The sequence below is a fragment of the Canis aureus genome, chromosome 6 (assembly GCF_053574225.1).
Source record: "Canis aureus isolate CA01 chromosome 6, VMU_Caureus_v.1.0, whole genome shotgun sequence".
Classification (NCBI taxonomy): domain Eukaryota; kingdom Metazoa; phylum Chordata; class Mammalia; order Carnivora; family Canidae; genus Canis; species Canis aureus.
The window spans coordinates 26,600,477-26,867,110 of NC_135616.1; the positions used below are offsets into that span (position 1 = coordinate 26,600,477).

At 41.5% G+C, this 266,634-nt stretch overlaps 1 protein-coding gene, 2 long non-coding RNA genes and 1 pseudogene across 5 annotated transcripts; 1 reads left to right on the plus strand and 3 right to left on the minus strand.

Annotated features, from left to right (window-relative positions):
* Positions 1-4,678: 4,678 nt before the first annotated feature.
* LOC144315638 (uncharacterized) lies at positions 4,679-13,162 on the minus strand. The gene is made up of 2 exons (XR_013381368.1): positions 13,025-13,162; positions 4,679-5,142 (listed from the first exon to the last, which is right to left on the minus strand). It is a non-coding gene; the product is annotated as an uncharacterized LOC144315638 (long non-coding RNA).
* On the plus strand, positions 10,862-88,892 carry GALNT1 (polypeptide N-acetylgalactosaminyltransferase 1). 2 transcript variants are annotated; one of them, XM_077900490.1, is made up of 12 exons: positions 10,862-10,922; positions 25,291-25,535; positions 32,703-32,877; positions 57,012-57,178; positions 63,164-63,371; positions 68,320-68,490; positions 70,679-70,796; positions 72,409-72,589; positions 73,461-73,600; positions 81,786-81,884; positions 82,357-82,491; positions 86,939-88,892. In XM_077900490.1, exons 2-12 carry the CDS (start codon positions 25,397-25,399, stop codon positions 87,083-87,085), a joined length of 1,680 nt encoding a protein of 559 aa, XP_077756616.1. In that variant the 5' UTR covers positions 10,862-10,922; positions 25,291-25,396; the 3' UTR covers positions 87,086-88,892. The 2 variants fall into 2 exon arrangements, with proteins under 2 accessions (XP_077756616.1, XP_077756617.1); XM_077900491.1 differs by lacking the exons at positions 10,862-10,922; positions 25,291-25,535; positions 32,703-32,877 and adding an exon at positions 38,913-39,036.
* LOC144315639 (uncharacterized) lies at positions 50,163-127,038 on the minus strand. Of its 2 annotated transcripts, XR_013381370.1 has the most exons (3): positions 126,580-127,010; positions 85,185-85,330; positions 50,163-56,580 (listed from the first exon to the last, which is right to left on the minus strand). It is a non-coding gene; the product is annotated as an uncharacterized LOC144315639 (long non-coding RNA). The 2 variants fall into 2 exon arrangements; XR_013381369.1 differs by lacking the exon at positions 50,163-56,580 and having other exon boundaries at positions 85,139-85,330; positions 126,580-127,038.
* Positions 127,039-140,630: 13,592 nt separating this feature from the next.
* LOC144315151 (small ribosomal subunit protein eS24 pseudogene) lies at positions 140,631-141,088 on the minus strand (annotated as a pseudogene).
* Positions 141,089-266,634: the final 125,546 nt, after the last annotated feature.

Below are 266,634 nucleotides of genomic sequence, written 5' to 3' on the forward strand. Positions count from 1 at the left end.
CATGATTACTGGGATTTGACTGATTTTGAATTCTGGTCTTGACGAAGTCTTTGTGACTTTGGCCAAATTACCCAACCGTTTAAAGTGTCAGTTTTCTTAATCTGTGAGGTGATGAGTTTATTTATTTATTTATTTATTTATAATTTTTATTTATTTATGATAATCACAGAGAGAGAGGCAGAGACATAGGCAGAGGGAGAAGCAGGCTCCATGCTCCCGGAGCCCGACGTGGGACTCGATCCCGGGTCTCCAGGATTGCGCCCTGGGTCAAAGGCAGGCGCTAAACCACTGCGCCACCCAGGGATCCCCAGGTGATGAGTTTAATAGTACCTAGCTCACTGGTTGTTGGGAGGATTATGTTACAGAGTCCTCTGAATGAGCTGAGCACTCAGTAAGTTGTGTTTTCCTTCTTTAACTTTTATCCCCATTAAAGAAAAAAATAGCCTTTATAGCTTTAGGAACTCTAGTTTGTTTTGTTTGTTTTTTTTTTTTTTTATCCAGCTTTCCATGGCACATGGCTAATGGGACTAGTAGTAAGGCTTGAAATGTCTTGAAGTCTTGATGAGTAATGTTTCATTTCTTTATTTAGCACAGTTTATGAGACACTGTTTTTTTTTTTTTTTTTTTTTAAGGTTTTTATATTTATTTTAGAGAGAGCATGAGTGGAGGGAGGGGCAGAGGAGAGAATCTTCAAACAAACTTCTCCCTGAGCAGGAGCACCAGCCCAAGATCATGACCTGAGCCCAGTCAGCTGCTTAATGGAGTGAGCCACCCAGGCGCCCCCTCTGATATTTTTAATTAATTATTTATTTAAAATAAATATTTATTTGAGAGAGTGCATGAGCAGGGGGGAGGGGCAGACTGAGAGGGAGAAGCAGACTCCTCACTGAGCAGGGGCATCCCAGGATCATGACCGGAGCCCAAGGTAGATGAGCCACCCAGGCACCCCTCTGCTTTGGTTTTTTTTTTTTTTTTTTTTTTTGTTTGTTTTAATTTATGATAGTCACAGAGAGAGAGAGAAAGGCAGAAACATAGGCAGAGGGAGAAGCAGGCTCCATGCACCGGGAGCCCGACGTGGGATTCGATCCCGGGTCTCCAGGATCGTGCCCTGGGCCAAAGGCAGGCGCCAAACCGCTGCGCCACCCAGGGATCCCCCTCTGCTTTGTTTTAATGTCATGTTTAAATCACCCAAATTCATTTTTTAAAAAATATTTTATTTATTCATGAGAGACACAGAGAGAGAGAGAGAGGCAGAGACACAGGCAGGGGGAGAAGCAGGCTCCATGCAGGCAGCCCGACGCGGGACTCGATCCTGGGTCTCCAGGACCAGGCCCCAGGCTGAAGGCAGTGCTAAACCACTGAGCCACCTGGGCTGCCCCAAATCACCCAACTCATTGAAGCTTGCTATTGACAGAAACAGCATCCGTTGTCACTTAACGTTCCTCTGTAGCATTTAGCATTATGGAAAACTCCTTTCTGAGAACTTAGTTCTAGGTTGGTTTTATGTGTCCCTCTAGATTCTGCTCTGACCTCTTAGACCTTTTGGTTCGTCAAATGTGCATGTTCTGCTTACTCCTAAAACTTATGACTTCTCAGCTTCCTCAGCTGAAACATGAAGATAAAACCCACTTGAAAGGTTTGTTATTAGGCTAACATTTTCCTATACACTATTACCTGTAGAGGAACCCTATACCCACAGATTCAGATTCATTTATGCTTGGGGTAGAGTCTTGTATGAAGACAAACAACTTTGTGAGTGGTTCTTCTTCCATTTGGGCAGCAGTCATACCTGGATGTAATGTGTATGGAACACTGCAGGCAGTCTGACATTTTCCCCTTGATCTCTGTGCCCTCAGCCAGACCACCTGGAAGCCTTTATCACAGGTATTCATGGTGACTGAGGCCTTCCTAAGAATGGGACATTGTCTAACTCTTCTTTGCTCTCCCTGATCTGGTGAAATGGTTGGCATAGAGTAAGTGGTGTTATTAAATTGAAGTTAAATGAATCAATGTATTCATGCCTTGATTTTGTTCACAAAACACTAATGTTTGCAATATTTGGCCTGCCAGAGTAGGATGTTAAATCCATTCATAATCCTAACTTAGCTTTTAGCCATCTGGAACAAAGTTAAAAGTTATTTCTTTGTATTTCAGAAGATTCTAACATATATAAAAGTAAAAGAAATAGTAAAATGAGTCCCCTTAAACCTGTATCCATCTCCCATACTCAGTGAAGGTAAGATTTGCCATAGGTGCTTCACCTTTTTTTTTTTTTTTTTTTAAAGATTTTATTTATTTATTCATGAGATACAGAGAGAGGCAGAGACATAGGCAGAGGGAGAAGCAGGAAGCAGGCTCTCTTTGGAGAGCTTGATGCTGGACTCAATCTCAGGACCCCAGAACCCTGACCTGAGCTGAAGGCAGATGCTCAACCATTGAGCCACCTAGGTGTCCTGATGCTTCACCTCTTAATTCCCTCCACCCCTGTCTCCCAAGCACAGGTATTTGAAAGTAATACAAGACATCATGTCATTTTATCTCTAACATTCTTCAGTGTGGCTCTTTCAAAAATGAAAACATTTTTTCAAATGTAGCCATAATGCTGTTATTCCTGATAAAACTAACAATAATAATTCCTTAGTATCATCTAATACCAGTGGGTAGTCAGATTTCCCCAATGGGCCCCAAAATGTCTCAATTGGTTTATACATTCAGGAGTCAAATCCACACATTACATTTGATTTTTATGGGGGGGAACCCCACAACTCTTTTATGGAGAAATAGAAAAATACCTAAGTTTTTAATATTTCTCTTCCTTTCTCCTTTGCTCTTTTTAAAATAACTCTCCCTCCAGATTAAGGTTCTTTATCATAAAACCATGAACTTTGGTATATCAGGTAAAGCTTTTATCTTCCCCTTTAAGACTGCTTTGCTGTTCTTTTTTTGGTAATCAAACACTTCATGTATATAGGGCAGTACTACAGTTAACAGCACAGCAAAATGCAAAACTGAAAGTTATAGTTAAATTTAACTGTTCTCTGCAGTGCTGTTAGTACTTGTCATTAAAGCGGTAAAATTATTTTACATTAATTAAAAAGTATATGCTCTTCGATAATGTTTAAATGTATCTTAACTATTTTAGTTATTCCTCTTGAATTTATAGTTCTAAGAAGGAAGCTACATCGAGGCTGTAACATAGTATGTGTGTTTGAAAAAAATCTGTGAACGTAGTAAGTTCTCTAAATCTGAAATGGAGAAAGGTCATCTGCAGAAAAAATTCTTAGTTTTTATTACTAATAAAGTAAAACATGTGTAGCTGTTTAGTGTAAGTAGGAAGGAGAGAGAACCCAAGTATTTAGAGGTTTTTGCAGAATACAATTTTGAGAATTCAGTGGAATTGAAAAAAATGCAGAAGAAATATTTTGAGTTATTGATATGAATATAGCAGGATTCTTTCAGGGATTTAAAAAAATTTTTTCCTGTTAACTTTCTATTACCTCCTCCTCCTCCTCCTCCTTCCTCCTTCTCCTTCCCCTTCCTCCTCCTTCCTCCTCCTTTCTTCTTTTTTTTAGATTTATTTATTCAAGAGAGAGACAGAGAAAGGCAGAGCCATAGGCAGAAGGAGAAGCAGGCTCCCTGAGGAGAGCCGGATGTGGGACTCGATCCCAGGACCCTGGGACCACGACCCCAGCCAAAGGCAGGCATAACCAACTGAGCCACTTAGGCACGCCCTTTTCTATTACATTCCTTTTTTTTTTTTTTTTTAGAAGTTTGGTTATCTTTTTTTTTTTTTTAATTTTTTAATTTATTTATGGTAGTCAGAGAGAGAGAGAGAGAGAGAGAGAGAGAGGCAGAGACATAGGCAGAGGGAGAAGCAGGCTCCATGCACCGGGAGCCCGACGTGGGATTCGATCCCGGGTCTCCAGGATCGCGCCCTGGGCCAAAGGCAGGCGCTAAACCGCTGCGCCACCCAGGGATCCCCCTTTTCTATTACATTCTTAAATGTAAACATCCTAATTGCAGTGGATTTTTGTTTTTGGTTCTGAGATCAGGAAGCAAATCCTATTATCTGCCCCCAAAGGGCTAAAAAAAATTCCAGGAAAGGCTCTTGGGATGATATGGCCTAGTAAGCATCTCAGCTAGTATCCTTGCAGAAGCCATCTGATTCTGCCAGATTGAGGGAGTGAGGCAGAGAAGAGTTATTCACAGAAACCAAAAACAAGGGTCCAGAGAGTCGAGTAAGATCAGCAGGAGAGAATGCAGAGCAACCACTAACCTTATAAGCTAAGAAACAAAATTAAGTGGCATTAGGGAGAAACCAAATAAGTGAGAAATCAAATTAGGAAAAAAAAATCCACAAAAATGAATGTACCACATTGCTGACTAGCTAAGGAAAGAAGATGAAGAGTATGTTTTGCACTGCGTGGTATCTTTGAGAAGTCATGACTTACTAGATCATTATCTTTCTGTAACAGACCAATAAGTGAACAAGAGTTTTTGTTTTTGTTTCTTTTGTTCTTTTTTACCGGATAACTATTTCAAACCATTATCTTGGGCCAAAATCTAGAATCTGCCTTCATTCCAAACTTGTGTTTTCATCTGGTCTGTTGAGCAAATTTTAAAACCTTTTAGGTCCCAAAGGTCATTTGAGTTAATATACAAGTAACATCAGACAGTGTTGTAGGTGAAGTAGTAGAGAACTTTCCTGTTTGCAATTGTACAAGGCAAGTTTCATCTGAAGGTACTATTGTCCTGTGATATTTTTGCTGCTTATATGATTCAGTTGTGGAGACAGAAAACTATGGCAGTGAGCTCTGGGGAATGCATGGAGAAGGAAAAATAGGGAAAAGGGAATGACAACAGAGATTTCCATTTAGTCTGCAAATTGTTTTTGTTTTTTCTCATCCCTAGTCTAGAGCCAAGAGACTGTGGGATTGTTTGTTATCCAAACCGGCGGTAGCAGTGCTGGTGGCAATAGTATAGTAGCTGTCTGCTCTCTCCAAGTGTGGTTGGCCTGTTTCTAGTGAATTCTTTATCCACTTTGGTTGGCCACCTCATAAAGTGTATGTGTTGCCTTTGTATTTTTTCTTGATCTGTGGGCCAGCGACATCTGTGGTTAACATTTGGGAATCTGTTTCAAATCTGGGAAGTGAAAGAAAGATTTTTTTCTTAATAAAAAATTGAAAATATATAGGAAAGTACAGTAGCAGGATCTGCCTTTCCCTTATGTCTTTTTTCCCCCAATTTTCTTCTTTATCAATTAAAAATCCTCTCTAAAGCACCTTTTTTGGGGAGGATCTACACCCCTCCTTCCCCCCTCCCCCCCGAAAGATGCTTTTAAAGAGGACTTTTTTCCTCTTTAAAAGAGAAAGTTGTGTGGCAACTGTGTAGTCCTCAAGGGCTAGACGTCTGTCTTTCTGCTTTGCAGTCCTTAGCTTGAGGCTCTCTTTCTCAAGGTCATCTCATGGTTGCTGAGAAGGCCCTTGCATCCCTCCTGTACTTATCCTAGGCAGGAAGATAAGAAAGGAGTAAGGGCAAAGGGCCCATGTCCCCGTGAAGTCCTTTCCCATAGCCCCACCCAGTGATTTCTGATATTATCTTATTGGCTACCTTAACCTGCTGGGCAGGCCAAGATGTGTAAATTGCCACTCTTAGTAATAGAGCAGTTTGATTTGTAAGACAACAGGAAAACAGGAATTTGGTGAAGAACTAGCGGTCTGCCACAATTTAGAACTTTTATATTAAAAAAGTTCCTGTATTATGGATGTCCTTCCCTTCCTCCTTAGAACTATCCATAATGTGAATTTGGTATATTATATTCCTGCATATTATTCTGGCTTTACAGTATATGTTTGTGTCTATGAATAATGTCTTATTTTAATATGCTTTAAAACTGTGGAACATACTATACATATCCTGCACATACTGCTTTTTTTCATTCAACAACGTTTATCCATATTGATGTGCATAGTTCTAGTTTAATTTTAACTACCATGTATTTTTCTGTTACACAGTCTCCATTTTCTTCTTGCTATACATTTAGCTTTTTACCTTTTTCTACTGTAAACAACGCTGTAGTCTTTGTATAAGTCATCTTATATGTGTGAGAGTCTCTCCAGGGTAGGTTCCTAAAGTGGAATTACTGAATAATGGGGTAGTGCTTATTTCAGCTGTTGTAGGTATTGCTGGATTGCTCTCCAAAGTAGCTGTGCCAGATTATTACACTTGGAGCAATATTGTATGAGTGTCCCATTTCTTTATTCCTTACTAACAACACTTGTGTTTTGCCAGTTTGATGAGGTCAAATTCATTTTCCTGTATACTACTGAAGTTCAGCATTTTTTCATATGTTCATTGGCTATATACATTTCTTTGCCTCTGATTTACCCATTCTTTTTTAAAGATTTTATTTATTTATTCATAAAAGACACAGAGAGAGGGGGGCAGAGACACAGGCAGAGGGAGAAGCAGGCTCCATGCAGGGAGCCCGATGTAGGACTTGATCCTGGGACTCCAGGATCATGCCCTGGACCGGAGGCAGGTGCTAAACCGCTGAGCTACCCAGGGATCCCTGATTTACCCATTCTGTGCCATTTTTCACTTGTGTGTTGAGTTGGAAAAGTTTGTTTTTAAATTTTATTTGACAGTGTGCATAAGCTGGCAGGAGGAGTGCCCTGACTTGGAAAAGTTTTTCAATACATTCTGATATTGTTTCTTGATTATTTCCCCTAGTCTTCGATTTCTCATTTGACTATCCACGATGTCATCTGGTTATATTTAAAAAATTAATTTTCGGAGCACCTGGATGGCTCAGTTGGTTACGCATCTGCCTTCAGCTCATGTCATGATCCTGGGGTCTTGGGATAGAGTTCCGGTAATAGGGCTCCCTGCTCAGTGGGAGCCTGGCTTCTTCTCCCTCCCCCTCTGCTGCTACCTCTGGTTGTGCTCTCTCACTCTGTCAAATAAATAAATAAAATCTTTAAAAAAAAATTTCATGTAGTAGAAATTACTTTTTCCTTTATGGTTTGTATTTTGAGTATTAAATTCTTACCTGAAGATATGAAGATATTTGCCTATATTTTAAAGTTTTAGAACTGTATATCCTTAAATCTTTAATTCTCTTGAACTTGTTCTTTTGTATGGTGTGAGGTAGGAATCTTATCTTATTTTTACATGTGGATGAACATTTATTAAACGGCTCATCTTTTTCACCCTGATTTGTAGTGCCACCTCTGTCATATATCAAGTGCATATTCACGTGGATCTGATTCTGCACTCTCCATTCTGTTTTATTGGTTCTTTAGTCTGTCTCTGCCAGTGTATCACACTGACTTAATTACTGTAGCTTGATATATGGTAGACAGTTTTTTCACCCTGTTCAAAATTTTACTGGCTACCATGGCTATGCTCTTCCATGTGATTTTAGCCTACTTTTAAAGTCCTGTAAAAAAATTACATTGAGTTTTTTGAGTGGAACTATATTAAGTATATAGATTAACAGAATTTATTTCTTTAACAGACCATATTTGAGAATGCTGCTCTTTTTATTTTTTTAAAGATATTTCTAAGCAATTTTCTAGTTATTGGCAAAAAGAATTTATCGAATTTTGCATGTTGAACTTGTGTCCAGCAATCTTACTAAAAGTTCCCATTGTCCTTATTGTCTTGGGTTTTTCTATCATTTTCTTTTTTGTTGTTTTTCTTCTTTCAATTCTTAAATCTTTTGTTTCATTTCTTTGTTTTATTCTTTTGGGTAGGATTTCTAGTACATTGTTGGCAGTAAGAAGTGATAGAAGACATTTTTATCCTTTTACTATATTTATTTATTTTTAAAGATTTTATTTATTTATTCATGAGAGACACAGGGAGAGAGAGGCAGAGACACAGGCAGAGGGAGAAGCAGGCTCCACGCAGGGGCCTGACGTGGGACTCAATCCTGGGTCTCCAGGATCAGGCCCTGGGCTGAAGGCGGCACTAAACCGCTGAGCCACCCGGGCTGCCCCTTTTTACTAACTTTAAAGAGAATGCTTCTAACACCTTCCCAGGAACTGTTTTGTTTACTGTAGATGTGGGGCAGATATCCTTTATCAGGTTAACAAAGTTTATTATTAATTTTAATCTCCTGGGATTTTTCTTTTATTTTTTATTTTTTAAAGATTTTATTTATTTATTCATGAGAGACAGAGACTGAGAGAGAGAGAGAGAGAGAGAGAGAGAGAGAGAGAAGCAGAGATATAGGCTGAAGGAGAAGCAGGGTCCATGCAGGAAGCCCGATCTGGGACGGGATCCCACGACTCTGGGATCACGCCCTGAGCTGGAAGGCAGAAGGCAGCCACTCAACTGATGAGCCACCCACGTGTCTCGAGATTAATGTTTTTGTGTGGGCTGACACAATATCCATTCTTCATCTCATGGATAAAGGAGTATTTTTTACTTTTAAGTCTTATTATTTAAGAAATACATTTTGTAAGGCAATAAGTACTGTAGGTAATGATTCCTCTGATGGATCTGGGGAAAGTCAGTTGAATACCTTCTGGGAAGGATTCTAGATGCTATGAAGAACATTCGTGATTCATAGGAAGAGGTCAAATTATCAACATTAACAGGAAGAAGTTAGTTCTAGCCCAGAAATTTATTTGATTCATTTTATTACAATATTCACTTGATCATGGTAGTCTGGTTACTGAACCCACAGTATCTTCAAGATATGCCTGTATTCTCTTTTCTCTAATGTGTTAAACCTGTCAAGTGAATTTTGCATTTCAGACTTCTTATTTTTGTGTTCTGCATCATCCTGTATGGTTGCTTTTTATACTTTGTATTTATCTGATGAGTTACCTCTCTTCATTTATTATTAAATTCTTGAAGACATCTGTGGTAGCTGCTTTATAGTCCTTATCTAATTCCAATATCTGGGTAAACTGTGTCCAATATATATTGACTTTTTGATCATAGTCATGTTTTCTTTTTTTTTTTTTAAGATTTTATTTATTCATGAATACACACACACACACACACACACAGAGGCAGAGACACAGGCAGAAGGAGAAGCAGGCTCCATGCAGGTAGCCTGACGTGGGACTTGATCCCAGGACTCCAGGATCATGCCCTGGGCCGAAGACAGGAGCTAAACTGCTGAGCCACCCAGGGATTCCATAGTCATGTTTTCTTATTTTCATGTCTAGTAATTTTTTATTGTATACCAAATGTTGTAAATATGTTTTTGTGACCCATTAAATGTATTTTCTCCTTAAGAGTGTTGATTCTTTGTTGTTCTAGCAGATAGTTAACTGGCTGGACTTAAATTCTCTGCTTCTACTGCATTGGGCAACGCCTGATAACTTACTCAGTTCTTTCAGCCATTTAGCTGTTGCTTTTCTTTGGGGGCCTCTGGAGTCTCCTGTGTTGTTGTATTCAGGGCTCAGCTAAAGGGTTGTGGTAGAGTTTACATATATAAATATATCTAGGATTTTCTTCCTTACTTTCCACTTGCTCTACTAGTCTTACTCTTCATCTCCTGATGCCACAAGCCAATATTAGTATGACTTCCTTCTTGAGTTTCACCTGTGCTACACAATGCAGAGTGGTCTCTGCCCCCAGGCAAGCAGCTATAAAAAGGCAAGTCTCACCTAGTATAGTTATCCTGTTTCAAGGGTTGCCTTCTCTTTTCTGTCTTTTGGTTGCTATCCAGTGCTTTTCTAATTTTTTTAAATTTATTTTTTTGAAGTTTTTATATGAATTCCAGTTAGTTGGCAGTATAATAATTAGTTTCAGGTGTATAATATAGTGACTACACCCGGTGCTCATCACAAGGGCCTTCCGTAATCCCCATTACCTATTTCACCTATCCAGTGCTCTTTATTTATTTTTTAAAGATTTTTAAAATTTATTCATGAGAGACACACGGAGAGAGAGAGGCAGAGACACAGGCAGAGGGAGAAGCAGGCTCCATGCAGGGAGCCCAACGTGGGACTCAATCCCGGGTCTCCAGGATCACACCTCAGGCTGAAGACGGCACTAAATTCCTGAGCCACCGGGGTTGCCCTATCCAGTGCTCTTTAATAGTAGTTTTTACATTTTGGCCACAATTTATAATTGTTGTTAGTGGGAGGATTAGTCCAGTATAAGTTGTTTCTCTTTTATGTGTGTCTTTCATGATTTCATTTTTTTAAAGGCTTTTTTTTTTTAAGAGCAGTTTTAGGTTTACATTAAGATTGAGAGGAAGGTAGAGTTCCCATATGCCTCCTGCCCCCACACATACATACCTCCCCCATTATAAGTATAGTTTCTCCTTTAGCACCTCTGAGAGAGCCTGACTTTTCCTAAATGTGCTCAACAGTTTTCCCCTTGTGTCCTATTGGTTGAGGTTTGGTCACTTGGGCCAGCAAGAGGAATAGAACTGTCATGGGTAGTTTGAATGAATAATGAAGAGGTAGTCTAGCAGAGAATGATTAGTTGAATTCATTTGGGGTCTAATGGAGCTAAACTTGGGTGGAAGTGGGATAAGGAATAAGCAGTACCTGCTGCAGATGCTATCTCTGTGTCTGGCTTTCTCGCCTGGAAAGTTAATATACAGGTAGATTTCTAAGAGGAGGAATGATACTTTATAGTATTTTCACTGATCTTGATGTTGGATCTCAGTAATATTTACTTGACATTAACTGAACACCTATTGTATGCAAGATTTGGGGGAAATACCTATTATGTGCCAGTGCTCAGCATTGGAGAAATAGCTAAATAAGACATAGGTTTTGCCTCAGGTATGGTTGACCTAAAGTCCAGTGGAATAGGGTGGCTGAAGTGATAAGGGCGGGAAGATAGAGTTATTCTGTAATAATCTGATTTTAGGAAATTTATTTTTCAACAGGAAATGTGGGACATGTGGATTTGGGATATGAATTCATTTGAAAAACCACTTTGGGGTAAGTTGATAGCTGGGAGCGAATGGCTTCAGGGTTGCACTTCTCTTGACCTTGGGGTTTGCATTTACAGCTATGTAGGTTTCATGCTATTGTTGATTGTACTTTATGCCTCATATATACGTAAGTGATTGATTTATACTAAAATCCCAATTTAGTTATTTGAGAAATGTAACCATCAAGCATAGTCCCAGTACTAATTAATCAATGCATTCATAGCTCATTAGGGATGTCAATTTGAAGACTAGATAAATATCAGATTTAGAAATAAAAAGTTTCTTATTTCATAGGGTTTAACCTGCTTGAGCTCACCCAATAATCCTGTCATGTGGGCTTGAAATCAGCTATCCATCAGTGTTGAAGATTCAGGGTTAAAGTTTACCTCTGGAGGCACCTGAGTGGCTCAGTCGGTTAAGTGTCTGACTTTGGCACAGGGTGTGATCCAGAAGTCCTGGGATAGAGCCCACATGGGGCTCCCTGCTGATCAGGGAAGCTGCTTCTCCCTCTGCCCCTCACCCTGCTAATGTGCTTGCGTGCGTGCGCGCTGTCTCTCAAATAAATAAATAAATAAATAAATACATACATACATACATACATCTTTTTTTAAAAAAAGTTTGCCTCTGAACTTTTTTTTTTTTTAAACAATACTCTGGCAGTTTGAATAATTGTTGCATCAGTGCATAAAAGTTCCTGATTTTCATCTAAGAAAAGTTCCTAAGTTTCATCTAGAACTGCTATTCAGTATTTACTGTGTGCTGTGATGTATAAGTGATGTGCATTACCTCATTTAATTTAGTGAAATGGGACTGTAATTTGGGCATATTTTTTCAAAGGAATAAAGAGCCCCAGGTTATGCAAATTAAGAGTAACATTGCTAGGATTGCTTGGCCTAGTCAGTGTTGGAATTGAAATTGGAATCCAAATTTAAATTTCAGCAGTTGGCCTAACTGGAATACTACTCTCTTTCTCTCTCTCTTTTTTTTTTAAAGATTTTATTTATTCTTGAGAGACACAGAGAGAGAGGCAGAGACACAGGCTGAGGGAGCAGCAGGCCCCACCACAGGGAGCCGGATGGGATTGGATGGTGGGATGGGAATCAGACAGTCAACCACTGAGCCTCCCAGGCATCCCTTATTTCTCTTTTAATATGCTGATTGTGTTGGGCGTTCCCAAGGCGACCCCAGGTTTAGTGATTGGCTAGGACTCCCAGGATTCAGCATAAGTCATAATAACAGCTAAGACTTACTACAGTAAAAGGTTACAAAACCGAATTGGCAAAGGGAAAAAGTACATGGGGTGAAGTCTGGAGGAAACCAGGCACACACTTCTAAGAACCTCTCCCAGTGGAGTCACACATGATATGCTCTAGCAGTGAATTCTGATAATATATGTGAAGTGTTATCAGCTGGGGAAATTCTTTAGACTCCGTGCCATTGTCTTTATTGGGGCTATTCATGGTGGCACACTCTGCCTAGGATGCACCAAAATTTCAGTCTCCCAGAAGGAAAAATAGGTGTTTTGCACAAACCATATTGTTTGTACAAATAGTTTAGGCACAGTTAGGTACATTTATCATTTAAGTAAGTTTTATATCAGTGTAGGGAATTGTTTATTATTCAAGTTTCCAGATGCCAGTCAGGGCCAACCTTGCAACCAAGCCTTTCTAGGGATAGTAATATTGAGCCTGGTGTGTTAACTTTTATCCTGTACATTGATTTATTTAAGCAGATTGTGATTATGATCATTTAGCTTCTGAGAAATAATAAGAGAAGTACATAATATGGCAAACCAAGTGCTTGAATGGTGTTCATGGCCGGGGGTTCCCATGACTGTATTAATATATGGTTTTAGATTTTTCTTGGAAGGACTCCTCCAACTTAACATAATGTTCTACTCCTGGCTAAGGTTTATTAACAGCAAAGGATGCAGTACAGGAATAGCAGGAAAAAGCTATATACAGGTGACTGCTAGGAAGATCAGATACAAATGTTCATCTTTCCTCTATGAGGGATCACATGGACATGATTTTCTGTGGCCAGTACTGGTGACTAAAACGTAGGACCCCAACCAGATACCAGGTGCACATCATAAATCTTGATACTTACTTTAAACAATGCTGACAGCCTGATAGATCCTGATCCACTGCCTCTAACATCCTTACCCAGTGACTGAACATTCCAGGAGTTTAGTTCTCAGAGTTTGGCCAGGGGTCATTGCCATGGCTCCAGGCATTCCCTGCCCCCATCCCCCAACCCCCAGAGTAGCAAGGACTCAGTAAAACAGACTTGCTGTGTTAACTCTTTCTTCACAGTATCCTACATGAAATAATGTTGCCTTTGTTAAATATAGCATTTAATGCTGATACATTCTTTAGAATATGATATTCTAAACTTAGAAAAAATAATTGACAGTAAATATAGTTCCTAAATTTCACTTCTCTTAGAATTCTTTAATTCTTTTTACTTCTTTTAGATTCTTTTAGGGATTTGTATAATGGTGACTTCTCGATTTACCATTTATGTCCACAACTATTTGTGTTATATATGTTAAAGAAGAGTATAGGAATATGATTTTAAACAGTTAAATTAAGATATTACAAAATTAACTTTCACTCAGTGAAGGTCTTCCCTGTGAACATGATAAGAATGTCTTTTTTATGGAATTTGCAGATGCACAGAAATACCAGTTTTGCAGAAAAAAAATAACCTGTAGCTTAAAAATTGGCTGATTTTGCGATTTGAAACCAGTCTTTATTACTTTATCTGTTGCCATTTGAAACCTGTATTGTGTTGTGCAAAAAAGACAAAGTAGATAGGGAAAGTTCCATGCTTAAAAATGAGAAGTTCTGAGTTAATGAAGTTATTAGGTTTCTTTGTTGCAGAACTTCACAGCACCTTTAGAGCAGTAATATATAATATTATCTCAGGGCATATAGAGTATATACATTTCCCTAACATACTTGACCATGGAATTTATTTAGTAAGAACTGGCAAGTATGGGTCTTGCAATTAGGGTTCTTGAGAACAAAATAGAAGAACAGCAAGCAGGAAGCCATTAAAGAGTTAGGTAAAGGAAAGACAGAAATAAAACTGCTATAGAAAAAAAATTAAGACCTTGTTGCAGAAAAATTTAGTAAAAAGTTTCATATAAGATACTGCCTTATGGTAAAACCTATTTAGAAACTTCCCTATCTGTATGTCTTTTTCCTGCCAGGTTTCCTGAGTTGATGTTTCTCTTTTGTAATGTGAATGGTGCATCTCTTAGATTGTTTAACAGTGTGGTAAAGGGCTCCAATGGTGTGGATCATTGCCTTCAGTCTTGCACCTTCTAGGTACCTGACATGGTATCAAGAACATTAGTTGGCCAAGACTCAGTAAATACCAGATAGCCTGGAATGAACTGTGACTCTAAAATACTGAAACTTTTTTTTTTAAAGGAACAACAGTATAGTAGACATAAAGGGTGCTGTACATTTAATGATGATGTCATTTTGTAAGATATTTTTGGAATTTTTCTTTTCTCTTTTTAAACACTTTTTAAGAATTTATTTATTTTAGAGAGAGATGGACACAGAGAAAGTGTGTGCGCCAGTGGGGGGAGGGAAAGGGACAAGCAGACTCCCTGCTGAGCGCAGAGCCCCACGGGGGGAGGGGGTTGGGGGGTGGCCTCAATCTCCTGACCTTGAGGTCCTGACCTGAGCTGAAACCAAGGAGGCTTAACTGACTGAGCCACTCAGGTACCCCTGGAATTTTTCTCTTAAATGGCTCTTGAGTTGAACTCCTCATCTCCAGCTTTTTTATGATTTATATCACTTTTTTAAAAGATTTCTATCATTTTTAAATTTATTTTCTCAGAACAGTAGAATTGTTCCACCATATACATGTAAACTTTTAACTACTAGATTTCTTTTTTCAGTAGGTGGAATATCATTCTCAGTAGTTAGGCTTGTTATAGCAAAGGAAGGCTAGTTGGTCAAAAGTAGCCAAGGCCTTCCTCAAGAAGGAATGCAAGGTGAGAAGACTTCTTTAGCATGTATCAAGAATTATTAGAAAGTTGTAAGAAAGACAGCAGTGTGGTGTAAGGGTAGATGGACCAGTGGAAGAGAGCACAGAACCCTGGAAACCTGGTATATGGCAAAGTTTGCATTGCACACCTTCCATACATTGTACCAGGACAGTTGGTTATCCACATGGAAGAAAGTGACATTGAATCTCTTCTTAAACTTGAAAAGGTAAAACTTAAAAAATTTTAGACATTATTTTTAATGATTTCTAGATAAGAATTTCTTATGACATAGAAAATGTAAGCCACAAAAGACACCTGTTATTAAGAAGACAAGCTGTAAACTGGGAAAAGATTCTTGCAGTACATGTAACTAACACAAGATTAGAATCCGGACTGCACAAAAATATTCACAAACTAGTAGGAAAAAGGCAGAACAACCCACTGAAACAGTAGTGGACTAGACTTCATAGGCACGTTAGAGAAGAGGAAATGGAGTAACCGATAATGTCCAAGACAGTGGGGAAATACAAATCAAAACTATATTAAGATACTAACTACACACTCACCGGATTGTTAAAAAATAAGGAAGTATGACATCAATAAGTATTGCCAGGGATATAACACATCCAGAGTGCTCATTTTGCTTACTGTTTTGCTTCAACCACCTTGGAAAACAAATTTGTCATATTTAGTCATATTTGAAATAGTCATATTTGCATACCATATGACCTAATACCCTTATATGTGTACTCTAGATCAGGGGTTGGTGTGACAACTCATGAGTTAAAAAAGGTTTTTAACATTTTGAAATGGTGAGATAAAAAATTGTGTAATTTGTAACATGCAAATTATACGAAATGCAAATTTCAGTGTCCATAAAAAAAGTTCTGTTGCAATACTGTCATACCTGTTTCTGTATCATTTATATAAAGCTACTTTTGTGGCATAGTACCAGAGATGAATGGTTACACCACAGATCTTCTGTCTTGCAAAGCCTAAAATATTTACCATCTTGCCCTTTGCTGAACCACTCTTGCCTTGCACCCCTTACTTCTGCATGTGTGTGCCAGGAAACATATTTAGGAATGTTCATAATAGTACTGTTGATAATGATAGAAGCCTAGAAAGAACCACATATCCATTAAGCATAAAATGGATAAATTGTGGTATGCTATGCCAGTGGAATACTATTGAGTAGTAAAAACAAATTGACTGTAACTGCATGCAACGTATGGATGGGTCTCAGGAATTCAGATTTTTCCATTTATAAGTAGTTCAGAAACAGAAAAATGTAAAGAAGGCATTGCTAAGGATACTAGCGAAGTAAAACTGTCAGGAGAAGAGAGAATGGTAAGTTTGGAATAAAAATTGCCTTTGAGGAGCTGAGGAAGAGATTTTTTTTTTTTTTTTTTTAAGATTTTATTTAAGAGACACAGAGAGAGAGAGGGAGTCAGAGACATAGGCAAAGGGAGAAGCAGGCTCCATGCAGGGAGCCTGACGTGGGACTCGATCCCAGGTCTCCAGGATCAGGCCCTGGGCTGAAGGCAGCGCTAAACCGCTGAGCCACCCAGGGTGCCCAGGAAGAGATGGTATTGGAAAGGGAACTTTAAAGATTATATTCTTTTTTTTTTTTTTTTCTTTCGGTTTAAGGATTATATTCTTAAACTGGGTGATGGATATATAATACATGTGCGTTGTGTTGTGATTCTTTGTTTCAGTGATGTGTCTTCTATATACTTTTGATATTTGATGTATTTTTGTAATTTGGAGCACTAAAAGGTATCTTTTCAAGTAGTATAGTTTGCCTCATAATGTGCAGTTGTTTATAACTAGTGGATATATCTAGTTCCTCTAGAAAGGGAACCTCAGCAGTAGACCAGAACCTGCTTGATTTCACCTATAGGTCTCCTCCTCTTTCCTCCCCTCTCCCAACACCCCAAGTGTTCTGGTTGTGTTAGGAACTCTCCTAAGCAGAAAAGGGGATTAATAGAAGGATTGCTGCTGTTTGCAGAAGCTAAGGAAGAGTCAGGGACTTGGTCACCCTCAGGACCCTTTGCCTCTTGTTCTGTATGCTTCTATTTGGGTTCATTCTCTTGGACTGCAGGTGGGCTTTCTCCATGTGTTGGGCAGTGTAGCTGACTGCACAGCCACATGCATAGCCTCCAGCTCTGTGACTTGAGAAGCCAAGGGGTGAGGTTCTGTGGTTGGCCTGACCAGGTCACTTGATTGCCTTCTGGCCAGGTGGCTGGTCCTGTTTACCAGGAAAAACCTTTAGGGGGGGGCAAGGAGAGCAAGGGTCAGGATCATGAACCAGGAAGCCCTCTCGGTTTGTGTCTATTTTATGCCTGTTCTTTACATGTAAATCAATATATGGAATTTGATACAGCTTTGTAAATATCAAGGCTAGTTTGAAATGACCCTTGAGACATTTTATGTTGCTAGGACATGAAATTTATTAGTAGTTGGGGGTGGAAGAGGGGTTAGAAATGTCTGTTGAGGGCAGCCCTGATGGCCCAGTGGTTTGGTGCCGCCTTCAGCCCAGGGTATGATCCTGGAGACCTGGGATCGAGTCCCACGTCAGGCTCCCTGCATGGAACCTGCTTCTCCCTCTGCCTCTCTCTCTCTCTCTCTTTCTCTCTCTTTCTCTGTCATGAATAAATAAATAAAATCTCAAAAAAAAAAAAAAGAAGAAATGTCTGTTGAACATATCACTTAAAAGAAAAATCAAAATACAGCATCACCACAAAAATCTCTTTTACTACCCCTTTATAGTCACAGTCATTTCTTTTCTTCCCGACAAGGACATTTAAGACATTAAAATATTTGAGTCAAAATAGACATTATCTAAACTTTAAGACATATCTGCTGTATTCCAAATGACTGGAGGACACTTAAACAATTGGCAATAGTGTTTAACTGGGATGAGGGTTTATAGGTGGTTTTGTATCTTTTCTTTTACTTTTTTGTGTTTGCCAAGTTCTTTGAGCATATATTACTTTATAATTAGGAAAAATACTAACTTTTAAAGAAATTGCTAGAAGTTAAGTCAGTTTATCACCTTGTAGATTGACATTCTATTCAGGATACTGGTAAATTTTATAGGAGCCTGTACTCTGAGTACATATGATAAACATGTTTCCCCAACGTCTGAACTTGGAGAACTTGCAATAACACCTGGGAAACAATTAGAGAAAGAGAATATCCAAATTTATATGGAATGTACACATCATTTTGTATATAATTTTTAGACTAGTTCTTAACTAATTTTTGTTAAATATTCAGAGTATGCTGATATCTAAAACTTGGTTCATGTTTTGGCTGGTGAATGAGTCTTCTCAGTGCCAAATTTTAGTAAGTAATCACTTGACAACTCATAGACAGTGGGAGAAATGTTGGCCTAAACACTTCACTGTAAATGGAAACTATAGAATTAAAAATTAAAGGACTAGAGCCATACTTACCTTAGCCAGTAGGTAATAGGCCAGAATAGTTGCGACTTTGTTTTGACAACTTTGGCTTCAGTTATTATCTGTTCATAGATTTACTTTTGTTACTGGTATAAGGTAGGATCTAAATTTATTTTTTACTGTATGGAAAGCCATTTGTCCACATATCAGTTTTCTGCTCTGATTTGTAGTAGCACCTGTCCAGTTTTCTGTACATGTATGGGTTTGTTTTAGAGAACCACATGATTTTAGATTCTTCTGTTTTATTATAAATCCAGTCCTAATAAGCTTCCTTTGTGTTTTAATTAGAATTGTATTAAATTTATATATTAATTTTGGAAAGAGGCTATTAATTTTTTTCTGAACATAATATATCTAGCCATTAGTCAGTTCTCTAAAATTATATCCTTCAATAAAGCTCCACAACTTTTTCTGTGTCTTGCACATATTTTGTTAAAGTTTTTTTTTTTTTTTAAGATTTTATTTATTTATATGAGAGAGAGACAGCAAGAGAGCACACAAGTGGGGGGAGTTGGGGGAGTTGGGGGAGCAGCGGAGGAGGAGAAGTAGGCTCTGTGCAACGGGGAGCCCAGTGTGGGGCTGGATCACAGGGATCATGACCCAAGTTAAAGGCGACACTTGGGGCAACCCCTGGTGGCTCAGTGGTTTAGCGCCGCCTTCAGCCCAGGGCCTGATTCTGGAGACCCGGATCGAGTCCCACGTGGGGCTCCCTGCATGGAGCCTGCTTCTCCCTCTGCCTGTGTCTCTGCCTCTCTCTCTCTCTCTCTCTCTTTCTCTCTGCTTCTCATGAATAAGTAAATAAAATATTAAAAAGAAAAAAGTATGTTTATTGTAGGTTAAAGAATTTTCTTTCTAGACCTTTTTTGTTACTGAAGTCCTATATTGATGAATAATGAATTACTTCCAAAGTTAATGGCCTTAAACAATAGACATTTATTATCTTGTATTTTCTTTGGGTCAGGAATGCAGGAGCAGCTTAGCAGGGTGGTATTGATTCAGGATCTTTCTGGATGTTGCAGTCAGAATGTCAGCAGAAGCTGTAGCCCTCTGAAGGGTTGATTGGGATTGCTTCCAAAGGAGTTCACTTACATGCCTGGCATACGGTTTGTTGGCAGGCTTCAGTTTCTTACCGTGTGGACCTCTTTATAGGGATGCTTGAGTATCCTTCTGAATTGGTGCTGGTTTTCCCCAGAGTGTGATCTGAGAGAGAGCTAGGAGGAAGAGTGTTTTTTTTTTCTTTTTTTGTTTAAAAATTATTTACAAAAAAAAAAAATTATTTATTTATTTGAGAGAGAGAGCATGCGTGTGCGTGCACAAGCGGCGGGGGGCGGGAGGGGCAGAAGGGAGAAGAGGCAGAGGGAGAGGAAGAAGCAGACTCTCCTCTGAGCAGGGAGCCTGATGCAAGACTTGATCCTGAGGACCCTAGGATCAGGACCTGAGCTGAAGGTAGCTGCTTCACCTTCTGAGCCATCCAGGTACCCTGGAGGAAGTGCCTTGAAATCACACATTCTTACTTCCACTATATTGATTAGGAGCAAGTCACCAAGTCCAGCGCCATGCTAGGAGGGAGATTACACTCCACAAAAATTATTTTGCATATTGAGTTTTTAAAGTCTGTCTGCCCCGACAATGTTGCATAGGAGCAAGGGCTTCTGTCTGTATATCTTTACCTTAGACTTCTCCTTTGGGCCCCAAACTTTTGTATCCTTGGCTGTGGCTAATCTCTCTTCTTTTGTTTTCTTCCCCCCCAATCTCTCTTCTTGAAGGTGTCAGAGTTACTTCCTACCTAACATACCCAAAGTGAAACTTAAGTTTCTTCCCATCTTGCTTCTTCCTTCCTTCCAAAAATCTGTCCTTTTTTATTGGTCCCTGTTTCTGTGACTGGAACCATTCTGCAACCAGTGGTATAAGCCAAGATTTCCTCCTCTTTCCCCTTATCTGTTTTGTCCTTAAATCCTGTTGAGTTTGTCCCTGAAAACCTCTTGAATTTGCCCACTCTTAACCAGCTCCAGCTTTATCTCATGTCACAACTTCCTCTTCTTTTGTCTTTGATTCCCTGACCTTTCAGTGTTGGGCTCCTTCCTACTACAGAGCCCTTACTTCTCACTGCCCCCAATGCTTATTTTCCCCTCAAATCATGTCTTCCTCAGGGAAGCCTTTCTGACAAAGTCTGATCTTTGTAATATTTATATTGCTTTGTACTTCCCTTCAAAGCAGGTATCACTAGTGAAGTTTTATATATGTGTGACTGACTAATGCTTGCTTTCCTGGAGCCAACTATAAATTTCATAAGGGCAGGGGGTGTGCGTTCTATTCATTTTTTAAAAAATATTTTATTTATTTATTCATGAGAGACAGGCAGAGGGAGAATCAGGCTCCATGCAAGGAGTCCAATGTGGGACTCGATCCTGGGACCCCAGGATCGCACCCTGAGCCGAAGGCAGACCCTCAACCACTGAGCCACCCAGGCGTTCCCTGTTTATTTTTTTATTCTGTACATTTGACACATTCCCTGTATTTACTGAGTTTGTGTGAATGAATATGTTGATTATAGGTCTGATTGAGAAATAAACAGAATATATAACTAGTAAATAAAATAATTTAGCCTATCCTTACGAAGTCTTTTAGTTTTTCTGGCAGAAGTTCCAGCTACAAATTAAGTGAATAGATCTATTGCAAAGTCCTGTCTCTCCTACCTCTGTTGGGTCAGTATGATGCAGAGTTAGTGATCCTAGGTGCTGAGGGTACTGTGTTCTTGTGAGAGAGAAGGTAAACACTGTATGTACCCAGAAGTGTAAATCTTTAGGTCCAAGAGAATGAAGCTTCCATTTTCTCCTAAAGGTACCTATTGTCAAGTTGTCTTCTTAGGCTTGAAATTTCCAGAGAGCCTTGGTTAGGAGTTTGAGGGCTAGGAGAAGATTATTCTTTAGCCCTAGAAAATGCTGATTGATCTTTGGAGGAACTTGGCAGTATGACATGGGGATAGAATCAGAAGTTTACTGATATAAGTGATCATTATACTGTGACATAAATTCTGATATAACTTTATTTTTAAAGATTTTATTTATTTATTCATGAGAGACACAGGGAGAGAGAGGCAGAGACACAGAGGGAGAAGCAGGCTCCTTGCAGGGAGCCCAATGTGGGACTCAATCCCAGGACTCTAGGATCATACCCTGGGCCAAAGGCAAGTGCCAAACCACTGAGTCACTCAGGGATCCCCTGATTTTATAACTCTTTTTTTTTTTCTTTAAGATTTATTTATTTATTTATGATAGAGAGAGAGAGAAAGAGGCAGAGACACAGGAGGAGGGAGAAGCAGGCTCCATGCTGGGAGCCCGATGTGTGGGACTCGATCCCGGGACTCCAGGATCACGCCCTGGGCCAAAGGCAGGCGCTAAACCGCTGAGCCACCTAGGGATCCATGATTTTATAACTCTTAAAATAAAAGTTAACTTTTAAAATAAAGTAGGCAGTCAAATGCATTTCAAATGGAAGGTTTTTGTTTTTTAAAGATGTAATCCATTTATTTGACAGAGCTAGAGAGCACAAGTTGGGGGGAATGGCAGAGGGAGAGGGAGAAGCAGGCTTCTGGTTGAGCAGGGAGTCTGATGTGTGACTCGATTCCAGGACCTGGGGATCATGACCTTTGCCAATGGACTGAGCCACCCAGTCACCCCCTCAAATGGAAGATTTTAATCTATTATTTTTAGGACAAAATTCTGAGCTTTATGTGACTTCTGACATAAATTCTCGTGTGTGTCATTTAAGGAAATGTACACCATTTGTCTCCTAAAATCAGCATTGTTTCTTTGCAATATTCCCTCATATTTATTTATTTATAAGGGGATTGAGGTTGAATTTATTGAAACTTACCCTTTTAGATGTAGTTTTATAAGTCTGGACAAATGGACAGAATTGTCTGACCACCAGCACAGGCAAGGATATGGAATGTTTTCATTATCACCAGTTCTTTCACACCCTCTTCTGGGCAGTTCTCAGTTTCCTCCACAGTTCCTGGCAACCACTGATTGATTTCTGTCCCCATAGTTTTGCTTTTGCCAGATTGTTCTATAAAGGGAATCATGCAAGTATACTGTATATATAGCGCTTTGTGACTACTTTCAGTTAGCATAATGCTTTTGAGATTCATCCATATTATTACATATATATCAAGAGTTTGTTCTTTTTTTTGTTGCTGGGTTAGTATCTCAGTGTTCAGTGTACTATCCTTTGTTTATCCATTCACCAGGTTTGGACATTTGGATTGTTTCCAGATTTTGATGATTACGATTAAGCTGCTATAAAGATTTGCATACAGGTCTTTATGTAGACATATATTTTCCTTTCTCTTAAGTAAATAGCTAGGAATGAAATTGCAGATTATTGTGGGGAGAAACTACCAAATTTGTTTTCCAAAGAGGCTGTCCCATTTTGCACTTCCACTGGCAACATGTTACAGTTACAATTACGGCAAATCCTAGTTCACACTTGGTATTTTTCTTTTTCCCTAAAGCCATATAGATTGACACGTAGTGGTGTTTCATTGTGGTCTCAAATAGCAGTTCCCAAAAAGGTAATGATGTTGAACATCTTTCCATGTGCTCATTTGCCATCTGTATTACTTTTTTGATGACAAGACTATTCAAACCTCTTGCTTCTTTTATTGGATTGGGTTTTTTAAATTGTATTTTGAGAGTTCTTTATATATTCTGGATACAAGTCATTTATCACATATGTAATTTGTATTTTCACCCAGTCTGTGACCTGTTTTTTATTTTCTTAATAGTTGTCTTTTGAAGAAGATTTTTTTTTAAAAGATTTTATTTATTTATTTATGAGAGAGAGAGAGAGAGAGAGAGAGGGGCAGAGACACAGGCAGAGGGAGAAGCAGGCTACACACAGGGAGCCCAGTACGGGACCCAGTCCTGGACCCCGGGATCACAACATGAGCCAAAGGCAGACGCTCAACTGCTGAGCCACCGAGGCGTCCCTGAAGAAGGTTTAATTGTGGAGTCCAGTTAATCAATCTTATGATTTGTGGTTTTTGTTTTGTTATGTTCTCAGAAACTTTGCCTAACCCAAGGTCTCAAAGACTTTTTGCCTCTCCTTTATCTATCCTCCTTTCTGCCTACACCTCCTACTTCCTCCATACTCCTTTTCTCCCAAACATGTAGATACCCACTGCATTTGATCTAAAATTTTTGAATCTAATTGTTCTGCCTTGGAAAAATTAAATAGGAATGAATACAAAGTAATAGACACTTGCATTGAAGTAATGCATTAAAAATAATCAGCAGATTTTTGAGAACATAAAATTTGAATTTCAGATGCTGTACTAGCAGTCCCATTGTTTACTTTGCCAGTGTCCAGAAGAGGTAGCTTTTCATGTAAAGTAGCTCAAAATTTATATTTATCTAGCTTTTCTGGAGAGAACTATTGTTTCATGATACTGTGCACTATAATGTTTCTGATTTTCCCCTCACCCTAGTTGCCATAGGCATCAGTAGTTGCTCACCACACGTGACGTGGTATCAGATATTTAGTAAGTACAATTTTGAGGCAAGAAAATGACAGTAACATATATCCTTGTTCACTGTGCAGTCAGGGAATGTTGGTTTGATGAAAGGAGGAGTATAGGCAAGAGAGCAAGGTCCCAGAAAGAGCAGAGCACAGATAATACTTTGTAAGTATCGCTTAGGGTTTTTTGGGGTGCTTTTCAGGTTGCTGTCTAGCAACCTTGTGAAGAAGGCAAGAAATACTTTCTTTTTCATAGATAAGCTCTCTGGCCTATCCTGAATTGTTTAGGTGAATACCTCTGATGCCCACTGTGGAATGTAAAGGTGTCCTTCTAGAAGCTGCTGTGTTGCCCATCAGGCCAGTCCTTCAGAGCATCTGTTCATTTGGCTTTTGTTGTGAGGCACATGTGCGAAGTATGTGTTTCCTCCATCCACTTCATCTGAATGCACTTGGCTTGTCTCCTTCCTGATTGGCAGGGACCTAGGCCTTTGAATTTCAGTGTCTGCTGTTCATCAGAATGACTCCCGACCTCTCTGAGGCCCCTCAGTGTGTTCTAGAGCTCCCCCCAAGATGAGCTCCTTCTGTCGCAGAAATGTTACTAGTCAGACTATCCCAAGTGACTTTGCAAATATGGTGACAGTTCCTCCAGTCATTTTCTTATGGTATTTTCAGAGATTGAGGGACAAGGGTGGGGGAATAGAAATTAAAGATCAGGGAAGTCTGAAATTACTGTCCGAGCCAGGATTAGGTCTCAGATCTTATCATACTCTTTTTCTTCCCCGTTATACTTTCTCGGAGTGTTTGTGAATGGCTGGTGACTGCAGTGTTTTTAGAATGGGATTCAGTGGAAGAGAGATAAGAATTAGCCCAATAAACTGCTGTAGCACAATACCAGGAGAACTCCTATTGCTCCTTGGGACCTGGAAACCGAATGAGTGGTCAAAATGGACTGAGAATCTCTGGTTTCTTAAACTCTTGTGACAATTAGTGGCTTAGCATTTAATAGAGCAGTTGAATAGAAGTTAAGCCGTGTGTGTTTGATGGATATGAGATAGTAGCTCACTATTGTTTTCATTTGCATTTTCCTAATTATACTTGAGTGTTTTTCCACATTTATTGGCTATTCAGGTTTCTTTTCTGCACAGTGCTTGTTTATATCCTTTACCCATTTTTCTGTTGGATTGTTGTATGTTGATTTGTAGGAGTTATTTGTACATTCTTGATACTATTTATTTTTATGTATTTTACAAGTATTTTTAAAAGTCTGATTTTTAAACTTATTCTGAATAGTAAAATTTCATGTGCATGTTAAATTAATCATAGTTAATTTTTAAGGTTCTGATATTTTAAGTTAATCTTTTTTCTTTTTGTCTCTATAGGTTATGAACGTGATTTCTGATGAAACTGGATTCCAGGAATAATTTTCATGATCTTTGTATATTTATATATATATATTTTAAAATTTTGCATTTGACTTAAAGTGCCATGAGAAAATTTGCATATTGCAAGGTGGTCTTAGCCACCTCCTTGATTTGGGTACTATTCGATATGTTCCTGCTGCTTTACTTCAGTGAATGCAACAAATGTGATGAAAAAAAGGAGCGAGGACTTCCTGCTGGGGATGGTGAGTAATATTTTATAATAATACATCTGTTTTAGGGCAGCCTGGGTGGCTCAGTGGTTTAGCGCCACCTTCAGCCCAAGGCGTGATCCTGGAGTCCTGGGATCAAGTCCCACATCAGGCTCCCTGCATGGAGCCTGTTTCTCCCTCTGCCTGTGTCTCTGCCTCTCTCTGTGTCTTTCATGAATAAATAAAAAAAAATCTTAAAAAAAGAAAAAAAACAGCATCTGTTTTAGTATGTTACTTGTTTGTTCACTAATTTGGATACTATAAAATTTTATTTATTTTTAGATTAGTAGTAATCCTGACTTCCTAAATATGATCATATTACTAACAGTTTTCCAGTGGGTTCTCCCAACAGTTAAAATATCAAAGTATCCTCATGTATAGAATTGCAAAATTCAATATTTATGTTCAGTGTTACATGTAGTTATTTTCTGGAGGTTGTGTTACTAGGTAATGTGGGGAAACTAATATTAACTATTGTTAAACTAATAAAAATAGTTGGAACCAACAAAATTGTATGGCATTAATGCAATAAATGTTAAGTGTTAAAATTGCAATATCAGGTATCAAAAAGAGGTTTTTTTTTTCCTGCCCTCCCATCTCAGTTATGAGGGAAATCATTCTAGATGGATGTAATCTGGAGAGTTCTTTTGGTTAATGCTATAGATCGCTCCAGTTAGCATTTTAGGGAGGGCTTTTGCAAAGATGTGGCCATATAATAGAGGCCACAGTGAGATTGCAGTTTTGGTATGAAAAAGAAAGGAAACACAAATATGAAGGAACTGGGTTGGAAGTACTAACATTTTTGGCAGTGGATACCTGGAAAATTCAATTTTGAACATTTTGTGTTCAAACCAACAAACAAGTGTTGCTTTCTATTTTTAAAGTATTTTTATTTATTATTATTTTTTAAGGTTTTATTTATTTATTTGAGGGGGTGAGCATGAGCAGAGAGGACAGGTGAAGGGAGAGGGAGAAACAGACTCCCCACTGAGCAGGGACCCTGATGTGGGTCTCGATCCCAGGACCTTGGGATTATGACCTGAGCTGAAGGCAGATGTTTAACCACTGAGCCACTCAGGTGCCTTCCCTTTAAGTTTTAATAAAATATACTTTAATTCAAAGTGAGCCTCTTAATTTGCTGATTTTCCTGCTTTACTCTGTGACTCTGCTGCTTAGTAACTTTTCTAGATGACAAAATACTGCCTCCTTAACTATTGTTAGAACACAACTCTGTCTACATTTAACTCAAAGAACAGGTATTACTGTCTACCAGTGACTCAGATACTCTTTTCCCAAATAGAACAGATTAGCTTATCTGCCCCCCCACCCCACTTTAATTCATTGCCATTTATAGTGGGAGCTCATGGTGTTCTGTTTGAAATGCAAAGACATGAAAGAAAGAAGATCCACTTGGTGAATGTTTTGGTTTTTTTTCCCTAAAGACTTATTTATTTTAGAGAGAGAGTGTGAGCAGGAAGGGGACAGAGGGAGGGAGGGAGGGAAGTCGACTCACTGCTGAGCGCAGAGCCTGACATGGGGCTCAATCCCACTACCCCAAGATCTCGACCCAAGCTGAAATCAGGAGTTGGACGCTCAACCAACTGAGCAGCCCAGGTGCCCCATTGGTGAAGGTTTTTAAAGCTCTCATAATGCTGGGCAGTGTATTAAGTGCTACACAGCTCAACAAGAAAAGAAATAAGATACACAGCTCAACAAGAAAAAAAAATAAGACAAAATGCCTCCTTTTGGGGAATTCACAGTCCAATAGGAGAGAAAAAATAATAATAAAAACCTGATAGAATAAATAGCATTCTAGAGATGTGCATACGAGCAGAAAGGAAGGAACACGTGTGTGAGAGGGTGCAATAAGTAAAGAATACTCATGTTGAGGAGTATCGAGGTGAACAGGTGTTTGTTAGGTTTGATGAATAAGCAAGAGAAAGAAGCATGTGCGAGATGAACAAGTGAGAGAATAGAGTCGATGGAGAGAGAATGTGAGGCAAGAGCATGGATGAAACTTGGGAGGTTAGCAGAGGCCACGTCAGGAAGGCCTTTTACGGCATGCTAAGAGTTTTGGATTTCTTTATAGGCAGTGGCATGCCATTGAAGGCTTGTAAACAAGGGAGAAGGTAACCTGTTGAGAACCGGACTGGGAGAAGGTAACCTGATGAGAACCAGACTGGGAAAAGGTAACCTGATGAGAACCAGACTTTCAGAGGAAAGCTTTTGGTGGTCCTGTGGTTGAAGTACTGGAAGAGAAGGAGCAGCAGAGACTAGCTGTGAGGCTGTTGTGAGAGTTTAGAGAAATTCTTGGGGCCTACAGTAGAATGATACTGAAGTATGTAAACAGTGGAATTTACATAACATGAAGAGCCACTAAATGTAGGTGATAATAGAAGAAGAGTTTAAGATACCTCTCAGGTTTCCCTGTTTGATGAGTTGAGATAGAAAGAAGTCCCCCAGAGGTGGAGCAGCTTTGACAGATGGTGAAAAGATGAGCTTGGCTGGGAGTATTTGACTTGGAAGTGCTGGTAGAGATGTTCTGCAGAAAACAGTGGTCATGGTGCAGAATGTAGGTGGTAGTGTAAGCCGTGTCTGTGCTGAAGGCTGTACCAGGAGCACGCATAGATTTAGACAGATCCAATGTTGGAGAGCATCTTGGAGGTCAGTAAGGAAGAGAGGCTTCTCAGGAAGTCAGGTGGGAGGAGACGCCAGAGAGAGGGCAGTCACAAAAATTCAGGAGTATTGTTTGTCAGAGATTTTACCTCAGATAAAGATAAGGTGTTTCTGTATGTTTGGAAACGGGGTTTCTTCTGACCGTGGCAGGTGCCATTTCAGTGCCAGTGGATTTGATGTACTCATGAAGGAGTTGCGATATGTAGCTTATTCTTTTAGGAAGCTTCAACACAGGGGAAAAGAGATGGTGGTGCATGGGGCACCTGGCTGGCTCAAGTCAGTGGAGCATGTAACTCTTGATCTCATGGTTGTGAGTTTGAGGCCCACGTTGGGTAGAGATTACTTAAAAATAAAATCTTAACGAAAAGAAACAACAACAAAATAAGAAAAGGGGTAGTGCACCAGTTAAAGGAATGGAGGCAAAGTTGTACGTGTGCATGTGTTTTTATGTACCTCGAGGCGGAGGTTTAAAATATAAAGGACAAATGTAATAACCCGAAAGAGCAAATTCTTAGCAGGTAAGACAGTGTCGTATCAAAGCCATAAGAAAAGGATTGTACTTGAAGAAATTGCCAAGGTTAATACAGTTCTGAAAGCCACTGTGGCATGAACATCAAAGACAAGAAGTAGCCTTTATACAAAGTACGGAAGTACTATGTAAAGGAGCAGTGGTCCGAGAGTAGCAGTACAGAGCTGTGAGCCCTTATCAGGACGTCTTGAGAAAGAATGACCCATTCTCCCAGAAGAGGTTTGTGATGTTAGCAGGCTCCCAGGAGGGCAGGTTTGAGTTAAGTCTGGTGGAAGGGGCCTGTGTGTTGTGGAAAAAGACCATGAAAAGGCTTTTATAGTGGGGTGGGGATCTGGGTGTTCGGTGGGACGACTGAGAAGGAGGGAGGTGCGAGAGAAGGACTGAGCAGAGCAGTAAGCCCAAAGGTGAGATGGCAGTATGAAGGGAGAGGGAGTAGGGGGCTGGCAGTTCCAGATGGGGCTTTGAAACAGCGGGGTTAAGGAGTTGATGGGAAAGAAGGGGAAAATGGTGAGGAAGGGGGCAGCTAATGCTCACAAAGAACACCTTGAAAAATCTGCTCCCTGTGAGGTTTTGGTGCAATAGGAGCTGGGAGCTGTCTGTCCAGAGTGGCACAGCTCTGAAGTCTCAGAGCCCTGAAGTAAGCACCTTCTCAGCTCAGGTCTGGTGAGGGCTTGCAGCGGTGCCCCTGAGGAATGCACCCTGAAGCGACTGGGAGAGGACAGATGGCTGAGGACACCAGGGACATGGATATTCTTAGTGGATAAGCTGGGACACACAGGGACCAGAAGAGTGTAGGTTTCTTGATAGTACACATGAAGTCTCCGGGCTCTTCGGTTTTTATGGTATTTGGAAAACCAAAACAAAAGCAAAAGGCAAAAAAGCAAACAAACAAACAAACAAACAGATAAGACTCCAAAATACTGTTTCAGTATTATAAAGATATCCTTTCTGAACATTCTTTTAACTGTTTTCCAGTACCTGCTTGGTGAAATTTATCAAATTCTTATCTTTATACTGTGAATAAAGGGGTCCTATTTTTAAGCAGAATGGATTGATTATCCTTACCATAATGCTGAATCTCTTACAAGATTATCATTGATAATCCATTTTCTAGGATTTGCTTGTTACTTGCCTACTTCAGGTAATAGTGGGCCAGGCCAGTCTATGTGGTTACAGAGGTGTTGGTGGTTTTAGTTTGTTATGTTTTTCTGAGCAGTTCTGTCTCATAGTTTTATACTTGCATTTTATACCTGAGGCTATCTAAGAATAGCAATATTCTTCTCTTGCTATTAGATGGGGCTCCCCTTGAAAAACTGGGATAGTGGGGGTTGTGTCATGGGAATATTTTTGTTGCCCTTCTGCCTTCCAAATAACTTCATTCCTTCAATTTGTGGGTTTGGATTTTGTATAGAATATTCCGTATTTTTACAGATGCAGTTCAAATAAGAATTGATCTTTTATGCCAGAACTATACTCAATTTTCAGATCCTTAAAATGATGATTCAAATTTTCATATGTGTATGCTAGAATTATTTCAGTTGTTAAACTTCAGGAAGCCTTTTGATGATTAAAAACTTAAAAATAGTAAAGGCTTTTGGAAAATATTATAATTTTTTGCATGTTTATAGAGTTGTTTGTTGTTTTTTAAATAAATTTTATTTATTTATTCATGAGAGACACAGAGAGGCAGAGATATAGGCAGAGGGAGAAGCAGGCTCCCCAAGGGGAGCCCGGATGGGGGACTCCATCCCAGAACCCAGGATCATGACCTGAGCTGAAGGCAGATGCTCAACTACTGAGCCACCCACGTGCCCCTTTATAGAGTTTTATATACTAAACACATTACAAATAAATTGAACATAAAATTGCAGCAAGGATTGAAACTGAGAAGGATTTGAGGTAGCTTAGGGTTATCAGTGAGTTTTGTTACATAATTTTGGTGTGTTTTTCTTTCTTTTTTGGGGGGGGTTGAAAGAGGGAGAGAGCACATGTGTGCATGATGGAAGAGTAGGCAGAGGGAGAAAGAATTTTAAGCAGGCTCCATGTTCAGTAGGGAGTCTGCTTCTTCCCCTCCCTTTGCTCCTCCCCTGTACCCCACCTCAAATAAACAAATAAAAGCTCTAAAAAAAAAAAAAAACTTAATTGGCAAACATTAGGCAGGATTTATTTCTAAAAATGGTTTTACGTGAGTGTTCAATAATTTTAAAGTTATTTCCTAATATTTTAATGCCCTCCTAAAATCACAGTTCATTCTGAGAACCAGCACAAAATTATTTTAAACCATTTTCTTAATGGTTGTCTAAGATAGGTTTTTATAGTCTAGATATAGTTGTTGAAGACACAATAATTTCATATTCTATAGCCTTGGAGTTTGTAGGTTGTTTTGTACCACCATCTGAAACAACCATTTTATAAGTTAGCTTTACCCACTAGTGCTATTCTTGGGCAGATGAAGCCTGGCTGAAGAGTGATGGTTTGTCTACTGACTTGTTGTTTTTGTGCAGAGACTCTTTGGAGGTGCCTAAAAAAATAAACAATGGGAGAATAAAAATTTCAGCTTTAAGAATAAGTAATGTACAAAACAGGTGTTTTTATCTCATTATTGCCCTCACCTCATTCTCTACCCATGCCTTTTAGATGAGAAGTTTAACATGCTTTTTGCAAGTTTAATCTACCTGAGAACTTCTTTTTCTTGGAACACTTTTTAACATCTCAAAAGTGTAAAACAAGAAACAATATTTGGAAATTGCTGAATATTACTCTTTTTAAGTTAAAAATTTTTTTAAAGATTTTTGTTTATTTGTGTGAGAGAGTGCACACGTGCATGAGAGGTTTAAGGGCAAAGGGAAATGGAGAAGCAGACTCCCCGCTGAATAGGGAGTCCAGCGTGGGGCTCAGTACCAGGACCCTAAGATCATAACCTGAGCTGAAAGGAGATGCTTAACTGACTGAGCAACCCACGTGTCCCTGAAGATTACTTACTTTATTTATATATACATCAATAGATGACATTACTTTGGATTAGAATTAACTTTCATGATGCTCCACCTTGTTTAAAGTTTATTATAATGTTTATTATCAATTCTAGGATTTCATTTTGACTTATTTTGAATAGTATTTTTGCTGACACATTAATTCAGTACATAATTATAAAACTCCTTTAAGACATTTTGCTGGACTCCACAAAAGGTACACAAATGAATCAAACCTGAACTAAAAAGAGATCATAATCTAGTGGGGGACCCACAAGGCAGGTTAGCAGTCATTATAGGAGATAGCGATTGATTAGGATTGTAAGAGCCCTAGATAAAGTGAAGTGGCAGTCAAGAGTAGTAGATGATCACCACAGAGGGATTTGGAAAAGCTGCAGTCAAGAGAAGCTGTTTTAGCTGGCCTTAAAAGACACGTAGGTGTTTGGTGGTATTGCAGAAATAGGACTGAGGAGGTCCATGGGAGAGGACTTCTGTGAGCAAAAGTTTTCCTGCACCAATGCAGGAAAACATGAGACACGTATAAAGGAAAGTAGTGAGTTGCTATTTGATTGAAGGATTAAACACTAGAGTGGGGGTAGGGAGGGGCATATCTGTGAGGGCTGAGCAGGTAGTATGTTTGGAAAGTTAGGTTAAATTTCATATTAAAGAGTTAGACTCTAGGAGATCACAGGAATACCACAATTAAAATCATGCTTTAAAGAGGTCAATGTGGTAATGATATTTGAGATGGAAATGCCAAGGTTGTGCATGATTCAGGTAAGTAGTGTAGGGTGAGGAGGTCTTGAGTGAGGACACTGGTGTGAAAAAGGACAGGGTAGCCGCTAGGAGGTTTTTACAGACTAGGAGACAATGGGGTCAGAAATGGCTCTGGTTGTCAAGGCACAATTTAAACTCAAATGTTATTAAACAGAAAGAGTTATCAATTGCTATAAAATTAATGTTGAGTTTCCTCCGTATTCTTAGTTCTAGAGCCAGTACAAAAGCCTCATGAAGGTCCTGGAGAAATGGGGAAACCAGTTGTCATTCCTAAAGAGGATCAAGAAAAGATGAAAGAGATGTTTAAAATCAATCAGTTCAATTTAATGGCAAGTGAGATGATTGCACTCAACAGATCTTTACCAGATGTCAGGTTAGAAGGGTAAGTACCTAGTGTGGTCCTGATAGCATTGAATTTGAATGAAAAGTGTGTTCTGAATTCCCAATAAATTATACTTCAGTGTTAATTGTTCTTAAAGTGAATGGTATATCACTGAGTTACTACTTACCCCACTTAATTAAATACTGATAAAAAATACTATTGATCATTAGGCTATAAATTTTAGGCTTTGGAAAATAATGATTTATCTTAATAGATTAGTAGGGGATTTCAAACTTACCAAACAGTTCTAGAATTAGCTTTTTAAAAAAAGATCCTTTTAAGATGTTTGTAACTTAAAATAGTAATGTGTACAGTCATAGGTGTACAGATTACTGAATTTTTACATATACATATATAGCTAATTATCCAAATCAAGATATATGTGTTATATGAATGAATATTCCATAATATATTTACACATTGATAGACATTTGGGTTGTTTCCTCATTTTAACTATTACGAATAAAGGAGTTGTGACATTCTTGTGCATGTCTTCTGGAGGACTTTGGCTCTTGTTTCTATTTGGTATATATAGGGGAAAGGAATAGATTATACATTTATACAGTATTAGTAAGTGCTGCCAAACAGTTTTCAGGATGATTGTACCAATCATCATCATTGTACACTCCACTACCATTGTTAGAGGCCCAGTTGCTCCATGAGAAGAAGGTAACAAGGTATTGGCTAGAGAACAGCAGACCCTGTTAAAAGCAAAGGTGCTACACACAAAGCTCATGGAACAAGTGAACATACACATTTGGCTCCTGAGACCCTAGCCACCTTGACTTCTGTGGTTCCCATTCATGCCAGCAACCAGGCCATCCTTTTCCAGGCAAGAGATTAGAGTATCATTCTTGACAGAGTAGGACTAGATATAGAGGGGGGAAAAAACCTCACAGTAATCATCACTCTGAGCTAATAGCTTTTTGGTTCCCTTTCTTTTTATAACAAATGTGTAACTGAGGAGTACTAGACAATGACAAGAAACCTTCAAACATGGAAAATACAGTTCCTAAAAGAGAAAAATGCAACCTGGAGGACACAAAATTATTCAGGGAGAAGAAAACTTTAAAAAGAAATAATTAATAATCTCAGTGAAATAAAATCTATTACAACCATAAAACAAGAATAGGTAGGTACTATTCGAAGGATACACTAGGAGAACGAAAGAGTGTTGGGAGTTTAAAAAGCAAGCAAGAAAGAAAAGGACAAAACCCAGTGCAACTCAGCCACAACCTTGGAAGCAAAGGAGCAAAAAAATTCCAGAGGAAAACATTTTTCCAACCTAGAATTCTGTATCTGTCCAAATTTGTATTCGAAAGCATAGGTTAAAAACACATTTTTGGAAATGCAAAGTCTCATAACACTGAATTGCCACACATTCTTTCTTGGGGAATTACTGGGGATTATGCTCCACCAAATGAGGACCCAGACTCAGGAAAAGATGGATGCAGGATATGGAAGACAGGAGATTTGCCATAAAATGAATGTGGTGGGAATCCCTTGAGGATGGTGAAGGGAGGGCGCTGGATCAGAGTTGTTAGGCTGAGAGGCAACCATCCAGACAGAAGCAGGTCAGGACACGCACACCAGGAGAGACTTCAACAAGGTGGATGATGGTATAGCTGAATGCCTCTGGAGGAGGTTTAGATGATGGGGAGTTTGGAATGCAATTAATAAGTGCACAGAAAATCATAGCAAGGAAAACGTAATTCCAGGGAAAACTTGGCAAAGTTCAGAGAAAACAAAAGCAATTATAGTTTACTACACGGCACAGCTGTGAATGAGTCCTAAAAGGTAACCATTTAATATTGTGCATATAACAGTTAAACTGGGGGTGGGGGATAGAGAGTATCAGTGTTCATACAGCAGGTTGTTTGAGTGGTGGTCAGTCAAAAGAAGCTTCGTTGTAATCTTGGGTTTTCCCAAGCGGTTAACTCTACTGAACAATGTAAGAATTACTAAAGAAAGCTACACTCTTCAGAGAAGCCTGCAGTTGAAATTTTAATGGTGTCTTTGCTAAAAAGCCTTGATTGTTACTGTTCCTGGTAGAGTGTTTTTGTAACTGCAATAATTCCCCTGTGTACATTACTGTTCTTAATGCATCTTATTAAGCATTTATGTTTGGAACAGTGTTCAAATGATGTGATACACATGCTTGTACGCTGAATTTCGGGCTTGATGAGGACCACCTAGATTTAAAAGTCTCACTTTACACAACCTGCTAACACACATTCCTTGCCAACCATTTGGTCTCTGTGGGAATGGGCCACTTAAGAAGGTGTCACAAAGTCACTACTGTCACTGAGTAGCCTTTTTATACCGTCTTACTCCATCTCTGTGCCAGTAACTTTTAAAGTTTTTTGTTAGTTTAACTTTTATTATGGGGAATTTCAGATGTATACAAAAGGAGACAATAGTATAAGGAAACTGTATGTTCATCACCTTGCTTTAACAATGCCTGATAGTCTTTTTCTTATTTATACCCTTTTAATGTCCCCCCAACAATCTCTGTCTCCTGATATTTATACCTGTATGGGTCTGCTTCCTACATTGTACTAGGGTTGGTCTGTATGACCAGTAGAACACAGTATAGGTGATGGAATATTGCTTTCAGAATTAGGTTATAAAAAGTACACTGTGGTTTTGTTTTGTTTTTAAGATTTTATTTATTTGTTCATGAGAGACACAGAGACACAGGCAGAGGGAGAAGCAGGCTCCATGCAAGGAGCCCGTCACAGGCAGGACTCAATCCCGGGTCTCCAGGATCAGGCCCTGGGCGGAAGGTGGTGCTAAACCACTGAGCCACCTGGGCTGCCCTACACTGTGGTTTCTAATTTGGTTTTTAACTCTCACTTGAGTCATTAGCTCCAGAATTAGCCAGCTGACTTGATAGTGGCAGCCCTGTGGGAACACACATGGTTTGTGGCCCTTTGTGAATAACCAGCTAAATGCGATTAGAAGCACGTTGTCCAGTTCCAGGCAAAGGTGTACCATTTGTAAATAATTTCAATATGTATCTCTGAAAGATAAAGACTCATGTAGGAAAGAGGTCATGATACCACTTTATACTTGTTATTACCATAATATTTTCAAAGCTTATCTGTGGTGTACTGTATTCCCTTCTCTGGTTGAACAGTATTCCATTGAGCAGATTTACCATACTTTGTGTGTTTATCAGTTGATGGACATGTAGGTGGTTTGCACATCTTAGCTATTATGAAATACTTGTATGAATATGCACATGTTTTTGCATAGACTTTTTAAAAATTATCTTGGGTATATACTTAGGAGTTGATTTATTGAGTCATATGATAATTCCAGGTTTAACATTTTGAGGAAACACCAACTCCCCCCACCCCTCCCAAGACCAGACAGAGTGTCTTATCTTATATCTTTCCTCAGCCTGCATTTTGCAGACTGCATCACTCTGATGTCATTGACTATTCCTGTGTCCCTCCCTTTGCTGCAGATTGGTAGGTTAAAGGCATGTTGTACCAGTATCCTTCAAGTCAGCTAAATTGTGTGATTGTGGTACTAAAGGTGCACAATCTAGTTAGTCATGTGCTGTATCACTGTTGGAAAGGTCTCTTGTATGTCTTATCTGCCTGTTTTTCCTTTTTGGAATGCCCATTAGCCAGGCTTTGGGCATTGAATTGATTCTCTTAGTTTCTTATATTTTTGTCTTTTTTTGTCTTTTTTCTCTTCCAGGGAAAAATTCTAGACTGTCTTTGAGCTATTCTCCCTCTGCCCCCTCCCCATTCGCACATGCGTGCTCTCTTGCTCTCTCTCTCATAAATAAATAAAATCCTTAAAAAAAATTAAAAGTGAAAACATGTTTAAAATATTTGTCGTTAGGGATGCCCGGGTGGCTCAGCGGTTGGGCACCTGCCTTTGGCTCAGGGTGTGATCCTGGAGACCTGGGATCAAGTACCATGTCGGGCTCCCTGCATGGAGCCTGCTTCTCTCTGCCTATGTCTCTGCCTCTCTCTCTCTCTCTCTCTCTCTCTGTGTCTCTCATGAATAAATAAATAAAATAAAATAAACTTTAAAATACTTTAAGTATTTTTCATTGTCTATTTCCATCTTTTATTAGGATCTCTCAGAAATTTTATTTTTTTGGAAAAACTAACCTTCTCTTTTCTGAACTATTATTTTTAAAAATAAAATGATGTAAACGTTCAGTAAGCTATAGGAAATAACAGACTTTTTGTACCAACCACCAGCCTTATTGACTCTTAAGCTGCTATATTTCCTTCCTTCCTTCCTTCCTTCCTTCCTTCCTTCCTTCCTTCCTTCCTTCCTTCCTTCCACAATAGAACTTTATGGCTACAGTAGAATCCCTTTGTATACTCCTCCCAGTTTCATTCTACTTCTATCTAACCATCGTGGTTTTTCCATTTACCATTACTGTTTATATTTTAAAAGTACTTCTTCATGTCTATGTACATAAGTATTTTATAGTTTCATATTTTTAACTTAACAAATAGTATAGTATATGAACATTTCCTTTTGCAACTTTTTAAAAAATACTTATTTATTTCATGAGACACACAAAGAGAAAGAGAGGCAGAGACACAGGCAGAGGGAGAAGCAGGCTCCATGCAGAGGGAGACTGACATGGGACTCGATCCAAGGTCTCCAGGATCAGGCCCTGGGCTGAAGGTGGTGCTAAACTGCTGAGCCACCCGGGCTGCCCCTCCTTCTGCAACTTTTTAAGGGTTGTTTTTGCTCAAGCATTGATTTTGAGATTTATCCGTGTCAGTACATATAGTTCTGGATTATTCATTTTAACTGCTTTGTAGAAGTCTATTGTATGCATATGCCATAATTTATCTATTCTTTTACTTTATATATATTTTACATTTACAGTGTCTCTGTAAACATCCTTTTACATGTATTCTCTCCTATAGATGTTAACAGTTTTCTCTAGAACAGTGCTTTTCAAATTACAGTTCATGACCCTTTACTCACTAATGGATCATAAAATCAGTTTAGTGAATACCTGTTATTTTAATTAGTGAAATAGAAGATATCAGAGTGTGTTTCATGTAGTAAAAGTATTTTTTTTTCATTAATCATTGTTTCAGGATGTATGTACTCGATTAACATAAAATGTACTTGTTACTGTAGGTTATGGTCAAAAGTGTTTGACAGTAAGAAGTGAAATTATTGTGCTGAGAGTTACGCACTTTTTTATTAAACTCGATTTAAAAAAAAATTATTCCCATGCTAGTTTTACCAATTTACATTTTCCAGCTACAGAGAATTCATGCAGAGGCTAATCCTGGCATGGACTAGGCTAGTATAGGTGAAGAAGTCTTAAAATTCTGATTCCATTTTCAAGATAGAACCTATCAGAATACTAATGGATTGGATATGGAGTAAGAGAAAAGGAGGAATAAGGATTTAGACCTGAGCAGCCTTCTATACTTGCCAAGATAGAAAAAAAGAGAACAATAGAAATATGAGGATAGAAAACAATTAGCATATATTTATAAAAGGCTGGAGTTCAGGTGAGATGTTGAAACTGGAGCTATGAATTTGAACAAGTGAATTTAAAGGCATGGGTTGGTTGAAATAGCCTTCTTCTGAGTGGATGAGATGAAAAAGAGGTTAGGTTAGGTGATTAACATTTCAGCTTTTGAAGAGTGAGAAGAAAAGGAAGATAGAGCAAAAGTGTTAGAAAATATGAGGTATGAGGGGAAAAGTACATGGAAGTCAAGCAAATGTTTTAAGGAGCAAGTGGGCCACTCTGTTACATGCTGCTGAGACAAAAAACGAAGTCTGTAAATTGACCAGTGGGTTTCGATGTATACAGGCTGTTGGAACTTACATAAAATTGTTTCTGTGGAGTGATAGGAATAAATCCTGATTTAAAAGATTGAGGAAGTCTTCTAGTTTCAGTAATGGTGGCCTCAGTGATTTAGGTCAGCTCTTCAGTTGAGGACAATTAGAAAGATTATCTATCTATCTATCTATCTATCTATCTATCTATCTATCTATCTAGTTTGCTTGAAAACATCCAGAGGGTAGAAGGCAGTGAAGAATTATGAAACCTAAATATGAAGAATTATGAAGCCTAAATATGGGAGAAGATGAAAACTCAGAGAAATTAGCCTGGAACTTTTACCTTGATGCTTCTGCTGAATCCAGAAGGTGTGTGCCTAAATAGTACTTTTGATACAGCCTTTTGGTGCTGGGGCATGAAACTTGGAGTCCAGAGCCTCTCAAATGTGTATGTGTATGTGGTGGGGGAGAGTGAGATAGCCCTTTCTGCATGCTTTAGTTTTAGGTTCCTAGACATAAGATGAAATTGAAGTAGATTAGCCCTGGTGGTGACTGAAGCCCAAGTTTAAACCATCTTAACCCAGAAAATTGAATTAACTGGTGCCACTGGATCCCCATACATTCAAATGTAAATCCTCTCTGAAGAAAGCTATCAGGCCAGTAAATTTTTAGATGATATTTCATAAACAATGTCTGGCTTATGACACCTGAGGAAACAAGGCAACATGAAAGAAAACAAAACAATAGACAATGGAAATAAACCCAGAAGGACTCCAGGTAATGGACTTATCAGACACAAACTTTAAAATGATTGTACATAATATTCATATGTTCAAGGAGATTTAAAAACAGAATTGGGAATTGCAGCATGAGAACAAGAAACCATTATAAAATAACCAAGTGAAAATTCTGGAACTGGAAAAGTAAAATAATAAAAAATAAAGACCTGACAGGTTTGGCAGTAGATTGATGTAGTGAAAATTAATTGTATTTTTATATCAGTTTTCTAACAAAAGGTGGACAGTAATTTTTTTTTAAAATACCACTTAAAATGTAATCAAAATATCAAGTACCAGAAATTCTCTTCAGAGAAAATTCTGGAATGTTACTGAGAGAAATTAAAGATCTAAATAATCAAGAATGCCCATCTTTATGGATGGACAACTCAGTATTATAATATTTTGGGTTTCTCCAAATTGATCTATAGATTCATTGTTTCATAAGATCAGCATGATCTTGAAATGAAAATCTGACAAGGACAAGAAAGGAATATTACAGACCAATCTCATTGATAAGCATAGATCTAGAATTCTAAATAAAATGTCAGCTGAATCCAGCAATATGTAATGTTAATAACATATAAAAAACCAAATTGATTTATGTCAGCACACTAGGTTGATTTAATATTTTAAAATCATTTAAAGTCTCCACATTAACAGGAGTAAAGGAGATAAGCTCTGTTATTTCAGTCGATATAGAAAAAGGATTTGATAAAAATTTGTCTTTGGTTAGGACAAAAATTCTAGGGAACTGGGAATGAAAGGGAACCTCCTTAATCTGATAAAATTTATCTGCCAAAACCAAAATGAAACAAAGCCTCTCAGGTTTAATAGTTATTTTGAAAATGTTCCTTTGAGATCTGGAACATGACACAGATGCCCATTATCACTTCTATTCACTGTGGTGCTGTTGGTTTTAGTCAGAGTAAGAAGGGCAAGCAAGAGAAATAATAGTTATATGTGCTGGGAAGGAAGAATTAAAATTTAATATTTGCAATTGATGTTGCAAATAATTGCATAATTTTTGTGTGTATTACAGATACTAATATGAAGGCAAAGCAATAAAGTTCCTAGCATATCACATAGAATTTATTATGATCTTGAGAGAGGGGAGGATTTTTTTTTTTTAAAGATTTATTTATTTATTTATGAGAGAGAGAGAGAGAGAGGCAGAGACACAGAGGGAAGAAGCAGGCTTCATGCCGGGAGCCCGACGCGGGACTCTACCCTAGGACTCTAGGATCGTGCCCTGGGCCAAAGGCAGGTGCTAAACCACTGAGCCACCCAGGGATCTCCGAGAGGAGGATTTCTTAAACAGGGCAGGGAACAATTTGATTATTGGGACTGTATTAAATCCTTCCTATTCATTTTTTTAAAAATGGAAAAAATACATGGAAATGGCAAGTCATGGGCAGCCTGGGTGTCTCAGTGGTTTAGCGTCGCCTTCAGCCCAGGGCCTGATCCTGGAGACCCGGGATTGAGTCCCACATTGGGCTCCCTACATGGAGCCTGCTTCTCCCTTCGCCTGTCTCTGCCTCTCTGTCTCTCTCTCTCTCTGTGTCTCATAAATAAATAAAACCTTAAAAAAAAAAAAAAGGCAAGTCACAGAAGAAATTTATGATACTTATGACCAGCAGAATGCTCAGATCTGGAATATATAAATAACTTCTACATCAAAAAGAAAAAGTGGAAGAGACTTGAAGAAATCGTTCATATGACCAATAAACCTATGAAGATGATCAACTTCATTAATAATCGAAAATCACAAAACTAATGAAATACCACTTCATACTCCTAGAGTGTTGGTGGCAGTGTAAATTCTTACAGCCACATTGAAAAACATGTCAGTATCTAGTAAAATTAACATTAACATGCTTCGTGACCCAGCAGATCCATACCTAAATATATCTAACAGATGCATGCACATATGCATCAGGAGACAAGGACAAAATTGTTAATAGTATTGGCTCCAAAACTGAAAATAGTCGAAGTGTGTATCAGCAGTGGCATATGGCAGACCCATACAATGGAATACTTTACAGCAGTTGGAAATGAACAAAGGGCACGATGTGAATCTCACCATTATACCAAGGTAGTGTCTCACAGGAATATATATGAAATTATGCTGTCTCTAGGAACCTCAAAAGCAAGCAACGCAAAACAAGTTCAGTGTTAGAGGACAGTAATTCATCACCTTTGGGGAGGAAGGAAAAGGTAATGGGAGCAACGGGGACTTGCGAGGTACTGGCTATGTTCTCTCCCTCTTTTTTTTTTTTTAATGTTCTCTTTTTTTCCCGAGTCATGGTTACAAGGGCATTTGCTTTGTGATAACTCATTCAGCCCTAAATTTATGTTTTGTGCAATCTGCTATACTATAGGTAAAATCAACTTGACGGAAAAGTGGGGGAAACAATGTGGGAGGGTAAGTGGTGGAGGCAGCAGGTGTAGCAGTGCTTTTGAGGTGTTGGAGAAAGGAGAGAAGTAGAGGTGTTAGCTGGGGAGATAGTGCAATTAGGGGGACATTGTCTCTTTTTTTTCAAAGGTGATCTATAATGCAGTATGTTTGTGTGTTGATGGGAATGATCCCACTGGGGGTAAATTTGAGAGGGATGAGTATTACAGCAAGAGCATTTATTAAGTCAGTTGAGAAGGAATGCAGTTGCCTTTAAACAGGAATAGGGATAATTCAGGCCTTGTGTAGTGGGAAAAAAGCACAATGTTCACGACCACACATGCCTACAGGATGGTAAATGTGTTCATGGGAGTATGGAAATTCTCTGACAGCTTCTGTGTTTTCGGTGAAATTGCCACCTGTGAGTGAGGAGGGTGGGAAAGGTATTGGAAGTCTGTGGACATGTGAAACAAGCATATTGAAGGAGGTGAGTAGGAAATGCAAGTAGAATGCTGCACTGCGCTGAGAGCTTGCTTGAGGTTTGTGGTTATAAATTGAAAATGAGGCCATTTAGCATGCTCGTTTATTTTCTTTAGCCATATTCAGCAGTTCAAGTGAGATGCAAAATCAGCAAAAAATTGGATTTAGCCAGGATTGGGATATTCCAGCAAATGATAGGGAGCTAAAGCATGGTGATAGTAATAAAGAGCTATGGATCTAAGCAGAGTATAGGACCTGTAAAACATGAAGAAGGCAACAGAAAGCTAGAAGAGGGAGGGTCTGCAGTGGAGACGCCAGTGAAGGAAGCTAAAGATCTGGGATTATTGGAGTCATTGAGTTGGAAGAACAAGGATTTGGGGTGGGGGTAGTGGTGACCAGAGATTGTGATGCTTAGAATGGAGGTGGTCTGTAATGGGATGGTCTAGAGGGTATAGCATGAAAGTGTGTGAGTTGTGGTGAAGGACAGTTTCACTGGAGAAGAGCAGAGCAAAGATCTGAGAAGCCAGGGTATTGAAAAATGGACCACATTGATGCTAAAATGACTGAGAATGTGATGACAAGACTAGCGTTGGAACTAAGGGAAGTGATGGACGACAGTGACAGAGATGGAGTGGCACCTTCTTTAAGGGACATGAGGCTTCTTAGGGAAGAGGGAAAAGCAACAATCTTGAATCAGCAGTAAGGAAAAAGGAAAGTATCTACCCCTCATCTCCAGACTCCGTGGTACATGTGGTAGGGAAGGAAAGCCTCTTGAAAGACTACTCAGGAGGTGCCTGGCTGGCTCAGTCGATTAAGTGTCTGACTCTTGATTTTGATTATAACCTTGTGACCTCATAGCTTGTAAGATTGAGCCTCGAGTGGGGCTCCCCACTCAGTGAGGAGTCTGCTTGAAATTCTTTCCCTGTCCCTCTGCCCCTCCCCCTCACTTGCTCTCTCAAATATAAAATAATCTTTAAAAAAAATTATTCAGGAAGTGGTCTTCTTGGTGACTTTTTAATTAATGCTAGAACATGAATATTCAGAAAAGGGATTATGAATATAGCTGATTTTATTGGTGACAGAACCATGAATTCCCGGGAGCATAGTGGAAAGATTTGCAGGTGTTAATCTAAAAAAATAAAGCAGCCAGTTATTCTGCCTGCAAAATGGGTTTATTTGGGAATAGCAGAGAATTGCACTTCAGGACAAACTACACAAAACCATAGGCAAATCCAGTGATAAAAGGGGAGACTTCTTCTATGGAGGAGGAAATTGGGAAGAGGGTCTTTTTTGTTTGAGAGAGTGTGCGCGTGGAGAAGCAGAGAGGGAGAGAGCATCTTTTTTTTTTTTTTTTTTTTTTTAAGATTTTATTTTCTTGAGAAACACAGGAGAGAGAGAGAGGCAGAGACATAGGCAGAGGGAGAAGCAGGCTCCATGCAGGGAGCCAGATGTGGGACTCGATCCTGGGTCTCCAGGATCAGGCCCTGGGCAGAAGGCAGGCGCCAAACCGCTGAGCCACCTGGGCTGCCGCTGAGCCACCCAGGCTGCCCGGGAGAGAATCTTAAGCAGACTCCCTGCAGAGAGACTGAGCCGCCATCCAGGCACCCCGGGAGAAGCTGTTTTGAATGAAAGCTCATTAGAGAAAAGAGTTCAGGATGATGATGGTTTCTCATTTGCTGGGGTGCAGGAAGGTAGTTGATTTCTTGTAGAAGATGCAGGGTACATCTTTTCCTGTTGGGACCTGTAGCTGGTAATTCTTTCCTGTTGTTGACCCTTCTTCTGTTGGGGTCTGTAATTGACATTCTTTTTGTAATTGAAGTTGGGTGGTATGGCTCCCCCTTCCTCACTTCCCCTCCTAGCCTCCTGACTCTGTTTTCGTGAGGTTTCTCTTCATTAATTTCCACACAGGTCAGGAACTTTAGTTAGCCCAATAGCAATTAGGATTTGGGTAATGTACGATAACTAGAAGGCCTGGGTTTTTTGTTATTTGTTCATATCATTATCTTACAGTTTTTAGTACATTTTCACTAGGTATATAATTATGTATTCTTATTTCTAATATTTTTTGTGACTCCCCCCCCTTTATTCCCCCTCCCTTTTAAAAAAAGACTTTATTTATTCATGAGAGACACAGAAAGACAGAGGCAGAGACACAGGCAGAGGGAGAAGCAGGCTCCCTGCAGGGAGCCCGATGCAGGACTTGATCCCAGGACCCCAGGATCATGCCCTGAGCCGAAGACAGACGCTTAACCACTGAGCTACCCAGGTGTCTCCCTTTCCCCCTTTTTCATTAATTTTTTTAAAAAAGGATTTCTTTCTTTATTTGACAGACTGAGCACAAGCAGGGGGAATGGTAGGCAGAGGGAGAGGAAGAAGCAGATTCCCTGCTGAGCAGGGATCCTGATGCTGGGCTTGATCTCAGAACCCTGAGATAATGACCTGAGCTGAAAGCAGATGCTTAGCTGTCTGAGCCACCCAGGCACCCCTTCTTTAAATAATCTTGCTAATGAGTTGCAATTTTTGATTTTCAAAAAAGAAGTAACTTTTCCTTTGTTTTATCTACTTGTTTTTTTTTTTTTATTTGTTTTCTGTGTAATTATCTCTTTTGTGTTTAATCTGTCCTTTCTTAAGTGCTTAACCTATTATTTAAAAATATTTTTGGGGATCCCTGGGTGGCGCCTGCCTTTGGCCCAGGGCACGATCCTGGAGACCCGGGATCGAATCCCATGTCGGGCTCCCGGTACATGGAGCCTGCTTCTCCCTCTGCCTGTGTCTCTGCCTCTCTCTCTTTCTGCGTGACTATCATAAATAAATAAAAATTTAAAAAAATAAAAAATAAAAAAATAAAAATAAAAATATTTTTGTTTTCTAGTAATCATTAAAAACTATATCTGTGAATCACTTCAGTGCAGCTTGTTTTACATATAGTATTTCATCCTTATTTATTCCTTTTTTTTTTAAAAAAGATTTTATTTACTTATTAGCACTCGTGCAGAGAACCAGAGCAGAACAGGGAGGGGCAGAGGGAGTGGGAGGAGTAGACCCCCCCACTGAGCAGAGAGGCTGACATGGGGCTCCATCCTAGGATTCTGGGATCATGACCTGAGCTGAAGGCAGAAGCTTGACATACTGAGCCGCCCAGGTGCCCCATCCTTATTTCTTCCTACGTAGTTGGTAATTTCCATTTGATTTCCACTTAACTCAGGATGACCTAGAAATACATTTAATATTTCTAGGTATATTTCTCTTTGCCTTTTGATTTTTTTGATTTTTTATTAATGATTTCTAGATTCATTCATCATGTTCAGAAAACATGACCTATATATGAACATGATCTATTTCAAATATATTGAAACCTCCTTCGTGACCTAAAAGGTGTTGAGTTTTTTTTTTTTTTTTTTTTTTTTTTTAGGTGTTGAGTTTTTAAAAAACAATTCCTCTGCAGTTGAAAATAACTGGTTGTTTCGTTGCCTTTTACTTCTGGATTTTTTCTGTTTCATGGTGCATGCTGTATTAGATTCCGATTAATTTGTATTTTTTTAATTTGTATTTATTTTTATTTTTATTTTTTAAAGATTTTATTTATTCATGAGAGACACAGAGAGAGAGAGACACAGGCAGAGGGAGAAGCAGGCTCCCTGCAGGGAGCCTGACTTTGGACTCAATCCCGGGTCTACCAGGATCATGCCCTGGACCAAAGGCATGCACCAAACCACTGAGCCACCCAGGCGTCCCTAATTTGTATTTTTAAAAAACCTCCCACTATGATTATGTGCTTGACAATTTCTCAGTTCATTCTTTTATTTTTCAAGGCTGCATCATTGGATACATTTATAGTAATTGATAGTATATTGTTTTTAAACCTGTTGTTTACTGTATGTGTATTAATTTTTTTACCCTGATTTTGACATTGCTGTACTGCTTTTAGTCTAACATTTTCCTGATGTGTCTGTTTTTTTATTTCTTTCAGCCATCTGTAAGATTTTATTTTAGATGTATCTTTACTAAATGGCTGGATTTATATTTTCAATTCACTCTAATCATTTTTTAGTAGGTGAGTTTGATACATCTACATTTATTGTGACTGTTGTTAAATTTGGACTTACTTTAGATTGAACAACATAGTGAAATTGATATTCGACCATTTTTGACTTATGAAAATGAGTTTCATAAAGCTCAACCTAACCTTGTTTTGTTTACTGTTCTTTTCATTTTTTCCTCCTTTCCCTTCACTACTTGATACAGTTTCATCTGATAAAAATTTTAGTACTTATGTTTTCCTGTCTCTTGGTTTAGAAGCTGCACATTTTTTCTTCCTTTAGTGTAAGACCTGAGTATATTGTAATTGTCAACATATGGATTTATCTTCATCTACATGCTCAGTGCACATAGTGTATTTTGATCTGAGTATTCAAATTCTTCAATTCAGGACATGGCTGGCTGTAATCTCAAATATTGCTGTGGTACCATTCCTTCAACCCATTCTGGAATTACTCATATGCATAGACTAGAGCTTCTCAATCTGTACTTTTATTTTTTTCTCTCCTTTGTCCCTCTTTGAATTATATCTCAGTGAATTTCTCACTAATCTCGATAGTGGCAAAGTCCAGGTCTCACTTGCCATTTACTGGCTTTGTGACTTTGGAAGAGGTAATTACCTTTCTGTACTACAGGATCCTTATCTGTACAGTAAGAAAAATAACAAGGATTGTTGTGAGGATTTATAGTGCTTGAGATACTTCATGGCACCTAGGATACAGAAAAGGCCTCTGTTTAGGGAGTAAGCTCTAGGTCCCAGTACGAGTCTGATGAAAAGCCAATTACAAGCATGCTTTTCCATCCCCACTCTTTTTTTTTTTTTTTTTTTTTTTACTAAACATTGTCTGGCTTCCAGAGAATATAATGAAATGTTAAATAAGAAACATCAGATTTAATATTTAATGATTTCTGCACACAGATGAATAAAGCTGGCCAGCAGTTACTTTTCAGACTAATTCACAGAGGTGAAAGAGTAAATAGTGTGGACAGCCCCTAGAGTGCAGCTCTTTCACTCCCTTTTCTGAATCCAGAAGAGCTCTACTTGTTCTAAGTCATGGGCTTAACTGGTAGTATAGCTGGCAGTATCCAGATTATCCTGTACCTGCCAGGAACCTTTACTGTCTTGTAGAATCTCCAAGGACACATTTCCTGCAGGGAAACTTGAGGAAAGAATGATATTGTTCAAATGTCAAGAAGAGTTAAAAACAATCAAAGAATAATGTGTAAGGTGTGATCCTAAGGAAGGAACTTTGAGGCAAATTCCAAGTCACCTAAGGTGGCAGTTTCATCCTGTATAGTTAGTCTCAGGTGTTTAAAAAGTAATAATACCATTCAGTGAGTGCTTAGTTTGTACCAGGCACTACATACATTATCATAGTGAAGCAGTTGCATAAAAAAGTAGTATGCCCAGATGACAGATGGGGAAACTCAGATGTGGGGAGATTAAATGATTAGTGCAAAGTATGGTTAAAAAGTGATCCAGGGGGCAGCCCCGGTGGTGCAGCTGTTTAGTGCCGCCTGCAGCCCAGGGCGTGATCCTGGAGATCCTGGATCGAGTCCCACAGTCAGGCTCTCTGCATGGAGCCTGCTTCTCCCTCTGCCTGTGTCTCTGCCTCTCTCTCTCTCTCTCTCTCTCTCTCTCTCTCTCTCTCTGCATCTCTATGAGTAAATAAATAATCTTAAAAAAAAAAAAGTGATCCAAGTGAAATCTGTCATTGACAAAGCATGTAATCTTAAACACTGTGCTCTGCCATCCCTTTTATGGTGGATCTTCATTGATCTTGTCTGAATGTGAGTACACAGAAGAGAAATCATATAACATTGCCAAACACTGCCAGACAGGTAGCCAGCCATCTTAAGAAATACTGATTTGTCATGGGTAAATGGTAGTGACGGGCTAACTTTAGTGGATATCGAGTACTTAAAAAAAAAAATCATAGCTGAAAGGGACCTAGAGAACAGAATTGGATTATACATGCATACTCACCTTGACTTGGAGTAAAGCTGCTTCCTTTCCCTAGGCTGCAGTTTACTTATCTGTAAAACTGGGAGAACAATGCCTCTGTCTTACGGTTGTTGAGAGGATAAAGTGAGGTAATCATAAAAAACTTTTTTTTTTTAAGATTTATTTATTTATTCATGAGAGATACAAAGAGGGAGAGGCATAGACACAGGCAGAGGGAGAAACAGGCTCCCTGCAGGGAGCCAGATGAGGGACTCCATAGGATTCTGGGATCATGCCCTGAGGCGAAGGCAGCCGCTCAACTGCTGAGCCACCCAGGCGCCCCGTATAAAAACTCTTAATGCCATTTCAGGCCCTAAGAGGGCTAAAATAAGTATAATGAGACTTTAGCAGTTGAAAAATAATATAAATAGTAATAATCATAGGACTTCAGTTCTACATTCCTGAATTGTTAGGTGTTTGTGTGGATTGATTCTTTGGTAAGCCTAGTCTTACTGAGATGATCACTATCCTAAGCAAATTTAATAATCTCCCTATTTCCCAAAACACTGCTGAGGCACTCAGGCAGGCACCCAAACTAATTCAGACCACATAGTGAATTTCATGCATTAGAGTTTATTCAGTAATCCTTTCACTCACTTAGGACAAGAGTGCTTGTTGTGTAGGCCATCTTTTAATTACTGTTATACAAGGAGACTGAGATGAAACCACTTGTGTTTTCACTCATTGTGTAAAAACCAGGGATTTTTCAATAAACTTCGGCTCCACTCCAGTATATAACTCACTCCCATTAAAAGCATCAATCCATTGTGGTAGTGATGGTATATTTTCAAAAACCTGTCCATCTCCCCTCGTCCTTTCTTAGCCTGTGCTCTCTGCCAAACAAAGGAGTAAACCAGGGAAGAGAAAGGCATGGGATATGAAAGACAGGAGATTCAATGTGCAGGACAGCTAATAGAATCCCCGTCAGAGGGCAGCCTGGATGGCTCAGCGGTTTGGCGCCGCCTTTGGCCCAGGGTGTGATCCTGAAGACCTGGGATCAGGTCCCACATCGGGCTCCCTGCATGGAGCCTGCTTCTCCCTCTGCCTATGTCTCTGCTTCTCTCTCTCTCTCTCATGAATGAATGAATGAATGAATGAATGAATGAATGAATAAATAAAATCTTTGGGGGGAAAAAAAAAGAATCCCCGTGGGATGAGAGAGAGAAAGCCGTGGACCACAGTGGTGCAGGCACAGAGGCAGCCTGCCCAGAAAACTTCAGGAGGGATTGCTTTAGGAAGATTTCAGTCATATTATAGCTGGTGCTTCTGAACATCTTAAGAGACTAAATTTGTAGAGTCTGGGTTTGAATTAGTGACAAATACACAGAAAACTAAGAAAAGGGGGAAAAATAACCTCGGCTAAAGTAGAGGGCAATGTTGTGCAGAAAAGGAAAAAGTGTTATATTCACAATATATGAGTCAGCTATAGATAGCATTTTACATAGTCCTTATATAAACTTTAACAATGAACTGAATTTCCAATATAACTACTTTGGGAGGCTGAAGGGAGTAGCAAGTGAATGTATTAGGATGGGGATAGGAGGGAAATAAATCATTATATTCTCCACTAAGTTAATATGTAATATCTAGAACTTGAAAAAAAATGAAAATTCAGATACGGTATTTAGAATTCTGGAGGTAAATACCAAGAGAAAGAGGTCAAAGAATTGCATGTTGTTTCCTTTATGGAAAGGGAGAGTATGGAAGGGGAGCGATTGGCTTTTTAAAACAAGCTTTGCACATTTGTTTATTCTTTAATGTTTTTATTTTTCTTGTAGATTCCTAATTGCTAGGTCCTGTGGTAAGTTTGTTTTTAACTAAAAAATTGCCAAACTTTTTGCCAAAGTGGCCACAAACATTTCCACCAGCAAAATGTACATGGTTTCTAGTTTCTCTACAACCTCATCAACACTTATTTTTGCCTATCTTTATTCGTATAGCCGTTCTACTGCAGGTGAACCAGTATCTCATTGTGATTTTAATTTGCATTACCTGTGACTAATGATATTAGGGATATTTTCATGTACTTATTGGCCATTCTTGTATCTTTAATGAAATTTGTCTGGATTTTTTTTTGCCCATGTTTTATCAGATTGTCTTCTTGAAGTTCGCAGAATTATAAGAGCTATTTATTCTAGATCCAAATCCTTTACCAGAGCTATAATTTCTAAATATTTTCTGCCAGTTTGTGGCTTGTCTTTTCCTTAGTGATACCTTAGAAGCACAAAAATTTTTAATTTTGATGAAGTCAAATGTATTAGTCTATATCATGCTTTTAGTACTAGTCTATATCATGCTTTTAGTATCATAGCATGCTAAAAGCTTTCCCCAAAGGTCAGAAGCAAGGGAAGGATGTCTGTTCTCCACTTCTGTTCAACATTGTACTTGAAAACAGTTCAGAACTTAGGAGTATATACTGGGTATAGGAGGAGAGCTCCCAAGAGAAACCCAACCCACTCTTTCTGTTCTGAGGAATGAGAAAAGGGATCTCTTAAGGGTTTGTGGAGAAAACCTCCTATTCTTGCCTCTTCTTTTTTTCCTCTTCTCTGCTATCCCAATCCCTAGATAGTATGCCAGGATAGCACAGCCATGGGAGCAGTGCCAGGCAAACAGCTAAAACTCTGAGGGAGGGGAATCTCTTTGACCAGAGAATCTTTGGTCCCCAGAGCATGGGTAGACTCTCCCATGCTTCTCTTTTCCTGTCTCCTGCTACTTGGCCTAGAGCACAGACTTGGGCGCAAGCAGTGCACAGCAGACTGAGAAGACTAAGTTTTCTAGCTATGTTGGAACGTCAACATAAAAAAGGTCCATTCTCCCCATTCAAAATTCCATCAAGAGATTTAAAAATATATTTGGAAAGGGAAAGGAAATAGCAAGAATAATTTTTAAAAGAATAAAATTGGAGGAAATACAGTGCCCAATTTAAAGACGTACTAAAAGCTACAGTAATCAAGATGGTGTGCTGTTGGCAAAGAGACAGACACAGAGATTAGTGAAACAAAAGAGAATTCAGAAGTAGACCCACATGGATATGGCTATTTGATTTTTGACAAAGGTGTAAAAGCCATTCAGTAGGGGAAAAATCATCTTTTCGACAAATGATGTTGGGACAATTAGACATCCATATGCAAAAACATGAATCTTGGGTGTTTTATGAGCATTAACTCAAATTGGATCATAAATCTAAAGCTAAAGTCTAAAAGTTTATAATTTTAGGGAAAATATTCAAGATCTGGCATTAGGCAGAGAGTATTGAGACATGACACCAAGAGCATAATTTCGTAAAATAAACAACTGGTAAGTTGAACAACAAATTTTAAAACTTTCACTCTGATAGAAACACTGTTAAGAGAATGAAATGAGCTACCGGCTGGGAGAAAATATTTGCAAACTATACCTCCATCAAAGGACTTGTATCAGAAATATGAAGAACTCTCAAACATAACCCAATTAAGAAAAATGAATGCAATGAAATGTTGTCAAAAGACCTGACACCCAAGATACTATATGGATTGCAAATAAGCACATGAACAGACATTAACCATTAGAGAAATGCCAATTAAAATCATAATGAGTTACCACTCTATGTGTCTTCAAATGGCTACAAAAATAATTATAGTATCAAGTGCTGACAAAGAGGGCATTTGGAACTCCTATACATTTTAGGTGGGAATGCAAAATGATACAGTCTCTCTGGAAAACAATTTGGCAGTTTAAAAATTAACACTTACAAAGTTATACTTACCATGTAACCCAGCAGTCCTATCCCTGGATATTTACTATAAAGAAATGAAAACATGTTTACATAAAAGACAGTACCTGAATTTTTATAGCAACTCACTTCATAATAGACAAAAACTAGAAACTAGAAACAACTGGTGAATGAAAACATTGATAGATCAGAACTGACTTCTGGTTTACTCTTCAGTAAAAAATAACAAATTTTAGATACATATAATTTAGATGAGTCTCAAAGACATGCTGAGTGAAAGAAAACAATCCTCCAAGATTACACACTGTATAATTCCATTTATAGGATATTTGTGAAAAGACAAAACTTTTGTAATGGAAAACATACGAGTTGCTAGGCATTACATGTAGGGGAGGTGAGATTATAAAAGGATAACAAAGGGGGTTCTTTGGAGGTGGAAATGTTCTGTTTCCTGAAAGTGGAGATAATTTTATGAATCTGTGCATTTGTTAAAACTCAGACAACTTATTACCCCCTTCAAAAAATGATACTGTTGGTAGGTATGGAACAGCTAAAACTATGACACACTGCTGGTGAGAGTGGAAATTACTACATGCTCTTTGGAAAACCATTTCTTGGTATCTGCTAAAGCTGAGCCTCTATATTTCTTATTGCCCAGTAATAGAAAAATGCATACATTAGTAATCAGCAAAAAACATGTATTTGAGTGATTTTCACAGCACTGTTTATAGTAGCCCAGACTGGAATGTATCCTAATGTTTATTAATATTAGAATAGAAATGGAATTGTGTATGTGTACACAGATACTCCTTTAAAGGAATACTATGCAGCAGTAAAAATAAACTTGCCCATAAAAACATGGATGATACACAATGTTGAAGGAAATAATTGAGACACAAAAGAATATGCTCTGAATCAGTTGTTCTTAAAGTGTAGCCCTGGGAATTTGGAAGTCCTTCAGATCTTTTCAGGGAGCCTGCGAGGTCAAAAAGTTTTCATAATAATACCAAGACAGCTATTTGGCCTTTTTGCTCTGATTCATAAGCTAGTCCACAGTGGAGTTTGAGAAGCTTTATGGATCAGGATCTAGCAGGGAAAATGAAATCCTCCAATAATTTGAACAGAAAAAGTTTAATATAATTATTAACTATGATGGGGTGACTGTAAGGAGATAAAGACCGTCATAAAGTATATCTTAGGGTTGAGAGTACCAAGGAATGAAAAACATTGAGAGGGAGCCTGCTCCCTAATGCTGGGGTTCATACCTCTTTGGAGAATATGATTGCTGCTCACTAGACAGTGGAGAAATTTGCTGGTTACCCCTGGGGAGACGTGGCACACAGTACCTTTCAGAGCGGGAGCTGGTAGGCAGGCCTAATCAGCAGGAAATATACTTGAAGTGTATTTGGGCAGGAAGTCAGAGCCAGAACTGGCGAACAGGAACCACCCTTTTGGGGTGCAGAAAGCCAAAACTGGGAAGCCAGCTACTGAGTGAGGTACCTGGGAGACTTACTGAGAATCTGCCTGAGCGGGGTGGATGCTACTAAAACTCCGTGGGGATGATGCATCTGGGTGCCCACCACACACTCCACTGGCAGCACCAAAGCAGGGAGGAGAAGAAAAATGGAAGCATGCTGGCACTAGGAAGGGAAGTTCCTACTTCCTACAGTGTGCCTCCCAACACCCTCCATGTGTGTGCACACTGTACAAAGTTTATCTATGCCTCTTGCCAGCTGCAAAGAAGAAATGCTTATAGGAGCCAGTTTTATCACAGAACAGTCAGTGGGAGGGTATATTTGGAGCTAAGAGGCAATAAATCCCTAATGGGCACACACTGTGATAGTGATGGATCACCTCTCTCATAGCATAATATGTGTTTGTGGATTCTTAGGTATATAAATTGCTATATTAGTTTATAGTGTAAATATCAAGATATAACCTACACAAAAGTACTTTGGATCATCAGTTTTTAAATACACAAAGGAGTTAGGAGTCAAAAAGTTTGAGAACTACCGCTCTGTATTACTCCTTTTAAATAAAGTTTAAAAAAAAAAGGCAGAACTCATCTATAATGCTAAATGTCCAGCATACTGGTTACTTTGGGAGGGGGCACAAAAGAAACCTCTGGATGTCAGTCGCAGTCTGTTTCTTCATCTGGGTGCTGACTACGTGATGCATTCACTTGGTGGAAATTCATTCAGTTCCATATTTGTGATCTGTCTGCTTTTTGGTATGTATATTATAATTTCAGTAAAAAGTTACACCCCTTCTTTTCTCTCTTTCCCCAATGTATACCCTACCCTGTTGAACTTACATGTAACTTTTTTTTTTTTTTTTTTAAGTATTACAACCCTACACTGGCTAATTTTCATTCATCAGTATGAAAGACTCCGTTGGGACGGGGCGGGGGGCGGGGAAGCTGCTTGGTAACACCTCTGTGGCCTTCCTGCTCCTCTTCAGCTCTGTGTCTTCCACCATTAGAAGAATCCCCCACTCCTCACCTCCATGGGGACAAGTGATCCCTCCATGGGAGGAGCTAAGAAGGCTGAAAGAATCTTTGGTTCTCCTTGAGCGCCTTACGTTTTTCCCAGGTTGGGATAGGGGGTTACCTGTCCTGAAATGAGTTATGTTGACTTTTTAATATTTATTCTATATTTTCTATGTTTTAAAAGAATATTTATGAATTTGCTGTGTTCTCTGAATGATTAAATGTCACTGTTTGATTTAGGAAATTATTTGCCCTTTTGTCTGGATCCTAAGATGTGCTTTGCTTTGTGATTGTTCAGTCCTCTTGTGAATGATTTCCATTTTAGTCTCTATTTGTAGTCTTATAGTCTTTACGGTCTTTCTTTCCATACAGTTTCAGAATTATTTCCTATATCTTCCAAGAAATAAATAGGGCTTATTTTCTTCAGCAGAATCTGCTCCCTCAGAATTTTCTTTTCTTCCTGTCCACTTGCTAGCGCTGCACATGGCTGACAATACTGTTTATACACTGCCCATTTTGCCTAATCATCTCCTATGTCTCACTCGATTTTGTTCCTTTGTTGTTTTGGTGAGTAGCTTTGTAGTACCCCTGGCTGTTCTGCTTCCCAGTTTTCCTGCAATAATGAGTAGGATTAATTTGGGAAAAGAAATCATACGTGACTTAGTCACTTAAATAATATTAGAAATTCTCTTTCTGAACCCCCTTTACTCATATACAGGCCCCATTACCCGTTTCAAAGTCCTGTGCCAGTAGTCTGTGAATCAGGCATTCAGGGTGCATCTTCTTATGAAATCATGAGTGTCTTGGCTTGCTCATCAATGGTGTACCTGAAGCATAGTACTGATTATGTATGTGTAATCTAGCCACAATTTATAGCTAACAGAGTTTTGATGGGAAGCTGTCCTCAGAAGTATTATTTGGGATTCTAAGGGCACATTAGTTTTCCCAGAGCCTATGCATCTGGTCTTCTGGGCCTCATCTCTGCCACCAGGACTTGGAGAGAAGGAGCTGTAGACAGGGCGGCAGGCTATGCATAGGTGGCCTCCTAGTGAGGCTTGGAGTGAACCTAGGGTGAGGGGCATGGACTGTGGTGTGGAAAAGGAGGCTGTGGGCCAGTGGCTTGGAGTGGGGTCACTAGTCTAGAAGACAGCACACCATCAAGGGGCCTGAGAATGGTCAAGAGGATGGTAGGGGTTGAACAGGGATATAATGAAGGACAGTGAAAGCTATTCGTTTTTCCTTTCCTCCTCGGAGAGAGGGGGTACTGGTGTTTGATGGACCCACAATGAACTCTCCTTCTGTTTCTCCTTTCAGCCACTGTCCTCTGTCATGTCTTTCCCCTTCCATTTTCCTTTCATTCCAGCTGCCAGCTAGCAGTCCTAGGGTGGCACTTTAAGCAGGTAGGCCATCGTGGCCGCTTCAGAAGAGGGGTTCGTTGGTATTTTTCTTGTTTCTCTCCCCTTTTTTCCTGTCTGTCTCCACTCCCACTGGCAGATACAACACATGAGATTAGAGGGACGACAAGGTTTGAGGAGCTTGTGAGAGCTGGAAATAAAGGTGGAAAGAGAAGACTAGAGCCAAAGTTGCAGTTTGGAGATGCCTATGAAAGAGTTACATGTGCATTTATTAAGAGTGCTGATGTTCTAAACTGCATTCCCTAATGTCTGGTTGCTTATTGCCATTACTGTTCTCGGCTCTTGGTCATCCTAACAAGACTGGAGGAAGTGACCATGTTGCCTAACAGAGTGCTGGAAACATACAACTAATACATTGATTTTATGTGCATTTGGTCTCTTCGATGGCTGCATTTCTAGACGTAGTCTTTACTATGCAAGTTGCATGTCAGTTTTTTGGTATGGAGGAAGCAGCATCGAGCGAATGTTCAGCAGAGCATGGACCGTGGAGTCCTCAGTTAGGCTCTTCCACTCCCTTGTTGTGTCTTTCCTCAAGTTCTCCTCTGAAATGTGGCTCCAGGTACCTCACAGAATTATTATGCGTACAGGAACCCCTCTTCTGTGCCTAATAGAAAATACTCAGTAAATACTAGTTCTCTTCTTTTGTGGAAGGTATATTTTTTTAGATTATTAAACTGCATCAACTTCAGTGGTTCTGATTTTTTTGTTGAGTTGGATTCTTGAAACAGACAACGTACTAATAACATTGTCCATTAAATTTCTGAATCAACAGAAAACATTGATCAGGAAGAGGTGCCTAATTTTAAGAATACAGTTGATATCTTTAAGATAATGTAAATCTAAACATATAACTTTAAATAGGTACTATTTATTAAACATGCAACATTAACCAAAACTTAAATAAATGAGCAGTTACCAAGAGTCCCACCACTAGAGCAAACTGTCTTTATTGTTCTATTACCTCTTCTACTCCAGATGCATTGAGTCTGCTGTTTTAACAGTCACTTTTTATAAAGGCATTTGCTTTGTCTCTAGGTGTAAAACAAAGGTGTATCCAGATAATCTTCCTACAACAAGTGTGGTGATTGTTTTCCACAATGAGGCTTGGAGCACACTTCTGCGAACTGTCCATAGTGTCATTAATCGCTCACCAAGACACATGCTAGAAGAAATTGTTCTAGTAGATGATGCCAGTGAAAGAGGTAAATTTTAAGTTTTAATGCCAATAATACGCTACAGCTTTTATCATTAATGGTTAAGAAACGTCTATAATAATTTTTAACCTAATAATTTTATACAAACTTTTAATTTATCCTAAAACTATTTGTGGCATTTGGATTCTTTCATATATGCAAAAAATTACCCCCTGTGAAACTTAAAATATTACCTTAATTAGCATTTAATCTGTCACAGCTTAATCTTATTTTAAAAAGAAATAATGCTATATAATATAAACATTTATGCAGAACAGTGAAAAAACATACATGATATTGTTAGAAATTTTCTTGTGGGAAAGCTGCAGCCCTGAGTTAATGGAGAGAGACTGGATCCTTCTTAGAGCCAGGATGGAGAAATTGAGTTGTGTGTGTGGTGAGAAGTACCTCTGGCAGGAAAGTGGAGCCTTATCTGGGTGAGCCTTCTCTAGGTTCTTCCTACATTTTCCCATTTTCTCCATTCCTAGGTTCAGGAGTGATCTTTAGCTAGTTATATAAAAGGATGAGAAAGGAACTTAAGAGAGAGTGGTATATAATAAGACTCTGATCTCATAAGAAATCTCTGCAGTGACTTGCCCAGATATTCTTCCAGGGATCTCAGAATTTTTCACAAGCTTAGAATCTCTCAGACCGTCTGATGAAGCACTCTTTTGGGAAAGTTACATTAATTAAAAGTACCTTGAGCTAACATTATTTATTTTGAATCCTTCATGGAGACTTTACACCACAAGGTAGTATAGAAAAGGCTCTGCTAAATCCCATCTGTAGAGAAGAAACCTGTTAAATTCAGACATAACCAGCCTTTCCCAGGCTTTTTTTTCACAGCACTTTTGAGGACCATTGGTGTCATTTGTTTGTTCCCCCGATATACCTCTGCTCCCATGAGAAAAATTTGGAAGGAACTACCAAAAATGATCCTTCCTACCTTCCTTCATTGACCAGCCTTAGACTTCCTGACCATCACTTCAAGTTCCTTTGCTCCTTCTACTTTCTTACCTAGTCTCTCACTGCATCTACTAAGATGGTTAATCTAAGTATTTTATCTTCTCCTTCCATGACTGTATAAAGTATGTAAATTTAATCACAGTTAATCACTTCATGTCTTAATTGTGGGGAGTAATTTGCACATTAATAACAGTTTAAATCTCCCCACTGTGTGAAATTATAGAAATACAAAGAATAACGTATGGTCCTCCCTTCTGTAGTATACCGTACAGCTTTTCTCCTTAATGTGATTAAGATGACCATTTATAAATACACAAAGCATCTGAATAATAGTACAACATATGATATAATTACTGTCAAAATGAGTCTGCTGTTAGAGATTAAGAATAGTGTGCTTAAAACAAAAAGTTATTGTTGACAGTAGAAGTGTAAACCCTCGTGTGGATAATTGTTTGCTAGGAGGTAATTAGTCCCAGTTTAAGAAAATTAGCTTAAATTCATTGAAGCAGTAATATATACAAACATTGAGTCTGCAAATGACTTGTGTTTGTTTTACTTATATGTTATTTGCTAAATTACGTATTCCTCAATGAGAGTTGTTTTTCCTCAGATGAAATTAATTATTTTTCCATTTCCTCCTTTGTATTCTCTAATATTTTGTTGAGTGCCTGGGAGGGCTGTGTGTAATAGCACATTTTTGTAGGATGTGGTCTCATCAAAGATGTGTGCCCACGGTTCTGAAGTGACAAGGTCACATATACCAGTCATATTTGCCCTTCCTCATGTGGGCCCTTCTTAATCACTCTACCAGCCTCGTAAATCTCTAAGAGAAACCTGGGTAGAGGTCTGCTTCACAGCTCCACCCGAGGCTCTCCGTCACTGAGCAGGGCCTGGGAGTCCAGTCAGGAGAGCCTTTTTCTCCTTCCTCTTCTTCCTGAAAAGCCTCAGATGTGTGCCTCACCATTTCTGGTAGTTGGGAACCACTAGGTGTTTTGGTTTGTGGTTTTGACTGTGGTCCTTCTATCTAGACTGAGAATTCTCCACTGTAATTTTCTTGGGCTCTCTTGTTTAGATGGTGACTGTTGGGTCCCAGAACCAGAGCAAGCTTTGTTTTTATGTAACTCCTTAAGTTTGCCTTTCTTACTCATGAGACACACACAAGGCACCTTCACTTCTCACCTGGACTACTGAAACAGACTACTGGTCTGGTCTCCCGCAGACACCCTCCCCCTCCCATCTGTTCCCCACACTGCACGCACCATGAGTTTTTAAACATGTCACTCTGATCTTGGCACTTCTGACTAATGCCGTTTCTCCGAGGCTTGTGTGACCTGGCCTCCACCTTCATCTTTCCTCATATCCCAAACCATTCCCTGCCCACCCCATCTCCACAGTTCAGCTCAGATGTTTACTCAGAATCAAGATATATTTACAGAGGCCTTCCTTGAAGTCCCGAGACCAGGTCATGTCCCTTTGGAACACTACACTCCTCCATGGCTCTCATCAGAGTTTTAACTATTTATCTGTCTGTTTAATGACCATCTCCCATGCTAGACACTATATTCCAGCAGGGCTGTGTGCTCACCCCTCTTTCCTCAGTACCCACAGCACTTATTGCATAAACAGTCCAGAATTTAATGAGTGAATGAAAGAATAATCTACCAGTCAGTTAATCCTTGTCTTTACTTCTTATCTGTATAGACTTCTAATTAGGTCACATGGCATGCCTGGTTTGCTTATGGCCTCAGGATACCTGATTTCACAGTTAACCTGCTGAGTTGTTAGTAGCTCCATTTATTACATATGAAGTAGGTGCTATAATTATCCCTATTTTACTGATGAGGTTTAGCATAAACCTAGGGCTTGACCTCTAAACTGCTACATATGTCACCTCTCATAACTTTACTGTTATAGGGTCTAAAATGAAGACAGAGTCTGGATGAATCCCTACTTCTTGTCAGAAGTTATGTAATTGTCATCTCAGAAGGTTATCTTAAGACTTAGAACTGATAAAATGTTCCTAATCTGAATGACTGTTGTTTTTCTCACTTTACACAAAAGGAAGCAGAGATTCTTATTTAGTACGGATTAGGAGTCAGATTTATTAGACTCTAAATTACTTGTTCATTCTGCTGCTCTTGAGAGTTCTGCCTAACATTTCTCAGATGTTGCTGTAAGCAGTGAATTTTCTCTGGCACACTTTCTGGCAACCTCATACTCCCTGATGGAGAGATGCCTAGGGATCCATTTATAGGCTAATAGCTATAAAGATACTCTGATAAACAAGATTCTCCCTTATTTTTAGATGACATAGTAGCTTCCACCCATAATCATTTAACCCTCGTGGCTTTATTTTTGTAGAATCAGGCTTGAATGAGTAGTTCCTAATCGCTAACACAGCCCTGGGTCCATAATTCTGTATCATCTGTTAGGAAGACACCTATTTCTTAGCCTTCTTGCTTGAAGCCCACAAAGATCTGGAACAAAGATGCCAAGAAAATTTGTGGAATGGCAACTTTTTTGAGCTGCCAGACCAGAGAATCATGCATTTTTCATTTTATTTATAGACAGGACAGAGTATTTTAAACTTTCAGAGACGTGGGACTTGGGAATTAGATTGCTTTGATTCTTAAGAAGACTTTAAGCTGTCTGATATTTTTGGGAAAGCTTATTGGGAGACATCTTGCATATGACACACCCCACCTCAAGCGGTCTGAAGCACTAGAATATATCCCACACCCTTACCATTAAACTCTGAACATAAAATAATTTAAATGTGTATCAGCTCAGGTGATTCCACAGTTCTGAATTGTTCTCTCTCTAGTTTTCTTCTAGGATTTCTTTTTAAAAAATTTTTAAAAGATTGTTTATTTATTCGTAAGAGACGCAGAGAGGCAGGTACACAGGCAGAGGGAGAAGCAAACTTCCTGTGGGGAGCCTGATGTGGGGACTCAATCCCAGGACCCTGGGATCATGCCTTGAGCCAAAGGCTGACTCTCAACACTGAGCCACCAGGTGCCCCTCCTTCTAGGATTTCTTGTTATGAGTGAAAAGATGAGCTTTGAAGTCAGGCAGACCTGGGTTTCAATCTTGGATCCACCCCTTAGCAAGCTGTGTCACTTTGATGGTTCATTTTATATTATGAGCCTTGGATTTCTGTATCTAAAATATGTGTAACGACAGTCTCATGGATTTGCCGTTGTCAGAAGTAAATGATATAAAATATGTAAAGAGTCTGGCATTGTGCTAGACAGAAAATGATAGCTTCTTCTACAAAATTTTGCTCTTCACCAAGATTGATTCTCTCCTCACCTTTTTATTCAGAATGGAGTTATATTTCTCTGACCCTAAGATTTTGTTCATAAAATCAGTGGTGACCCAGTAGGAGTTCTACTCCAGATATACATTTTTTATTTATTCATTAGAGACACAAAGAGGCAGAGACCTAGGCAGAGGGAGAAGCAGGTTCCCTGTGGAGAGCCTGATGTGGGACTTGATCCCAGGACCTCGGGATCATGACCTGAGCCAAAGGCAGATGCTCAAACAGTGAGCCACCCAGGTGCCCCTGTACTCCAGATATTTTACAGATACTGTTTTTTAGCCCAGCTACATTAGGAAATACATTAGCAGAACTGGAAATGATCAGTATTTTGGTAGGATGGGGATATATAGGCCTTTCTCTTTCAAATCTTCATATCCTGATTATTTCATTATTTTTTTTTTTTTCTGATTATTTCATTATTGATCATTCTAGTCTCACCAGTTCAAACAGGCAAGAACCATGTCACTCCTGTTTGTCTTTTCATCTGTGCTACATAGGAAGCCCTTTGGATTCCCATGGTTAGTATTTAAGGAGACCCTTAATACATATATTGTGCTTCCTGGGATGTTCCCTTTACTAGAGTCCTATGGGACAGATCTAATCCTAGGAGTCCCAACAGTTCTCTTTTCACGTTTTTTCTCCCCTAAAGAGATATCCTTATACCTATCCTTCTGGGATGAGTTGAAAAGACATTGGACCATACCACCCTCAATAGCTTCTCTAGCAGAAATTCCATAAACTAACATGAGGAAGCTGAGCCTTTCCTACTTTTTAAAGTCAGGTATGTACTTTGGAGGCAGGACTTCCTTGGCTTAGGGGCATAGCCTCTATCTCAACACTCCAGAATAGTTACTGATTTCATTTCATGCAACCACTTTCTCTCCCTTTCTTTTTTCCCCTTTTTCTTCAATTGTCTTTCCCTCTTAAGACCTTTATTACTTAGACCTACTTGTCTGCTAAGGAACTCTGGTCTTACACTTAAAGTCTAGCATTTCCCCTCTGAGCTTGACCTCACTCCTTGCCTCTTGATAGAAGAACTGGATTTTCAAAGACTGGTAGTCAATAAGACAGGTGGTTTTGGATTGGATTTTGAAGAACTTCCACAATTATCTGAATTCTAACAGCTCTTGCATATTCTGTTCCTTCTGTCTATTGAGGTCTGGATTTAATGCCCTTTTTTTAAAGATTTTATTTATTTATTTATTCATAAGAGACACAGAGAGAGAGAGAGAGAGAGAGGCAGACACACAGGCAGAGGCAGAAGCAGGCTCCATGCAGGGAGCCCGACATGGGACTTGATCCTGGGTCTCCAGGATCAGGCCCTGGACTGAAGGTGGCGCTAAACCGCTGAGCCACCTGGACTGTCCTGGATTTAATGCTCTTGAACTGCTTTCTCTCATGCTCCTTAAGCATGACTAGAAAAAGAAGTGAGCTGCCAGAATTGCTTAGGAAACTGGTGACATGTCTGTCTGTGTTTGAGCCTGAGCTCAAAGGCTCTCCTGATTCTTCATGTAATAAGGTAGAGGCAACTTTAGGAGATGCTCTCAGGAATAAAAAGACTCCCTGTAGTAAAAGGGGTTTGTGAATCAGGGCACCTTACCATGAGTGCTCAGTAAATATGTGGTGAATGAATATTGCAAAAAATTGCTTTACATCTGGGTAGCACCAGGTCAGTCTTTTTATTTTTTGTTCTGTTAATTTTTCAGACTTTTTGAAAAGACCTCTAGAGAGTTATGTGAAAAAATTGAAAGTACCAGTTCATGTAATTCGAATGGAACAACGTTCTGGATTGATCAGAGCTAGATTAAAAGGAGCTGCTGTGTCTAAAGGCCAAGTGATCACCTTCTTAGATGCTCACTGTGAATGTACAGTGGGATGGCTGGAGCCTCTCTTGGCCAGGATCAAACATGACAGGTAATTTTCAGAAGTCTGTAGATTTGTTTTCGTTGTGTTTGTCCTAAACCATATGGTAAGCTGCAAATTTCTGTATATATAAATAAATGCACACGTAATTTCCTCTGAAGTTTCCTTTAAAATATCTATGAAAAACTCTCTAAATTAAAAGTGAAGACAACCGTGAAGAAATGTTTGTAGTCTTATTGATGAGGCTGGATTAGGAAGCATGTTGTTCACATGCTTCCTAATCCTTAGGAAGGTATACATCCTAAGCATGTAAGGTATACATCCTTAAGCATGTATACCTTAGGCTCTATTTACTAAATGGGAGCAGAACAGAAGACCGTGAATCAGGAAAGGTGGGGTAAAACCCTTTATTGTCCCTGCTGTCTAAGGCTAAGACCAGGCCAGGCAAATCATCTCCTCCCTTCCTCTCCTACCTTACAGGGACTATATCACTCACCCTATAGCACAGCAAGAAGAAGGGGATAGAGAGATACACATTGTGTATCCTAAAGTGCTTGATTATAGTGGAAAAGCACTATAATCTCGTATGATACAGGAAGAGCAATGGGAGCAATGCAGGCCTTTTTCAAAGAATTGCCTACTGCTGGTCCCTGGCATAATTGTTGTGTATCAGGAGAGAAGCTACCTTCTGTCTGCTAAACTTAACATTAGTTGAATTTCTTCTTGTCATTGCACTTTGAGCTAGAGGCTATTTGTGCCAATTTAACATTAAGGTTTTGATTTCAGCAAGGTAAACCCATACTAGTCGAGTGAAGCATAGCAAAAGCCACTGTATCTGTTCTGTTTGTTAAGATACTGGGACTACATCTCGCCCCTTTAAAGGTGAATAAATAGGGAAAACCAGCATTTGGTCAATGAGAAGATCCAGCAGCTTTAGGAAGGAGAACACTGCCTGCATAAGGAAGAGGCAAGAAGCATTTATCCCTGTAAATTGTTTTCTGTGAGTAGTAGATGACTGATCTGGGAAATACTGGTTTGCACGAAGACCACACATAAGCAGGAGCCTGGACCCATGGAGAGAAAGCAGCAGTGTGAGGAGATGACAGAAATAAAAGGGGAGATGACTAGAATGACAACGACAATTTCCAGTTTGAGCTTTGTAGTAGATTAGGTGTCCTGAGTAACATTTCCAACTGAAAGAGCTTAAATGCTGGATATATTACAAAACACATTTTTAAACGCATCATTGAGCTTGCACAGAAGTCAGAAGTTTTGCAAATGTCAAAACAAACTGAGACAAATGAGTGGTCCAGACACTAAAACCAGCTCTCACTAAAACTTGGAGAGTTTCTGTCAAACTTAGAGGACACAGAGCCTCTCTGCCTTGATAGACAAATGGATAGGAAGATAGGAGACCAGATCTAGGCCCTGCCTGAGGCTGGAAGATGAATAGCAAACACCTGTGTGTAAAGCTAGGCTCTTTTATCTCTGTGAGTGAGAATGAGAAATAAATACTACCACACCAAAGAAAATTTGCCTGTTTCAACCTTGCTATGGGGGTGGTGATAGGGAAACAGATCGCCTCTAATAATTTGTAAATATAGAAAAGTACGGAACCAACTCAGCTCTTTATGAGACTAATATAACTTTGATATCAAAGTTAGAAAAGAAGTACATGGAAAATTACCCAAACCTACTCAAGAACACTAACACAAAAATCTTGTATCAGAAAACTTGAGTTTTCCACTGGGAGGAAAAAATAATTATATTTTATATATATATACACACACACATATATATATACGTGTGTGTATATATATATTTAAAGATTTTATTTTATTTTATTTTATTGAGAGAGTAAGAGAGCAAACAAGCATGAAAGAGGGAGGAACAGAGAGAGAGAGAGAGGGAGAAGCAGACTCCCTGGCTGAGCAGAGAGCCCAGCATGGGGCTCAATCCTGGGACCCTGGATCATGACCTGAGCCCAAGGCAGATACTTAACAATTAAGCCACCCAGGTTCCCCAATATATTTTTATTTTTATGTGAAAGTATGTAAAAGAATACATGAATAATTGGTTTAGTTTAATAGTACAAAGCAATTCACATAATACATCCTTATTAGCATTTCTGAAACTGTGATTAAAACTGTATCATTAAAAATCTCTGATCACAGGCAGCCTGGGTAGCTCAGCGGTTTGGTGCCGCCTTCAGCCCAGCGCATGATCCTGGAGACCCAAGATCGAGTCCCACGTCAGGCTCCCTGCATGGAGCCTGCATCTCCCTCTGCCTATGTCTCTGCCTGCCTCTCTCTCTCTCATGAATAAATAAAGAAAATCTTAAAAAAAAAAACAACTGATTGCTTCAGTAGATACAGAAAAACGTTCATTTATGATGAAAATGCACATCCACTTAGGAGTAAAAGTCCTTAGTGAACTATTAGAGAATGTAAATTTTCTAATCTGAAAGGATGGCTTAAAAAAAAAAAAGCCTTAGCTAACAAACATATTAATGGAGAAAAGTTGAATTTTTTTTAAAGAGAGAAAGTGAGAGCACATGAGAGGGGGAGAGAATTTTAAGCAAGCTCCATCTGCAGAGCCCAACACAGGGCTTAGTCTCAGGACTCTGAGATCATGACCTGAGTTGAAATCGAGAATCGAATGCTTAAATGACTGAGCCACCCAGGTATTCCCCCCCTCCAAATAGTTTATAAAAGATACAGAGCATCCTTATGATGCCCTAAATTACTACTCTTACTTAGTATTATTAGGAATCTTAAGTTTTACAGTAATAGAAGAAATAAAGGGTGTAAGGATTACAAAGGAAAATAAAATACACAAGTGCTGTCAATTGGAGATGATGTCTTAATGGAAAAAAAAAAACTTATACAAAACAGTAGACATAATAATAATTTAGCAGTATTGCCAAATATAAGATCTCTATAGAAAAGACTTCTCCACACCAGCAAGGAATAGCTAGAAAAGATAATGTAAAAAGAAAAAAAGAAATACCATTTATAATAGCAATGGAAATCATAAGCTATATAACAAAATATACATAGAGGCGCCTTGGTGGCTCAGTGGTTGAGCATCTGCTTTTGGCTCAGGGTGTGATCCCAGGGTCCTGGGTTTGAGTCCCACATCAGGCTCCATGCTCAGTGAGGAGTCTGCTTGTCCCTCTTCCTCTGTTCCCCTTACTCCATGCTCATGTGCTTTCATGTTCTCACTCCCATAAATAAATAAATAAATAAATAAATAAATAATTAATTAAATAATTAAATAATTAAATACATAGAATAGAACACTTGAAATTTATTAGAAGATAATCTAAGTGGAGAAGAGGATAATATTCACGGATAGAGAAGTAAAAATACCAATTCTCCCCACACTGATCTATAAATTCAGTGCATTTCCAGCTGTAATCTTAACAGAATGTTCTTGGAAGAACTGACTTGATTCTGTTATGTTGAAATCATATTTTTAAAAAGGTAGCTAGGAAACTCTTAAAGAAGAAGAGTCAGGTGCAACAGGGCTGGCACTACCAGACATCAGGACTTTTTCTGAGGCTAGATGAATTGTGATAGTGACCTGTTGATGCAGGAATTCACAAATAGACTAGTGAAACAGTAATGTCTAGAAATCATCCCATGTTGATATGGAAACTTGACTTGCGACAGAGAAGGTGTTGATAGTTACAGCAGAGAGGAAAAAAGACCATCAAATAAATAGTGCTAGAATAATTGGTTATCTATAAGGACAATAAATGAAGTTGGACACTTACTGTAGAATAATTGGTTATCTATAAGGACAATAAATGAAGTTGGACACTTACTGTATATCCTAATAAAATCAGTTCCGTAGGATTAAAGACTTAAATATGAAAAGCAAAAATAGAATTCTTTTTGAAGACCACATAGGAGAATATCTTTAGATTTGGGGGTAGGGAAAGATTTCTTAAGACAGGAAAGATGAAGATGGTGAGGATATGACATACTCTAGAATGTGGCTGCCTGGGACTATAAGTAAGTATACCTTTCCTAGGAAGGAGCTGTAGTCATGTGGAAGTTTTTGTAGGTTTATTAAAAAAATCACAATTCCAATAGAAAAAATTTTAAATATCTGGGGGATAAGACAATTTGTATGAAGAAATATAAATCTGTGGGGAAAATATCCTTTCTAATAACTAGAAAATATAAAATTTTAAATTGTGAGATGCTATTTAACATTATGTATTAGCAAAAATATAAGAAAATCACACCCAAAATTGATAGCATTATAAAGAAGCTGCAGGGAGAAACATATACTATACTTATGTATATGGAAAGCAATAAAGATTAGTGTTAGAGAAAAAAATTATTTCCATTAATTTGGTTAAACCCATTCCTATCTTAAAAGGAAAATACATGTTCACTTAGTATTTTAATAGCAAAAGACTGTGAGGAACACAAATATCTACGAGTTTATTAAGAAAATTATTACCTTAAAATGATTAAATATGTAGTCATTAAAAGTATTATTTTTGGAAACTATAAATATCTGGAGCGTTCTCACATGTGGCAAAGACTTAAAAGTATGAACAAGAAGGGATGGAAAGAAAAAAAAAAAAGAAGGGATGGAAGGGTTTTAAGGGTTGTGAGTATAATAAGTAATTATGCTGAGGAGCGCTTGGGTGTCACAGGCGGTTAAGCAGTCTGACTCTTGTGTTCAGCTTGAGTTGTGAGATAGAGCCTAGGATTCTACTCAGCTCAGAGTCCCCTTAAGGTGCTCTCTCCGTTTGCCCCCTTCCTCGCATGTGCGCCTGTTTGCTCTGTCAAATAAATAAATCTTAAAAAAAATTATGCTAACTTAGTAGGTTATAGCAGGAAATTTTCCCACCATCGCTTTTAACATTATAGAATGTATTTTTATTTTAAAAACACTTAGCATATAATTATAATATAGTTATCATGCTGTGCCTCAAAAAGGAAAGTGAAGATTTTTTCATTTGCTTTTATAATTTTAGGAAAACAGTGGTATGTCCTATCATTGATGTGATCAGCGATGATACTTTTGAGTACATGGCAGGCTCTGATATGACCTATGGTGGCTTCAATTGGAAGCTCAATTTCCGCTGGTATCCTGTTCCCCAAAGAGAAATGGACAGAAGGAAAGGTGATCGGACTCTTCCTGTCAGGTAATTAATTTGTCAAACGTTTTCCCTAAAGTGCTATTGACAGGGAATAGTGGAGCTTTGGGAATCATATCAAAAGGATTATTTGTGTATTTTGAGCGACGTGAGGCATTTGTATACATACCATACGTATTATTATTTTAAAGATAGCTTTTTCCTCTGATCAATTAATAAAGTAGGGATTTTTCACTTAGATAAATCTAGTGCACCTGAGAAGTGATGGTGACATGTATATGTTCTTTCGTCCCTACATGAAAAACATTTTGCAAATCTGTCAGATTTGTGCTTTCAGTTGTTAAGGATAATAATATTTAACTTTCAGTCCAGCTGTCACTTAATTAATTGTAAGTGTAAGTGTAATGTGAAAATATTACCTAAAAGTGGGTCATAGCACCAAAATACAAGCTTGGAAATTCAGACTTGTACCATCTGGATCGTAGTTACTGACTGATGAGGTTAGAAAAGCTTGTTTCAGATATAAAAATAACCAGAATTGACAGAAGTATAAAAAAAGATTTCTGTGAACACATTCTGACTTTTCCACTGTTTTATACTTTGTCATCTATAGATTTTTTTCCAAAAAGGATAAGAATCTTTATGCTGTTTAGAACCTTGAAACTGAGAGTATGAGTATCTGAACAGTCCTCAGATTTGTTCGGGCAGCATTTGCCTGCTGCCTCTGTAGTGATGGAGAGCCCTTCAGAGCCAGGCCTTAGCTTTCTCCCATCCCAGGCTTCTCAGGCTTGCTCTTCCTTGAACTCAAGTGCCATTCTGGCAAAGCTGAGGAGAATTTCATTAATTCTATGCTGAATCCTTTCCTATAGCAGAGGTACTTTCCCCACTCTTTTGTGACAGTTCAAATAACCATCTAAATCAGGGCTTCCTAAACATTTCAGGGCTACACGTCTTCTCTAGTAGGGGGAAAATGTACATGTGCAAATGGAAGGTTGATTATGTAATTCTAGGAAATGTAAAGATCTCAAAACACAGGTCAAGAAACCCCACTACTAAGTGGTAACTCTGAGTGTTGGCCTGTTTCTTCTGATTTCTAACATAGTAGACAAATGCTACCACCCTTCCAACAGCATGCAATCTGTATGTTTTAGGGCATGGAATCAGAGGTGACAATTCATCCTAAAAATGTGATCACCATAGTCTCCTCTGTCCCTAGAATTTAATTATTTTCTTTTAGTTAGAGTCCATTTTTCTCCATACTCATCCTTCATGGAAATCAAATTGTTACCTGGTATCCATTTATTCAGTCCTTCTTCATTATCATTTCTCTACTTAATTCCACCTATTTGCACCCACTGTACATCCCTGGGCCATGTTCTGATGAATTGGGCCCCTCTTCTGCAGGGGAAGTACCATTCTTGGTCAGGCAGACAGTCCCCTTAGGAGTATACTAATTGTATTCTTTACTTCATCTCCTTTCCTGAAAGGTTTCTAGTAGGTATAGGAAAAGGTCCTCATTGTTTCATCCTATTTGATCTATCTCTTTGCAATATTTGCTGCATTTTAGAACCTACTGTGTTAGAGTTGCTAACATGAATCTAGTTGGCTATATAGTCAATTAGTTAATATAGTCAGTGTAGTTGTGAGGAACTATGGGAAGGTACCCAGTCAGATGGAGAGAATTATGACATCTAGCTTCAATTTACAGAGTTTCACATGGAAGCTTAATCAGGACCTGAGGACCAAGAAAGGTACTAAAAACAGGAGAGGTCTTGGGACACGACAGAGAAGGCTGTCAGGGCACAAAGTGTGACAGTGGGTAGGCCTAGCAGTCAGCATGACAGGGGTAGGTCATGTCTGAAGACCAAATAGCACAGCAGAAAAACACAGAAAATCCTTAGGTTTCTGTGAAAGTTTCTGAAGAGTGTAAAAATAAGCATTTACTCTCTATTTATAAAAGGTTAATGAAAATACTTTTAAAAACAAAAACTGAGGACACCTGGGTAGCTCAGTGGTTAAGTTTCTGCCTTCAGCTCAGGGCATGATCCAGAGGTCCTGGGATTGAGTCCTGCATCGGACTCCCCACAGGGAGCCGCCTTCTGCCTCTGCCTCTCTCTCTGTGTGTCTCTCATGAATAAATCAAATCTTTAGAAAATAATAAAATAATAAAAATAAAAACTGATTATAAATTTTAAGTTATTAAAATTAACAGTATAGTATTATGATTGAATTGCAGAACACCTACAATGGCAGGAGGCCTTTTTTCAATAGACAGAGATTACTTTCAGGAAATTGGAACATATGATGCTGGAATGGATATTTGGGGAGGAGAGAACCTAGAGATTTCCTTTAGGGTAAGTTCCCTTTGAAAAAAATGATCTTTTAACCTCAAATATAGATATGCTTTAATGATTCATATTATGTATCTCAAAATAAAAATTGAATTTCATATGAATTTTGTCAGACTTCAGAACCTCAGTTCATAAAAAAATTCATGTTTGTATTAAGGGTTCCTTATATACTGTATCTTAAGCAAATAATTCAGTGATCTTAATAGTTAAATTATAAAACTTACACAAGATTCCCTAGTTGTTTTGAATTTCTGTTATTTTCAAGGAAGTAATTCAAGCTCTAAAAATAAAAAACAATATGTAGTTTCTATATGCTACTATGGTACTTGACTGCCAAAAACATAATTTCACTTTCTGTAATATGCTTTGTCCTTCTGTTGTGAAAAGTGTTCTCTTATATAAAACCTGGTCACTTTACTGGCTTTACATTTTTCAATAGAAAAAGGCAAAAGAATTCTGAAATTGCTGCAAGTTAATTTAACCCAATCAACCTTATATAAAACTCTCAAGCATTTCACATTCACTAAAATCAACATGTTAAGTGACACTCTGTATTTCTGAAAATTACCAACTTGACACACATAGCTCATAGTGGAAACCACATTGAACTGCATTGTAATATAACCCAGCTACCTCACTTCATTCCTAGTGGATCAGTTTGCTGTCTTATAAAAGGAGAGATTTGGACTCTAGATCATCTTTGTGGTAAAAGAAGTCTAAGGTGTGTGTGCAGGGAAAAATCTTTATTGATGAACTAAATCAACGAATTAGAAATTTTCTTAGTGGAGCACCTGGGTTGTCCAATCTGTTAAGCATCTGCCTTTGGCTCAGTTCATGATCTTGGGGATCAAAATCCTATCCAGCTGTATCACTTTGTGAATCCGGGAGAACTTTAAAGTAGAGACGCTGAATATTTAACAAAATCAAAACTTCTCAAAATCTGTTTTAATTGTGAATTACAGATTTTTAGCTTACAGAAAAATGCATTTTGAAAGGAGCAGAAGGATAATTTCATTAAACTAAGAATGTAAACCCAAGCATGATGATCTTTCTTTTCCTTTTTTTGGTTTTTATTCTTATGAAGATGACAGCACAGTATGCTGTCACTGTCCCAGGGAATAACTCATGAGAGATCCAGTTTAGATTTCTAGGGTCTGCTTAATGTACAGGCTCTGACAGGTTTGGAAAAGGAGGAACAGATAGGACTCTGGCCAAATACTCCATGGTCAAAAGTTTTTTGACTATAAACCATGCATGTACTACACACAAAATTTAAACTTGTTTTAAAATATAAACAGCTCAAATTTGAACTTAACAATCTTTTTTAAGTGTTGGCCTGCAGTTAGAAAAATATTGTTCAGACCTCTGTTTTTTCTACATTTAGCCTTTAACCTTTCTTTTCTGAATTTAACCTTCAACTTTAGGTTTGATCAGAACTAAAAATTCAGAAAAGTACAGTTCTAAGGAAGCACTGGCTTTATGACCATATAGCAGGCGCTCAATTGTATGTATGGTCATGATTCAATGAAATTTTAACTGTGTGCATCCATAGATGTGAGCAATTTTTTTAAAGCTATCAGGATCTTATTATGGTCTTCTTTGCTATTGTTTTCAGATTTGGCAATGTGGAGGAACTTTGGAGATTGTCACTTGCTCACATGTTGGACATGTGTTTCGGAAAGCCACACCTTACACATTCCCAGGAGGCACAGGACAAATTATCAATAAAAATAACAGGCGACTTGCAGAAGTGTGGATGGATGAGTTCAAGAATTTCTTCTATATAATTTCTCCAGGTTAGCATTATTTTGCATTAAAAATATAAGACTAGAACTTTCTTATCCTTGGTCTAAATGCATCTGAAAGGTAAGAAGGAGGTAAAAAAAACTTTGAGAAGAGGCAAAGAACCAACCTCACAGGGTTGTCTTAAAGAATAAATGAAATCACACACAGTGTACAGAGTGCTTAGCACAATGCCCAGTATATTATTAACAATAAGATTTCCAGGCCAGTATTGCAGACATTACCCTCAGCCCAGGTGTTACCAGTGTTCTGTATTTATTTTTAACCTAAATGTAATGTGTAATGTTTATATGAAAATTCAAGTCTCTCAGGGCCAGTGCAGAGCACTGGAGCATGCCTCAAGGGACCTTTGTCCAGGAACCTCTCTGCCATTCACAGTTTTGTGGGAACAGTTGTTCCATTAGCTGTAAGTCTTCCTGACATTGTTAGCATTCCAGCCTCATTTTTTAATTACCACAAAACCAACAAGTCATAGTTCACACATGTCAGTGAGTTGTATGAGAGAAACCTGACCAGAAATAGTTGCTCTGCTTAAAATTTGGGCAGAAGAATCTTGATTCTTGTTTTCGCCTTCACGTACATGAGTTTTCTGATCCTGTAAAAACTTATATTTATGTGTAATAATGCTAGCACTGTATTTCATTCTCACATAAATTTAATTTTTCTTTGAAAAAATAAAACATAAATATATTTCCTTGTTTTAGATTTTGAGCAATGGATTCATGATATCACTTGTGTAGTTATACATCACCAAAATGGTACCACTTTTCCCATTTGCCTGGCTTGTTAAATGCAATATTTAAATAGAAATGTGTTACCTAATAGAACATGAATAATTGAGAGTCAACTTATTTCTTTCAACAGGTGTTACAAAGGTAGATTATGGAGATATATCATCAAGACTTGGTCTAAGACACAAACTACAATGCAAACCTTTCTCTTGGTACCTAGAGAATATTTATCCTGATTCCCAGATTCCACGTCACTATTTCTCTTTGGGAGAGGTAAAATATATAGATTCTGTGCGGTTGTTTATGTTCTCATTCATCAAAAACAATAGACGTTAAACATCCAAGAGAATCCCTTCATATTAAAATTATATAACCTCAAGTGTGAGAAAGTTGTCAGTTAGACTATGTCCTCACTTGAAATCTTGTTAATTTTTCATTGTGTTATATTTTATTAAAATAGTAATGCTCCCCCCGCCAACCTTTCAGAGTTGAACTCCTGTTTCAATAGTTTAGTGTCTTCAGGCTTCTTGTTTTAACAGACTGATCCACTTAGTTAAAAGCATATATTCCTAAAGATAATATCCTGGTGTTAATTAACCTAACGAAAGAAGTAAAAATAAATATTAAAGAACTGACAAGGAACGTTGAAAGACCACTTATAATATGTCATAGCAGCAAATGGAATGTGTGGACAGGGCCACAACCAGGCCCCATCCCAGGATTGAATCGTCCTGAACTCAGAAAAAGTTAATCCTCCACTCCATAGGAGGCTGTCACTTCTTCAGTCCTTCCATTCATTCAATAAACATTTGAGTATCTACTATTTATAGTAGAAATAGTAGATACTATTTTAAAATAATAGATACTATTTTACATACAAGGAATATAGTGAATAAGTGAATAAGGTGAATATAGGAATATAGTGAATAAAGTCTCTGTTCTTGCAAATCTGCGGAGGAAACCAGGATTTTAAAGTACACGGCATGTTAGGTGGTACTAAGGGCAAGGGGGAATAAGAATGGCTGGTGGGCTTATGTATTGGTGCTGTTTATGTTTGGGTAGTTGAAAAAGGCCCCTGGTAGGAGTTTTGGTTTTTGAGCAGAGATTTAAAGAAAGTGAATGAGCAAGCCATATGAATTCCAGGGGAAAGAGTGGTCTGGGCACAGGGAAAAAGAAATATAAAAGCCCAGGCAGCCTGGGTGGCTCAGCAGTTTAGTGCCACCTTCAGCCCAGGGTGTGATCCTGGAGACCCGGGATCGAGTCCCATGTCAGGCTCCCTGCATGGAGCCTGCTTCTCCCTCTGCCTGTGTCTCTGCCTCTCTCTCTTTGTTTCTCGAATAAATAAATAAAATCTTAAAAAAAAAAAAAAAAAAGCCCTAAGACAAGAGTGTACTTGCCTCATTCCAGAAACAGCAGAAGCCAGTTGTCTGGAATGGAGTGAACAGGGGAGGGGGGGGAGGGTAGTAGAAGATAAGGTTGAGATGTACTGAAGGTCAAATCACATAGAGCTGGTTGGCCACAGTCAGCACTCTGGGTTTTATTCTGAGTAAGATGGGAAGCCAAAGAGAGACAGGCAAACCTTCATTGGGAAATGATCAAGTTGTCTGCTATTTGAGCAAAATTGTGTGGAGACAAGAGTAGAACTAGGGTATTGGTGAAAGGAAAGGGTTGTGAAGGACTGTGTTAAGATTTTCACTGGAGAAACTAGGACAGGGAAGTTGGCATTATTGAGATGGGAAAGCTTGTGGAGAAGGTACAGGAGGCATTCAACAGTGCAATTTGGGACATGTTAAATTGCATCCAGGTTAAGATACAGGGTAGGTAGTTGCATTTACAAATCTGTAGTCTGGATGAGTTTGAGGATGGAGATCTAAAATTAAGGATTGTCAATATATCGGTAGTTTTTAGAACAAAACTGCATAAGATCACCTTGGGGAGAGCAAGTGTAGTTGGGAGAAGAAGAGGGAGGACTGAGGACCAAGCCATAGGAAACTCTACAATTTAGAGATCATGTAAAAAGAGAGAATTAGCCAAAAATATTTAGAAAGAGTGACCACTGAAATAGGAGAACCAAGAGAGTGGTGTCCCGAAGACTAAGTGAAGCATGTATTTCAGGAAAGAGGAAGTGGTTGACTGTTGAGTAAGACTAGTACAGAGAAGTGGCCATTGGACTGGCAAGGGAGAAGTAGAAGGTGGACTCCTTCTCACTGTGTCAAAAGGGTTCCCATGGCGATTGGTAGGGAGAAAATCCCCGATGGCTTCAAAGAAGAAGAGGAAGTGGAGATCATGAGCAAGGGCAAGTCTTGCAAGAAATTTTGTTGTAAAGTAGAGCAGAGAAATGGTCAGTAGCTGAAGGGGAATATGGAGTTAAGGGTTTTTTTCATTTGCTAAAAAAGAACTATTGACTGCTGGAGTCATGTTTAGTAGGTGGTCATGAGAAGGAAGGCTGAGAAAGCATGGAATCTGTGGAAATAGGAAGGAAGGTGGAGGGAGTTGGTGATATGTGTGAGGTCAGTTGTTAATTTGAGGGTAGAAGCAGTTTGTGGTGGAAATGTGAGGAAATTCTCTGATTCTTCTGTTTCCTTATTGAACAAAAGATCATCAGTTCAGAGTGAAGAGGAGGGTATTGATGTTGAGGGTTTGGGGATCGAGAAGAGAAACAAAGTAGAGTATCAGAGAACAAATAACATCACAGAGGGGAGCCTAATGGCTGATGGTAGTGAGTTGGAGTGAAACCATTCAGCCCATGCCAGGGTGAGCACAGGCTACCATTTGTCCTTAGTAGTTACTGAGGCTACTTCAGGTTTGACTTGTGCTCCTCTGAACTTTGTTGTGACTTAAGAAATTCATCCTCACACAGGTAAGGAGTATGCTGAGTTTTCTGCTTCATTAATGAGACTCTGTTCCCTTTGCTATACCCTCATTACATTCAAGGAAGGCCCAGAGTAGGGGATGTACCTATAGTACATATAGGCAGTTGCTCTTATAACTTGCCTTTGGTTTTTTGTTTGTTTGTTTGTTTGTTTGTTTTAATTTAAATTTTACTTAGTTAACCTACAGTGCGATATTGGTTTCTGGAGTAGAATTCAGTGATTCATCACTTAAATACAACACCCAGTGCTCATCACAGCAAGTGCCCTCCTTATTTAACCCAACTCCGACCTACTTCCCTTCCTGCAACCTTCAGTTTGTTCTCTACCATTAAGAGTCTCTTACGGTTTCACTCTCCTTCCCCCCACCCTTCCCATACTGTTCATCTGTTTTGTTTCTTAAATTCCGCATGAGTGAGATCCTTTGGAATTTGTCTTTTCCTGACTTATTTCACTTAGCATAATACATTCTAACTCCATCCACATTGTGGCAAGTGGCAAGATTTCTTTTCTTTTCTTTTTTCTTTTTTCTTTTCATTCTTTTCCTTTTTTTCTTTTCTTTTCTTTCTTTTTGATGGCTGATATTCCTTTTTTTTTTTTTTTTTTTAAATACATACACATGGGATCCCTGGGTGGGTGGCTCAGCAGTTTAGCCCCTGCCTTTGGCCCAGGGTGTGATCCTGGAGTCCCGGGATCAAGTCCCACGTCAGGCTCTCTGCATGGAGCCTGCTTCTCCCTCTGCCTGTGTCTCTGCCTCTCTCTCTCTCTCTCTCTCTCTGTCTCTCATGAATAAATTAAATAAAATCTTTTTAAATAAATAAATAAACACACACACACACCACATCTTTATCCATTCATCAGCTAATGGACATTTGGTATTTGGGCTCTCTCGATAGTTTGGCTTTTGTTGATGATGCTGTTGTAAACACCAGGGTACATGTACCCCTTCAAATCTGTATTTTTGTATCCTTTGGGTAAATACCTGGTAGTGCAATTTCTGGATCATAAGATAGGTCTGTTTTTTTAACTTTTTGAGTAACCTCCAAACTGTTCTCCAGAATGGCTCTATCAGTTTGCGTTCCTACCAACAGTGCAAGAGGTCTCCCCTCTCTCCACATCCTTGGAAACACCTGTTGTTTCACGTGTCGGTGATTTTAGCCATTCTGATGGGTGCGAGGTGATATCGTGGTTTTGTTATATCTCACTGATGATGAGTAATATTTGGGGATCTTTTCATAAGTCAGCCATTTGGATGTCTTTGGAAAAGTGATTGTTCATGTTTTCTGCCCATTTCTTAACTGGATTATTTGTTTTTGGGTGATGAGTTGATAAGTTCTTTATAGACTTTGGACACTAACTCATTATCAGATATGTCATTTGCAAATATCTTCTCCCATTCTGTAGGTTGCCTTTTAATTGTGTTGATTGTTCCTTTGCTGTGCAGAAGCCTTTTATCTTCAGGAAGTCCCAATAGTTTTTCTTTTGTTTCCCTTCCCTCTGGTGCCATGTCTAGTAAGTTGCTGCGGCCAGTGTCAGGGAGGTTTTTGTCTGTTGTCTCCTCTAGGATTTTGATGATTTGCTGTCTCACATTTAGGTCTTTCATCTATTTTGAATTTATTTTTGAGTGTAGTATAAGAAAGTGATCTAGTTTATTCTTCTGCATGTGGCTACCCAATTCTCCCAGCTCCATTTATTGAAAAGATGTCTTTTTTCCATTGGATGTTCTTTCCTGCTTTGTCAAAGATTTGTTGACCATAGAGTTGTGAGTATAACTTGCCTTTAGAATAGAGAATGAGTTGCTTGTTTCCCTTGAATTGACCCAATTTTGGATAACACCTAGGCATTGTTCACTGAGCCAAAATACAGGCATATTACAAAGAACCACTTGTCTAGCCCACAATGATGATTGCCAAGGCAAGTTTGTTCTTTACCTACCTCTTGCCAGCTGGCTTTCTATAAAAGGAACAGATTTTACTGTCCATGGCCTGCTTGTCACTGCCTTTTTAACGAAGCAGATGGTCTTAAGCTTGTTTGCCCTTAGAATCAGGCCACCCTATGCAGATTAAAGCTCTAACTTCAGGGAAAGGGGTCGTTCTTAATCACCCACCCTAGTGCCGCTGGGGGTCTCATGCTGGGATCATAGCTCCACCTGTGTGAGCTTTACTTTGCTAAAAACTGGAATTTAGCCTTTTGGGGGTCTTTTCTTATACTTCAAAGGGTCTAGAGCAGCCTGAAATCATAGGATTTTAGAGTAGAAAGGGGAATGAGAGGTACAAATTTAGAGTCTCTGCCTTCACTAAGTATGACCCTTATAGCCCCTGTAGGACCTGGAACTGAGTAAATGTGTTTCATTGTGTTATCTAATAGCAGTTAATCGAGGAGAAATACTCTAAGCAACAACCACAGAAAGCAAATAAGTTAGAACTTTGACAGTTTAGCCAGTCTTATGGATTATAACCAATTATAACCAATGCTTCTCTAGGCAGATCTAATAGCCCTAAGATTTAATGAGTATGAACTCTATGTCAAGTGCTGGTCTGAGTGCTTTTACAAACGTTAATTCATTTTATTCTTCTATCAACTCTATAAGATATAGGTGCTCTTATCCCCACTTGACAGTAAATTGAGGCATAAGTAAATGGTTTAAACAGCATCCTCAGGTCACAGCCACAAAATGGAAGAGGCAGAATTTGAACATAGGCACTATGGCCTGAGAGCTTGTGTTCTTAACCATTAATACCGATACTCTTTGTCATATCCAACCAATATTTCTCTTATGGCAGAGAGGGAAAGAAGTGAATTCATAGATTCCAAAAATCCTTTAATTGTCTTCATTGTTCCACCTAGTGGAGATACCAAGACTATGAAGGAGACTTAGAGCAGACACTAAGAAACCTAGGCTCTGGGTTCCTGCCTGTTTCCCAGGAATGAGTGTGTTCACAGTTATTTTCAGCTTCCAAGGTCAAAAATAATATTGTAGCGATAGCCATGTACACCTAAGTTGTTACTTCAGAAAGGGGTTGAAGAGTTGCTAAATCTTTGGATAAGGAACAAAAGCTGATACTTATCATGGTCCTACTATGAGTCAGTTTCTGCTAGTCTTCTATGTGTGTTACCACATTGAGAGCTCTCAGCAAACCTGAGAGAGGTTGTTACCCCTGTTACATAGATGAAAAAATGAGGTTCTTACAGCTGGCTTTCCCAGTTACTGTGTTCTAAAGAATGCTGAGGTCTAATGTCCTTCAAAGTGCTCCATTAGAAAGCTGGGGATGGCAGGGAGGATGGAGTAGATTTGTGGCCAGAAACGTTTGGGAAATGCTGCTTTTCTATATCTTACGTCCTTCCCTACCACCAGTCTCCACCCCTACCAAGAGTCACAGTATATTAAAAGGCTTTGAGAAGTCCTTCAGTAAAGAAACCTATTTAAATTTGTTTTACCCGCTATTTGTAAAACATATTTGATCATAAAACTGCCACATAGTGGCACATGTGTCAACACTTGGCTGGATAATTTTGTTCAGATCATGGTTCTGGGAATCACTGTCTTAGAGTACAGTTACAGTCTGGTTACAGTCACAGTCTAATGGCCTGTAATGCTAGAGTAGGGACTGAAGCCCAGGTCTGCATATCACCATACCCTAAGCTTTCACTCCCACCCAACCTGCCTTCACATACCTCAAAAGTGCAGCCCTTCCCCCCGACCACCATAGTTCAGATATTGATTGCTATGATCTAAATGGAAGCCTTCCTATTTCCTCACCTCTTGGCATTGCCTCACTTATACAGGGTGCACGTGACCATTTGGGTTTGGCTCATTGGCAAGCCTAGCTCTTTAAGGAAAGACCTAAACAAATCCTATAAAAAGGACCATTAGCGGGGCATCTGGGTGGTTCAGTGGTTGAGTGTCTACCTTCAGCTCAAGTCGTGATCCCGGGGTCCTGGGATCGGTCTCCCTGTGGGGAGCCTGCTTCTCCCTCTGCCTATGTCTCTGCCTTTCTCTCTGTATCTCTCATGAATAAATAAATAAAATCTTAAAAAAAAAAAAAGGACCATTAGCCTACTAACTTTCCCCTTTGAAATAATATAGATCCCCTAAGATTTCTACTAATTCGAGAAAGTATGAACCAGGTGTGGGCACTTCCATGTGCCTTTCACAGAGGGCTGAGGGCATGATAACTTGGCTTCATTAACATGTGCATATTGTTTCCAGTCATTGACAAGTTGTCCCTCTCAAACAGTGTAAGACTTTATATCCTATATGTTAGCATCTAGTCTTGCACATCCAGTTTGGTAGCTGCTTGCACATGTGGCTGTATTTAAATGAATGAAAATTAAAATTTGAAAGTCATTTCCTCAGTTACATTAGCCACATATTTAGTGCTCAATAACAAGAAATAGGGGATCCCTAGGTGGCGCAGCGGTTTAGCGCCTGTCTTTGGCCCAGGGCGCGATCCTGGAGACCCGGGATCGAATCCCATATCGGGCTCCCGGTGCATGGAGCCTGCTCCTCCCTCTGCCTGTGTCTCTGCCTCTCTCTCTCTGTGTGTGTGACTATCATAAATAAATAAAAATAAAAATAAAACAAGAAATAATAATAATAATTATTATTATTAATAAAGTACTCAATAGCCACACATGGCTGGTACCTACCATATTGTATGGCACAAGTATAGAACATTTCCATGTGATGAAAGTCCTACTAGATGGTGCTGGAGACATTAACATGAATAGCCAACACAAGAGGTTGTCTATCTTGCTTAGAACCATTCCACACATTTCTTGCTGCCCATACCCTAAGTTGAGGTATCCACATTTGCTTGTCAAACCCAGTGTTTTAAAAACTTGTAATTGGGGGATCCCTGAGTGGCTCAGCAGTTGAGCATCTGCCTTTGGCCCAGGGCGTGATCCTGGGGTCCCGGGATTGAATCCCACATGGGGCTCCCTGCATGGAGCCTGCTTCTCCCTCTGCCTGTGTCTCTGCCTGTGTCTCGCTCTGTCATGAATAAATAAATCAAATCATAAGTAAATAAATAAATAAATAATAAAATAAATAATAAAATAAAAACTTGTAATTACTGAATGCCCTCTATAATTGTCTTTACTCTCAAATAATTTAGGTACATCCTAAAACAACTTTCATAGGGACGTACTATATCAAATTCCCAAACCATCCTGTTAGTTATTTTCCTGTTTGGTGAAGGAGGACCTCAGGATCATATTTATGTTTAGGATTATCTACTCCTATAATGAAAAGCTCCCTTCTTTCCCTACATCATGTCTTTTACTTGAAGGGTCCCTGATAATGTAGAATCTCAGTTGCGTTAGACATCCCAATGATTACCAAATATCTTACCCAATAAAAGGACATCTCTTACTTCTCTCTCCAAGATAGTCATCAAGATAGAACTTGGAATGTGAGTAAACTAGAAGGAAAGACAGTGCAGTAAGGCCCCTGAGCAATCTGTCAGCCTCTACTGTGCATATGTATATAGTGGAAAGTTCAGATTGACTTTAATGTGCATAATTATTTGCATGTATGTCCATCTAGTTTACCTCTAACATCTTCTGTTTTCATTATTGTCCCATAGATAAGAAATGTGGAAACAAATCAATGTCTAGATAACATGGCTAGAAAAGAGAATGAAAAAGTTGGAATTTTTAACTGTCACGGTATGGGAGGTAACCAGGTGAGTATTTTAGTAAAGTTTTAAAAGATTAATTTTTGGATTTGTTTTAATCTTCTGCCCCTTTTATCTCATTACATCATTCAGGAAATATTTTCCTACCTATGAAGAGACAATAGTAAAGACCTCTTAGGAGAAGGGAGTCTTCCATCTAATGATTATTTTTAAATGAAACATTTATAAAAGGCCCCTTGTGTGAATTGTATTTACATTACTGTGCATGAGATTTATTTTGCCCTTTTTAGTCAAACAGATGGCAGCCCTTGACAATACAATCAGTGTATAAAAAGAACTCTAGGTCATTTTTTCTTTGCTCTTTACAAAATTAGTGGTAGCTTTTCTGAGTCATTTATTGTCCTAATATTAAGTTCAAAAGATCACATATCTTGAGATACTTGTGTTTTCTCTTACGGTCTATTGGCTACTTTGTTTTACTGTTAAAACTTGTATATGTGCTTTTTTTTTTTTCTTCCAGGTTTTCTCTTATACTGCCAACAAAGAAATTAGAACAGATGACCTTTGCTTGGATGTCTCCAAACTTAATGGCCCAGTCACAATGCTCAAATGCCACCACCTAAAAGGCAATCAACTTTGGGAGTATGATCCAGTGGTAAGTTATTCAGTTGCATATAAGAATGAAATAATGTGTATTTTGTAGCTAAAAGAATGAATTCTTGTAGAGTTAGTTTGAATATAGATCAAATTGTTCTTACACTCTAAAAATTGACAGATGGAAAAAACAACATAAGTAAACTAAACCTGTTTTAATCTCTCCAATAATTAATCTTTTCTCCAGGCCCTGAGTTCTTGTTGCCACTATAGCCACTCTTTTCTCCGTATGTCCTCAAGTTTATTAATCTCATATGGGGAAATGGGGCCATTAAGTAGGCTGTTTAAATTACTGAATTAAGTAAACACTTAGATAAGGGGCACTAGGGTGGCTCAGGTCATGATCTCAGAGTCCTGGGATTGAGCCCTGCATTGGGGAGCTTGCTTCTCCCTCTTCCTCTGCCTGCCGCTCTGCTCCCCCTGCTTGTGCTTTCTCAGTCTCAGTCGAATGAATGAATAATAAATCAGTAAATTTTTAAACACTTAGATAAAAGGTGATCTTTAAATAATGAAATTCTCTGGCTCCTGATGATTTTTCTGTGACATATTACAAAAGTTTTTATATTTTTTATTTATTTTTGTTTTCCTCTCGAACCTTTCCCTCTCCTTATGCACTGTATGTTGTACTCAAATAGAGATGCTTAAAAGGCCAATCAAAGCATTCCCAGCAAGTCTCTCTCTGTGTCTTATATCTGGCTAACCTCCTAACACCAGAGTCTTCAGTAGTCGCTCTTTTTCCTCTGCAAATGCATTAATTTTCTTTTTCATGTCAGGAAAGACTTCTTACTTTACTTTCTGCATACCATCATGTATTATATGACAGCAAGTGAGTGGCTGACATGCCTGCCTCTGGTTCTCCAACCTAAGCTCCTGCCTCAGCCTGACACTCAGAAAGCAGTTCCTGGATGCAGAAGCCAGGACCATTCCTGTCTTTTTCCTTAACTTCTTTTTTAGTGTTTGCTGTTGCTAAACAGATGATATTTTAAAATTCCTTTTTATCCATTGGCTTGAGATGGACTACTGCTTAATTTCTTCTCTTAGCTTTCCTCTCTCTCTCTTTCATCTGCTTGGATCACTCTGCTTCTTCATTTTGCCTCTCCCATAGATGTATGTGAAGTCCTGACTTCAGCTGTCTTTCTTCCCTGTACTGTATCACACAAACCCTGGTCTACTTTCATCATCAGCCCTGCTGTTCCCAGAACATACCCTCTACTTCTGCACCTACACTGAAGATCATACAGTTCCCTTTGCCCCTTCTTGAGGCACTGCCCAGCTTTGACAGTACCTCCCTGGATCCCAGCCAGCAGTCAGCTCCCTCTCCTAGTTGTAGTCCACTCTGACCTGTTGCCTCAGCTGTTTTGTACTTGTTTATCAGTCTTTTCTGCACTATTGCACTATTAGCTCCTAGAAGCCAGAGATTGTGCTTTATAAATCCCAGGTCTCCCTCCACAGTGCCCAACTATAGTGAAATATTAAATATAACAGTAGCTCAGTTAATAGGACTATTAGAAATGGCTTGAATCATCTATTCTGGGGTTTTTTTGTGGCACATACTGGTGCTGTTTGGGTATAGCTGCCCCAAGCACTGTAGGATGTATAGCATTTCTGACTTGAGACACTAAATGCCAGTAGTATTTAGAATCCCACGGTTATTTTAAAAATGAGGTGTGCCTGGGTGGCTCAGTCAGGTGAGTGTCCGACTCTTGATTGCAGCTCAAGTCATGATCTCAGGGTCATGAAATCAAGTTCTGTGGCAGACTCCATGGTCAGTGGGGAGTCCTGCTTGCAACTCTCTCCTTTGCTCATGCTTTTTCTAAAATAAATCTTTTAAATAAAAGAAATTCAAGGGATGCCTGGGTAGCTCAGTCGTTGAGCGTCTGGCTTTGGCTCAGGGTGTGGTCCCCGGGGTCCTGGGATCGAGTCCCACATCAGGCTCCCACGGGGAGCCTGCTTCTCCTTCTGCCTCTCTCATGAATAAATAAAAGCTTTTTAAAAATTTTCTGAAAGCCTCCCAATTATATATGTTCAATGAAAAGTGATAAAATGTTCATTAGGAAACCTGTTTGTAGTGGCTTAAACGAATAGGGACTTGGTAAGTCTGGAGGTAGGTCGCTTCTGGTATAGAGATTAAGTGGCACAGTGATATTGGGATAATTTTGCTGCATATTCTTGGCCTTTTTTGTGTGGCCACAAATGGCTGCTGCTCTCACCCCCATATCCCAACTCAAGGGAGGAGCAAGGGAAGAAGGGACATCACACTACTCCATGTTTTGCTCTTTATCAGGAAAGCCAGAGCTTTTCCTGGAACCCCCTCTGCAGACTTTGCTATGTCTTATGGGCCAGAACTTCATCCCATTGTGACACCTCCCCTTCCCACCCCAAGCTGAAAGGGAGGCTGATTAAACAGACAGGAGATGGGAATGGCTAGTGGTAGCCTGCGTATGATCTACACAGCCTGCTGCACCTGTTACTCCTAAAGTCAATATGTGGTTAGAAATTTAAGGAGCTAAAGTAAGTGTATGGGATTTAGAAAGAACCAGTTGTGAGTGTAAAGTTTTAAAACTTCTGGAGCCCTTTCATGGTATCTTTTCTGAGATAAAATTTTAGTTTGCAGGCTGGGTTGTACCAAAAGCAGATCTAAGATAAAGTTTAGTGTTCACAATGTTTATTAGAGAGCACCCTTTGCATCAATACCTGGGAGAAGAAAAGGGAGAAGACAGCGTTGGATAAAGGGGGGAGTCACACCACGATGCAGGTCCCACAGCCTGAGCCAGCTGCATAGGGAGCTCTGGAAGAGCCTGTCAGCATTGTCCTTCCTCCACCAGTCAAAAACACAGGATCTGGAGGGGAAAAGAAAAAAAAAATCTAACTTAAATAAATTACTGACATGAGGGGATCCCTGGTTGCTCAGTGGTTTAGCACGCCTGCCTTTGGCCCAGGGCGCCATCCTGGAGTCCCGGGAACGAGTCCCACGTCGGGCTCCCAACATGGAGCCTGCTTCTCCCTCTGCCTGTGTCTCTGCCTCTCTATGTCTATCATGAATAAATAAAAAATAAAATCTTTTTAAAAAATTACATGAATATTTTAAGTAAACTCTCTCTCCATCCAACATGGGGCTCAAACTCACAACCCTGAGGACAAGAGTCACATGCTCTCCTGACTGAGCCAGACAGGTGCCCCTTTATGTCAGTAATTTATAAACCTAAAATCATAGGTTCCAAAGGAACCCCAGAAGTAGAATGCAGGGCCTTTTATACGTGTAGAGACATGGAACTTATCCAAGGTCATGGGGCCAGTCATGTGATATAACCATGTCTCAGACAGACCTGGAACCCTAGATCCAGGACTCTTTGCACAGTATGATACTAGCTTTGATTCTGTTTGTATTCTTAAAATTTTAAGTCTTATTTATATTCTTTATTGCATGCAATTTATGACACCAGGACACTCGTAGCTGTCCTTTCTAAAATAATTTCTAGATGCAGCTGGGCCAAAATCTGTATTTTAAGGGCAAGGGCCAGCAAATTATCTTTTCTAGTTGACACGTAGATTTTATTCAATGATGGTGACAGCTTTTATCCTCTCCTTCAGAGGTTACAATTAGCTGTCACCTATTAATCCAGTTGCCTTCATCAAGCTTTTTCTGATGGAAACTAGTCAGTGCTAACTGGGTCCTCTTCTGAGTGACAACAGTCCCCTTGAAAATGGTGTGTTCCAGATAAAATAATTACATTAAAATAGAGGGATGAGTAAGAGTCAGATACATGTGTGTTAGTAGACATTTCACATTTCCTTATAGTTGTCCTCATTTACAGGATAATGCTTAACTTACATTCCTACATGGCTGCTTTGGAGACCAGCATGCAGTAACAGACACACAAACTGACCTACACTAATCACTCTGGTGACACTTCTCTGTCCTGACTTTTTGAAAAAACTCTAAAAATCAGTGCATCAAGTCTGGAGTGCAACCAAGTACATAGAAAGTTATATAACTATATCTCCCAGCCTTTTATTATGGGCTGCTTTACCAATCTTCTGATCTCTTAAGTTTTGAGTCTTCAGAAGGACATGAGTTTCTTAGAACCACAGAATTAATTTGAACAGCCCTATCACAGGGAAATGAAGCAATTTTGAAATAGCTTTTTGAAAATAGGTTGAGGATCCTAAATTAGGAACCTCTAATCTGATCTTTTTAGGAAGCTCAAGCACAAAAAGTGAAATTTCTCAGTGTTACAGAGCTTGGGCAGAATTGGGACTTAGCATTTTGGTCATCTTACTTCAAGTATAACCCACAGTACCCCAGTGCCTTTCTCCCTCCCATATAGCTCTTCTAGCAGCCTCATGTAGACACTTCAGTAGTCACCAAAAATGATGGTTGAGATGTTTGATGGTTGATGTTTTATTTTTCATGTTCATGTTAAGATTTCTTTTCTGTCAACTTTCAGAAATTAACCCTGCAGCATGTGAACAGTAATCAGTGCCTGGATAAAGCCACAGAGGAGGATAGCCAGGTGCCCAGCATAAGAGACTGCAATGGAAGCCGGTCCCAGCAGTGGCTTCTTCGAAATGTCACCCTTCCAGAAATATTCTGAGACCAAATTTACAAAAAAAAAAAAGAAAGAAAGAAAAAAAAAAAAAAGGATTGACTGGGCTACCTCAGCATACATTTCTGCCACATTCTTAAGTAGCAAAAAAGGAAAAGTGCTTTCCTCCTGCGGGGATGTAAGGTTTATCAGCCATTAAAACTTAGACTCCTCTCGCTTTTCACTAGCTGTGAACCAGCCTTCTTGTCCAAGGACGTGAAACTACATAGTAGCAAGACTGTGCACACTGATGTTTACAAGATCGAAAGAGTCTTTCATCAAGAATCATTGTAAAGAATATTCAGACCATGAAGCAATCAACAAAATGTGCTTTCCGAAGAGCTGCACCTTCTACGGTTTGCTTGCACATCAGTAACTTCTGCTGAATGTGCTGTCATAATGAAGAGATTTCCAAGATTTTTTTCTGATTAGAACTGGTAACCAGTATATTAAATATTGATATAAAAATAAGTGAAAAAGAACTGGAACCAGTTTCAGAATCATGAAAACAACATTTTTACAATTTAAGAAGAAACTATATTAAACAGGGTTTAAAAGGAAATTAAAACAGAACTATGAGAAGTACAATTTGTTATAGTATAGTATCAAATTTCTATATAGATTTTATACCTCAGTGGGGAAAAAAAATAACTGATTCCAATGACATTCATTTTCATCTGTGATAGTCATGGATGCTTTTTTTTTTTTTCCTTGGGGTGCTGAAATTGAGCTGAAAAAAAAATGGCTCTTTGAACGTAGTTTTTAATTGCTTTCAATTTTTTTATTTGGTTTTATGGGCTGTTGGAATTGTAATTTTTAATTGCCTTCAAAGAATGAAGATTTAAAATAATGTCTGGGCTCACTGAACACGTAAGATGTCTCAGTTGCTCTTGGGTCAACTGGCTTATAGACTTTCACACACACAAATTTCTTAATAGATTTTGAACTTCTTAACTTGATTCAGCTGATTATGCTTAATACCCAAGATTCATACTACTGTACTACAGATTTATTTTCACAGCAATAAATCTTCAGTTCTTTATGATTCCACTCAACAAAAGGCCTGCAGAAGTGATTATTTGGGTATTTAGAGAGGATACATTTGATGGTTTTTTGGAAAACTTTTTTCACTCCACACTCAGATGTGCTTTATTGTCAAGTGCATATTTAGATTAGGTTCTTGAATTGTAATGGTGATTTCCTGCATTTAAAAATAAAATTTGACTGAAAATGTTTGACATTTTTTAAATGAGTTAACCAAAGAAGTGCAGCTACTATTCCATATTAGTCCTGCATTTCTCTCTAAATTCCATTTAAGTTAAATGTTTTCTTTTTCTGATTTTTAATACCACAGAATAACTTCAGAATTAAAAGTTGAATATAACAATTAAGGTTTTAATTTCATAGAAAATCTGACATTTTTCCTGATATGTAAAGCAGTCCATTGGCAAAAGTGTGTGTATTTTCCTTCTTATTTGTAAGATTATATTTAGTGACTTTTTTTTCTTTGATTATCAAAGACTCACTGCAGGCAGTGCTATTTCTTGTGCCTAAGAATGTTTCTGAACATTGTATCACTAATGCTACTTGCAAAGTTGAGTGTACAGAAAATTTCTTGTTAATATCAAGCACATGTGGATGCTCTAGGGTGAGACTGTAGTACAGAATGCGTAATTTTTGTCCCCAGGAAATTTGCAGTGAAGCAGGTGCTGGATGGGTCCCCTCCCCCCCCTCCATGAGCTCTGTTAATTCTGTCTTCAGTAGGCCTAATGTTTGAATAAACCAGATGTCTAATAAATTATTTTCATGCTCAGAATTTCAGGTTTTTGTACTCTAGTATAGCTTGGTCTTATTTCTTATTGTAAGAAAGCTTAATAGCAATGTGATTTAAGGTTTTGTTTTGTTTTTTTTTTTAAGAGGGGGATATGAGTGATTTAATTCATGGGTACTTTTAGAACCTGATAGATAATCCCATTGCCTTTATTTTTCTAATTAAAGAATTCCTAAATACTTTGAAAATATAAAATATTCCTGAATAGTTGTGCCTTATATTCGTTTTATTTGAAGTTAAAAACGGATCCCTATTCCTTATAGCCATTTGTAGATCAGGCAATATGCTAATCACTGTAAGTCAAATTGGAAAGAAAAGAATGAATCAAGAAGAAAGCTAAGGATGAAGATATTATTGGACCAGTGAAGAATTCATAAATGTGACAAGGATAATCTGAATCTCCCAAATGTATTCATTTTACTCCAATCCCAATCCATTGTAACATCTTTCTGTTATAATTGGCATTCTGAAAAAATAGTACTTTGTTCACCATTCTGCCATTGAAAGCCAGCAGGTAGGCCATGTTCTCATTTCTCTATTTTATGTTTAGCCGAAACACAGAAGTTCTGTAAGGGTATGGTGCTCTCCCCATCTTTCAAGAGGTGTACACCAAGAGCAAACTGAACTCCAGAGTTACATGTTTTATAAGGGAGAAAGAAAAACAGGAGGTAGGGTTTCTGAGGTGGTAGCTTTGAGCAGAGACATACAAAGAATGAATCATTTTTTTATTCTGGAGAATTAGATATATTCAATTATATAACATTTCTCCCATTCTTTGACTTCTGAAGTTTAATAAGAATTTGATCTACCAGAACTAATAGTTTTGCAGGAAATGAGGTGAGAGTCATATTGTTTGAATACTAGCAACAATTAAAAATTAAATTTTAAAATCTTATCTGTAATTGCATCAAATAAGTCAGTACATAGAATGTTAAGAGATATGTTAAGACTTCTACCCTGAAGACTACAAAATGTTTGACACTACAGAATGCTGCAATAAATATATTCATGAATTGAAAGGCTGCATAATGTCAAGACAAGTATTCCCCACAAATTGATTTCTAGAAGTCCAATTTCAGTGAAATAAAAATCCTATGAGCCATTCTTGTATAAATTTGCCGATATATATGGAAATCCGACAGATCCAGAACTGCCAAGATTAATGTCAAAGGAAGGGTGAGGAGGAGGTTGGAAGACTATACATTACTCAATTTCATGACTTGCAAAAAAAAAAAAAAAAAATTCATGACTTGCTTTAAAATTAATTATAGTAATGGTGAGTGTAGTATTAGAATTAGGACCAATAGATCAAAGATAGAGAGTCCAGAAGGAGACCCATACATATATATGACCATTGGCTTTTCAACAAAAACACAAGACATTTCATAGGGAAAGTTTCTGACTGTTGATGCTTTCACAAAGTGCACAATGTATTCAATATGGAGCACAGGACCTAAATGTGATGAGCAAAACAAATCTTAACCAAGGAAAATATCTTCATGACTTGGGATATCTTTGGGATACCCAAAGATATCGTAGGATGCAAACTTTATAAAAGAAAAAAATCACCTGATTTCACCAAAATTACACTCTTCTCATCAGATACTAAAGTGAAAAACTGCTGTAGCCAAGGACAAAATAGTTGCAGTACACATAACTGACAGGACTCATATGCAGGAAAACATTTGAAATAGCTACTACAAAAGCAACATGATATAAAAGTGAGTGACTTTAATACACACTTTACAGAACCTATCCAGATGCACAATTAGCCTAGAAAAGGATGTTCAATGTCAGCCATCAGGGAAGGCAGAATGAAATCACCAGGACGTGCTGTTGCACACCCGCCCAAATGGTGACAGCAACTGGCAGAATTGTTAAGTTAGTATAATCACCTTGGGGAAATAGCTTGCCAGTTTCTTATAAATGTAAATCTATGCCTACTCTCTGATTCCACTTCTAGAGATAAAACGATAAAACCAAAAGAAATAAGGATATTGCCCACATTACAATGCATACAAGAATATTCAAAGCAGTTTTAAGATAACCCCCAGCCTTGGAAACAGCAAATATCCATCAACAAGATAATAGATCATCAAATAATAGTTACTGAAATACTAGTCTACAATTTTAAAAAATGGATTGCTGATAGAACAATACAAATATATATAAAAATAATGAAGTATGCTAGACATACTACATTTAGATGAAACTCAAGAACAGGCAAAACAAACCTAAGGTGCTTACCTTTGGGTGAGTATAGACTTGGAAGTGGCATGAGAAAACTTTCTGGAATCATGGAAATAGTCTATAAGTTGATTTAGATAATGGCAACGTGCATATAATTTAAGGTTTTACTGAGTTATATACTTAGGATATATGCATTTTATCAGATGTAAATTATACCTCCATAAAAGATGGGGAAAATAAGACTCACCTGCTGACATCAGGGTTTTTTTGTGGCTTAATTTGCAATAAACATACTATTAAGTGAGAGACTGAACTCATAAAATATAGAAAAATCCATAAGGTCCAAGGAAAAAGTTTAAGTATACATAAATGAGCCACAGAAGCAACTTAGAGAAGCCCTTCCTCTCCTAAGAACAAAAGAGAATAACCAGAGTTTGGGGAATGATAGCTCCTAGGCCCTGGACCTGAACAAAGTTTGGGAATTGAACTGAAGATCCCTACATACAATTGGAAAATTCAGAATTACCCCTACAAGTAAAAGGGTACATAAAGAAGTCTCCCACCTTGTAAAGGAAAACCAAAGGGTAATCTGAGTCTGCCTTTTGCTAGATAACAAATGGTGATAGGATGATAGGATGATGCTACCACTGTGATCATAAGACCTGCTTCTGTTTTAAGATTTTATTTTTAGCTAATCTCTACACACAATGTGGGGCTTGAACTCACAACCCTGAGATCAAGTATTGCACACTCCACTGACCAAGGCATCCAGGCATCCCAAGGCCTGCTTTTAAATAGATCAAGAGTTTAAAACCACAGTTATGAAGTTTGCAGGTGAAGAAAATAAAGTGAATCTAGATTTATGGCACTTACTGGAAACTATTAGAATACAATGCCTTTTGGAGGAAAAAAAACACATTAATCTAGGCCCCTATACACCCACAAAAAATGAAATCACAATGATATGCAATAAAACAAAGTATGCCTATATACTGAAACCCAAGGCCACATGTGGGAATAAAGACCATTTCTTAAGGATTTGGGGCTATTCCTAGGGCCAAGGACAAAGTGGAGAAAGACCAGACCTAACAAAGTATAAAACCAAGCCTCTGCAACATCAGGTTGGTCTGCCAATAATCTGCTTTCTTGGATAAAATTCAATAGTCTTCAGAGGAAGATAACATAATACAGAACCCTTTGGTGCATCAATCACAATGTCAAGTTGTCCAGTATGGAATGAAAAAGTAATGAAACAAGAAAGTAGCCTTTTTTTTTTTTTTTAATAGTCAACAAAAAGCAGACTCTGATGACTTAGATGATGGAATTAGCAGATAAGTTCATCAATATAAGTGGTTTTCTTTTTAAGATACAGAAAAAAAAAGGATATAATCAAAAGGTAGAAAATTTCAGAAGATACCTAGAAACTGGAAAAAAGAAAAAAGTCCTAAAATTAAAAAAAAAATTTTTAATCAATTGAATGTGACACAATGTCAAAAATGATCTGTGAACTTGACTACAAGTCAATAAAGAATTTCCAAACTGAACCACAGATGGAGAAAAAGACTAAGGGAGGGAGAAACAGCCTTGAGGATAAAATACATTCATTTGAGATCCAAGAGGAGAGAATATAGAGAATGGAGCTCTGAGGGAGAATATTTTTCATGCCTCCCCTCTTCACTTCTGTAATTACTGGCAATCTTTGCCTTGCAGATATATCACTCCAAATTCTGCCTTTGTCTACACACTACATACTTTCTGTGTCTCTCTCCTTTTATAAGGTCACCAGTTATATTGGACTTAGGGACTTACCTAATTCAGTATGAACCCCTCTTAACTACATCTGCAGACACTGTTATCACAGTGTTATGGGTTGGATTATGTTACATATCATAAGAAAGATATGTTAAAGCCCTAACCCTGAGTACCCCAGGATGTGACCTTATTTAGAAATAGGGTCTTTATAGAAGCAATCAAGTTACCAGGAAATTATAAGGGATTACCCTTATAATATGGGTATGTGGCTGATGTCCTTATAAAAGGGAAATTTGGACACAGAAGAATGATGAAAAAACATGGGTAGAACAACATCTACATGCCAAAGAATACCTGAGGCAACCAGAAGCTAGGAGAGAGGCAGAGAACAGATTATCAGATTCTCAGCTCTTAGAAGCAATCTACCCTGCCAAAACCTTGATTTTTGGACTTTCAGCCTCTAACATTCAACAATAAAGTTCCGTTGTTTAAGCAGAATTTTGGGGAAACACTATCCAAACCAGTGCATCTGCTAACCATTTAAAGAATTAACACCAATCCTTTACTCTTTCAAAAAACAAGAGGAACACCTCAATTCATTCTATGGTGCCAGCATTACACTGTTACCAAAGCCAGAAAAAGAGATCACAAGAAAAAAACTAAAGCTTAATATGCCTGATTATTACAGATGCAAGAATCTTTAACAAAACACTAGTAAACCAAATCAGCAGTATATTAAAATAATTACAAACCATGATAAAGTTGCACTTATCTAGGAATGCAAGGTTGGTTCAACATATGAAAACCCATGTTATACACATTATTTGAATAAAGAACAAAAACCACATGATCATTTCAATAGATACAGTAAAGCCATTTGACAAAATCTAGCACACTTTCATGATAAAAATATTCAACAAACTGGGAATAAAGTTCAAAGAAACTCAGTTTAATAAAGGGCCTCTATGAAAAATCCATGCTACAATATTTAACGGTGAAAAACCAGATAATTTTCCCCTAAGCTCAGGAACACAGCAATAATGTCCAGTCTTGCTATGTATATTCAGCACTGTACTAAAGGTTTTGGCCAGGGCAATTTTGAGGCAAGAAAAAGCAACCACATTGAAAAAGAAGAAATGAAACTACCTCTATTTGCAGATGACATCATTTCATAAATTTAAAAATCCTAAGGAGTCCATTAAAAATTACTAGAACTAATAGATGAATTCAAAGTTGTAGGATACAATATCAACATAGAAAAATCAGGTATATTTCTATACACTAGCAATAAATAATTCAAAAATAAGTTTATAATTGTGTCAAAAAAGATATTTAGCAATAAATTTAACAAAAAAGTACAAGACATTGAAAAACATGTCACTGGAAGAAAGAGATCTTAAAAACCATATGTTCACAAATCAAAAGAATATTAAGATGGTACTATTTCTCAAACTGAGTTACAGTTTCCATGCAATTCCTTTCAAAATCCCAAATGCCTTTTTTGCAGATATTGACAAGATGATCCTAAAATTCATATGGAAATTCAAAGTGCCCAGAACAGCCAGAACCATCTTGAAAAAGAAGAAAAAAGTTGGATTACTCAAAATTTCAATTTCCAGTCTTTGTAGTCAAAGCTGCACAATCAAAACAGTGTGGCATTGGAATAAGGATAGACATATAGATCAATGGAATAGAATTAAGAATCCAGAAATAACTCCTACACTTATCCTCAAATAGATATTCAACAAGGGTGCAAAGAAAATTTAATAACGGGATCCCTGGGTAGCGCAGTGGTTTGGCGCCTGCCTTTGGCCCAGGGTGCGATCCTGGATCCCAGGATCCTGGAGACCCAGGATCGAATCCCATGTCGGGCTCCCGGTGCATGGAGCCTGCTTCTCCCTCTGCCTGTGTCTCTGCCTCTCTCCCTCTGGGTCTCCCATGAATAAATAAATAAAATCTTTAAAAAAAAAAAAAAAAAGAAAAGAAAATTTAACAATACCAATAAAATGGTTGTAGGGCAACTGAATACCTACATATTAAAGAAGTTAGATCCCCTACATCACACCATATGTAAAAATTAACTCAATGTATCAAAGATCTAAATGTAAGAGCTAAAACTGTAACACTCCTAGAAGAAAAAATACCCATAATCTTTATGACATTATCACTGGGCAATAATCTCTTAGATATAAAACCAAACGCAACAACAAAGTTAGAAAGCAAATATATAAATAGAACTGTATCAAAACTAAAGCTTTCAGAATATGGTTCAAGATAGCAATGTAGAAGATCCTGAATTAACATCTGTCTTAGACATACCAAATCTATGGCTCCATATGTAACAATTTCTTCTGACAAAATCCTAAAAACTAGTAGAGAATCACCTTCACATCAGGCCAATGAGGAAACACACACACACACACATACACACACTGAAGAGGGTAGAAAAGACTGAGACACAATCCTGCCATAAACACCATGCCTGGCATTGTGATCCACAAGTAGGAGGGAACATGGAACTAAGCTTCTCCCTGTAAAACAAAGGATTTGTATCCCACATTGGGAACCCCAATTTTTAAGGCACCTGAAATACAGCCCTAAAACATCTACCTTTGGAAACCAATGGAGATCATGCCCATGAGACCCATGGGGCTGTGGCGAACTGGGAAGTGGGTCCTAAAATATTGCATGTGGATTCACTTGCCCCATAGCCTAGAACAGAAGCAGCTCTTTGAAAGGTACCAAGACTTGATGTGAAATGCTCTCTGCTAAATTTAAAGCATCAGTCTGAGGAGCAGGGGCCTGCTAGGATACTCTCTGTGAAACGAAACTGGTGTATACCATCTTCTAACTCCCTCTCTGCCTTGTTAAAGCTGGTGTGCATCATCTTTTTTTCAAGTGGATGCCATCTTTGCACTTCCCCTCTGCCTTGCTTTAGACAATAGGTACCATCTTCATGCTCCCCACCTGCTGCACTCCAGAACATCAGTATCCCCCAGAGGGGAGCTTCTACATCCATTTGGTACCCCAGTTTTCATGTCTGATGTCCTGGTTTTTGCAGCTGCCAATCATGGAATGCCCCTTGATTGCCTAGCTGGTGGTCAAGGGAGCTTGTGTTCTGGGTCCCAAAGGGCTATAACAATTAGAGAGACTGTTCTTGGCAAGCTACCATCCTGAGGGCACTACATAGACAGCAGATTGAAACACACCTGGGTCTGTCTGTAAGGTCTATATGCTTTTCTTTGGGGCTTAGACTTGAGGGGCAGACTTTTGCTTTGGTGTACATTTAGGATATACATAGGTGATAGGGAATGCAGACTAGGAGATACCCCTTTGAGTTCTCCCTCTACATCACTACACTTGTTATCTCCCAGAAAGGAGCTTATGCACTCATCTGAAGCCCTGATTTTTGTGGGACATCTGCTAATAGCCTGGCTCTGGTAGCCAATGGGGATTATGTGTGCAGTCACAGGATTGTATATATTTGCATTCTTTAAAAGCTACTGCTAAGAGGTCAGGCTTCCAGTCAGCCTAAATCTGAATGATGACTGATATACTCCCATCTGGGACACAATAAATCTTAGTAGACCTTTGAATACTGGGAGCTATTAAAAATAAAATAGGCTTCTTGGACAATCACAAGGTTTGACAGACAACCAATAGCAAAAGCAGGGTTGAATGATAAGTTTCATCTCCTGCACAAAGCCAATCCCCCAAAACTAAGAGAAGCGGCTGTTCCACTTAATTCACAGAAACCAACAGAGAGTCAAACAAAATGAAGAGACAGGAATATGTTCCAAACAAAGAACAAGACAAAATTTCAGAGAAAGAACTAAATGAAATGAATATAACAATCTACCTGATAGAAAGTCCAAAGTCATGGTCAAAAAGATTCTCACTGGGGATCCCTGGGTGGCTCAGCGGTTTGGCGCCTGCCTTTGGCCGAGGGCGTGATCCTGAGTCCTGGGATCAAGTCCCGCATCGGGCTCCCAGCATGGAGCCTGTGTCTCCCTCCTCCTGTGTCTCTGCCTCTATGTCTATCATGAATAAATAAATAAATAAATAAATAAATAAATAAATAAATAAATAAATAAATCTATCTTTAAAAAAAAAGATGCTCACTGAACTTTGAAGAAGAATGGAAGATCACACCATGATCAAGTGGGATTTATCCCAGTGATGCAAGGATGGCTCAGCATCTACAAATAAATCAATGTAACATACCAAATTAACAAAATGAAGGATAAAAAACATATAATATCTCAATAGATGCAGAGAAAGCATCTGACACTGTTCAACATCTATTTATGATAAAAATCATATCAAAATCTCAACAAAGTGGATACAGCAGGAACATACTACAACAAAAGGCTAAAACCATACTCCATGGTGAAAAGCAAAAAGCTTTTCCTCTAAGATCAGGAACAAGAAAAAATACCTAGGAATAAATTTGAACAAGGACATGAAGGACTTGTGTACTGAAAACTATGAGACATGAATGAAAAAATTGAAGATACACATAAGTGGAAAGATATTCCATGCTCATGGACTGGAAGAATACTGTTAAAATACCTATACTCTCCAAGGCATTGAAAATAGTCAATGTAACTTCCAAAGCCATTTTTCTCAGAATAGAATCCTAAAATTTGTATGGAACCACAAAAAGACCCTGAATAGCTAAAGAAATTTTGAGAAGAACAACAAAGCCAGAAGCATCATGCTATCTTGTATCAAACTTATTATTTAAAAGAGCAAATAAATTCTGCAGCTTTACTGAACTAAAAGATTCAGGAGAGGAATTCAACAGCACTTGATCAGGTAAGCAAACTTGTAAATGGGTTGTTTGAAAATATCAAGTCAAAGAGCAAAAAGAAAAAAGGATGAAGAAAAGTAAGGAGAGCCTAAGGAATTAAGGGAACTGTTGGATGGACCAATATTCACATTACAGGATCCCAGAAAGAGAAAAAATAGAACAAGGGGCAGAGAATTTGTTTGGGAGAATTATAATGAAAAACTTCCTAAATTTGAGGAAAGAAATAGGAATACAGATTCCAGAAGTTCAAAAGAACTCCAACTAGAATAAATTTAAAGAGAACCATACCAAGACACATTATAAGAAAATTGTCTAAATTCAAAGACAAAGATATAAACTTGAGGGACTCCTGGGTGGCTCAGTGGTCGACCTTCTGCCTTCTGCTCAGGTTATGATCCCAGGGTCCTGGGATCGAGTTCCACATCGTGTTCCATGCAGGCAGGCTGCTTCTCTCTCTGCCTATGTCTCTGCCTCTCTCTGTGTGTCTCTCATAAATAAATAACACTTAAAAAAAATAACCTCGAAAGCAGCAAGAGAAAAGCAATTTGTCATATACAAAGGAACTTCTATAAGATTATCAGCAGATTTTGGGATGCCTGGGTGGCTCAGAGGTTGAGTACCTGCCTTCAGCCCAGAGCGTGATCCTGGAGTCCCGGGATCAAGTCCCACATCTGGCTCCCTGCATGAAGCCTGCTTCTGTCTCTGCCTGTGTCTCATCCTCTCTCTGTGCGTCTCTCATGAATAAATAAAATATTTAAAAATTAAAAAAATATTATCAGCATATTTCTCAGCAGAAACTTTGAAAGCAAGAAGTGGGGTGATATTTTCAAAGGCTGAGAGGGGAAAAATCCAACCAAGAACACTATCTGGTAATATTATCCTTCAAAAATGAAGGAGAGATTAAGAACTTCCAAGATTGGGCAGCAGGGTGGCTTAGCGGTTTAGCACCGCCTTCAGCCCAGGGCCTGATCCTGGGGACCGGGGATCGAGTCCCACGTCCAGCTCCCTGGACAAAATCACAAGAGAGCTAAATGAAATGGCAATATGCAATATGCCTGATAGAGAATTTAAAGTAATAAGATACTGGACTTGAGAAAAGACTGCCGGATCTTAGTAAGACCCTCAACAATGAGACTTAAAACAAAACGGAACGAATCAGAGATGAAGAAGTCAATAACCAAAATCGAACATAGACTAGATGGAATAAATAGACTAGAGAAATCAGAAGAATGGATCAGTGACCTGGAAAACAGAGCAATGAAACACAATCAAGCTTGAAATGAAAATAGACTTAGGGAACTCAGTGATACATCAAGTGTGATAATATTTGCATTATAAGAATCCAAGAAGGAAAAAAAAAAAAAAAAAAAAGAATCCAAGAAGGAGAAGAAAATGAAGTGGGGGACAGAAAATTTATTTGAAGAAATAATAGCTGAAAACTTTATGAATCTTGGGAAGGAAACAGAAATCCGGATCCAGGAGGCAGAAAGAGCCCCCACAAAAAGTCCACACCAAGACACACAGCAATTAAAATGGCAAAAAGTAATGATAAAGAGAGAATTCTAAAAGTAGCAAGAGAAAAGAAACCAGTTACACACAAAGGAAACCCCATAAGGCTACAAGCCAATGTTTCAGCAGAAACTTTGCAGTCCAGAGGGAGTGGCATAATATATTCAACGAAAAAACCTGCAACCAAAAATACTCTGTCTTGGAAGTCTGTCATTCAGAATAGAAGGAGTGATAAAGAATTTCCCAAACAAAATTTAGATAATTCATCACTACTAACCAGCCTTACAAGAAGTGTTAAAGAGATTGGGTAGAAAGGAAAGACTATAGGTAGGAGTAAGAAAAGTAAGCAAGGAAAAATTTCACAGGTACATATAAACATAGTAAAAGTAGTAGATTGATCACTTATAAAACCAGTAGAGGTTAAATCACAAAAACAGTAAAATCAAGTATAACATAGAAATCAGTCAAGGGATTCACAAAATACAAGGATGTAAAGTATGACACCATATACCAGAAATGTGGGGGTAGCAGGAGAATAAAAATTTATTATTTTTAGAATGGGCTCAAATTTAAGCAACCATCAGCTTAATATAGACTGCTGTATGCATAAGATGTTATATATAAACCTAATGGTAACCACAATCCAAAAATTAGTAATAGACAAGCAAAAAGTAAAGAGAAAAGAATCCAAACATATCACTAAAGAAAACCATTAAACCATAAAAGAAGGCAAGACAAGGAAGGGACAGAGAAGAAGTATAAAAACTGTAAGACAAGTAACAAAATGGAAATAAATACATATCCATCAATTACTTTAAATGTAAATCGACTAAACACAACAGTCAAAGACATTGGGTAATTGAACAGATAGAAAAGCAAGACCCATCTATATGCAATGGACAAGAAACACATTTCAGACCTAAAGGCACATGCAGATTGAAAGTGAAGGGATGGAAAAACCTTTACAATGCAAGTGGAAGTAAAAAGAAGGCCAGGGTGGCAATAGTTATAGCAGACAAAATAGACTTTAAAACAAAGACTGTAACAAGAGACAAAGAAGGAACCTGCATGATCATAAAACAATTCAACAAGAAGATATAACAATTATAAATATTCATGCACTTAACATGAACCCAAACACATAAATCACCTATTAACAAACATAAAGGAAGAAATAAAGAGTAAAATAATAATAGTAGGGGACTTTAATACCTCAGTTACATTAATGGGTAGATCATCCAAACAGAAAATCAACAAGGAAACTGGCTTTGAGTGACACATTGGACCAGATGAATCTAACAGATATCTTCAGAAGATTCCATTCAAAAACAGCAAAATATGCATTTTTTTTCCAAGAGCATATGTAACCTTCTCCAGAATAGATCATGTTAGGCCACAAAACAAGTCTCAACAAATTAAAAAATACTGAAGTCATATCATGCATCTTTTCTGACCACAATATTATGAAACTAGAAATAAAATTTTAAGATTTTATTTATTCATGAGAGACACACAGAGAGAGGCAGAGACATAGGCAGAGGGAGAAGCAGGAGCCTGATGCAAGGAGCCTGATGCAGGACTCAATCCCAGGACCCCAGGATCATGACCTGAGCCAAAGGGAGACGCTCAACCACTGAGCCACCCAGGCATCCCTAGAAATCCATCTCAAGCAAAAATCTGGAATGAACACAAACATATGGAGATTAAATAACATGCTACTAAACAATGAATGGGTAAACCAAGAAATCAAAGAGAAAATTTTTAAAATACATAAAGAAAAGTGAAAATGAAAACACAATGGTCCAAAATCTTTGGGATATAGCAAAAGCTGTTCTAACAGGATAGATTGTACACCTCAAGAAGAAAATCTCAAACAAGCTAACCTTACACCTAAAGGAGCTAGGGAAAAAAAAAATCCAAAACTCACTGGAAAGAAATAACAAAGATTAGAGCAGAAATAAATGAAATTAAAAAAAACAATAAAACAGATCAATGAAATCAGGAGATGCTTTTTTGAAAAGATCAACAAAATTGATAAGCCATTAGCCAGACTCATCCTTCCAAACAAGAGAGAGAAAGAGAGGACTCACATAAAATCAGAAAGAAAGCGGTTGAAATTACCAATATCACAGAAATACAAATGATTATATAATATGAAATATTATGAAACATACATATCAAATATACTATATTAAATATTATATAAATATTATATATACACACACAGTGGAATATTACTCAGCCATCAAAGAGCATGAAATTTTGCCATTTGAAATGATATGAATGGAACTAGATGGTATTATGCTAAGCAAAATAAGTCAGAGAAAGATAAACCATATGATTTCACTCATATTGGAATTTAAGAAACAAAATAGATGAAGATAGGGGAAAGGAAAGAAAAATAAGATGAAAACAAAGAGGGAGAGAAACCATAAGAGATTCTTAAGTTTAGGAAACAAAGGTTGCTGGAGGGGAGATGGGTGGGGAGAATGGGTGGTGGGCATTAAGGAGGGCACTTGATGTAATTAGCAGTGGATGAATCACTAAATCACTAAATCCTACCCCAGAAACTAAAAGAGAAAAAGATATACTACAAAGCTACAGTGATGAAAAGAGTATGGTACTGGCACAAAAATAGTCACATAGATAAATGGAACAGATTAGACAGCCCAGAAATAAACCCACAAATATGTGGTCAATTAATCTATGACAAAAGAGGCAAGAATACGCAATGGGAAAAAGATAGTCTCTTCCACAAATGGTGTCGGGGAAACTGGACAGCTCCATGCAAAAGAATGAAACTGGACCACGTTCTTACACCATACACAAAAATAAACTCAAAATTTACCGAAGACCTAAATGTGAGACCTGAAACCATGAAAGTCCTAGAAGAGAACACAGACAAACCATACAAATCCTAGAAAAGGGCACAGGCAGAAATTACTCCGACATCAGCAATAGCACCATTTTTCTAGATACGTCTCCTGAGGCAAGGGAAACAATAAAAATAAACTACAGGGACTACGTGAAAATAAAAAGATTTTGTACAGTGTAGGAAACAGCAAAACAGGGCAGCCCGGGTAGCTCAGCAGTTTAGCGCCGCCTTCAGCCCAGGGCATGATCCTGGAGTCCCCGGATGGAGTCCCACGTCGGGCTCCCTGCATAGAGTGGAGCCTGCTTCTCCCTCTGCCTGTGTCTCTGCCCCTCTCTCCCCCCACCCACCCTCTTTGTCACTCATGAATAAATAAATCAATAATCTTCAAAAAAAAAAAAAAAGGAAACAGCAAAACAAAACCTACTGAATGGGAGAAAATTTGCAAAGGATATATCTGATAAGGGGTTAGTATCCAAAATATATAAAGAATTTATACAACTCAACACCAAAAAAATAAAAAAAAATAAAAAAAATAAAAAATGGGCAGGAGATATGAACAGAAATTTCTCCAATAAAGACATATGGATGTTCAACAGACATGAAACGATGTCCAACATCACTCATCATCAGGGAAATGCAAATCAAAACCATAATGAGATATCACCTCACATCTATCAGTATAGCTAAAATGAAAAACACAAGAAATAACAAGTGTTCACGAAGATGTGGAGAAATAGGAATCCTCTCACACTGCTGGTAGGAATGCAAACTGGTACAGCCACTGTGGAAAGCACTATGGAGGCTCCTCAAAAAATTGAAAACAGAATTACCATATGATCCACTAATTTCACTACTGAGTACTTACCCAAAGACTATGAGAACGCTAGTTTTTTTTAAAGATTTTATTTATTTATTCATGAGAGACAGAGAGAGAGAGGCAGAGACATAGGCAGAGGGAGAAGCAGGCTCCACACAGGGCGCCCGATATGGGACTCAATCCTGGGACTCCAGGATCACACCCTGAGCCAAAGACAGACACTCAACTGCTGAGGCACTCAGGCATCCCGAGAACACTAACTTGAAAAGATATATACACCCCTATATTTATTGCAGCATTATTTACAATAGCCAAGATACAGAAGCAGCCCAAGTGTCCATCAATAGGTGAATGTATAAAGATGTGCTGTATGTATATGTATACACACACACATACATTCATATATACATACAATGGAATATTACTAAGCCATAAAAAAGAATGAAATCTTGCCATTTGCAGCAACATGGATGGATCTAGAAGGCATATGCTAAGTGTAATAAGTCAGTCAAAGACAAATACCATATGCTTTCATTCATATGTGAATTTAAAAAACAAAACAAATGAACCAAAACAAGACAAAGAAGAAAACAGACTCTTAAATGTACAGAACAAACTGGTGGTTGCCAGAGGGGAGGTGAGTGGAGGGAATGGGTGAAATATGTGAAGGTGATTAGGAGTACACTTGTGATGCCAATGAGTAATGTATAGAATTGTTGAATCACTATATTGTACACCTGAAACTAATAAAACCCTGTATATTAATTATTCTGGAATTTTAAAAAAAGAATAGGAGGGAGAAATAGCAATACAATACTGGTTAAAAACTTCAATTATATTTTAAAAAAGACTTCAATTATGTACTTCCAATAATGCATAGAATCACCAGACAATTTTGTGCTCCAATATCACAATGGAATGAAACTAGAATAGCACAAAAGGAGAAGAGCCATAAATATGTGGAAATTAAACAATACATTCTTAAACAATCAGGGGATCAAATAAGTTACCAAAAAAACAAAAAACAAAAAGAGGATACCTTAAGACAAATGAAAAGTAAAACTCAACATACCAAAACATAGGATGCAGTAAAAGTAGTGCTAATAGCGAAGTGTATCACTGTAAATGAACACTATAAAACAGCAGAAAATCTCAACCTAAATTAATACTTCAAGAAAATAGCAAAGGAAGAACAAATTAAACCCAAAGATAGAAGGAAGGAAATAACAAAGATCAGTGCAGAGATAAACTTAGAGAATAGAAAAAACAAATTTTAAAAATCAATGAAACTAAGATTTTAAAAAAAGAACAACATAAATGACATGCTCTTGTCAAGATTAATTCTCAAAAAAGAAGACTCAAATAACTGAAATAATAAATGAAGTAGGGGGAATTACAACCAATGCCACAGAAATAAGAGGCATTACAGAAAATACTATGAGCAATGTACACCAACAAATTGAATAACCTAGAAGAAATGGATAAATTCCTAGATACAGTAACCTCCCAAGAGTGAATCATGAGGTAATAGATAATCTGAACAAACTAGTAATGAGTAAGAAGATTGAATCAGTTAAAATCTCCCAACAAAGAAAGCCCAAAACCAGATGGCTTTACCAGAGAATTCTACCAAATGTTTAAAGATTTAACACTAATTCTCCTGAAAATCTCCCCAAAAATTTAAGATGAAGGTACACTTCTAAGCTCTGTGAGACCAGAATTAACCTGATACCAAAGCCAGATGAAGATATTACAAGAAAACTGTAGACTAATATCCCTAATATTGATGCAAAAATCCTTAACAAAAATACTAGTAAAGGGATCCCTGGGTGGCGCAGCAGTTTAGCACCTGCCTTTTGGCCCAGGGCGCGATCCTGGAGACCCGGGATCGAATCCCATGTCGGGCTCCCGGTGCATGGAGCCTGCTTTTCCCTCTGCCTATGTCTCTGCCTCTCTCTCTCTGTGTGTGACTATCATAAATAAATAAAAATTTAAAAAAAATACTAGTAAATGTAATTCAGTAGCAAATTAAAAGAATTATACAGATGAAGTCGAATTTATTCCTGAAATGCAAGGTTGGTTCCACATAAAAAACTCAATGTAATATACCACATTAACAGATGAAGGGAAAAAAAACCCCACATGATCATCTCAGTTGATACAGGAAAGGATATGACAAGAATCAACACACTATCATGATTTTTAAAATTTTTTTTTTTAATTTTTATTTATTTATGATAGTCACACACAGAGAGAGAGAGAGAGGCAGAGACTCAGGCAGAGGGAGAAGCAGGCTCCATGCACCGGGAGCCTGATGTGGGATCTGATCCCGGCTCTCCAGGATCACGCCCTGGGCCAAAGGCAGGCGCTAAACCGCTGCGCCACCTAGGGATCCCCGATTTTTAAAATTTTTAAAAATTAAATAGAAACTACTTCAACATAATAAAGACCATATATGAAAAGCCCACAGCTATCATCATTCTAAATAGTGAAATATTGAGATTTTCCTCTAACTTCAGAACCAAGGCAAGGATGGCTGCTTTTGCCACTTTTGTTCAACACAATATTGGAAGTCCTAGCCAGAACAATTAGGCAAGAAGAAATGAAAGATATCCAAATAGGAAAGGAAGAAGTAAAATTTTCTGTTTGCAAATGACATGATTTTATATATAGAAAGTCCTAAAGATTCCATACATACACACAAAATGTTAGAACTAATAAATTCAGCAAAGTTGCTGGATATGAAATCAACACACAGAAACAGTAGTATTTTTACATACTAATGATCAGCAATCTGAAGAAGTTAAGAAAACAATTCCCTTTATAACAATAGCAGCAAAAAGAACAAAATACATAGGAATAAAACTAAGGACATGAAAGACTTCTATACTGAAAACTATAAAACGCTGCTGAGAGAAATTATACAAAAATAGACATACTGTGTTCATGAATTGGAATACTTAATATTAAGATGTTCATACTACTCAGAGAAATCTACAAGTTCAATATAATCACTATCAAAATCACAATGGCAGGGCACCTGGGTGGCTCAGTGGTTGAGCGTCTGCCTTTGGCTCGGGTCCTGGTCCTGGGGTCCTGGAATCAAGTCCCACATTGGGCACCCTGCAGGGAGCCTGCTTCTCCCTCTGCCTATGTTTCTGCCTTCCTCTCTGTGTCTCTCATGAATAAATAAAATCTTAAAAACAAAAATCCCATTGACGTTTTTTGCAGAAACACAAAAAAATCATCCTAAAATTCATATGGAATCTCACGGAACCCTGAATAGCCAGGACAATTTTGAAAAAAAGAACAAAGTTGGAGGATTCACACTTCCTGGTTTCAAAACATATTACAAAACTATAGTAATCAGGGTGCCTGAGTGGCTCAGTCAGTTGAGCATCTGCCTCTTGGTTTTGGCTCAAGTCACAATCTCAGGGTCATGAGATCAAGGCCTGAGTTGGTCTCTGCACTCAGTGAGGCTTCTGCTTGAGATTCTCCCTTTGCCTTTCTTCCCACTAAGGTGTTCTCTTTCTCTGCCTTTCTCCCCACTCAGGTGTTCTCTCTCTTTTTTTTTTAATTTATTTTTTTAATTTATGGTAGTCTGAGAGAGAGAGAGAGAGAGAGAGAGAGGCAGAGACACAGGCAGAGGGAGAAGCAGGCTCCATGCACCGGGAGCCCGACGTGGGATTCGATCCCGGGTCTCCAGGATCGCGCCCTGGGCCAAAGGGAGGCGCCAAACCAATGCGCCACCCAGGGATCCCTCTCTCTCTCTCTAAAATAAATCTTTACTTTTTTAAGATTTCCTTTATTTATTTATGATAGATAGAGAAAGAGGCAGAGACACAGGCAGAGGGAGAAGCAGGCTCTCTGTAGGAGCCCAATGTGGGACTCAATCCTGGGCCCCGGGATCATGCCCTGAGCCAAAGGCAGACACTCAACTACTGAGCCACCCAGGCATCCCTAAAATAAATCTTTAAAAAGAAAACCTATGTAATCAAAACAGTGTGGTACTTGCATAAAGATAGGCAAATAGACCAGTGGGATAGAATAGGGAGCTCAGAAATAATCTCTTGCTTATACAATCAAATGATCTTCAACAAGTGTGCCAAGATCACTCACTTGGGAAAGAAAAAATCACTCCAACAAATGGTATTGGAAAAACTGGGGGCACCTGGGTGACTCAGTTGGTTGAGTGCCTGACTCTTGGTTTCAGCTCAGGTCATGGTCTTGTGGGTTATGGGATTGAACCCCAAGTCAGGCTCTCTGCTCAGCAGGGAGTCCGCTTGAAGATTCTCTCCATCTACCACACCCCTCACTCACACTCTCCTTCTCAAATAAATAAATCTTTAAAGTTCCCCGAAGAAGGTATACAGGTGGCCAGTAAATATTTGACAAAATGCTCATCAGGGAAATGTAAAATCAAAACTACAATGAGATATCACCACACACCTGTCAAAATGGCTGCAATAAAAAAAATACAAGAAATAAGTATTGGTGAGGAGATGGAGAAAAGGAACTCCCTTACACTGTTGGTAGGAATGAAAACTGGTACAGCCAGTGTGGAAAACATGGAAGTTCTTTAAAAACTTAAAAAATAGAATTACCTATGACCCAGCAATTGCACTACTGGGTATTTACCCCCAAAATACAAAAACACTAATTCAGGGGCACCTGGGTGGCTCAGTTGGTTAAATATCCAACTCTTGATTTTGGCTCAGGTCATGATCTCAAGGTTGTGAGATTGGGCCTCATGTTGGTCACTGTGCTGGGCAGGAAGCCTGATTGAGGTTCTCTCTTACCCTCTCCCTCTGCCCCTCCCCCATATCTCTTTCCCTCTCTAAACAAGCAAACAAAAAACATTAATTCAAAGGAATACATGCACCCCTATGTTTATAGAAGCATTATTTACACTAGTCAAACTATGGAAGCCACCCAAGCATCCATGAATTAATGAATGGATAAAGGAGATGTGGTATATATACATAAAATGGAATATTGCTCAGCCATAAAAAGAATGAAATTTTCCTATATGCAACAACATGGATGGAGCTAGAAAGTATAATGCTAAGTGAAATAAGTCAGAATATGATTTCACTCATATGTGGAATTTAAGAAACAAACGAAAATGAGTGAAGGAAAAAAAAGAGACAAACCAAGACACTGACCCTTAGCTATAGGGAACTGCTGGTTACCAGAAGGGAGGCGGGTGGGGAGAGGAGTTAAATAGGTGATGGGGATTAAGGTGTGCACTTGTCATGAAGAGTACTAGGTGATGTATGGGAGTGTTGAATCACTAATCGTACACCTGAAACTAGCAATACTAGTTTTGCACCGTGTGTTAACTATACTGGAATTTAAAGAAAACTATAAAACCTCTTGAAGAAAACATAGGAACAGCTTCATGACATTGGACTTAGCAATGACTTCTCTGACACCAAAAGCAACAAAGGAAATAGACAAATGGGACTACATCAAACTTAGAAACTTACGCAGCAAAGGTCACAATCAACAACGTGAAAGGCAACCCATGGAATGGGAGAACAGGTTTGCAAATCATGTATTTAACAAGGGCTTTGTATCCAGAATACATAAAGAAATCCTACAGCTCAACAAAAAAAAATAACTTGATTTAAAAAGGTCACAAGACTCCCAACAGACATTTTTCCAAAGATGGTACACAAATGGCCAAGTATATGAAAAAACGTCCAACATCACTAGTCATCAGGGAAATGCAAATCAAGGCCACAATTAGATATCACTTCATACCCATTAGGATGGGCAATCTAAAAAACAAAATAAGTGTTTTCAGGGATGTGGAGAAGTTGGAATCTGTGCACTGTTGTAAAGTTATATAACCACTATTGAAAACAGTATGGAGGTTCACCAAAAAAATTAAAGGTGGAACCACCATATGATCCAACAATCCCATTTATGGGTATAAATCCAAAAGCATTAAAAATAGGGTCTCAAAGAGATATTTGCACACTCATGTTCATTGCAGCATTATTCACAACAGCCAAGAGGGATAAAAACCCCGAATGTCCATTGATGGATGAATGGATAAACAAAATGTGGTATGTGTATACATACACATATATACATATATATATAATGAATTATTCACCCTTAAAAAGGAAGGCAATCCTGTTACACGCTACAACATGGATGAACCTTGACGACATTATGCTAAGTGAAACATGCCAGTCACAAAATACAAATGTTGCAGGTTTCCACTTACATGAGGTAGCTAAAGTCAAATTCATTGAAATAGAAAGGAGAATGGTGGTTACCAGGGGCTGGGATGGGGGCTGGGAAGGGACTTACTATTTGATGGGGTCATTTCACAGCAATGGAAATATATTTAACACGACCATACTGTACAGTTAAAATAATTAAGATGGTAAATTTCAGGGCAGCCTGGGTGGCTCAGCAATTTAGCGCCACCTTCAGCCCAAGTCCTGATCCTGGAGACCCGAGGTCGAGTCCCACATCGGACCCCCTGTGTGGAACCTGCTTCTCTCTCTGCCTGTGTCTCTGCCTTTGTGTGTCTCTCATGAATAAATAAAATATATTTTTTTAATGGCAAATTTCATGTCACTTTTTTTTCTTTTTTTTTTTTATTTATGATAGTCATACAGAGAGAGAGAGAGAGGGGCAGAGACATAGGCAGAGGGAGAAGCGGGCTCCATGCACCAGGAGCCTGACGTGGGATTCGATCCCGGGTCTCCAGGATCGCGCCCTGGGCCAAAGGCAGGCGCCAAACCGCTGCGCCACCCAGGGATCCCCATGTCACTGTTTTTACACAAGGAGAAAAAAGAAATGCACCAGATGCTGGTGAGGATATGGAGCAACAGGAATTCACACGCTGCTGGTAGGAATACAAAATGGTACAGTCACTTGGAAGACAGCTTGATGATTTTTTTTTTTTTAAATTAAATATACTCTTACCATAGGATCCACTATTCACACTGCTTGGTACTGGCCCAAAGGAGCTGAAAACATGTCCACACAAAATCTACACAGGGATATTTATAGCAGCCTTTTCATAATTGCCTAAACTTGGGAAGCAACCAAGATGTCCTTCAGTAGGTGAATGGATGCATAAACTGTGGTACATCCAGACAATGGAATATTTTTCTGTGCTAAAAAGAAATGAGCTAACAAAAAGGAAAAGAAGGAAAAGAAAGAAGCTATTAAGCCATGTAAAGTTATGAAGTGATCTTAAGTGCATATTACTAAGTGAAAGAAGCCAATCTAAGGTGGCCACATGCTGTAGGGTTCCAACTATATGACACTCCGGGAAAGGCAAAATTATGGAGACAGTAACAAGATCAGCAGTTGCCAGGTGTAGGGGGTGGAGGTAAGGGATAGCTAGGCAGCACACAGAGGATTTTTAGGGCAATGGAAACTCTGGTGTTATAATGATGGGCATATGTCATCATTCATTTGTCCAAACAAGAGCGTTTGGACAACACCAAGAGCGAACCCTAGGTAAACTATGGACTTTGAGTCATTGTTGGTAACAAATGCACTATTCTGGTGAGTGATGCTGGTAACAGGAGAGGCCATCCATGAGAGGGTATAAAGTATATGGGAAATTTCTGTACCTCCGTCTTGATTTCATTGTGAACCTAAAACTGCCCTAAAAATATAAAGCCCTAAGAAATAAAAGAAATGAAGCACTAATACATGTGACAAAATAGATATGCCTTGAAAATATGCTACATGAAAGAAGCCAGATTCAAAAGGACACATACATTTATGATCCTAGATATGAAATATTCAGATAAGTCATCCATAGAGAAAATAGATTGGTTGTCGACAATGCTTTGGGGAAAAGGGGTTGGGGAGTGACTGGAAATGGGTACAGGTTTATTTTTGAGATTATAGAAATGTTCTGGAATTAGGTAGTAGACATGGGATACATCTTTGTGACTATACTAAGAAGTATTGAGCTATACACTTGAAAAAATAACCAAGTAAACAAGAAGTTGCAAGTAAAATAAATTTCATATAAATGAAACCTGAGAGCCTCTGTCACCAATAGCCCTGAACTCTAAGAAATTCTATGAAAAGTTCTCTGTACTGAAGGAAATGGTAGCAGATGGACATTCAAATCTATAAAAACAAAAAGCACTAGAAGTGATAGATACTTGCAATCACAATAAATAGGAATAAATTTATTTTTTTATTTTTTAAGATTTTATTTATTTATTCATGAGAGAGAGAGAGAGAGAGAGAGAGAGAGACAGAGACACAGGCAGAGGGAGAAGCAGGCTCCATGCAGGGAGCCCGATTCTGGACTCGATCCTGGGTCCCCAGGATCATGCCCTGGGCTGAAGGCGGCATTAAACCGCTGAGCCACCCGGGCTGCCCAGGAATAAATTTAATGAAACGTATTCAAGATATTTATACAATTACAAAGCACAGCAAGAGAGGGACACTTGGGTGGCACAGTCTGTTACCTGCCTGACTCTTGGTTTGGGTTCAGGTCATGATCTCAGGGTGGTGAGATGGATTCCCGCATCAGGCTGGGCGTGGAGCCTGCTTAAGATTCTCTCATTCTGGGGATCCCTGGGTGGCGCAGTGGTTTGGCGCCTGCCTTTGGCCCAGGGCGCGATCCTGGAGACCCGGGATCGAATCCCACGTTGGGCTCCCAGTGCATGGAGCCTGCTTCTCCCTCTGCCTGTGTCTCTGCCTCTCTCTCTCTCTGTGACTATCATAAATAAATAAAAATTAAAAAAAAAAAGATTCTCTCATTCTCTCTCTCTCTCTCTCTCTCTCAATCCCTCTGCCCTTCCCCCCTCCTCTGTGCATGCACATAATTTTTTTTTTTGAGGTGGACAATCTTTTTCTAAAAAAAAAATAAAGCACAGCAAGAGAAAAATAAATAAAACCTTAAAAATGGAGCGATAAATCAGGCTTAATTGGGAGACTCCAAGCTTCCAGCTCCAAGTAATGTCAACCCCACTTTCAAGGATCTTGAAAACTAGGGCATAAGAGAAGTTCAGAGGGAAGTTGTCTGGCCCCACCTCTCCTCTTCTCTTCTCTCCAGCCTCATCCCCCAGCCAGGGCCAAGATGGCTGTAGCAGTTTTAGGCACCACGTCTAGAGACCACATTCAGAGGGAGAAAGGCCATCTCTCCTCAGGGGCAAGAAAAGTTTTGTAGAACCTCGCCTTCCCAGCACACCTACCACGGCTCATGGCCTGGTTGGGACACGCGGCCCCTCCCCAGCGCTCACTGATGTGGGGGATGGGAAGACACTGAGCTGTTCAGTCTAATCTTTCAGGTAAGAGGGGTGTTGAGAAAGCCACCCAACACCACCCCCAGTGCATGCTCATCATATCACTCCTGCCCTCCTCTCCAGGGTCCACACTAGGACTCCCCTCCAGTCTCTACCTGGTGTGTGCTCACTCTGTGGTGCTGTAGGAGCAGTGGTGTCCCCTCTGTTCCAGCTGCTAGGAGCCCATGGCTTTGTGATCTCCCTCCAGCCCCAGTACAGGACTCTTGGTTGGGTCCACATGCGTGGACGTCATCTTGCCTTCACCTACCTTTCCTACCTCTGTTTCTCCCTCTTCTAAATTTCCTCATATCTCAGCAGATGCTCCCAATGCTCATTGGTCATAAAAAGAATAAAGTTTATTCAGCAAAGGCTCACCAGGAAGAGAAGGGCCCCAGTCCTTTGGGAGGCACTGGCTTAGCTACAAAGGAACTCCCACGCCAGTGACCAAACTATCTCTGGAGGCCTGTTTGATTCTCTCAGTTTGAGCCAAGGGTTTCACAGCAAACTAAAGTGCATATGAAGAGAAGTGGTTGAGCATTTGTTCCCTCAAGTGCCTGTGAATCCAGGATCTCTGTTTCCCCCATTTTGGGGGTGGGGTTGGGAATCCACTCAACCAACAGCATGGAAACTGGCTACTGAGAAGTCTTAACCTGAAATGGCTTTGTTCCTATCTCTGTCCCCCAGCCATCATTTGGGGGTTTCCTACATTTGAGAACAGTTCCCTTGAGAACACCTTGGTCCAAGGGCACCTGGGTGGCTCAGCAGCTGAGCCTTTGTCTTTGGCTTAGGTTGTGATCCCAAGGTCCTGGGATTGAGTCCCACATCAGGCTCTCCCTCGATCTGTGTCTCTGCCTCTTCTGTGTCTCTCATGAATAAAATCTAAAAAAACAAAAACAAAAACACCTTGACTCATGTTTCATAACTTTTTATCCACCTTCATTTGTTTCATTCGAATATCTAATCTTGAGCTGAATTCTCCTTCTGGTTCTCCTCCTTGCCAGAGTGTTTTCAGTAGAGGCAGAGGGGATGCAGCAGGTGAGGGGATCTTCCAGTCAGCCTCGCCCTTGTTCTTCCCTATAGTCCCCTGTAGTGTGGGGTGGGGATAGCCCTCTAAGACCAACCCCCGGGTGTAGGGTCCCTTTGCCCCCTTGCTTCTTGACTCTTAGGAACCAGAGCCCCCTCCTCAGGCGGCTCTCACCGTACATGGTCTGCTGTTCAGGTGGCAGTGGGAACCCCAGCAGGCCCACCACCTGAGCAGATGAGCAGTGTGGGTGCTGCCCATGCTGGACTCCCTCCTGGCAGGCACCTTGCTCTACTGAATGAGGGTGCATCCAGAAAGGGGACAGCTCCTTTAGAAGGACGCCCCCCAGCCCGGCTCCCTGTTTAGGCTCAGGCACTCGGGTTGAGTAGGGTAGAGTTCTGAAGGCAGAGGGCTGGGTCCGAAACTGGCGCCTCCCTGTAGGCCTGTGTGGAGGGGCTACCCTACTGCAGCTCCTGCTTCGTATGCTGGGGAGAATCTTTACTTTGGGCCTCTGCCACATTTCAGTACAGCAGGTGACACTGAACTGCACGTCCTATGGGAGGACAGGAGAGGGAAGGGTACATGGGCTCTGTTCCTTTTTTTTTTTTTTTTTAATTTATTTATTATAGTCACAGAGAGAGAGAGAGAGAGGCAGAGACACAGGCAGAGGGAGAAGCAGGCTCCATGCACCGGGAGCCCGACGTGGGATTCGATCCCGGGTCTCCAGGATCGCGCCCTGGGCCAAAGGCAGGCGCCAAACCGCTGCGCCACCCAGGGATTCCCTGGGCTCTGTTCCTAATTGCGACATGTGACTGGCCAAAGGGAGGGTGCCAGCTGTGAAAGGGGACAGTGGCACTGTGGAAAGAGCATGACATGAGCTTCAAGTCAGACAGTCACAGGTTCAAACCCAGAGCAGGCCACTTACAGTTGAGGGATCTTTAGATTTGGGCTTTGGTCCCATAGTCTCTAAAATACCTTCCTCACTGGGGAGTTACAACACCTTGACGGCTTTAACAAATGACCTTTTCCTTCCCCAGTTATCATCCGCTTCTGCTGAGGTGGGGCCTATGGTGACAGCAGCTGCACCTGCCTGTGGGCCAGACCAGACCAGATAGAGTCTGGACAGCCACTAGAGGATCCAGTTCAGAAAAATGTGAATTTGGTCCTGCTTTCCCACTGCATGGCTTGATTCAACTCTAGCCAAGAAACATTTAAAAATGCAAAAAGTGAGAAGAGACAGGATAGTAATTACTCTTCAGCACTTCCATTTTTACTCAGTTGGGCACCCCACCCGATTTTGCCCCTGCCTCCGTCCTGCACCTGAGTGTGCACCTGCCAGGGAAGCTGGTCCACAGGGGGCTTTAGGGATAAAAAAGAGGACCTGAAACAGAGGACCAGTCTTTCTCATGATTGCAGATTCAACACACCTAGACACAATATTAACAGGGAGAATTCAACATTAGATTAAAAGGACAATTCACTTCAGTCAAGGTGGAATTGTCTCAACATGTAACTAAGGTTCAACAAAATATCTATGTGTATATTGTATCAGTAAATGTTTGATAAAGCAGTGGTAGTAAGAGCTTGTTGCAAAAGCATGTGTTTAACATGATTTTTTTTTGAAGTACTCTTGTACTTTGTTATTTTAAACCAAAAGCCAAAATTATATTTTATGGGAAAACCCATAATAGTGACTTTGCTATTTAAATCAAACAAAACAAGGATGCCTGTTTTCACTATTACCACTTACCAGTGTTCCGGAAGTTCTGGGCAATACATTAGGACATGAAACAGAAAGGAGGCAAAAAATATCATCAAGAACAATTTGTTCTCATTATTTGCATATGATTGCCATTTATTTATTAGTTCACCAAATATACACTAAAAGCCTCCTCCACATTCCATACCAGTCAGAGGCTCAGAATATCAAACTTATCGTCCTCACAGAGCTGACATGAAGAGGAAAGGTGGAGAGAGAAATGGGGGGGGGGGGGACACAAGTGAAACAAAACAAAGAATGTGCCTTAAAGAAAACTCAAGCAGCCAGTGAAGTAATGGGGGGGGGGGGGAGCCATTCTCTATCAGGTCAGCTACCTGAGGAAGGGCTATTTGACCACAACCCAAAAGGTACCAAAGAACAAGCTGTAGGGCAACTGGTCTGCATTCCAGGTCAGGGAGTAGAGAGGGCAAAGCTCTTGGACAGGGACAAGGTTAGCAAACAAAGATTAGTGCCCAAGGAATAACTAGGGGAAGTGGAAGGGCCCAAGACAGGGCCAAGGAGCAGGCAACCAGGGAGTTAATTGTTGTAGGCAGAATAATGGCCCCCAAAGATGTCCTAATGCTTGGAATGTGTGATTGTGTGAGGTTACTGGACAATGGAGAATCAAGTTTGCAGATGGAAATAAGGTTCCTTGTTATCTGACCTTGAGGTGAGGAAACTATTCTGGATTTTCTGGGTGGTCCCAATGCAATCACAAGTGTCTCTAAATGTAAAAGAGGGAGGCAGAAGGGTCAGTGTCAGAGTGAAGTGTGATGTAACAAGGACTCAACTGGCCATTGCTGGTTTTGAAGACTGAAGGGGGCCATGAACCAAGGAATGCAAGCAGCCCCCAGACATTAGAAATTGTGAAGACACAGAATACCTCCTAAAATCTTCAGGAAGGAACATAGCCCTACACTTTGATTAGTTTGATTTTAGGCCAATGAAAACCATCCTAGACTTCTGATCTCCAGAATTATACGATTATAAACTTGTGCTTTTAAGCCACTAGTTTGTGTTCATTTGTAACAGCAACAGTAAGAAACTAATACAATGGCAGATCACACGGATTTATTTTCAAATATTGAACTACCACTGCATCCCTGGAATAAACCCATTTAGTGTTGGTGTATAATCCTTTTTTAAAAGATTTTTATTTATTTATTCACGAGAGACATCGAGAGAGAGGCAGAGACATCGGCAGAGGGAGAAGCAGGCTCCCCACAGGGAGTCCAATGGGGGACTCAATCCCCAGGCCCAGGATCAGGCCTGAGCTGAAGGCAGATGCTCAACTGCTGAGCCACCCAGGCGTTCCGGTGTATAATCCTTTTACAGATTGATAAGTTCTGCTTCCTACTGTTTTGTTAAGAATTTTTACATCTATGGGCAGCCCGGTGGCTCAGCGGTTTAGCACCACCTTCAGCCCAGGGCCTGATCCTGGAGACCTGGGATCGAGTCCCACGTCGGGCTCCCTGCATGGAGCCTCTGCTTCTCCCTCTACCTGTGTCTCTGCCTCTCTCTGTGTCTCTCATGAATAAATAACATCTTTAAAAAAAAATTTTTTTTTACATCTATGTTCATGAGGATTACTGGTCTATTTCTTTTTTTGTGCTGTCACTGTGCTGTCTGATAACAGGTTAATGCTGATTTCATACAAAGGTCTGGGAAGTGTTCCCTGGGAGACATTTCTAAAATTAAAATAGAATTCTCCAGACGCTTGGTAGAATTTTCCAGTTAAGCCACTTGGACCTGGAAATATGACAGGATTTTAAACTGCAGCTTCAGTATTTCTAAAGTTACAAAGCTACTTAAATTACTTTATATTAGGTGAATTTGGTAGCTTATACTTTTCAAGGACTTGGTTCACTCCATCCAAGTTGTTGAGTTATTGTATATAGAGTTGTGTATAGTACTCCTTTGTTGTTCTTTTGATGGTGGCAAGGTCTGTAGTGATATCATTTCTTTTGCTCCTAATACTGTTAATTTCTCTTCTCCATGTTTTAAATATGTCAGTCTTGCCAAAAGTCTGTTGATATTGTTGATCTTTTCAAAGAATCTGTTTTGGTTTCATTGCTTCTTTTCCATTATTTTTTTGCTTTCAATTCCTTCGATTTCTGCCCTCATTTTTATTATTTATGTTCTGTTTGCTTTGTGCTTATTTTGGTTCAGTTTCTCAAGATGGGAGCTTATACTATTGATTTAAAACCTTGTTTCTTTTCTTTAAGATTTATTTATTTATTCAGAGAGAGAGAGAGAGAGAGGGGCAGAGACACAGGTAGAGGGAGAAGCAGGCTCCATGCCCGAAGCCAGACGCGGGACTCGATCCCAGGTCCCCCACCACACCCCGGGCTGTAGGCGGTGCTAAATCGCTGTGCCACCTGGGCTGCCCACATTGCTTCTTTCTTACCAAAGCATTTAGTGCTATACATTTCCCTCAAGCACCTTGTCAGCTGTGTCTTGCATTTTGATATATTGTATTTTCACTGTCATTCAGTTCATTCAATTGTCATTCATGTTCCTTTTTTTTAGGTCAAAGAGAAAGTCTCAAGGGCAAGTATGTATTTTTTAAAAGATTTTATTTACTTATTCATGAGAGACACAGAGAGAGAGGCAGAGACACAGGCAGAGGAAGAGGCAGACTTCTCACAGGGATCCCGATGTGGGACTCGATCCCAGGACTCCAGTATCATGCCCTGGGCTGAAGGCAGAAACTCAACCACTGACCCTCCCAGGCGTCTCAACCTATGTATTTATTCATGGTTCTCCCGTGAATAAATAAACAAAATCTTTTAAAAATTTTATAACTTATAAATTTATAGGTCCTGTTTATGAATTCTTCTACATCCTTGTTAATTTTTTTAAAGATTTTTTTAAAATTTATTTATTCATGAGACACAGAGAGAGAGAGAGGCACAGACACAGGCAGAGGGAGAAAGCAGGCTCCATGCAGGGAGCCCAACATGGGACTCGATCCTGGGTCTCCAGGATCACACCCTAGACCAAAGGCAGTGCTAAACTGCTGAGCCACCCAGGCTGCCCAGTCCTTGTTAATTTTCTAAGTGTTCTATCTAATGTTCAGAGAGGGATGCTGAAGTCTTGAAGTACTTTTTTGTGGATCTATTTCTCCTTTTAGTTCTATCAGTCTTCACAGATTTTGCAGTGCTATTGTTTGGAGCATGCACACACATTTAAGAAAGCTATTTCTTAAGGGATTGACCCTTTTTATCATTAATGTTCCTTTGGATCCCTGATCATTTTCTTTGACCCAAAATCAACTTTGTGTGACAACATAATCACATCTGCTTTGTTTTGATTAACGTTTGTATATCTTTCCCAATGTTTTAATTTTTAACCTACCTATTTGCAATATTAGGAGTTTCTTATAGACAGTGTACAGTTGGGGCATTTTAAAATTCAACTTCCCAATCTCTGCCTTTTAATTGGTGCATTTAGACCACTTATATTTAATGTAATTATTGATGTGAGGTATAAGTCTCCCATTTTTTTAAATGTTTGTTTTGCTTTAATTTCTCAGTTCTCATTTTCTTACTTCCCTGTAGGTATTATTTTAAGTCTTTATATATTTGTTATGAACCTGAAATTGTTTTAAAGTACAGAGATTTTCCATATACTTTCTACACCTACACATGCATAGATTCCCTCATTATAAACATCATTCACCAAAGTGGCACATTTGTTACCAAGGCTGAAACTATGTTGACATATCATAATCCCTCACTGTCCATAGTTTACCTTAGGGTTCATTATCGGTGGTATACATTCTATGGGCTTGGAAATATGTATAATGACATGTATTAGTCATTATAATATCATACAGTGTATTTTCATTGTCCTAAGAACCTCTATGCTCTATTTATCCCCTCCTCCAACTGCTGGCAACTACTGATCTTTTAATTTCTATTGTTTTGACTTTCTATAATATCATATAGTTGACGTCATACAGTATGTAGCCTTTTCAAATTGGCTTTTTTTCCACTTAGTAATATATATTTAAGTTTACTCCATGTCTTTTCATAACTTAATAGTGCATTTCTTTTTGGTGTTGAGTAATATTCCATTGTCTATGTGTACCACGGTTTATGTGTCCATTCATAAGGACAGTTTAATTGCTTAGTGGCTTCTAAGTCTAGGCCATTATGAATAAGGCTGCTATAAAAATAAATGTGAGGGCTTTTGTGTAGACATACATTTTCTAATCTCCTGCATAAATACCAAGGAGTACAATTGCTGGTTGCTGTGGTTAGAGGTGGTTTAATTTTGTAAGAAACTGCCAACTGTCTTCCAACCCTTCTGAATTCCCACCAGCAATGTATGAGAGTCCCTGCTGCTCCACATTCTTGTCAGCATTTGGTGTTGTCAGTGTTCTAGATTTTGGCCATTCGAATAGGTATGTAGTGGTATCTTGTTTTAACTGGCATTTCCATGGTGACATATGATGTGGAACATTTTTTCATATGCTTATTTGCTAGCTGTTTATCTTCTTTGGTGAGATGTCAAAGTCTTTGGTCCATTTTTTAATTGGTTGTTTTCTTATTGAGTTTTAAGATTTCATTGTATATTTTGAGTACCAGTCCTTTATCAGATATGTCTTTTGCAAATATTTTCTCCCAGTCTGTATCAAGAGTATGAGAAGAAAAGACACAGTCTTTCACAAAGCAGAAGTTTTTTTTTAAACTTTAATGAAGCCCAGCATATCAATTATTTATTTCATGGACTGAGCCTTTGTGGTTCTATCTAAAAAGGCATCCCTATACCCAAGGTCATCTAGCTGTTCTCCTATGTAGTTGTCTAGGACTTATGGTTTTGCATTTTACATTTAGATCATCCATATTGAACTAATTTTTGTGAGGTGTATAAGGTCTGTATTTAGGTTTATTTTCTGGTAGGTGGATGTCCAATTGTTCTAGCACCATTTGTTAAAGAGACTATCTTTGTTCCACCATGTTGCCTTTGCTCCTTTGTTGAAAACTAGATTCAGGGAGTTCTTCTTTGGGGCTTTCAGTTCTGTTCTTTTGATCTATATTTGTCTTTCTTTTCACCAATACCACTCTGTCTTTATTTCTGTAGTATTATAGTAAGTCTTCAAGTTGGATACCATCAGTCCTCCAACATGATTTTTCTTCAATATTGTGTTGACTATTTGTGGCCTCCATATAACCTTTAGAGTCAGTTTGTTGATATCCATAAAGTAACTTGCTAATTTACCCTGAGGGTAGGTCTTGTTAAGAACAGAGTGCTCTAGCATATTTCAGAATGGTTACTATCCTCACCCTTTGCCAGATGCCCTGTGGTATTTTTTCCCCTGACATTTAATTTTGAGAATCTGGTTGAGCTCCTGGAGGTAAAGCTCACCATATTGTGGGGGCTCCCATAGAGCAGGGTCCCCAAGCTTTTCTCTCAGACTTGTCCACATTGAGTCTCTAACAATTATAGGTTTTCTTACACTGACACTGGTTTCCATAGTAGATTCTAATCATGAATCTCTGCTCCTCTGTTGGGCTAGGACTCCCTGTAACTGCCTGACTCTGCAATCTTGGGGAAGTGGTTTGCCTTGGGTCCTCCCTTTTTTTTTTTTTTTTTTTTTTTACGGATTCAAGAATTGTAGGTTTTCAGTCTGTTCAGATTTTTACTTGGTAGGATGAAGTAGAAACTTCCAAGCTCCTTACATGCAGAACTGGAAACCAGAAGTTCTTCCTATAGATTTTAGACTTCCATGAATGTCCTGACCATACACATGAGATTTTTAGATCAGAAATAGATCTCATATTACAATTGACCTTTGAACAATGCAAGGGTTAGGGGCATTAATCCCTCATGTAGTTGAAAAATCCCCATAAAACTTCTGACTCCCCCGAAAGTGAACTAATAGCCTACAGCTGACTGGAAGCCTTACTGACAACAGAAAGAGTCAATTAACACATATTTTGTATGTTACATGCATTCTTGCAATTACATATCCTAGAGAAAAGAGAATGTTATTAAGAAATCCATAGGGAAGGGGTGCCTGGGTGAGATCAAGCCCTGCATCAGGCTCCCTGCTCAGCGGGGAGTCTGCTTCTCCCTTTCCCTCTGTCCCTCCCCCAGCCTCACCCACATGCCCACGTGCTAATAAATCAGATCTTTTAAAAAAGCAGAAAATCATATTGGAAGAGAAAATATATTTACAGCACTGCATGTATATTTATTGAAAGAAAGTGTTTAGGTGGCCAGGACAGGGGCGGTGGGCCTGGCCTACAGATGGTGATGTTTAGCAGCCCGGTGGCCTCAGCTCAGCAATAACAGCTGCCAGAGAGGTCTGTGGGTGGCAACAGCAGCCTGGAAATGCAGTACAGCTGCCTCGTCTGCCTGGCAGTGTGCCACCAGCCCATGGTCATCAGCAGCTGTGGTCACATGTGACCATGCAGCCTGCAGGAGGCGGCCAGGTGGAGACCCACCACCAGGAGTCTGTGCCTGGCTGGCAGGGTCACAGGCCCTTAGTTACCCTTGCACAGACCCAGAGCTGGAACAGAGGACCAGGGCACTGGGGCTACCAGCCATCCTCACCCGCTGGGTGTGTTTGTACATTTTAGCCCCGCCTTCTTTTTGCCAGCCCTGGGGGCTACTGATGGTCTTGGTGGGCCTCCCCAGATACTCAGAGGCAGCAGATGAGACCTCTGTGACAGTCGCCTTAGATTCAGTCCTATGGAGGTTGTGCTGGACAGTTGTAAATAAATGCCGTGTGGCTTTTATGGTCATCTCAAAAAAAAAAAAAAAAAAAGGAAGAAAGAAATCCACCTATAAGTGGATCCACACAGTTCAAACCTATGTTTTCAAGGGTCAACTATATTTACCTTACAGAAAATGACAAGCATGTGCTTCTGTGTCCCTGAAACAATGCAAGGAGAGCTACATCAAGTGCAAAGACACACTAATGTTTTAAGTAAGGAACACAGAAATTTGACCATTTATGTACAAGAGAAAGAGGCTTCCCCCTTTTGCTTTGGAGAGAGTCTCCTTGGAAATATCTTACTCCTTTGGAATTAACATCTCAAGGGTCCAAATAATCTCAACCTGTCAGCTTTTAAAATGTACAAATGTCTACGTGTCCTGGGTTTCATTCCTTTTGAAATTTCAAAAGCCATTACTTAGGAAGATAATGCTTTAACCTAGGTGTCCATCCTAGAACAATTTTTTTTTTTTAAATCTTGGAGAAATAAGACAAAGCTACTGGATGGAAGTAGTTAGCTCTGCCATCAGGGAAACAATAATTACAGATCTGATCCTAATGACATGTGCAAAGTAACATCTCTTATGGGAAAGTGTAAAAAATTCTCTATTGAATATTAATTTCTGAGTCTCTGGAGTCTGAGATTTTAATAGCAATACTGAGAAATCCAGGAGAGATGTATTCTCAGAAAAAAAAAAAACAAAAAACAAAAAAAACAAAAACAAAAAAAAAAACACCTAACACCTTTCATTCCTTCTACCCTTCCCCATTTAAAATGTCTTGACTACTTTCTCTGCATATAATGAGAACTACATCAGAAAATGCAATAATTTTTTGTTTCAATCAAACACTTAAAAAAAAAAGGATTGTATTTATTTGACAGAGAGAAAGAGAGAGTACAAGCAGGGGGGCAATAGGCAGAGGGAGAGGGAGAAGCAGGCTCCCCACTGAGCAAGAAGTCTGATGCAGGGCTCAATTCCAGGACCTTGGGATCATGACCTGAGCTGAAGGCAGAGGCTTCACAAACTGAGCTACATAGATGCCCTTCAACCAAAAATTTTAAAAAGTCAAGAGGAAAAGGAAAATCTATTATATTTACTCATATCTTTATTCATTTTCTGTCTTCCTTACTGGTATTCTAAGATTCTTTCATTTTTTTGGTAATAGCTTTATTGAGATCTAGCTCACCTATGTACAATTTATGGATTCCAAGTATACAATTCAATAGTTTTTAGTATATTTATAGAGTTGTGCAACTATCACAATAATTCAATTTTAGAACATTTTCATCACCCCGAAAAGAAACCCCATACTCTTTAGCTATCACCCTCTAGGTCCTAGGCAACCACTCATGTACTTTCTCTCTGTGCAGATTTGTCTATTCTGGAGATTTCATATAAATGGAATCTTGAAATAATGTTTGACTTTCACTAAGCATAACATTTTCTAGGTTCATTCTAGAAAACTGTAACACAGATCAGTACTTCATTCCTTTATATTACCAAATAATATCCCATTGTGTGGATATACCATATTTGATTTATCTATTCATCAGCTGATGGACATCTGGGTTGTTTTCACTTTTTGGCTATTATGAATAATCTGGCGTGAACATTTATGTAGAAAATTTCTGTGAGACATATGCTCTCATTTTACTTAGGTACATATCCAGGAGTAAAACTGCTGAGTCATATGGGAACTCTAGGCTTAAATCTTTGAGGAAGCGCCAAGCGGTTTTCCAAAGCAGCTGCACCATTCTACATTCCCATCAGCAAGGCAGGAGGGCTCCGATTTCCACATTCTCACCAGCACCTGTTCTGGTCTGTCTTTTCCATAACAGCCATCCTAATGAGTGTGGTGGATATCTCAGCTGTGGCTATGCTTCGCATTTTTCATGTGGCTAATGGTGTGGGCCTTCTTTATAACTGATTATCAGCCATTGGTTTATCTTCTTTGGAAAAACGTCTATTCAGATACTCTGCCCATTTTTTTTTTAAATTTTTTATTGGAGTTCAATTTGCCAACACATAGCATAACACCCAGTGCTCATTCCGCAAAGTGCCCCCCTCAGTGCCTGTCACCCAGTCACCCCCCCCCCCCCCCCCCCGCCTACCTCCCCTTCCACAATCCCTTATTCATTTCCCAGAGTTAGGTGTCTCTCATGTTCTGTCACCCTCACTGATATTTTCACTCATTTTCTCTCCTTTCCCTTTATTCCCTTTCACTATTTTTTATATTCCCCAAATGAATGAGACCATATAAATTTGTCCTTTTCCATTTGACTTATTTCACTCAGCATAATACCCTCCAGTTCCATCCAGGTCGAAGCAAATCATGGGTATTTGTAGTTTCTAATGACTCTGCCCATTTTAAATTTTTTTAAAATGACTGAATTGGGGGATCCCTGGGTGGCGCAGCGGTTTGGCGCCTGCCTTTGGCCCAGGGCACGATCCTGGAGACCCGGGATCGAATCCCACATCGGGCTCCCGGTGCATGGAGCCTGCTTCTCCCTCTGCCTGTGTCTCTGCCTCTCTCTCTCTCTGTGACTATCATAAAAAAAAAAAAAAAAGAAAGAAAAAAGACTGAATTGTTAGAGTTCTTCATATATTACAAATGCAAGACCCTTACCAGATACGGGATTTGAAAAAAATCTTTTTCCATTATGTAGGCTGTCTTTTCACTTTAAAAAAAAGAAAAGATTGATTTATTGAGAGAAGTGAGGGGAGGGACACAGAGTCTCAAGTAGAGTCCACACTGAGCTAGAGCTTGACATGGGGCTTAATACCATCACTCTGAGATCACAGCCTGAACAGAAACCAAGAATTGGTCAGTTAACCTACTGTGCCACCCAGGCACCCCCAAGTCTTTTCACTTCCTTGATGAAATTTTTTAAAGTACAAAAGTTAAAAATTTTTATGAAATTCAAATTATCTACTTTTTCTTTGGTTTCTTGTGCTTAGGGTTTCCTATTTAAGGAAGCATTGTCAAATCCAAGGTCACAAAGGTGACCTAAACCTGAAGGTGGCGCTAAACCCCTGAGCCACCTGGGCTGTTCAAGATTCCTTCTTTTAGCATTTCCTGTGTTAAGAATTTCCTTTAGTAAAAAAAAAAAAAAAAAAAAAAGAATTTCCTTTAGTCATTCTTTTAAAATTTCCAGGGGATCCCTGGATGGCTCAGTGGTTTAGTGCCTGCCTTTGGCCCAGGGTGTGCTCCTGGAGACCCGGGATCAAGTCCTGCATTGGGCTCCCTTCATGGAGCCTGCTTCTCCCTCTGCCTGTGTCTCTGACTCTCTATGTCTCTAATGAATAAATAAAATCTTAAAAAAATAAAATAAAATTTCCACTGGAAACGGTTTTAGTTTTTCTTCATTTGAGAAGGTCTTGATTTACCCTTCATTCCTAAAGGACATTTTCATAGAATATAAACTGAGTTGACAGATCTTTTCTTTCAGTGCTTGAAAAATGTCCTGCTTCCTCTGGCTTCTATGCTTTGTCATTTGGATTATTTTTCCTTTATGGGTAAGGTGTCATTTTTCTCATTGCTAAAGTTTTTTTGTCTTTACAGAATTTTTATCATGTTTCTCAGTGTGGCTTTCTTGGGCTTATCTTGTTGGGGATTTGTTCAGCTTCTTGAATATGTTGGCTTCTAAATTAGGGATGTTTTCAGCTATTATTTCTTTGAATACTTTCTCAGCCCCACACACATTTCTCATCTCCTTGAGACTCTAGTAATACAAATAGTAAATCTCACTGCTCCCTGTGGCTCTGTTTTTTTGTTTTTTTTTTCTCTATTTTTCAGATTGGGCAGTTTTCCATTTTTTATTCTTTACATGTTTGTTTACTTTTTTATACAGACCTACTTTTATACATATATACTTTATGACAGCCTAGGTTTTATATTTAAGATTATATAATTTATATGTATAGGTATTTATAATAATAATTATTTGCCTATAAACCTCAGGACCCCCTCAATCCCTCTCAAACAATGAATGTTAATCTAAGACATCCACTTGCCCATTCAGACCACTTTTGTCACCTCTAAACAGGTTGCAATACCCTCCTATCCTCACCCTCCCACCTTCTTCCACTTGTGCTCAGTCTCAAGAGACCACACCAAAGCAATTTTGCCACAAACACATTAATGAGAGGACCTCTTAACCCAGCAAGGAGCTAAGTTCAGGACAGCACCAATGGACAACTGGCCAACCAGACATTCTGGAACCTCTACCCAGACTCTTCAGTACAGACTATGGCTCAGACCACCTATCAAGCAAACACAAATCTTCACAACTGCTCCCGACCCAACAGAGTCATATTGTAACCGTAGCTGTCTCAGGGACCCAGCAGGACTGAGGGACAGGTTCTGTCCCGACAGAAGTTCAAGGATGGGAACATCCAAAGCCCATTCGGGGAGAGAAACTCATCTGTGAGTCCTGGGAGTCGTTCACCTTCCAGGATGCCCAGAGGCCGGGCGGAGGGTGGGGGGGATGTCAAAGCCCCAGGAAACCAGCACAAGCCCCAGGGGCTCCAACCAGGCTTATATCTGGCAAGGTCAAAGGCTGCAGCCACCCAGAACACAGTTATATTCTCAAACCAGAAAACAAAATGTGTCCGGCCAGCAGAGGAAGTAAATGGGAGTCTGCTTGGTAATAGTCAGTGCTGTCCTTTCACTATCCGCCTTCCACCACCCACCATAGCCCATTTCTTCTTTCTTCACAGCACAAGCTGATCCCAGGAGAAAAACGCAGCCCCTACTCCCAGAAGCCAAGCCACGCTAGTGAATACACAGGCTACAGCTGGCCCTAAGGCTACCCATCCTGAGCACTGCTGTCCAGAAAGAGCTAGGGCTTAGTCACGTTAGTGCAGTTCACACAGGTTTTAGAAAAAAAAGAAATACACATAACACAACACTCAGGTACTCACACACATCCTCAGGGCCGGTTGTTCCTCCTGCCTGAGCTGTGAGCTATCCTGAATTCATCTCAGGAGACCATCCTGCCTCTTCCTCCAGCCTTCCTTCTGGAGAACTGCCTGGGCATGTTGCTCTCTCCACCCAGGCCAATCACCAGTCCCTGCGATGGGCATGCTGGCTCCTCCACCCCAATCCCACCACCAGAAAATGCTCCCCTGTTTTGAACCCCATGAGGGCAGCTGAGTGCCAGGGTTGGGGCCCGGTGGGGAGGAGTCGGGGTGGAGGCAAACAGGACACACCATGAGGTTTAGGGTGTGTGGGGAGAGTAAGTGCGGGTGCAGGTGGGGGGCAGGCACGGTGGGCTGGGACGCACTAAGCCATTAGGGGAAACTAGGGAGCGATGCAGTCAGACCTCCAGCCCCGCCGCCACGACCGCTGCTTTAAAGGAAGCCCTATCTAGGCTCTCCGGGGGCCCACGGGGCGGCAGGTGGGTCCAGGGTGCCCCAGGTGCCAGAGGCTCCCCATCTCAAACTCCTTGTTAAAGAGTCCGGCTGGAGGGCAGCCCTGATGGCTCAGCGGTCTGGCGCCACCTTCAGCCCGGGGTATGATCCTAGAGACCAGGGATCGAGTCCCGCGTCGGGCTCCCTGCCTGGAGCCTGCTTCTCCCTCTGCCTGTGTCTCTGGCTCTGTGTGTGTCTGTCATGAATAAATAAATAAAATCTTAAAAAAAAAAAAAAAAAAGAGTCCTGCTGGAGCCTCTTACCCACCTGGCCCATCGGCCCACCAGGACCCGGACCTGGGGCCCCCGAGACTCCGAACCCTGGGCCAAGGTCCAAAGCCAAAAGTACCCAAAGGCGCCTTTCCGTTCTGAAGTTTCCCCAGTTCCCGGGCTTCCCCTCCCTGTCCTTGCTCCCTACTGTTGCCCATCAAGTGAGTTTTCCGTTGCAGCTATTGTAATCTTTTACAGTTCCCATTTGGGGCTTCTTTCAATCTTCAGTGTCTTTGGTGGGGCTAATTCTTTGTTGAGAATTTTTATCTTTTCATTTGTTTCAGGCAGGTCCCTAACTGCTCATCGAAACTTTTTTTTTTTTTTTTAATAACAGCTGCTCTAACGTTCTTGTCAGATCATTCCAAAATCTGCGTGGTGAAAGTGTGGCTATCCGTTAATTATCTAATCCCATTCAGGGTATAAGTGATTTTCATCCCAGACATTCTGGGTGATGAGACTCCTGATCATAATTAAATTTTCCGTTTAACCTGCGTCCTGTGAGCGCGCCCGCCTTGGGGAGGAGGACGCGAGCGCCACCTGCTGCCGCCGGGGAAGGACGCGGGTCCCTCCGTCCGCCTCCGCCTCCGCCTCCGCGGCAGGTGGGAGGAGAGGGCCCCAGCATGGGGGAGGGGGGGCTTCAGGCTCCTCCCTTGGGTTTCTTTTTTTTCCTTTTCAAGATTTTAATTACTCATGAGACACACACACACACACAGAGAGAGAGAGAGAGAGAGAGAGAGAGAGAGAGAGAGAGAGAGAGAGGCAGAGAGGCAGAGACACAAGCGGGCCCCATGCAGGGAGCCCGACGTGGGACTCGATCCTGGGTCTCCAGGATCACGCCCTGGGCTGAAGGCAGCGCTAAACCGCTGAGCCACCCAGGTTGTCCTCCTCCCTTGGGTTTCTTTACCACCAGCCCGGTGAGGGCTCCACGTGGGGCAAGGATAGAAGTCTAGGCTCTCCAGGGGCACCTGGGTGGCTCAGTGGATTGAGTGGCCCCTACTGGTTTGCGCTCAGGTCATGATCTCAGGGTTGTGGGATCGAGCCCCACCCATGATCTTAGTTAGGGCTGTGGGAAGGAGCCGCACCTTGGGCTCTGCGCTCAGCGGCTCAGCCAAGGAGCAGTGGCCTTGCGATTCTCTCCCTGTGCGCCTCCACCCCCTGCCCCACACCTGTGCTCTCATCTCTCTCTCTCTCTCTCTCTCTCTCTCTCAAAAAAGTCTAGGCTTTCTCCATTTGGAGATGGGGCTGGTGGGACCCACACTTTTCCTGAGGTTTTTGGCTGGAGCAGAACAGCGTTTCCAGCTTGTTAGGCCACCTCTTTCTGGTCCTGCAGCTAGTGGCAGCAAGCGGGTTTTTGTTGTTGTTGTTGTTGTTGTTGTTGTTGTTGTTGTTTTTTGTCTGCACTCACTGGTGTGTCCACGTTTTACTCGCCTCTAGCACCCACTCTAGGTATATTGAGCTCGACAATAACAAAACAAAACCCAGAATTCAACATCACCTCCCTCCTCTTCCTCCCACTGCTACCCCCACACCCAGGTCCTGAGTCTCCAGCTTGTCTGCCCCCTTCTCTTCTGTTGGTGCTTTGATATTTGTTTTATTTTATTTTTTTTATTTTTTAAAGATTTTATTTTTTTATCCATGAGAGACATAGAGACACAGGCAGAGGGAAAAGCAGGCTTCCAGCAGGGAGCCTGAAGCGGGACTCCCTCTGGGGACCCTGGGATCACACCCTGAGCCAAAGGCAGACACTCAACCCCTGAGCCACCCCTTTATTTCCGTTTTATATATAATGCCCAGAGTTCTTAGCTGTACTTAGCCAGCCAAATAGGGAGACCTGTGTTTATTTTGTCTTGTCTGGAACCATAAATCCCCATTTTCATTTAACATTTTGATTGGGTTTTTTAAAGGAGTATTTGGAACATATAGTTAATACAATGGTTATAGTCACTTTTAAAAAATACACAGTAAGACAAAATACACAGTAAGTTTCCTTGTATGGCCCTGGTCACGGCGGGGGAGTAATCAGCAGACATGGTCCCTGATGGGTGCTGTGCCGTCCCAGCATAGAAATAAGGACCTCAGGATGATAACAGAAATGCCACACAGCAAAAATTATAGGAGTTAACCAGCTCGCAAACATAACTTTAAAGCTTTGTACCTGGTGCACTGCCCCCAGGCCCCAAACTAGAAAAGATATCTGGGCTTTGCCCTACTAGGGAGAGCCTGAACTTTCAATGATAGTTAATCTAAGTATTTTTTCCTCTGTGTATTTCAGTAAATTGCAACACTGAACAGTGTTTTAAAGATTTAGTTAGGTTATTGCTGCTGTGAGACTAGCGTCACTACTGGAAATTGCTTTATTTCATATGGAACAGTTATTTTCTGTTTAGTGAATATTTTTAAGAGGTGTAAAGCTTTCTGTTCCTAGAATCGCTTAATGTCCTGTAAAATTCCCTAACATAGGCTCCTCCTGTGATTTCCAAATCCACCCCACAAGTGCTGCCCTATGGCCCATCCAGAGGCCATAGGGCATCACTACCTACACAACCCCTTGGGCTCCCACCTACATGACCAAATGCTGCATTTTTGTGCACTGTTGATTTTACTTAGATTTGCGGAAATAGCATTTTTATACTAAAAAAACTTTGGATTAAATTTTTAAGACTTTTTAAAAAAAAATTTAAAAATAACATTTTGAAACCCTTTGCTGCTCCTGAACGTGGGAACGGGAGCCTCCTCCTGTGACCTAGAGCTCACTCCCTGCTGTGCTTGGTTTACAAAGGGCCTTTGCCCTTACCGTCTCTATGGCTGCTGTAACAGCTTCCCCAAAACTTGGTGATTTAAAACAGCACAAATGGGGCAGCCCCGGTGGCTCAGCAGTTCAGCGCTGCCTTCAGCCCAGGGTGTGATCCTGGGACCCAGGATTAAGTCCCACCTCTGGCTCCCTGCATGGAGCCTCTCTCTCTCTCTCTCTCTCTCTCTCTCTCTCTCTCATGAATAAAAAAAAAATTAATAATAATAATAAAAATAAAAATAAAAAAACCAGCACAAATGTATTATTCTGCGGTTCTATGGGCAAGAAGTCTGACACGGGCTACAGGTAAGGCCCCGGCAGGGCTGTGTTCCTTTCGGTAAGTGGTATCTCGGGGAGAGTCAGTTCCGCTTGCTTCTCCAGCTTCCAGAGGCTGCCCACATCCCTTGGCTCATGGCCCCCTTCCTCTGTCTTCAAAGCCACAGCAGTTTCTCAGATTCCATGAATCTGTGTCCCTTATGATACTCAGGACCCTTGCGATCACAGTGGACCCTCCTGATGGGTAGGGGCTAAGCTGCCTAGGTGAATGTCAGCTGATGAGCAACCCTAGTTCCATCTGCAAGCATCTTAATTCCCACTTACCTCGAAGCCTAACGTACTCCTAGGCTCTTAGGATTAGCACGTGGACATCTTTGAGGGCCATGCTTCTGCCTCCCACAGCATCTGACCTAATGCAGGCAAGCACACGTGGTGGATGGCAGCCCTGACCCAGGATTACTGCTTCCAGGGAGGGAGAGTAACAAGAAATCCCCACAAGAACTCAGAAAGGCAGGCACCGTCACTGTTGTTCCCCTCTACAGGTAGAAAAATAAAAGTCTGGGAAGATTAGGTATTGTGTTCTGAGTCACAAGACTGTCGCTGTGGGGTGTCCTAAAGCAGGGTCGAGACTGCTGGGTCAGTTGTCAAAAGCAGGCATATTTCCAGCCAGGGGAGCTCCCACAGCCCTTGTGGCAGAAAAGGCCCATTTTCAGAGCCAGACAGGGCTGGATTCAAGTGTGGCCACGAAAGATCAAAAAGACCCCAGCTTCTGGAACCAATGGGGACAGTCTAGCCCTGCCTAAGACAGGTCACAGCTAGAGTCACAGCCTCAGGTCTCCCTGTCCTCTGGTCCTGGCTGGGAAAAGAGGGTGGTCCTGGTGAGAGATGGTAAAGGATGGGGTGCCACGGTGATCTCTCCCTGCCTCTTTGGAGTCCCAGGTACGAGACAGTAGCCCAGCACATGATGTGTCCCCTTGCTCGAGGCAGGGATGCATGGAGGCTGGCTCTGTGCTGAATAAGAGCAAGAGCGTCCAGGGCAGGCAGCTCCAATTTGCCCACACTTCCTGGGCCACATGTCCGCCTCAGAACATGCCAGCGTTAGGGGCACCATGGTGGCTGCACATGGATGAAAATCCACAGCCCTGGCCAAGTAGCAGACACTGGGGAAAGAACCTTGGCTTCATGATCCCACTTCACTTCATCTGGGCTCCCCTCAGTTGGTTTTCAACAAAGAGTGAAACTATGACCCCGATAAATAGAAAACAAACGTGTTAAAGATTGTGACATCCTTCAGGTTTCTTCATTAATAATGCGTTAAATACGATCAATTCAAAGGGGAATGCAAAGCACAGGCCCATTTATACATCAGGAGTATTAAATGAACTTGCAGATGGATCCCAAACTGTCTTTTCCACATGGGAAGAGGGTTGTCTTGCCAGCAGAGAGAATTCATTTGCATGCCTGCAGATAAGAATTATTTTGCATTGCTATCAGTCATCTACAATTTATAGCTATGAAATAGCGCTTTAAGGGGCACCTGGCTGGCTCATGTAACTCTTAATCTCAGGGTCATGAGTTCAAGTCCCACATTGAGTGTGGGGCCTACTTAAAAAGTAAATAAAAAATTTTTTTTAAATAACACTTTGGCAATAAAAAGCCAGAACCAGATAATCCCAAAGTGTGTGATCTAAACAATTCAGAGTTTCCATTAAAATATACATTTTCGGGGATCCCTGGGTGGCGCAGCGGTTTGGCGCCTGCCTTTGGCCCAGGGCGCGATCCTGGAGACCCCGGATCGAATCCCACGTCAGGCTCCCGGTGCATGGAGCCTGCTTCTCCCTCTGCCTATGTCTCTGCCTCTCTCTCTCTCTCTCTCTCTATGTGACTATCATAAATAAATAAAATTAAAAAAAAAAATTAAAAAAAAAAATATACATTTTCCCCTACATTTGAGAACCAACCCCCTAGCTGAAAGGACTCAATACAGTTGGGTCACACCACAGCCTGGCCTACTGGGGGCCACACCCTCAGTTAGCCCTGGAAGCCTCAGTCCCATCATCCTTCCCGAGGCTTGGGAGAGGCTCAGGCAGCCTCAGGAGCGCTGCATGTTGCTTGTCACTTTGACGAGGACCCTGGATTTCTATGGTGAGGATCATTAGGGCTCATAGTAACTCCACAGTGAATGCCTCTGAACCCACCGGCAATAAATAATTGACTTTACAGGAGTCTGAAATAATTTGCTTCTAAAGGGAATGAATTTGCCAGGGAATACCAGCTTTAAGTATGGACAGACAGTGCCAGCCCTTGCATTCTAGTCATTTCTTTAGAGCTCCTATCTCCCAAAATTACTAGAATTGCCTCTGAAGTGTCAAGATGTGGGGGTTTTACAGGTCTCTGCCTCTTTTTAGCAGTGGGAAGTGAGGACTCCAAGCCACTGGAGGAGCTGTGCAGACCACAAGAGCTGCAGCCACCTGTCACCTCTGCCCCCAAGCTCCAGCCACACTGTGTTGCACCGAGTACACCTTTCTTCAACCTGACCCAGGTCCCTATCTGCCCTGCCTGAGGTGGGGGGGGGGTGGGTGGGTACTGGGAATGAGGCCCAGGTGTGGTCTACGGACAGAAATGGGACTCTGGGCTAGGGTAGGGCAAGCACAACGCAGCCAGTTCATTCCTGCTCAAATGTTGCACCCCAAGAGCAGCAAGAACTTCTCAGAGCAGAAAACGTATCCAAAAGCAACCATGCAGTGTGCCTGGTACACAGTAATTCCTCATGAAACATGTTTATCCAATCCTGGGGCGCCTGGGGGGCCCAGTCGGTTGAGCAACTGATTCTTGGTTTCAGTTCAGTTCATGATCTCAGGGTTGTGAGATCGAACCCCATGTTGGGCTCCATGCTCAGGGGGGAGTCTGCTTGAGATTCTCTGCCTCTCCCCTCTCAAATAAGTAAATAAATATATTTTTTAAAAATGTGTTTAACCACTCCTGATGGCATTTACTGTGCTCCATTTTAATGCAAATTGGACTCCTCATCCCCCTTTTTTTCCCCTGGGGGAGGAGGATCAGCTTTGGCTTAAAAATAAGTAGCTGGGACGCTGAGTGGTTCAGCGGTTGAGTGTCTGCCTTTGGCTCAGGGCGTGACCCCGGAGTCCTGGGATCGGGTTCCTGCATGGAACCTGCTTCTCCCTCTGCCCCCCTCTTTCTGTGTCTCTCAGGAATAAATAAATAAAATCTTAAAAAAAAAAAAAAAAGTAGCCGAGAGCTGCCTGGGTGGCTCAGTTGGTTAAGTGTCTTCCTTCAGCTCAGGTCATGATTCCAGGGTCCTGGGATCAGGTCCTGCATCGGGCTCCCTGCTCAGCGGGGAATCCGCTTCTCTCTCTCCTCCTCCCCCCTGCTTGTGAACTTTCTCTCTCTCAAATAAATCAATAAAATCTTTAGCAGCTGATCCAGGCTCCAGCGGAGGTCTCCATGGATCAGGCTCAGTGTAGCTTGTGCACAGGCCCCATGGGAGCATGCACTTAGGGCCAGAGGAGTCAGGTGTGGGGTGCAGAGGAGGATGCGCAGAAAAGATGGTGCACCTTGAAAGGCCTAGATAATGAGAGGGAGGAGCCTCAACCCCTTCAATGATTCATTTGTTTAGTAAACATATATTGAGCTCCTACTACATGCTGGGCTAAAATGGAAAAAGTTTATCCAAGAGTCTCGAGCTGGGGTTGCCTGGAATCCTAAAAGGTATTAAGTGGGAAATTGACACTGACTACATAGGGGTGTGGAACTGGGTTAGACAACTTTCAACAAATCTCTATTGTTTCCCTGTGTTCTCACCAGAGGCGGCTCCAGGGAGAGGAAGGAGGGAGTCTGCGAGTGGAGCGCCCTCTGGGGGAGACCCTGTGGGTGTGACAGGGCCAGCTGGTCTAGGCCAACCTCCTCCTCAAAACACAAGGACCTGGAGCCTCTAGGGAGGTTGAAAGGCAAGCTGAAGTCAGAGTGTGGAAAACCGAGGACGATGAAGGGGCTGTCCAAAGCAGCCTCCTCATCCAGACCGCTCTTCCTCGAGGTGGTCCCTGAGGAGCTCAGGGGGCTTCCAAGCAGACAGGCTGGCCCTAACCCTCCCTTAGGTCAGTGGCCCCAGAGCTAGTCTACAGGCTCTCTGGGCTCTGGCCTTACCTGGCACAAGTGTTGGAAATAATGACAAAGAGCCTTGGCTCTGGGCCTCCTTCCTCCCACTAGCCTTTGAGTCCAACTACAGCCTGGTAGTGACCTTCTCTGGGCTACTGCAGCAGATCCTGGGCTAGCCTTTCTACCACTTGTCCCTTCTCTCTGCTTTGCACATCACCACCACCCCCTGCCCCGGGCCAGACCCACCTTCTGGCAGGCAGACAGGTGACGCTGGGCTCCAGCATTTGTGCAGACAACAGGCAAGGAACAGTGGGCAAGGTCCACATCTCATCCTTAGGAATGGCGGAGCCCAACGTGATGGTGGCCACAGAGCAAGTTCTCCCTACAAGTTTGCTAACCGACTGACTTTAGCAATGAGCAAGACGTCCATGGACGCTGCCCTCATCTCATGGTCCAGCAGGGGAAACTGGCATGAATTCAACAGCTGCAAATGATTAAGTTAACACCTACATTGTAAGGACCAGGAAGGAAAAATACAAAATTCTGTGGAGGCCACTGTCTGAGCTGGGCGGGTAGTGAGCAGTCAGGCCGGCTTCCTGGAGGAAGTGAGATTGAAGCTGGGACCTGAAGGATGAGAAAGAGCTGGCTGGGTGAAGAGCAGAAGAAAGAACATCCCAGGACAGCCCCAGTGGCTCAGCGGTTGGAGCGCCGCCTTCAGTCCGGGGCGTGATCCTGCAGACCCGGGATCGAGTCCCGCATTGGGCTCCCTGCATGGAACCTGCTTCTCCCTCTGCCTCTCTCTTCTCTCTCTGTGTGTCTCTCATGAATAAATAAAATAAAATCTTAAAAAAAAAAAATCCCAGGTGGAGGAAACAGCAAGAACAGGGCCTGAAGTATAGTTTGGTCACAGCTCTCTCTCTCTCTCTCTCTCTCTCTCTCTCTCTCTCTCTCTCTCGGCTTGGATCACCTCAGTGAGCCCCATGACTGTGGCCTAGTAGAGCCTACACCCCTCATGTGGGCCCCCCATCTGTCAAGCTTCTCTCCTGCTCAGGACCCTGCCAGATAGCTACTCTTGTCTTCATTGCTGACCCTGTGTGCCCAGCTCTGTGCCTTTGGGGGGGGTGCCGAGGCCCCCGGGGACTGCCCTTTCCTCTTGCCTGCACCTGTTCAAATCCTTCCCACAGTTCCAGTTCCAGGCAAGACAGAAAAGGCTCACACCACCCTGTGTGAACCACTGAAGGCAACTACACCCCTGGTCGGCTGCATGGAGCCACTGTGGACCCTGACAGGTGCACGCTGGCCACGCACTGGGGCAGGAGAGTGGCGTTTGAAGCACCCAGCAGCAGCACTGAGCTCCCCTCTTTGTTCTCCAGCACCCCCACCCCACCCCACCTCCCCAGCTTGGGCTCCTGGGGAACCTGGGAAACCTGGGAAACCTGCAGGTGGCCCAGGGCCATGGAGGCCTGATCAGCGATTTGACTCTAGCTGGTCCCACCAGAGAATCCTTACTGAGTCCATCGGCATCAGTGACACCACTGTCCCACCAGCAGCAGCGACTTGTTTCCTCGGCTGGCTGTCCCCACCCAGAGGGGCACCTGTAATCTGCCAGCCTAGAGTCTCCCCCAGAGCAGGCCCCATGACCAGGCCACTGGCAATAGCTCAGAGTCAGCAAACACAGCAGCAAGGCTCATCAAGGGGAGTGGGGGAGTGGGGGGAGTGGGGGTGGGAGGGACGGGGGGGGGGGGGGGGGAGGGGAACAGGGCTGTCTGAATTCAGCCCTGAGCGGTCAATCACGGTCCCTCTGTTTTACAGAGATGACAGTGGTGTGATGGACGTCACCAATTGAGTTAAGCCACCAGGGAAGCAGGCCCAGGGGGTTAGGGGAACCTTCCTGAATCCGAAGACCCTGGTAAGTCAGTGGCTTTGCTTTAGGGGGTGTTGTTTCCCGAAAAGGCATTGCTGCCAGTTTATGGAAAACAGACGTTTGATAAGGCCAGGCCAGTTGGCTCCAGAAAATGCCATCCCCATGGAACAGAGAGGCCCACTGAGCTCTTTCCACCTTGCTAGTCACTGAGTCTGAGTGGATCTACCCCCAAAATGGGGGACGTCAGACCAAAGAGTGCCAAGGCATCCATGGGTCAAGAGCTTGCTAAGAACTTCCCCAAATTAAAAAACAAAAACCCAAACCCAAGCCAGTGTATGTGGCGGCTTGTCCAGCGGGTGGCACTGCTCACTAGGAAATGCCCCTAAGGGCTCGGCGGCCATTAAACCTTGGATGAAAGCCGATTTCTCTTTCTAGTGCTGGAATCCGTCTGGTTTCTCCTGGACCACCAGGGATGGCTTCGGAAGGAACGGGTGAAGGGGCGGGGGCAGTCTGCACAACCATGAGCCTTTCTGTACGTGCAGTACTGCCAGATGGAGAACTCCCTCTGACACTTACGGGAGGGAAAGGGCAGACACCCAACACCTGCATCCCTACTCCCCCGCCCCGCAGGGAGAGGCCAGCAGTGCAGTGAAGAGCCCACAGGGCTCCACTCCCAAGACCACTGAGGCTTTCCTTCCTGACCTTTCCTTCCCCAAAACCCATCAGTTGAATTTAGGAGACTTTTTTCTCCGGGAGAACATGGATCAAAGGGTCTAACATGCCCCCAAGTCAGGGACTGCAGTGACACGAGTCCTTGAAACCAGGAGGCCAGGCTGTCCCCTGGCTGGGAGCTCAGGGAGAGGTGGAGGCTAGCCCAGGAGAAGAGTGGAAGCAAAGGAAAACAAACAAGGTCAGCTTCTTTTCCCCCCTTTCTTCAGGGTTTATACCTGAACATGGGTAGTTCTTCCTTCTAGTTTCTGGTGCCCCAGCCCTGGAGCTTCTTCTCCCTTTGGTGGCCACCATGTTCCAACCTGCAGTCTTCACTGCTTTTGGCGCCTCCATGCCCAATGCTGAGAAATGACCCTGATAAAAGAGTGGTCGGGGTTTGTAGTTTTGGTCCACACAGTAGGAGACACAGCAGAGCAGATGTTCAAGAACTGGCTTCCCCAACACTGAAAAAAATTGTAAGATATTGTAAGATATCTTTATGACATTATAAGATAATGTCAAAAATATATTAGACAACTTAAAATGGAATACTAGAAACAAAGTTTAACCCAAACAAAGGTAGGAAAGGAGAAACAAAAATGAGAACTAGAGGAAAAAAATAAATATAAAATGGGAGGTCTAGATCCAAATATATCAATAATTACATTAAATGTAAATGACTTGAACATACCAGTTAGGTTAAAAGCAGAGGTTTTTTAAAAATGACCCAAGTACATACTGTCTAAAGAAACTCTTCAAATATGATAACACAGGTAGGGTAGAAGAAAAAGTATGAAAAAAACTATACTATGGGAAAAAAAATATGTTAGCCCCAACGGAAGCAAAGTAAGAGTGACCGTATGAATATCAAATAAACTTCAGAGCAAAGAAAATGATGTTGTTTTTTTTTTAAAGATTTATTTATTTATTCATTCAGAGAGAGCGAGAGAGGCAGAGACACAGGCAGAGGGAGAAGCAGGCGCCACACAGAAAGCCCGATGCGGGACTCGATCCTGGGTCTCTAGGATCACACCCTGGGCTGCAGGCGGCACCAAACTGCTGTGCCACTGGGGCTGCCCAGAGAAAATGATGTTAAAGAGAGATATTACATGCTAATAGAAGAATCAATTCACTAAGAAGGCATAACAATTCTAAATGTATAATACCCTAGAATAGAGCTTCAAAATATAAGAAGCAAAAATTGTCAGAGCAGAAAAGGAGTAGATATATCCACTAGTATACTTGGAAACTGCCAATCCCCTCTATGTCATATCTAGAAATAAAAGACAGAAAATTAGCAAGGATAGAACTGAACACCACCACCACCAACTAACTTGAATTAATGATATTTATAGAACACTCCACACAACAACAGCAGACTACACATTCTTTTCAAGTACACATGGAACGTTTACCGAGATAGACCATACTGTGAGTCATAAATCAAACCTTTAGCAAATTTAAAAGGATTTAAATCATATAAAATACGCTTTCTGACTATAATGGAATTAAACTATAAATCAATAACAGGAGGATAACTGAAAATTCTCCAAACATGAGGAAAGAAATGACACACTTTTTCAAGGGAAGTCTCAAAGGAAATTAGAAAATATTAAACCCTAAGAAAATTAATATATAAAATATCACAGTTTGTGGGATGTAGCTAAAGTGGGAGTGGAGTTAACTACATTAAATGTTTGTATTACAAAACAAGAAATGTCTCAAAGCGACTGAGCTTCTGCATAAGAAACTTGGGGGGGGGTGGACTGGTAGGGGGCAAAATAAACCCAAAGTAACTAGGTGAAAGGAAATAACAAAGAGCAATTATTAATAAAATTGGAAACAGAAAAACAGAAAGTCAATGAACCCAAAAAGTGGTTCTTTGGAAGAGCAATAAAATTGATTTTCTCTAGTCAGACTAACAAACAGAAAAAGAAAGAAGACAGAAATTACCAGATCAGGAATGAAAAAGGAAATGTAACTACAGATCTCATAGACATTAAAACAATAATAACATCTCTGTGGAAATGAATTTGGCAAACTACATGAAATGGATCAAATTGTCAAAACCCACAAACTCCAAAACTCACCCATCATAAAACAGATAACTCATTTTTTAAAAATTCTCATTGGGGCACCTGGGTGGCTCACTGGTTGAGCATCTGCCTTTGGCTCAGGTTGTGATCCTGGGGTCCTGGGGGGACCATACCAGGTTCCCCACGGGGAGCCTGCTTCGCCCTCTGCCTATGTCTCTGCCTCCCTCTCTGTGTCTCTTGTGAATAAATGAATAAAATATCTTTAAATAAATAAATAAAACATTCTCATCACCCAAAAAAGAAACCCTGTCCCATTAGCAATCACTCCCAACTGCCCCCCACATACACACACCTCTAGCCCTAGGGCACCATTAATTTACTTTCTCTCTCTATAGAATTGCCTACTCTGGACATTTCATATGAATGGAATCATACAACATGCAGTCTTTGTAACTGGTTTCTTTCTCTTATCACAATATATTCAAGGTTCAATCATGTTGCAGCATGTGTGAGTCCTTCTGTTTTTTTTCAAATAATATTCCATTGTCTGGATATACCACATTTGATTGCTTAAATGATAGATGTTTGGGTTATTTCCACTTTTTGGCGGTTATGAACAATATATCTACAAACATTTGTACTTAAGTTTTTATGTGGACATAGATTTTCATTTCTCTTGGGTTTATTAGGAGTGAAATTTCCCAGTTGTATGGTAACTGTATGTTTATCTTTTTGAGGAACTTCCAGACTTTTCCAAAGTCTGTACCATTTAGGTTCCCACCAACAGTATATGAGCGGTTCCTTACAACACTTATTATGTTTTGTCTTTTTAAAAATCCTAGTCATCCTAGTGAATGTGAAGTAGCACCTCATTGTGATTTAAATGTGCAGTTCCTTGATGACTAATGATGTTAAAGCCTCTTTTCATCTGTTTATTGGCCATCTGTAATCTTCTTTGGAGAAGTGTCTATTTCAGATCCTTTGACTATTTTGAAATTAGGTTGTTTTTTATTATTGATTCTAAGTGTTCCTTATATATTCTAGGTATAAGTTGCTTATCCGATGTATGATTTGTAGATATTTTCTCTTCTGTAAGTTATCTTTTTACTTTCTTGGTGGTAGCCTTACAAAACTTTTTAATTTTGATGGTTTATCTTTTTTTCTTTTGTTGCTTGTGCTTTTGGTGTCCTATCTAAGAATGCTTGTTCTAATCCAAGGTCATAAGTATTTATATTTTTTCTAAGAGGTTTTTTCTCCACATAAAAGTTCTTAGTTTTTGTTTGTTTGTTTGTTAAGATTTTATTTATTTATTTTAGAGAAAAAGAGAGCACAAACATGGGGAGAGGGAGGGGGGAGTAGAGGGAGAGGGAGAGTGACAAGCAGACTCTGCTGAACACTAAGCCTGACATAGGGCTTGATCTCAAGACCCTGAATCATGACCTGAGATGAAACCAAGAATTGGCTGCTTAACTGACTGAGCCACCAGTGGTGCCCCAAAAGTTCTTAGCTTTTTAACCCTCTCATGAAAAATCTGTAGTCACCACAGATAGAGTCACTGCAGAATCTTTATTCTTTTTGTTGTCCCATTTCCAGCACCAACACTAGCATTTTCAGTCCTCCTGACTTTCTTCATTCTGTTCTTGCATTCCTTTCACTGTTTTCTTGAGGTCTTTTTCTTTTCATACAGGCCATGTCTTGCAAGTCTATCTTTGGGTTCATTTTTCTTTACATCATCCAAGGAATAATAAATCATGCCAAAGCCAGTTGTCTTGCCACCCCCAAAATGGATCCTGAATCCAAATACAAAGATGACATCTGGTGTGGTCTTGTACATTTTGACTAGTTTTCCCCCAAAATCTGTCTTAGGTACTGTTACCTTTTTGGGGTGAAGAACATTAATGACCATCGGCTTCTGCTGAAGTAGTCTGTTGGTCAAGAACTTCCTGGTCTGGATAGTTACTGTGTCATTGATAATGATGGCCAAGCTTCAAGCAGCCAGGCAGGAAGAGAGATTTCTAAGAGTTTTATTGTTTGGGCTCTAACATTTTGGTCTAGGATCCATTCGAGTTAATTTTGACATATGTACACTTTGAGGTAGGGACCTTTTGTACATGAATATTCAGTTGCTAGAAAGACTATTCTTTCCCCATTAAATTGTCTTCACATCCTTGTTGAAAATCTATAAATATGAATCAGAGTTTATTTTTGGACTTTCAATTCCATTTCATTGGTTTGTATGTCTGTTCTTATATGAATACCACGCTTTCTTGATACTGTAGCCTTGTAGTCAATTTTTTTTTTAAGATTTCAAAAATTTATTTGACAGAAAAAGAGAGAGCGCATAAGCAGGGGGAGTGGGAGAGAGAGAAGCAGCTTTCTGGCTGGGCAGGGAGCCTGAGGCAGGGCAGGATCCTAGGACCCTGGGATCATGACCTGAGCCAAAGGCAGAGCCGGTACCCCACCTTGTAGTCAATTTGACATGTGCAAGTCCCCCACTTTGTTCTTCTCTGTTTTGGCTATTGAGGGTTCTTTGCATTTTCTTTTCTTTCTTCTCTTTTCTTTTCTTTTCTTTTCTTTTTTTAAAGATTTTATTTGTTTATTCATGAGAGGCAGAGAGAAAGAGAGAGACAGAGAGACAAAGAGACAGAGACAGAGACACAGGCAGAGGGCAAAGCAGGCTCCATGCAGGGAGCCCAACGTGGGACTCCATCCGATCTCCAGGATCAGGCCCTGGGCGGAAGGCAGTGCTAAACCGCTGAGCCACCTGGGCTGCCCTTCTTTGCATTTTCATATGAATTTCAAGATCAGTTCATCAATTTCAACCAAAAAGGCACTTGGGATTATATAGAGATTATGCTGAATCTGTAGGTTAGTTAGGGAGAATTGCCATCTTATATTAAGTCTTTGGGATGCCTGGGTGGCTCAGTAAATTAAGCATCTTATTTGATTTGGGCTCAGGTCATGATCTCATGGTCATGAGATTGAGCCCTGCATCCTGCTTTGTGCTCAGCTGGGAGTCTGCTTCAGATTCTCTCCCCCTCTCCCTCTCCCTCCTTGTGTTCTCTCTCTCAAATAAATAAGTAAATAAAATCTTTAAAAAAATATTAAGACTTCTTCATTTATTTAGGTTTTCTTTAATTTCTTTCAATATTGTCTTTCACTTTTCAGTGTTTGAGGCCTGTACTTCAGAAGTTAAATTTATTCCTTTTTAATTTTTTCAATGCTATTATAAATGTAATTATTTTCTTAATTTCACTTTTGAATTATTCACTGCAAGTATATACAAGAACAATTTTTGTTTTGTATCTTGTATGTACAGTTTATATTTTTTTGATGTATTGATCTTGTATTCTGTAGCTGACTTCATTAATCAGTTTTAGTTTTTAGTGCATTCCTGAAGATTTTGTCTATTCAGGGGCCCCTGGGTGGCTCAGTGGCTGAGCATCTGCCTTTGGCTCAGGGCATGATCCCAGGGTCCTGGGATCGAGTCCCACATCAGGCTATCCACAGGGAGTCTGCTTCTCCCTCTGCTTACATCTCTGCCTCTCTCTAACTGTGTCTCTCATAAATAAATAAATAAAATCTTAAAAAAAAAAGGTTTTGTGTATTCAAGATTACATTGTCTGCAAACAGATAGTTGGAGGGAAGATCACATAGAATAGTGCATATGTCTGGTATGTAGTGAGCTCTCCATAGGTGACAGCTTGTCTCATGCTTCCTTGTTAGGTGCTATTCCCCTCCTGCTACCACAGGTGGAGGTTCTCCTCCTCTGCAGTCAATCCTCCGCAGGCCATCTCTGCCTGGCTGGATTTCCAAGGACTGAACTACAGGCAAGGCTGCCGTGCCTGAACCAATTTACTCTAAGCCCTGAACACCACTTTCAGCCCCCTCATTGGCCCTGGCTCTAGCATCTTCTCCCAGGCAGAAAGCAATCCCAGACCCAAACTGTGCCCGCCCCCATGGTGTCCCCAAACAGAAAAAGAACAGAAGTGCAGGTTTTCACAGCTCTGCATTCCATCTTCCCAAGATGAGTCCTGTGGGGAGGGGGTCCTTTGAGTGTGAGGGAAAGATATGGAGAGAACCTACCTTAGCAGAGGATCCTTCAAACCAAATTGTGACTGACTCCAAATAAACCAAAGTAAAAAAAAAAAAAAAAAGCTACATAAATGCTAATTTTATATTAAAATTATAATATCTAAACATTCTGCCCCCGTGTATATTACATACCTGTAAAGCAGTTTCCAAACACTCAACACATTTCATTGCTTGCACACAAGGGCTGGGCCCTGTCCTGGTGTCAGGACCATGGTTCTACCTTGAGGTGCCCAAGTTCAGTGACAGAGATGAGGTGAGCTGTGCCAGGTGGGCTTTGCCGGCTCCCTGACAGAGTCTACCTTGAATAAGCTCTTACACTGTGTTGTGAGTTCGGCTTTCAAGTGCACAGTCTCCTCTTCATTGAGGGGATAGGGCCAAGGGTATTCATGGGCCTTTGGATACGCATTGGGTTTCCTGGCAGTCTCCAGAGTGGACCCAGGCCTTGATGGGGATGGAGGCCCTGCTGCCTCTGAGAAGCGTACCCTTCACCCAGCATGAGGCCAGGCTCATCACCAACCTCTGCCCTAACTGCCTGATGCCTTGTCCCCTCCACATGCGGGGCAGGGGCTGAGGCCAGTCCTCCAGCAGGAGCTGAGCGTCAACGACCACCCATTGCTTGTGCTCCCTCTTCCCAGCCTCTGTCAAGTCAAGGCAATAAGGCCTTTTCCACAGGGCCACAGGGAGGATGAGGTTGGCAGTGAGCACAGTGCAGGGGCTCAGTGAGGGTCTGTCACCTTCCTGTGTCCCTCTTACATGGGGTAGAAGGCATAGTGGTCAACACGTGCAGTTCACTTCCTCTGAGTCAGGTGCTATGCTTGCCCCCTTTAATGAGGCCTCATTCAGTCCTGGAGTCAGGGCCCCACACTGTGCCCTGGTCTGAGAGCACAGTCAGCGTCCGCTGCTCTGGAGCACGGTAAGCAGCAGGGCCAGGGATGACAACTCCAGGCAGAAGAACCTTCTCAGCCTAAGCCCTGCCTGAGGGAGGCCAGGCTGGGCTGCGCTGCACGCCAGTCCCTGGAGGGCACAGGGGCCCAAGAGTGGATCCCCCCGCCTCGTTGGAGCCCAGGTCCCCACCTCCATACCTCCCCCACCCCAGGGAATCACACAGCTGCACTCAACCAACACAGGATTGCTCAGAGATATTATTCCCCACGCTGAAAAAAAAACCAAGGCTATTATGAGCAGAGTCTGTTGAAAGAAGGGCTGAGAGCATTTTGGAGAAGCATTGCTGTTAGTCGGTTTTATGGCACATTTGCATTTAAATAGATTCTTTAACTCTTTTTCTGAACTTCACAATAATACAGCCTTAAAGTGCTGACTAATAGGGTGGCGTGTACTTAATTTTCACTTTAATTTTAACACTGATACATTGTCTTATCGTAGCCGTTCCAGCTCAAATGACACTTGCAAAAACGCAAGTTTTAAATGTGTTTTTTTGTTCTTTTTGGTTAAAAATCAGACAGCTCCTGGACCTGCGTTACAGAAAAGGTGCTCATCTTGTCGGTGGGCCCAGCTGTCCCAGGCCTGAGCTCTTCCTAGAATTCAGCCAGCCGTGGCTCCCACCTTCGACCTTGGCAAGCTGCAGCCTCCTGCAGGAGAGCCCTGCCAGGAAGGGCTCCGCACGCTGAGAGCCAGACCTCCCTGGGCATCAGCCAGGGGAGTGCTGGTCTGGCTCATACCGCCTCTCAAGAGCTGATGATTACGTGTTTAGGAAATTTGCAAGCCAGTTTCTCAACTGCCAGTTTCTCAACAATCATTATTAAGAATTAAATGATGTCAACTTATAAGTAAACAAAATATATTTAAAAATAAAGGTAAAATATACTCCAAACGCATTACTTCATTATTATTTTATTCCTCCCTCTGCCCCCGAGCTCATTCACATCCATGATAGAAGGACTATATAATAGTTCAGTAAGGTTATGCTGGTGGCTTAAAATTGGCCCCAGTGGGAACATTTACAACCCAGTACCCCTTTTTTTCAAAGAGGCAGTTGCTAACTGTGAACCAGCATACCACTGAGAGCAACGGGCCCAGCCCTGAGTAACTATGAGCCTTTTTTGGTCTTTTCAGCCAGGGTGGACAGCCCCAGGTGGCCTCCTCCTAGGACCATGGCTCTCAGCATTCCAGGGGTGGCTTGGCCAGTCCCAAAGGCCTATAGGATTTCTCTTGATGTAGCCCAAAGTAGCAAACAAAAGCAGCTGGATGAGACTGCTAAGGGGGTCTGTCTGGTTCCCTGCACGCTCCCTCCCTCTCTGAACTCTGAGAAAACTCCCTGCAGAGATCTCTACCTACTCCTCTCCTTTGGCCTTGGACCCACCTCTCCTAGGAGATATCTGGGGCCTTAGGCCCAGCGGTGCTCTGATCCTAAGGACATCTCAAGGTCCTGGCCTCCCACCTGGATGGCAGGAGGAGCATGTCACTGATTTCTCAACCTCCAGCCCCTTCTCAGGTCTTCATCTCACGGGGCTCTTGTGATGCCCCTCCTCTCCTCTAGGACCCACACTGGCTCCCTGCTACCTGCCCAGCCCTTGACAACTCTCCTCCCTGGCTCTCAGGGACCTGCCCTACCCTGAGGTTCAGTCACTGTGATTAGAATGAGAGGCTCCAAAAGAAGGTGCATGAAAGATACCTTTTACATTTTACATTGTACATTTTAGCTGGTTAAAAAAGGGAATGCTTGCCCATTCTGACATGACTGAGGCAAAGCATTCTTTTTGTCAAAAGAGAATCAGTGAAATGGCCCCAGATGCCAATTGCCAGAGTTTTCCACCCCATGACCTCCTATCCTCCACTATTGCTCTCCTTTCCTCTTCCCTCCCTTTCTAAATCCTGCCTCTGCTCCAGGGCCCACATGAGGGCCACCACCACTTCCCAATCCTTTGCCCCTTGAAATAAAGCATGGTAAGTGGGTTCTTTAAAAGACAGAGCAGAAGCACCATATCCCTGCCATGTTCTAGGGTAGAGTGCAAGCCTATGATGCAGGACTTGCCCAAAGGTCCTGGGACTCTCATCCATACCCTCATCTAGAACATAAAAGGCCTAAGAGTTGGGATGGGGGGGGTTTCCCCTTCACCTCAAGCACAGAGAGGGGCAGAGCACTTTAGCAAAGCACTTGAAGGGCTTGATCAGCATTCTGTGTGGTTTGGGGAGCATCATGGATGAATGTGCAGTGCCTGCCTGGAAAATGTGCAAGTGAGAGGCAGGCTAGCTCTGGTTTTCAGCACAGAGCCAAGCAGAGGTGGGAAGTGAGATGCTTTCCCTAGGGTGACATCAAGGCAGGGTGAGCTGAGTTTTAAAGGATGGCCAGAATTGAGAAAAGCCTAGAAGATTAAGGAGGGCATCATGGGCAAGAGGAACAGAGCACACATGCAGAGGCTCTAGTAGAAATGGTTTGTTCCAGCCTCAGGGGTCCCCTAGGTTGGCTGAAGTGCAGAGTCTTGCCAACCAGAGGGAGAGACACTGGAGAAGGCACTTAGGGCCAGGTCAGTGCCCTGCCTCCTTGACCACTCTCCCTCCTGCTTGGTCTCCTGTGCCAGCTTCCCCAGGGCCACTTCATCTCCCTGTGCCCTCTAACCTCTCTAGATTTTAATCCCCCTTATGCTGTGAGAGCTGCCAGTTCAAACTCCACCTCTGGACTCCTCCTCCTCCTCTAGGAACACCTCCTTCACATCTCCACTCCACATTGCCAATCAACTTTTCAAACACAATACATCCAACTCTGAACTCATAATTTTTCTCTCAAAGTCTGTTCTGTTTTCCTCATCTCTGTGAATTACAACACCATCCTTCCAGCCAGAAGTCATGGGTCTCCTCTGTCCACATAAAATGTATCACCACACCTGGTCAGCTGTCTCTCCAATGGTCACCTATATCCAGCTATTTCTCGCCATCTCCAATACATCCTCTCTGTCCAAACAGCCACCATCATCTCTTATCCAGACATCTCTTATCATCTCCAGCTGCCCCCTGTATACTCTGCTCCCCATGGCTTACTCTTTAGACAGTAGCCACAATGCTTTTTCTGAAAATGTAAATCAAATCATATTACTTCACAGCTTAAACCTTCCAATTGCTTCCCATAGCACCCAGAATTAAAGCAGGAGCTCTACCCTGGCCTAGGGAGCCCTGTGTCTGGGTCCTTAGGCTCCAGGTTCATTATGTGCCCTCCAAAGGCCCCAGAGACCCTGTCCTCCTCCGCCCTCACCAGAGTACACCTCTCCTGACTTGGGGTTTATGCACAAGCTGGTCATCCCATCTGAAATGCTCTTCCTCAGCTCTCATTCTTGAGGACTCAGCTTAAATCTCTTCTCCCTGGGTTCACCTTCCTGGTCTCCTGACAGCCTTCCACAGAGATTTCTTCCCTCTGCCCCCACCCTTTAGCTACCATCTTAGCACTTGGTTTTCTTCACAGAAAGAAGCACTTAGTTTTCTTTCTTTTTTTTTAAATTTTATGTATATTTTTTATTGGAGTTCGATTTGCCAGCATATAGTATAACACCCAGTGCTCGTCCCGCCAAGTGCCCCCCTCAGTGCCCGTAACGCAGTAACCCAAACCCCCTGCCAACTTCCTCTTCCACTACCCCTTATTTGTTTCCCAGAGTTAGGAGTCTCTCATGCACTGTCACCCTCTCTGATATTTCCCATTCATTTTCTCTCCTTTCCCCTTTAATCCTTTTCACTATTTTTTATATTCCCCAAATGAATGAGACAATATAATGTTTGTGCTTCTCTGATTGACTTACTTCACTCAGCATAACACCCTCCAGTTCCATCCACGTCGAAGCAAATGGTGGGTATTTGTCATTTCTAATAGCTGAGTAATATTCCATTGTATACATAGACCACATCTTCCTTATCCATTCATCTTTCGATGGACACCGAGGCTCCTTCCACAGTTTGGCTATTGTGGACATTGCTGCTATAAACATCGGGGTGCAGGTGTCCTCACGTTTCACTGCATCTGTATCTTTGGGGGTAAATCCCCAGCAGAAGCACTTGGTTTTCTTCTCATTCATCCCTGCAAGGATCCAGGGGCAATACTGAGAGCTGTCCTAGGTGCTGGACACATAGCTAGCAAAACACCAAGCTCTAGATCCTTGCCTCCAGGAGTCAAATCCCATCTCACCTTCATTCTGTCAACAATTCAGATGCCATAGATGGGGTTATCCTCTCCTTCCCAATGCCCACCTCCCATTTATCACCCCATCAGTGGGGCATTTCCATCCTCTTCCTTGTATCAAAGGCAAGCCACCTCTCTGTCCCTACCCATGGCCAAATATGACCTTGAAGCCACCAATTGCATTTTGATCTCCAGAACCCCCCAGCCAACCTACCCAGTGATATGGGCATCATTGGTTTCTGGCTTATGAAAAGGGCCTTGTCTGCAGATACCACAGTCTCACTGAATAGTAGGGGCAGAGAAGTGGGGAGGAGAAGAGGCAGCAATGTACAACTATACTTGGGGCTGTCTTCTCACCTCCCTGCTTTACCTCCTTGATAATGTTTATACCATTTTCAAAGAGCTTCCTAAAGCCTTGTTTTCTGTGTCAGCAGGCTTTGAGGATGAACTGCTCTGATATCTTCCTGGCTTGAGGTCTAGGGCGGTTATGGATAAGCAGAGGCATTTTTATGAGGTTACAGAAAGATACCCTGGAGCACCTGGCTAGCTCAGTTGGCAAAGCATGTGACTCTTGATTTTGGAGTTGTGAGTTTAAGTCCCACGTTGGATGTAGGCATTACTTAAAGATAAAATTCTTTAAAAAACAAAACAAAAAGGAAAAACATTGACGTTTAGGAGTTACTTTTGTTTTATTTTTGTTTTGTCTTGTTTTTGTTTACTTTCTATTGTGGAAAATTTCAAACACATTCAAAAGTAGAGCTAACTGAGTAGTAAACCTCTGTATACCTCCCTTTGTGCCAGTCCTGGTTCATCTTTATCCCACCCCCCAGAGGAATTTTGAAGCAAATTCCAGAATTCAAAACATTTCACTTGTACATATTTTCATGGTACCTCTGAAAGATAAGGAATGTTTTGTGTAAATATAATCCCAATAATCCCATCTAAAAAATTTGGACAATTTCCTCATCTCACCAAAGATGCAATCAATATTCATCTTTCCCTACTTATTTCATAAATTTTTTTAAAGATTTTATTTATTTATTAGAGCACAAGCAGGGGGAGTAGCAGGGAGAGGGAAGGGGAGAAGCAGGTACTGCTGAGCAAGGAGCTAGATGTGGGCCTCGATCCCAGCACCTCGGGACCATGACCTGAGCCAAAGGCTGACGCTTAACCAACTGACCCACCCAGGTGCCCCCAAATGGTTTTGTTTTTGTGGTGTATTTAAATCAGAATCCAAGTAAGGTCCACACTTGGCTATTGGTTGATAAAGCTCATAAATCTTTTTTAACGTTTAACTTCCCTCTGCCTTATCTTGCTCTTGTGATGTATTTATTAAAGAATATGTTTCAGCTTTGGACATTCTTTTCATCTCTTGCCACTGTCTCTGCTTCCTGTGACAGTCTGGGTTCCTCTCTGTCTTTTCTGAGGGCCAGGTGGGGGAAGGGGCTTGGGGGGCGGGCGGGCTAGCTGTGATGTCATCATTCAATGAATGCCTCTGTTTTGGAGAACACGTCCCTTCCTGAGCAGGGCCAGGTACTCCTGTGACCCCTGTCCCCTGGGGCCAATCTCTCCAGGGTACCCTGATATCCCTGGCTGCCTGTACTGGGGTAGGGCAGCTGGTGGGCTCCGGGCCTGTCAGTGTTCATCAGAGACCATTGGGAGCACACTTGGTGGTCAAAGTCAGGTTTGTGGTCTCCTTGCGTTGAGAGAGGCCCAACACGGAGAAATGTGGGTGTCTCGGTGAGTGTTAGGAAGGACCTAGGGTCTGATTGGACTTGAGTCTTTGATTTGGGGGAAGCTCAGGGAGTGAGCAGTGCAGCAACAAAGCAACGAAGACTGATCCTGTGACGACATAATGTATTTCATCTAGGAGTCGCAGGGCATAAAGTAGGCTAACCTGTCATCAGTAGAGACGCCTTGGTCATCTGCCTTAGTCAGGAAGGGGTGGTGGTCTCTGGGACATTCTTCAGGTGGGTCAGTGCTCCGGGTGCTGTCACTGCTCAGGTGTAGTCAGGGACTGTCCTGCTGTTCTCTGTGTCTAGTCACAGAGTAGCCTTGTCTTGATGTAGGTGTTCTGTGCAACTGCTTGTGTCCAACAGGAGAAGAACATGGCCTGGTTGTAGGTGCCAGGCCAGCTCCCAGATATCAGGGTGCGTTTGCATCTTTCTCAGGCCTTACCTGCACCTGCAATTTCCATCCCAAAGCCCGGGTGTGGTGTCAGCCCCCCGAGCTCAGGGCCTGCAGGCTTCTCAGCTTCCTGAACGTGCTAGGCCAAGGACCACACAGAGAGCTGCTTCCCGTATTTGCTGCCTTCTCTCTGCGGTGCTTTCTTGGCCTAGTCTCTTTACCTTTGGGATTTATGCCTTTTTTAAAAAACGTTGTTTTGTCCCTTGACTATCAGAGGACTTCGGAGGGGTTGCAAAGGCATGTGATCCCCAGCACGTATGACTGGTGGCCCTTAGAGCTTTCGTCTAGGGCGGACTTGCCAGAGAACTGTGCCTCAGTGAAGTCCTGCCCCCCAGTGAGGGGATGCCTGGTACTTATGTCCAATAAATCCCCTCCTTGTGAAACTACAGAAATGGGTGGACCAAAGGCTGATTGGAATCAAGAAGGTTCCAATTCCCTTTATTTAATGAGAACTGCATTTTTTTTTTTTTTCTGCTGGCACTCTACTTCATCATCTGATTTTGCACCGAGGCTGTGTCATCACAGGGAGTCTACCGGATTCATTTGTTTTTCCAAAGTGGATTCCCATGACTGAGTCACTTTATTTCTTTATATCTGGAGCAGTAGAAATATTTGCTTCTTAGAAACTGTCAAGGCAGCAAATGGACACTTTAATAAGAACCATACTTCTCATCTGTGAGATCCAGTATTTTTAATTAGCTAGCTGGACAGCCACTTGTCTTCTTTAAGGTATAAATTATTAAAGGCCACCGGAGGAAAACATCCATTTAATGCAATGACATGCTTACAACCATTTATGTCTCAGTAACTTGGCTTTGCTCAGTTGTACTCTGTGGAGAAATAATGGCAATAGTACAAAAGAATCATCACTAGGATGTGATCCCAGGGAGCCAAGAATGTTCCACCACTGTCAAAATTACACATCCCTAATAATGTGTTAAAGGCACAGGAAACATCTTTGTTGTCATTGAAGCAAGTCCCAGCACTAGGGATGGAAAGTCTGATTCTGGCTCTGCAAATCCCCACATGTTTAATGGGGCTCATGGCACACTCATCGAGAAGAAAGTGGGAGATGGTCAGTGCCAGAGCTGTACAAAATGGTCTGTGATGAAATCAATTTATAACCCCTTTTTAAAAAGCTTCTTCATCTATATATAATCACATTTTTAAAGAACTGTATTTGTATATAGGCTGGGATTTACTACTAGAAGTGAATGTAATCTCTGAATATAACATAAGGAGGGCATGTCATTAGGAAGCAATCATTGTCATTAATGGTAGGTACAATATTAGCAATAGCACTGCCTACTGTGACTTATAGGGCAACCCTTGGGTGCCACATATGGTGCACATTTCATTGTTCCCACAGCCCTGTTTAGCCGGTGAGGAAAGAAAGCCAAAGAGGCTGGTGACATTACACAGAGATGATGCTCTGGTCAAACCTGGATCTGCCTCAGCTCAGGGTCTCCTCCAGGAAGCCCTCTCTGACCTTTACACACCATCTATAGCCATATCTTGGCCATACCCTGGGGCCGCTATGCATCTATCCGCACTCCCCATCCTCCATCCCCCGCCCCCCTTGCCCTAGACTACAAGACCAGGCTGAGAACTCCTTCCTCATTTATTCTCAGCCCTGGCCCAAAGCAGCCTCTGAATAAATTCCTCCAAAATGAACCCTGTCAAGTCAGGCCCCTCCTTCCTTTGTGGCGAGGTATAGCCACCTCTCTATCCCCATGTGGTCCTCTGACTCATGCTCACTGGCACCTGCGGTGTGAACTCTGTGAAAGGGGCCATCGCTTACAGATGCAAATAAAGCATGACATAACCAGTGTTGGAAATGAGTCTTTTCTAAAAAAGGAACACCACAAGGGAGAAGGGGCAAATGTCGAGAGATGGCCAGTAGACCATGAGGACAACCCTCTGCCAAGAGATATATTTTGTAACTGAAATCTTGCTGGCAGCTCCCTGCAAGTAAGCAAAGGCAGGAAGGGTCTGGGGAGTTTGTTGTGAAGGCCAAAAGTCTGTGCAGTTGGAGCAGTGGGGACAGCCCAGGATAAGGGACCACAGCTGAAGGACTGAGGAAGCACCAAAAGCCTCATCTGAAACTTAGCCCCATATTCATATCCGTGTTTGAAGACGAAATAGTATTCACAAGAAACAGAGTCCGTGGGTCTGGAGGGGAATACCAGGTAGATTAGAAGTGGATAATTCTATCAGACTTTACAGTGAAGTACAGTCTCCAAGCCGAGACTGTCTGCCGTTGAATTCTGCTGTGCCACTTTCCAGGGCATGGGATCTTGGACCAGTTTTTAACCTGTCTGCCCCAAACCCTCTGTAAAATGGGGATGATGCTAATATGGATTTAACTGGGTTGTTCTGAAGATTAAGAAGGTTAGTACCAGTGAAGCACTCCGACCAACCACCGCTGCCAATGTGGGCTGAGCACCTGCTAAATGTCAGCGCTGTTGGAAGTGCCATACATGTGCTAAGTCACAAGATCCACTTAGAGTCCCCAGGAGGCTGGTACTTGTATTAGCATCATCCCTATTTCACAGATGCAGAAATGAATGTACAGGTTACCTTTTATCTTTCCTGAGATCACACAGCTAAGAAGCAGCAAAGCCGGGGGTTCGATCTAGATATTCTGGAACCACAATCTGTCTTCCAAAAACTGTGCTATTCTGTGTTGCAAAAATACTTTTTTGTTAGTATCAAGGTACCTATTGTAGGTTGAATTGAACTGTTTTTCCCCGAAAGATCTATTGAAATCCTAACACCTGGTATCTGTTTGTTCTCATTTGGGTGGATTTTTCACCACCATCCCCCGACATGTGTCTAAATCTGTTAGGGATATTTCCCATATGTAAGTGCTCATGTAACTGTTGATGGGACTCATCAAATGAACAGGTCCTCTGTGATAATACCACACATGGCCTTGAGTAATGAAAGCAAACTCAGTAAATGAAAATTCCATTTTACCCTAAAATAAATTCTTTTAAGGAGCATGGATTACATTCTGCTCCACTGTTAACCTTTGAAATAGAGTTGCCTCCTCTCCTCTGTCCCTCACCCCCCCCCCCACCATGATCTCTCTGTGTAGGAAGAAGAAATGAGAGGGAGGAAACATTGTCCCTGTCATTTCTATCTGACCAAGAAGCAAGGACTGGTTGGTGATCTGGAAATGGCAGGGTCCATTGGCATGTCCCCTGGAGGCAAGAAAGAATGGGATCCAGGGCACACCCAGGGTCTGACGGGACATTTTGAGCCAGCAGGTGTAAGCCAGAGCTCAGCAAGGACCTCAGGCTCTGACAAGGAAGTATCGAGCAGATAAAAGCTAGAAATTTCTACACCCACTGAAGACCATGTCTGAGAGTAGGGAGGCAGAATGTAGAACTCACAGCTGCACAATATTTTTGTGAAAGAATGGAAGGGCACCAACTGCCATATTACAGAGGCTAATTCTGAGTGGAGGGGACAACAGATGGCTTCTGTTTTGTTTTCATTTTATTTTGTTCTGTGGTTTTGTTTTGTTTGTTTTTGGTGCTTTCCATGTGTTCTGCAACAAACACCTATGATTTCTGGAACTGGAAAAGTTATTTTTAAGAATATGAGCATGGGGTAGGGAGAAGATGGTATATATTGTAAGACATCATGAGTGATGACATAAAAGTCACTATATAAAAGATCACCATTGAAAGACAAGCTGGAAAGTTTAAAATTTTACTGTGAAAAAAATAGTTCGCAACTGATAAGAAGTGTTGAAACCTTGTATAGCAAAGAATTTGTCAGTGTCTGCCGTGTTCGAATCAGTGACTTGGGGCTCCTGACTTGGGGCTCTTACCCTGGCCATTCCCTCTGCTCCAGCACTTTCCCCCAGACTTCTGCCTGGCATCCTTCCTCACTGCCTCCACGTCTCTGCACCAACATTCATCAGACTACTTTGAATAGAAAAGCACCTCCCACATCCTATCACATGTATGTCTGTTGTCTTCTTCCCCTCCCTGGAAACTCATCTCCATGGTAGCAGGGACTGTACCATTTGTTCATTGCTACAACTCTGGGGCCTGAAACAATAGATATAATAGGTACTCATTACATATTTGTTGAATGAATGAATGAATGAATGAATGATAAACTAAGGAATGCATGCATGAAACTAGATATTTCAGGGGGTGGCACCAGCGTCACTTTCTGGCACTGGGTCAGGAGACCCAGGTCCCCTCCCCACTGGCTCCCTGAGGATGACACATAACACTAGGCTCTCAAAACAAAGTAATGGCCTTGGCCCCAAATTCCAATGTATTCAGTCCCTGGTGAGTTCTTCTAGTCCAGAAGAAAAAGAATTTAAAGAAATTGGACATGTAGAACACACTGGGGTCCCTAAATACTAACTCCCGCTAAAAGGAACCAGGATTCCTTAGAGAAATGACTGATTCCAGATGTGGGGAATATAGCATATTCAGTATATAACATAAACCTGGCACATCTTGTCATCCCTGAAAACAAGGAGCTCTCAACCATGACCAGAGTGATGACAAAAACAACCCAAGAGCCAGCTTAAAGGAACTCCCATTGCCCAAAGGTGAGACCATTTGAATAATGATAACAATGTCTGGAAACACACCAACTATATGAAAATCGATGAATTCACATTGATACTAAAAAAAAAAAAACAAACAAATTAATCAATCATCTTGGGAAGTTGCTAAGGCACAAATTTCTCCTGAAAATCAATAAAAGAAAGGAAAGAATTGAGCATTTATCCTGCTTTTCTCTATAGACTATATTTCAAGATAATCAAATAAAGAGGGTATGTTTCCTTCTCTAGAAAGCCATTCAAGCTAATAAATGAAGAAGGAATAAGATAATTAGAAAATCACCATTTTGTGAATTCCTAATGAAAAACAGATCCAGGTAGTAATAATTAATGACTGCAAACCATTCACTAAAAGCCAATGGAGAATATTATAATGAATGGATCAGGGTGAAAAACAAAACCCACTGATCAATGTTAGCATCTTCAAAAGTGGGCAACCAGACTTTATGTACCTGTTGGGGTGATGTGATGCTGGAGGAAGCTCACAGCTCCACCTAGGAAGTTATTTTGGAAAAAGGAAACTGGTCTGAATCTAATGAAGGCTTTGACTCTAACTCTCAGGAGAAGGAGCTATCAAGCATAGAATTACAGGCTAACAGACAGTCCCAGGAAACAATAAGCCAAATCCAGAAATGTTAGAAATCCAACTAGACAGATAACTCAGATTTTTCAATAGACATCTAGCATAAAAAAAAGAGGACAGTGTTGTTAGATCGGAAGAGAGTTGAGACATAACAACCAAAGAGTGTGTGGCTCTTATTTACACTCTGATTTGAACAAAACAACTATAAAAATACGTTTTTGAGATAATCAGGGAAAAGCAAATATAAGCCAGATATTAGATACTATTAGAAATTACTTATTTTGTTGAATATGATAATATTGTGGTTAGAGTTTTTAAGTTATTACTTTTCTAGGTACATATGGAAGTATTTTCATGTAAAAGTATATATTCTTTGGGATTTATTTTTATTTTTTTATTTTTTTTTTAATTTTTTTTTTAATTTATTCATGATAGGCACACAGTGAGAGAGAGAGGCAGAGACACAGGCAGAGGGAGAAGCAGGCTCCATGCACCGGGAGCCTGACGTGGGATTCGATCCCGGATCTCCAGGATCGCGCCCTGGGCCAAAGGCAGGCGCCAAACCGCTGCGCCACCCAGGGATCCCTGGGATTTGCTTTAAAATACTCCAGCAAAATATATAAGTGGGAGAATAGCTGAGACAAGAATGTTGAAAGGTGGTGGGTCTTTGTAGGTTTGGCTATTGGCCTCTGTAGCTTTACAGTCATGCAACTTCTCATCCAAGTGGGAGAGAGGACTGGTTTGCTTTTTAAAATTTTTTAAATTAGAAATTTTTAAAATTTCTAATTTCTATACTTCTGGTTTGCTTTTTAAAATTTTTTAAATTAGAAATTTTTAAATTTCTAATTTCTATACTTCTATAAAGTGCAATAAAAATGAATTGCCAAAACAGCTAAGTGATTTAAAAAGGACATACAACATATATAAATCTAAATTCTTCATTAGGTTCAACACATATAAAATTATATTTCAATAAATGCAATCAGAACAAACATACCATATGGAAAGAAAATAGAATTCTTTAAACTATACATATTTTCAGGATGCCTGGGTAGCTCAGTGGTTGAGCGTCTGCCTTTGGCTCAGAGTGTGATCCCAGTATCCTGGGATCAAGTCTTGCATTGGGCTTCCCACAGGGAGCCTGCTTCTCCCTCTACCTATGTCTGCCTCTCTCTGTGTCTCATGAATAAATAAATAAAATCTTTAAAAAATAAAAATAAAAAAACTATACATATTTTCCATCGAATATGTGTCTATAAGTGATGAATATGGAGAATTGCTACTTTACATTCATAACTTTTTGCAATTCCCCAAACATAACTCAGGGAGTTATGAATAAGATAGAGATTTCCCATATTAAATCCCTCTGCACATAGTTTGAACAAAAATCATATATGTCAATATTTGAAGTTTTTAATGTGACAGGTGAGCTTACTTGCTTGTTAATTTATCTATCCTAGTTTGGATTGCTGACAATAATACTCACGGGGGATGATGTACATCTAAACTTTTCTATGATTTGTTGTCATGACACTTCTGGTAGCGAAATCAACCTCACAGAGGTGTGTTGACTGGAATGGCAGCAGAGAGTTTACAGTAATATCAACAAGCTCAGGATATCCTTTTAACTTCTATCAAAAATGAAACAAATAATGCTGTATTTTAAGAATTCATCTTCAGGGATCCCTGGGTGGCTTAGTGGTTTGGTGCCTGCCTTCAGCCCAGGGCATGATCCTGGAGTCCCTGGATCAAGCCCCACGTGGGTCTCCCTGCATGGAGCCTGCTTCTCCCTCTGCCTGTGTCTCTGCCTCTCTCTCTCTCTGTGTGTGACTATCATAAATAAAAAAAAAAAAAAAAAAAAAAAAAAGAATTCATCTTCAGTCTTTGATCAGTAGCCAGTGCCATCAACTTATCCTGTAAAGTTGTAGTTCAATTTAAATTACCCATATCTTATGATTTTAAAAAATTGATTCCAGAGCCACAGATTCCTTACATGTGCATCATATATATATATATATATATATATATATATATATATATATATTTTTTTTTTTTTTTAAGATTTTATTTATTTATTCATGAGAAACACACAGAGAGAGAGAGGCAGAGACACAGGCAGAAGGAGAAGCAGGCTCCATGCAGGGAGCCGGATGTGGGACTCGATCTCCAGGATCACACCCCCGGCCGCAGGCGGCGCTAAACCGCTGAGCCCCCCGGGCTGCCCCAATGTGCATTATATTTTGATGGAAGATAAAATTCAAATTCATAGATGTACAAGTGTACGGTAATAGGCTGCCATCTACATTTCTGATTGGTGCTGAAATACATCATAGAAATCTACAGAAACGTTAACTTTTGTTTTAACTTTTGACCTTCTCTTGCATTCCCTTGTTACTTTAAAGGAAGTTTTAAGATAATTAAAAATACCTAAGCTATCAGACAAATCAGCAAGTCTGGATGTCGAAGTCACATCTTTAAGCATTAGATCAAACTGATCCCTTATCGCTCAGAAACATAATGAATTGTTCTGCATTTCATTCTAGCAGAATTCTCCCCACCAACATTGTACCTCAGCACGCAGTAAGAAATTCGGCTCCACTTCCATCTTCACATCAAAGGAGGGTGATCTTTAATTTAATGCATTTGCCTTTATGTAATTCACAGATTCTTAATTAATCACTAAGTATGCTATTTAGTTCATCTGATTTTTTGGTTTTGGTTTTTTTTTGTTTTTGTTTTTGTTTTTGTTTTTGTTTTTTGTTTTTTGTTTTTTTGTAGCAAGACTTTCCCAGTGAAGGAGGCAATGCACTGATTCATGTGCTCCTTAATCCAGATGACTGCTCCAGAACATTCTCCTGTGCTCCTCTGCATTCAGCTGGGCTAGCAGAACACACTCTCCTCCATAAAACTTTAGCTCCAAACTACATTTGTTGACAATGTATTCTTTCATGGTTTTATATAACAGTTCAGAGCTAGGTGTATTAATTGGCAATGAAGTCAAAAGGAACTGTTCCTATCACCATCATGTTCAAGTTGCACACACACTAGAATTGCAACATTAATAAATCTTGCACTCTTTAAGCTACAATGAAAAATTCTCCACTGGCTTATTTGCTCTATGGGTTGGAATTCTGTATTATTACTGGGCAGTTCCTGACTATGTCAAGCTATGGTTGTTGAAATGAAACATGGGATCAAAATAACAGAGTTAAGAATAAATCACTGAGGGGAGCAGCCCCTGGCTGGCTCAGGCGGTAGAGCATGTGACTCTTGATCTCAAGGTTGTGAGTTTAAGCCCCATGTTGGACCTAGAGCTTACTTTAACTAAATAAAAATAAATAAATAAATAAAAACAAACTACTGCATTGTTTTTGTTTTGTTTTGGTTTGCTTTTTGTTTTGTTTTGTTTTGTTTTTTAAACTACTGCATTGTTATTTCCTATTGTTATTTCTTAGCTATTTATTTAGCTAACAATTTGGCAAATTAAAAACAAACTTTAGGGGTGCCTGTATGGCTCATACAATTAGGTATCTGCCTTTGGCTCAGGTCATGATCCTGGGGTTCCAGAATCAAGCCCCACATCTGCTCCTGGCTTAGGGGGGAGTCTGCTTCTCCCTCTCACTCTGCCTTTCCTCCTGCTCATGCTTTCTGTATCTCTGTCTCAGATGAATAAATAAAATCTTTAAAAAAACAAACTTGATTGTTTTAAAAGTTATAAAAATACTTACATTTCCCATATTTTTGTACACTTTCAGATTTTAGTTGCCAAACTAAACTTAAAATTATGCATGTTGTAAAAAAAATTATGCATGTTGTAATGTGTATCTGGTACACAGGTCGCACCACACACAACTTATCATGTAAGCTTAACAAACCCAAACTGGTCTACATCCTGCTCCTTGAGACGAGTCCAGTGATATACACTTTAAGGTCATGGTAATGTCATCCTGCTATGAAAGTTTCTCAGTGTTTATCTTCAACTTCTGTACTTCTCATGGATCAGAAACAGACTGTGACACCAGGGTCCGTAGACTATGGTTTGAAAAGCACTTCATTGTACTGCTCTCTCTACTTTTGTGTGTTTATCTGTTTTCCATCATTGCACAACAAACTACTACAAAGCTCAGTGGCTTGAAATAACACACATTTAATATCTCACACTTATTATCAGTTTCCATGAATTATGAGCCCAAGAATGCTTAGCTGGGTCCTCTGCTTAGGGTCTGACAAGGCAACAGTAAAGTAGCAACTGGGCGGGGTTCCCAGCTAGTGGCTCAGCTTGAGAAGGAAGTGCTTCCAAGCTCACTCAGGTGGCTGGCATATTCAGTTCCTTGCAGTTGTAAGACCAAGATCTGTGCTCCTATGGGCTGCCACTCTCCTTAGGAACTCCCAGTCTGACTGTTGGCTTCACTGGGGCCAGCAGGAGAGAGATCTATTGCTTTGAGTTTCTTTTAAAGAGCTTGCCTGATTAGGTCATACCCATTCTGGCAAATCTCTCTTTTCATTAACTTAAGGTTAATTTATTAGAAACTTCAACTACATTTGCAAAGATCTCTTCATCTTTGCCATATAATGAAACCTAATCATAGCCATAACAGTAGGAGGTAGTGATCATGGAACTATCTTAGAATTCTGCCTACAGGGTATGTTTTAAAATTTCCTCAATAATAATAAAATAAATTATATAAAAAATATATAATATAGAGAGACTATAATTATAAATAGAAAACCAATTAGTATTAGTTCTAATACTAATCAACGAATTCAGTAAAGTTGCAGGATACAAAATCAATTTATAAAAATCAGTTACATTTCTACACTCTAATAACAAACCATCAGAAAGAGAAATTGAGAAAACAATCCCACTTATAATTGCATCAAAAAGAATAAAATACCTAGAAATAAATTTAACCAAGGAGGTGAAAGACTTTTTTTTTCTTAAATATTCTTTTTTTTTTTTTTTTAGATTTTATTTATTTTTTTTTTAATTTTTTTTTTATGGTATTCACAGAGAGAGAGAGAGAGGGGCAGAGACACAGGCAGAGGGAGAAGCAGGCTCCATGCACCGGGAGCCCGACGTGGGATTCGATCCCGGGTCTCCAGGATCACGCCCTGGGCCAAAGGCAGGCGCTAAACCGCTGCGCCACCCAGGGATCCCAGATTTTATTTATTTATTCATGAGAGACACACACACACACACACACACAGAGGCAGAGACACAGGCAGAGGCAGAAGCAGGCTCCATGCAGGGAGCCCGACGTGGGACTCGATCCCCGGTCTCCAGGATCACACCCTTGGCTGAAGGCGGCACCAAACTGCTGAGCCACCCAGGCTGCCCCGAGGTGAAAGACTTTTACACTGAAACTATAAGACACTGATGAAAGAAATTGAAGACGTAAATAAAAAGATATTAGGTGCTTACTGATTGGAAGTATTAATATTATTAAAGTGTCCATACTAAAGCAATCTACAGATTCACTACAATCCCTATCAAAATTCTAATGGCATTTTTCACAGAAATAGAACATCCTAAAATTTGTAGGGAACCATGAAAGACCCCAAGTGGCCAAGGCAATCTTAAGAATAAGGTTAAAGCATCACACCTCTTAATTTCAAACTATATTACAAAGCTATAGTAATCAAAACAGTATACTCTGGTGGGAGGAAACATACATAGTTCAATGGAACAAAATGGAGCCCAGACATAAATCCAGGTATATATGGTCAGTTAATTTACAACATAGGAGCCAAGAATATAGATTGGAGAAAGTATAGTTTCTTCAATAAACGGTGCTATCAAATTGAGCAGTCACATGCAAAAAAAAATTTAACTGGACCATTACTTTACACCATACACAAAAATCAACTCAAAAATGGTCTAAAGACTTAAACATAGTACCTGGAGCCATAAAACTCCTAGAAGAAAACATAGAAGTAAGCTTCTTGACATTGGTCTTGGCAATGATTTTTTGGACTTGATACCAAAGCAAAGTGAAGAAAAGCAAAAATTAACAAGTGAGACCACATCAAACTAAAAAGCTTCTTCACAGCAAAGGAAACCATCAATAAAATGAAAAGGCAATCTACAGAATGGGAGGAAACACTGGCAATCATGTATTGTAAAATGTTAACATCTAAAAAATATAAAGAATGCACACAACTCAATAACAATTAAACAAAGCAATCTGATTAAGAAATGGGCAAGGGAACAGAATAGGCAGTTTTCCAAAAAGACATAAAATTGGCCAACGAGTACATGAAAAAGTGCTCAACATCAGTCATCAGCAGGGAAATACTAATCAAAACCTAATGAGGGACACCTGCGTGGCTCAGCGGTTGAGCATCTGTCTTTGGCTCAGGGTGTCATCCAGGGTTCTGGGATCCAGTCCCGCATCGGGCTCCCTCTGCGGCATCTGCTTCATCCTCTGCCTATGTCTCTCCCTCTATCTCTGTCTCTCATGAATAAATAAATAAAATCTTAAAAAAAAAAAAAAACAAATGAAATATCCCCTCACATCTGTTTAGAGTGGCTATTATCAAAAAGACAAAGGATACCTGGGTTGCTCAGTGGTTGAGCATCTGCCTATGGCTTAGGTCATGATCCTGGAGTCCTGGGATGGGCCCACATTGGGCTACCTGTGAGGAGCTGAGGAGCCTGCTTCTCCCTCTACCTATGTCTCTGCCTCTCTCTGTATGTCTTTCATGAATAAATAATCTTAAAAAAAAAAAAAAAAAAAAAGACAAGAGATGACCAGTGCCGGTAAGGATGTGGAGAGAAGAGAACCTTGTGCACTGTTGGTGGGAATGTTCATTTGGTGCAGCCATGGTGGAAAACTATGGTCCAGCAATCCTATTTTTTGTATTTATATAAGAAAAATGAAAACATCTTTAAAATAGGGGCACCTGGCTGGTTCAGTTGGTAGAGCATGCAACACTTGATCTTGGGGTTGTAAGTTTGAGCTCCATGTTGGATGTAGAGATTACTTGAAAAAAATCTTTAAAAAAGTTTTTTTAAAAAAGAAAATATCTTTAAGACAAAAATAAGAAAGAGCAGCCTTTGCAGAAGTAGCAGAACGACAGTGTCACATGGACCTCTCTCTCATCACACTAGAGTCTGCCAGCCAGGGAAATACACAGTCTTTGATGATTGTGAGGTCTTTATGGAATGAAATGATTAATGCCCAGGGGCATGTGAGGGCTGACGGGCGGTTGTGCTTCCAGAGAAGCAAGGTTTCTACACTCTGTTGGTCAGCAGCTTCGGGGCTACTCATGGGGCTTTCAATTAAAGCTCCTGTCTTTGCCCTTACCTTGTCAACATTTTCAGCAAAACTTTGATGGTTCTGCAATTTTCCAACAAAACAGAGCTGGGAAGAAGAGATAAAGTGACAGACAACAGAGTTAAGATTTAGAATTATCTTGGGAGTCAGGAATGTCAAGTTAACACTAGAAAAGATTAATTTGCAAAAGGATGAAGGTCAGGTTTTACGCAGACATTTTCCAAATTACTAATAAATTGTGAGTGTGGGGAGACTTGAAAGAATGCCTGCAAAAAAAAGACCTGGTGATCTTCAGTCAATACCAGGCTCCATGTCAACCAAGTCTTTGATGTGGCAGCTGAAAAGAGGGGTGCAAGCCAGGCTTGTATCAGTGCTCTCCAGCGAGGGGGCAGTTGAGGTTGTACCACCCACCACCATGGACTGCCATGTAGGGGTGTTATGCTTGAGGCCTCCTCCTTGGTTGCACGGTGCCCAGCGTTTTCCCTGCTCCCTGGCCCTTCAAGACAGCACTGTCACTGTCTGTGCAGGACACACTTCCATATCCAAACACCCCAACCTCCAGCAGCTCCTGACTGCCCACCAGATCACTATCACTTGGCCTGATAGTCAGAGCTCTCCGTATCTCGGCCAGCCCTTTTCCAGCATTCCTTTCCCTACTCTCTTATATATTTCAACTAAATATGAGATCTCTCCATTCCCTGGCTATGTTTCTCCCATCCCCTCTCTCCATAGTCTTCCAGCGGCACCTACTGGAAGTTCTGGTCCTTTCTGCCCCTTGCCTTACCACTCCCACCTCCAATTTGCCACCCACAAAACCCCACGTTTTTGTTCTGCTCTTATGGAAAAAAAAAAAAAATATATATATATATATACTTTTAAATCACGTCTGATTTTTGAGTGTTGGGATTTCTGGGTGAAGTTCTGGTGTTCATCTGGCAGAATTAGACATAAGGAGTGCCCAGAAATACCTGTATCATGCTTCTCATTCTGCCTTCTCTTCATGGGGCCAGAACTAAGAAATCTGTGTATAAAGAACATTAACAGAAGGAGAATAAAGTGCCAGGATTAAATTTGAACCAATGCCTTTGATTCACAAAGTAGAACCCACTAAGATAATTAAGTTGGAATATGCAGTTTTGGCTTACAGTCAAAGTGAGACTCTTACACTTTCCACCTCCACCTCCAGGGTAGAGACGGAGGGGGGCAGAGAGATGGAGAGAACCCAACTGGGCATTGAGTCCACTCACTAGAGTAGATACTGAAAGTGGAAAGAATAGGTAGCTAGCCAGTCACTAGGCTCCAAGTCTCACAGTGTTATAAAACAGCAAGGTGGTGACCACCACAAATAGGTGGTGGTCTTTTTTTTTTTTTCCAAGATTTTATTTTTAAGTAATCTCTACACCCAACATGGGGCTCAAACTCATGACCTTGAGGTCAAGAGTCACACACTCTACTGACTGAATCAGCCAGGTGCCCCTGGGTGGTGATCTCTTAAAGCTCAGCCAGCTGGTTCTCCAGGAAAATCTGGCCCATTGACTACTCTGGGACCTGCCCAACTGCAGGTGTAACTTCCCCCAGAGAGGGAGACTGGGCTGGGGCAGAGAGAAAAGTGTGCAGAGGGGTGCAGGATTATTCCATTCCCAACTAGAAACTGCTGGAGGGCTATTGCTGTATAAATGTATAAATGATCTATTTATAATGTCCAATTCCTAGCAGATACCTGGTACATGGTACTCAATAAATTTTGTAGAACTGAATTTGTGATTTGCATTTTAAAACTAGTATTGACAAGTTTGAGTCAGCCAGGGATATGGTATTCTTTCCAGACTGGAGAGAAGCCTAAGAGATGGATAACATGAGCAACAGTTGCAGAATTTGGGTTTATTTCTAGAGGTGAGGGGGCTATTTCCATATTCCAGAAACAGGGTTGAACAAGAACTAATGATTGCAGAAACTAGGGTGACATAGTTTAAGTCTCTAATAACACAAGGGAGCCGCTTCCAGCAATCAGCCCTTCACAGAGAGGGCAGGGGTGCTTTGAGAGGCTCCCTGAGCTTAGAATAACACAAAGCAGATTCCAGCGCTGAGTCGGGAATTAGCCTCAACAGCTTCCAAATCTGAGTCTATGAAAATGGACTTCATGTGGGATTTGAGGGAGAGATAAGAGAACGATTTAGCCAAACATTTTAAAATCAGATTTACATTTTTAAAATCCCATTTTTAAAAAAGGAATCCCATGTCTTTTCTCTTTATCCACCCTGCAGATAATGTATTTCAAAGACACTTGTGCCTCATGTGTTTAATTATATTATCACTGGGTCTATAGAGTCAAATATAATCAGTCTCTGGGAATATTGGGTTTTTGCACCATTATGTCCTGAAATCATTTATATCCCGGCTTAAAATAGGTTAAAATCAAGATACTTTTCTCTGAAAGTTCAAGGTTAACTATTACTTTGAAGTTGGTAACTAGCTTTATTTATAGCGACATGGTTGACATTTGACTAAAAAAAGGCTACACCAGGTCTGACCATGGCCTTCAGACAAAGGCCAGATTTTACTTATATTTCCAATTTTTTCTAACAAAGAATTTGCTGAAAAATTAACAAATTTGAAACAGTTCAGGGCAAATGATAGCCTGTATAATGTTTAAATATATGAACTAATAAAAGCTACCATCTGAAGCCCAAGAGGAAGTCAGCTATTTGCAATTTTACAACTGGGTGATTGCTCTTTTAATTAATGTGATGAACTTGTGAGTTTAGTCAATTTAATTATAGAGGAAATAACTGCATTTTGTTTATTGCATATTTGGTGTGATTAAAAATTTACTGGAGAAAAATCATCCATGAAAGGTATTTTGACATTATTCTAAATGCCTCAATGACATTTGGTGAAAAAAAAAACAACTATATTTTGTATTTAATATTGAGTTATTTTTCTTTATCACAAACTGGGCTAGATTTGGTCAGAATGAGCCTGTTGTAAATCAGCAGCTGCTGCCACAATTCACCAGAATAAAACAATGATAGAAAGATTGTTTATTAACTTGAGCCTCTTCTATTAGTCATTTGCTACAATTTTATTTTATAGTCTCCTTTCATTCTAATGCTTTCTCGGTCATAAAAATGTCAATAATTTCTCTTAGTATTTCATAATAATTTGTCAAACCAAGCTTAAACAATGCCATAAAGCTGTTCTACCAGAGATTTGGTAGGGGCTGGGAAACCAGCTCAACATATCAGTATCATGGGCCAAGTATCAAGTTCAATTTTTAAAAAAGTTTATTGCACACTTTCCACGTGCTGGGCACCATCTCAGGCTGACGGTGCTGGATAAGCAACATAGACCAGATTTCCAGCTTTGGGAAGTCACAGTCTAATAATCAAAGCATGTCAAGAAGCCAGAGTGTTATAATACAGTGTCATGATGGGGGGATAGAGGAAGGGCACTAAGCCAGCAAGCCCAAGAAAAAATACAGGTTAATGAGGGGGTCCTTCATCAAGTTTAATTAAGAGTAATAGAATACATTTAGATCCCTTTTTATTTTAAAATGTGAAAAAATGTATGTATTTATGTATTGATTCATTTTATGTGTTAATTTAACTAAGCTATGGGATGCCCAGAGATAGTCAGTTAAAAATAGTTCTGGGGGTGCCTGGGTGGCTCAGCGGTTGAGCATCTGCCTTTGGCTCAGGGCATAATTCCGGAGTCCTGGGATCGAGTCTCACATCGGGCTCCCTGCATGGAGTCTGCTTCTCCCTCTGCCTGTATCTCTGCCTCTGTCTCTCTGTGTGTCTCTCATGAATACATAAATAACATATTTTTAAAAAATAATTCTGGGTGTGTGGCTGAGGGTGTTTCTGGATGAGATTGGCATTTGAATCAGTAGGCTTGAGTAACCTCAATTGCCCTCCCCAATATGGGTAGAGGGTAGAGCAAAAAGGCTGAATAACGGGAATTCATTCTCTCTCTACCTGTCTGAGTTGGGACATGGACTTCTCCTGCCTTTGGATTCAGACTTGGCCTGGAAGTTACATGTGTAACATGTAACACACACCATCATGTGTCTTACTTGAGACTCAGAAGCAGCCTCCATGGTCACATTAGCCAATTCCCTATAATAAATCTCTTTACATATATATCCTATTGGCTCTATAGAGGAACCCTGACTAATACAACATAACATAGTCAACCTGTGAATATCCATTTGTTTCTAGTAGAAATGATGTGGTTCTGCCTCCCTGAAGGGTTTCTCAACTCAAATAAGTTGAACGGATATTAAAATATTCTTTTCATTGACCTAAATGGGCATGGGTGTTATGTAGGATGTGCTGTCAATTAAATTTTCCAGTTAGGGGAGGACTAATCCATTCCTCTCCTGAAGATTGCAGAGCAGTCTCCTTTTTCCAATCTCCTTTTTCCTGTGACTTCCACCTTCAGAAATGAACATTGAAATCAGGAGAGAACAAAGTGGCTTCTAGGACAATGTTTCTGAAAATGGAGTGCTCAGACCACCCAGAGCTCTGTGAAGAGGGTAGATTCCTAGGTACTCTCAGACGCCCCTGGGGAACCCTGGTGGGGGGGGCAGGTGGACTCCCAGGAACCCTGTGCATCTAGAGCAGGTCTCGGAACATGTCCTGACAGCCATTTTCATTGCTGCTTTTTACAATCAGTTCCAGCAACATATTTGTAAATGTGCCATTGTTTTGTTCAGTATGGTCTTTGTCTAAGAACCAAATCTAGTTTCTGTAGCTCTGCCAGTTGTCCCAGGCACCTGACACATCCTGCTGTCTGCCATGGAGTAGCTTTGAAAAAAGATAATTTCCTCTCCTCCTTTTCAACCCTCATTCTAGGCCTTTTCTGTTTAACTAAAAAAAATCAGAAATTGGTCAAATCTGTATTTTTCGGGAATCTTTTCCTAGCTGTGTTAGGGCACCAGTTAGTAATCTGGTGACAGAAGAAATCCCTGATTGATAAAATAAGCTGCTGTCCAGATTTTCAGCAATAACATTATGCCCTACAGTAAGAACTCTGGCCCCAGACAGGGTCCTGGGGGGGATCTCTTCAACATGGTAGCAAGACTGTTCGAATGGTCCTGGGAGAGGCTCAATGCATTGAGGCCCTTCATGATTCCCTCACTTTATCTTTGCCACCTGGGGCATGTGTCTTCTCTTCCTCAACATAAAAGAGAGCAGACAGTTCGTAGATTGAGATGTTTGAGCCCAACCACCCAATTCCCCAGTAAAATGCATACCGGGTTGGCATGAATTTCTTATATAAAGTTCATAATTTAACTCACTGATCTTTTTCCTTCTGGGAGAAGAAACTTCAACTCAAATGCCCATCACCCAGCAAAATATGGTATATTAATTTTAGTGAAATATTATTTGGCCATAAAAAAGAATGAATGCACCTGAAAATATCATGCTAAATGAAAGAAATCAGTCACAAAATACACTTTAAGGGCCCTCAGAACCAAGGTGACAGCAAAGTATCACCTTGTGTCACAAAATTGACAGCACATCTGCACTCAAATGGCAAATAAACCCTGAGGGTTTGGGGAGAGAAACTTTGAAGTATGACTCAATACTTTGGCCCTAAATTTATTAGCTTTATGGCCTTACTCAAGACTCAAACATCTCTAAATATGAATTTTCTCACCAGTAAAGTTAGGATTACAATGTCTTCATTTATGAGAATTGAGTGAAACTGTGTATTCAGCACTATGGTAGTTTGTTATAAAAGTGGGCCTCCAATCACTTCTTGTATCTACACCATTGCTGGTCCCCTCCCACATTGATTCTGGGATTACCCATGTGAATCACTTTGACTGATAGCACATTAGCAAACATAATTTGAGCAGAGACTTAAAATGTACTATGCATTGGGACTGCCTTCTAATACCACTCAAGTTTACCATGTAAAGATGCCTGGATTAAAAAAAAAAAAAAAAAAAAAAGATGCCTGGATTAGCCTGCTGGAGATATATGCCTTAGTGGTCAGCCAGCCCAACCACCAGCCATGTGAGTGAGGCCATCTTAGACATCTCATCCTCACTGAGCTGTCAGATGACTGTAGCCATACATACAATAAGAGACTTCAGGTGCAGAAGAACCAGCCAACTGAGCCCAGCCCAAATGACTGACCCCAGCCCAAATGACTGACCCACATATCAAAGACCACCAGAAATACACTTGTAGTCAAACAAATTTAGCTTAATTTAAATATACTGCAGAAAGGGAGAGTAGAGTGTACACCAGAGGGACCAGGAAGGGAAAATTGGGTGGACCTATTAAAGGATTTGGGTGTCTGCTGGGTTGGGTGATTTCATGAAGGGGTTAGAGAAGCAGAGGCAGAGTTTCTGATCCGGTGCTGTCAGAAAGTAGGGGCAACTTGGTGACTTGACCTCTTGGTAATTTTTATCTACAAAGCAGGAGGATTAAAGTGAGATGAAAGTTGTCAGGAGTAATTTGTATTAGCCGGAAGAGGATGTTTCATTATTTTTGAGTTGCAGGATGTCCTTGTCTCTGTATTGTCTCAGGCATGATCACAAAATAATCTTATCTCTATCTTATTCCATCACGGTCAAAGAATGGCCTTGTCTGAATATTGTTTATATGCCATTAAAATTGCTTATATACACTCCAGAACACTACAGCTGCCAGCAGACTACCAGCTGTTGGCTCTTGGTGCCAATTCTCACTTTCTTATACACAGAATCATGGACAAGGAACATAGTTGTTTTGAGCTTCTAAGTTTTTGGGTGGGTTTTTTTTTTAAGATTTATTTATTTATGATAGACATAGAGAGAGAGAGAGAGGCAGGGACACAGGAGGAGGGAGAAGCAGGCTCCATGCAGGGAGCCCGACGTGGGACTCGATCCTGGGACTCCAGGATTGCGCCCTGGGCCGAAGGCAGGCGCTGAGCCGCTGAGCCACCCAGGGATCCCCTTGGGTGGTTTTTAATTCAGCAATAGACAACTCACATAAGTGCTTTGTAATAGCTAAATTGTTATGCTGGCTTTCTGAATCCTTCCAGGGTTATATATGTAGGAAGCCCCAACTTTATGGGATTCCACGTGGAGGAGGTAGCAGAATGTGGGAGAGTTTTCTCACCAGGACCTGCTGAGAAAAAAGGGCAGGTAGAGACCAGAGGGGCCTGAGGTGGCCAGGAGATCACATACATGCAACAGACAGGGCCTGCCTAACCACTCTCTTCTTGAGTCTGGCTCCACCTCTTTCAGATGCTGCTTTCCAGGACTAGACTATGATGTTCTATCTTCCTTCCACAGCCCATCCCTATTCAGGGTCCACTCCTGGCTCACAGGGTCAAGTGTAGGCTCCCCAGGATCTCTTCTCAGTAAATATCTCCGACAGGCATATGAAAACCTCTGATATTTATGCATGAACAATCTACTCTGTCCATAGAGCCTCCTGTGGTTTCAGCCATCATAAATGATAGAGGAGCCTATTTGATTTTTGGAAGAAAGATACACCTGCCCTTACTCTGGGTACAGGAGGTGCTGACCCATTTCAAGCAGACGTGATTGGGGAGTAATAATTCTTGGTTATTGTTTCACCCTTTTGTTTTGTTTTGTTTTGTTTCACCCTTTGAATGACCAATAACCCAAAAGTGAACTTTTATGCTTTTCAACCAGGTGATTTTAGCCTAAATCACTGCCAGGCAGACCCTGGTCATAAATCTCCTGAGGATAGGTCATGCATCTTGCAGTTACTTCCTCTATAGCCCAAATCTTCTGTGATGTTCAGAGAAGAGAGAAGGACAGTAAATCTTATTTTCTTCTTACAAATACCCTATAGGCTGTTCCTTACGGACTTTAAAAATTGACTCAAACTTAACCAATTTCCGAGAGGCATTCTTCCATTTGACAACAATATGTTTCTCCATTCACTGCCAAAGCCAAAGGCAGTCCCTTCATCAGAGTCTGTCAGAGTCAAGTATAGAAAGACCTACATGACTGAAAAGTAAGTACTCATACTGGTTTCATGAAAAGTAAGATAGTAAACCCCAGTGGGAACAATGAGACATTTGTCTTGATTCAATAGGTTCTTGAAAGAAAATGAGAAGCACTTGATTCATTTGAGTGTGTTGAATTAATTGTATTTTATATGAAAATTTATTATTCCAACCACAGGGGACTTTTGAATCTCAATAGACTCCTCCTTCCTTTTTACTCTATCAAACCAGCAGAAAGCCCAACACTGGCTAATTGTAGAGTCAGAGTACCACCTCAACCACAATAAACCAGATCATCTACTCCTGGCTGTATAGTTTGTTGGACAATGTCAATGCTAAGATAGAAATGGAATCTATACTTTGAAACTGCAATCACTTAACAAAGTGTTTCCACCCTTGATGAAAAACCCACTGGCCAGATTCCTGGCTTTGTCCCCATCTGGCTGCCACATAAGTGTTTTGTATCTCAGTGTTTTTGTTTGTAGAATTACAATGAGGAATGAGCAAAAAAATACAAACTTTATTTCAAATATAAAATGATAAACATAATCTCTGAAATTTTGTAAATTTATTTAATTTGTTATTCTATGACATCTCACTATCATCACAATGGCAGCAGCTAAAACGCATCCTTCCCATAAGTAACAAGAATAACGTGTGAGTTCTCCAGGGATAGCAGTCATTCCAAATCATCTTATATCCAGTCTGATACCTATCCCCCAAGGAAACGTCCTCAGGATATGCTTGTTGAATAGCTAGATGGAATACTGAGTATATGGGTGAATGGATGGGTGGGTAAGTAGATGGATAGATGGGTGGATGGATGGATGAATGGATGGATGGATGGATGGATGGATGGATGGATGCATGGCCAAGATGCTTTGCAACAGTATGGGCATTCAGATAGCCAAAATATTAAAAGACTTCCATGTGAATTGGTAAAAAGTCCTTGCCCTGAGCTCCTCAAGTGCTTCCTGTTGTCCTAATTGCTTTGAATCTTTCTCCTCTTCCCCAAAAGCCATCAGTCTTTCCCACAACTGGCAACTGAAAAGTCATCATCTGGCACAGCATTCCGTGCTGACAGGCAATCTAAGTGGTTGATGCTCGTGTCCCACTCAACTATGAAATATTTTGAATGTCTATCTTGTGTGGATGGGTGACCGTTTCATTACTGGACTAGTTTTAGGCTATTAGCCCTAGGATAAAGTTCTTAATAAATCCTATGAATGAGGTTTAAATTTGTTGTCGGTGTTTCCTAGTTCAAAGCATAAATCTCCCTCATGATATTCCATCATAAATTGAAGTCTTTTAAGGCTTTACTTCACCACACTCCAAAATTTCCAAATAATGTTCTGCCACTTGTGGAGTGGGACTTTTCCCTTAAGTAGTTACTTATTATATTAACTCACTTTTTTTTTTTTAATAGCATAGGTTTTAGGGGGAAATGTCTACTGACCAATCACAAAATCATAAGGAGTGAGTACATCTAGAACAATCCTTCATTAAACCTTGGAAGCATTTGTGATGACAGTATATTGGCCTCACCAACAAGAGCTCATTGTTCATCCTGTTTTGAAAGAGGAGTTGTTGGTCTCACACAAGCCCTGCTCCATTGAGTCACATTGGTAATACCTTGTTGTATGGTTCACAGCTCCCCATGGCCTTCAGCTCTTCCATTGGTGCTCTCCACCTACACCAGTGCCACCATGCATTGATTTGATGGGGGCCAGGGGGAGCACTCTGCTCTGCTTTCCCTCAGTTCCCTGCCACAGTCTTTGGGTAATAATGCCCCCACAACCAATACATGCACACACATACACACACACACACACGCACTTCCCAATGATAAATGATAATTTCCAGAAACAAAACAGTGTATCACTAGGAAGGGAATAAATGTGGGCCTTTTCATTACTGTGTCAGCTACTAGCTGACCCTTAAGTCCATCTTCCTCTTTCCAGACTATGCCCAGGGTACAAAGGAAGGGGTTCTTTCTCGCCCCTTATCAAACAGGCTAGAGCATTAGTTTCTAAACTTTGGGACATAGTTCTCCCTTTGGCCAGACTGGAGTTTGGGAGAAGGACTCTTCTTCCCCTTCCCCTCAAGGACTCAGAAGCAGAATGACCCCTGAGCATTTAGTCTCAGGGTTGGAGGGCAGGAAGTAGATCCTTTCTGCCCCAGTTTCTCTTTCTGCTGCATGTCACATTCTTAAATGCATTGAATGCATCATCTACTATTTGGAAAAACTTTATTCAAGGGAAGTTGCTCTAAGAAATATATCAGTTAGCATTCCAGCTGTGCATCATAAGAAAGACTTTATATATCCAGGCCAGGCAATGGAATGGATCAGTTGCTTCTGTATTTTGAGAAGGGGAAAATACAGTGGCTGTCATCCTTCAATAGAGAGTATATTGAATGATATTTTATAATTAGCTCCCACTCCTCTGACACAAAGAATAAAAGAACTGGGCTATCTCAATTCCCTCTATCAGAATATCAGGAAAGAAGCATTGCAATAATATCAGGACAGCCACCGTCAACAGTGCCTGCCAAATTTTAAGTGGAGATTTTCTTTTGCCAACATCATTTTCCATTCCCCTTCCACTAGAGAACCACTGAATTCCCCCTTCAAATGTAATATTCCTTTTTTTTTTTTTGACAAAGTATAATAACTATAGTGTCAAAAAGTAACACATTAGAAGAAATAAATATAACAAAGGAAAGAAGGCTTCCTTGTTTGCTGAATGTACCAACCCCATGGGTCTCCAGGGTTACAGGGCTGATTTACATCAGACGTCTGCTCTTTTCCTCACCACCCCATCCCCTCTTGGGCTCCCTGGAGATCCTGTCAGACAAAATTCCCATCTTAGCAAATGGCATTTGAAGTGTTCATGCAGGATCCCTCTTACACTCACAGCTTCTGCTGTCAGGGCCTGATTGAATGTGTCCGTGTGTTTCCAGGTACAGCTCTAGTTTGGTGAACTGAAGCCATAACTTCACCAGGAAGGATCTGCAGCCTGGCTCCCAGGGGATGATTGTGGGCATCTGGGAGCAAAAACTATAGGCTATAGATGTTTATCTGATTCCACCTGACAGAGCTGACAATTTAGGGGAAGGAGGGGTGGTTCCCACAGTCAGAATGGAGGGTCTCAGGGCTGTTGCTCAGGGCTCTCTCACTAACATATAACTTCTATAATCGGAACAAATACAGATTTTCTTTCTTTTAAAGAAAAGAAATGAACTCTGGTCTCCTCAGTGCTGAGAGGGGCAGAGAAAAACAGAGGAACAAAAGCCTCTTCTCTTTGTCTAGGCAAGATGGTTCAAAAAGCACATGGTGACAGCCAGGGTCGGTCCAGGAAAACAGAAATCTCTCTAGGTCTTTGAATAGAGGAATGTAATACAGAGAATTTGCTGATCAGGTGACAGGAGTGCAGGGGAATTCAACAGGGGACAGTGGAGAAAGCAGAAATTAGCCCCAGCAGGAAGCCAGAAACACACCAGGGCCCATGACACATCAGGAACAGGGGTGTGTGGTCATAGCCAAAACCAGGTCATCCTGTAGATGTTGAGACTATGGTGAGCTGGGACCATGGAGAGGGTCTATGTGGCAGGAGTGGGGCCATGAAGAAATGCAGGCACCATTGAGATGCAAGAGTAGAGAGAGGGAATGTAGGTCTCTGTGATCAAGAGGAGCAGAAGAGGGGCTGAGATGGATCTGGGGCATACTAGGCACCCAGCCTGGGTTTTTTTTGCACTGGTTTACAGACCAAGAAGACTAAGACCAAGACCAAGACGTTAGATGGTCATCCCATAATAAACACCAGCTTAGCTCTTCTGGCACCATTCACACCCTTGGAAGAAGGAGCAGAATGTGCTCTGATATGGGGATGAGAGAAGATACCAGAATGACTTTGGGAGATCTGAGGGGGAGGCCAAGAGAACCAGCATGAGAGTTTGCTCAGTCCAAGTTCCTAAGGATGGGTGGGTACCGGGATGAGGGTTGGGGTGCTGGACAAAGCAGAAGTCTAAACCCTCAGATTCCACTGGGGGACCTAGGGTAGAGTTGGTTCATGTTACAGCAGAGGGGAAGAAATTAGATTGGGGCTTCCAGTTGAATAAAGATGATTTTGTAACCATATCAGGTGCTTGCACTGGACAACCTATTTGTTATTTGACCCACTAATCCTCTGCACTATAGTAAAACCGGCCTCAAACTGTAAGGTTGTGGGTGTGCTATTGTGGGCTGATATAGCTTACTGGTAAGGAGCCTAGGTGGGCTGGGGCCAACAGTCCAAAGCTGAAGCTTCCTGTCATGATCAGAGACACCTTATCTACCCTTTCAGTTTCCTCTTCTGGAAAATGGGGCTGCTAACACCTACCTCACAGAGCTGTAGTGAGGATTACATGAGATAACAAATTTAGCAACAAAGCATGGAGCACAGAGCCTGGCTCCCAAAAAGGCTCAGGTAAAAACAGGACTGGTCACAGGTGAGAGAATGCTCTCACAGCCTTGCATGGGACCACCCAACTGACGGGACCCTTGGATGCTCCAATCCCTGGCTGGGCCAGTGAGAATACATGGGAAATAATGGCCTTCTTGCCTCAAAAAATTAAAATAGAATTACTGTGATCTAGTCATTTCACTTCTGGATATTGATCCAAAGAAAATGAAAACACCAATTTGAAGAGATATATGCAACCCCATGTTCATTGCAGCATTGTTTACAATAGTCAAGGTAATGAGAGCAGCCCAAGTGTCCATCAACAGACAAATGGATAAAGAAGTTGTGGCATATGGAGGGGGTGGGGGGGATGGGGTAACTGGGTGATGGGCATTAAGGAGGGCACTTGAAGTAATGAGCACTGGGTGTTGTATGCAACTGATGAATCACTAAATTCTGCCTCTGAAACGAATAATATAGTATATGTTAATTTAAAAAGAAGTTATATATATGAGTGTGTGCGTGTGTATTACTCCTATAAAAAATAATGAAATCTGGGGATCCTTGGGTGGCGCAGTGGTTTGGCACCTGCCTTTGGCCCAGGGCGCGATCCTGGAGACCCGGGATCAAATCCCACATCGGGCTCCCGGTGCATGGAGCCTGCTTCTCCCTCTGCCTATGTCTCTGCCTCTCTCTCTTTCTCTCTCTGTGACTATCATAAATAAATAAAAATAAAAAAAAAATAAATCTGGCCATTTGTGACACCCAATAATAAAACACAGCCTGTTGAAACAGTCCCAGAAGTAAACCAGATCTGAAGAATACACATTTGCTGGCAACATATACTGCCATCAGATGCCCATGAAAGTCCAATCATGTTGAAAAAAGAAAGCGAAAGACCCTTGTAGAGACAGAGAAACCTGATGATGCACACTCCCACTGTCTAGAGGGCTGGCCGAGGTCCAGGGTTGGACACTCTGGAGGACGAGTAACTGCTGGGTGGGGGTGAAGGAGCAGTCCTGGGCCTGTGAAAATGGACAGACATCTCTGAACATCACAGATCGCCCATCTATCCTCTGTGGGTGACCACAGAGAGGGCAAAGTCAGCTGAGGGAGCGGGTTAACTACTTATTGTCAAGGGCATAGGAATCAGCAAGCAGAGATGAAGGAGGCAGGAGGCCAGGTGAAGCCTGGTGAGAGGAACCAGCAATTCACAGCAAGAGCCAGTGATGAGTCAAAAAAATAACAGTGGAAGTAACAGGTGTGAGTCAATACTTAACTCACTAGAGTGGATGCCCAAGGCAGCTAGTAAATTACACAGTTTCCCGGAAGCCTCCTGAAAGCATGAATCACTCCTTGAGGAACTTGGTCAGCTCATTTGGGCTTTTCAGCCATGACTTTAGGATAGTTTTATTTCCTGAGAGCTGATAAGCACAACCTCCACCACCACCAACCCCACCACCAACACCACCACCACACTCCCCCCTATCATCAGGATGAAATCACAGTAGCTCTGTAGTTCTGTCTAATGTCAAGATAATGATCATTAAATATATATATATATTTCTCGAGGGAATGGAGAAAGAGAAGACAGAGGAGAAAAGGCTCTGGAAACTGTTAGGAGGGTCACGATCTCTGATGTCCATGATGCAGAGGGTAAGATCTATTTATAAACTTTCCTTGATCAGCACCAGGGGAGGGGTTCTGGGCAAGGCTGCTGAGTTCTGCCCCACACTGTGTGGAAATGCAAAGGGATAGGAACTGGGTGACACCAAGACGGGATGTGTGTTCTTGTGCTCATGGAGGTGGGAAGGAGGGCATGACTTTGGGCCTGGTAATTCAGGTAAAGGTCTTTTTTTTTAAGATTTTATTTATTCATGAGAGAAAGAGAGACATAAGCAGAGGGAGAAGCAGGCTCCCTGTAGGGAGCCCAATGTGGGCCTTCCCAGGACTCCAGGATCACAACCTGAGCCGAAAGCAGATACTCAACCACTGAGCCACCGAGGCATCCCTAAGAGGGTCATTCTGATGGATCTGCTGAGCATCTGGGTCAGGGAGGAGTCTGAGTGGAGTCTCAGGGTGGGCATGGTGGGCAGAGATGGAAGGTTGGGTGGGGACATTCCAGGGAGGGACGGGCATCTGTTCCCCAGATGAACCATCTCAATTTCAAGCTTCTTTGGAGCTGAGGCAGCAAAGAAAAGATGATAATTCAACATTTTAACAAATAGAAAACTTTTCTAGCCCAGCCAGACTTGTGATGTGTTTTCCAGCTCTTAAAAATTGTTAATGGTTTATTTTTCATTGACACGTAGTAGAATGCAAGGAAGTCTGCAAGGAGGCAAGGGTCCTTCACCCAAAAGGCGAAGGGCAAAGGTGGGACCACAAAGCGTGCTCTGATGACATTAAGTCTTCTATGTGTCAGGAGTGCTGGGCCAGGGAGGTATCCTCCCTCAGCGGTATATCTTAGCTTAATGTTACCATGTAACAGAGGCAACCCATGCTTTACCAGGATTCATTTTAGTGAATTTGGGAGACCTGAGGGGAAGAACACAAGCCTCGTCTGACTGAATCAATAGTCAAGAGGTGGGTGACTGTAGTCATTCTCAGTGAGGTGGAACCATGGCAGTAGGTCAGCATGGGGCCCCTGGGGGACAGTCCCTTACGGCAGGCTCAGAGTAGGTGACGGGCCTCACGGGCCAGCCTGATTCTGTGAGGACTGACAAAAATTCTTTGCTTGATCAAACTTCAGTCAGGTTCCCAAGCCTTCTAGGCCCATCTCTGCCCATCCCTATAAAATCCAATTTTAGCAAGAACCCTCCCCTCCATATCTGATCACCCTGAGATCTGATGAGGCTTCATCCCCCTCCTGTCTGATGGACGTGATGTCTGATCGCATTCACTGCCTTCAGCAAGAATCCTGTGGGGTTGGGGTAGCCAGAAGCCCTCTTTCCTCTAACGCTCTTAGGAACATTCCACGCCCGGACCCCTGCTCCACTCCTTGGCTGTGAACGTCCACTTGCCTGCACCGTGCTCGGAGCTCAGGGCAGTGTCTCTCCCCTGCTGCAAAATCTGCTCTCGGTGGTCCCTATATCAGTCATGCTGCTCCGGAATAAAGCCCACTTATCATCTTTAACAAGCATCCTAAATAATTTTTCTCTTTAGCAGGACCACCAGCCTCCCCATGCCTGCTCCACCTCCGCCCTCCACACATTCACTTCACATTCAAGGTTTAGAGCCCTGAGGAGAGCTGAGGGTCTGGATGCTGATCCGACCTCTGATGCAAAGTCCTGACTGTGACCTGGACAAGGGGGTCAGTCTTTCTGGGTTTTGGATATTTCGTTAATGAAATGAAAAAGCTAGCTTGAAAATTTTATTTTACTCTTTTTATGGCAACCCAAGTTCTGCCAATGTACAAGCCATGCCGCCCAGTGGGGGGCCCAGCCTGGTGCTGCTCTTGCACATGCGGGCACTTCTCTGCCTCCGCCCCTGGCACCCGAGAGCTGCCACAGTGGGGTCACAGCAAGCGAGCACATCTCCACGGGCACAAGGCTTCAAATGGCTCTGTCCCTGAAATATGTTCTATTTATACTAAATTGATCACAAAAGTACATTATAATAAAACACGAGCATATGCTCTGACAAACATGTGCTAAGTAAAACTAAACGGTTAATATACAAGCTGCCATGAATATCCCCTTAGGCAGTTTTTGCCTAGACCACACTGGCTGATACCATTTTTTTTTTTTTTTTAAGTTTAAAGGAAATACAGAAATGCCTTTTTGTCTTCTTCTTCATTCCCTTCCTCTCAGTTCAGTCTTAAAGCCATCAGGTGGCCCAGAGCCAGGTCGGGGAAAGCCATGGCGGCTCCAGGCAGTGTTTTACAGCCCAGCCATGGTGTTTAGGGGACAGCCAAGCACAGGGTTTCTGAGTCCAGGTGAGGCGAGGAAGGGGTGAGTGGGGAAAGGTGACAGAAAAGACAGTTACAAATAAGGAAGGAGAAAACCAGAATGAATCTGTGGTGCCAGGTTGGAAATGGCAGTATCAGGGTAAAGTTACATTCATATGTCTTAAAGACAGAGACACAGCTGCAAGTGTCTGTAAGTGTGTATGTAAAAGTATGTATATGTATTTTCTAGTTCTGGCCACACCTGGAAGCAGTGGCACCCCAAAAGCAATGAGCTCAGCTCCCAGAACTTTTTTTGAAGGGGAGGAGGGGCAGAGGGAGCTGGAGAGAGAATCTTGAGCAGTCTCCACACCCAGTGCAAGAGCCTGACTTGGGGCTCCATCTCACAGCCCTGAGATCATCACCTGAGCAGAAACTAAGAGTTGGACGCTTAACCAACTGAGCCACTCATGTGCCCCTCCCATAACTTTTAAATATCACTCTCAACTACAAGACACCAGGAATCCAGGCAGCCCCGGTGGCGCAGTGGTTTAGCACCGCCTGCAGCCCAGGGCATGATCCTGGAGACCCTGGATCGAGTCCCATGTCGGGCTCTCTGCATGGAGCTGCTTCTCTCTCTGCCTCTCTCTCTCTCTGTGTCTCTATGAATAAATAAATAAAATCTTAAAAAAAAAAAAAAAAGACACCAGGAATCCTTAGAAAACTGGCTGATCCAGGGCTGGGGCAAGGAATGTACAAATGAGCCTGGGAGATCTTGTTGTTCCAGAAAGTGGGAAAGTGCTCAAAGAACAATGGGAGTATGTCAAAAGACCAAATCTGAGACAATTTTTTAAAAAGATTATTTATTTATTTGACACACACACACACACACACACACACAGAGCACAAGCAGGGGGAATAGCAGAAGGAGAAGCAGACTCCCTGCTGAGTGGGGAGCCCGAGATGGGGCTTCATCCTAGGACCTGGGATCATGACCTGAACTGAAGGCAGACACTTACCTGACTGAGCTACTCAGGTGCCCCTTGAGACAATTTGATTGTCAAAATAAATGATAAGAGTAAATGCCTGTAATTGAACCAATTGGTTTTATCACTTACTACAGTCAGAGAGTGAACACACACCATAGAGAATCATGGGGTGTCTCATGAGAGACCTTTTCAACCTTTAGGTTGGAAAGGTTTGAGGAGAGCCCAAGAATGTGGGGTCACTCTGGATTGCACACTGTCAGAAAGCAGAGACATTTCTGTGATTGGGCACCTCAATAAATTGTATGTATAAGGAGGGCAGACTAGGTTATGGATAAAACTATAATGGGAAAGAAGCATTTTGTGGGCTGCATCTTGTTTTTGTTGTGCCTAGACAAAATTGCCTTGTTTTAAGTTACCATGGTCTCAGAGTGACCTTGTCTGACACTGGTGCTCTGTGAGATGATTTGTGTCCAACAGAAGACTATACACGGCCTAGCTGCAAACACCAGGCTAACTTCAAACACTGACACCTGGCTGTAAGCATCAGACTGGCTCCCACGTCTCAGGGACTGCCTTTTTCTTTCTCAGTAATAATGGATTAGCACCCATGAGACAAAATCAGAATCTACAAGTCCTTACAGAAGTAATTAATTAATTAACAAAATTGGGATAATGATGAGAACTGAGATTTTCAAAAATTTATAGACTTTATATTTTAGAGAAGAAAACAGAAAAATTAGAGTTCCCATACATTTCCCCCACCCCACCCCCACGCTCACATACACACACACTCACACACACACAGAGTTTTCCCCATTACTAACATGTTGTCTCAGGGGGGTACATTTGTTACAATTTATGAGGCAATATTGACATATTATTATAACCTAAAGTTTATGGTTTACACTAGGGTTCACTTTTTGCGTTGTACATTCTATAGGCTTTGATTAGTGTACAATAACATGTATCCACCATTATACTACTGTACAGAATAGTTTTACTACCATAAAAATACCCATTCATGCCTCTGACCCTGGCAACCACTGGTCTTTTAATTGAGTACCTAGTTCTGCCTTTTCCACAACATCATAGAGCTGCAATCATGCAGTACATAGCCTTTTCAGACGGCCTTCTTTCACTTGGCAATACGTAATAAAGTTTCCTCCATGTCTTTTCATGGCTCAATATTTCATTTCTTTTTATTGCCAAGTAATATTCCATTGTATGTATGTACTAGTTCATCCATTCACTTATTCAAGGATATTTTGGTTGCTTCCAATTTTTGGCAATTATGAATAAAGCTGCTATAAACATTTATGTGTAGATTTTTGTGTGGATATAAATTTTCAGCTCATTTGGGTAAATACCAAAGAGCATACTTTCTGGATCATATGGGAAGCCTATGTTTAACTCTATAAAAAACTGCCAAGCTATCTTCCTGTACCTTTTGCATTCCATACCTTTTGCAATGAAAGAAACATAATAATTACATGTATTGCTGTATTCTAGGTGTGACCTTAGAACAGAAAATGCAGTTTAGTTAGTGATGAGGCATTGATATTGGTTCATTAATTGTGACAAATATATCACAACAGTATAAGATATTAACAATAGGGAAAATCGGGTACAGGGTACACTGAATTCTCTGCACTAACTCTGCAAATATTTTGTAAATCTGCAACTTTTCTAAAGTAAATAGTCGACTTAATATTTTAAAAAGAAATGTCAGAATATCACCATTTTGCAATCCCCCAGTGAATTAATATGATAGTAAGCATCACTGACAGCTATGATTACAAAAAAGAAAACAACTAGACATTATATGCCTCCTGTAGTCTTGCCAAAGAAATTAAACTTGAGTCTGGTCCAGTTTCTGGCTTCAGCTGCCAACTTGCAGGAAACAGGAAACATTTCTGCACCATAACCAACAGAATCCAATATCACCTATCAATAGTGAAAACCCAGGAAAAAGAATGCAGCAGCACACTAAAAAAATTAACACCCCACTATTTATTATTTATTTATTTATTTATTTAGAAAGATTAAAAATAGAAGAGGTAATATTAAATTCATGTGGAGATGACATAGATGTGCACCTGGAACAAAACGTGAGATGATCAATGAAAAACTATTAGAAATAAGAGAATTTAGCAAACTTGTTTTAAAAAATCAATAAAATCTTTCCTACATGCAATAATAACCAGCTAGCAAACATCACAATAGAAGAGTTCATCTCAAAATGACACAAAAACAAAATAAAAATTTCTAGTAATAAGACGATTAAAAAACGTTAAATATGATAAAAAATTAAACTCTGGACAAAACTGAAAGGACAATGTAAAGACATGTTCAAGGTAAGAAAATCTACCAGGAAGTGTCAATTCTTCCTAACAATATCTATAAAGTTAATGTGATTCCAGTAAAAATAGCATCAGTTCAATACTCAAATAATAGGAATTTCAGCAAGAACAAAGAAAATGATAGGGAAAATTATCAAAGAAAAATATGACTTCTCAAGCAAAACAGTCTACATTCAAAGGGCCCTTTGAATTCTCAGTACAAAAAAGACCTATGACAAAGAATTTAATTAAGAAATTACAGAAGAAAGAATGAAAGAAAGAAAGAAAGAAAGAAAAGAAATTACAGAGCTAAAATAATCAAAAGGAAACTAAAAAAAAAAAAACAAAAAAAAAAAAACAAAAGGAAACTCTTAGAAACTTACTATGAATTAGAAGGCATCAGTGAAGAAACTCATTTAAAACAGAGGATAAAGAATTTCTCAAAAAACTATTAAAATTAAAAAAATAAAAAGGGTTCCTGGTTGGCTCAGTCAGTAGATCATGTGACTCTTGATCTCAGGGTTGTGAGTTCAAGCTCCACATAGGGTGTGGAGACTACTTTAAAAAATAATAATAATTCACATCCAGCTGAGGTATCACCCAAGTACTAAGTATAGGGATAAAAGAGTGACTTTGTTATTGTTTTCTTTATTTTTTTAAAAAAGCTATTTATAGTGGAAAAGTCCAAACTTGTTGAGAAGTCGACAATAATATAATAAACTGACATGTACTAGGTTTAACCATGATCAGATCAACAATAATCAGGTTAAAAAAAAACAATAATCAGGTTATAGCCAATACTGCTTCACATATGCTAACCATATTTCCCTCTCCTGTTCTATCAGTGTGTCTCTCTAAAAGATAAGAACCCACTGGGCACTTAGGTTGTGCAGTCGGTTAAGCACCCAACTCTTAGTTTCAGCTCAGGTCATGATCTCATGGTCGTGAGATCAAGCCCCGTGTTGGGCCCTACGCACAGTGGGGAGTCTGCCTGAGATTCTCTCCCTCCCCCTCTATCCCTCCAGATCATGCTCTCTAAAATAAATAAATAAATCTTTTAAAAAGTAATGCCACTATTATCTCTAAAATAGAATTGTGGGCAGCCCAGGTGGCTCAGCAGTTTAATGCTGCCTTCAGCCCAGGGCATGATCCTGGAGACCCAGGATCAAGTCCCACATCGGGCTCCCTGCATGGAGCCTACTTCTCCCTCTGCCTGTGTCTGTGCCCCTCTCTCTCTTTCTCTCTCTCTCTCTCTCTGTATCTCTCATGAATAAATAAATAAAAATCTTTAAAAAATAAAATAAAATAGAATTGAACATCATTGGATCTCCAGTGCTCAAAAGTTCAATTTTTTCATAAATATCACATATTTTTTAGAATATAGTTTGTTAGGGCTAGTTAGCTCAGCCAGCAAAGCATACAACTCTTGATCTTGGGGTTATAAGTGGGAGCTGCACACTGGGTATAGAGATTACTTAAAAATAAAAAATTTAAATATATGTGTGTTCATATATATATGTATATATATACTTTGTTTAAATAGGGTCTAAATCTTTTAATCTATAGTTCCCTCCTCCATCTCTTTTCTTTTTTTTTTTTTTTTTTTTTTTTTTTTTTTTTTTCATTTGTTTATTCATTTATTCCACCAACAAATAGTTGAGCACCCTCTCAAAACACATACAGGGTTTTTTTTTTCATGTATGCAAAATGTTTAAAACATAACCCTACCCTCATACTAAGAAACGTACAACATAAAAAGAAATCACCAGATAAAAGGCATAACAATATTCACCTGTAAGAGACCATCAATTCAATTATATGTGATGGAAAATAATTCAGCAAACCCTGCACGAGCTTGTGGTGGTAAAAGTAATCAGCAGTAACGTGTCTGTGTTTAACAAAACAAATTCACAAAAAAAACAAAAAAAAAACAAAAAAAAAACAAAAAACAAAAAACAAAACAAAACAAAAAAAAACAAATTCACAACAGCACCATAAGGAAGACATAGAAACAGAAAACTACCTACATGTCCATCAGTGATAGACTAGATCAAGAAAATGTAGTGTATTTACCCAAATGAATACTTCACAGCAATGAGAATGCCCTACAAATACACTACTGATGAATCTCACAAGGTTAAACAAAAGAAGCTAGACACGAAAAAGTACATTGGGTTATAATTCCATTTATATAAAGTACAAAAACAGGAAAAACTACCCGTAAGGAGCAGTGATCAGACGGGAGCAAAAGGAGCTATGTGGGTGCTGGTCATGTTCTGTTTGATGAGCTGGCATGCTGGTCACATTGGTTATCAGCTTGTCAAAATTCATCAAGTTGTACACTTAGGTTATTGTCCTTTTCTGTATGTATATTCTCCTTCAATAAGATTTTTCAAATAAGTAATTCATGGTCAAAATAAGGAGCCTTTAAGTACCCTGGAACATTGTCACTATGAATAGTCTAGAGTTGTCAACTATTGCCACCCCACCCTCACCATTACACCACCTTTTTATTTTTTTTTTATTTTGTTTTTGTTTTTGTTTTTGTTTTTGTTTTTTTTTTATTGGTGTTCAATTTACTAACATACAGAATAACACCCAGTGCCCGTCACCCATTCACTCCCACCCCCCGCCCTCCTCCCCTTCTACCACCCCTAGTTCGTTTCCCAGAGTTAGCAGTCTTTACGTTCTGTCTCCCTTTCTGATATTTCCCACACATTTCTTCTCCCTTCCCTTATTTTCCCTTTCACTATTATTTATATTCCCCAAATGAATGAGAACATATAATGTTTGTCCTTCTCCGACTGACTTACTTCACTCAGCTCTTTTCTTTGCAAATTATTTTCTTGCACATGCTTTTTTTTTTTCTCCTTGAGGCTTATTTGTTGAAGAAATTGGGCTGTGTGACCTGTAATCTTGCCCCTGTTCTAGATTATTTTGCTGTGTCCCCATGATGTCAATATTTTCCTTTGCTCTGTATCCTGAATATTAGTATTTGGAGTTAGAGAAGAACAAGGACTTCCTTTGGCACACTTTGTCAGGAAGTTAATGAGGATGTGTTCCAATAAAACCATGAGGATGTGTTCCATTAAGACCTGCAGCCCAGCTCAGGAGACTGGCAAGGATGTTCTCCCAGATGATGTGGGGATGAGTCTTGGATGACAGCTCTGTAACAGATCCAGGGAGCAAAGTCCAGATTGGAGCAGGAGAACAGTGAAAGCTTCATGGAGAAGGTCTCCAAGAAAAAACTGAAATTATCATAATACCTGATGTGTTTAATCATGTTGAGAGCAGATTTTCAATTCTTTTTTTTTTGTTTTTTCAGATTTTCAATTCTATAGCAGAGCTTAGGACTGACTTAGTGATAACAATGTAGAAGACTAAGAAATAGAAAAAAATGTAATGGGAAAGGAAATCAAAGCATAGTCCACTGCTAGTTCACCCATTACTCAGTCATAATAATGCAAATGCTGAATACTGATTTCATCTCACAGGGCAATATAATTCTGTTGAAAGGAAGGGGGAGTGGGAACAGGCTTCAAGGAAAGTCTGATCTTACCCCTACTAGGAATGCCCACCAGAGGCAGCTATAACCAGCTTTCCGTTCCTTGTGTGTGGGTTTTTGTTTTTAATTAGTTCACATATCCACACATGAATAGTACTTATTACTAGATTGAGACAGAGTTCAACAAAGATTCTGTTCCTATTTTTCATTTTCGTTGATGTAAGAACTGAATACCCTTATCCATATAAATAAGTAGATGGGAATGGAGGGGAGATTTGTCAAAGCAATTCACCTGGTTCTTGGAAATCCTTCCAATTTTATGTCAAAAACTCAAGGAATATATCATCAACTAACTGAAATTCAAAACTTTAAAAAATTTCCTGTGACAGTTGTTGGGGAGGGAAATTTTCCACTACCCTTCTAGATTCTTTGACTGGTTAATTGATGTAAAACAGATTAACAAGAGAAAACAAATTTAATTACATACACATGGGAACCCCTTAAGACTATGAGACCTGCAGGCATTCAGGCAATTGGGCTTATATGCCATTTTGAGCTAAGGAGATGGGGCAGGAGTCTGGGACTTCAAAGGAAAGGAAGATAATTTACAGGAAAATGGAAAAAGAAAATGTCTAGTAAGCAAATGTTAACCATGTCAATGCAGAAACAATGGGACATAGAGAGGAATGATCTCCAAGCTCTGCAGAGCTTCCCCCCAGCTCACTACACTTAGCCCATATTCTTTGTGTCTCTGGAGATAGTTCTCTTCCTGGGTAAGGCTCTCTATCTGAATTCTTTAGGCAGTTAACAGGGAGAGAAAAGTTCTTCCTGAGTCTTTTGGGTCTTGACTGACATCAGATCAAAGTAATCCACATGCCAAAGTGGTACATTCGGTGGAGGCTCATTCTGAATCCCTTCATGGTATTAAACTATATTTTAAAATTATTTATTTGAGAGAGAGTGCATGAGCAGGAGGAAGGGCAGAGGAAGAGGTAAAGAATCTCAGTAGATTGGGATGCCTGGGTGGCGCAGCGGTTTGGCGCCTGCCTTTGGCCCAGGGCGCGATCCTGGAGACCCAGGATTGAATCCCACATCGGGCTCCCGGTGCATGGAGCCTGCTTCTCCCTCTGCCTATGTCTCTGCCTCTCTCTCTCTCTCTCTGTGACTATCATAAATAATAATAATAATAAAAAAAGAATCTCAGTAGACATGCCCCTGAGCCCAAAGCCTCACATAGGGCTTCATCTCATAAACCCAAGATCATGACCTGAACCAAAATCAAGAGTCAGAGGCTGGGGATCCCTGGTTGGCTCAGTGGTTTAGCGCCTGCCTTTGGCCCAGGGAGTGATCCTGGAGTCCTGGGATCAAGTCCCACATCACACTCCCTGCATGGAGCCTGCTTATCCCTCTGCCTGTATCTCTGCCTCTCTCTCTATCTATCTCATGAATAAATAAATAAATAAAATCTTTAAAAAAAAGTTAGATACTCAACTGAGCCACCCAGGCACCCCTAAAATACTTCTTAATCTACAATTTTTCTGGATTGAATAAAGATTATAATTATTGGTAGTACATATTTTATCAAAATAATACATCTAAGGTGCCTTGCTAGGTCAGTTGGAAGAACATGTGACTCTTGATCTTAGGGTTGTGAGTTTGAGTCCTACATTAGGTGTAAAGATTACTTAAAAATAAATTTTAAGAAAAGAACTGGAAGCCTTTAAAAAAACCAAAATGAGGGGATCCCTGGGTGGCGCAGCGGTTTGGCGCCTGCCTTTGGCCCAGGGCGCGGTCCTGGATACCTGGGATCGAATCCCATGTCGGGCTCCCGGTGCATGGAGCCTGCTTCTCCCTCTGCCTGTGTCTCTGCCTCTCTCTCTCTCACTGTGTGCCTATCATAAATAAATAAAAGTTAAAAAAAAAAAAACCAAAATGATATATCATTTTATATCTTACATGCTTTGTTTTTTTTTTTTTTAAAGATTTTATTTATTTATCCATAGAGACAGAGAGAGAAGCAGAAACACAGGCAAAGGGAAAAGCAGGGATCATACAGAGAGCCTGAAGTGGGACTTGATCCAGGGTCTCCAGGATCATGCCCTGGGCTGCAGACAGCACTAAACCACTGCGCCACCGGGGCTGCCCTCTTACATGTTTTGATAAGCAATTATTAGACACAGAAAAATTAAGAAATGCACTTCAAGAGGCTCCTGGCTGGCTCAGTCGGTAGAGCATGCAACTCTTGATCTCAGGGTTGTGAGCTCGAGCCCCATGCTGAATGTGGAGATTACTTAAAAATAAAATCTTTATTTTATTTATTTATTTTAAAAAGATTTTATTTATTTATTTGACACAGAGAGAGAGCACAAGTAGGCAGAGCAGCAGGCAGAGGGAGAGGGAAAAGAAGGTTACTCACTGAGCAGAGAGCCCTACATGAGCCTCCATCCAGGATCGTGACATGAGCTGAAGGCCAGATGCATAACCAACTGAGACACTCAGGTGCCCCCAAAATAAAATCTTTTTTTAAAAAAAAGAAAGAAATGTGCTTCAAAATGCTACTTTCCATTATTTGCTTTCAAAACAAAAATTGAAGAAGGTATTATGGTCATAGGAAAATTCTTGGAGGTTTTCATTTCAATTATCATATTTAGTACAAAGAAGTATGTTCAGTGATTAATAAAACTTAGGTATTCTATAATAGGATAAAGTCATTGGGAAAATAGAATGGAATATGGTTGTTTGGTGCTGGGGACTAGAGGCAGAAGGCAGAGGAGTCAAGGCTGGGGACCCTGGATCTTAGAGCAACCTCTTTCTACACCCTGCTTCCCTACCCAGGACTTCAGGCTTCAATTTCTTCTCAATATATCTTTAAATATCTTTTTTTTTTTTCTGAAAAACCATTGTTCTATTTTTGCTATTGTTCCATATTATTTTTTCCATATATTCCTATTCTACCATTATCCATCCCAAATTCTGAGAATTTAACTATCACGAATGTGACTGGGGCAGTCACCACTGTGAAGGGGACCTTTACATCTGTCTGCCTGGGACCAAAATCCAGAGAAGCAGGTGTTTTAAGAGCCCAGGGCTATGTGCCTTATGGGCAGGTCTCTTCATTCACAAGACAAGGGATCTGAACAGGGATGCCAAGAGCACCTGATCACCTCAAAACCCAGGGTTTCCAAACCAGCCTCTCAGAACATCAAAAAGAAACCCTGAGGTCATCCCTCGCTCCCAGACCCAGAAGTGTTTGCCTCCTTTTGGGAGATCATTATGAAGCAAAAATGTTAGGATGTAGGGAAACAGTAATTGGCCCAAGGGTTCCTCCCACCATGTATTCCCCATCAAAATTCATAACTAATTAGAGAAGATTTTCTAATAATAAACTCATTGTCAACAATATGCCTTAGCAAAATATAATATGTCATTAAATTATTGTTTTTAATTTGAGTTGGTTGGTTTTATAGCTGAAAATTTATTTTGGTTTCATATAGCCATGGGCATATGTTATGTTTGCACTTAGTATAATAATAATTTAAATTCACAAAGGGGATCTGCTAATTTTTTATTTTCTTTGAAGAGGGTCAGTTCTTTGGTCCAATTTGAAAAACATTGCCTTAATATATTGTCATGACAGACTTTGGAGAGCGGCTGGAAATAGAAAAGGAAAGCCACACCCACATTAAAGAGGGCACATGATGTAATGAGCACTGGGTATTATATAAGACTGATGAATCACTGAACTCTACCTCTGAACCTAATAATACACTATATGTTAATGAATTGAATTTAAATTTTTTAAAAAAGGGAGGACTCGGGGATTCCCAGGTGACTCAGCGGTTTAGCACCTGCCTTCAGCCCAGGGCGTGATCCTGGAGTCCTGGGATCAAGTTCCACATCATTCCCTGCATGGAGCCTGCTTCTCCCTCTCTCTCTCTCTCAAATATGAATAAATAAATAACATCTTTTTAAAAAAGGAGGACTCAAAATCAGAAATGAAAGAGAAGTAAAATTGACATCACAGAAATACAAAGGATTATAAAAGAATATTACGAAAAATTATATGACAACAATTTGGACAATTTAGAAGAAATGGATAAATTCCTAGAAATGTGCAGCTTCCCAAAACTGAATCAGGAAAATATAGAAAATCTGAACAGACTAATTACTAGCTATGAAATTAATTCAAGAATCAAAAGCTCCTAGGGCAGCCTGGTTGGCTCAGCGGTTTAGCGCCGTCTTCAGCCCAGGGTGTGATCCTGGAGACCCAGGATCGAGTCCCACGTCAGGCTCTCTGCATGGAGCCTGCTTCTCCCTCTGCCTGTGTCTCTGCCTCTCTTTCTCTCTGTGTCTCTATGAATAAATAAATAAATAATCTTTAAAAAAATAAAAAAATAAAATAAAATACACAAAAAACAACAAGTATTGGCAAGGATGCAGAAAAAAAGGAACCCTTATGCATTGTTAGTGAAAATGCAAATCAGTGTAGCAACTGTGGAAAACAATACGGAGTTCCCTCAAAAAATTAAAAATAGAATTACCATATCATTCAGTAATTCCACCTTTGAGTATTTACCCCCCAAAAGCAAAAGCACTAATTTGAAAAGATACATGCACCCTTTTGTTTACTGTAGCATTATTTACAATAGCCAAGATATGGAAGCAACCCAAGTTCCATCAATAGATAAATGGATAAAGAAGAGGTAGTATAAGGACACCTGGGTGGCTCAGTGGTTGAGCATCTACCTTTGGCTCAGGTCATGATCCCAGGCTCTTGGGATCAAGTCCCTCATCGGGTTCCCTGTAAGGAGCCTGCTTTTCCCTTTGCCTGTGTCTCTGCCTCTCTCTGTGTCTCTCATGAATAAATAAATAAAATCTTAAAAAAAAAAGAAGAGGCCACATTTATATATAAAACGGAATATGTATATGTATAAAATGGAATATACCACCTTATATATCATTATATATACATATATATATAGGAATATTAGCCATAAAAATAATGAAATCATACTACTTGCAAAAACATGAATGGATCTAGAGGATATAATGCTAAGTGAAACAAGTCAGAGACAGACAAGTACCATATGATTTCCCTCACGTGGAATTTAAGAAACAAAACAAAGAAAGAAAAAAAAAAAAGGAAAAAAACAACAAAAAAACCCACCCCAGATTCTTAAATATAGAGAACAAACTGGTGGTTGTCAGAGGGCAAGTGTATGGGGGCAAAATAAGTGAGGGAGATTATAAGTATACTTATCATGATGAGCACTGAAAGGGAAAAAAAAAGGAAAGCCACACTTAGCTCAGATATGCTCCAAGTAGTACCTCCTCAGAGAGAGGGCTGGGATCTGTCCCGGAAGGAGCTCCTGGGGGCTTGTGGGTCAGGTGACAAAGGGTTGTTCTGGGAATGTATAAGGGGGCAACTGAATCATTACCCTGCAGTACTCAGGGCTCTCAGCTGCTATTGACAAAAATCTCAACTCAGATCCAAAGAGAATGTCCTGTGTGGCTTTGGATCCATTCCTCTGTCCTGGGGCCAGATGGAATGTCTGGAATATCCTCAGAACTCTTCCCCCTTGTGCCCTACTGCTGTCTGCATTTTAGATTCATTCTGGCCAATTTTAAGGGAGATTAGGGGGTAGGGGCAGGGCCCCAAATTAACATTGTCCAAGCTTGGCAACCTCATCAGAAGAGATCTTATTTCTACCACTATCTGTATATCAGGTCCAGTGCGTGTAGATCAGCCTACGTCCAGGGAATGGCCCATGCCTAAATGCTGTGCCCACATGTGGCCAAAGAGTGGGTGGCACTACCAAAAGGAGATGAAGGGGAGACTGTGCTGGCCAAAGCAGTGGCTCCATCATTCTCCATCCCCCTTCTGGGCAGTGCTGCTACAAGCCCCAGACCTCCCAGGCAATACTAAGCCTGGCAGAAAGAGTGGTGTTAAAGGAAAAATTACTCTGACATTTGCTAAAGCAGTAAGGAAGTCTTCACTCAAGACTATTGCAACAAGGGAGAGAGATTGGGTTCTGCTCCAAATCCAGCAAACACTGTGGGGATTTAGAGTCAAGGAGCAGGGTGAAGGGTCAGTGAATGAAAAATTATTAAGTGGGTAAGGGATTCTTGCTAAACTGATCTAATAAAATTCTTGCTATAGGCAAGCCAAGGACTTGGACATCAAAGGTGGGAGATGAAGAGTTTGATCAGATATCAAGAGTGGGTATTCCCTCTAACTTGCCTTAGTGGGGACTTGGCAAGGATGGACATAGAAGACCACGGTCAAGGCCTACTCAAGAAGAGGGCTCACCGGGATCTAACTAATGTTTGGTAAAGGAGTGAGTCTTTGTCAGAAAAGCTGCCCAAACTGGGGCTTAGAGACAGGAAGGCCCACTAGAGGGGAGCTTCTGGTGAATACTGCTGCAGTCATAAACTGCAAGGATATGGGATGCCTGGGTGGCTCAGCAGTTGAGCACCTGCCTTTGACTCAGGTCATGATCCCAGAGTCCTGGGATCGAGTCCCACATCGGGCTCCCCACATGGAGCCTTCTTCTCCCTCTGCCTGTATCTCTGCCTCTCTGTGTGTGTTTCTCATGAATAAATAAATAAAATTTTTAAAAAACCAACACAAAACTGCAAGGATATATTCCCTGGATGAGACCACCTGCACAGAAGTCTTGGGGCAGACTTGTGGATGTGGCGATGAACATAGAGGAGGAAAAATAATTTCCCTCTGCCTTTTCTAGGTTGTATGGATGCCCCCTCCCCGCCCATACTAAAAGACAGATTATCCAGAGAAAAACAAACACAAGTTTAATAACGTATACCTCATGCATACCCAGGAGATACCCAGAAAAACTGAGTAAATCTCCCTGAAATGCCCACACCATCACTTTACATACCATCTCCAGCAAAAGGCAAAAGAACAATGTTGGTAGGAAGGGAGGCAAGTTATGGGAGGTTAGCAGGAAAAATCTAGTAAACATGGACAAGGCTATTATGCAGCTGTAAGTCAGGTGCAGTGACAGGAGTTGATGTGGGAAACAAAGGAAAAAAAAAAAAAGAATTTCTTTACTACTTCCAGATCCATTTGCAAGTCCTTGATACAGGCAGAGTGACATTCCTGTAGGAACTCAGCTGCTTCGATGTTAATACTTTGCAAAGGGCAAAAGCCAATCCTGGCCTGACCCCCAGGATCCTGTACATCTACTCTAACATATAAAAATTCCTTTGGAAATCTCCTTTACCTCTACTGTCCAAGATATAATGTTAGCAATCATCCCCCAAGCATATGACCCAGGGATATACATCTGAAGGGTCTCATGACTTGAGTTTTATTTGAGAGTAATAAATGACCTTTCCCCAACAACACCTAGCCCTCTCAAGGTCCTGGAAACCTTGCTTCCAAAATTCCTTAGACACTTACACTCTCCCTAAGCCCCTCCCGACTTGAAAGTATATAATGAACCACTCCTCAGGACCCCAGGGCAGCTCCTTCTTCCCAGGGGTCCTGTCCCCATACTTTAATAAAACCACCTTTTTGCACCAAAGACGTCCCAAGAATTCTTTTTTGGCCATCAGCTTCAAACTCTAACCTCTTTCCTACATTGGGGATTTCTTGTGATTTACTCATCCTTCTCTTTCTGGTACAAAGAGAGAGCCTGTGTTACAAATGGAGATTGCCTTATAAATGTAAATTTCCCTTACAAAAGAGTAAATTCTACTCTGTTTTTAGAGCTTCTTCTGATTTCTTTCAAAGATAATCAGTTCAACACAATCCTCATGCCAACGAGGCTTATTTTGGGATGGCACATTCTGCTTCCCTTTAGGGACAACCTCTGAAAGTATGAAGTATTTAAAACAAAGGCAAGAGATTACTGCATGCCCCTTTAAACACATAGGAGATCATTCTCTGACAAGCTGACGGGTCATTTGCTGCTTCTAGAGAAACGTAGCCTGGTTTGACATACTATTAACATACTGTCAACTACGGATCAGACTGGGACATTAGATATCGACTTAAGGGATCAATACTTCGTAAATGGGTTTTGTCCGGTGGTTGTGGTTTTCTTGCTCAGTGGACATCAACTAGTTCTGTACCCAGTTCAGCAATCCCATCTCCACATTCTTTCTTTCACTGGTTGTGCTGCTGGTTTCCTTTTACACCGTCTCACTGCTTAGACAACAGGCTGGACCAAGCATTTGTCAACACTGCTTATGTAAATTGTTGAACAAAGCTCTAATGACGGTCACTTCCAAAAGGATCCGAGCATTGCACCTGCAGAACATGGCCAACCTGTGGGGTGCTGTGGGGATTTTCTGGGTCCCCACAGGTAACAGTTTCAGCAAGGGCAGTGGGAGCACTCTATTTGCATATCTCATGCTTCCTCGGTCTAGAAACTTATTGATTCAAATATGCAAAAAAGCCTGGGGCAGGGACTGAGTAGGTGTGAAAGACAGCCTGATGGCTCTGCTTAGCATCAATTAGCATTTCAAAAAGTGTCAAGTTGCTGGAAGACTTTTTTTTAATTGCTACTAATAGGAGGTTCTAGAGGGACCAGGGAGCTATCCTGCAAAAAGAAAGGTATCCAAAGAGAAGAATGGGGTGGGAGTGAGATGGGGCATTGGGTGAGATTGGGGGATAGGGTGGGGCTTCAGCTAGAAGTATAAAGGGTACTTAAGGCGGGGGCGGGAATTTTGGAATCCTTAAGGCTAGCTTCTTTCGCAGAACTTCTACAGTTTTCCATTCGGTGGAGCTTCAGCTCCAGGGTAGCCACTTTTCTTTTAACATCCAGGTTGGTAATGCAGAGACAATGCTAAACACGGAGAAAAAAAAAAAAATGGTGCCTTTCTGTTCCTCTGCTGTCACTTTATTGCATTTTTTAAAAAGGAAATAGAGCCATCACCATAACATCACTCTCTTTCCCATTACTGAGGATATTTTCCCTTTGAGCAGTTGAGGGTGGGAGGGGGCCAGAGCCCAAGAGCTGTTATGACTTACCCAGTGTGGAAATAAACAAAGACTTCCTGAATGAGAACAGGCAAGAGGCTATTTACGCAGAGCTTGCAATGGCAAGGGAGTCAGCCACCATCCCTGGTGCTTGGCGGAGACTCAACAGCAGGCAAGGGAGTGGGAAAGCTTATAGTGGAAAATAGTGGAAGGCTTCAAGAATGCTCTAATTGGAGGCTGCTGGCATGGGGAAGCTGGCGGAGGGAGCGCTAACTAGAAGTGGAGCATCCCGTGGGACTGGTGTGGGGAGCTCATTTGGCTTTTTCTGGTTGCTCCTGAGTTTGGGGGGTGGTGATAAAGAAAGGGAAGCTGTAGTCACTGCTCAGGTGCCGGCCCTCCTGGGACTGGTTGCTGCAGAGGTTGCGAATCAGAGTTGCATTGTCACATATGGTCCGGCCACTGTCTGTCTGTACACTCAGTCTCTCACCAGGGTTTTATTTATCATAAAAACTAAGATCAGGCCGAGGAATGGATGTGTTCTTGGGTTAAGGTCTGAGCTCCTGCAGATCTGGGGCGCAGGTGGCAACCGATTTAGGAAGGCCTATTAATGTGCCTGAAACAGCACTCAGAGGAACCCTGGTGTCCCAGTCCCACTGTCACCAGGAAAATGGGCTCCTCGGGCTGCTTGTCAGTGGCCTCAGCCGGGCTGGGTTGCAAAGCAATGCAAGGGTTCGAGGGTGCATGGCTGCCACGGCACCTCTTGGGGGATTCTCCATCAACAGGCTTCTGAATGCTTCATTTGGGGGCCTCTTAATCAAGTGGCAGGTTTGGAGGGAATGCTTGCACGGTGGTCAGAGCCAGGAACAGGCAAGATGCCTGCACAGTGGGCCAGGGACCAGGGGTGAGCACCTGAGAGCCCCCCTTCTCCGGATGGCCCACTGACCTCGCCAAGAGGGAGACGGAGCTGGAAGGAGGTCCAGTGATGAAGGACAGATCAATCAACAGAAGAAGTGAACCACGGAGAGCCAGAAAACCGGAATAACGGATGTCACCACAGTTCACTAAGTTGGAATGGAATCCGTTTTTGTGCTTGGCTCAGGCTGCTCAGAGCAACGTGACAGCGAATCGAAGAAGTGTCCTCAGCTGTGGTGGTCACAGCTGTCAGGGACAGAGTGCCCAAAAGAAATCTCGGGTCTGGTCCTATTCTCTTCTCCAAGCCGAGACACCGTATGGCTTACATAGTGCTCCAAGTTGACATGTTTGGCAGATATATCTTTGTCAATATATCTTTGCCATTTACCTCTTTCCCCAGAGTCCTTGAATCTGGGTGCACAGCTTGAGCAGAAGTGTGGGGTCAGTGGAGGCCCCTTCTAGAAACCCTATCCTGGGTGGCACCCGTCAGCTCTTCACTTGAAGGAAACCCAGCCCTTGAGAGTCGGTGGAAAGAACTTTGGGTTTAGAGTTAGGAGTTGACCTGGAGGTTGAGTGACTGTGGCCCAGGCACTTAAACAGTGTTTATTTTAGGACCTGTCAAAAATATGGATGTTGTCCCTGTCTGAGTCAGGTCATCCATTCTTTTTTATCACAATGTGATAGAAAGCCAGGACTCTGAGGGACAGAGAGCAGACAAAGGGTTCCCATCTCTTAATTCTCTTATGTCTATTCCCTTGCCTTATGAAAGGCAAGTCCTATAACTCTACATATCACCTGCATATAACTTTCTCTGAGTGTGAGATTCTGCACATGACCAAATGCCCTGGCATCTGGTTTGGTTTACTAGTCTTTGAGAGCAAAAGAACATAGAGAGCTATCATTGAGGCTGTGTGTCATTGTAAGGGGCAAGGAATCCTGACTTATTTCTGTCTCTTTCTTCAGGACAGAAATTGTGGGTTAAAGGTGACATCTAATCACAAGCTTTTCTCTCATGTGGATCACAGCGAGACACCCTTTCCCCTAGTCTTGACTACACATGTTTTTCAACAAGCAAGCATAATTTTAAACAAGAAGGGAAGATTAACAAGAAATTTGCAAAATTGCATATACTTTTCCTGGTTGCAGATATCCAGTACTTGTCCTGGCAAGGAAGGTATCAATCACCACACAGTTGCTTAAGAAAAAGATATTTTTTTCTTTTCATTTTATCTGCTGCCAATAAGAAAAATCTCCAGCACCGAAAAGGAGATCCCCCCGCCAAGATTTCCCAAAATAGTACTAGAGTTTCTCTACCAGTCAAATGTTACACCAGCTTGGTCTGTGTTTGCATTCCAGAGACGGGCATGACTGGCAAAAATATATCCTTGTGATGAAAAGAATTGTGTTTCTTGCAGACAGGGCATGTGTGTTGACTGAGAAAAGACAAGGTTCTTGCTTAGGTTTGGGGGTGAGAGGAAAGAAGCCTAGGAATAAAAGAGCCAATATTTTCTTCTTACCAGAAGTAAGCTTTTGATCTTATTAAAGAAGCAAAAGTGGCCCACAGAGCCGACTAGGGACAGGTGACAGAGTGAGGTGTAAGTAAGCTTCGCAGAATCCCCTCAGGATTACCCTACCCCTGCTCAAGAGCTCACAGGGTCTGCTCAAAGCTGACTCCACTGGTCACAGCCAGTCAATTAGGGGACTTGCACAAGGTCACTCTTTGACTCAGAGATTGTGGTCATGGTTCATCTTGTTTGACACCACAGGTGGTTATTCCAGGAGAGAACACTATGTGACCCATCTTTAAGACAGCAGTGAGGACAGAAGTATAGGAAACTGTCCCTTCATATAGTTATTTTTTTTATTTTTATTTATTTATGATAGTCACAGAGAGAGAGAGAGAGAGGCAGAGACACAGGCAGAGGGAGAAGCAGGCTCCATGCACCGGGAGCCCAATGTGGGATTCGATCCCCGGTCTCCAGGATCGTGCCCTGAGCCAAAGGCAGGCGCTAAACCGCTGCGCCACCCAGGGATCCCTGTCCCTTCGTCCTAAAAGTATTTCCAGTGGCCAAGCATGGACCCTCCCAGTTAGTATGGGCTGTTGCTAGTGACCAGTGACTTGGAAGAAGGCCAAAAGGAATGGAGCATCGGCCTGCATATGTTGCTTCTGAGTAGGAGGGCAGGAGATGTGACTGCATGTGGAAACCTAATCCCAGAAGCTCTCCTCACTCCAACAAATCCAATAAACCACAATTCAATAGGGACAGATGTGCGGTTCTGTGTGTGAGCTCAAATGTAAGCAGAATCTCTGCAAAAGAAAATAAAAAGTGTAATTTGTTTTACACTTTGATTAGAGTCTTGGTGGATTTATGCAGATTTTTGGGGCTGAGCAAAACATAAGAAATTATATAGCCAAATGAGTCACCATACAGATAAGAACATGGGCCCAGAGAGACTGACCTAAGACCTGATTCAGTGCCCTCCCAACCCTAACAGAAGTGATGCTGGTGTGTGCATGTGTTTGGTACCATGTCAGGAGTTAGCATAGAGCAATGCTTTCAGTACAGGTTCTGACAGTCATATGCTATGATATTTTGCACAAGCTATTTAACTTCCCTGCTTTCTCATTTGAAAATGGGGTAAAAAGTCAGTGATGGCTCACAGTGGATTTTCAATAAATGCTAGATATTATTTGCATGCACATAAATATTTGCACAAGCAATTTAACTTGTTTCCTCATCTGAAAATGGGATAAACAGTGTGTGTACATACATATATATACACACATATACAGTTTCAAAACATATATGCAATTATAGGATAAAAAGGAGCAAGTACCTAACTCAGAAAAAAGTCCATTTGAAAAATGCTGCAGGGATCCCTGGGTGGCGCAGCGGTTTGGCGCCTGCCTTTGGCCCAGGGTGCGATCCTGGAGACCCGGGATTGAATCCCACATCGGGCTCCCGGTGCATGGAGCCTGCTTCTCCCTCTGCCTGTGTCTCTGCGCCCCTCTCTCTCTCTCTGTGACTATCATAAATAAATAAAAATTAAAAAAAAAAAAAAAGAAAAAAAAAGAAAAATGCTGCAGATCTCAGCTAAATGCAAGTTCAATAGGAACTAAGAATTTGATTAGGCAGCTAAACAAGCTAATGACACTCCAGGCTCCATTACAATTATCAACAGAGGAAATAGCCTCAATTTTTTGAGTTAATCAGATCATGTTTAGACCATTGGTCCAGCTGCAATCACAGTGGCTGTCACCAAGCTGATATCCAGAATGGTGGGGAATCTGGAAACCTGGTCTCATAGGGAAAAATTAAGGCAATGTGGAGTACTTAGCCAGGAGAATACTTAGTGCCAGGGCAAGATATGATGTAGTATCTAACATCTGTCATGAGGATGACAATAACTCAAACAATAAAACAGGGCAATAGATGGAAATTAAAGGGATGAATATTTCATCTCAATATAAAGATGAAATTTTAGCAATTACAGATGCTTACAAAAACGTGGTTTCCATAGGAAGTTCCTCAGCCCTGTGTGTTTGAGCAGTAACTAGCTGTTGCAAAATGATCCCACATTTAGTCATTGGAAAGAATGCTACTATTATTAACTTTAATTCTTTTTTTTTTTAAGATTTATTTATTTATTCATGAGAGACACAGACTGAGAAAGAGACAGAGAGACAGAGACAGAGGCAGAGCGGGAAACAGGCTCCTCGCAGGGAGCCCAACGTGGGACTTGATTCCGGACCTCGGGATCACAACCTGAGCCGAAGGCAGATGTTCAACTGCTGAGCCACCCAGGTAGGTGTCCTTAGTAACTAATTCTTATAACAACTCCATAGGGGTTGAATGAAACCTGTTGTCTTAATTTTACAGTTGAGACAACTGCGGCTCAAAGTGGTAAATTAGCAGGCGCAAGGTTGTATATCTAGTAATTCGATAAACCAAGATTCAAATCCAGATCTGATTCTAAATTGCATGTTCATTCCATTACACCTTGATGCTGACTTTCCAGTTTATTTTTTCCCAGTTCTACCTGTCAAGTCTATTTCTACCTGACTGGTCAAAATTAAATACAGAGTAGCAAATTCTCTCATTGCTTTATCAACCTCGGATCAAAGTTGCTTACATTTGGGGGTGCCTGGGCAGCTCAGTCAGTTGAGTTTCTGACTCTTGATTTAAGCTCAGGGTCCTGGGATGGAGACCCGTGTTGGGCTCCACGCTCAGTGGGGAGTCTGCTTTTCTCCTTCTTCTTCTTCTGCCCACCCCCCCCCACTCCTTTGCTCTAGTTCTCTCCTTAAAATAAATAAATAAATATTTATTTATTTTATAAATAAATAAACTTTTTTTTAAAAGTTGCTTAAGTTTTTTGAAAGAACTCCTAGGATCCCTAGAAAGGAAAATGCAAATAAACGAATATCCATAAGTCAAATTTCCTGAATATAAGTACAGACTATACCTAAATAGAAGACAAATTGTATTCCTTAAAATCCAAAATGAAATAGGTCCAGATTAGCAATAGCCTCCACTAAGAGTGAAATGAACATATGCTCTGTCTTCTCTCTTTGCAGAGGTATCTTTCAGGTGCCTGCTGTTGACTGTATGGGGGCTCCAATTCCAACTTGGGATGAGATGTCAGGACTTGTGCTAATGTTGCAGAGCTCACCAGAGACAGCGCACCAAAGGAAAGTTCTAAGTCTTTAAAGACTGTGAGAGGAGAAAGTTCTTAATGATCAGTCTCTTTCTCTCTTATTTTACAGGGGAAGACACTGAAGCCCAGAGAGATAGAGGGACTCTCCTCAGTGCCCAGAGTCGGTATCAGAATCACGGCCTTCACACTACATTAGGGGGAGCTATATTAAATCTGCAGGGGCCAGGTCCTACCCCAGCATTAGTGAACATTTATGGACATTTTTAATGATCCACAGAATAATTTGCTGTGCATATATAATTAAACAACTTCATTACAATTGCTTCTTTAATCTGTATTTTTGTCAATTTCTCTTATATTTCTTTTTGTATTTATTTTTATAACAGTTTCATTAGAAGATAATTCACATGCCTCAATTCATTCATTTGAAGCATACATTTCAATGGATTTTAGTATATTTGTAGAGTTGTGCAACCATGACCACAATCAATTTTGAATAGTCTTATCATGCAAAATCCCATACCTATTATCAGTTGTTCTCCATTTCCCCTCAACCCCTCCAGCCCTAGGCAACCACTAACCTACTTTTCTGTCTTTATGGATTTGTCCATTCTGGATATTTCATATAAATGGAATCATACAATATGTGGTCTTTTGTGACTGGCTTCTTTCACTTAGCATGTTTTAAAATTTTATCCATGTTGTAGAATGGATAAGTATTTCATTCCTCTTCGTTGCTAAATAATATTTGATAATATGGTTGCACCACTTTCTGTTTATTTTTGCATCAGTTGATGGATATTTGGGTTGTTTCCATTTCTTGATTATTATGAATTATGCTACTATGAACATTCATATAAAATGTTTGTGCAAAAAAAATGTTTGTGCAGATGTTTTCATTTCTCTTAAATATATATTCAGGAGTAAAACTGCAGGTTATACAATCACCTATGACATTTAACTTTTTGAGGAACTGCCAGACTGTTTTCCAAAGCAGCTGCACTATTTTACATTCTCCCACCAGCCTATGAGGGTTCCAATTTCTCTACATCCTCACCAACACTTGTAATTGTCTTTTGGATTATAACTACCCTACTGGATGTGAAGTGGTGGTTCATTGTGGTTTTCAGATTCATTGTGGTTTCATTGTGTGTTCGGTCTATCAGAGTTTTTTCTGTACTTTGAAACTACTCTTAAACATACAATGTTGTATGATTATGATATCTTCTTATTGGAATAGAACTTTTATCAACATGAAATAATACCTCTGTCCTAAAACATGCTTTTTCCCTAAAATTACATTTTGCCTAATATTAATATTGCTATATGTATATGCCACTTTCCTAGCATATATTTTCCCATACCTTTTTGTTTTAGAGAACTTCATGTACAACACAGAGCTGATTTATTTACTTATTTATTGTAACCACTGTAAATTTTAATAGAATATAGCTCATTTATATTTATTGCGATTAAAGTTTTAACTTTATATTTCCAAACTTACTATGATTTTTTGGGTATTTTTTTCTCTACTGCCTTTTAAAAGATTGACTGAATTTTGTTTACTTCATTTTCTTTTAGTGGCTTTCCTTAAATATTTAAAATATTTAAACATGTATTTCTGTTAACTTCAGAAACTTAGCCAGCTTTTCTCTCTCCCGACTGATCCCTGCTACCTCCCATGTTACATTTATCTGACATTTCAATTCCAATAATAAGAATACTGTTAATAATAACAACAGCAACAGCAAAGAATATTTACAGAGCAGTGTACTCTATTCCACAACTTGTCTTAAATGACTTAGAAACATTAATTCATCAGATCTTACCAACATGTCTATGAGGTATATATAGGGTTCTGTTACCTGCCAAAAGTAACACAATTAATAGCGGAGCTTGTATTAATGCTATTCATCAGCGTTTATTTAAACTTAACTCTGTTTCCTTTAATGGGCAAAATGAGTGAAGGGAAGTGGGAGTTACAGAATGAATAAATAATAGAAGTAAAAGGTACAGCATAGAGAATAGCCAATGATATTGTAATATTGTTGTATGGTGACAGATTTTTTTTAATTTAAAATAAAATGTTTGCCAATCCATTATGTGAGGGATTACTATCTAAGAATAATTTTGACTTGCATTTCTCTGATGTTAAGTGATTTTGAACATCGTATGTGTGAATTGTCTTCTCATATTTTTTTAATCTTCTATTTTAAATTTTCTATTGAGTTCTTTGGTTACTTTCCTGCAATTAACTCTTTCTCTATAATATATGTTTCAAATATATTATTTCTCCCATTTTTTTCCTTTCTTTTTTTTTAAGATTTTATTTATTTATTCATGAGAGACACAGAGAGAGAGAGAGGCAGAGACATAGGCAGAGGGAGAAGCAGGCCCCACACAGGGAGCCCGATAATAATAAGGTTCCGATTAATCCCAGAACCCCAGGATCATGCTCTTAGACCAAAGGCAGTGCTAAACCGCTGAGCCACCCAGGCGTCCCCCATTTTTTCATTCATTGTTTAACTTTGCTTATAGGTTTTTTATTTTTGCCATGCAAAGGTGGAGGTTTTTAAAATATAGTTATATTAATCTTTAATTGTTCCTATATTTTGAATGATAACTAGAAAACTTTGCCTATAACCAAGTTATAGAGAAACTTATACTTTCTTCTAAGAAATGTATGATTTTGTTTTTATCTTTAGGTCTCTGATCTCTTTGTAACTTATTCTTGGGTAGCTGATTCTTATTTGAGAGTTCATTGAAAACAGGTTTTTCTGAGTTCTTGTATATTTTAAACTGTTTTTCTACAGTCTTGATACTTGAAGGACAGCTTGGCTGGATAGAAAATTTTTGTTTCATGCTTTTTTTCCATGAGTTTCTTCTAATGCTTCCATTTTTGCCTTGCTTGGTATGTTGCTTCTGAGCAGTCTGATGCTAGCCTAATTCTTTGCCCTTGTAAAATCATTTAGTCTTTTGGCCTGGAGGCTCTGAGGATTTTTTTTTTTTAATCTTTGAAGTCTAATAGTTTCATTAAGATATTTCTTGAAATCAACCATTCTGAGTGAATTTTCCAGGGTTCCCAGTCGAACTTAACAATATGTAGATTCAGGGATTTTTTTTTTTTAATTTCCAAAGTATTTTCTTGGATTAGTTTTAAATATTAGTTCTATTCTATAGTTTTATTATTTGTTTATTTGAGAGAGAGAGAGCAGAGGGAGGGACAGAGGGAGAGGAAGATAAGCAGATTTCTCACTGAGCGGGGAGCCTGATTTGGGTCCGATCCCAGGACCCCAAGATCATGATCTGAGCTGAAATCAAGTTGGTCACTCAACCAATGGAGACGCCCAGGTGCCCTAGTTCTATCTTATAGTTTTAAACATTAGTTCTATTCTACTTCCTGAAGCATTAGTTCTATTCTACTTCCTATCTCAACCACTTTCTTCACAATCCCTTTTACATCCTCTGTGTTGCATTTTTATTTTCTTGGTTGTTTTCTGCCTTTCTTCAATAACCCATTATTAAATGTTATTAGATCTCTCTTAATTATCATGTAATTTAGTCTTCACTCCTGAGATGATTTTTGTCTTTTTTTTCCATTTCCTTGAGTCTGATCAATTTTTATTTAATTTTTTTCTGCTTTTATCTATTTTCAATCTTTTTTTTTCCTTAAGAAAAGGTAGTTTTTCATATCCTAAAATGTTTGTTTGCGGATATTGATTCAGTTTGAAGTACTGTGTTTGTTTTTTGCTTCATGGTTGGCTCAGGAGGAAACTTTGCCTCTTATTTTCTATATTCTTCTAATTAAAGTTTTATATAGGTGATGACTTCATTCATGTATTCATGAGGAGGGGCAAGTTTCTCAAGATTTCTATGTTGAGAGCCCCTTCCTCTGTCAGTGCATTTTTAAAAAAGATTTTATTTATTTATTTATTCATGAGAGACCCACAGAGAGAGGCAGAGACATGGGAAGAGGGAGGAGAAGGCTCCATGCAGGGGACTCCGGGACTCCTGGGACTCCGGGATCATGCCCTGAGCTGAAGGCAGATGCTCAACCACTGCCAGATGCCAGCAATCCAGGCATCCCCTGGAGTGCATTTTTTTTTTTTTATGGATTTCTTTTTTTGTAATGGGGTGGAGAATTCCTTTGAGTTTTTATTCTTTTCTCACAGGATTCTAGAATTCCTCCTCTTGCTTCTTTCTCCCCCTCACTACTCATTTTACAAAGGATATCACTCTTTTATTGTCTTCTTCCCTGGAAGCCTTTCCAAGGATTCCATTTCAAATTCCACAAACTTTTAAGTCGCTGCCCTGAAGTCAGTGCTTTGGTTTAGCAGAACTCATTTTCAGTGTTTTTGTATTTAGGATGAAACTTCTCTTCCTGAGGGTGATTTCAGCATGAACTTAGACTCAGGCTCTTCCACACAGTTTTTCCAAGTCTCTCCCTCTCCCAATTGCTCCCACCAAGGAGTAGAAGCTAGAGAGATATTGCTACTGGAATTCAGTGTTTGTATTTATACTAACAGGTTATTTGAAGCTTGTTGTATTTTTCTGTCTTATAGTTTTCCTAAAAGCAACAGTTTTATGTGGTTTTATTTGTTCTTCATGTTAATCTACACACTTTTTGGAGGATATGTGGACTGATCAGTATTTATGCAGCTGCCATTTTTCTTAGGCTACCTGGAATTCTCAATATCATCTTTTAACTCCTTGAATATATTAGGTATTGTTATTTTAAGAGTTTTTTTTTTAATTTAAGCAACCTCTACACCCAATGTGGGGCTTGAACTCATGACCCAAGATCAAGAGTTTCACACTCTTCTTACTGAGCCAGCCAGTCATCCCTTGGCATTGTTATTTTAAATCCTGTATCTGATATCTCAAGTATCTGAATCTACCATGGGCCTGTTTCAATTGTCTATTGCTTCTCTTATTTTTGGTCATATATAGTCTTGGTTCCTTGTATCCTGGTACTATTCTTTTTTTTAAGTACTAGATAGGGTATATGAAAAATTATAGATAAAACTTGAGCCTTGGATGTTGGTATCTTTCTCCAGAAAGGATTTACTTCTGTTTCTGGTAAGCAGATAGAGGCACTCTCAATCCCAGACCATCTTAATGCAATAAGGGATTAAGAGAATTTGAAATGGCTTCAGTTCATATACTGACTATTTCTGGTTCATTCTTACTCTTAGGAGGTAGCTCAAATCCAAGCCTTGGAGTTTAGCGAGATTTGGTTCTAGTAGAATCTTGAACTCCCATTTTCTTTCCTTTAAGTCACTGAATCTACTGGACTTTAGCTCCTTAGTCTGTATACCTTCACAATAAGGAAACTGAAGTTCAGCTGGAGGCTAAGTAACTTGTCCAAGGTTTCACATCTAGTAGTTTAAAGATTTGGAATTGAGACTCAAAACAGGCTGACTCCAGAGCCATCGCTCTAAACCATGACATTGTACCACATCCTCTAAACATCAGACTTTTTTGGAGCTGCTACATTCAGGGGGAAAAGGGACAGAAGATAGACAGGTCTCCTTTAGGAAGGAGGATAAGGGTATGTAAAAGGAGTAGGAAAGGAGCTGGGGAATATCTTCCCTATTCCTTCTCCACTTCTTCACCAGACATCTTATGCCTGCTATTGGTGTCCAGGTCCCAAACAAGGTGCACTGTCAATTCTGGCTGACCACATGTATTTTAGTTAGGCTCGCTTTTATTTTGTGTTATTTTTTAAAGATTTAATTTATTTATTCATGAGAGACACACAGAGAGGTGAGACACAGGCAGAGGGAGAAGCAGGCTCCATGCAGGGAGCCCGAAGTGGGGTGATCCAGGGTCTCCAGGATCACGCCCCCGGCTGCAGGCAGCGCTAAACCTCTGCGCCACTGGGGCTGCCCTAGGCTCGCTTTTATTGTAAAGAACAGAGGCCTATACTGATATTGATCTGTTAAAGGGTCAGCCACTCTTAAGGTATGGTTGGCACATAAGGGAAAACTGTGATCATATGGGAACTGAAGAGCAAACAGTGTGGTGCAGCTGGGTAGCACAGGAGCTAAAGGTGGGAGCCATCAGGTTCTGAGGCAGCTGAGGAACTCTCCCTGGTGAGCTGCATAGCCTCTGTCTCTCTTTGTTCCATTTATTACCAACCACCGCCCCCACTCCTTTGTGCTTTTAGCTCCCTCTCTGGCCTGCAAGTTGCTTTAGCTTGCCATGGCTTCATCTCCCTCTGTGGCTCACTGCCCTAACTGGAACCAAAGCATGGCAGCAAAGAGGGCAGCTACCTGACTGCACAGATGACAAGTGACTCCCTAGCCTGTCAGTGGTACCTGATGCTCACCTTAACCACTCCTGCAGAAAGAACCTAAGTTGCTGCATGTATCAGTAAGGGTCCCAGAGCTAACCGATGGGACACTAAAGAGAGTATAAAGAACAGATTATTTCCAGAGAGGTGAGTAGGGTTGAGGGAACTGAAAAGCATGGAGAAGAATCAAAGGACATCAAGGGAACTATTCAGCCCCTATGCCTCAAAGGGCAAGGAGAGGGAGCTGTTACTGGAATCCAGTGAGAACTATCACCACAGGAGAGAGTGTGCTTGATGGGAGCTGAGTAGTCAGGCTGGACCAGGGGTGGAGAATAAATACCTCTACTTCTTTCCTCTCTCATCCTCTGGTCTGCTGCTGGTGCCTCTCACTGCCTGATATAATCAGAAGCCAGAGGACAAAGACACCCAGCTGCTGCAGCCTGCAGAAGTCAATCTTTGGAGGCACAGAATAGGAGGGAAGGGGAGGGAAACAAATTTCCCAGCCCTGCCCACTGATGTGGGTAACAAAGGCAAAAGAAAAATTGAATTTCCTTACTACTCACAGCCCCATTGATAAGTCTTTGACACAGGCAGAGTGACATTCCTCTAGGAACTCAGCTGCTTCGATGTTAATACTTTACAAAGGGGCAAAAGCCAATCTTAGCCCAGCCCCCAGGACCCTGTACATCTACTCTAACATATAAAAATTCCTTTGGAAACTTCCTTTATCTCTACTTCTCGCCAAGATAGATGTTAGCAACCGTCCTCCAAGCATATGACCCAGTGATATACATCTGAAGGGTCTCATGACTCGGGTTTTATTAGACAGTAATAAACGACCTTTCCCCAACAACACCTAGCCCCCTCAAGGTCCTGGAAACCTTGCCTCCAAAATTCCTTAGAGACTTAGCTCATCCCTAAGCCCTTCCTGGCTTGAAAGTATATAATGAGCCACTCCTCAGGATCCCAGGGTAGCTCTTTCTTCCCAGGGGTCCTGTCCCTGTACTTTAATAAAACCACCTTTTACACCAAAGATGTTCCAAGAATTCTTTCTTGGCTTTCAGCTTCGAACCCTAACATCTTTCCTACGTTACCCACCTCTGGTTTACTCCTATTTCCAGTAGTTCTAGAAATAACTGGAATTGGTGAAGCTCTTTGCAGCGAAGGCACCCACAGAATGTTTCCATCACTGTAACTAGAATCCAGGGTGCTAACAGAAAAGGAAGGAAACTCCAAGAGAAAAGGAGGTGGAGAAGGAAGACAGAAGGGAGAAAAGGCAGGGCTGGGAGGTAAAGAGGAACAAAGTGGAGAAAGCTCCAGCTGTCAAACAATCACATGCTAACCTCTGAGCCTTTGGTTTAAAAATCTCTGCACTGAGTTGTTTACCCACCTTGAGCACTTTCAACAGCCCCACATCTGTCATTATTTTGGATGAGCTCACAGAGCCATCCATGTTGCTCCTGGGCCCATTCTGTCTTATATTAAAGCACTTTTTAATTGCCACATTTTCCAAGGCAAGAGAAAGACTAATCTGAATGCAGCTTTAAAACTAACAGCAATCAGCAGAGATCCATCAATTAGCATTCGGCATTAAGTAACACAGAACGTTTTCCAAGGCTCCAAGGGCCTCTCCACACCTGAAGATTCTACGAGGTTCATCTCTCCTGTTTGAATAATATTCGGGCTCTTGACTGACAGACAGTTTCTCCCAACTGCCAAAAGAATAACCCATTTTCTACTGTAGCGCTTTACTAACTCAAAGAGTACAGCTCCAACAAAGCTCTTTACTCTGATGCACACACTTTTTTAAAGGAAAAAAAAGGTGCTCCTTCAGACCACTAATTATAATTTATTATAACAATACTGCCCAGGAAGGTCAGTGGGCATCGTGGACTAAGATTTTCTTCTTCAAAATGCAGTCAGGGAGTCGATTCCTGGTTTCTGGTGTAAATTCGTGAGACTACTTAAAAAGTTCAGAGAATTCCTGGCTGGAAAGTTACTTCATAATGATATATTTCACCTATAGTTATGCAGCTGTCACTTTAGGCAGCTCAAAAAGTTGTCATATAGGGTTTGAATTTGGTGACATCTAACAATATTAGAATGACAATGTACATACATTTCAGATGCATTTCATTTTTGCGGAATTTTTCCAAAGTAATTACTGTTTATGATGAGAAAAGCAATATGTGGTTATTACAAAACACTGAAAATAAGAAAAGTATTGTACAGTAAAGAGTTAACTCAGCAGGCATGGGCTGATCAAACCTGTACCTTCCCAAGATGGTCAGGACCAGCTCTTGGACCTCTGAGTCTTTGGAATATTTTTTTTTAAGATTTTATTTATTTATTCATGAGAGACACACCACAGAGAGAGAGAGAGAGAGAGAGAGAGGCAGAGACACAGGCAGAGGGAGAAGCAGGCTCCATGCAGGGAGCCTGATGTGGGCCTCTATCCTGGGTCTCCAGGATCAGGCCCTGGGCTGAAGGCGATGCTAAACCGGGAGTCTTTGGAATATTATACCTGATGACAGTGTCTTTTCCTGAGGCCTTGGACCACACCCAATAGTGTAGGCTAACAATGTGGTTTATGGTGAACAACTGTTGTTACATGCTTGAGGCTCTGGACCACAGCTGTATATACTTTGATCTCTCGAATGTGGAGTATGCAAGCCTATGTGACTGACCTCTGGACCTCAAGGCTCAGTGAGCTTCCCCAGTTATGAATTTCTCTGGCCCACAGCACTCCATATGTATTGTTACACATTGTTGTTGGGTGAACTGTCTGTGGGACATTACATGGTAAGGACAACTGAAAGCTTATCCTGATTGTGTGTGTGTGTGTGTGTGTGTGTGTGTGTGTGTGTGTGTGTTTTAAATGAGAGCCACAGAGAGAAAGGCAGAGACATAGGCAGAGGGAGAACCTTTGGGGAACCAGATGTGGGACTCCATCCTAGGGCCCTGGGATCATGACCTGAGTCAAAGGCAGATGCTCAACCACTGAGTCAACCAGGTGCCCCAAAAGCTTGTCCTGGTTTATCCTGGACTCTGCCCTATGTGCCTTTTCCCTTTGCTGATTTTCATACGAGCATAAAAACTTTTCTGAGTCCTATGAGTCCTACTAGTGAATCATCTAACATAATGGATAGTCTTGGGATCCTCAATGCAAATATAAAAAATAGAATAAAAATGTCCTACTTCTAAAGATAATGTTTTCTTTTAAAAATACACACACATAGTCTTAGAGACTTTCTTCTATACACTTCAACATTTTTTGTCAATGGAAAATAGATCATATTATATACTCTGTTTAGTAACCTTTTCTCAGTTAATATAAAATAAACACATTTTCCTATGCCCTTAAGTACAGATATATTGCTTGTACAGCATGCTGTTGTAGAGGACTTATGGGTGCATTTATTTCATCAATTATCTACTGATAGACATTTGGGTTGTTTCTCTTTCTCTCCCTCTCAGTATTATAAACAGTGCTATAATAAACATCCTTGTCAATAACCTTTCTGTAAATTTGTCTCATTATTTGTGATAATGGGACCTATGATAAAAAGATTTAAGAATTGTGGTGACAATCATCTGATTAGTGAGACATGTTGAAACAGGTAGTCTTCAGACCTCTACTCAGGAGATTCTTGAGACCTAAAGTGATTGTAATTAGGGGCACCTGGGTGGCACAACTGGTTAAACATCTGCCTTCAGCTCAGGTCAGGATCCCAGGATCCTGGTTTCAAGCCCCACATAGGGCTCTCTCGTCAATAGGGAGTTTGCTTCTCCCTCTCCCCCTGCCTGTTACTCTGCCTACTTGTTCTCTCTTTCTCTCTCCCTGTCAAATAAATGGATAAAATCTTTTAAAAATATGGTTGTAATTAGACTAGACTCTGAAGAACTCTCACCCAATAAATTCTTAAATACCTGTATCTGCAGTTAATATGTAGTTAATTTTTCAGTTATACCACATTTAAGTCCTAAAATAGGTAGTTTTCATTGGTAAACACTTAGCCTACTGTTTTCCAGTGAGATTTATTATAATTCATTTTTCCAAAAATTATATATATAGATATATATATATAGTATATCTATCTGGCCTAAAACCAAACAACTACTGATCAAGAGTATTTGCCAGTAATTTCACTGTCTGACAGAACAAAACTTAACAGTCTTTAGATATAGACAACATAGCCCAGTGTTTATACAATTTATCATTTCAAATGTCAGCATTCAGAAACAACTTCTAGAAAATGTGATTTGTAATCAAGAGGGAAAATATGAAATTAAGCAGACCCCTGGATGACTCAGATATTGGTATTAACAGATAAGGATTTATAAACTAACCACTCTAAATATGTTTTAAAAGTTAGAGGAAAAGATGTGAGATAGGTAAGTAGATGGTAGATGGAAAATTCCAAAAGAGAAAGAGAAACTCTTAAAAGGAGCCAAAGGATTCTTTTTTTTTAAAAAAAATATTTATTTATTTATTTATTTATTCATGAGAGACACACATAGAGAGAGAGAGAGAGAGAGAGAAGCAGAGACACAGGCAGAGGGAGAAGCAGGCTCCATGCAGGGAGCCCGATGTGGGACTCAATCCTGGGTCTCCAGGATCACACCCTGGGCTGAAGGCAGCGCCAAACCGCTGAGCCACCCAGGCTGCCCCAAAGGATTCTTTATAAAACTGAAAATGCAATATCTGAATAAAGAATTCCTTGGAGGGCTTAACTGAAGACTGGACACAGAAGAAGAAATGATCAGTGAAATCAAAGCTAGGTCAACAGAAAGTATCCAAAATGAACCACTTAAGATGGCAACTAGACTTACCATGGGGAACATTTCACATTTCACAATGTATAAAATAGTGGACCACTGTGATGTATACCTGAAACTAATAGGATATTATATGTCAACTATAATTAGAAATTTTTTTGAATGATCCACATAGAGAAAATAGTAATAATAAGCAAGAGGATCTGAGGCTTGTGGGACATTTATAACCTAACATATATGTATGGAATCCCAGAAGAAGACAGAATGGGGGAGAAACATTTTTAGAGATAATGAATGAAACTGTTCAAAGATTGATGAGATACATCAGTCTACAGACCCAAGAACCAAAGTTAACTCCAGTAGGATGAATAATAAGAAATCCACACCTAAGGCACATCATAATAAGTTCAGAAAACCAAAGAAAAGTCTTCAAAGAAGCCAATGTGAGGCACCTGAGTGGTTCAGTCAGTTGAGTGCCATCTCTTGGTTTCAGCTCAGGTCGTGATCTCATGGGTTGTGGGATGGAGCCCCAAATGGGGCTCCTTGCTCAGTGGGAGTCCGCCTGAAGGTTTCTCTCCCTCTGCCCCTCCCCCCACTCACATGCTTTCATGCTCTCTTTCTCTCTCTAAAAATAAATTAATAAATCTTAAAAGAAAAGAAGGCAGGGGGATCCTGGGTGGCTCAGCGGTTTAGCGCCTGCCTTTGGCCCAGGGCGTGATCCTGGAGCCCAGGGATCGAGTCCCGCATCGGGCTCCTTTTTTTTTTTTTTTTTTTTTTTTTAATTTTTATTTATTTATGATAGTCACACAGAGAGAGAGAGAGAGGCAGAGACATCGGCAGAGGGAGAAGCAGGCTCCATGCACCGGGAGCCCGATGTGGGATTCGATCCCGGGTCTCCAGGATCGCGCCCTGGGCCAAAGGCAGGCGCTAAACCGCTGCGCCACCCAGGGATCCCCCGCATCAGGCTCCTTGCATGGAGCCTGCTTCTCTCTCTGCCTGTGTCTCTGCGTCTCTCTCTCTGTGTCTCTCATGAATAAATAAATAAAATATTAAAAAAAAAGAAAGAAAAGAAGGCAGCCAATGTAGGGAGGGGGAAACATTGCATTCAGAGGAACAACAATATCAATAATGTCTGACTTCTAATCAGAAACTATGGAAATCACAAGACAGTAGAATGACATTGTTAAAGCATTGAAAGAAAATATTACTTAGAATTTATACCCAGTAAAAACGTCCTTCAAAAATGAAGACAAAGTATAGGCTCTTTGAGATAAAAATAGAACTTTTTACTAACATACTGCAAAAAAGAAAAAAAAAATTCCTAAAGGAACAAAATCTTTGATAAAGACCTAGATCTGCAGGATTAGTAAAGAATCCTGGAACTGGTAAAGTATGGGTAAACATAGAAGACTATTTAAAACTTTCTTTTAAAAAACAATTAAAGGCTTGCTTATTCTCAAATGCATATGGAAAGGCAAAGGGCTGAGAATAGCCAAAAAGCTTTGAAAAGCATGAAGTGGGAGAAATTTTTAGACTTACTACACAGCTACCGAAATCAAGACAGTGTGATGTCAGGGAAGGAACAGACACACAGATCAACAAAACAGAATGGAGAATCCAGAAATAACCCCACACAAATATGCCCAACTAGTTTTTGACAAAGGTACAAAAGCAGTTCAATGGAGGAAGGATAGTGAGCAAATAGTGCTGGAGCAATTGGCAGAAACAAAACAAAAACAAAAACAAAAAAACCTCTATTTAAACTTCATACCTCATATAAAAAATTATTCACAATGAGCCACAGACTTAGATTTAAAACTATAAAATTTTAAAAAATAAAAAATAAAACTATAAAATTTTAGGAGAAAACATAAGAGAAAATCTTTGGAACCTAGGGCTAAGCTCAACATCATTAATTAGTTGCTAGCCATGACATCAAAAGCAGGATTCTTAAAAAAACACATTGCAAAATTATATTAATTCATCAAAATTAAAAAACCTTTTTGGGGCGCCTGGGTGGCAGAGTCAGTTAAGAGTCCAACTCTTGGTTTCAGCTCAGGTCAAGATCTCAGGGTTCTGAGATAGAAGCCCACACTGGGCTCTGTGCTCAGCATGGAATCAGTGTGAGATTCTTTCTCCCTCTCCCTCTGCCCCTCCCACTTGTGCTCTCTCTCAAATAAATAAATCTTTAAAAATAATTAAAGACCTTTTTGCTCTGTGAAAGAAAATTCACAGAGTGGGGAAAAAATATTTGCAAACTACAGATATCACAAAGGACTTGAATCTAGAATATATAAAGAACTCATAAACTCAACAGATAAAAAAGTAAGCAATCTGGGGCACCTGGGTGGCTATTAATTGAGCATCTGCCTTTTGCTCAGGTCATGATCCCAGGGTCCTGGGTTGGAACCCCGCATTGGGCTCTCTGCTCAGCGGGGAGTCTGCTTCTCCTTCTCTGTCCCTCACCCCTACTTGTGCTCCCTCTCTCTTAAATAAATAAAATTTTTAAATAAAAAAAGTAAGAAATTCAATTAGAAAATGGGCAAAAGACATTAACAGATATTTCACCAGAGAGGATATATGGATGGCAAATAAAGAAGAAAAGTTGTCAACATGACTAGCCATTAGAGAGATACAAATTAAGAACATAATGAAATATAGTTACAAATCAGTTGGAATCAGTAAAATAAAGATGATAATAATCAATGTGGATGAGACTATGGAGAGGCTGGATTTCTCATAGGTTGCTAATGGGAATGTAAACTGGGAAACAGTTTGGCAGTTTCTTATAAAACTAACTATATACATAGCATTTGGCCTAGCACTTACATGTTTGGGCATTTATCCCAGAGAAATGGTAACTTACGCTTACACAAAAACCTATATATGAATATTCACCGCAACTTTATTCACAAGAGCCAATATATGGAAATAGCCCAGATGTCTGTCAAAAGGAGCAAATCACTGATAAATGATATATACATCTCAGAGACATTACCTTGAGTGAAAAAAGTCAGTCTAAAAGGACTACATACTGTATAACGACATGTATATAACATCCTCAAAATGGCAGGATTAGAGAGAGAGAACAAATTAATGATTGCCAGAGGATAAGAATTTGTGTGTGGGACTGGGAGGTGTTGACTATAAAGGAGTAAGTAGCACAAGAGAATTTCTCAGTAGTGACGGAACAGGTTTGTATTTTGTTTGTAGTGAAGTTACATAAATCTGCACATGTGGTAAAATGGCACGGAACTATACATAGGCACATATACACACTTCTCTGTGAAAACTGGTGAAATGTGACTAAGGCACAGTCACCCACATGGCACCAATACCAATGTCCTGGGTTTGTTATTGAATTTCAGTTAGGTAAAATGGTACCACCAGGAGAAGATGGGTAAAAGATACACAGGATTCTCTGTACTAATTTTGCAACTTTCTGTGAGTCTGTAACTATTTCAGAAGCAAAAAGATTTTGAAAAACTGTTGACTGCTTAAAGCAAAAGCAGTAAACAATGTGTGAAAGGCTTTATAACAAATATAGAAGTAAAATACACAATAAAAATAGCACAAAGCAAGAAATAGAATTAAATATTGTAAGATTTTTTTGTAGTGGCATAATATTAATTCATTATTAAGTATGATAACTTGAGTATGCATACTATAACCTTGTAAGCAGTCACTAAGTTATCTTATCTATCTATCAACATAGCTAAAAAGCAAATGGAAGAAATAAAACAGAATGCTTAAAAGTACTTGATTAATCCAAAAGAAAGTATGAAACAAGGAACACAGAACAGATGGGACAAATAGAAAATAAGAACAAAATGGGTAGGGGTGCCTGGGTGGCTCAGTTAAATGCCTGACTGTTGGTTTCGGCTCAGGTCATGGTCTCAGGGCTGTAAGATCGAGCCCCATGTTGGGCTCTGGGCTCAGTGTAGAGTCTGCTGGAGATTATATCTCTCTCCCTCTGCTCTTTCTCTTGCTCACATGTGATCTCTTTCTCTCTCTCAAATAAATAAAATCTTTCTTATAAAAGGGTAAATTTTATTTAAAAAAAAAGAACAAAATAGCAGATTTCACCCAACCATATCGGTAATAAATAAATAAATAAATAAATAAATAAATAAATGTAGATGGACTAGACACTCCAAGAAAAGATATAGATTGTCATTTGGGTTTTTAAAATCTAACTCTATGTTATTTATAAGAGGTACACATTGAATATAAGGACAAAGGTTGAAAGTAAGAGGGTCAGAATATATATATTACATTAACATGAATCATAACAAAGCTGGTGTGCCCATGTTAATAACAGAGAAAGTAGATTCAAGACAAGAATCATTACCAGTAAAAGAGGAATATTTCATAATGATAAAAGGATTAATTCAACAGGATATGACAATCCTAAATATATGCACTCAATAACATGCCTTCACATTATAAATACATGAAGCAAAAATTGATCGAACCAAAGAAATTCTCTATCTGACTTGATATCAACATTCTCCTCTCAGGGATCCCTGGGTGGCGCAGGGGTTTGGCGCCTGCCTTTGGCCCAGGGCGCGATCCTGGAGACCCGGGATTGAGTCCCACGTCGGGCTCCCGGTGCATGGGGCCTGCTTCTCCCTCTGCCTGTGTCTCTGCCTCTTTCTTTCTCTCTGTGTGACTATCATAAATAAATAAAAAATTAAAAAAAAAAAAAAACATTCTCCTCTCAGTAATTTCTAGAATAAGCTGAAAGAAATATTAGTAAAGACATAGAATATTTGAACACCACTATTCACCAACTTAACCTAATGACATTTACAGAACTCCCCAGTCAAAGCAGTAGAATACACGTTCTTTTCAGGTGCACATGGAATAGTCGCCAATATAGAATATATTGGGCCATTAAACAAGTCAATACATTTCAAGAATTGTAATCATACAGAATATGTTCCCTGACCACAGTGGAATTAAACTAGAAATCAATTTTTTTTTTGAAAACAAAGTCTTCACCTGTATATCAGCAGTCTCCCAGCCTCAAATGAATATAGATAAGATAATCTGAAACCCTCATACTTTACTCTATGGAAATCTGATATCCCCTCCTGTATTATCAGGGTTCTCCAGAGAAACAGAACCCACAGGATATGCATAGAGAGAGAGAGAGGGAAGGAAGGAAGGAAGGAAGGAAGGAAGGAAGGAAGGAAGGAAGGAAGGAAGGAAGGAAGGAAGTTGGAAAGATTTTAATGAATTGGCTTATGAAATTGTAAAGGTTTGATAAATCCAAAATTTGTAAGGCAGGCCACCAAACTAAAGACTCAGGGAAGAAGTACAGTTCCAGAGCAAAGGCAGCGTTCTCGCAGAACTCCTTCTTACTCAAGGGAGGTCAGTATGTTCTATCAAGGCCTTCAAGGAATATGAGTCTCACTCACATGCTTTACTCAAAGTCTACCCATTTATGTTAATCTGATAATAAAAAAACACTTTCACAGAAACATTCAGAATCATGTTTGACCAAATATTGACCCATAAAATCAACCATGACATCTCCCCACCACGATTTCTTAAATTTCTTGAGCATTCATCATTCTTAGGGTTTCCACCGGAGTATTTCTCCTAAATGAGTTCAGTTAATGGACCATCAGGCCACCTTATATGTGCTGTGAGTGTGAAATCAGCCCCTTCCACTGAGTTCCACCGAAACCAACAGAACCCCATTCACAAGAAGGCTTTGTGGGTGTAACATGAGTGAATGTCAAGTGAGGCAGGTTAGGTTCTTTTTCAGCAACACAAACAACATCAACTTGCACAATAAAGCCCCTGCCATTCTGACCCTCTCTCTTCTCTTCCTCTTCCTTTTCTGTTCTCCCCTACTCCTCAATTATTTTTCACTTCTAATATAAAGCAATATAGATGTTTTTGCGGATTCCTTGATGTCTGTGAAACCACACCTCCAAGGTCATCCCCTGCCCAGGTGTCTTCCTAAGGAGAGCCGGTGCCTAGGAAGAATTCCCGGAGCAGGTGCAGCCATTACTTCATCTCAACCCCTCAACCATCTGGTTGCCCCAGCAGTACAGTCTCTCATTTTGTTCTATGCCCCTCCACATCTTTCAAGAGAAGGAAAAAGCTGAGCCCATGACATTGAAAAACTAGCAAATCTCTTCTGAAAGAAGGGGTCCTGTCAACACCAGAAGGCTTGGGAAAAGTGCGGAATCAACAGTGCTTTCTACTTAGGATGGGGGGGGGGGGGCTGCTGTGGAGGAGCCACGCCCCCATTGTCATGGGGCCAGAGGTGGATCCCATTCTGGCCTAAGGAATTCTGCTTTGCAGAAATATGACCCACGGACCCCAGCTGTGACAGCAGGGGCCATGCTCCGGATCTTGTGTTCCCAGTGCCCCCTGCCCCAGCCCCAGTGCTGGCACTAACCTAATTGTGAAAGAAGCTTGCCCTGGATGCCTCCCACCTCCTGCTCTAGGGTCCTGTGTTGGGGCTTCTTCCCTGTTGGAATTCACCATCTGGTTTCATTTCCTTCTCTGGAGTCTGTTACGTCGCAAAGCAACATAATCAAATGAAACCCAGCTGATGACTGCAGTGGCATCATTTAATCTAGTACCTTGCAGAAAATAGTCAGGCTTTAATGGACAACTAAAAATGCCAATGCTTGGGGGTGCCTGGGTGGCTCAGTCAGTGAAGCCTCTGGGCTCAGCTCATGATCCCAGGGTCCCGGGATCCAGCCCTGCATGGGACTCTCTGCTCAGAGGGGAGCCTGCTTCTCCCTCTGCCTGCTGCTCTGCCTGTTTGTACTCGCTCTGTCAAATGCATTTTTAAAAATCTTTTTAAAAAAGCCAATGCTTGTTGTTGCCCCGAAGGCAGGTCTGTAATGGTGGGTTTTCTCACCAACCAGAGAGGTGTTTGGGGAGCTTCCGCTTCTTGGTTGGCCTTGCAGCCCGGGTGGGGAGCCCCGGCAGGGGTGGGACCGCGGAGCGCCCGCCAAGCGGCCGGGGGCGCACGGGGTCCGGCGCGGACCCGGGGCGAGGCGCAGCCGTGGCCCAGGACGATCGCGCACCCACAAGGTCGGACTGCAGGCTGCCCCCGGGCCTCCGCACCCACCTCCCACCCACCCCCACCCCCCACCCCCACCCCCACCCCCTGCCAGCTCCCGGCCACCTGCGGGCCACCTGCGGCGTCGAGTCCGGGGCTGCGGGGTCGTGCAGGCTCTGCTGCGGACCTGCGTCCCTCCGGCTGCAACACAAGACACGAGGGGTCGGAGCAGCGCCCGGGTCCCGTGTTGTAGCCCGAGGTCTCACACCGAGTCGTGGCGAGCCGGGCCTTTGGGCACCTGCCCCGCTTCCTCTTCCAGGTGGGCCGCCTGGCTTCCTCCCGGCGCATCCGCCCTGCTGTGCACCGGGATGAGCGAGCTGGAAAAACAGAGGTCGGCGTCGAGACCGGGCGCCCGGGCTGGGGCTGCACCCAGGGGAGCAGGAGAAAACCAACGGCCTTGGTGTGGGCCAGCCCCGAACCTCCAGCACCCAGTCCCGCCCGGGGCAGCGTGGGTGCGGCAATTTCCCGGGGAGCCCCCCGAGCCTGATGGAAATGCTCAGGGAACCTGTATGCACACAGATATTTAGCTGCCCGCATGTCTTTTCCTTCAAAAAATGAATTACGGCTGTTTACAATCCACTAATTACAGTTTATTACAACAATGCTTCCTAGGAAATGGGTTCTTACTCTAATACTATGATGAGAATTTTATAAATGCCCGACTAGTGCAATGAATTGCCCTGAATTATAATAAATATCTGCACTTTGGGAGAAAGGCGGTAAACACTGCATTATTGCTATCCATTGCCAATGGTCCTATGGAGGATTTATTACTTATTTATGACTTATTTTTATTCAAAAACTCCTACATATCATTTTTATGTGGATTCTTTTCGGCGAGCCATTTCTGTTTTTCCTTACAAAATAAAATGAGGTTGGTCCAGAATCAAAAGAATACTCAACCTCAGTTCCTCCAAAGGTAATCTATTGAAATTTCTCCCCCAGACTCCCCTTTGGCTAAACTTTGCTGAAGTCACCGGCTTTGGGTCTGATGGAGGAACCGCAGCAATGCTCACCCTACTTCTGCAGCCAATAAAGCAGATACACCAGTTTTATTCAACCCATCTTTCAAAATGGCAGTGGGCTTTGAGCACAGATTAGACATTAAATGAAATGTAGAAATTAAACATCACATGGTTTTCCACCAATTAAAAGAAGACAAGAATTCCAGAGACTCACAAAGTAACATATTACACATTTGTATAGACTGAACAACCGAACAGATGAAAAATGAACTGTGTCGAAGGAAAATAATCCTTCTCCTGCCTAAATGATGTAAAAGGGTTCTTCCCGGAGGGCCTGAATTCTCACTATTGTATCTAAGCGAGTGCAGTACACATTCCCCAAATAAGTTATTTTTTTCCTCAAAACTCCTTTCACCAACCAGGTGACTCTTACCCAAGAGCCCATGAGGTCTGGGGAAGCAGCAGAGGGCAGAGTTCAGGCACTGCTGGCTGCCATCTCATTTCCCTCCCCTGCTTCTTCCTCTCTAGCAGAACCTCATGGGTTCCCAGGGGACACGTCCCAGCATCCCTTGCAGCTGGTGGCCTGTGACATAGTTCTAATCATGAAGGATTTAAGCTCTTCTTCTTCTGTTGTCATGAGGGCTCATAAGAGTAGGCATGTGCTTTGTGGCCTTTGGCTTTCATCTCCTTCCTGCCTGGAATATGGATGTGCTGCCTAGAAGGCATCTTGTGAGCGTGAGATAGAAAGAGCCCATATCCTCAATGAGCCACACACCAGCCCTATCTTGCACCTCCAGGCTTCTTGCACCAACCATGTATTCATTCGAGGAATATTACCGCAGTAGCTCTGAGAGTCAGCATTCTTCGAGATACGGAGGATACGGCGGGAACAAAGCAAAGACCCCATCCTTATAAAGGCCACATTCTAGGGGAGACAGACAAATTATATACAAATAAAGAGGCAAATTCTTGATAGAAGGAGAAGAGAGCTTGGGAGAAAAATAAAGCAGGACAAGAGCACTAGGAGTGCAGGGCAGGAGAGGTGCCGAAGGAGACATCACACAAAGGTGACCTGGGAAGGTATGGAGGAGACAGTGCACAGGCTACATGACATGTGCCACAGGGAGGGTGGCAGAAAGAGCAGATTGTACCCATATTGCAGGCTTGAGAAAGAAAATCAGTGGATGGCAACACAGATGGGCCAGGGTTAGTGTCTTGTTCTGTCCCCTTGTATGATAAATAGTATTGCATTCCACTGCAAGGAATAGAAAAGTGACCCCCATGGCTTACACAGGCAAGGGGCTTCCCTCCCCACATCCATGCCCTCTGTGGGAGGCTCACTCCCTCTCCTCACTCCACCAGGAAGCTCCCGACTCCCCAATTTGCCCTCCACAAGCTCCTGGAGCTTTTCTGTCTCGTCTCTTCTGGACATCACTCACTTTTTAAGACCTTGCTGTGTTCCTGGGACAGGACCTCTGAGAAAAGGAAACCCATTTCAGAGCTACCAGGCAGTGGCCCACTGCTGACTGTTGAGAGAAGCTCTCCACTCCCCAGGACCTCTGCTTAGGAAGTCCAGACACTGGGATGCTTGGGTGGCTCAGTGGTTGAGCATCTGCCTTTGGCCTAGGACATGATCCTGGGGTCCCGGGATCGAGTACCACCTCGGGCTCCTTGTGGGGAGCCTGCTTCTCCTTCTGCCTATGTCTCTGGCCCTCTCTCTGTCTCTCATGAATAAATAAATAAAATCTTTGGAAAAAGAAAGAAAGAAAGAAAGTCCAGACACTGATGGTATCTGCCTCCCCAAGCGGCCGGGCTCAGGGGGCTGGCTCATTCTGATTAGCTCAGAACAGACTGAAAATCTATACATGATGACCTTGCCTTTGAAATGCAGCAGAAGTGGGTTTGTGTGCTTGAGTTCTGTTTTAGGAACATGAAGGTATCCCCGTATTTATCAGCATGTATGTGGCACTCTGGTGTGTTCTGAGATAATGAGAGGACATAGAGGCAGTTGGGACACGTTGGAGAAAGCCAAAGGTTTCTCCGTGGTTTGCATGGCAGGGAGTCACAAACTCCAGCCGTGGCCAGGCAGCAACAGAGGGTGAGGCCACGATGAGCAGATCCCAGAGGCAGATCCACGAGGAGCACACACATGCCCTGCCCTGCCCGTTCATGCGATGCCAGGAGACCTGGTCTCCAGGAACCAGCAACCGAAGTGTGGGCCAGGCAGGGGCAGAGCCTCAGCCCAAGAGAGCCCTTTTGCGGACCACCCATGACTGCCCTTGCCTCTGTGCTTTCCCAGCTGAGCCCCCATCCGGGCCAGGCCTCCCACAGGGGTAGAAGAACCACCCGCGGCACCCAGGGGATGTCTACCCCACCTGAGGAGAGGAGGGTAGGGTACCCAGGAGGAGGCAGGGCCCAGCCAGACAAGCCTGGGCCCAGGCCAGCCAGAAGGGGAGTCTAAGGCAGGTGGGGGCCAGAGGAGACCTGAACAGGGCGCAGGGCACTGTTGCAGGAAGATGAGAACAAGACAAGCCTCCTGTCCCCCTCGCTGTCTGGTCCCCTCCACCCCCACCACAGCCCTCTTGGTCCTGGAGGGAACCAGTGGTCTCCTCCACGTCCATCCCGAGATGGAACCACGCAGCCTGTTGGGCCAGTGGGAGGGCAGCGTGAAGAGAGAACAGGAATGGGCAAGAAAAGCCTCGAGCACAACTCGGAGCTCACAGAGCCCTGCCTGCCAGAGGCGGACGAGGAAACCAGCACCAGGAGGCAGCAGGCCAAGGACAGAGGAGAGAAGGCGCTTCGGGTGAGTCAAAGAGCACCTGTAGCAGGTGGAGACCACTGCGAGGGGGGGTGGGGGCTCCCCGAGAACAGGGATGGGGTAAGAGTTGGGGAAACAAGAGGAGCATTGCCTTCCTGAGTGGCCCGCGGCCTTGGTGAGGCGCGGCTGGCTTTCGGGGCAGAACCCGACGGTGCTGCAGGGCCAGATGGTGCCACACGGCAGAGTGACTCTGGGGCTGGAGGGCCGTGGGCCTCGGGGGGGCGGGCCCCGGGGTCCCCCTGTAGGGGAGAGCTCATGACCACCCGCCCAGGAGTTTGGGGCAGGGACCCGTGCACATGAAGGACCCTGGCGCGTGTCAGCAAAGGCCTGGCTTCCCTGGTTGCGGGGCTCCCTGACCCTCAGGGGGCTGCCCACGGCGGGCCGACCGGGCGGGGGGGCACCAGGAGCGCAGCCCCCGCCCTCACCCAACCCGCCCTGCTTGGTCCAGGTCCCACTGCCAGGAAGAGCCAGAGAATCCCGAGGGGGAGGTGAGGGCCAGGCCTGCAGGCGGGAAGGAAAGACGGGGCCAAAGGCACCCCTCTTTCCCTGGGAGCTCTAGAAATATCCTGAAAACTGGCAAAGAAGTGAGAGACTGCAGAACTACTACAAAATGACAAAGTAGGACATGTTAAAATTGGCCGTCACCAGGCAGGGAGGTGGGCGGTGGCAGGGGCCCGATGGAACAGGCCCATTTGCCTTCCATTGGCCATTGGTTCTCTCTGCTCTCTCTCTCTCTTTTTTTAAAATATATGCTCTCTATTTTCTTCTACTTATTTTTATACTCTTAAAAAAAAAGAAAAAAGCCTCTACATTAAATAATCACCTTTCATCCATTTGTAATTCTCTCCTCTGGGGCACCATACATTTCTTTTATATTATTATCATATTAGAGAAGCTAATACAATTTCTCCCCTTAGCTTCAGAACAGGAGACTCACGGAAGCCCGTGTGGTCCGGGGAAGGCTGGGAGCTACTGGTTTATGGCATTTAATAGAATGGCCCCAAAATCTCAACACCTAGTTTGGAGGGCATGCTAATGAGAAAGGAAAGTCTATACACCTTGGCTTCTATCACATTATTTAGAGGAAAAGGTAAGTGATGGAGAATGAATGCTGACCTCAAAGTAAAAAAAAAAAAAAAAAAAAGAAAAAAAGAAAGAAAAGAAAAGGCTTTTAATTCCACACCATGACATCGTTACTCTGGGACTTCAGACAAGTCACTGAAACTTTCTAGGCCTGTTTCCTCCTCTGCAAAATGGAGATATTAAAACCTGTGTTGGCCCTTACCAAGAGTTGTTTCCAGAGGTAGAGCAGCAGAGGATCTTCCCTGTCACCCCCAAAATGGGAGTGAGTGCCAACAATCAAATGTTATGTTGATGGAAGATATCAAAGGAAAACATTCACTCTTCTGAGCCTTTAGTGTGCCCAGTCTTGTGCTAAGCCCTGGAAATAAGAGAGTGAACATCATATCTGTTCAGGCCATAATGACCAGCATCTGTTACCTGCAGCCAAGTGCAATCCTAGCTTATATCCACATCAACAGAAGGGAGGTTTAGTGTATAGGATGAGCCAGGGCCTATGCTTTGGAGATAAAATGTTCTGGGTACGAGCTGTGTAACCTGGACAACGTTTACATAATACTTTTTTTTTTTAAATTTTTATTTATTTATGATAGTCACACAGAGAGAGAGAGAGGCAGAGACACAGGCAGAGGGAGAAGCAGGCTCCATACAGGGAGTCTGATGTGGGACTCGATCCTGGGTCTCCAGGATCGCGCCCTGGGCCAAAGGCAGGCGCCAAACCACTGCGCCACCCAGGGATCCCACGTTTACATAATACTTGTTAAAACACGTTTGTTTCCCTATCTTGATTTTTTTAAGACTTAATTTGCTTATTCAAGAGAGACACAGAGAGAGGCAGAGACACAGGCAGAGGGAGAAGCAGGACTCGATCCCAGGACCCCGGGACAATGCCCTGAGCCAAAGGCAGATGCTCAAACATTAAGCCACCCAGGTGCCCCTGTTTCCCCATCTTTAAAATGGGGGTGATAGTGCTGCATTCACAGAATGGCCCTGAGGAGATAAGGTGTGATATCATCCAGGATGTGGCCTGCAGTGCCTGACACAGACGGAGCACCCACACGTAGCAGCCACGTGCACCAGCAGTGCTAGTCTCTTCATGGTGACACATTCAGAGGTGACATGATGGCTGACTCCCCAAGCCCTCCACAGAAGTGATCCTGAATCCCCTCCTCACTGGCGGTTAGTATAAATCCTACCCTGCAGCTGACCCTCTACTCTCACCACCTCCAGAGGGAAGAACTGGCCTGGGAGACAAACACGAATGTGCCACACAGGCTCCGGAGAGCAGGATTTCAGAGGACAGTCACCGTGGCTGGCAGTCAGAGAGGTGCCCCAGCTGCCCACCGCAGGTATGAATTCTGCATATCTGTGCACACCCTGGCTGCCAGGGGTGCTCAGCAGAAGGCTCCTGACCAACTCCAGCAAGAAGTTTGGGGCTCATGGCCAGGGATGAGTTACCTTCTGGGGGAGATTCAGGGCACCTCACATGAAACCACATGACTGGGATCAGTTCAAAACTGCAGTGTCAACCTGCAGATAAGAGAGATTTACTAGATTAATTTCAGAACACTGAAGTCAGGGGAAAGAATGTCTCCAAGGCTGGGTCCCCTGCTGCTGTCCCATCCTTATCAAACACAGGCTTCTGACCAAAAGTGAGGCTCACCCTGCTCCAGACATCACCTAACAGTCTTCTTCTCAGACTCTGTAATCACTGAGACATTTCTCCTTCCCCTCTCCAGTCCTTCTTCCTGGAAGCTGGCAGTGGCCCCCTAGCTTTTAAAATGCTTTAGTGCTGGGGATCCCTGGGTGGCGCAGCGGTTTGGCGCCTGCCTTTGGCCCAGGGCGTGATCCTGGAGACCCGGGATCGAATCCCACATCGGGCTCCCGGTGCATCGAGCCTGCTTCTCCCTCTGCCTGTGTCTCTGCCTCTCTCTCTCTCTCTCTCTGTATCTGTCATAAATAAAATAAATAAATAAATAAATAAATAAAAAATAAATAAAATGCTTTAGTGCTGGATCTCTGTCCACCTCTGGCCTCTCGTCCATCACTATTTGATGGTCACGCTACCACTTTGCTCACACCATCCGCCCATGGGCATGCCCTTCCCCAGCCCTGCCCATCACCACACTGCCCGTCCTTCCAGGGGACATCCCTTCTCAGTAGATACCCCTGCTTCCTACCTTCCCAAGCACTAAGACTGAACCACATTTTTGACACTTCTTTACAGTGTAGGACTTCCTTTTTTTTTAAGATTTTATTTATTTATTCGTGAGAGACACAGAGATAGAGGCAGAGACACAGGTAGAGAGAGAAGAAGACTCCATGCAGGGAGCCCGATGAGGGACTCGATCCCAGGACCCTGGGATCATGCCCTGAGCCGAAAGCAGATGCTCAACCAGTGAGCCACCCAGGCATCCCTATAGTGTAGGACTTCTAAATAAGAAATCTTTTCTAGAGTCTGTGTTATAAATGCCATTAGATCAGGAACTCAATCATGTATAGTTTTGTGTACCTTATAGCCCCTAATAAGGTATCTTGAATATTGAGGGTATGTAATAAATATTTGTTGCATAAATTAGTATTTAATTACCTCCTAAAAGTGCCCCTATTTATCATGGAAATGGCCTTTTCTCTTCCACAGTCACAATACAACAATCCAATATCTCAGAAGCTTTTGCTGATATCATTTTTTCAAGCACAGTTATTAATAATTTGTCTTAAAATGCTCATTTAAGTGCCTAACATGAAGATAAGAGGTCTGCTTTCCTGTTGATGCTCATACTCAGCCATAATTATCTGTCACAAGAGGCATGAAGAGGTGTGAAGATGAAAGCTCAGAAGGTCGGATGTGCTGCCTCAAACTCCTGAAATGGAGGGGGGGCAATTATCAGCAGCCTGGAGCGTGGGGTGGGGGTGGGGCATGATTCATTGTGCACGAGGCCATTTGTTCTACATGTCAGAGAATTCAGTCTCCCCTCCCCATCCCACACCCCAATATACACCCACCACACATACATACCCCACATGTGCACATATACACCACACACCACACACACACACCCCACAAGTGCACACATGCACCACACACACCACCCATACACACACCCCCACAGGTACACACACACATCACATACACACCACACACATCACATACATTAATGCACACACACCCCATACACATCACAGGCACACATACACCACATACACACCCCACACACACCCCTCACATAGACCACACATACACACATACGCACAAGCATAGCTGCCCAGGTCGGGAGATAACTGACGCCTGCTCGTTCAAGGACCAGAACTCAAAAACATGTAAAGGTACAGATGGGACTGCTCAGTCTTCCTAAACATGAGATTCTCAGCCTAATTCAACCTTTCATTTATTGCTCAGAGTTATCATGAACATTATGATGCAATACAATCATATGTGATTTTCTTACACGCTCTGTGCCTTTTCCTCTCAAGTGCCAAAATATTTAGTTTCCGTACCTGCTTTTCATAATTTTCCAGTCCCACCATGATCGTCAGATTCTCTGTGGTCATTTCATGAGGGCACAGCAAGCAGAAGCAATTCTCCTGCCCTGTTGGCAAAAGCCGGGGAACTAGCTAGCCAAGCTGGTCAAGAACTAGTGGTAGAGAAGTAGTAGTCCTTGCTACGTTTATTCTAGAAGGTCTGAGGCCTTTTCCTACTTGCTCCCTAGCTCCCTAGAAAGTTCAAGGTGTAAAGAAATCCCGGTTCTGATGAAGGTGATAGGAGGGCTCTGTAGCGGTATGAATACAATCTCCATGTTGTGATCAGCAAATTAGTTTCAGTAGATCAGCATCATTCATAGCATTAATGTCACTAATTTGAATTTTATTGGTTCTGTAGTTTTTATTACATTTGGTTAGAATTTGTTTTGGCTTTATAGCTGTAGATGAGCTTATATGTATTTAAGTAGCATTACAATATTAAAACCAACACTGGGGACCCCTAAGAATTTTTCCCAGCCCGGCCTTGCAAAATCTTTCTTGGTTTGTACTGTGTGCCTGACACTCAGTGTGCTCACTGGGGAGGCTTGTCTTTGACTCTAATCTTGCCTAGTAGTTGTTACTGGGGCAAACTGGCAATAAACATTCATGCCAAAGAAAGCACCGATAGCCCCCAGAGGAACTAGGTTCCAAGGCTATAAAGAGGTCACTCAGATAACCATCTCTTTATTACCATGAAAATATCCATGTAACTTTTTTCTTAAGTTAAATTTCTTATTTTAAGATAATTGTAGATTCACCTATAGTTATAAGAAATAATACAGAGAGATAATGTATATGTCACCCAGTTTCCCAGTGGTAATATCTTGTAAAACTATAGTCACGTCATGTCCAGGGCGTTGACATTGATAATGTCAATGACAATGTACCAATCTTCATTATAATTCACCAGCTTAACATGCATTTACTTGTTTGTGTTTATTTTTGTGTGTATGTAGTTCTGTGCGATGTTATCACCTGTGTAGTCTCCACCACCACAGTCAAGATCTGGACCAGTTCCATCACCATGAGGATCCCTAGAGCTACCCCTGTATAACCACACACATCTTCCTCCTGTGATGCATGCATCCCCAAGCCCCTGGCAACCACTAATCTGGTCATTTCAAGAATGTTATATAAATTGAATCATACGGGATGCAATGTTTCAGGACTGGCTTTTTTTTTTTTTTTTTTTTTTTTTAAATTATTCTTGAGAGACACAGAGAGAGAGGCAGAGACATAAGCAGAAGGAGAAGCAGATTTCCTGCACAGGGCCTGATGTGGGACTCAATCCCAGGACCTGAGATCACAACCTGAGCCAAAGGCAAAGACATTCAACCCCTGAGCCACCCCAGCGCCCAAGGACTAGCTTTTGTACTTAGTATAATTCCCTTAAGAAAGAAAGAAAGAAAGAAAGAAAGAAAGAAAGAAAGAAAGAAAGAAAGAAAGAAAGAAAGAAAGAAAGAAAGAAAGATTCCCTTAAGATCCAGCGAAAGTGTAGTGTGTCTTAACAGTATGTTCCTTTTTATTGCTGAGTAGTGTTCCATGGTATGGATGCAGCAGTTTGACCATCTACCCATTGCAGGACATCTGGGTGGTGGCAAGTGTTTGGCTACAACAAAGAAAGTTGCTATGAACGTTCATGTGCAAGTTGTTGTGTGCACATAAATGTTCATTTCTCTGGGATGAAAGCAGAAGAGGGAGTGTGCTGGATTCTGTAGTAATTGTATGTTTAGTTTTATTTTTAAAAAATCTGCCAAACGGGATCCCTGGGTGGCTCAGCAGTTTAGCACCTGCCTTTGGCCCAGGGCATGATCCTGGAGACCTGGGATCGAGTCCCACGTCGGCTCTCTGCATGGAGCCTGCTTCTCCCTCTGCCTGTGTCTCTGCCTCTCTCTCTCTGTCTTTCATGATGAATGAATGAGTGAATGAATGAATAAATAAATAAATAAAATCTTTTTAAAAATCTGCCAAACTATTCCAGAGCACCTGTAACCATTTTGCTCAATATAACATTTTAAAATTCTCACCAAGACCATGTGGACTCTAGTTTGCAAAACACTAATGCAGTGACTGACACCAGATAACTAGGAACATCAGAAAGGTGTCCTTGAAGATATAAAAAAGGAAGTGGCTAGTTCCAGATTTAAAAAAGAAAGCTGTTAATTAAGAGATGCCGGAAAACTTTAAATGAAAATTTCATGTAGGGGATCCCTGGGTGGCGCAGCGGTTTAGCGCCTGCCTTTGGCCCAGGGCGCGATCCTGGAGACCCAGGATCGAGTCCCACGTCGGGCTCCCGGTGCATGGAGCCTGCTTCTCCCTGTGCCTGTGTCTCTGCCTCTCTCTCTCTCTCTCTCTCTGTGTGTGTGTGTGACTATCATAAATAAATTTAAAAAATTAAAAAATAAATAAAAAATAAACCCTTAAAAAAAAAAAGAAAGAAAATTTCATGTAGTTTTTTTGCCTCCCAAATGGCGGAGGCTTGAGTTTTGAGGCACTGTCCCTTGTCAGAGAAACATTCTAAATGGCCTTTTAGCTATTCAGATGTAAAACAAGTCCCACTTCCTAGGGTCTGGAGGTGCACCCACCCCTGGAAGACCTGCAGGTGGAGAGCCAGAGGAGGGTGCCTGGTGGTACAGGGAAGTACCTTCACGCTGACCCTCCCCTCTCTGAAGCTCCAACTTCAGTGCCCCTCTCTCTGTCAGCTCACTTTGCAGACCCTGGAAACATCATCATATGCTTCCATAAATTTTCTAAAAATAAGTTATTTTAACCACCAATGAAGGAGACCACTGCCGACATCTGCTCCAAACTCCCTATGTCACACTCCTCTTCAGGCCCAGTGGCAGTGGAATGACCATGGTATCTGTGAGATCTAACAAGGGAAATGAGGTTGGGCATATGTTGAGTTTGGATTTAGCAGATCCGTTTACGTGGCCTGCAGTCACCTCTCTGTGGAGTTAAGTTATCGCTGGCTGTGCTGGTACAAGAATGTCATCCAGGGACAGGGCTGCCACCCTCTAGGCAGGGGCCTCAGCCTGGCCACGAAAACTGAGGGCTCATGGCTGAGCATATCTTGGGGCATCCAGCAACAGAAATACATGGGTAGGAGGAGAAACAAAGTTTGAAATGCCCAGAACCAGTAGCTGGTCTACGGACAATTCCTTGGATCCCCAGACATGTAAAATGGTAAGCAGTGGATTCAGTTCTTATCAACCCTAGTCAGAATGGATGTTCTCTCTTGCCAGGAACAGTCTCAATAAATGAAGCTTATATGATTGGAAACATACCATACTCCTCTCTCTTTTTTTGGCCAACTTTTTCAGAATTTCCGTTTGTGGGACATAAACCTGTAAAATACTACCAGCATTGACCACATCTCTGTGGAGCTGTGTGTTTTATGTATCCCAACATGTCAGATTCCATTTTAATAAATCTGACGCATCTTATTCTGATGAAATCTGGAGTTCCAGCTGAAGTAAATTTTCATCAATCATGCTAAAGGAAATTACGCTAATCTGAAATTATGCCAAATAGAAAGTATTATCTTTCTCGTCTTCCTGCAGAATAAGGTAAGTGATCAAGGAGGATGCGGTCAAAAGAAGAGGGAAAAACATACAGGTGTGTCTGACTGTCAATTAATTAAAATGTTATGTTATTTTCCTGGGTTTTATGCTACTTAAGGCATTCTCAGCATTTTATAATTTGAAGTTTGTTGGGGTTTTTTTTCCTCATTCTATATAAATACTTGTTTTTGTAACTAATTTGTATTTATAACTCTGTAAACTGACGCCCTCTAAAGACTGTTCCTTTGGGAGACACATGTCTCCCATTGTCTGAGGCCCCCTGGCTGTGAACTCCCACCTGTCATTAGTTGGGTGGTTGTTTCCTGGGGTCCACAGTAAAGGTTCAGATAGTGCCGCCCACCCCACCACTGGAAGAGGCTGTTCCACAGGCCACAGGCCGCTCAGACAGTTACCCTGAAAGCACCAACACTGCACATTTGTATTCTAATGTCTTCGGAGACGGTAAGGGGGAGGGCAGGATCCCCCCTTAGAGAGTGGCCTTTCCCATTGTCTATCATGCTGGGGCTGGAGGTGAAGCTCAGACCAGGCCTTAATGCTGGGTGAGAGAGGGGGGCGACCACCTGAGGCAGCGGGCTCTGCTCTCTGAGGAGAGCTGATGTCCAGAGCACTCCTGGCTAGGGGACAAGCTGGCCTTTCCTGGTGGTGATTAGAGAGAGACCCTGAGGACAGGCGTGGCGCTGTGAGCCCCAGGAGCCACCTCATATCTAGGGCTTGTTGGTTGCTCTCCTGTTCACTGACCTGGCGCCTCAGTAAGGCCTGGTCTGAGTCCCACCTCAGCTGCCCTGGGGGGACTCACAAGAAGGCCTGTCTTATACTCAGAGCCTATAACTTTAGGGAGACCAGCCTCTCCTAAGGCCAGGAGCTTCCAGAAGGAGAGGCAGTGGCCCAGCACCATGGCCATGGGGCTGTGCCAGGGGCCATGTGGGGCCATGCGGGGCCCTGCCCCAAGCCCAGGTGAGCACATGCCTAGGTAAGGCTTGGGCCTACCTGCGGGATACTTGGAGAGTATTTACATACAGTACGATGGTGGGGTTTATACTAGCAGTGGCTTCCTCAAATCCTAGTGCCCAGGCTGCTTCCTGACAGATCAAGCCAGGGATAGGACCCCTCTTGGGGGCAGTAGCCTCTTGGGGACTTTTCAAAGCTCCCAGGTCATTCCAATATCCCACTGGGATCCAAGATTGAGAGCCGCTGAGTTATTAGAGTTTGGGTATTTAAAAGGGAATGTGACCTTACACTATAGCCCGAGTCCAGTGCTTTAGTAGGACTTTGCATGACCTCTAAATTGTTGTGACTCTATTAAATCATCTATGAGGACGGTGGGAACTGTTAGCTTCTGTATCATTTCAACTGTTCCCATCTTCTTCAGCTTCCAGAAACTGTCTTCACTGACATCCTTTCCCTCCAAACCTGCCAGCCCCACCTCCGTTCTTAAAGCAGTCCCAGTTGGAAGGGGAAGTGATTCGGGTTCCCCAGCCTCCCCACCAGCCCTGAGCTGAGGGGCCTAGGCTCAGTACTGTATTTCCCAAGTCTCGTTTGCTAGATACCCTTACCACCATCACGGGGCTCTCATGCATGCCTGTAGGTCCAGTCCTCCCCATCCATGCCTGCCACTCATTTCTGCTCTGGTTCCAACCCAGGAGTACTGTTTAGTGACTAAGGTCCCACTGCCCCACCTCAGTGGGCCTTTTGATCCCAAGTCCAAGGTCCCATTAGCACTTGGGCAAAGAGTGCAAAGTGGCCTCCCTAGCTCTCGAGCACTGACCACCCTGGACGCTGGGTCTCAACACTCTGGCAGCTGTCCTTATCTGAATCAGGCCTGAGCTGGCCATCCCCTTTGGAAAGAGGCTTCCCACCTTCTACTGCCTACCACACCTCTGTGACAGCATAGAGCTCATGCCAGGGCCTGGGGCTTTTTGAGCTGCTCAGAGAATCACTGTGCTTCATCACCAGTTCAGAGCTGTTGCAGGAAGGCCATCATCACAAGAGACATGAGACACCTTTTCCTTAGAGCCAAGTTTTCCTATTAATTTCCTATTCCTCATATTAACAAAATACCACCAACTTCATGACTTAAAACAACATAGATTTACTATCTTTCAGTTCTGGAAGTCAGAATTTCAATATAAGTCACATGGGGCTAAAATCAAGGTGTTGGCAGAGCTTGGTTCCCTCTAGAGGTTATAGTGGCAAACTTGTTTCCTTGCCCTTTTCAGTTTCTAGAAGTTAACCTGTGACTCCATGGCTCATGGCTACATCACTCTGACCTCTGCTTCTGTTGTCTCATCTCCCTCTCTAACTCTGACCCTTATTTCTAGCATCTCCATGAACAATTCTCTTGAACACCCATAGTTTTAGGATGGGATGGGTTGGAAGTTCAAATTGGGAAGTTAGGGCAGCCCCGGTGGCGCAGTGGTTTAGCGCCGCCTGCAGCCCAGGGTGTGATCCTGGAGACTGGGGATCGAGTCCCACATCGGGCTCCTTGCATGGAGCCTGCTTCTCCCTCTGCCTGTGTCTCTGCCTCTCTCTCTGTGTGTGTCTCTCATGAATAAATAAATAAAATCTTAAAAAAAAACAAAAAACAAATTGGGAAGTTAACAAAGATAGTATGTAACATGCTTAGTAGCCTCTATGAGATCATATGGGGGGGGTGTTGCAGGCAGGGGACAGTCGAGGTGGAGAAGTGAGATGTGAGATGTGGGGCTCCCCAACATCCAGACATGTTAGAGAGATGATAAGCAGTAGCCAGTATGGCAGATTGAATAGGAAGGTGAGTGAGAGACAGTGATGCTTAGGAGGCCAGGAGTAGAAAGTGTCTCAGAAAGGCAAGAATAATCAATGTGTAAATGCAACTGATGAGCTACAAGAGGCTCAGGGTCAACTACTGGGTGGCCATGGGGAGGTCACTGGCAATACCACCGTGGGCCATTTTAATAGAGCTGCAGGTACAAAGCCCTGCCCAGAGCAAATTCTAGAGAGAACCAAAGACGAGACAGGGACAGCTACCTTAGACAATTCCATCACAGAAGTTTCTGAAAAGGGAATCAGGGATGCTGGGAAGTATCCAAAGGGGAAACCAGGTCAAAGTGAGGGTTCTATAACTGGGAGAAATCGCAACAAGGATGAATCCAAAAGGTCCAGTGGAGGAAAAACAGAGGAGCAAAGGATCTACCAGAGAAAGGATAGAGAGCTGTCCACACTCAGCCATCAAATACTACTGCCAAGATTCAAATGCATGTGACATTCTGAGTCTAAACGTAGGACCAACTTCCTCATGAGGGCCGCTTTCTAACAGCGGCTTGCATTCTGAGGAGAACCCAAGGGTAGGCGTTACATCAGGGACATGGAATTTCAGAGGAAAAGAAAATGGAAAACAAAAAAATCTAGACCCTCCCCGTACTTTCTCAAGGGCAGCTCTATAATCATCTGGCAATCTAAAAGCTTGGGCCTTCAAGTCAGCCAATCATTTTGAAGTGGTCTCTCACGGAATATATTCAAAGGTGATAAGCAATAGTAATTGTATTTTTTAACACATCAACTTGGTCAAGTTACCAAATTTCTTAGTTTGTGGGACTGAACATGGGCTCACACAAAAGCCGTCAACTTGTCTGTGTTTTGCCTCACCCCAGGGGCGAGCAGATCCTGTTTGCACAACATACTGTTCAGCATACAAAACTGTTCAGATGGAAAGTAGATTAGTGGTTACCTAGGCCCGGGGGTAAGAATAGGGTGTGAATACAAATGGGCAAGAGATTTCTTTTGGGGATGATGGAAATGTTCTAAAATTGGATTGTGGCGTGTAGGTACAACTCTTTAAATATACTAAAAACTGGGATCCCTGGGTGGCACAGAGGTTTGGCGCCTGCCTTTGGCCCAGGGCGCGATCCTGGAGACCCAGGATCGAATCCCACGTCGGGCTCCCGGTACATGGAGCCTGCTTCTCCCTCTGCCTGTGTCTCTGCCTCTCTCTCTCTCTCTCTCTGTGTGACTATCATAGATAAATAAAAATTAAAATAAAAAAAATAAATATACTAAAAACCATTAAATTGAACACTATAAACAGGTGAATTTTATGGTATATAAATGATATCCCCTAAAACTGTTTTTTAAAAAGAGAGAGTGAGGCATCTGACTGGCCGAGTTGGTGGACTCCTGAACTCAGGGTTTTAAGTTCGAGAGCCAGGTTGGGTTATTTACTTAAAAATAAAATTAAAGAGATTACTTAAAAATAAAATCTTTGGGATGCCTGGGTGGCTCAGCAGTTGAGCATCTGCCGTCAGCTCAGGGCATGATCCTGGAGTCCCAGGATCGAGTCCCACATCAGGCTTCTTGCACGGAGCCTGCTTCTCCCTCTGCCTGTGTTTCTGTCTGTCTGTCTGTCTCTCTCTGTCTCTCATAAATAAATAAATAAAATCTTTAAAAAAAAATAAAATAAAATCTTTAAAAATAAATAAGATAAAAGGAGAGAGAAAAGTGTTCTGTGAAGACACAGATCCTTCAAGGGATGGCTAAGAGGGGATGCAACCGACCTCCAGCTCACTTTTTATAAGGCAGAGCTTGTCTTCAGTGCTGTTGGATCTGGAAACGCCAAAGTCACTTGGCAGAAATCAGGGCGCTGTCAAAAATGAGCAGCAGGAGCTCCTCAAACAAGACAAAGTCTGGCTCCTGGTGTGTTTGTGTTGTGGTTTGAGCTGTAATGTCTTTACCCATAATCCACAAAGATTTTCATAGGCTAACAATGAGACAGAGAAATTGAAGGACTCGATAAAAATCTACTTTTTTGCTCCTTTTCCTGCTCCTATTCTTTCTGGCACCTGCATCCCCACCCCACATTACACATGCTTGAATGCAAATAGTGTATGTACTCCTTGTAAGTGGGACAGGAGTTAATGATTTCTCTAGAATACATCTAAGGAAGCACCAGTGTGAATGACCAGATGAATCTATCATAGACAAATTTCAGGTTACAGGAGCTAGACATCTATCTCAGCACCAAGAACCCCTGGCTACAAGGAATAACATCTGGGCCCTTGTCTTTGTTCTAACCAGTTCCTGGATCCCTGAGAGGACACATGTACCAGGTCACCTTCCTCAGTAAAAACCCCAGACCCTGAACAAAGATGAGACTCATGCTCCTTTCCTTTCCAAGTCTCTCTGACGCTCCATCTGTATCTGCTCTCCCTGAGTTTTCAACAAACTCTGCTCCTACTTCCGGCTGGCTCATGTTTGATTTCCATCTTTCACAAAGCCAAGGACCCTCCTGGCTGACCCTATGACCCCCTGATGAGACTCCTGCCAGCATCAGTAGGAGTATGGTGTCTGGTGCTCTTTGATAAGCGGCAGTGGGCTTCAGAGATAACTAGATGGAGTTCACTAGGAAGAACCAAGGTGGTGCCCATCCAACCAATCTGTGTTGCTCATTCCATTCCAATGATGCAGAGATTCCCATTTTCTCCCCTAAGGTTTAGCTCAATTTGGGATTTGCTCCTGTTTCAGGAGGTTGGATCTCTGTCCCAATCCCCTGCCCCCTGGGGTCCCCTGTGTGATAATAATCCACCTCTTGGATTATAGGGCATTACTGTCGATGTATGGTTTAGCATGTTCCCCTCTAGAAGCTGCCTGGGCTCTTTCTCAATGCTAAACTGATAGAGGGAAGACGACAGAAGCCTTGGCTGGCCCTTTCACTAACTGTCCCAACCCCTCGAATCCCCCACCTGTAGCTGCCTTTAATAGGAGGGGGGCTCGGCGATGGCCTCAGGACATGGTGCTATTTGGCCAGGAGACTGGCAGACTGCCTAGCTGTTGGAAGTAGGTTTTGTCTCCCTCTGCCTCAGGCTGTAGACCTCCTGAGCTGGGCCCTGTCTCGTCCCCACCCCTCAATCTGCCACCAGCCTCTCTCTCCCTGTTGTTGGGCTCCTTACGTTCTCACTCTTCACCGCACCCTGATCACTGCATCTCAGACCATTGCCATCCACAGGATGTTTGATCTGAGCAATGGAGAGCAGAGGCTCAAATCCTGGCTCCTCTCATTCACTGAGCACCTCAGGGAGGGACTTTACCTATCTATGCTTTGGTTTCTTTGTCTGCGGTGAGCATTAAATGGGTTAATACCAGGAAAGTGTTTATTAGCACAGTCCTGAACCTGGCAGTAAATGCACGGTCATTGTTACCTCTTCCATGGTCAATAAACCATCCCACTGCAATGCCTTTGGGGGCTCTTCAGATTTGGGGTACTTTCCAGCTGCCTTTGTTTTGTTTGTGGCCTAGGAGTTCGAATTTTACTGCTGGAGAGTTTTTCCCCTTCTCTTTCATGTTACTGCTGAAGTTTACAAATGCTGAGCTGCCAACTCTGGATGACAAACATGCTTTCTGTAGCAATTTGCACCTATTCCAAGGTAAACCAAGACCAGAGTAGCCTGGGCCCCTGCCAGGAGTGACAGTAGCTTTCCTCGTCCCTGTGCTGTCCCCATTACTCCTTGGCTCTCTGTCACTGGACAGAGCAGAAAGAAGAGTTGTATAGCAGGCATCTATCCACATTCGTCACCAAAAACCCTTGTCTTCTGCAGGGACTCATTTTCTCCTCCCTGTCCTAATTCTCTGCCCTTTTAAACCAGAGCTATTATTACTTCTAATTTGCATTGAATGGTCCCTTAGCAACCATCACACATTGAATGGGATATCAACTTGCTTGTAATACTGCTAGATTTACCAAAAACTTAGCCCTTCCAGAGTATAACTTAAAATGTGATAAACAGAAATGTAAACAGCTGTCACCACATCCACACGCATAAATATCCTCCTTTATAGAAGAGCTGCACGATAGCCAAGTTGACCAGAAGGCACATTTTGGATGAATCCCATTTTTCCCTTGCCATCAATAAAAAGCAATCTCATAAATTTATTTACCTTTTTTTGATAAAGATCTTATTGAGAGAGAGAGCAAGTGACAGAGCACTAGTGGGAGAGGGGAAGGGCAGAGGGGGAGGGAGAAGCAGACCCCACTGAGCAGGGAGCCCAATTAGGGGCTCGATCCCAGGACCCAGGGATCATGACTCAAGCTGAAGGCAGATGCTTAACAACTGAGCCACCCAGGCGCCTCTAAATTTATTTACCCTTGAAACATTTTTGGACCCCAAACAGGGCCACTGTTCTTAGATTTTAAAACGCATATAAGGGGTGCCTGGCTGCCTCAGTCAGTAGAGTATACGACTCTTGATCTTGGGGTTGTGAGTTTGAGCGCCACACTGGAGACAGGGCTTACTAAAAAGAAATTTTTTTTTATATTTTATTTATTTATTTATTTATTTATTTATTTATTTATTTATTTATTTATTTAAAGATTCTACTTATTCATTCATGAGAGACACACAGAGAGAGGCAGAGGCACAGGCAAAGGGAGGATAAGCAGGCTCAAGGCAGGGAGCCCGATGCGGGAATCGATCCTGGGACTCCAGGATCAGGCCTGGGCCAAAGGCAGGCGCTAAATGGCTGAGCCACCCAGGGATCCCAAGAAAAATTTTTTTAAACACATATAGGGCAGCCCAGGTGGTTTAGTGGTTTAGCACTGCCTTCAGCCCAGGGCGTGATCCTGGAGACCGGGGATTGAGTCCCACATCGGGCTCCCTTCATGGAGCCTGCTTCTCCCTCTGCCTGTGCCCCTGCCTCTCTCTCTCTGTGTGTGTGTGTGTGTGTGTGTGTGTGTTTCATGAATAAATAAAATCTTTAAAAAAAACATATAATATTTAAACAAGATAGATATTTTCCTAATACTTTTAAAAACATTTATTAAGACTCTACCTTTTCTAGAGAAGATAGAAGACAGTGGTATGCTGGTTAACTAGTTCTCTTGAAGAAAAAGAAAGGTCTATTTTGTAGTGTCTGCCTCTATCCATGGTGTAAATACTACCACCCTGGATGATTTCAAGCCATCAACTATTTAACAAGGGGATCATAAAATTCCTGAATACAGTGTTTAACAACTGCAAAGGTTCTAGCACACCCCTGGAAGGCACACTAAAAGGATACATAAAATGCAAGAGGGCAACATAAGCAAAAAGTAGGTTAAAAAGAAAGAATGAAACAAGGATAAAGGTATAAAATGGAGCCAGGAATTAGTAAATATAAAAATGCTTACAATAAAGCCCTAAGAACAGGTTTAACACTCCCCATTTGGCTTTAAGAAACTTCCAGCACTGAGGGAAGCTTACTTAGTTCAAAGTGTCCTTAAGATAAAAATAAGTCTCATGCTGAGAAGTGCCAGTTTCCTCTTCTTCAAGTAGGTCACATTTCTCCTGAGGGTGCCCAGAAAGCAAAGACTGTGTCACAGAGCAAATGCCCTCATCAACATCAGGGTGATGGCTTGACCTTGAGACTGCAATTACGTGAACAATTCTGCAGATGCTGGGCCCAGTCATGGTCCAGGGACCAGAATCCCTGCATTCCCAGTTTAGTCTCCAGCTGGTGGAGCTGGGGATGTATTCCATGGCTGAGTAATTCCATGGCCTTTGAGTAATCTTCCAGACTTTTGCTAAAGACCAGACAGTGGTAAGTTTAAAATTATTCTCCCAGAGTCTACCTGAGGGTCTTTCTAGAAATCCCAATCTTCATAACATTCACATGATGGGGCTTCTGTCTCAGGGCCCTGATCAGCAGGCTGGGCCCCAAGAACCAGAGCTTCATGTCCCTGTCAGATCAATCCAGAGCTACCCACAATCCTTGGAACCTTGTAGTTTGAATGGTCAATCACTTCTTTGAGCATGGCGCTCTAGCTGGTCTGGTTCCCCAGCCCTGGCCTATCCGTCCTTTGTCCTGCTTGGCACCCTATGGCTATGCCCACATAAGCACCTGCACACATCTCCTCCACTGGCTCCATTTGGGTGGAGATTCACATTTATTGGCATGGACATGCAGCAATGTTTCCCAGTGCAAGAATCAGTCCTGGATCACTCGGTTGTCTTATACTATCACCAAAAAACACAGTGGATTCAACAAGCAGCCTTTTTGATTTCTTCATTCCTGCTTTTTTAGGTAGAAGTGAAAACAGGTGGCGAGAGGTGTTAAGCAGTTGACAGTAATTACCCAAAAGATAGCAACAACGCCTGGAATACACAGCCTCTTTCCTGTTATAAACAGAATCTCAGTCTACCTTGGCCTGGTTTTCTTCACTGAGGACAAAGCCACAAAGGTTCATACTACTCTCCAAGCCCTGTTGAGACGCAGACTCCCTCGCCTCCCCCAACAGAAGACAGGCTTTCAGGACATCGGAGTCAGGGTACAGAAGTGGCAAAGGTGGTCTCCTGGGGCATGTTCCATCATCACCAAGCCAATATACTCATTCTTTCTCCCTGGATCATTTTACTCACAAACTCAAAGCTCCCTATGCTGTGGCCTATGACCAAGCCACAGCTCTGCAAGGGAACTTGAAAACCGCAGTGCTCTTCCAGGAAAAGGCATCTGACAGAGGTCTTTGTCCTACAATTAGTCCAGCAATGAGAAATATGCCAGAGAAAAGGACATGGTTGCTGTGAGGCTGAGTGTGTGTGCGTGCATATGTGCACGTGCGCTCTCAGGCATCTTTCATAAATTCTGAGAGCCCTCTCCTAAATGCTTCCTGCAGACATTAATTATAACTAGATATAGGAAAATACAGGAACTGGGAAAGAAAAGGGTTATTTTCTTAAAAGAACTGGAATATTCCTTGGTTAAGTAAGAGGACAAAGTGCTTTAGAGTGCTTTCTTTGAGCACTTTTTCAGAAGTGTATTCACTCCTTTAAGATTTACCTGGTGTCAACATTTAGTGGATACACTGAGCCAAGCATGAGTCTGCTCCCTGGGAGCCTACCTCTCCTTATCTGATGCTCTAAACTCAGATCTCAAATCAGCTGCCCATTGGTTGATGGGCTCTATAAACCCACAAATGCCTGTTGGAGAAACGTGACATATAAGGCATAAAATTGCAGGAAGCTTTCCACCTGCCCTATTCAAGAGGCATTGCAGAGCAAATTCTTTCTGCAGACCAACAAAAAATGAGTGTTTTAATAGAAACTACAAGGCCCATTAAGGCACAATCTGCATTGTTCATGGCAAATACATACAAATACAGTTTTATAGTAGCTTTTCTCCTGGTGGGTCAAAGTCCTTCCTGTGTTCTCTTTTCATTCACCTGGTTAAATGTCTTCAGCTCACCCCATCTAAGCTCACTGTGCAGCACCTAAGGGTCTGCAGCCTGAAAGATAGGATTTTGGGATTTTTATTTTATTTATTTTTATTTTATTTTATTTTATTTTTATTTTTATTTATTTATTTTTTTAGAGGGGACTTTGCAGGCTGCAACTCCAGGCAGGATCTGATGAGCCTGGCCCAGTCAAGGCATGCTAGCTGAGGTGTCTGGTTCAGCAATGAGCTCTCACACTATGGCCCAAGCAGAGTGAAACACAGGGCCTTCATCAGAGGCAGCTGGCATTCCCCACCCCTGCCAAGGAAAGCCAGTATCAAGAAAAAGCCAATACAGAGGAGAGCCAAGCAAGGAGAAAATAGGAGAAATAGATCCAGAAACAGAGACCTGATCAAACCACTCCTGGAGCTCATCAAACACTTGGGTGACAAATCTCCTCTGATATTCAAGCCCTCAATGCACTCAATGGGATTTTCAGTAACCTGCAACCAAAACTATCCTAATTGAAGTACATCTTCTGAATTACTAAACAGTTAATAAAATGGAAACTGCCAACATCTTGTGTAACAGGCTTTAGAAATCCTGGCTTTTATGGGTTGCCTGGGTGGCTCAACTGTTTAAGCATCTGACTCTTGATTTCGGCGCAGGTCATGATCTCAGGGTTGTGAGATTGAGCCCTGCATCTTTTTTTTGTTTAATATTTCATTTATTTATTTGACAGAGAAAGAGAGCACAAGTAGAGGGAGTGGTAGGCAGAGGGAGAGGGAGAAGCAGGCTCCCCACGGAACAGGGACAACGACCTGATCCAAAGGCAGACATTTAACTGACTGAGCCACCCAGGTGCCCAAGCCCTGCATCTTGATTCTCTTTCCCTCTCCCTCTGCCTCTCCCAGCTTGCACAAGCTCATGTTCTCTCTCTTAACAAAAAAAAAAATACTGGCTTTGAAAAGTACTATACTCAAAAACCAAACAACCAACAATAACTGTATATTTTCATGGGGGCAATGACACATCCAATAATTCATGCATTGGGACATCTGGGTGGCTCAGTAGTTGAGTGTCTGCCTTTGGCTCAGGTCATGATCCCAGAGTCCCAGGATTGAGTCCCACATCGGGCTCCCTGCATGGAGCCTACTTCTCCCTCTGCCTGTGTGTGTCTATGCCTCTCTCTCTGTGTCTCTCATGAATAAATAAATAAAATCTTTTAAAAAGATAATAATTCATGCACTGTTTTCTACTTATTCACTGCTCTAAGAGGATTTGAGTGAGCTTACAATTTTAAAAACCCTATATATTAGGATAATTAAAAGACAAATTAAATATCCACAGGGAAAAATGGATATATCAGAAAACAGTAGTGAAGTATAATTATACAGAAACATACAACTTAGCTCAGGGCATCCTGGCAGCCAAGGTAAAAAAACAAAATAAAACAAACAAAAAACCTTAATTTTCATATTCTTATTATCTGAAAGAAAAAAAATCCCTTTTTGCCAGAAGATATGACATTTTTTACCCCAGCAGTAAGTAAATTCTACAGTGGTTGTAGTCAGTTTGGAAAGTTTAAGCCAATGAACACTGACATTGGCCAAAGCACTTTGGCTTATCTGTATTAGAGGGTCAGGGTGTCAACATTAATCTAAGTACTGGCAGTATTACAAGGTTTATATCAGCAGTTATAAGAAAATACAGCAAACTGCAGTGAATTTTTTCTAAGGAAACACAATGTGACACCAGTGCCATAGGGCTCCAGCCAGAAACAGGAGGGCACAGTGAGGGCTTAAGCTCTCAGCCTCTCTGAGCACAGAGGACAGACAGGTCAGGAAAGTAGAGAAGCAGAGGGATGACAGAGGAGAAGGGAGTCCATGTGGGGAGTCCTTGGAGAGGCAGCTAAGCTGCAAGACCCTGATGCATGTGGCAGGAGAGAGAAGGTATGCTCCCTATGCTGACCCACAGCTCCACATTTCGCTGGAGAAATATGGAAGCAGAGAGAAGTTGTATTTGCCTTGAAAGAGAAAAGGGTGCTCTGGACACAATTTGGACTAGGAGACCATGGTTGGATAACCACAGCTAGTGTTTTCTGAGCACAACACTCCAGGAGGTCAAGTACTGTTACCCCTATTAGGCTGCTAATATCTGAGGCAGAAAGTGATGGTTGAGGGGAGGGGCTGAAAAAAAAAGAAAGTGATGGTTGGTTTTTTTGACCAAAATTTCATGGCTAATCAGTGATGGAGCCATAATGGAAGATGGCCATCCCATCCATCCCCTCTAAGGGGAGCCAGGCTGCAGGGAACAGCGCCTTAGGAACTGCAGCAGCCCCTCCAGCTGTGCGGCACCTTTCCGCACTCCCACACTATCTCACTCGACTTGGGGCCCCGAGTTCAAGGCAGTGAAGAGCTCTGGGTGGCCTGCGAGCAGTGGGCCAAGGGAGCCAGAGGAAAGAGGCTCCAGGAGCCATGCAGTGGGAGGCTCAGCGATGGCTCTAAGAGGCTTCCATATGCTTCCTGCAGGTCCTGGCAGAGAGACTGCCCCCACTCAACCTCACCTCTCTTCTCTGCCTCACTCTCCCCTCTGCTGGAGTCACCTCCAAAGAAACTGCCGGCAGCAGAGCCCTTGTCTCAGGCTCTGCTCAAATGCAAACTTAACCCAGAAAAGGCATCAGCATATAGGACATCAGAGCTCAGAAGGGACAGCTCACCAAATTCTTAGCAGGTTCAGACTTACATGGTTAAAGCCATTAACCACTGCCGTACTCTGGAGAAAGAGGCTACGGAGGAGAAAGAGGTGTTCAGGGAAGGATCAGCACCATAGCCAGCCAAAGGCGAAAGCTTTCAAGGACCAAATTACGTCTGCTTGAATGATCTATTTTCTGAAGGTTGATTTGTCCATTTCAAAGTGAATCATGACAGGAATGATCAGACCACGGAGTTGTTGGACAACATGTGGAATTCTCAGATAAATGCACTACCAAGTACTTTTTCTCTTGGGCAGTTGTACAAGGCTGATGAAATGGGTCTGGTAATGTTGCTTGCCATTCCTCATAAGTGGAGCACATGTCCCTGATTTGAAGCATAAAAAAAAGGACATGTTGACTCCTTTTGCATATCCTAATGCTACTGGCATCAAGAAAAGAAAAGAAAGAAAAGAAAAAAAGAAAAGAAAGAAAAGAAAAGAAAAGGAAAGAAAAAAGAAAAGAAAGAAGAAAAGAAAAGAAAAAAGAAAAGAAAAGAAAAGAAAAGAAAAGAAAAGAAAAGAAAAGAAAAGAAAAGAAAAGAAAAGGGGTGCCTGGGTGGCTAAGTCCATTGGGCTTCTGCCTTTGGCTCAGGTCATGATTCTGGGGTCCTGGGATCAAGCCCTGCATCGGGCTCCCTGCTCAGCAAGGGTCTGCTTCTCCCTCTTCCTCTACTGCTCCCCCTGCTTGTTCTCTCTCTCTCTCTCTCTCTCTCTCTCTCCCCCAAATAAATAAATAAAATCCTTAAAAAAAAATAAAAGAGAAAGAAAGAAAGAAAGAAAGAAAGAAAGAAAGAAAGAAAGAAAGAAATCTAATCTTCTCCAAGCTCTTTATTTTTACCAGCTGTTTGCAAAGTGTGAGCCAATGCACTAAGAGACCTTTCATGATTGCATTGTATCTATGCAACTGTATCCCACAGTCATTACAGAACCAGGGGTTTGCCTGAGGACAGCAAATGAATCTACTGCTAGACAAGGTGGTGAGCAAGGAAAGAGTCCAAGGTTAGTTTTTTTTCTACCATCACTCTTACCTCAACCATTCAATTTATGGTCCAAGACATTATTCAGAATAGAAAATGCTATTAAAGAATTTCATTTCATGGGGGCACCTGGGTGGCTCAGTGGTTGAGTGTCTGCCTTTGGCTCAGGGCATGATCCTGGGGCCCTGGGATTGAGTCCCACATCAGACTCCCTGCAGGGAGCTGCTTCTCCCTCTGCCTGTGTCTCTGCCTCTCTCTGTGTCTCTCATGAATAAATAAAATCCTAAAAAAAAAAAAAAGAATTTCATTTCATGAGACATTTCACAAGAAAGTTCTCCAGCCAGGGAAGGCTAGTTTCTTCAGACACAAGAGAACAAGGTGCTTCCTCGGACGCTGGTGTTTCTGAGCTGCTCAAAGAAAGACGACACCCAGACCCAGAGCCCTGAGAAGGAGGCACCGGCCAGGGGGTATGAGGCATCTGACTTGGGCAGAGGACAGGTGTGCCTGGAACTCAGATCTCCAGGAAGAGGCTCTGGGTAGCTGGTGCTGCAGCCTCTCGGAGGAGTATGGTGCATCTGACTTCACAAGTGTTGGAAAATCTACCAAGAGGCTCAAATAGGACCCAGCTGCATCCTGGGAGGAATTGTCACCACAAGAGTAGGGAACCTTTATTGGAGTGATATTCACAGGAACCTCCAAACTGGGAGAAGGGAGCCTGGGCAAGTCCCTGTCTCCTCAGCCTCTGCTTCCATCAAGCGTTGCCTCCTGGCAGAGCCTAACTGGCTGGGGTGAGGGGGTGTAGGGGGAGTTGAGGGTGGCCGGGATGAGGTTTGCAAAGTCGCAGGCCAGCTGCACAGAGCCCAGGAGGATGGCTCTGCAGTGCAGAGACATCACCTGAAAGACTGGCACAGCACTCACCAAGACTTTCAGCCCCAGAATACTAAAGCTCTCATTTCCAAATATTTCCTCTGCTTGGAATTCAGTGAAAAAGTAAAATTATCAAGGAAGCTAGGGAGGAACTTCAGTCTCCTGTTATGTTGGTAAAAGTGCACTCAGCTCAGAAAGGGGGCTTTGGATACAACTTGAAGACAGCGAGGGATGCATCGCCTGCATATTTTAGCAACTTCTGTATCAGCGAGGTAGAGGCTGGCTGAAGAACTGCGTCGCGCTAGAGATGCATAAGCAATAGACGGCACTTGGGAGACCACAGTAAAATCAAAGGACAAGGAGGATCACAGAGAAAAAGGGAGAAGATGGAAGTTTTTCTGGCATTTTAGGAAAGCATTGTGCATTGTGGGAAAAGATCACTTCTGCCTATAATTCATTCATTTTGGAGAAAGCAGCCTCACTCTAACTGCCTCCAGGTCTGCAGCCCCACATCCTTCTTTGCGCTTCTGTGAGGAGGCAAGCCGGAAAGCAGGCCAATACTGGGAGCTCCTGGCGGCCCACATGAGGTCCCTCCCAGGGCATGAAGTGCTGGTGGTCCTGGGCTCTCTCCCTGGAACTAAACAGTCCACTCAGCTGAGTAAGGTCAAAACACGTGTCGTGTTTTGGGAATGATTTCTGTTCAAAAATAAAGAACATGTGGATGTAAAGGGCTGGCATTTATTAATTCAGAATTATTCATGTTCGAAGTCCTGGGATAGCCAGCATGTTGCTGACGATCGAGAAAAGGAAATCAGCAAATCCTAGGGCAATGAGCTCGGTGAGATTTGCACTCACAGCCAGCACCTGAGAGGGTGAGGACCTTTTGAAGACCTCGGGGTGGAAATCTCAGCCCCTCCATGAAGGAAGAGGCCCTTCCTCCACTTCCTGGCCTTCTCTCCAGGCCCGGTGGCTGCACCACTCCTGCCTCACCCGCGGTCACAAGAGGGCATCATGGCCCCTGGTACGGGCACCCTGCGAGCCCTTTTCCTACTAAACAATGATAGAGCCGACACTGAAGTTCAGAATGGGAAAATATGGCAAAATTATGCAATAAATGTATAAAAATGTCCCGAGAGCAAATGCATTATGCGACTTCTAAAAAGTCCCCACAGCTCTAAATGCCTATGATTATGGCTCTGAACCCTGTTGTTTGTTTTTGTCACGTTTAACTTTGGCTACTTGCTTCTCTGCAGAGTGGAAGTTTTTCAAGTTCAAAGTGAAAACTATGCCTTTTATCTTTCTTATAAGGCTTTTCTAATCTTCACCTGGCATTCATGTGCTTTTGGCAACAGACATTTCTTTCCTGTCTCCTTACTGTTCCCCGTGCCTTAATCCAACTAAGTAAATTTTAATGGCTTTTTTTGGGTGTTTTAATTAGCTTTTTTTTGGGGGGGAAGTAATTATAATGTGGTAATGGTCCCTTAAGAAGTCAGCCTCCTCCAGGATATCTGTCCGCCTTTGAGGCTACAGGCAAAGAACCAGGCTACTTAGAGGTCTCAGGAAGCTCCCCTCCACACAATTGTATGCAAGACTTTTGTGCCTATGACCTGTGCTTTTGTAAGAGAAGATGTCAATAGTTTTCTCCAGATATTCAGAATTTGTTGACCTCAAGAAGTTTGTGAATCCTGAACCTGTCGAAAATCTGTTGTATGAATGAACGGAAGAAAAGTAAGAAATAAAATGGCTTTTGTTGTCCATTCGATTTCTTTTCCCCACTCCCTCCCCACTCACCTTGCATCTCAACTCCCCCCAACACACACACACACACACACACACACACACACACACACACACACACAATCCTTGGTTCATTTAATCATTAATAGCTGGTTACGATCTTCCTGAGCTCTGTCTTTGGGGTTCAAGCCAAGTTTCTTTCAAACCACATACAAGTCAATGGTGAATGTGTAGAATCCACCTTCCCTGGGAGGAATATTTTGGGAGAATATTTGGCTTCATCTAACACAGTCTCCTTGCTCTGGTGTGGAAGGGCCCCTCAAGCTGTGAGAGGGAGTTCTTAGAAAAGGAGCGACTCCTACATAAAGTTTCAGAGAGAGGGAGCAACAGGGAGAAGCCAAGCCAAGTAGACAGAGGAAAGTAGAAAACCAGGGACTCTCACCTGCCGGGCACCTCTCCTCCATGCTCAGACTGAGCTTCCTGACAGTAGCCCCTACCCAAGGGCCAGGCTAAATGCCTGACATTTATGCACGCTTGCACACAAACACACATATATACACAAACACACCACCACCACCTGAGGCCTGCCAGCTCTTACAGACACTTTTATTCATCCAATCAACCAACACTTTGGAGGCCAAATTATGCACCATACTAGGCATTGAGGATCAAAGTTTAGGCAGTTCAGAGTCTACAGAGATGGCAAACAGACACACACGGGGGTTAGAGTAAACTCTGCAAGCACACACACAGATGGGTGGGGAAGGTATGTCACCAGTGGGCATCATCATCCTACTGTGATGATGGCAGCTGCCAAGAGGACAGGACCCTACATCCTGTCCACCATAAATCTGGGGCCTGCACTTGCTGCTCTGTTCTGCTGTGTCTCCTACTCTGGCCTTTAAAAGGCTACATTTCGACCTAATAGACATGTGGGCAAAGATATAAACAACCAACACACATGCCTCCAAAAAAGATGCCCAGCGCCACTGGTTGTAAAAACAATTCAAAAAAAATTTTTTTTTAAGGTTTTATTTGGGCAGCCCGGGTGGCTCAGTGGTTTAGTGCCGCCTTCAGCCCAGGGCCTGTTCCTGGAGACCCGGGATCAAGTCCCACGACGGGTTCCCTGCATGGAGCCTGCTTCTCCCTCTGCCTGGGTCTCTGCCTCTCTCTCTCTGTGTCTCTCATGAATAAATAAAATCTTTAAAAATAAAAAATAAAAAGTGGTTACATGATTTGCCCAGGGTCACACTGCTTGAAAGAGTTGGGCCAAGGAGTTTCAAGTCAAGATTTTATTTATTTATTCATGAGAGACACTGAGAGAGAGAGAGGCAGAGACACAGGCAGAGGGAGAAGCAGGCTCCATGCAGGAAGCCCGACGTGGGACTCGATCCTGGGTCTCCAGGAACAGGCCCTGGGCTGAAGGCGGCGCTAAACCACTGAGCCACCTGGGCTGTCCACAATACAAATTAAAACAATACTAGCAGAGGGCACCTGGGTGGCTCAGTAGATTAAATATTTGCCTTTGGCTCAGATCATAACCTCAGGGTCCTGGGATCAAGCCTGCATCGGGCTCCCTGCTCAGCAGAGTCTGCTTCTCTCCCTCCCTCTGCCCCTCCCCACCCCCGACTCATTCTCTCTCTCTCTCTCTCTCAAATAAAGAAATAAAATCTTTTTTTAAAAGAAACAAACAATATTAACAGATGGGTAAACATTTTAAAGACCACTAACAGCACTGATGAGAATGTGGGGAAATGTGCACCTCTTACATTGCTGGTGGGAGTATGAATCATTACAATCTTTTGGAAAATAATTTGGCAATTTCCATTAAAATTAGAAATAATATAACCTTTGATCCAGGAGTCTCACTTTGAGAGATCTGTCGTACAAGAATAAAAGTATCATCATTGTTTAAAATAGAAAAGGAAAGGGATCCCTGGGTGGCGCAGCGGTTTGGCGCCTGCCTTTGGCCCAGGGCGTGATCCTGGAGACCCGGGATCGAATCCCACATCGGGCTCCCGGTGCATGGAGCCTGCTTCTCCCTCTGCCTGTGTCTCTGCCTCTCTCTCTCTCTCTGTATCTGTCATAAATAAATAAAATATTAAAAAAAAAATAGAACAGGAAAATAAATTTGGAAACATCCTAAATATCCACAATTAAGGAGCACTTGACCTGATTATAATATCTGTACCAAGGATTATTGCACAGCCATGAAAAAGAACAAGTTACATTTATACATATTTGCCTAGAAATCTACCAGTGATGTATTGTTTAGAGGAAGTATATAAAAGAAAATTATAGGGACACCTGGGTGGCTCAGCAGTTGAGTGTCTGCCTTTGGCCCAGGGCATGTTCTCAGGATCCTGGATTGAGTCCTGCACCAGGCTCCCTGTATGATGCCTACTTCTTCCTTGGCATCTCTGCCTCTCTGTGTGTCTCTCATGAATAAATAAATAAAGTGAAAGAAAGAAAGAAAGAAAGAAAGAAAGAAAGAAAGAAAGAAAGAAAGAGGAAGGAAGGAAGAGAAAGGAAGGAAGGAAGGAAGGAAGGAAGGAAGGAAGGAAGGAAGGAAGAAAGAAAAAGAAAGAAAGAAAGAAAGAAAGAAAGAAAGAAAGAAAGAAAGAAAGAAAGAAAGAAAGAAAGAAAATTATGGGAATGACTGGCTGGCTCAATCAATAAACATGTGACTCTTGATCTCAAGGTATGAGTTTGAGTCTCAAGTTGGGTGGGGGTGGGGAGAGGCAGAGGGAGAGGGAGAAGCAGACTCTGCTGAGCAGGGGAGCCTGATGTAGGCTCGACTGCAGGACCCTGAGGTTATGACCTGAGCCAAAGGCAAATACTTAATCTACTGAGCCACCCAGGTGCCCTCTGCTTTAAAAAAAAAAAAAAAAAAAAAAAAGTTATGGATATATATAAAGAAGCTTAGTTTTAAACAAAAAGAAAAAGAAGGGATCCCTGGGTGGCGCAGCGGTTTGGCGCCTGCCTTTGGCCCAGGGCGCGATCCTGGAGACCCGGGATCGAATCCCACATCGGGCTCCGGGTGCATGGAGCCTGCTTCTCCCTCTGCCTGTGTCTCTGCCTCTCTCTCTCTCCCTCTCTCTGTGTGACTATCATAAATAAATAAAAATTAAAAAAAGAAAAAAGAAAAAGAAAAAATGCATATACATTTACACACACACAAGCATTTGAGCAGAGAGAAAAATACAGAAGGTTACAAATCAAATAATTCAGATTAGTTGTCTCAAAGGGTGCAACCATGGGAAAGAGAGGATTATTGCATTTTTCTTAATATATCTTTGCTTTGTTAGACTTGCCATATGGGCATGATTTTTTTTTTTTTTCAGTAATTAGAAAAAATCAAGTCAGGGTGCCTGGGCGGCTCAGTTGGTTAAGTGTCTGCCTTCGGCTCAGATCATGTTCCCAAGATCTTGAGATTGAGCCCCACATCAGGCTCCCTGCTTACTGAGGAGCCTGCTTTTCCCTCTCCCTCTGCCTCTCCTCCTGTCTGTGCTCTCTGTCAAATAAATAAGTAAATCTTCAAAAAAAAAAAAAAAAGAAAAAGAAAAGAAAATCAAGTCAAGAGAATAAGAAGGCACAAACTGGGAGAAAATATTTGCCAAAGGTATATCTGATACAGAGGTGTATCTGATACAGAACTCTTAGGGACACTGCGTGGCTCAATCGGTCAAACATCTGCCTTTGGCTCAGGTATTGATCCTGGGGTTCTGGGATTGAGCCCCCCATTGGGCTCTCTGATCAGTAGCAGGGTGTCTGCTTCTCCCTCTCCCTCTGCTCCTCCCCTATCCTGTACTCATGCATGCACTCTCTCTTTCTCTTTCCCATACATAAACAAAAAAAATTTTTTTAAAGGAACTCTTAAAACTGGACAATAAGAAAACTGAAAACTTGATTAAAAAATAAGCAATAAGGGATGCCTCCGTGGCTCGGCAGTTAAGGCAGCTGCCTTCGGCTCAGGACGTGATCACGGGACCCCACATCCGGCTCCCTGCAAGGAGCCTGCTTCTCCCTCTGCCTATGACTCTGGCTCTCTCTCTCTGTGTCTCTCATGGATAAATAATCTAGATAAAATCTTTTTAAAAAAAAGAAAAGCAATAGATCTGAACAGACACCTCACCAAAAAAGATATAAAAATAGCAAATAAGCATATGAAAAGATGTTCAACATCATATGTCTTTAGGGAATTGCAAATTAAAACAACAACGAGATACTGCTATATCCTTATTAGAATGACCAAAATCCAAAATACTGACAACACCAAATGTTGGCGAGGATGTGGAGCAACAGGACCTCTCATTCACTGCTGGCCGGAATGCAACCTGGTGCAGCTACTTCGGAAGACAGTTTGGCAGTTTCTTACAAAACTAAATATACTCTTAGCATATGATCCAGTGATCACACTCCTTGGTATTTTCCCAAATGAGTTGAAAACTTATGCCCACACAAAAACCTGCGCAACGATGTTTATAGAAGCTTTACTCATGACTGCCTAAACTTGGAAGCAACCAAGATGCCCTTCAGTAGGTGAATGGATGCATAAACTGTGGTACATCCCCACAATGGAATATTATTCAGCACAAAAGAGAAAGGAACTATCAAGCCATGAAGTGACCTGGACAAAACTTGAATGTGTATTATTAAGTGAAAAAAAAAAAGCTAAACTGAAAAGGCTACATACTGCATGATTCCAGCAATAGAACATTCTGGAAAAGGCAAAATTAGGAAAAAGAATAAAATGATCAGTGATGGCCAGGGGTCAGGGGGCAGCAGAAATGAACAGATGAAGCACCGAGGATTTTTAGAGCAGTGCAACTACTCTAACACTACAGTGGTGGGTACATGTCATTATACTTGTCAAAACCCATACAGTATACAACACTAAGAATGAACTCTAATGTAAACTATCAACTTTTGATGATAATGATGTGTCAGTGTAGGTTCATGGGTTGTAACAAATGTCCCATTCTCTGTGTAGATCGGGGAGGCTGGGCATATGTAGAGGCAGAAGGTATATGGGAATTCTCTGTACTTTTTTTTTTTTTTTTTATGATAGTCACACAGAGAGAGAGAGAGAGACAGAGACACAGGCAGAGGGAGAAGCAGGCTCCATGCACCGGGAGCCCGATGTGGGATTCGATCCCGGGTCTCCAGGATCGCGCCCTGGGCCAAAGGCAGGCGCCAAACCGTTGTGCCACCCAGGGATCCCTCTCTGTACTTTCTGCTTGGTTTTGCTGTAAATCCGAAACTGTTCTAAAATATAAAATTTATTAAAAATTGGTTTAATAATTCTGAAAAAGTCTAGTAAAGTGTTTAGTTTTATTTTTTTTAAGCTTTATTTATTTATTCATGAGAGACATAGAGAGAGAGAGAGAGAGAGGCAGAGACAGAGGGAGAAGTAGGCTCCATGCAGGGAGCCTGACATGGTACTCGATCCAGGGACTCCAGGATCATACCCTGGGCCGAAGGCAGGCGCTAAACCACTGAGCCACCCGGGCTGCCCCAAAGCGTTTAGTTTTAGATACAACCTATTTAGAAATGATCATCACTTGGGATCGGTCGATCCTGGTCCTGCCATTCAAGGAGATGCTCTGGAGCAGTTAAAAAGAATAAAATGGAGTATAGATGCTGCAATGGAAATTCATTCCAACCCTAGAGATATGTAAAGACGCTATTACAACACATACGGTATGAAACCATTTGTGGGGATCCCTGGGTGGCGCAGCGGTTTAGCGCCTGCCTTTGGCCCAGGGCGCGATCCTGGAGACCCGGGATCGAATCCCACGTCGGGCCCCCGGTGCATGGAGCCTGCTTCTCCCTCTGCCTATGTCTCTGCCTCTCTCTCTCTCTCTCTCTCTCTCTCTATCATAAATAAATAAAAATTTAAAAAAATTTAAAAAAAAAAAAAAAAAAAAGAAACCATTTGTGTTGAAATAGAAGCAAACCACACAAGGGGTACCTAAGTAGCTCAGTCAGTTAAGCAGCTGCGTTTGGCTCAGGTCATGATCCCGGGGTTGTGGGATCAAGCCCTGGGTCAGGCTCCTGGCTCAGTGGGGAGTCTGCTTTTCCCTCTCCCTCTACGGCTCCTGCTCAGCTCATGCTATCTCTCCCTCAAATAAATAAATAAAATCTTTGAAAAAAAAAGAGAGAGAGAGAGAGAGAAGCAAATCATGTGAGTACACGTTTGTTAACATACAGAAAATTGCTAGGAGGAGGATAAGAGACTCTTAGCAGTGGCTGCCTATCTCTGGAGAATGGGAGGAAGGTCTCATACCCTCTTGTCCTATCTGAACTTGATAAAAGTAGATTAGTTTATAAATAAGTAAAAATTTATTTTTGGGGAAAAGCATCCCTCCTCTTGCCTCTGATTGGCAGACACTGAGATGTGAGTGTATACTTCTTTTTTTTTCTTAAGATTTTATTTATTTGAGAGACACAGAGATATAGAGAGAGAACATGAGCAGGGAGAAGGAGAAGCAGACTCCCCACTGAGGTGGGAGCAGATGCAGGGCTCAATCCTAGGACCCTAGGATCATGACCTGAGCCTAAGGCAGACACGTAACTGCCTGAGCCACCCAGGCACCCTGTGAGTGTGTACTCGGACCAGTAGTTATAAATCCTGTGTCAGGCTGAAGCTCACGAAATCAATCGTTGCTTTCTACATACGGCACTCCCTTGGCCCTCCAGGGTTACAAAAAGAAATGTCACAACCGGGACACCTGGATGGCTTAGTGGTTGAGCGTCTGCCTTCGGCTCAAGGCTTGATCTCAGGGTCCTGGGATTGAGTCCCACATCAGGCTCCCTGCATGGAGCCTGCTTCTCCCTCTGCCTGTGTCTCTGCCTCTATCTCTCCCCCTCATGAATAAATAAATAAAATCTTTTTTTTTTTTTAAGAAATGTTACAACCAAGTTAGGGTGTGTCCAACATAAAGAATTATAGGCATGCCTACATCTCTATAGTGCTTTACAGTCTAAGAAGGTCAAAAAGTCCCCTTTGGGGAATTTGTCTTTTTTTTTTTTTAAGGTTTTATTTTCAGATTTTATTTTTATTTTATTGGCAGAGGGAAAAGCAGGCTCCATGCAAGGAGCCTGATGTGGGACTCGATCCCACGACCTTGGGATCACACCTTGAGCCAAAGGCAGATGCTCAACCGCTGAGCTGCCCAGGCATCCCCAGGAATTTGGTTTTATGGAAGTAATATATACCACAGGAAGTAATTGTAAAGGTACATCATAAACAGAATGGCAAACCTGTCCTCACTATAAACACCTCTAAAAAAATATCAAATAAATGCATCAACAAAGTGCCTCATCCCTGGTCATAGCTATTAAATAAGCAATTATGAGAGAATCCACTTTACAAGATTTTTAAGCCCTCCCTGTATGGAAGCTCATATGTACATTGGGTTAAGGTACAGCCTAGAACAAATCAAAAGTGTGTCTTCAAAAGCACTCAGATGTCCCTGGTTTTTCTCTTCAGTCGTCTTTGTCCCAGGGGAGCAGTGTAAGTCCCACCCAAAAGCTGTGCTGGGAGACTGTGTGACACAGAACGCAGAAGAACACCTCACACTTTCAACCTCCCCACCTACCCCAGAGACAGAGCAAAACCAGGGGTATACGATATGCAAAGACTTTTGGTTATTGTTAAGTATATTATCAGATAATGTTCCTTTCAATTCATGATTTTGAAAAAAAGTTTTGCAATATTTTAAAAGAAACTTTTTATTTTTAAGATTTTATTTATTTATTCATGAGAGACACAGAGAGAGAGAGAGAGGCAGAGACACAGGCAGAGGGAGAAGCAGGCTCCATGCAGGGAGCCCGATGTGGGACTCGATCCTGGGACTCCAGGATCACGCCCTGGGCTGAAGGCGGCACTAAACCGCTGAGCCACCCGGGCTGCCCTAAAAGAAACTTTAAATGTAGTAACATAGTAGAAAATAAACTTCCATGGGAAAAAATTCTCATTTTATGACACACATCTGTGGGAAAGTATTACTGGGCTGACAGCTGACTTTTCAAGATCATGGATTCCACAAAGGGCGCACCTAGCTGCTGTGTAAGTTACAATAAAACACAAATAGTCATGGTCACTGTGGTCAGTTACTGTCCACACACTGTGTGCTTACAGGCACTCTAGCCTTGATCTTCACCATAACCTTATGAAGTAGGCATCCCTAGTCCCACTTTACAGATGAGAAAACTGATGCAAAAAGCGATCAAGCCTGCTCAGAGTCACATAGCCAGAAAGGGGTATAGCCATAACTTGATCCAGTGTCCTCAGAGCTCAAGGACCATGTCCCTCTCCTGGCAGGGCTGACTAGGAAAGGCAATAAGAGGTAAGGGATGTGCAGCGAATCCAAAGCAGAGCAATCACCTCACTGTGGCCTGGTTGCAAAGTGATCTGATCCAATCAGGCTTCCACTCTGAGAACAAGAGCTAAGTGACCTGACAGCAGCAGGGAGCTGTGAGCTCACAAGTGTGCCTCGAGGGTTCAGTGGCCACCTGAGGTGGTGCAGGCACAGAAGCTTCAGAGCAGAGAAGAGCTGAAGTTGAACCCAGGAGCCCAGCCTGTGTGGGTGCCCCAATCCCATCAATGCCAAGTATGCAGGTAACCATCCCAGGCTTGCTGGGATGCTATGTGAATTTCTACCACGTCCAGTGCACCCAAGGACACCACTAATGAACCTACTTTTTGGACATCCTGGCATTTGGAGGCAAGGGCCAACTGATTGTCTTTCAGCCCAATTCAGCACTGATTTGCCTTGACAATTCTGTAAGTTGACAGGGCTTACCTGGGTGGTTCTTGTGTTCCATGTGGTGCCTACTGGTGTGCAGCTGAGGCCTGGCACATCCAAGATGGCTTCACACACATGACTGATACCTCACCTGAGGTAGCTGGAATAGCTGGGGACCGGCTAGACCTCTCCTTACATAGTTGTTCATTATTCAGTAGTCTCGTGCAAGCCTCTTTACATGGCAGCCTGAACCCAAGAGGGCAAAACAGAAGTAGCAAGACCTAGTAAAGCCTTCCAATGCATTCTACTGGTCAAAGCAAGTCACAGGGCCAACCCTGACTCACAAAGAAAAGAAATAAATTCCACTCCTTGATGGGAAAAGGGGCATGAGCAAGAATTACTGGCAGCCATCTTTACAGACAATCTACCATAAAACCTAAGTGGACGTTGTTAAATCTTACTCAGCTACCCGGTGCTCTTCTCCCTTTCCTCTGTGTTCCTATCTAGAATGTGGGTGTGATGATCAGAACTTCAGCCATCATCTTCTAATCATGAGGTTACCTGGAAGACGGAAGCTACACACTGAGGATAGCAGAAAGAAAGAGAGGAGATTAGGTTCTAGGTGAGATAGAGGAGCTGCTATACCAGCCAAGGATTGCCTCTATTTCCAGAGTGTCTTTGAGTTAAAATAATAATAATTAATAAATAGATAAATAAAATACAGATCTTACTCAGGCAACAGTTAATAGTTTTTTTCCAGTGGACACAAGCTCAAATGTAAACAACTAATGGAAGGAATCACATAGCCCACACTTGTTTCTTGTCTTTAAAAAATAACTAATAGTACATATTCTGATTGTTAAGTTCCATTAGAGCCATATAAAATATACTAAAGCAAGATTTAAGATAATAGTTTAGTGACAAGTACCTTGCCTCTAAAGCACTAGGAGGCAATCCCTGAGAGTTTATGAGAAAGTGTTAAGAGGCTCCTCATATAAACACTGCCTAAGAAAAATACTTCTAATGTCTTTCGGCCAAAACTAAGCCTGAGTGCCTGTTCTGAACTCCTCACCATTTAGGAAGAAATAGTATGCAAAGTTCCAACAGTATCACCATATCCTCCCGCCCCTCATTTCTCATTTCCCATTCAATAAACAACTCCCTCTCAACAGCCTCTCCAATAACTGAGGTTTTATTGCCATGTCTGATTCATGGATACGTAGCCTGCCTTTTCTCGCTCCTTTCAAATTTCTTAAAACATCAAACAAATAGGCAAGTTTTATAACACAAGACTAGGACTTAGAAAAAAAAATGATATAACTAGGAAAAACCCTAGGACTAACCAACTAGAAAAGTGGGAAGACCATTTAGGTATTACAGGCCTATGGGCACACAGAGGTAAGTCTGCAATAACAAATAGCCCCTCAGCCCTCAAATACCAGAGTAGCAGAAAGGGCAGCATCCAAACATAATATGGATCTTTTGAAAAGCAGCTGAACTCGACTCTGTTATTTTCATGTAGAGCTTGGCAAATGTTTGACTTTTTTTTTTTAAGATTTTATTTATTCATGAGAGACAGAGAGAGGCAGAGACATAGGCAGAGGGAGAAGCAGGCTCCCTGAAGGGAGCTGGATGTGGGACTCGATCCCAGGACCCTGGGATCAAGCCAAAGGCAGACACTCAACCACTGAGCCACCCAGTCCCTTATTTGACTTTTGTATATATTTCAAGGTATTGGAATATTTTATATTCTCATCTGCTTTAAACTAGCAGTTAGCTACCTAAAACAAATGGACACGTTCCTGAAATACATTTAAATATAGATTTCTGCTGCCATAGGCAATATTGAGACCAGAAAAATTTGTTGTGCTGTGTTGTAACACTTTGATCCTAAAGCCTAATTATTTACACTGAATGCTTTTCTAGAGATTCCACTTTGAATGTTCATCAAGGTATAGAAAAACAGAGCACTTGGCAATTTGTGTACCAATCCAATTACATGTTTATACCTTATCATTTGATACTCTGTCAAAAGAAAACTTGTTGCCTACATGTTGCACCCGTTTCTATACCTCCCGTGGTAACTTTAAAATCCCAGCGATAACCCATGTACATTCTCCAGCAGAGACCTCCTCTGACTCCAGTGATCTGTTGGGGGTCATGTTCCCCCCCACCCGTGGCAACGCTGCTGTTCACCTGCACGCCCCACCGAGCTATGGGATCCACTAGGTTGTTTTCAGGCGGTCTGGTTTGGTTGTGTTTTGCTTTAACTTCCCATATGTGTGCTTCTCATCTTTCTGTTTTTTGCTTTCCGCTTCCGATCTCTCACTGCTTCAGCATCCACTGACTTTCGATCCTAAAACAACCCTAAAGTGGTGGCTGTTTCTTCCCGTCTGCAGCTCATGATTTACCCACGCAGCCACTTAAAACTCGGAGGCACAGACCCTCGCTGTACCACCGGTTACAAAATCATAAGCAGCTTCGCCTCGGTCCGCAGGGGAAGGATGGGTGCCCGGCGCCACTAAGGTAACCACTCAGCCGCCTCTCCCATACACATGCTCTCGTCTGCACGGCTTGTGTTTAAGACTAAAATACTATGAACCGCTTAGGGGAGGGTCCTTCCCGGTCTCCCGACCCCAGCCCCGGGAGCCGCAACCGAGCCCAGGCCCGGGTCCCGAATCGCCAGCCGCCTCGCGCTCGCCGCTTCAACCCATTTTGCCCCCCCGACCGCTCGAGTCCCAGCAGCCGACTCCGACCGAGGCGCCGCGGTGGTGCGCGCGGGCTCACCTGCACGCGCCGCGGGGCCGGGCGCGGACTCACCTGGATCACTCAGACCCGGGCGCGGGCTCACCTGGGCTCCGCGGGCCGCGCGGCCGCACCTGGGTTCGCGTCCCGCCCGCGCTGCCGCGGCCGCTCTGGAGGCGGCTCCGCGCTGCTGCAGCCCCTGCCCGCAGGGTCGCCAGGGAGGTGCAGCCAACTTGTCCGTGTGCCTCGAAAAGAGACGGCTGCAGGGAACAGGTACACCCTATTTCGCGGGGTCTTGGCGTTCTCGGGGATCCCCTCGAAGCCAGTGCCCTGCGTACACTGACCGAGACCTCCCCGGCACTCTTCCCTCTTCCTTTGGTTAGGGAATTGGCGGCGAGGCGCGGGGATCCTTCGGAAACAGAAAACTAATCTTTCCCCCTGCTGGTGATTGTGCGGGACTGCATATGGTGCGACAAACCTGCCACCCTGGTTCCTTCTGCTGCTAAGGTTGGGTCCTTCCCACCTCCCACCTCCAGCAAAAGTTCTCTAATTTACCTTTTATTCATTTGTAAAGTGCCATACTAAGAAAAGACAACTCAGTGTTAGCCTTCAGATTAATGAGAAAAATTAACACTTTGCACAAACTAATTTTTAACAATTTTTCTTCTTTTTTTAAAAAAAGATTTTATTTATTCAATCATGAGAGACATAGAGAGGCAGAGACACAGGCAGAGGGAGATGGAAAAGCAGGCTCCCCGCAGGGAGCCCGATGTGGGACTCAACCCAGGCACTCCAGGATGACGCCCTGAGCGAAAGGCAGCCACCCAACCACTGAGCCACCCAGGTGCCCCTTAACAATTTATTTCTAAAGAAAATTGCAAACGTTGGGATCCCCGGGTGGCTCAGCGGTTTAGTGCCTGCCTTCAGCCCAGGGCGTGATCCTGGAGTCCTGGGATCGAGTCCCACATCAGGCTCCCTGCATGGAGCCTGTTTCTCCCTCTGCCTGTGTCTCTCAGGAATAAATAAATAAAATCTTAAAAAAGAAAAGAAAAGAAAATTGCAAACGTCAAAGTAGGCAGAAGAGTATAATGAGGTCCCAGCTTTTGGAAACGGCAAACTAAGCTTCCTGCAGATGATGATTATAAAAGCTGAGCAAAACAGTTAAAGCAGTATTTGAAGGCCTTGGAGATTGACCAAAAGAAGGCAGAAACTGGATGGAGGGCAAACTTGAAAGATGAACAGAAATTGTTGAGATTTGCGAGTTTGTGGCTTTTTACCTGAGGGCAACTCCCAAGCCAGAGCTGCTCCAACTGCAGAGAGCCGGATTGGCCAGAAGAGGACAGAGAACAGTTTGAGGCCAGTAGGAGAACTGGAAAGTTAGATTCCTGGGAGGAATCCGTGCAGAGGATGAACCCCAAAATATGTGCTGTATTGGTTTTCCATTACTGCCATAGCAAATTACTACAAGCTTAATGGCTTAAAACAACACAGATCCGTTCTGGAGGTCAGACCTCCTGAACAGGTCTCACTAGACCAAAGTCAACATATTGACAGGCTATGTTTCTTTGCAGAGGCTGGAGGGGAGAATCCATTTTCTGCTCACTCATGTTGTTGAGGGAATTTAGTTCTTTGAGGTCTATGACTGAGTGTCCTGCCTTCTTGCTGGCTGTCAGCAGAGGGTCAGTCCCAGCTCCCCCTGGGCAAGGCTACATTCCATGACTTGAGGCTTCCTTCCTCCCTCCATCTTCAAAGGTTATAACTTTGGGTTGAGTCCTTTTCATGCTTCAAATCTGTCCTCCTTTTTCTTGTGTCTCCTATCTCTCACCCACCTGGGAAAAGTTCTTTGCTTTTAAGAACCATGTGTTTAGGGGATCCCTGGGTGGTTCAGTGGTTTGGCGCCTGCCTTCGGCCCAGGGCATGATCCTGGGGTGCCAGGATCAAGTCCCACATCGGGCTCCCTGCATAGAGCCTGCTTCTCCCTCTGCCTGCCTCTCTCTCTCTCTCTCTCATGAATCAATAAATAAAATCTTAAAAAAAAAAAAAAGAATCATGTGTTTAGATTAGGTCCACCCAGATTATCCAGAATAATCCTTACATTTTTTAAAAAAGGTTTTATTCATTTATTCATGAGAGACATAGAGAGAGAGGCAGAGACACAGGCAAAGGGAGAAGCAGGCTCCCTACAGGGAGCGTGATGTGGGACTCCATCCCGGCACCCCAGGATCACACCCTGAGCTGAAGGCAGACGCTCAACCACTGAGACATCCAGGTGTCCCTAATCTCCCCATTTTAAGGTCAGTAAGCTTAATCACATGTGCAAAATCCCTCTTGCCATGTACAACACCACACTCACAGACAAGTTCTGGTGATTAGGACATAGACATCTTCAGGGGAACATTATGCTGCCTACCAGAGTCTGCCCTCTGCCTCAAAGATGTCACATCCTGATATCAGTAAGTACATTATATACACTACATGGGCCAATTCAATGATAGATATTGTACAAAGACACAAATAGGTTGAAAGTAAAAGGATAGAAAGAGTTGTACCAGGCAGAGAGAAAAAATAAGAAATCTGAAGTAACCAACAAACATATGAAAAGATGTTCAACATCACTAATCAGAAATGCGAATCTAAACCACAGTGAGATACCATTTCATATCCATCAAGACACTCCCTACTAAACAAACAAGCCAGGCAGTAACAAGTATTGGTGAGGATGGGGTAAAACCAGAATGCTTCTGTGAGGGTGGCAGGACTAAGTGGTATGCAGCCACTTTGGAAAATAGTATGGAGATGCCTCAAAAAGTTAAAAATAGAATTACCATACAATCCAGCAATCCCACTTCTGAGTATTTATCTGAAAGTTTTTAAAGCAAAAAAAAAAAAAAAAAATTGCCTACCCATGTCCATCACAGCAGTCTTCAAAGTAGCCAAGAAGTGGAAACAACCCAAATGTCCATTGACCGGTGAACAGATGAGGAAGAAGATCTGGTATATTACATACAAGGGAATATTATGCTGCCTTTATTTATTTACTTATTTATTATAAGGATTTTATTTGTTTGAGAGACAGAAAGAGCATGAGCAGAGGCAGACTCCCCACTGAGTAGGGAGCCCAACACAGGGCTCCATCCCAGGACCCCCAGATCATAACCTGAGCCAAAGGCAGATGCTTAACTGACTGAACCACCCAGGCACCCCATGCGGACTTTAAAAGGAACAAAACCCTGTCACATGCTACAACCTGGTTAAACCTCAAGGACATTATGCTAATTGAAATCAGCTAGTCACAAAAGGACAAAATCAGTACGATTCCACAAATATGAAGTATCTAAAGTAGTCAAAATCATAGAAATAGAACATAGAAACATGGTTTCCAAGGAGAATGAGGAGGGTCAACTACTGTTGAAGGCTATGGAGTCTCAGTTTAACAATATGAAACAGTTCTAAAGATCTGTAGCAGAACAGTGTGGGGATACTTAATACTACCAACCTATGCACTTAAACACGGTTAAGATGGTGAATTTAATATTCTATGTTGTTTACTTCAACTTAAAAACAAGGAATCTGAAGCGACTCTATTAATGTTTGACAAAATAGACTTTAAGGGAGAACACTATTAGAGATAAAGTGGGAAATTTCACAATGATAAAGGGGCCAATGCATCAGGGAAACATGACAATGAAAGTAATTTATGCACCTAATATCAGAGCCTCAAAATATCTTAAGAAAAACTAATAGAACTAAGGGGAAAAATAAGCAAGCCCAAAATCACAGCGAAAGATTTTAAGACCCTGCTCTTGATAATATATAGAACAAGTAAACACAGAAAAACCAATTAAATATCTAAAAAAACACTCTAGTTCAGGGATTGGTGAACTATGGTCTGTGGGCCAAATCCCATGAATAAAGTTTTACTCGGAAACAGCCAGTCTCACTTGTTTATGTATTGTGGATGGCTGCCTGTGGCTGCTTTCATAGAATTGAGCAGATACAACAGAGACCACATGGCTTGCAAAGCCTCTGATACTTACTAATCACACCCTTTGTGGGAAGCTTGCTAACTCTACTCATTTCAGGAGTGTGACTGCCTGTTTGGTGCAGCAGTTGTACAATAGCTGCTTTAAAGTCTTTGTCAGGTAATTCCAACACCTCTGTCAACTTCACTATTGGTGTCTGTTGTTTTTTTCCATGTAAATTGAGATATTTCTTGGTTTTTCATATGCCAAGTAATTTTTAAAATTTATTTATTTATTTATTTATTTATTTATTTATTTATTTATTTATTTAAGAGCGCTCAATCAGGGGAAGCAGAGGCAGAGGGAGAAGCAGACTCCCCGCTGAGCAGGAAGCCCAATATGGGGCTCCATCCCAGGACCCTGGGATTATGACCTGAGCTGAAGGCACATGCTTAGCTGACTGAGCCACCTGGGCGCCCCCGGTCCTTATGGGTCCCTTGTGAGTCTTTTTAAAGTCCTATGGAGAATGTTCTTATTTTTGTTTTAGGCAATAGACCTACTTAGGTTCACACTACGATAGAAGTTCAACGTGCCTTCTGTGAGTTGTGCTTCAGATTTAAGTTGTTTCTTTTTTTGTAAAGATTTTGTTTATTTATTCATGAGAGAGAGAGAGAGAGAGAGAGAGAGGCACAGACACAGGCAGAGGGAGAAGCAGGCTCCATGCAGGGAGCCCAACATGGGACTCGATCCCGGGTCAACAGGATCACACCCTGGGCCCTAAACCGCTGAGCCACCCAGGAGGCCCTTAAGTTCAGTGTCTAAAGCCTTTGCATTGCTATTTGAATAGACCTTGTATATGTGCTGCCAAAACAAGCACATGCATAGATCCTGAATAGGTACTGCTCAGTGGTCATTTGGAACCTGATTGATGGTTTGTTAGTTCTGTTCTCAAAGTCACTGGTACACTGATCAGACCCATGTGTGCACAGCTAAATAGTGAGCTCCTAAATTCTCACACAATTTGATGGGATTTTCCTAATAAAGTGAAGAAAGAGGGACACCTGGGTGGCTCAGCGGTTAAGCGTCTGCCTTTGGCTCAGGGCATGATCCCAGGATCCGGGATCGAGTCCTACGTCGGGCTCCCTGCATCGAGTCTGCTTCTCCCTCTGCCTGCGTCTCTGCCTCTCTCTGTGTGTGTCTCTCACCGTTTCTCTCAGTGTTACATGTTTCCAGCTACTCAGCCAGAACTCAAAAGCTTCCCCTGGATCTCTCCCTACACACTTCCCACTTCGGGGCTTCAGGCTGCATTGCATTCAGGCCAGCTGATATCAAAGGAACAATAATGGTAAACTCACCTCCAGTTCATTGGCACTTGAAGTCTTCCTTTCTGTTTAGCATGCTAGTATGTACGCTTCTGTCTTCCTATAGGTGCTCTATGCATTCTGCCCAGGTTTTATGATTACAGTCAGTGGGAGAGACAAGAGGGAGTGTGCTTACTCCATTCTTATCCAGAACAAGGACCCCAATAAGAGATTAAAGAGGGGATATCAATACAGATCTTACAGACATGAAAAAGATAATAACAGAATATTACAAATAATTTTATGCCAAAAAAGTTGACAGTTTAGATAACATAGATAGATGGCTTCAAAACACAATTTACCAAATCTAACACAAAAAGAAATAGAATAGCTTTAGATTTATTAAACAAATTGAATTTGTTATCAAAAACCCTCCCAGAGGGATCCCTGGGTGGCGCAGCGGTTTAGCGCCTGCCTTTGGCCCAGGGCGCAATCCTGGAGACCCGGGATCGAATCCCACGTGGGGCTCCCGGTGCATGGAGCCTGCTTCTCCCTCTGCCTATGTCTCTGCCTCTCTCTTCCTCTCTCTCTCTCTCTCTCTCTGTGACTATCATAAATAAATAAAAATTAAAAAAAAAAAACCCTCCCAGAACATCCCAGCCCAAAATGGTTTCACCAGTGAATTCTATCAAACATTTAAGGAAGAAATAATAGCAATCTTACAAAAAATTCAGGGGGCACCTGCATGACTCAATTGGTTAAGTGTCCAGTTCTTGATTTCAGCTCAGGTCAGGATCTCAGGGTCCTGAGATAGAGCTCAGTGGGGAGTCTGTTTGGATTCTTTCTCTCTACTTCCCTCTGCCCCTCCCCCGAGCACTCTCTCCCTCTCTCTTTCTCTCTCTCTAAATCCTTTTTAAAAACAAGGATAAAGTCATGCTTTTATTTGTTTAAAAAAAGATTTCATTTATTTATTCATGAACAACAGAGAGATAGAGGCAGAGACACAGGCAGAGGGAGAAGCAGGCTCCACGCAAGGAGCCTGACACGGGACTCAATCCCAGATCCCGGGATCAAGCCCTGAGCCGAAGGCAGACATGCAATGCTGAACTACCCAGGCATCCCTAAAGCCATGTTTTTCAACTTGTTGTGTGAGACCAGCATATCTCTGACACTAAACCTTACATGACATAAATACGAAAAACATTCATAAAATATAAGTGAGTTGGGGCACTTGGCTGGCTCAAAGGAGGATGACACTCTTGATCTTGGGGTCACAGGTTCGAGTGCCACATTGAGTGTAGAGACTACTTAAATAAAATTTTAAGCAAATAAAAAATATGTAAGTGAATCAAATCCAACAATACACAAATGCATCAGGAGAAAGTGGGTTTTATCCCAGGAATACAGAGTTGGTATGACAAAATCAGTGTAACCCACTATATTTAGGTAATAAAGGAAAAAAACCATATCTCAAACGATACGAAAAAGCATTTGACAAAATTCAACATCCCAACTCACTGCTAACAATTGTTAACTCATAGCCAATCTAGTTTTATTTTCAACCCCTTCAACTTCCTTTCCTTCCACTATGATTTTGTAGCAAATCTTTATTGAACCCCTGCTCTGTGCCAGGCCCTGGGCTGGGGTCCATGTATGGGGTAGCTAACAAGTCTTGCTGCCATACGTTCACATTCAGGAGGGGAACAGGTAAACAGTGAGTGAATAATAATTTCAGATAGTCAATAATAAACACCAATTATGGCAGAGAGTTACTGGATGGGCAAGGGTGTGTGTTGGAGGGGGGGGAGTTTTTTATTCTAGTAGCCCGAGGAAGGCCTCATGAGGGGTGATATTTGAACTGATACTGGAATTATGAGGAAAAGGAGCCATGGGAAGGATACTCCCTCAAAGCAGAGAATAGCAAAGACTCTGCGGTAGATCTGAGCAGGATATGTTGAGGGTCAGAGGACAGTGTAGCAGGGCCATTGTGAGGGTGGGCAGGTAAGACAAGGAGAGATCTAAAGTGGGGCAGCAACCAGCCATGCAGGGATCTGCATGGTGATGGTGGTCCAGGTGCAATGAGGAGCCTGGAAACCCTTAGCAAGGACACTCCTTGTCCCAAAAAATGATTTACACTTTAACAAGGCCACTTTGCCCTGTGAAGAAGGGCAGGAAGGAGGGAGGAAGCAGGCAAGAGAGGATGCAGGAAAAGAATATCGGGGGCTGGGCAGCCCAGGTGGCTCAGCAGTTTAGCGCAGCATTCAGCCCAGGGTGTGACCCTGGAGACCTGGAATCAAGTCCCACATCAGGCTCCCTGCATGGAGCCTGCTTCTCCCTCTGTCTGTGTCTCTGTGCTTCTCTCTCTCTCTCTGTCTCATAAATAAATAAATAAAATCTTTAAAAAAAAAGTATCGGGGGCTATGGCAGGGGTGCAGGCAAAAGGAGAAGGTGGCCAAGGTATGCAGAATTAGGGACCCCATCTCCCTCCTGGTGGGGAGCTGGCACCCCAGGGTGGACTGGCTGCAAAGGGTGGGCAGAGGAAGCCCCAATGGCACTTGGTGAGGCTGAGACAGAGGAAGATTGGGTGGCTGGGCAGGTTGGTGG

Excerpts from the sequence above, each read along its gene's own strand:
- GALNT1 (XM_077900490.1), top strand. The coding sequence starts at position 25,397 with ATGAGAAAATTTGCATATTGCAAGGTGGTCTTAGCCACCTCCTTGATT. Across the intron at positions 72,590-73,460 it reads CTTCTATATAATTTCTCCAG|GTGTTACAAAGGTAGATTAT; the intron begins GTTAGCATTATT and ends TTCTTTCAACAG. Across the intron at positions 81,885-82,356 it reads ACGGTATGGGAGGTAACCAG|GTTTTCTCTTATACTGCCAA; the intron begins GTGAGTATTTTA and ends TTTTTCTTCCAG.